Source organism: Trachinotus anak, unplaced genomic scaffold (assembly GCF_046630095.1).
Source record: "Trachinotus anak isolate AG129_WGS33_773 ecotype Australia unplaced genomic scaffold, CSIRO_AGI_Tana_v1 ptg000024l, whole genome shotgun sequence".
Taxonomy (NCBI): Eukaryota; Metazoa; Chordata; class Actinopteri; order Carangiformes; family Carangidae; genus Trachinotus; species Trachinotus anak.
Genome location: NW_027273875.1, coordinates 7,194,931 through 7,414,092, shown reverse-complemented (window position 1 = coordinate 7,414,092; position 219,162 = coordinate 7,194,931). Strand labels below are relative to the sequence as shown.

The 219,162-nt window shown below is 40.4% G+C and overlaps 8 protein-coding genes and 2 long non-coding RNA genes across 34 annotated transcripts; 5 read left to right on the top strand and 5 right to left on the bottom strand.

Annotated features, from left to right (window-relative positions):
* The first annotated feature begins 3,129 nt into the window (after positions 1-3,129).
* LOC139607686 (histone acetyltransferase KAT5) lies at positions 3,130-12,810 on the top strand. Of its 2 annotated transcripts, XM_071460786.1 has the most exons (16): positions 3,130-3,221; positions 3,304-3,370; positions 4,364-4,432; positions 4,566-4,702; positions 5,455-5,523; positions 5,609-5,791; positions 6,360-6,530; positions 6,622-6,696; positions 8,290-8,352; positions 8,660-8,908; positions 9,002-9,091; positions 9,184-9,324; positions 9,432-9,525; positions 9,635-9,794; positions 9,908-9,989; positions 10,993-12,810. In XM_071460786.1, exons 1-16 carry the CDS (start codon positions 3,192-3,194, stop codon positions 11,125-11,127), a joined length of 1,815 nt encoding a protein of 604 aa, XP_071316887.1. In that variant the 5' UTR covers positions 3,130-3,191; the 3' UTR covers positions 11,128-12,810. The 2 variants fall into 2 exon arrangements, with proteins under 2 accessions (XP_071316887.1, XP_071316888.1); XM_071460787.1 differs by lacking the exon at positions 5,609-5,791.
* A 2,317-nt stretch (positions 12,811-15,127) lies between these two features.
* On the top strand, positions 15,128-49,095 carry sipa1 (signal-induced proliferation-associated 1). Of its 10 annotated transcripts, XM_071460626.1 has the most exons (17): positions 27,784-27,956; positions 28,490-28,990; positions 31,562-33,191; positions 33,712-33,836; positions 33,932-34,120; positions 35,219-35,393; positions 35,742-35,845; positions 36,911-37,068; positions 37,507-38,113; positions 38,199-38,473; positions 39,257-39,649; positions 40,590-40,716; positions 40,823-40,955; positions 42,094-42,261; positions 43,074-43,146; positions 44,461-44,539; positions 45,987-49,095. In XM_071460626.1, the coding sequence occupies exons 3-17, from the start codon at positions 32,087-32,089 to the stop codon at positions 46,128-46,130; spliced, it is 3,855 nt and encodes a 1,284-aa protein (XP_071316727.1). In that variant the 5' UTR covers positions 27,784-27,956; positions 28,490-28,990; positions 31,562-32,086; the 3' UTR covers positions 46,131-49,095. The 10 variants fall into 10 exon arrangements, with proteins under 10 accessions (XP_071316728.1, XP_071316729.1, XP_071316724.1 ...); XM_071460627.1 differs by lacking the exons at positions 27,784-27,956; positions 28,490-28,990 and adding an exon at positions 15,128-15,283; XM_071460628.1 differs by lacking the exons at positions 27,784-27,956; positions 28,490-28,990 and adding an exon at positions 16,014-16,308 and having other exon boundaries at positions 42,163-42,261.
* A 6,132-nt stretch (positions 49,096-55,227) lies between these two features.
* On the top strand, positions 55,228-78,141 carry LOC139607754 (sodium/potassium/calcium exchanger 3-like). Its single transcript, XM_071460916.1, has 17 exons — positions 55,228-55,934; positions 62,347-62,457; positions 69,308-69,384; positions 69,541-69,615; positions 69,747-69,831; positions 70,157-70,260; positions 70,345-70,419; positions 70,505-70,530; positions 72,602-72,655; positions 72,781-72,923; positions 73,068-73,234; positions 73,316-73,553; positions 73,800-73,966; positions 74,234-74,348; positions 74,479-74,591; positions 74,761-74,826; positions 75,987-78,141. The coding sequence occupies exons 1-17, from the start codon at positions 55,832-55,834 to the stop codon at positions 76,095-76,097; spliced, it is 1,830 nt and encodes a 609-aa protein (XP_071317017.1). The 5' UTR covers positions 55,228-55,831; the 3' UTR covers positions 76,098-78,141.
* A 2,185-nt stretch (positions 78,142-80,326) lies between these two features.
* Positions 80,327-92,794, bottom strand: dpf2 (double PHD fingers 2). 5 transcript variants are annotated; one of them, XM_071460917.1, is made up of 12 exons: positions 91,924-92,794; positions 89,555-89,715; positions 89,017-89,124; positions 88,550-88,728; positions 88,359-88,451; positions 86,875-86,953; positions 86,313-86,354; positions 84,242-84,379; positions 83,967-84,098; positions 83,738-83,850; positions 83,546-83,627; positions 80,327-82,758 (listed from the first exon to the last, which is right to left on the bottom strand). In XM_071460917.1, exons 1-12 carry the CDS (start codon positions 91,953-91,955, stop codon positions 82,676-82,678), a joined length of 1,242 nt encoding a protein of 413 aa, XP_071317018.1. In that variant the 5' UTR covers positions 91,956-92,794; the 3' UTR covers positions 80,327-82,675. The 5 variants fall into 5 exon arrangements, with proteins under 5 accessions (XP_071317018.1, XP_071317019.1, XP_071317022.1 ...); XM_071460918.1 differs by lacking the exon at positions 91,924-92,794 and adding an exon at positions 91,736-91,917; XM_071460921.1 differs by lacking the exon at positions 91,924-92,794 and adding an exon at positions 91,746-91,917.
* Positions 92,795-96,929: 4,135 nt separating this feature from the next.
* sptbn2 (spectrin, beta, non-erythrocytic 2) lies at positions 96,930-148,400 on the bottom strand. Of its 7 annotated transcripts, none has more exons than XM_071460909.1 (40): positions 147,826-148,400; positions 134,287-134,474; positions 116,524-116,675; positions 116,081-116,254; positions 115,599-115,690; positions 115,368-115,448; positions 114,124-114,239; positions 113,662-113,774; positions 113,312-113,499; positions 113,074-113,191; positions 112,635-112,793; positions 112,236-112,538; positions 110,087-110,240; positions 109,589-109,983; positions 109,195-109,458; positions 108,905-109,116; positions 108,461-108,598; positions 108,124-108,343; positions 107,422-107,958; positions 106,449-106,651; positions 106,253-106,343; positions 105,893-106,039; positions 105,376-105,639; positions 104,836-105,060; positions 104,654-104,743; positions 104,159-104,437; positions 103,938-104,068; positions 103,623-103,827; positions 103,141-103,515; positions 102,802-103,046; positions 102,573-102,711; positions 102,363-102,447; positions 101,528-101,724; positions 101,230-101,357; positions 101,065-101,140; positions 100,003-100,080; positions 98,657-98,835; positions 98,280-98,453; positions 98,063-98,105; positions 96,930-97,953 (listed from the first exon to the last, which is right to left on the bottom strand). In XM_071460909.1, the coding sequence occupies exons 2-40, from the start codon at positions 134,441-134,443 to the stop codon at positions 97,741-97,743; spliced, it is 7,140 nt and encodes a 2,379-aa protein (XP_071317010.1). In that variant the 5' UTR covers positions 134,444-134,474; positions 147,826-148,400; the 3' UTR covers positions 96,930-97,740. The 7 variants fall into 7 exon arrangements, with proteins under 7 accessions (XP_071317010.1, XP_071317012.1, XP_071317011.1 ...); XM_071460911.1 differs by having other exon boundaries at positions 100,003-100,077; XM_071460910.1 differs by having other exon boundaries at positions 134,287-134,453.
* Positions 148,401-148,474: 74 nt separating this feature from the next.
* Positions 148,475-155,955, top strand: LOC139607756 (uncharacterized). Of its 2 annotated transcripts, none has more exons than XR_011684883.1 (3): positions 148,475-150,270; positions 150,929-151,042; positions 154,508-155,955. It is a non-coding gene; the product is annotated as an uncharacterized lncRNA (long non-coding RNA). The 2 variants fall into 2 exon arrangements; XR_011684884.1 differs by lacking the exon at positions 154,508-155,955 and adding an exon at positions 153,394-153,572.
* Positions 155,956-156,291: 336 nt separating this feature from the next.
* Positions 156,292-160,468, bottom strand: LOC139607698 (uncharacterized). Its single transcript, XM_071460814.1, has 3 exons — positions 158,851-160,468; positions 157,217-158,211; positions 156,292-156,982 (listed from the first exon to the last, which is right to left on the bottom strand). The coding sequence occupies exons 1-2, from the start codon at positions 158,857-158,859 to the stop codon at positions 157,606-157,608; spliced, it is 615 nt and encodes a 204-aa protein (XP_071316915.1). The 5' UTR covers positions 158,860-160,468; the 3' UTR covers positions 156,292-156,982; positions 157,217-157,605.
* A 1,018-nt stretch (positions 160,469-161,486) lies between these two features.
* On the bottom strand, positions 161,487-195,150 carry ltbp3 (latent transforming growth factor beta binding protein 3). 4 transcript variants are annotated; one of them, XM_071460811.1, is made up of 29 exons: positions 194,417-195,150; positions 179,443-179,721; positions 179,174-179,337; positions 178,966-179,071; positions 176,842-176,928; positions 176,529-176,645; positions 176,220-176,375; positions 175,964-176,071; positions 175,825-175,838; positions 175,673-175,739; positions 175,322-175,399; positions 174,337-174,462; positions 172,893-173,024; positions 172,675-172,803; positions 172,376-172,495; positions 171,702-171,824; positions 171,404-171,526; positions 171,074-171,193; positions 170,477-170,605; positions 170,049-170,219; positions 169,677-169,757; positions 169,351-169,479; positions 169,055-169,192; positions 168,826-168,966; positions 165,321-165,449; positions 163,340-163,501; positions 163,150-163,239; positions 162,889-163,017; positions 161,487-162,723 (listed from the first exon to the last, which is right to left on the bottom strand). In XM_071460811.1, the coding sequence occupies exons 1-29, from the start codon at positions 194,652-194,654 to the stop codon at positions 162,572-162,574; spliced, it is 3,738 nt and encodes a 1,245-aa protein (XP_071316912.1). In that variant the 5' UTR covers positions 194,655-195,150; the 3' UTR covers positions 161,487-162,571. The 4 variants fall into 4 exon arrangements, with proteins under 4 accessions (XP_071316912.1, XP_071316911.1, XP_071316913.1 ...); XM_071460810.1 differs by having other exon boundaries at positions 174,337-174,465; positions 194,417-195,149; XM_071460812.1 differs by lacking the exon at positions 165,321-165,449 and having other exon boundaries at positions 174,337-174,465.
* Positions 195,151-200,180: 5,030 nt separating this feature from the next.
* Positions 200,181-204,663, bottom strand: LOC139607847 (uncharacterized). The gene is made up of 2 exons (XM_071461106.1): positions 203,524-204,663; positions 200,181-203,317 (listed from the first exon to the last, which is right to left on the bottom strand). The coding sequence occupies exons 1-2, from the start codon at positions 204,239-204,241 to the stop codon at positions 202,350-202,352; spliced, it is 1,686 nt and encodes a 561-aa protein (XP_071317207.1). The 5' UTR covers positions 204,242-204,663; the 3' UTR covers positions 200,181-202,349.
* Positions 204,664-208,601: 3,938 nt separating this feature from the next.
* Positions 208,602-211,411, top strand: LOC139607985 (uncharacterized). Its single transcript, XR_011684929.1, has 2 exons — positions 208,602-208,724; positions 209,507-211,411. It is a non-coding gene; the product is annotated as an uncharacterized lncRNA (long non-coding RNA).
* The last annotated feature ends 7,751 nt before the right edge of the window (positions 211,412-219,162 follow it).

Genomic DNA, 219,162 nt, shown 5'->3' with positions numbered 1-219,162 from the left:
CATGTAAAATTTTTAAATGACCACTTTTCATCCACTCTTCATGTGAATGTTTCAAGACATGCTTGTTTTAGCTTCAGGCATTTCAGCAGAGGCTGGCTTGGCTGTTTCATGTATTAATATGAAAACACCTCTTTATTGGACATCATATGTCAAATGTTAAGCAGGAAAATATATTCTTTTAAAAATGGACAGGTGGATGTAAATATTATAAAGGACCAGGAAAAACCAGACAGTGATTTAACTTCTTCCCCATATCTACATAGGGCTCAGGTCAGGAAACTGGATTTCACACTTGACTCATGAATTACTTTCATAGTAGTGGGTGAGAAAAAGTAAAAATAAATGAGGGTGTAGCAAGAGCAGGAGTAGAGGAAATCATTGGGGGGTAAATGAAAACATCAAATAAATATTAAATGATTATGTATTTACTCACTGAACTTCCAGCACTTTTCATGGTTGTCATTCAGACTCAGATCCCATGTTGTCTTACTACTGTCTTAATCTCCATTTAGAGACATGCAGGAGACACAGTCTGTACAACGTCTGTTTTTTTCCCTTGAGGCTAGATTAGTTTGTAGACAATAGGGACCCCTGCTGGCAGGAAATTTATACCATTGTTCCTTGAAAGAATTCGGGGCTACTTCATATCTGTATTTTATGTGTTTGCGTCTCATGCAGTCTTGTGTGTGGACATGACAGAGCTGGAGCCTTTGAATCCATCTGTTTAAAACACACCATACTGAATGACTGAGTGACTAATGTGATTAGTTGAGTTACAGTGTGTCACAGTGGAAGTAAATAGTAGTTATCTGGAGTAGGTTTTTTAAATGTGTGCACCCACTGTTCATGGATACTGCACAGCCATCAAATGGGCTTTAATCAGTGAAACCCTGATAACGCTTTGCCTCCACACGCTGACGCAGATCGATGCACTCACTGGCCCATCAGGTGTTAATAGCCAATACAGGTGCTGCACAACTACCACTTGGCTCACCTTAAATTCAGCAAACTGAGAACAAGTGGGCAGTTAGTAGAGTGCGTGCATTTACAGGTTGATGCATTTACTCATAATAGTGGAGCTTCAAGTGCTCTGCAATCTAATGTGCCTCACTAGTGGATAAAAGCCAGAGGCTGCTATCGTCTAAAACACATAAACTTGTCAGTCAGATAAAGGTGGTAGAGATCATGTACTATTCTGAGACAAACAGTACTCCCAATATATATAAATGACGAAGTAAATAAACCACCACACTTTCAGATTATACAATATGACAATACAGCTTTCTGTTGTCACACATGCAGCTGATGTTGCAGTGCTCCTGATTTTCTCTAAGCTCCTCCAGGGGACCACAACCAACCTGTATGCACACCTAAAGAGCAGGACAATCAGTGAGTTAGCTTTCAGGTTGAGAGAGGAGACTGTTAGATTCCCAACCCACCTATACATCAGGTCTAAGAGGAGCGCTGTTACCACTGGCATGCACAAAGTCCAAGCTCTCATGGCAAGCCACATTTATTATCACAACAAATCAAATGTCAAAAATCTCTCAAAGGGGGAGAGTATGTCTCATAGAAAGCAGCTACAAATGTTGACAGCTCTGTTCTTGCACCGACTCTGCAACCACCTAAAAACTTTTGGTCCTTGATGGGGACGAGGTTTGTACATTTGGAGTAATTGTCAACATGGCACCTAAGTGAAGGGGTCTAGTTTCTTCCCTTAGTCTCACCAGCAAGACCACAAGGAGCTGACCCAGATGTGAAAGAGCCAGTTCTTCTGGTTGCCTGATCAGTGTTGTCATTTCTCTGGATTACGGTCGTCATCTTTCGCAACCTCTTTCCGTCTTTTCACCTCCCAGCACCAAAGTAAAAAAATTTGTCATTCTCTGCCCCTGAGCGAGTGACTAAAGAATGGGACAGGACACAGATTTCACCAGTGATGTCATTACAAACAGCCCAGCAGGAAGATGTAAGAGCCATGAAGCTGCTGCATATCTAATCCTGCGTAGCAGTCAGTGGCAATGGAGGGTGATGTTGGTCACTGAAAGTCTTGGCATGGAGATGTGTCTCAAAGGTGAATTCAGTAAACATCCTCAGCTGAGCCAGCTGGCAGCTAGCTGGTTGGGCATTGATTGTCTCATCAGAGTTCACCAGCAGCAAAGCCCAACAGCCAACAGAGCACATACAAGACTCATCTTGAAAAACCATCTGTTTTGAGTAAAAGATAAATATTCAAAATCTGATGACGATGGATGAGATACTTGTAAACTTAAAGATGTCAGTGTATGAATTGCATTCAATTTTCCAAATGCAAAATAATGTCTTCTGTATTACACCACTGTAACAAATCGGTTTTGCCAGCAGTGTGGTTACAGCTGTCAGTTTCCACTTGCCAAGTTGGACAATTAGAAATTGAAATTGCTATCACTAAACTGCAATTAAAGATCATTTCTGTAGGATTTACTAAATTAAAAAATAAGACTTTTAAGACCACATAATGTAATTTAATACTTGTTTCACAGTCATACTGATCAGTAATTATACTCACCAAGAACATGATTTTGAAAATATTTTCATGAAATTGTTGCTTTCACTTCCCAACAATAGTTGGGAAGTGAAAGCAGTTATATATTATATAATAATATAACTGAAAATTTATTTGATTGATGATGAATTAATCACTTAAAAATAACAAATTTACCTGAGAGCCGCATGTGAAATTTACATAAGGTCAGAGGTGTGGATGGATAATACTTCCAGCCACTTTCTGCTAAAATCACTTACAAAAAACTTTTTAGTAATGTTACTGTCAATTACAGCCTAGAAAAAAAATAGTGAATGCATTTCTGAATAATAAAAATACCTTCTTAGTGTTTTGTTAGTGTTTTGAACTTTGCAATACCTTAAGTTATCCATACAGTGAACCCGCTGGATCATGGACTGATTAAAAAATAAGACATGTTCGTCAAAGTTCCTATAACTAATAACTGAACTAAAAACTAAATATCTAACTGAAAATAAAAGTTCAGATTATTCGGATACTGGAGCTGTTTCACTCCTAGTCTTTTCCGGGTTGGTTTTTCCGATTTCCGCTCATCAACAGTGGCTCTCGGAGTTCATCTTGGTCTTTATTTCATCTTTGACGTGGACCGGCATTTTCCCACAACACCCTGCTGCTGCCGCTGCTCTCACAGATGACGAAAATGGCGGACAACGCGTCGTCGGTAGGTTTTTCGAATGATGCTATTTAATTTTACAGACATTGACCCGTTTCAGTGCAGAATTTAACGTATTGTTTTTCGACAGGTCGAAATTGTTGAGGGCTGTCGCCTCCCGGTTCTTCGTAAAAACCAAGAACACGAAGACGAATGGCGTAAGTATTGTCCGGTTGTTTTTCCAGTGCTAAGCTAATGCTAGGTGGCGAGCCTCAGCTGTTGTGAACGGCCTCTGGTTAAAGCACCGTAAACACAACACTCACAGAGGACCCATGCAGCTGTACAGCGTGAATTACTTTAATTTAAAAAGCTTACTAAAATAACGGTACATCCAATAAAAAATGACAAGTCAACTCTTGGGAACGTTTTTTTAATAAAAAAGCATTTTATTGGGAAAGATGACACGAAATACATCTGACCCCAGGCTGTTGTTTACGAACCTGAATCAGATGTTCAGGTTAAATAGCTGTCTGTCTTAAAGCAGGCTGGCTCACTTATTAGTGTCAGGTTCAGGACCCTGCTTGTTTTGACACAACGAGAAAAGTAAGAGCCACGATAATACCAATACATCTCAGTGACACTCAGCTTAATGTTGTTGTTGTTGTTAAGCTTTACAAAGCTTATTATGACATGTCAACATATATGCACATATTCTGACATTTTAGCTTCACATCCAAGTGGATTTTGCGCAGTCGTTCCAAAACCGTTTTTAAACCTTAAAATTAAAGCAATAAATAAGTCCTCACCCTTTTTCAGAGGTTTTATCTGTCAATATGGGTAATGAGAAAAGAGGTGTGCTCCTCTTAGAGTTTATTTGTTTAATCAGTATGAGAGGTCTGAGGAAGTACAACTGTCCACTTTTGCACAATATGAAAACTAAAGACAACAGAAAAATGAACATATTTTGTGTAGCAATGCAGATACATGTTAGTTTTAATTTTTTCTGATGTTTTTTAAATCATCTCATGATGCCTCTGAATTATCTTAATTCTGCTACTAATGCTTCAAATAATTGTTTATTCCATAAAATATCAGGAGATGGTGAAACATTTTTGCAATTGATTGAAGTTTTGAACCCACAATGTCTGTTGTAATTTGTTAAACATGGTGGTAAATCTATAATGTTAATGATCTCTCTGCTTTTCCTTTAGCACTGGCTGAAATTCTGAGTGTCAAAGAAGTCTCTGCGAGAAAGCTCTACTATGTTCACTACATCGACTGTGAGTATTTGTGTCCCTTCTTGGTTTTTGTTGACATTTTAACTGTTATAGTCACTTTGTAGCCTGAATTATGTTACACAGAAACATCACAGTAAATGTGTTCATGTTTGTGTAAAACTGCTTGTGTTAAAAGTCAACAAGCGTCTGGATGAGTGGGTCACATCGGACAGGCTGGACTTGAAAAAGCTTCAGTTCCCTAAGAAAGAAGCTAAAACTCCGACCAAGAATGGTCTTCCAGGCTCTCGTCCCAGTTCTCCAGAGAGAGAAGTGGTAAGCATACGTGTGTGTATATGTGTGTGTGTGTATATATATATATATATATATATATACACACACATATATATATATATATATATATAACGTCACCAAATGTTTATGTCTGACCTTCAAACATTACATCAGCACAGTCAGGTTTGGCAGCATCACTTTACCATCATTAAATCACATGTTTATACAATATCAGCCAACATGTTAAATCCCAGATTCTTTGGCAGCTAAGCTTCAAGATGACTGAGATTAGTCTTGTTTCACCTTAGCTAGCCAGTCTCAATTACTGTGTTATGAATCTTGCTAAGTGGATATAATACCCTCTATGGTTTGTTTAGTTTGTTTAAAAAGCAGAGACACTCAGCATAACTACAACATATCAGAAACAATTTACATGGTCGCTAGCCTTATGGGTACATGATATATGTCCAGTGCTTTTACCCAGCCTCAACACTTAAGGATAATTTTAGAATAAATGTTTAAGGAGTGGCTGCTACAGGGAACTCTCATTTTTAAGAAACAATGATATCCTCAGTTTTGATTCTTAATTTTTTTGCAGTCGTACTTCATCAAATCTGATTAATTCAAATGACTCCCACGGAAACTGTTTATTTTAATGATATGTTAATTATAATTGAAGGCACTAGTTAGTTGTGTGTACACTGAATACTATTTGGTTATACAGTATTATAATCCAAGGGTTAACATGAATGTGAGTTAACCCCCTTCCTTCTCTTCCTTTCTGTTCAATTCAGAGGAAGAGTCTAGATCTCAACCTACAATCTGCCACAGCTCCCTCCAGAGGCAAAACCCTCCCCACACCGGTACAACTTGAATTTAACCATTCCAGAAATTACATGAGACCTTGTTTAAACCTGGTGTTAACATGCGTCTTGTATGATCATACAGCTGTCGGGCCATGCTGAACTGCATGGAAATCCAGATATAAACAACCATGTCACAATAAAGGAAGACGATGATCCAGTCGTGCAGATCAAATCTGGAAGTGATTTAACAAACAGTGTATCCAAATGTTTGTCAGGTGTACGTACTGGACTTGTCAAGCCACATTTCAGCATCAAATCTTTGAAGGTAGCTGGCATGTTTTTTCTGTGTTGTAATCTCTTGTGTAGTAGTGCTGAAGATTGATTATTTTATGAATCTTAATTATCTGCAGACATGAAATGAAATGAAATGTACAACAATCACTCACACTGAAGCAGCCAATGTATTAAATGGCACATTAGAAAAAAAGGTGATGCGTGCCAGTTGGTAATTTAGGAGGGGGGAAAAACTTGTTGATTACTTACTTTTGAAGAGAGATTTTTGTTGCAATGCAAACCAGTGCAGTTGTAGCTGATCTGTGTCCATTGCATCTTAATACCAGGTTTAAATGGGGTATAATTTACATTGGACTACTTTAACCTGGCTATATCAGTGAACAAACTGCAGGTAATATTAAGATGGCACTCCTCTATAAACTAAGCCTCGGGCACCCAGCTTTTAATCATTAAATTGGTTAGATTTTAAAAATTTACCACACGCCTCTGGTCTGGCAGGAATCAAAAAATATTATTTGGAAACAAAAATTCTGATTCAGTAAAGTGTTTGGTCTGTTTGTGTTTAAAGCAGAATGTCTAACATTGTTTGTCTGCTGCAGAAAAGGAAAGTAGAACCCGTCCCCTTGGCGACTCAGGTATCCCCGGCCACCCCCGTGCCCTCCCTGCCAAGTTCAGCTGAAGCCTCTCAGGCATCTGTTTTTCCTGCTGTGAGGGAGACCAACACCTTTAAGTCCCGCGAAGACCATGACCAGCTCTCCTCACTCACAACGGTAAAGAACATCCTCTTGGATTCTTAAATGTTTGAGCTGAAATCTTTTATCATTGCCTGATGATTAATTTGTCATTTCTGTGTAACGATAGAACGGCACTGCCCGACGGCTCATCCCCTCTCAGCCCGGGAGGAAGAGGAAAGCTAATTGTGGTGGAACTGACGAGGTATGTAACTCCAATATATTTCTTCTTTACACTCAGGTTATTATTTTCTCATTTCAGATATCAGAGTCTCCTCATCATTTTGGTTGTGTAGATACATGATTTTATCCTTTTTAATTTTGAGCTGTGCCAACTACATACATTATACACAACTTCACCTCTGGACACATGCTCCAATACAGCAGCCGACAAAGTTCAAAGTAAAAGTAAAATTCTGTACCTTGGTCAAATAACATTACTGTATCCTCATTATATGTTCAAATATTAAAAACCAAAATTATAACACATACTGCCGTAGAATTAGCTTCTCTTGCAAAAGCATGTTTCTAAAAACAAATTAAATTTTTTTATAAAAGTGAGAAAAGTGAAAATTGTTTCTCATCCATTAATTACTCTTTTCTCTATTAACAGTGTTTCCTCCATTTAATTTTTCATCTTTCTCTTTTCTATATAGCCATCCTTAGAAACCACAAGCATAAATCTATGTTGACAGAAACATTTGCCAGTTGATAATTAATAAATTAATTTGTGTAATTTATTGAACATTTTTTGCAGGTTATGTTTGTCATGGGATTTAAAGCAGGACATTACACATCACAACAACCATTTGTTTGGTTAAGCATTTCTGAGCCTAAAATTTAGTTTATTAGGACCTTGCTTTAGGTTTAATGTTGTTTGGTTATTGAATCACACATTTCAGACATAACAGAAAGTAATGGGGACCAATACATTTCATATATGTTTACTTTTCAACATCCACTCTTTGGTTATTTTCTTTCTTCTATTGTCTCGTGTGTTGAATTTTCATGTAAGGTTTGGTTGATTTTTATTTTTTATTGGCCTTTTGTTTTGCCACATGTTCACATTCAGTGCTGTGACCAAATTAATTGTTGCAACAGTGAGGAGTGTGTATTTATATTTTTATATTAGTCATTAACAAGTGAATTGTACCAGGAAAAACAACTCCAAATTCATGTAATTATATGATTATTCTACATTTTTTATTTGTATTTCAAAATGATTATGATCTTTTGACAAAATTATCTTAAGTGTATGTGCTTTGTTTTTGAGAGGTTGGTGGCGTAACCCAGCAGAAGTGTTGATTATAACTTGGCTCATTTTTATAACATACACATAACAAGGCAGTTACACACAGAAAAAAGATTTGATGTTCAAACCTAGCAGGTCAGAGTTTGTATTTACTCTGTCAAGCTACTCGCACATTAGCAGCTCAGCTGTTGTATTGAATTAGTCAGTTGCTGCAGCTGACCTACGTTCTCACATCGTCTCTGATGACAGTGGCCAGTGGGTTTGTCATGTAAAACAAAGTGGTCTGTCAAACCTACGTGAAATAATTGATCTAATGTTTGCATTTGCTCATTTCCTGACTGTTCACTCATTTTATGACATTTCTATCACTTCCAGTATTGCTGGTTGAGTACTGATGAACCAACCTGAGAATGTACTAAAACTACAAATGTTACACTGAAGTGCTTTCAGTCTACCCCCTTAACCAAACTGTTCAGTGTAAATAAGGTCATTTTATTCCCCTAATTAGTTTCCAAAAGCCCGTGTTTTTGTGTCTTTTTCTGCTAGATGATAAAGGTTTTGCAGTATAACAACCCTCAAAGTGCCAGTGTCTTTCTACCACCACCAGAGGTCTGTTTTATTTCCTATTATTGCCCACTGATTGTGTGTTGCTGTCCAAATTCAGCTGTGCCTTAATGGGTCCAATAAAACTGAGGTGTTGATTACCTCAGACCCAAGTTTAGACCTTTTGGTTACATGTTTAACTCTGATTATGCAAGTTACTTACTTAAATCTAAATGTGAAAAAATGCATAAAATGAATTACATATGCTCCGTTTGATCAAGCAGTTTTTTGTTTTAACACAATTTTCCACAATTAAAAGATAACTGTAGCAGGAGCGTCTAATGTGTCTAATGTCCACATTTTTTATTGCCAGGATTCTCAGGACAGTTCGGATGGCATCCCATCTGCTCCCCGTATGACGGGCAGTTTGGTGTCCGACCGCAGCCACGATGACATCGTCACCCGGATGAAAAACATAGAGTGTATAGAGCTAGGACGTCACAGACTGAAGCCCTGGTACTTCTCACCATACCCACAGGAGCTCACCACATTGCCCATCCTCTACCTCTGTGAATTCTGCCTCAAGTACCTCAAAAGCCTCAAGTGTCTCCAGAGGCATTTGGTAAGAATCCTCAGTATGTCATCTGCCTGAGCTCTTGATCTCTGGCTGCTTAGGTTGTTCTCATCCTCTTGTGTCTATCATCATCTTTGACAGACGAAATGTAATCTGAGACATCCTCCAGGCAACGAGATCTACCGCAAAGGCACCATCTCATTCTTTGAGATTGACGGCAGGAAAAACAAAGTTAGTGATATTTTTCTCTCTCCTCAACGTTTTTACAACATTTACTGTTTTCATTTTGTTTTTGATTGATATGTCTTTTATATTTTTTCCAGACTTATTCCCAGAACCTATGTTTACTTGCTAAGTGTTTCCTGGATCACAAAACCTTGTACTATGACACGGACCCTTTCCTCTTCTATGTAATGACGGAGTATGACTCCAAAGGCTTCCACATTGTGGGCTACTTCTCTAAGGTACACACATTATGTAAAGAATATTGAACTGCTGGTACAGTTACTCATTACAGCTCTATCTAATCAGGGGTTCCTACAACTAAACTTAGTTTTTTTTCTATGTGCAGGAAAAAGAGTCAACTGAAGACTATAACGTTGCCTGCATCCTGACTTTGCCTCCCTACCAGCGGAGAGGCTATGGCAAACTGCTCATTGAGTTCAGTAAGTGTGGCATCAAAAACATGTTCAGTAAATATTAGTATATTTTTAATTTTGTTTTGACATTTCTGTGTTTACCACACCTGTGCTAATTATCTGCTCATTTTATCAGGTTACGAGCTGTCGAAGGTCGAAGGGAAGACAGGAACTCCTGAGAAGCCGCTCTCTGACCTTGGTCTTTTGTCCTATCGCTCCTACTGGTCCCAGACCATCTTGGAAATTCTCATGGACCTCAAACCAGACAATGGAGAAAGGCCACAGATAACAATCAAGTATGTGGCTGTCAACATTTTATCTCAACCTTTAATCAACCCTCAACAATTATCTCAAGAACTGAAATTTAATCAGTCCTTCTCTCCTCGTTTTACTTTTTTTGTATCCTCAGTGAAATCAGTGAGATCACAAGTGTAAAGAAAGAAGATGTAATTTCAACGCTTCAGTACCTCAACCTAATCAACTATTACAAGGTGAGAAACAAATTCTGTGTGTAAACTGACTCATGACCAGTCCTCCTAATCTGATCCGATCTAAAGTGCCTTCCAAGTAACTTAAGTGAAAATAAAAAAGCACAGAAGTTGGTAACTGGGGTCCAGAAAATGTGATTCACAAATTCTGAACCTTTAGTTGACCTTTAGAGGGGTCAAAGTGTGTGTTTGAATAAATGACCGCATTCATTTACAAGACCTGCATGGATGATAAAGTGTTGAAATCTTACAATGTATTATGCAGTGTTTTTTTCCAATATATTTATTGAACAACCAGGAATGACATGCACGCAATACAAAAACATTGATCATGCTGATAAGACATATGTTACTTACAGACCTACAGTTGTAACGGTACAACCCAACCCAGAAATACTGATTGTGATGATTTGCAGTTAAAAAGGTCTTAAAAAAACAACTACATACATCCTATCTTCAAAAAAAACTCAACTACAATTAGACCTGAAGTCTTTTCATCACTCCCTGTGAGTTTATTCAAGAATAATTATATGTAATCTCCAATATATTATGATTATCTTGGTTTCACCAAGCCCATTTTCTGGATTCTCACTGTAAAACAGCACTGGAAGCCAAAGATGTGATGCAAAAAAATTGTGTTTAAATCAAAGGCCCTGGAGATTCGTTCTAAGTAACGTAATTAAAGCCATTAATTAAAGCCATCTACTTGTGATCGGATCATCTAAGACATGTTAAAGCCAAGTGTGAACAGGACCTTAGATTTGAAAATGTTTTTAAACTTCTGATTGTGAGGAAAATGGTTTCAAAAATATTTCTGTCAAATTAAAGTGAAGAGAGTTACAATACCCAGTTTGGAGAATTCAACTGATTTGGTTGATGATAGTGTGATCATGGATAAAATGTTATTTTAAAAGAACTGCCATCACTGATTGAATAAGCTACACTTACTCTAAAATGGTATGCAGTAGAGAGTGTGAAATGACTCTGTCTTGTCTTTTGAATCTAGGGTCAGTACATCCTGACTCTTTCAGAGGACATTGTGGACGGCCATGAAAGAGCAATGCAGAAGAGACACTTGCGCATAGATCCTAAATGCCTTCACTTCACACCCAAAGACTGGAGCAAGAGGGGCAAGTGGTAGAGTCCTGGCCTGGTTCACAGAATACCCTCCTCTACGGCCAGATAACACACTTGAAGCAAGCGGTGGATTAGATAAAGGTTTTTGTCAAACTGTCTCATCAAGACCCTCGAAAAACCTTTTCGAAGCAAGACCCAAACAAGGAACATGAACTGTCACTTGAGAGGCGTGAGCTTTTACTGTGAATATTCATGATATATTGTGAATATTAAAAAAAAAAAAAAAAACACTCAAACTTGGGGACAAAAGACGGTGACACCACAATAAAAAAACTTTCAGTAATGAACGCACCTCCAACTGTATAAAAGATGAGGTTTATGACCAAAACGTTTTGTTCAAAGTTGGATATGGTGTCTGTTTAATAGTGTAATTAAAGCCTGAAATGGCAAATGTACAGACAACCTAATGAGATGGTGTTTTTTTATAGATAAAAAATAAACCACACAGGACATTTCTTTTCCTTAAATTCAACAAGGAAAGTTTTACTTTTCTGCTTTGGCCATCACAAACATAACTGTGTGTTTTTTGTCTACATTCTTTGTATCTGCCACAAAATGTTGTCATCAGAATTATTTATGTATCCCAGAAAGGGTTTTTGTAAACATAGTCCAGCAGAATTGTTTGTGTGACTTTATCTAGAAAAATCACTTTAGTTTTTCATACAACTTATATTTAAAAAACTTAGGTTGATGTAAAATGTGCTGGATTTGTAGCACCCTTGAGACAATAAGAGAGTTAATCTCTGAGCAACACTCCAAACTGAAGTCATCACTTTTTGCTTTATAAAGTGATTTTTTTTTTTAGTGTAAACAGGGAGATATACAAGGAATCAAAATTAAGTTCTGTTCTGGGGGTTAGTTACTTGTCCGTTCAAATTCTCACCTCAACATACAGATAGTCATTTTCTGTTTGTGATTTTCCTAGAGTGCCTGAATTTTAATGTCTCTCAACTAAGGAGAGAACAGAAATGTGCAAGTTCTCCCCGACTATAAGGCTTCAGGTTATTTTTAATGTCAACCAGAAATCAAATATGACTCACTTATTTAAAGTGTATATATATTTAAATAAACACTCAGAACTATTTCCAGATAAATATATGCAGACAAAAAAAAATAGACATCAAGTCCCACAGTTGTAATGTTGCTTAAAGAACCAGCGTGGTCAGTTTGTTTTTTTTGTGTCACCTTTTACAATAGTAGCGCTGCTTCTCATTTCTGTATATTTTAAATAGTTTGAAGTATTTGTGATCATTCAGGTGAATATTTCTTCCTTTGTATCAGATAATACTCTGTCACGATCATCTGTGTACAATTTGCAATGAGACAAATCAATTCTCCAAGTTAAACACGATCCCTGTAACTACATACTGAACCTGATTGTAAAAAAAAAAAAAAACAGAAGACAGAAGCCATGTTGAACTGTTAGAGGAATGTAAATTTTATGTACAGTTGTCTTTCTTTTTTACTTAATGTAAACTAACAGGCCACACAATATTACAGGAAAAGACCATAAGGGTGATATCTTACTTTCAGTTTGTGTTTTTATGTTTACATGTCAAAGGATGTTGAATTTAGCTTGTTGACATTGTTTAGTATATCTTGATGTAAAACACAGTTGAGAGTATGATTTGAACATTTGATATGAAAGCTTGTTGAGTTGATTAAAAAACATCTTAAAGCCCTAAAAGTGTCTAATGTGTGGCTCTAATGTGTTAGAGATACAGAGATGCATGTATAACAAAACTTGAAACTGTAAAACTGGAAAATTCATAATCTGGAAAATGTGACATGGAGTCATCAAACTCAAATTCAGCTTTTGCAGTTTATATCAAAAATAAATAAATGTATGTCGAAATAAAATCACTGCATTACACATTACAACATTAAGTGTGGCCGGTCATAAATACTGTAGTTTGTACAGAGTTTGTCCACCAGGGGGCAGCATCACACACTTCCTCTCCTGTGTGTCACGTCGCATTGACAAAGTTCAAACCTCAGGCTGGAGTCACACATGAGGGATGTTTGTTAAAAGTAAAATGTAATAATGCGACCTGCCCATTGTGACACCATAACAGGACTGAGAAAACCCGAACAACGAATAGACACGTACACTGGATCAAATGTGTAAACCCAGGCAACAAGATGAAATACCTGAGAATATGATCCCAGGCTGAGGAGGGGGCCTGGAGGTTGAACCCTGCTGTGGATTCACACCTTTACCAGCTGGACGGGGCGAGGCAGGCGAGGAGCTGGCTGTCTGCAGTGGCCTGCATCGCCCTCACGTTGTATAAAACTTTTATCAGCATCATGTCTGGAGGAGAGGCGCAGTCTGTTTTCTTTTATTTAGTTTCCATTTGAATCCACGCGTCTCCTCAGCACGCAAGGTAATCATTTGCTTAAAATGAACCCGCGGCGCTCAGGCCTCACGCTGTTTAATTTCTGCGCCTCAGGATTGAATCGTCAGCCTCTCTGTCCCGATCTTGTAGCACTGCAGCTCTGGTGGAGCCTCTCCCAAAATCACATCACACCCATTTTCTCTCTGCACCTGGCAGAGCCACACCAGCCCCCATGAGGACAGAGAGGAATTTCACACTAATCTAATATCCTCGCCACATTACTCATTGAGCCAGTCTTCCTGACTTCTAGTACATTTCCTCATCCTGATTCCTGACTGGTGGCAGATCTGCACCTCTGAGATACAGGGGCTTTATATTTTGGCTTCAAGTGTTTTTGCTCTGATGAAAAAAAAAAACAAAAAAAAAAACAGTTAGTGGATGAATTGATGAGTCAATCAACAGAAAAGTAGTCAGCAGTTTAAAAAATGTATTAGATATTTGAGTCACTTTTCAAGTAAACATTATTGTTCTCTGGTTTCAACTTCTTGACGAGCCAGTTCACTGCTTCTCTTTCTCTTATGTGTTATACTGAATATCATTTTGGTTTGGACAGTTTGACTGTGTCTCAGTGGGTCCTATGAAACGGTTTTATAGACAAAACAGTTAATCAGTTAATCAAGAAGACAATCAACGGATTCATTGGCAATGAAAATAAATGTTCCAGCCTTAATGTGCATTGTTGCTGGGTTGTAGCCACTGCAGTGATTATTGGCCCGGAGTGCTAAAAACAATCCATTAACAGCTATTACTGAGGTGGGAAAAATATGATGGTGCAAATCATTCATGGAAACGAAGGAGTGATGATTCAGAGGCATTCTAGCTTTCTGGTTGTTTATCAGGCTTGAGTTTTAAGACTAATTGTTGGCCTTCGCTGAGCTGAGGTTTGATGAGAGTTCATTTTCTGACATTGTTTTAATGAGCCAGCATGTGTCCCATGATTCATAATATGTTATAAGTGGACATTTTAGAAAGTCACTGTTTCTCTGCAGAGCTGAAAGCATTACAAGAGTCTTAGTGGAACATTTCCACATGGTGTCACTGTAGCACTGATTGTTGTGGGGCTTTTTCTTTTCCAAAATGACCTCTGGTGTGATTTATAGGTGATTTGTGATGGTCTGAGTTTTCCAAACTGTTGGTCATACACAATTACATATATATATATATATATATATATATATATATGTAATTGTGTAGTCTTAAAATTTTGAGAAGTAATATTTGCATTTGATTTTGATTATTTAGTTCTCCAGACTCCATGTATATATATACATATATATCATATATATTTCACTTGGTCTGAATATTTGAGATTTCTAATTCACCTGTCTGTGAGATAATGAATAGTTAGACATTTGTATTGGCTTCTTTCACTTTAACTCTCAGATTAAAATGAGGCTGAACACCGGACGAAGCAGCAAACTCCAAAAACACCTCCTGCTCACCGATCAACGCTCTGAGGTTTGCTTGTTTTGAAGAAAACTGCTCAGCTACTATCAACTGGTGCCTCTGTTTTTATTTTTCTTATCTCTTCAAGACACACATCACCAGCAACGCAGGCTTCTCCTCCTCCTCCCCACCCCCAACCCCAGACCAGAGCCGCTGACCTGGTAACGCACACAGCCATATGGTACGGCCAGGACGAGACTCCATCCAGTAATTAGGGGGATGGTGCCGGACACTTGGCTGTGCTGCAGTGGAGGTTAAGCAGCATTATTCATCTTCTCCTCTCCTGAGCATCATTATACGGTTTATCCGAACTCACAGGTACGTGTTTTTAAAGACGGTGCAGTGGCTGATGGGGAAGGAAAAGGCGAGCTATGTTGTGATCCTCCTGCGCTCTCATTGTTCCTAAGCAGGTCGATTGTTTGTTATGGTCTCGACCCACACTGACTACGTTTGGGGAGTACACAGAGGTCTCTACAAATAAACAGACTGTCACACACAAACACACATACACAGACATTTTCACCTTTGCCCCTGAGCCTGCTCTCCAGCCTTTATCTCTCTTGTGCAGAAACATCAGTTTTGGCTCAGAAGACTGAGACTTTAAATGAATGTGTTTGATATTACAAGTGCCTCTTTCCATGAATATATTAATCTAGCAAAGAGATTAGTTTGAATATAAGATTGAGAAATTGATACAACATTGCATCAGCATGTATTCTGTCACATCTCTGGTTGTGCACATTATGGTTTTATATGAGGATCTTGAGCATTCAGTGAATTTTTATATTCATGCTTTTTGCCAGTGAAGCATGTTGAATTACAGTTTAAGACACAGAGAGCTTGGCCACTGCTGTCCGTCGCTGCCTCAATCTCTCTCTGACAAGGAGCTGAGGAGGGGGGAGGAGAGAGAGGCCGGGTAAAGCTGTGTGTGTGTGTGTGTGTGAGAGAGAGAGAGAGCGAGAGAGAGAGACAGAGAGAGAGAGAGAGAGGGAGGAGGAGAAAGAGGGGGTTGGCTTTAGTGTGATGTGAATGGAATAGAACCAGCGCGAGAGGGAGAAAGAGGGAGGAGGACAGCACAAATCAACCTGCCTCTTGACTTTAACAACAGAATAGAGGAGCCGGTAGACACAGAGATCGGGAAGTGTGTGTGTGTTGTGCTGTTTCATTTTATTTTTGGAGAGAGGAAGAGAACAGCAGTCAGGAGGAACTGAAGGAGGAGGAGAAAGAGCCTCACCGTGGAGATAGATAGCAGAAAAATGCTGTCATGGGGAGAGAAGGGGAGGGAGTCGGCAGAGAGGAACAGGATGAAACAAGGCAGGGTCGAGCAGAGCTGAAATGTGGAGGTAAGCCTTTTCTTTCTGCACTGAGATTATGGAGAAATTCACATTCCAGTCTCCCCGTGTCCTCTTTCTGGTGATAATGAATTCAGATGGATGGATCTGCACACCGTGTATGCCACATACCTCTGTACAGGCATGCATATGCTCACACAATCCAAGAGAGAGACAATGTATGAAAGCGATGGAGGATGTGAAATAATGGCTTGGCATTATCATATCATCATCCAGCCTGCCCTCCCTCTGCCTCTCTGCCCATTGTGTTGTTGTCAGCTCTTAAAAAATGCATTTTCCTCAGTCGGCTCGGGTGCCCTGTACATAGCATTTACACGCGACATTGTAGGTTTGGATCCAGCTCGCAACCTTTGTCGCATTCCACCCCCCCACCCCCCCACCCCACCCCCTCTCCGCCCCCCAGCCCCCCCACCAACACCTCCCCTCCTCATCTCCCGACACTCACCCCCCACACACACACACACACACACACACCATCATCTTTCCTGTCTCCCTCCATTGTGCACTCTCCAACCAGGCAGGATTGTCTTAAAAACAGTGTTATGACATTGTGAAGGAGCCTCTGACAAACCTTGCTGAAACCTTGCTGTAGAGAGCTTGTGGCTGCAGGACTCAAGAGATGAGGGCAAGGTGGAGGGAGAAGGGGAGGGGAGGGGAGGGGAGGGATGGATGGATGGAGGGACTCTGAGAGAATGAAAGAGAGACAGAGGGAAAGGAGATGCAGGAACAAAAAGAGGAGCAGGATTTATTCTGGATACACATTTTCAAAGACTAAAAAAGCCATTAGTAAGGGGGTGTGCAGGGGATTTGCGTGGGTAAAGAGGATTGTGAAACCACTGCATGTGATGTGCACAGACAATGATGGAATGGAGAGCCACAACCGGAATTGGGGTGTTGTTTTCAAGGTGGCAAAGAAAATGAGGGATGCGGGAGTCAGGCCCCCTCCCCTCCTCACCTTCCTCACCCTCCTCACCCTCCTCACCACCCCACTGCACTCTCTAATTTGGGATGGGGCTGTGTGTTTACGAGACGTTTGGGTTTCAGGGGCTGGATAAGGCTGCTGAAGGGAAAAGAAAGGCAGGGATGGAGAGCTGTAGGGGGGGTGGGGGGTGGGGGCAGTCGGAGAGGGGAGAGAGAGACAAGCAGCAGCAGCTTACATAAGCCTGTGCACTCAAAGGACGGGCCATTTAATTTACATTGAGCCGCATGTTTCCTCATTCAATGTGGTGCTCACTGTGGTTGACATGAGCGTTTTGAATGATAAAATGCAGTTTGACTTGACATGATGGAGGATGTGTGATAACTGAATGTGACTCGATGGCATTGTGTTTGTGTGTTTGTGTTCCTGGTGAGGCCGGCAGCAGGGTGCGATGTTTTTCATCAGGGTCAACTTTGAATGTAGGGGTGTTGTTAGGTGTTTGTGTGTCTGAAAATCCACCATGTTTTACTTGACCCACAGTTAAGTATGTACAGTATGTCTGCATGAAGTGCACCGACATCACGGTGCTGACAGCATGGGGCCTTCTCCTCCTCAACTCAGCTGCTGTCGACTTTTGTTCTGCTGCCATCCACTGTCTTAAAGGTAAAAGGTAAAATTCCCAGTCATGTTTAAGCACCACAGCATCTGCAGTTCCTAAATTCAGAGTGCATGTGTGTTATTGGAGCAGGTGCACAGAACCATTATTTAAATCAAAAGCCTACTAATAACAGAATAGCTAAAGCCTCTGTGAAGCATCAGGGTGTGTAATTTTCTCTACTATCAACTTGAAAAAAACTGAAAAAAAGTCTTCATTGATTCATAATTCTCTCCTGAAAACATGTTTTCTAAGTCAAACTGATTTAAATTCAATCTATTGGTAAAGTAGTTAAGCAATTAGTGCCAGCTGGTTTTCATTATTTTCTGTAATTGAATCACCTCCAACAGTTACATGTATGACAATTACATGTCCGCTTGCTATTGCTGAGGAGTTTCAGCTCTTTTTGTGAGGAGAGATTAGAGATGTTTGGATTAGGGCTGCAGCTAACAGTTATTTTTGTTTTTTGTTGATCTGTTGGTTCTTTTCTCAATCAATCAATAGTTTGTCTTATAGAATGTTGGAAAATAGTGAGAAACTATAATTTTCGCAGAGCACAAATTGACATATTCACAATCCCTTGTTTGGTCCAAGCAGCAGGCTGAAACCCTTTTTTGCTTGATAAATTACTTAAAAGATTAATCAATATCAAAATTGATTAATTGACCAGCTTTTTTCAGTTTCAGGTCTAGTTTGGATACTGTGGCTTCCAGGATATGACCGCATTTTGGGGTCTGATCTGACGCTTGACGTTGAGTCCTCCTGGAGTTTCTGTATGAATGTACTGGGACTCAGTCTGTCGCTCTTCAGTCCAGCAGCAGTCGAACTGGAGGTGACACAGTTATTTGACACATTTTACATGTGAAACTCTGAACAAATCCAGAGTTCTTTGTTGTCCAAGGTCATAGATGCTCCATGAGCAAAAAATAGCATATATGAATAAGGATTATGTCTTTTTTTAGCACAATAATTTACAACCTCTGGGTGTCTTTTCCTAAGAGAGGTTTCCTCTGTGGAGCTCGTACTAATCCAGGTTGAGTAGGAGGGAAGCAGAGTCAGGGGACTCTTGAATCGATCGTCCTACTTTTATTTCCTGCACCAAACGGGAGCCAAGAGAGCTCGACTGTATACATGTCATGTTGTGGATTCAGAAGCAGTTCACAGTCCTCACTGTCCAACAGAGAGATAGAGCCATTAAAATGATTCTGAATATTCCCTCAGTCACTCTTCATGTCAACAGTAACCTGACGTCAGGAACCATCATCATCTTTGTGAAACCAAATCATAAAAAGAGTCGTAGAAAAACAGCTATGTTATCATTGTTTGCCTTTTGTAAATGCAGGTGCAGAAGTGAGTAACCATTGTGTGCTTTACACTGAATAACGATGATGACACTTTGTTAGCAGCATCACACAGCTGCGCAGTACGACTGAGTCACTGTCAGGGCCAGTGGATCCAGGCTAATGTCGACTGAAGCTGTTTGTCTGCAGGATTTAAACTTTAGCTCACGCAGTCCGTCCTGTTTCTGTACAGAAAGATACTCTGACTCCTAAAATTACTCCCCTCCCACAGAGCATCAGCTACAGCGAATAGCTGACAACAGTCAACAATCAGCAGTTTTTGTCTGACATTAAGAGGAAAATGCGGACTGCAAAGGTGTCACTTCTGAAGGTGTGTTTGGTTTGCACTGCGCCATACAAGAGGGTCCTTGTGTGTGCGCCTGAACAGGAAGTCCAAAATCTAGCATGAATATGAGCAAAGTGACTTAGCTTTTTTTTTCACTCAGTCGTGCAGCTTTAGATGAACATGTTGCAAAGTTACCAGGCAGATTTTGTTCTGCTCTGAGTCAGCATCATATCGTTCCTCTCATTTGGAGCCATTTTGCATGGCTACACCCCAGGAGGACTCCTGTAAGGGCTCAGCGAGGAAGGCAGTTGGACAGGCTGAGCCTTGCCCTCATGGATGGCAGGATGCCGGCAGAGTAAGCCACTGGGTGGATCCTCTTAGCTCTTGCTTGGTTGTCACCTGGCCTCTGTTGGCCAGTGGTCTAAATGAAAGAGCAGGCCTCATTGCTTTTGTCCAAGGCTGTTACCCTTTTGTAACTGTGCAGTGGCGGTTTGCAGTATTTAGAAGGACTAGAAAATTTCAGAGGATGACTCAGTCAGAATATCCAACAGTATGATTGTACAACTGAGAGAAATTAGTTTGACAAATATTCAGTGAGGTTTTTATCATTTGGGGAGTAAATTCTCACGAGCTACAGAGCTGCTATTGTCTCTCTGAAATGAACCATTGAAAGCTTTAACACCCACTGTCTGCGCAACACTGGTTTGTTAGATTTCCAAAATCACACATGGGAATAACAATCATTAATATCCCTTTGAAACCCCTCACAAAATCCATCAGCTGTTCAAGTGTGAGTTCAAGGATGAACAAAGAAACAGGTGCTTCAAGTATAAAGAACATAATCATTGTGGACGAATTGTGTTTTAGACCCGTTTAAATAAATGATGTTGTAATAGTTTTGATAATCCTTGTACCCTCCAGAGGAAGAGAGGAATTGAGCCAGGCATATCTAACAACAAAGCTCTGATGTAATAGTCCTAAAATATGTGGAAGCTGCTGTCTTCATGAGACATATTTATGTAAGCACCTGCTGTGAATACTTATGTTTCTTTCTGTTATATTTAGACAGCCCACATAAATAAAAACCCTTCAACTTATTCCATCTTAACATGTTTTAAAATGCCTCCTTTCAGGAAAAAAATATTGAAGCTCACTGTCCTTAATCACAACATCCCTCTCAGTTATGTCATACATACATTAAACCATTAAGCGGTGCAGTGGCTCTTTATCATTGTTCTCGTTGCTATTACAGGAGAAGTGCACTCAGTTGTATGTAGAGCCACTGAAAGCAGACCAGGGCCAGCCATTCATGCTCGCACCACGTCACTTCATCGCCATACTTAGTAGATAGAGATCAAAAAGGCAGAAAACATCCCGCGCTGAGAGGAGTGTAAAAATACCCTCATGAAGGATATTCTATTCTCAGGCAAGTGCATCGAACATTAGAGATTATCAAGGTTTTTTTTTTCCCCCACCTGAAGGGCCTCTTTGTTCTGACACAACTATAGGGAGGAAGTTGCAACCTCAACTGTTTCATTTTCATATAAAAGACGCGACTAATAAAGAAGTGAGAGGAGAGAGCAGATACCTTTCAGTGCTGCATTGTCTGTCTACTCTTACAGGCCTTCTGCACACAGGAAACTGACTCAGAGACGTGACCTTAGTGGCATAGAGGGGAAGGGAGCTGTGGGTGTCTCACATTTGCTTTGAAATTAAGTTCTGCCACACTTTCCCTTATTCTTGGTAATTTTTATTAATGTGACACAAATATGTGCCTTGCAGTCAGAGCAGTTATGTGTCAATTTTATACCTTAGTGCAAAAAATAATAATAAAACATTTGCAGCAGAAATAATAATGGTGGCTCCAGGCAAACACTGATAAACTTTCAAATTGAGCAGGTTCTGTCTGTAATAGCTCAATGAATCATTTCATGTAAACCATTAGAGCGCACAAGTAATTCATAGGATACATAGCAGTCTCAGGGTGACACACTGTGTAAAACCACAGACACAGACAGAACCTGTCCTTTCTTGCGACCATAACCTGTGCACATAGCATCACAGAAAAGCCAGTAAATCAGCATGAGCTGCTCCTTTTTATGTAGGTCGGAAGGTGCAGATTCGCTGGTGTACAGGCTGTAAGCAGCAGCAAGGGCTCGCCTGCAATGTGCAGGTGTTTTTTGTAACTAGCTACAAGGTGAAGGTGCAGAGAGGTAACAGTTGCAGTGGATCCAGCACCACACTACTGGTGCCCACCTCTTACCCACCCTTTTTTATACTTGATTGCAAGAGTGCTTAATGTAGTTTTACACTTGCTTAGCATTCATTCAATATTAGTTAGTAGAAGAAAAAAAAATGAAAGGGCAGAGGAAAAGGGGGAAGAAATACAATTCAAGAAGTAACTGTGTGTAATTTCCTCTCCAACTTGTGGGCCATGATTTCTGTGTCAAAGGTGTGTGGACTAGCAGAAAAGCAGACAGGATTGTTGATCATTGACTTTACCGATGCCTGTGCTGTGAGAGTCAACAAGAGACAGTAGTCTATTTCTCCCAATAATGATAGCAATTTGTGTCCATTGAGATTATATTGGACATAGACTGAACTAGTGTAGCTTGTAAGTTTGATGGCAATCATTTAGAGGAGGCCTTTCCCCGCTGCTGTACCCTCAAGTCATAAGCAGCACTTATTGAGAGTAACTGAAGACAGCTTTTGGAGATTTGTTCCCATAAACAAAGATTTTCAGCTGAGAGATGGGAATGAGTTTGGGCACAGTTGGATCCGCAGCCATTTCGTGGGCACGCGGCTGTATTTCAGTGGACAATAGAGACAGTGAGAAAGCGGAGGAGGTCAGCGTCTCTTCCTCTGAAAGTAGAAAAGGTAGGGTAACAGTTCAGAGTGCTATTAAAGCAATACTGGACAATCTCTTTTCCTCTGCCTCAGAGCTGCTTACACAGATGACAGAGGGGCAACAGTGAACCGTTGAGCTCAACATAATAGATACAGTCATGACGCTGAGGGTCAGTTCCTTTCCCCGTCACACACGCCCACACATGCACACACACACACACACACACACAGCAGTCGCAGAGGGACAGCTGCTCTTCCTGTCGCTGTGTGGACAGTGTGCCACATCTTTAAGGCTTGGACACTGTTTCATAGAGTCAGCAAAGGCACACAAAGACACACATGCACTTAAACCACGTCTCATGTTTAGGCCTTAAAACTCTCTGCCTGGGCCTCTGTCACAGACACACACATTGCCGGCCACAAGGTGTATTTTTTTTAGAATCACAGGAAGTGGCAGTGCTCCGCCAGCACACAGTGTTGATGTCATGGCAAATAACATCAAACAATAGTGTGAGTTAGGTACTTTCTTTCTTTTACTTTGACAGAACAGCACGTAGGTTATGTTACAAACAATAGGGCCTGAAACTGTATTTTAGAGTGCATCGCTTTTACGTTGCACTATTTATTGGAAGAGGAAGTTGGGTTTTAATATGGACAATACTATAGAAGGAGCTTTTCTGAGCATACTTCCTCTTTGCAATTATTGAAATGGGAGGTTCTCTGATAATGCATCTGCTGTGAGTAAATATAATACAAAACAATGTCTACATGCACAGATTTTTGAAACAATCAGATTCACTGCTCCGACTCCCAGTGACAGTGTCTGACTCTTCTACACTTGTGCAGCTTGTTTTCTTAGTGAAAACTAATTTCCTCACAAAAGAAGCCAAAAAAAGAACTGAAAGTAGACCAGACGCCACTGAAAGCACGCGTTGGATGACGTCAAACATGTTGGCTTACTGTAAGGCGTGAGCCATACATGCACAAAGAAATCAGACACAGACTTACATATGAATCATAACTAATCAGCTCCGGTTTGTGTGTGTCTGGGTGCATCCCTGATGGTTCAAGAGTGGACAACCAACCAATGAATAATTAACATCTTGGTAACCCTCGCCCCCTTTTGCCCAGCCTCATTAATAATGTATTAGGCAGAAGACTTATTTTCAATTTTTGAAGGACACATTTAGAGGAGGGCAGTTCTCCTTGAAATTGAAGTTATTCGATTGTGTGGAGATGATGCTTTATCCAACTGTAGAGCCCAGGGGGAGGTTTGACCATAACAAGAGTGCCATACAGCAGAGCTGATCCAGACAAAGACAGCATTTTACTGACCCTTTTTTGCTGATTGGTCCTTTTGCAGGAAAAGGCACTCAACATTTCCACTAGTTGAAATATTTTCCAGACTTTCTCCAGACTTTTTGGAGCTAATCGTGCCCCTTTCTTTTTAAATAGGATAAGGCATTTTTTTTCACATAGCTCAAACAACATGTTTGGAGGGGAGAACCCATTGTCACTGTGTCCTTAAAAGATCTGGTTAGCATCAGTATGCTGTAACATAACTGACAATAGAAAACTAAAAGAGGACAGGTGTAGCAATTGCTTTCCATTTTCTGTGTTGCAATGCTTCAGTCGTATGCGAAGAAAATAAGAGCCAACAATTTCTTTAAATGTAGCTGCTGTTCTGTTATCTGTCAGCATCACCTTGAAGTGCTGTGAAGACATTATTAGAGCAAGAACTCAAAAAGCAACAGTCAAAGTCTCTCCACTAGTGATGATACATGCATAATATATAAGGCAAAAAAATGTGTGGAGAATTGCACAGCAGGGAAATGAATGATTATCAATGACAGGTTCAAACTGTGGGTTACTGTTACACTTACTAGCAAGAGTGCCAGTCTGTGTTGCTGCAAAATGTTGCTCACATTAATAACAGATTTTTTTTTTTTTTGAGAGTCTTCAAAAATCTGCTCTTTTTTCCTGCCACCTTTTGAGCACCATTGAGCCCCATGTGCCAGGGATGCTGGCTTATATGTCTGTGGGGACCAATAGCTCAGACTGACGTTTGCAAACTGTTTGAATGAAAAAGGGAGATAAGACACTTTTTTTTTTTTAAAAAAGAAAGTGCTGCAGTACCATCTACTTAGCAGCCTCTGGACTTGGCCCAGTTCACTGTCCGCAGTGTGGTGAAGGGGAGGGGGTGTGTTGTATGGTGGGGAAGATTGAGAATGCCTAAAGCAAGTGTTGGGCAGTAGAATTAACTCGTTCTGAGTCTCATACAGTCACATTAATACGTATTTACTCTCTTAAAAGCATTGCAAGCAGCTCAGGTCAGAGTCACATACTCAGTAGCAAAGCAGGGATGCAACCTGATCTCAGATGTAACAGGGTTGCGAGGGATCAATAATGAGAGTGAGACTGAGTCTGGCTTTAAATTTCCCAAAATCAATCACTATTAGGGAGTTGATTTAGACCCTGTGGTTAAGAAATCGGCAAGTTGGCTTTTAACTATAAGGATAGACAGTGACGCTCGAGCAGCTGACCTAGACACTGTGAAGCTGGACGTTTAAAAGGCTTTCTAAGGAGCTGCCTGAAATATTCACTGAGGTGCAATAACATGCATGTTGTCAACAACAATCTGCTGCTTTGAAAGACCGCTTGCATAATATGTGGAGGCATGCAGTGTATTTCACAACTTTAGTCTACATTTTTGACAGCGAGACAACAAGGACAACATTATGTTGAAAATCTAAAGAGTTGCTGCAGCTTGATGTGAGTGATGTGATTGAGTTGATAAGGCTGCAGTAAGAGCACAACTTTTGTCACGGATCACATCTAATTGCTGCTTAGCTGTTAAGCCGATTTCCACAGCTTCACCTGAAGGGAAAACAGATCAAATCTCAATCGTCAGCCTACAGTCTGTCCTCTACCGTTAAATACTTCAAACGACTGCAGCATCAGGGTTCACTATGAGCATGTGAGCTGAGTTTAGTTATTTGCTGGCAGACAGCAAATAACTGCTCATTCATGCTGCAGTCCGTCTGCCATAGGTGTGGAAGTGTTGAGTAGAAACGATGACGACACCCATCCTCTCAGGGTTCAAAAGTCAGTCATCTCTTCCTGTTTCACAGGACGCAGACTTGCATGAGTGGGTGCAAAATAAATCAAGCGGCCATGACTTCCCCAAAACGGTGCATGTTTAATACAACTCTGCTCTGACCTCAGTTTGTGTCCTGACATTGTACACCAGAGGCCCCTTAACCTTCTTCTGGGCCTAATGTGGAAGTGGACCTCATTTACTGTCGTCAGTTAAACCAAACATGTACCCTGTGCAGTCATAGCCCTTCAAAGTGAATCTGGTGCGAAAGAACAAAGGAATACTGTCCAGTAGACAGAGAGATCTAATCCTTAAAAGCAGATCAGATTATGCTGCTCCACAGTGTCATTTCACATTTCCTTTTCTGCTCCAAGGGTTTCACGTAGATCTTTAACTTTTGGTGATGTGACAGCATCAAGAACCCAACACTGTCATTACATCTGATGTACACAGGAGCTCAGCACACAAACAAATAGATTTTTCAGCACTAAAATAAAGACTATGTGAGCTCATTATTGTCTACTGGCTGCGTTTTAAGCTCTGAGATGCAGGATTAAACACTGCTGTCTACATGCATTATTGAGTTTCTCTGGTGTGCAGACTGGCTCTGGTGCGGTCTGCAGAGGACAGCAGCCTCCCAGTGGATTCTCCAAATCTTAAAAAAAAAAAATCCTGGAGAGCATCAGCTGCATGTCTTTGTCATCTCTTCTGGACTGTTCCTGTGGCAGAAGAGAGGAACAAAGGAACTTTTATTCAGTTTATTATTTTTGGTTGGTTGAATACATAAATAGCACCAATATGATCAATATGCGGAAAAAAAAATCATAAAGCGGTTATTTTGGCAGAGTTTGTGATTGCAATATAAGTCACAATTTAAGATGAAATGGTAATTTTTGCATTTTATTGTCACTGAAAAAAAAAAGATGAATGATGATGATGTGATTTTTATTGTTGTTCCCTTACATCTGGAGAATATGATTTAAAGGCCAGGGTGTCTCTGTAACACCATAATACTTGATTTATGGTATGTTGTGACACATTTTACTTTGTTAAAGAAATTGCAGCTCCAGGAATTCGGATTTTGTACTTGGCCATATTACAATTTCAATAATATTTTGATTAAGCCCTGCTGCACAGAAAAGACAAACTATTGAGCAGTTTTTATGAAATAGTGTGACCATATAAATACATGTCAGAGTTATGATCCATAATTGAATTTATGTTGTTGATCGATTTCAGTCAGTGCGTATGAAGGGCAGGACAATGACCAAATAATTTTTCTGTAGATTGAGACACAGATGACATGTGGAAATATCAGTTAAGTGTACATATAACATGTACCAGACAACACAGATCATGGAGATATGAGTTACGCCAAAAAGTCAGTAAACTCTCCTTAAAGCCATTTAATATAAAGTGTTGAAGTTGTTCCTGCTAACCCGCTCAGTGAAGGGCCAAGTTTCTGTTGATGTGATGGTAGATTTGTGGCTTAGAGAGCGTCAGGGGTCACGTATGGTTTCCATCATCTCACGCACTGACCGACTATCCAACTGTAACTGTGTTTGCTCCCTTATATGAGAGAAAGGATAGTTGATGGGTGCCGCTATTTTAAATTAGCTTGAAACTATTTCAGTCGCAGTGATCTCTGCATGGAGAGTGACCAACTGTCTTATGTTTTAGCTTTATGTACTTATTATGTTAGAAAGTGATGAAACTGCATCACAGTGTGTCAGTAACAACTCGGTGTTGATCTGCTTCAGTCTGAGGCTTCATGTTTAGCACATGATCATTCTAGTTCAGCCATGACACCCAGATTGAAACTGTTCTGGAAACAGTTTTTAAACCAGTGAGGTGCAGCGTCATCAGACAAAAGGCCGTGCATGTTTGCAATCAGAGCGCAATCAGCTATATTGAAAGCTTTTGAAAAAAGCACTCTCTGTTGCTGTTTATTGTCTCCAGTCGTCATGATATCCTAAGTTCTGTTTTATTGCCACTCAGTCAGTCCTGCTGTTGCAGAATGATCCATTTATGAGCATATTAGGGTTTGGTTTAAGCCAGATTGATCTAAGATTGCACGATTGCTCAGATAGAAATATCCTGGGAAACATTAAGCTGGTTATCAATAATTGATGTGTTTTCTTTCTAGGAAAGTATTATTTGGACCAAGACATGGTTGTTTAAATAGTAAGGCCTCACTGGTTCTGTGTTGGAAGGATGTACAGTGCAATGACATTTATTTCATAATTTACTGAAATTACAAACAATGGTCACAGATAAATTCAGCAGAAACTCGAGGGGGCAGGGACAAAACACTTCAGTTCCTCTTCACTTGTGTGTCTTTGTAAGGTGTATCAGACACTTCTCTATAGCAGTAACACAGAGAGGACAGTCGCTATTCAAAGAGAGGTCACTGTTGAAGGAGTTGGAAATATGTATTTCAAACACTAGTCTGGACCTAGTGAAGATCTAATTGAATTTGTCACACATCAGACATGGTAAGAGAATGACTTGTCTTGCTTTTTAAAACATTTGGCTCCTTCCCATGAATGAAACTATTTCAGATACTACGATTTTCTGTTCCTGCCCTTGATTCTGATTCAAAGGGAATGTGTTTATTACCCTCACACAGTGGTAAACACAGATGAAAAATAACTTCATAACATAGAAGCTCAAACACCAGACAGATTATGAAGATATGATTTACATCTTCAAATGGCTTGGTGATCCAAGTTCTGTGCTGTTCCTCTTGAAATCTGGTTCAAATTCAGTCCTGACTAATTAAGAACCTAAAAAACTGAGAATATTAAGTCCTCAGATTTCTTTGGGTAACAGTAGTGTAGTGTAATAGGAGCCTATTTGATCAGATGCTGGTAATGAGGAGGTAATTAGTAACTAAAAGATTCTTTTGCGTGTCGCAAACACAAGGTTTGGAGTTGGTCTGATAACATCACTGGTATCAAACAAGTCAAAGTGTCATGTTTACATGTGTTAGCTCGACCCAACACAACTGTATTTTCCCTCTGTACAGATGACTTTACCTTCACCACCTCCATCCTGCGGCCACTAGACCCATTTAGGTCTATGCACACAACAGCCACACGATATGTGCATCAGGTCTTCAGGAGCCAGGATATGAATGGTCTTAAAATGATTCAGTCAACCATCAGCATCCTGTGTTTTTAAAGCAAGCACCTAAATCGTGACAGGATCATTTCTCCGCCATGTTTGTCCTCGTTGCCTTGTTGGAGTGAACCATGTGACCAAGCTCACTGTCACAGATGTCATCAGTCACAGGCTCATCTGACAAAAATGAAGGCATTTCACCCTCTGAGTAGAGCGAACAGGGTTATTATAAAACACTGGTGGAGTGGATACCACATCGAGAGAGGGTGGCACCAGACTGGTTACTATGGAAACAAGGACTGATTCATGGGCTGGGGTCTGAAGAAGCTCGGGAATATGTGATTTGTACAAAGGTAGTGAGTGATTAGTGTCCATGCTCAGCCCTGGCCGTGCTGGCGGAGAGCAGGTGTGTTTCTAGCCGACCCTGGAAGTTCAGTTTGTTGTTGGAACAACATGAAAGCAATCTGTGATTTTTGGGGAAGAAAAAGACCCTGCTGCCAATAATCTAAACTCCCACTTTGAGACAGCAGAGAAAATTGATTTCTCACACTTTTTCGAGTCATTGTGAAAAATGCAGATGATGTTGCAGCTAATGACTGTAGATAGCCGAAGACAAACATCCACTGTGCCCTCATGGGTGATGATGTTTGAGGGTTCCCAGGAAGAAACATGAGCAGGGTTTTAATGTCAGCAGCCCTGGCACCATATAGACGGTGCATAGAGGCTGCTCTGTGTGAACCAGCGCTTGTGTGTGAGATGGGAAACCATACATGGCTAGAAATGTCTTGAACTCTCCACTTCTGCATTTTATAGCGCAACCTTCCACGTATTGTTCAGTCACATATGACCACAGCTGTGTATGAGCTTTGACACATTCTGCACATGTGTAAAGAAAAGAACAATTTCATGAACATGTAAAAATGTGATCAAATTTGACATTTTCTGATAGCTGGGTAGGTTTGCACTGAGGCAATGTGGACTCGTGGCCCTACAGACAGATTTTGAATGTTTCTTTTAATGCAATGTTTTTCCTCAAATGTTGTATATTTCAAGCTGTCCTGGAGGAATTGTGAGCTCAGGGAGTGTCTGTGTCAGCTTGTTTCAGTGTACCACACGAGCAGAGCACCCACCAACTAAAATCTGCATTACTGTTGATCTAAATAGTTGAAATTGCAACACAATTGTCTGAAATGACTATGCTGGCTGTTAGGAGGGAAATTATCTCAGGATAAGACTATCTATTGAGACTTTGGAATATTAATATGAATACTTTAATATATTCATAGTTGTCACACAGTCCAGGCAGTTGTTATATTAGAAAACAACTGAACAGGCAGGGTGTCCAGTCTATAATGTATAGTCTGTATTTAACAAAAGCCTTCATACATTTTTTAGTGCTTCAAAACAAAACCTTGGTGGCTGTTGTTCTCTACATTGTGCACAGCATCACTGTTATTGGCTGTAATAAGAAAACAGACACAGAAGACAGTGCTGAAGGTGATCAAATGCTGCATCAAACAATCTAAAACAATAGCATGTTACAAAGCCCAATGCAAGCCTTTTTTCTCTTCTTGAAGAGCAGATATTATCCACTTCTGTAATAACAAAAACCTTTGAGAGAAACTAAGAAGCTAAATCTGCAGTCAGTGTGGCTTCCTGGTAACAGAGCACACCTCGAAGTCTCAACAAATGTCTCCTAGATGATATAAGTGCATGTTTACACCTCGACACACATTAGCATATCTTGACACACCTGATAACCTCTTTTTGTTCATATCTTCCGTATTTAGTTTGCAGCTTTTTTAAGGCTTTTCACTGAAAGATTGAAAACATCTGCAGATGTATTCTCTGTGATGAAACAGAGTGAGCGTAAGCAAGGAAGGAAAACAAAGATTTCGGGTTACTTCCTCACTTTTCTCTATAGCATTTGTATGTTTGTGTGTGTGTGTGTGTGTGTGTGTGTGTATGTGTGTATGTGTGTGTGTGTGAGTGTGTGTGTGTGTGTGTGTGTGTGCGCGCAAGCTGGCTAGCTTTTCTGGTAGCAGCTCTGCACCACTGCACCTGCTCTTTAGGCTGCGAGCACGAGAGAGGAGATGCATGTGAAAAAGCTAGACAGGAAGAAGTCTCATACCTCACAAAAGCTCACAAAAGGTTTCAACTTGAGTTGATTGACGTCAGTTTGGTCAAAGACAGGGCATCAGAGACAAATGTTGACACAGAGTGGCTGATCTGTAGCTGAAAAAAAATCAACTTCGCTGGTAAGTTACAATCAAAACTTAAAATGATGAGTCGTATTGGGGTTTTAAAAAAAAAAGGGAAGCACGCATCTTCATACTTTTAACGCAAAGCTTTTGCCTTTAATTTACTCTTAACCACTTCAGTGACTGAGTGAAAATAAGAAGGTCTTAACTGCTGCCTCAGAACACTATGTTGACAGTTAACAATGTTTCTGTTGTTATTATTTGCATATTCGTTTAAACACTGGTACAGGAGTAAACAAAACTGTGTCTGTTTGTGTGTGAACGTTACATGTGAGGGTGAGAGACAGTTTACACTTATTTCTCTCGTATGTTGGCACACTGTCAATAAGCCAGGAAGGCCCCCTCCCCTGTGTTAATACTGTCTATTGTGAGCATGTGCGGGGTGGATGTGGCGAGCATTAAGCCTGCTATGGAGCTATTTAGGGAAACTTTGGAACGGAAAGTGTGTAAAGGAAAGAATAATAATGAAAGAAAACAGAGGTACAAGGCATTACTCAACAATAAAACACACGTCGGACCTGCTTGGAGCTTTACTGTTGGAGCTCAATACTTGCTTATCAAAGCCATTCTTCTCCACAAAGTGTTTTTTGTGTACGCACTGACAGGCTGCTATGGGTTGAATATAAATCTGTCGATTAAGACAATAGCAGTGTGAGTGAGTGATGAGAAAGACGTTGCAAAAGACTTTTTTTTTTTCTCTTTCTTTTTCTATAAAGGTGGCCAGTGGACGAAGCTGCAGCCACTGAAGAGTGCAGACGGATGGGTGCCATGTTAGACGGGCTGACACAGACAGAACCTCTTCTACACAGAGGACAGAGAGTCGGGCTCCAGTGATGATCCCTACATCCTCACTCCACAGGAAGGAGCATCCCGCAACTGGAATACCACCAAAACACACATCTGCACACCCGGACAGACCCCTGCGACGACAAACAGCTGAATATATCCCTCAGTCTTTTTCATTTACACTCAAGAACTCGCTGCATTGTGAATACAAAGTGTGGCACCTCAGAGAAGCATCTATGATAGCTGAAGGGTTGAGAAAGTTCAGCCATCTTAAGTGGTGTGAATGAAGTCTGTATTTGTTGCTTTCACTCAGAGGGGTTTTCATCTTCGTGCACAGCACTCCCGTTTCACACCAGCACCATAGAGACCAGGAGAGAAATTTAACTGGGAGAGCAGAACGCTCTGGACCAGAGTGGAGAAAAGATTGTGGGACTGGAGCTGGTTTCTCAGGCACCATGCAGTCAGATGATCTCTTCATCCGCAAGTTTCGCCGTCAGAATGTGCGGCCACCTATTGCCACCGTCAACTTTGACCCGAAACGAGAAGCAGGAGTAGTGGAGTGGCCGCCCAGAAGGGACGGTGACGGAGCTGATGGCGACAGCCTCACTCCGAGCCGCGTGGGGCTGAGGTCTGTGGGCCGGGGCCACATCATGCAGAGAAGTAACAGCGATGTAACCTTAGGAGACTTAGACTCCTCTGGGAAGGCAGGGGGGAAAGCAGCTCGTGCGGTTGGTGAGAAGGTGGGTGTGGGGTCTCAGGGCGACTCAGGTGTGCTGCTACACAGGGAGTATGGCAGCCTGTCCTCATTGGAGAGACAGACTCAAGCCCAGGAGCCAAGCACAGATGACCAGGGGCCCCTGAGTCCAAATGCCCTCCGCTTCAAAGACCCTTTCCTGCTTTTAGGACTGCAGGGCAACCCTCCAGAGCCTGATGGATTCTTTCGGGGTCTGTCTGTTTCCACAGGGGACTCCCCAAAACCTGCCAAGCCGCCGAAGCCTGAAGGCCTAAGTAAGAAAACCAAACCTGGGCCCCCTCAGATCCCTCAACCAGGTCCATATGACAACATTGGGGGCGGAGCCTGGGTGAGGAACTTTGCCCACTACGATGTTCAGAGCATCCTGTTTGACCTCACCGAGGCAGCCACCAACAGAGACAGCATTGGGCGGAAAAAGAATATCACCTCAGGGGCTTCAGCCGCCTCCCAGCTGCGGCCCCTTTCCCAGGTCACCCCCTCCTCACCTGCACAGGGCGGGGGCAGCAACGGGGGCAACGCAGAAGACCCTGAGCAGTCGCTGCTGGACGAGGGGGATGGCAATGATAATGAGCTCCTGCTCAGCTGCCCTCACTTCCGCAACGAGACGGGGGGAGAAGAGCAGGTGGGTCTGGGTCGATCCCAGGGCCGACGGGGACTCTGGTCGAGCCTGCGAACCCCCAACGATGCAGTGTCAGTCCTGGAGGAGCCCAGAGAGAGTCACATCCAACAGCAGGGCAAAAGCAACTACTTTATAGAGCATGCAGATCTGGGAGCCCATTACTATCGCAAATATTTCTACATGAAAGGTACGTGTGGTGCAAGTCAATTTGAATTTTTACTGATTATGTTCATTCCAGTTAATAGAGAGAATAATATCACAGGGATAAAATCAATTTCTGTTCAGCTTAATAAAAAGTGGAAGTGCACTGTGGTGCTATTCAATCATAGACAAACAATCACTTTGCAAGTCTTTATCAACATTTCTCCGATTTCTCATCTAAACATTTAGAGACTGTGCAAGAATTACTAGGGGGGAGAGGGAGGATAGGGAGGGCAGTCTTCCAGCCTGGATTTATATTTCGTTTCAGCTTTTCCTTGTCAAAAGCAGCAGCTTGTTTTGGTAAAAATATTAATAACTCTTGCTTTGCTTTTTAAAATGAAATATAAGATTCATCTCACCTCCCCAGCCTGATCAATTCCAGACAGTCCCTGATCAGCATCATCTTATTTTAACCCCAACCCCACTGCCAGTGTTTTTTAACCTGGTGCAGCACTTCCATTATTGCTCTTCACAGTTGTACGTATGTAATTGTACTTTCATCACAGAACACCAGAATTTCTTCGGCATGGACGATCGCCTCGGCCCAGTGGCCATCAGTTTCCGTCGAGAGGAGAAAGAAGGATCCAGTGGAGCTCAGTACAATTACAGAATCATCTTTCGCACCACAGAGGTAAAGTGGCACTTTTCTCTCCTCAAACTCTCCTCAGGTTCAGTGTGTGCAAAATTGATTTGACTGGACGTGCTGAATGTAAACCCTCTCCTCAGATGAAGACTCTGCGAGGTTCCATCTTGGAGGAGTCGGTGCCCTCTGCTGCTCGTCACACGACCCCCAGGGGCTTGTCTCCCAAGAGGCTGCTGGAGTTCATCATGCCTGAGCTGAACCTGCACTGCCTTCGCTTGGCCTCAAACTCCCCCAAGGTCCGGGACACCCTGCTCAAGCTGGACGAACAGGGGGTGAGTAAGGATACATCTGCTCACACTGAAGACTGCTGCATGTGTCAGAAACCTTTTCACAACATCGGACTGTGTCAAATAGCATCAGAAATCTTTTTTTTTTTTTTTTTAATGTCACATCCATAGAGTCTCAACATGTTGAACTGTACAGTCTATTAAAATGTCTGACACTGCTGTCCACAGTGATCGATCACGTGTGTTTCCGTGGGAAGGTGCTACTATGCTGCCTGTTCACTCACCTTATTGGACGGCAGCTAATTATTTTGACTGATGTTACTTTTTGACATCAAATAGGTTTTGCGCTATAAAAAAGTAGATGCAATAAGCTGCGGCTTCAGCCTATACCTTTTGGTCTGGTGGAAATCTCAACCTATGCTGCATTGCTTTGTAGAGTTCTACTGATGTGTTATTTACAGACCGAAATGTTCAATTTCCGTTATTTTCATATGATAATGATTAGTCTGTCAGTTTTCAAAAAGTAATTATAAATGTTCAACATAATGACAATTGTTTGTCACACATTCTCGGAGCAAACACAAAGTGTTGTCCTCAGGTTGCTGGTTTTGTCAGACAAACACTTAGAAAGAGCAAAAAACAGAGACTAAACTAACAAAATGAAGAAAAGCAAGCAAATCATCAAGTGTGAGAAACTGATACAACAGATTTTCTCAGAACTGTTGATTATCGTTTACACCCTGTCACAGGAATAGAAACTTTATTTTTATGATTATGCTGTAAAAAACTCACTCTGAAACTCACCCACGACAGACAGCCTCTAGCTCCATCTTTGAGGGTAACTAGGTCAGAAAAGCAATCAACAACTTTGAAAAAATAACCTGTCTCATCACCCTGAACTCTGATGTAAAAGCTGAAGGGCCTTGATAGGGACAGTAATGTATGCTGTGGGGGTGTGAACATTTTACAACCTAAATGTGCTTTCTGAGCTGTAAAGTAAGATGTCAAATGAGGAGGGTCTTCCATTATATGAAAGGTCTTGGTGGTTTGAATGAAAGGATTGTGAAAGTGGTATAAATGTGCACATATGACAGTGTGGTGAAGACTATTCTGAATTCTTTTCTCCTCTGACTTCTTGAATAGCTGAATTTCCAGCGAAAGGTCGGGGTGATGTACTGTCGGGCCGGGCAGAGCTCAGAGGAAGATATGTACAACAACGAGAGCTCTGGGCCAGCGTTTGAAGAGTTCCTGGATCTGCTCGGGGAGCGGGTGCGGCTGAAGGGCTGGGAGAAATACCGAGCTCAGCTGGACAACAAGAGTGAGCTGAAAACATGCACCACACCCCAATCTATTGGCTGCATCTCACCTTGTCGCAGGACCATTATCTGAAGGGCATCAGTGTGCCACTGAAAGCCCAAGATAACTCCTATCTAGCCACATGTAATCTGAGTAATGCCTGCAAATAAGCATAGTCACTGCCGATTATCTCTGAGCTGTTTTCCCTTCAATGAGCAGCAGAGAACAGCAAATGGGACAGATTTCACCCTGACTGTGACAGTTTGAGTTTTCTTTCAGAGACGTTGACTGATTTTGCCAAATCTCTTCCTGTCTGTCTGTGTGTTTGTGTGTGTGTGTGTGTGTTTCTGTGTGTCTTGTGCTTGTGCAGCGGACTCAACTGGGACACATTCCCTCTACACGCGTTACCAGGACTACGAGATTATGTTTCATGTGTCCACCATGCTGCCCTACACAGCCAACAACACACAACAGGTAAAATGAACCCTGACAAAACAAAGATGTGACACATCATTTCCTTTTCCTGCCCTTTGTGTTTCTCCAGAGCCACGCTCGTGTCTTGGATGTGAGTTTTTCTCAGATGTTTCACCTCTGTTCTTTAAAATTGCATCAGTGTCAGTACAGCCTTCATTACCCATCTCTGTTCAAACTGCCATGCTTTCGGAAATGCTTCAGAAAGAGCCTCTGTGTTCTGCAACAAGCATGACATAAAAATCCTGCCCCCCAGTGTTCACTCCCACCTTCCTGTTCAGCTGACTGTCACTTCTTTATGTGCAGTCTGTGGTTTAAGCCTGTTTGCTGTCATTTACAAAGAAACTGGACATGGCATACTGATATAGATTAAGGGCTTAAATAAAATAAAACACGGTAGTGACAAAGCTCTGATGTCCCTCTTTAACCCAGCAGCTCGATGGTGGCTGCAGTTTTAGTTGAAATGATATTTGTTTAGTCAGTTTTTACATCTCGATTAAATTCCATTGATTTTGAAAGAAGTAGCTTTTTTCAAGTCATAAAAACTTTCCAAATGTATAATTAATCTTTTATTTTAATTAACAGCTTTGATTTTTATCACATTGTTCATTTGGATCTCCATTAGGCGTTGCCTTGGCAACAACTACTTCCCTGGGGTCTATATGAAAAGAAAATACATATAATCAACAAATGTTTACACTTACACTACATACTTATAGTAAATAATGTAGTCACATCGCCGTTACATCCAACAATAACATGGCATCAAAACCAGACATATACAAAACATTAAAATAGAACAATTTAAATGGGTTGATTAGTAAAATAGAAATTATCTCAAGCCATTTGAACATGCAAGAAATTTGTGCTTAGTGTTTTTGCAGGCCTGTCTTCAACGCTAATCTGTTCAGCTGTTTGTTAAAACCTTTTTGTTGTTGATTCTTGAGATATAAAGAAAGGCAAACTGATAAGGCTCCTTCTCCTCTTAGTTTTATGTTACTATGGCTCTGGCCTGCTTCTCTAATAAAATTCTGTGTGTGTGTGTGTGTGTGTGTTTTGTCTCATCAGTTGCTGAGGAAGCGACACATCGGAAACGACATCGTGACGATCGTTTTCCAGGAGCCAGGCGCACAGCCCTTCACTCCAAAGTCCATCCGCTCCCATTTCCAGCACGTCTTCATCATCGTTCAGGTTCACGAGCCCTGCACTGACAACACCTATTACAGGTATGAGTCGATCCTCTCTGAGGAAAATGCCATCATTGATACAGGCATTTCGTTTTTTTATTGATCCCGTTCTTTTGCAGGCTGAAATCTGATGAGATAATTAGTTCATGTCAAGTCTTTGTGCCTTTGTACAAAGTGGTGAACCAGTTACGAAAAGATCTGACCTTTAAGGAAAAACACAAAAATAGTTCACAGAATATTTTAATCACCATATCATTCATGATATGCATTTAAATTCATGTAAACAGGTTCATTACTATGTACAATGTTAAAAGTGTCATCTTACGTTATAGTAGTGTTGGAGCAAAAACAAAGCTGTTCACCACTGCAGCAGATTCAGTGTAAATGTTTGTGATTCCGGAGAGTACTTCAGAACAGATAGATCCACTGTACCCTCGCTCTTACTCTATCGTTCCTCTTTCTGTCTCTCCTTCTCAGGGTGGCTGTGACACGCTCTAAAGACATGCCATTATTTGGCCCGTTGTTCCCTAAGGGCGCCCGATTCCCTCGCACACCTGCCTTCAGAGACTTCCTCCTGGCGAAGGCAGTGAACGCTGAAAATGCTGCAGAGAAGTCAGAGAAGTTCCGCTCCATGGCCACTCGCACACGGCAGGAATACCTGAAAGACCTGGCTGAAAACTATGTGACCACAACACCCATCGACTCCTCCACCAAGTTCCCCCTGCTCTCTCTGGGAGGCAAGCGCAAAGACAAGCTGAAGGGCACCAAAGGTGCTGAGTTGCACAGTGCCGGGGCGCTGGTCTGGGCCGTGATGGTCTACAGCAGAGTTGAAGGGGAGGCAGGAGAGCACAATCTCCCCTGTCTCCTCGGGGTGTCAGCCGAGTCGGTGGTGCTCATTGAGAGGTGCACACGCAGGGTGGTGTTTAACTGCTCCTGCCGAGATGTCATCGGCTGGAAAGCAGTGATAGAGACTAAGGATGGGGGGCCTTACTTGGATATCTTCTATGAGCGTGGGGAGTCAGTGTCTATCAGTGTGATGGAGAGCCAGGCGGAGGATATACGAGAGGTGGTGCAGAGGCTAGAGGTGGGTGATGGTGGCCTGATTGGAAATTTTGCATTGAGTAGTCTATGTCTTTCTAAATCATTCATCCTTTTCTGCACATCTGCAGCTGGTTACGCGGGGTTGTGAGGCGCTGGAGGTCACGCCCCTGCGTGATGGAGTGGGCCAGCCCGGGTTCCTGATGAACGAGGAGGGGTTCGTGACGGAGCTGCAGCGGTTCTGCTATGCTGAGAGCGGAGGCCTGCAGCTGTGGGCTCGTGTGGTGCGGCTGTGCGGACACTCGCTGGTTCACCTGAGCCCTGAGGAGAGGACCAGACTGCTGCGCACTGCGCACAAGATCCACATCACTGTCATCCCACCGGACGAGAACGGCAAGCCTCGCAGGTGGGTGAGGCTGCAGAGAGGAGGAGAGGGGGCAGGGAGAGCGAGAACACTAACGAGGGCACGTTTGGGTCAACAGACACAGGGTGAGACTAGAGAAGGGGCTCATGGGTATAAAGCGAACTGCAGAAAGTGAAGAGTAGCCCCAGTGAGAGAGGTTGACAGCTGATAAGGAGGAGGGGGTTAGTGGGACAAGTCAGTTCAGAAAAACAAGAGAGGTGCCGCTCTGGGGTCACGGCTCATTCTGCTGTTGATGGCGGCCTGCAGTCACTGTGTCACATCAGCTGGATAACAACCAATCAATCCCTCTAATGGTGTTTAATCACTCTGGCACAGGCTGTCCCACTGTTACTAGAACGTTTTCCTTTCAGCTGACACACACACACACACACAGTCAGATTGTTCAACAAAATAAAAACAACATTAAACTGGGCACCTCTGCAGCGCTAAGTTAAATGAAGTAACTTTTCAGAGCTGGCAGCAGAAGCATCCTCAGAGAACCCCTCCCCCCAGTTTATTTATATTTCACTCCTGAAATGCTTGTTCTATGACAACAAAGCACAAATTGTCACAAAGATGTCATAATTCATGATAAGCAGTGGAGGCTCTGTGATTTCAAAGGAATATAATAGACGCTCAGACAAATATAGCCTTTTTTTCCATTTCATCTTTGTTTTTGGCTTCTAGATTAATTAATGACTCAACAGTGAGATGAGAAGCTGGATGGAAAAGAGAGGCGTGATGGTTTTGTTCTTACTGAGTATGTTGTTGTTCTGTGTTCTGCAGAAGTTTCTCTGAGCTGTACCAGAAAGCCATCAAGGACGCAGAGTGTAAGCCTGGAGAAGATCAGTCAGGAGAGGCCTGGGTGCTGGACGAGAGGGAAGAAGAGGAGGAGGATGAGGAGGAGGCGAAGGAGGATGAGCTGAAGGCGGGTGGGGTCAGTGAAGCGGACATAATAGAGGTTCAGGTGGAGGCCGAAGAGGGCGAGGAGCAGTCGTGTGATAGAGGGCAAAGTGAGAGGAGTCAGGACTCGCTCCTCACGACGCCCAGCCTACCTTTGTTACGGGCCACTTCTCTGCAGGACCAACCAGCCAATCAGAGCCCAGAGGGCAGCGCCTCGCAGCTCACACGCAGCTACTCTTTGGAGAGACAGCCGTCCTACAGGGATACGTGTGACGGGTGAGTGTTAACTAAAGCTAACACGGCTGTTCATGTCAGCTGTCATTACCTCATGTGAGTGTTACAGAGAAAAAAGACTCTTTCGTGTTATTAAAAAAACAGGAAATGCTGCTTTGCCTGATGCAATAATCAATCTAGATTCATCTGCGGTTGGGTCGACCATCAGCTCATCCAACATGGCTGAAAGTATCCTCAAACTAAAGCTGACGCATCACAATTAAAACTCAGAGTCAGTGCATCACTTTTTCAGCAAAGGCCATTCACAAAGAAAGGACACCAACCACTGTGTCATTCTCCTACTAGACTGTGTTAACGCTGAGTATTTGAATTATGTTTCACATGTTAAACCCACTTTGATGTAAGTGCAGATGTTCTTTTTTCATCTTAAGTGCTTTTTCATGAAGTTCAAATTATTATTAGAGTAAATGACAACAAGAAAACAAATTTTTTCCCTTTCATTTCCATAATGTCTACACTGTGCAGATCATAGTGTAATATTCCCTCATCTTTAAGTATCAAGGCCCTTTCCCTGACAGTAATGGGAAGGTTTGCTAAGTATTAAAAAACCCGTGTGTAAAAGCAGCAGGACATGTATGTTGACACTGAGCATAAAGGAAATATTCATGGGGATAATATTAAACTCCACCAAAATGAATTTCAAAGCTTTTTATTCACGCAAAGCAGAGCTGAATCATTGGACTGAACTGCATCACATATGATGTTTCTGAGATAATTTTGTGAGTGCAGGATAGCAAACGTCAATCAAGGCAAACTCTAAGCCGCCCCAGAGATTACTTGTCTAAGTGCTCCAGTTTCTGTTTTGACCTCTGGACTGGATAAAAAAAAAAATGTCACGAAGCATCAACAGCAGATCTGCTTTGTGTTTTTTTTCCCCACCGACACCACCACACCTCCATCCTCCTCCCTGCCTGGCGGACAGGCACATGTACGACAACGTGGCGCTGAAGGTGGAGCACCACATCTATGAAAACGTCGGGGAGCTAAGAGACGCCACACCTGATCTGATCCTGGCTGTCAAACCCAAGGTTCCCCTGGAGGACGAACAGGTGACAGACTGAGACGAAAGGACATCTGATCGGTTTCAACCCAACGCTCCATCCCCTGTCTGACAGTGTCGTTTCCCCTTTATCTCTATCTTTATCTTGTCTTCAGTTCATGGGGGCTGAGTTTGGCGATGACAAAGCCTCAGCGAGTGACTCCTCTCTCTCATCTTCCCGGTTGTCATGTGTAGACCGAGCTGAGAGAAATTCACGAGCCCTAAGTCTTCATAACTCCATCACCAAGAGTAAGTACTCGCCTATACCTGTGGATTTTCAAATTAAACTTCAAATACACACTGTCAGTAACAACACGTTTATTCTTGAACAAAACGAACATAACAGCAAGAAAAATAAAAACATAAATGTGTGACAATGAATTAGGAGGCCAAAAGAGCACAGAGATATTGTGATGAGATGTTTTTATATTATGACTGATCATGGACACAAGGCTCCTTTCTCAGACACAACTGCTCGAATGATGCCAAAATGGAACAATTACACATGTTTGCAGATCATCTCTGCCTGACTTGAGCCTCAAATTCCTTTTTTCCGGATTTTTTCTGCCTTAAACCCCTCTCTTCATTATCCTCCCTCTGCTTCCCACTGCATCCCCTTTGTCCCTCCTCTTTCATCCACGCTGCCCCCTATTCCGCTAATCTAATATCACCCCTGCTCTGCTGCCACCCCCTGCCAGGGCTGGGATAAAAGGGGGACAGATGGGTAGTGGGAGGGGTGGAGTTTTAGGCAGCCCCAAATCAAGGAACCCCTCTTACACCATCTGCTCTGCCTCCGCTGAGACTATGAGACTCATCATTTAACCGCCATAAGAGCACACTGGCTCATCCTCTCATCAGATTCTTCTGATTTTTGTGGGGGCAGACTCTGCAGCCTCTAATTGTTTTTGCATTACGTTCTTTCACAGGAAGTCTGCGGGTCATTTCAAAGCATCACAACTGTTTAAACTAGTAAAACTAGTAGTTACTCTAGTTATTACTAGAGTAATAAAATTCAAAAGATCTTAAAAAGTAACAATTGTACCATCTTGAATGTCATTCTTTTAATATTTATTAAATTTGCATCCTATAATTTACTAAAACCTGATGATATTAAGCTCATTTTCTTGCACTGTGACTTTCACCTCCTTTGTGTTTTGGTTATATGCTGCCATAAATTCAATCTTATAAAGTCAGAAAACTAGTTCCAGTGAAACCTGCAGGCGTCCCACATACATCAAAACATTTCCTTCTTGTTGCTGTGTACTCTGCCCTTGAATCTGACCAGCATTAACACAGCAGCATCCCCCAGTGGTGGCTCTCTGTTACTGATGAACCGATGGTGAATCTGGATTCTTATAGTGACCACATTCTCACTGTTCTGCTGCAGTCCACTCATCTGCTACACTGAGGTGTGTCTCCAATGGCAGCCTGATAAATGTTGGCACCTCTCTCTCAGTTCTGTCAGAGACAACAGACTCTACTGAGGAGGAGTGGCAGTCCATCGCCGACCTGGCCACAGCCTGCCGCAGCATCCTGGAGGCTTTGTCAAGGGAAGGTGAGGAACTATTGACACGTGCAGACCTCACTTCTTGTCTATATAGATGTAAAAAAAAAAATAATGCAAGCTATTCTAGTGGTCAGCACAATCTCAAACACCAAGAGAAACCTGGATTTGATTTGACAGCTACAGCCTTCTCCCTGTGTTTATCTCACCCTGAGTCGTGCATCACAATCTAAAGACTCTCATAAGACTCTAAATTTCTCACAGGTATAAAAGAAGTGGTAATGTAATTAATTGTATGTTCACTATATGAACAAAAGTCCTGGGCATCTAGAGTAATAATTGAGACAGTAGTGTGCTTCCAGCTTTGTGGCAACACTTTGGCAAAGGCTCTTATCTGACTCCACGTGAAAATGCCCCACTGCACAAAGTGAAACAGTTTTCTGTAAAAAATAAATATATTAATTAAAATAAAATTTGAATAAATAAATAAATAAATAAAAAGGAAAATGTTTTTCCCAGTTAAGTGTGAAAAAACTTGAGTGGCAAGTACAGAGCCTTGACCTCCACTCCATCCAACACCTTTGGGATGAATTGGACGGACGACTGCGAGCCAGGCCTTATCACCCAACAGCAGCGTTTGACCTCACTAAAGCTCTTGTGGCTGCAGCCTGGCTCTAAAATCATGTGCAAAGTGCTCCCTGAAGACGGCAGTATATTGGTTTTGGAGTGAGATGTTTATCAATCACATTAGGGATCTGCACTCAATATGAAGAAAGTTGTTTAAAAGACCCCACGTTCTAAACTGAGAGAGAGAGCGCTGCTGTTGTAAACTGCAGTAATGTCCATACTGTTCCTTATCACAGACCGCAAAGCTGGAGACCCCTCGCAAGCAGGAGCTGACCAGACCGATGGCAAGCTGAAAGACTCAAAGGAGAGGTGGGTTGCTATACAGCACACACAGGGTGAAACAGACAGTTCAATACCTCTATAGTTAGTCACTTGGTTTTTCTTCGTCTGCATCACTGCGCACATCCCTTTTCCATCTTGATAAGACCTCTGCTCCTTTATTCTTTCTCGATTGTTTAGACTTTATCGGCTACATCCCGCTGTTTGAGTCAATGCTATGGCCTCTCTCCCCCAAAAAAAGAGAGCCGCCGTGCTGACTCAGTGATGCACTCACACACATGCAGACGCAGATGCACACTGTCATCTTTCTGCATAATTCCCACCATAATCCAGTTTATTCTTCTTTCATACTTGTCCCAGCCTCTTGGTTATCCTCTTTTCCTCTTTCATGCTGTGTCTGAGCAGATGAAGTCCACAGATCTGTTTGCCAAAAGCAAAACAGAAAACAAGTCAATAAAAACTAAGCAAACACCAATGTAGAGTTTCTCCTCAGTCCAAGGCTTTAGTGTTTAGAGGCACAGTTTATGTCCACCCACATACTGTAGATGTCAGGTTGGATGACTATGTCGCCATTTAATTTTGCTCCAGTTAGCATGTAGATGTCTCATCACCTCTTTTCAGCATCTGAACTTGTAAATTGCAATAATTATCACAACTTTTGTTCAAAATTATAAACAAAAGTCCCTTTTTTCTTTTTTTTCAGTTCGTACCAGCTGAATAGAATAGAGCAATGCAGATTACATTTGGTGACTGCAGTAAAAATCAAACTGCCAACCCCTTTCAAAAGTATTCTGTCCTCAGATATAGCGAGCTCTCACTGTTAAGCACATAATTTGCACAAATGTGCCTCACACCAAACAGAAAGATGAAATATACGTCATTCTTTTCACCTCACCGGGAGAGTGCTCGAGCTTTGCTCTATAGGGCGTAGTCATTATGTATAACTGCAGTCAGACGAGATGCATCGTGGGATGACTGTATTCACTCAGAATAGGTCTGCTCGTCAGCCACAGCAATTACTGTAAATTGATCTCTGAGTATTACAGGTTTTATTAAGACAGCGGGGACGACGGCCTGAGCTCTGAGGCTGCCAGAGTGACGGACGGCTCAACGGCCGATCAGGCAAATTAAAAAGTTCCCTCTGTATTATTCACTTTTTTTGAACAAAAGAAATACAAGAAAATCTTTGAATAAAATGCAGAAGATAGCAATTATTTTCTAGTTTGGTTGTTTGAAAACAAAACCATTTTGACACTTTGTTTTCCATATATATATTTTCCAGTTACAGTCCTTAAAATGTGGTAATTGCTTTTGACGAAGTGTCACTGCTTCTCTTTGTTGCAGTGACTCTCCAGGCCACCTAGAGGAGAAGGTATCGCAGCTGGAGGCCATGCTGAAGAAGCTGCAGGATGACCTGCAAAAGGTGCTTTGACTTTCATGAATGTGTTTTTCTCTAATAACGTTTTCAGTAAGCTGCACAGGAAAGTCAGCAGGTAGGAAAAAGTATTTCAATTGATCAGTTTCTGAGAAGATTAGTTTTTTCTGATGCAGCCTCTTGTGAACTTGTACAAATCCTCTCATCCATGCACCCGTTGGAAGTCACAGCTGACTCACTGTAGCGATGCATCCAAAAACACTCAAAAGACATTTATGTGTTTAAATTTTGTTTTTACAGTAACATTTTAAAGCTTTTTGGAATATATCCATATCATACTTTACAAAAACATTTACAACCTCTTCAATGCTGTTGTCAACATGTTCTTATTCTTCTGCACTACTCTGTGTTATGTTGATTTTTCATGTAGATGTGAAAGGTTAACTTTCTCAGCACAAAGTCCACTTGTGTTTCCAAAGCTTTCAGCCACATCTCATGGCCTTCCTCAGCGGATGGATTGGCTCGACTACAGTCAACTGGACCTTGTGTTGAGAAGTTTTTTGTCAAAACTGTTTGTGTCTCTGTATGTACAAAGCATGATATTCTTCTCAAGCACATGGAAATCTTTCTATTTTTAAGCCCTTGATTAGGACTGAAACTATAGTTGTTATTATTATATGTAATTATGTGTAATTATTATTATTATTATATTTATTATTATATGTAATATATTTAATTATTTTCTTTATCAACTCATCTAATGTATATTTGTCTAATCAGTCAATCATTAAGTCCATGAACGAATGTCAAGAACAATGACAAAAAACATTTGGTGCTGATACAATTAGCTGATTAGCTCAGCAACAGAAAATGAATCAACAACAATTTTGATAATCGATCATTTGATTATTTTCCATCTTCAATGTGAGGATTTGCTGCTTTTCTCTGTTTTATATGAGTGTAACTGTTGTTTAGACAAAACAAAACATCTGAAGCATCACCTTCGACTCTTGGAAATTGTGATTGTGCTTTCCCACTACCTCTGCCTTTTTATTTATGGAACAGTTATGTGAAAAATAATGGTCACGGTCAAATCAAATAATTGTTAGTTGCAGCCCTACAACCATTGTAAGTGATCAGCTGACCAGCAGCCCTCATTTTAATAAATGATATAAACAGTGAAAAGTCAGCAAATGTTTGGTGTTTTTACCTGACAGATGACTAAAACAAAACAAAGCAAAACAAAAAGCAGTTCTGTCAAACAAATGATCAGTTCAGCGACTAGTTGTTTCTGTACTGTTTTGTGAGTTTATTCTTCCTCACTGCAGTGTGATGTGCTTCTCTACACTGTTTGTGCTGTTTTATTTCAAGCTCTGTGTTTATGTGTGCCCACTAGTTTCCTTAACGCCACCGCTGTACCTGTCGCTCCCCTCCCGTTCCTGCCACAGCGATCTGAGCGACGGCTTTTGTTTTGTTGTGTGCCGATGTCTTTCAGGAGAAAGAGGACAAGGCGGTGCTGCAGGCCGAGGTGCAGAGCCTCAGGCAGAACAATCAGCGGCTGCAGGAGGAGTCGCAGAGCACAGTGGCCCGCCTCATCAAAGTCACCGAGCTGCTGTGCAACGTCAACAAGCCCTGTTAGCTTCACCACTGCATGCACAAACACACAAATCAGCGGAAAGATGCAAATCGTGCAATGTCCTTGTACGCTCAGTACACTTATTTTGTTCATACTTATTTGCAAAAGCAGCAAACACACACACCTATCCTCTTCAAACTGTGTATTACCACAGTGTCTGTCCTCAATCCTGGACCTGCCTGTTGGTGAGGGAGTATGCAAATCGACTCATACAAAAGACAAAAAAATGACATTTTCAAATCCCATGACCATCATAGACTGACCAATGTGCAGCTCTCCAGACTGCTGTGTTGGTTTGCTCTGCTGGAGTGCTTCTCTTAGTGTGTGTATGACACAGTATGTGCGTGGATGTGTGCCACATGTGTGTGTGTGTGTGTGTGTGTGTGTGTGTGTGTCTGTGCGTGTGTGTGTGCATCTCTTACTGTACCTTGCTTCAAATACTTGACAAGCTGGGCTGAATAGCACTTGCATAAAAAGTGGCAATTAAGACTGAGAGACACTGTATAGCATGTTTGGTGGTGTCTTATCTGAAATGACCAAAAGTGTATATATATATCACCAATAATGTATGTGAACAGTAGTATTGCTATCCTCTCTGCCAGATGTGTAGTTGCAATGTCTGAGTGTGGTTCTGCCTGGCGCTGCTAGTGTGGAAGGCCTTGAAATAAAACACAACAAGAAAAAAAAAAGGGAACATGACAATGACAAGCCTATAGGCAGCCTTCTACTTCAAAAGATGTAATGATGCTAACTGACTGGCCTTAGAGCAAGGTCTGTTACGTAAGGACATCATTCTCTGCCCTCTTCACTTCTCAGTAGTACTGTATTTAAGAAATCCTGGAGTTTTTAAGGAGAGACAATTAAAAAAAAAAAAAAAAAAAAAGCTTAAATGAAAGGGATGTTAACTGGAAAAGTCAAAAACAATGAACTGAGCATGCTTGTTCCTTCTGAAAGGGTGTATGAAAACAGTATTAGAGGAATACTAAAAAGGGTTATACCTCTCCTGAAGACACAGACGGTGGCAGGAACGAACTGCTTCAGATTCCTTCCATGATTGCCTGTAGCTGTTTTCTTCTAACCTCACTATTGTAGCAGCCATACTGTAGAAGATCTCCTGCTGGCCTGAACCACAAAATGCCAAAAGGTGGCTTTTCTTTCAGCTCGCAAAATAGCTTTACATGTCTGGATAAAACACCTTGAACTAATAGTGAATTACAGAATATTGTATTTAAATATGTTTTGTGTTTGGCGGATGTCTACAGTGACTATTTTGGGTAATTGTTTAGTATGGCTTATGAGTGGTAGCGGTAAGGACAATAGGTGAAATCTTACCATCCCACCCTGATGTGTGTTTGTGTGTGTTTCTGTGTTGTTCTTGCACTTTTTTTTTTTTTTTTTTTTTTAAATCAGCACTGGACAGGGCACAAACTGTACTTTATTTAGTCTGCCCAGGTTATGTCTCGCTCAACGTAAGAAGGTGGATAAGATCTCATCCCCCTGACACCACCTTACCTCACCTTTTTGTGTGTCCACTGCTGACGGCGCCGTTAACAAACGTGTGTTCAGAGGAGTTGGACTGCTTCTCCTCAGTGCCAACGAAAAGCCCAGGCAGCTCTCCTGACTCCCACCGCAATCAAAGAGAACTGACTCAACCACAAACTAAACTCCAACTACAAACTCTGAACTCCGACAAAAAGGATGCCAAACTTTCGCCAGTCACTCAGACTCTCTTGTTTCTTGTATAAAACTTCCTCTTGTAATTTTATTTTAGAGTCACTGTGAATACCTGGTACCAGCATATTAAGATACAGTATATACAGATTAAATTATGAATCTAAACTTTATCAGTATGTGAAGATACTGTATGTAAAGCTGAACTGTTCCATGTTACTTAGTGCATTGGGTTGTGTATGCCCTCCTTTTGCAGGACGATTATGCAGACAAGTGTTAATCGTGGCCATGCAGGCTCCTGTTTCATCTCCTGTACACGCTGAAGCCTCATGACTGAACAGGGAGACGTTGGTGTGAGAAGACCTGTTTTACTGTGTCTTGTATAGTTATTTAGATTGTAGGAGGTTGGTCAAGCATGAGAATGTGCCAAGCAACTTCCAAGCTCCCCTCTGTATGTGTGTATGTATAAAAATGTAACTTATTAATCATGCAAATGTGGATTTTCTTGTAGCTGTTTAAACTGGAGGGAAGTCGTGAGGAGAAAATGTGAAATAGGTCAGAACGGAAGGTGGGCTTGGTTATGAATTCTAGTTTCTTTTGTAGAAAACCAACAACCATGATATGACGTGACAAAATACTATCTGCAACTCTTGCTTAATGTGACTATGGTTCTTATTGTCATTCTAATATTGAGCTATTTCAGCTATAGCTCTTACATATTTAATAAGGTCTTAAAACACCATTAGGTACGCCTTAATGAGTAAAACTCTTCTACCAGAACGGATGATCAAAACTGGTCATACTGATGTTATGTGAAGGCTTATCTCTCTGACTCTGTGCCTACCTGAAAATGTAATGTATGTGAACCCAGCTTAGTGATCTCCTTTCTTTGTCTTTGGTTGCACTTACTGAGGTTTTTAGTGGCAGAGGAAGGATTTTCTAAGAGATCGTCGCAACATCAGGTTCTTTGCAAGAAAAATTCATTTGGTGACACATGACCCAAAAAATGGATGATAATAATAATGATGATGATGATGATGCTAATAATGTGTGTTGTTGATCTGAAGCATCAGTGAAGGTTTACAGCTCTGTGAGTACCACCAATTGTTAAAAGAGCAGAAAAATATATCGTTTTTAAAAATGAATTAAAAGGAAAAAGGTGCTTAAAATGACTATTGATGCATTGGAATCAAGAAGTTTAAATTGAGGTGAATGTGTTGATTGGCGTATGCCTCCCCATAAGGGAGGATTATTTTGGTATTTAAATGTTTAAAATAAACTGTCTTAGAAAACCCAACAGAGTATCTGAGAAGCTGAATGTGGCTGAATGACCTAAAAAGGACAAAAGAAAAAACAAAAGAAAAAAAAAAAGAAAAAGAAATCAGCAATAATTTGGGCGTCACATACTAGATCTACTTGGCCTAATCTGGAAATGCAACAATCTAAGTATGTGCTCCCAAGTTCATGTTTTGTCAACACAGAGACAAATATCCCAAAGGCAGATAATGTGGTTTGGATATGATGGAATGATTCTGGGGGTGTTTGTCTTTTTTTTTAGTTTGTAGAAAATAAAAAAACTCAAAAAGGAAAAATATGGAATCAGTAAGATCTCTGTTCAAAAGACTGAAGTGTTTTACGTGGTTGAATTGGTGTTTGGAGGAAAAACAACTCCAGGAACTTCCAGGCCTCTTGACTTGTAGTAAAACTGACTTGAGTAGAGCAGAGACACTAAACAACACCACATTTTTCTCTTATCAGTTTCTCACTCTACATTTGCGTGAATGAAATCATGAGATGGAAATTTATGAAGGAATCATAGGACTATTCAGCCAATATGAGTGGTAGTGCAGATCTAGAGATGAATACAGAGAGTAAGAGCTTCGCTGGAAGAGCTGGATGGATTTGTTGAAGAGCAGAGCTTGTGAAGATCTGAAGTCCTGGACTGAACTCTGATGAACATGGGAGGTGGAGGTAAAACAGAAATGACGCAGTAGCTTAAAGCAGCCCAGGAAGAAGCATGTTTTAAAATGATTGATAGTGTCAGAGGAAGGTCATAGCCAAATCTGATTTGCTAAAAATAGTAGAACATAAAAGTCAGTTTATGAAATGGGATGAAAGTGAAAGAAATATGTATGAAGATAAACTCAGTCACAGTGTCTGTGGAAACCAGCTGAGGCTTCTTTTTTAATTGAACCAGCAAAAGTCAAAATAAAAGTATTATACCCATCTGTATGTGCAAACACAACAATAAAGGGAAAAGATTTGGCTTTAATTAATTGTTCAGAATTCAGCTTTCAACCCTTTAATTTAGGAGTAATTTCACTGTCATCAAGGCTGAGCTGATAAAATATATGCATGAATATATGTATATATATAAATAATGTATTAACTCTGAGAGGGTTTAGGAACAGATAGTTTAACTTCCTGTTGGTCCCTTAGATCAGCTGAGCAAGCAAAGTGTGGTGACCGGCTCTGTCCCTGTCCCCCCAAAACACCACCACACTGATATTAGTTGTTCAACTGTTTGTTGACATCCTGCAGGGAACTGGAAAATGCTGACAGAGTAAAATAAAGAACCTCTTCCGTTAAATCTGGTTCATGTTTTGAGTTTAATCTGGTTCATGTTTTTGAAATTATTAGATCATAATCACATAAATCATTGTGGCTATTATGCTTTCTTACGCTGTAAACCGCACTGTAACTTTCAACTCTTCAAAGAAAACACAAGATGCACCGAGACAAACAAACAACTAATTCTAAAATTAGCACCAAACATTAAATATAACTGAGGCATATGAGAATGTCACTGTATTTGGTCATAAACCACAGAACTTGAAATTTTGACATGATGAAAAGCTCAATGAAAAGTCATATTAATTAATCCTGAGGAGAAATGAATGTGTACCATATGTTATTGCAATCCATCTGTCTGAGTCATCTCACACAAAACCACAAATGTGAACCTCATGGTGGCGCCAGAGGAAAAGTCAGGGGATCATTGAAGTGACTGGACTCATCTTCTGGGAACCAAGAATGTCTCCCCGGCATGTCATGGTAATCCATCCAATAGTTGTTGAGATATTTCAGTCAAGACCAGAGTGATGGGCCAACTGACCAACCAACACCACAGGAGAAGTTAGCATAACTAAAACACAGTCGTTCGATCTTTATTATCAACTTTGTTTAAATTTACAGCAAATCCGCTCCCCAACTCCCAAAATGCTTGGATGTCAACGCAATCATGTCAACATCTTCAGTAAGCTGCAACATCTTTGTCTAAAACTCGGTGTCAACATATAAAAATAAAAGCAGCCTGTAGTCACATAAACACATGTAGAGATTCAGAGTGAGATAATACAGTTTGAAAAAAGCTTGAAATCCTGATTGGATGCACATTCCCGTCTTCCTGGATTGATACAGCATGAGGTAACACAAATACACTTTCCAAAGCTTGTTCCCTGAGCATAATACAGCACGACAACATCAGACAAACATTTCCCAGGACTCTGTCCTCTGGAAGGCTTTCCTAAACATCAGCCGCAGAGAAACGCTTTATCTTCCCTGCTCTGACACCAGGAGGAGAACTGATGACAACAATGCGCCGGCCTATGTCTTTATTTGGGGTTGGAGCCCAGGACAGAGTCTTCACAAGGGGCTATGTGTCACACACAGCTCAAGGGCTTAGCGCCAGTTTGACTCATCCGTGTTCTGTAAATACAGAGGCCATGTGCTGGTGTGTGTGTGTGTGTGTGTGTGTGTGTGTGTGTGTGTTTAGACTCCTGGTTCACATGGTTGTATATAGTATTTTAAATGGCCACTGTTGCCTCATACACAACGTGTAGATGAGGCCTAACGTGAGTCCATTTGCTACATCACTGATGTATTTCTGTCATAAAGAAGCCTAATTATAAGTTAGACCTCAGAGGTTTGATCAGTGTCACACATCTACAGATACAAACAACAGATAAATATTTTACTCGAGAGGTTCTCTGTTGTTTAGAAATACACCCAGGAGTTTATTTTATCTTGCATAACATGGAGTTAAATTGAGGATTTCCTTTTTGGGGAAATACTAAAAGTTTAGTTTCAATGCATTTTGAACAAAACAGTGCTAACATAACTTTTAGCAAACAATTAAAACAAATCTCAAAAACCTGAACAATTTAAAAGACAAGACCTCTTCGGGCTCTGCATTGTATTGTTGTTCTGCTCCAATGTAACAAATTAATACATGTTTAAGAGGTTTTGTAGAGCATTCTGTTAATAAGTGATGCACCTCATATAATGAGCCACAACAGTTGATCATATACTAATCAGAGTCCTGGCATCATGTCATAAACTCTGGAGTTAAATATTAAAGAATGAAAAACATCAGGCCACTTCGGGCTCACTGATGTTGTATGAGGCTGGTTTCAGTTTTTTAAATCAGATTTTACTGAAGTTAAAACAGGTGTTTTTTAAGGTCTTAATTTTGAATGGAAGACATTAACCAGACTACTCCAACTGTACCGTACCTGCACTTTTACGCTAAAGGGTTTGTGTACTTTTGTTCTTTCTGGGAAACTGGCAGGGTGGATTATTAGCAGACAGCTCTACACCACTGTTTCTTAATCTTCACCCTGTTTCTGGAAGGTCTCCATGTGACAAGTAGTCTTTGTTTCCCCAAACAGACGCCAGGGCAGGCCATCGTTTTTAGTATTTTTATTTTGTATCAATTCAAGACTTGGAATGAGGAAATAAGACAGAAAAAGGAACAATACAAAGAGAAAGCACCTGTAGAGTACGACTGACACAACATATACATTTTAATATATTTTCATTTTTTCTCTATGGCTCTCATTTTCCTCAATACAAGAGTGAATCCAAAGTTCTGTATGTCAGCGATTTAAGGTTTTGCAATGGAAACAAGCCATCTCACCCTACTGTTCACTTGTTTGTTTTAATAATAATAACACTCCATGTTAAGTATGTGATCAAGATGGACATTTCACAGGAGAAGGGAAGCTTCAAAACCCCGTCCTGCTGGGTGCAGGACACAAGAACAGCAACACATGCAGCAGAATGCAGCTTAATGCAGTAAATAGCATCTATAAAGCCCACAGAGTAAACTTTATGAAAAACCAGATTTTCTTAGATTTTAATCAAGAATCTCAACAGAAACAAACATTATGTGTAGGTGAATAAACAATGTCACTGAGTGTAGCAGATGATGGCATCATTCTGTACTATATTATTTGTTTGGCCACCTTATATCGCAGCCCTGTACAGAGTGTCTGAAGCAGTTGTAACACTACGTGATATGGAAACTGTAGTAAATCAGACTGTTAAGACCTTATAGTGAGGACAGCTGAGAGATCGTAGGGGTCTCCCTCCCCAGGACGTCTAGGAAGAGTGTTTACAAAAGGCCTCCAACATCAAAAAGGACTATTTATATGCCTCTGACTGACTCTCTGACTCCCTGCTGTCTTGTTGGATATACCATAGTCAACAAACACCAGAATGCACATAAGTGATTGTCAGACTGTTAATCAACTTACACCCACCCAGCGCTCAGCACACATCTTAGTTAACATTATTCACCTTGCATCATCTTCTATTATAGCTTTGTACATATGCAGATATGTGTATTTGAACAAACTCAGACATTTATTGCAATCACATTTTCATGGACCTTTATACACTTTCTTTGTTTAAGATTTTTATTTTCATGCTTTTATTTTATGTTTAATGTTTTTATACCCTGCTTCCAAAGAAACTTCATTTTCATTTCAACTGTATTTTTCATAATGAATAAAAATGACTAGATGAACTTTAGCTTTGACTTTCAACTATTAATAGGTGTTTTAAGTCATAATAATTTTTCATTATTGCACCTTAAAGGTACCCTGTGGAGTTTTGACCATTCATAGCGTCATGGACAGGTCCAACATGCAACAGGTCCTGTAGGTGGTTTGTCCCCACCCCTTGTTATAATCTATTATAGCGCCCTTTCAGTGGCAGGTGAAATCGACCTTTATTATCATAGCTATAATAATAAATACATGATTAAGCTTATGGAATAGTTTAGCTTAGTTTAGTTCAGGCACAAAAGGGAAAATCATGGTTTGGGTTAGAATAATTTCTTCATTAAGGTTAGAGGACATTCGTAGATATGGTTACAATAATGAGCTGCTTGTACAGATGACCTATGGACTCATCTTTTAGAGGAGGTCGGTGTCATTTATAAACATGAGCATGCAGCCTACACAACATACATGCTAGTCTGCTGATCAACAATTGGTAGCAGTGCACAGAGAAAGCATAGTAATTTCACCTTCAAAGGCAGCGAAGAAGAAAACAGCTAGCAAGTAAACATGGACGCAAACAATGCAGGATTTAAAATTTGAAAATAAAATCTTACTTTACAATTGTTTAAACCAGAAGGAAAAGCACCCAACATTTTTTTTTTTGTTTTTGTTTAATGTTTTTATTGAAAAATATGGCACATTGGGAAAAGACATTTCAGTACAACGAGAACCACAGTTAAGAGGAAAGAGCTTTTGCGGATTTCCAATGGAGAAGATGTCGTCTTGCCAATAAGGAAGTGAAAGCAATACTATCTATTGCTTGGAGTTGTATTTATTGTAAAACTCTGGACACCCAAATATGGCGATATGACAAGAGACATTTACAGTCATCTGAAGTATTTTTGAGATAGTATCAAAGTACTTCTGCCAAAAGAAAAATACCAATGGACAAGAAAAGAACATATGGGTTCAGGTTGCAGGAAGAGGCATGACATTTGTGCACCCAACAATTTTTTAGGCCCTAAGGATACACACAGTATATTTTGGCAAGTAACTTTTGTTTGTACAGGGCACATTTTAAGAGGATTCTTGGTTCTGGAGGAGCTTTGTAAAATCTGAAAAAAAAAATAATCCTGATGATGTCATGGTGATATCATCTGGGTTATCTCACTTTGGTCTTGGACAAGTCTGCGACGCACACTCGGGGTGTGCAGTTTGAAAGATATGGTCATTAAACAGACATCAGTGGTCTAAAAGACCAGGGTGACTGTGGAGCTGGAGGCAGAGTGGGCCATCCACTAATCACAGGGGTGGCACACTGACTGTCAGCAGTGAACACAGCAGCTGTGTTTTGGGCCGTTCTGTATCTCCACGCACAACTGATCACTCACAGGTGTACTGTGCAGGTAAATCATTCTCTTGCAACTTGCACTCAAACTGTGCGCGCGTCCTATTCTCTTTAGGATTATCATATGGAATAATGTAAAGCATTTAACGGCGCCTTCTCTTAGCTCCTGCACTGCCTGCTCTCCATCTTCCCCAGCCCCCCCTCATGCTTAATTAACCACTTCAGGTGTGCTCAGCCAATCAAGAGCTCATCAGGTGGGGGCAGAGTGGAGACAGATGGAGAACTTGATGCAGTGTTGGGCTACAAGGTAATGCTTTTAATGTGTCCACCCCCTGTCCTGTGTGTTTTAGTGGTTGGAAGTGAATACACTGTTGGCAGATCAGCAGGGACACACACACACACACACACACACACTTCTGTTGTATTTCCTCAGTTGTGCTGAGTTTGTCGCCGCCTGGTGGCCGCACAGAGGAAGCCACAGAGAGAGAGAGAGAGAGAGAGAGGGCGCTCAGAGCTCGGAGCATGTCGCCTCCTGTTGCTGCACCTCACTGTGGGATCTGCCGTCGACCTTTCAGCCTGTACACATGAACGCAGAAAGCTCTTTTTACGCGTTTACTCGCTATGTGCGACCCGGAGGCTCGGCGGAGTGAAGCAGCACGGCGTCTGCTCTGAGTCTGGAGGGGAAAACCAGGCTCGTCTCTGCGGGGATTTTTTTTAAAATTTTTTTTTTTTTTTTTTTTTTGACACAACTTGGCAGAGAAGTCGCTCGCTGCTGTTGCTTCCACCGGAGGAGGTTTGCTCGGAGCTGTTTGCAGGGAAAGTGTGAAACAAGTGTCAGAGAGAGAGAGAGAGAGAGAGAGCAACAGATGTTTCTTCGTGGATATGCGGCCGGCTGAGGAATGAGAGCAGCGGCGAGGCACCGGCGGCCCTTCCAGCGGTTCTGCTGCTGTGGAGTCGGGCTGGTCGCCGTCATTTGGCTCACACAGGTTATCCAGGCACCAGGTGAGACCTTTATACAGATTTACAGCCTGCGAGCCTGCACAATAACTAGAATCCTGCGGACACTGTTGTATTCACAGGAAAGTAAATATTATATCAAAATAAAGTAAAATAAAATAAATTCGTCCACAGCATGATACATGTTCGTATATGCGCGATATTACTCACTGTTTGGTTTTACATGAAGAATGAGAAGTGCAGCCACTACGAGCCCATATGTTAGGCTGATTCTAATAACTAATATTTAACCCCCTATATAAAGATCATATCATAGACGATAGATCATAGATAATTAACTGATATCTGTATCACTTTATGGTGAAAAGAAAGAGAAACCATATAAAAAGCCAATCAACCAATCATTAAGGTTGGAAACTGTAAAAAAAAAAAAAAAAAAAGGATATATATATATATCTATATATATATATCTATATATATATATATAGATATATATATAATCCATGTATTCAGAGCACAACATAGTGCTTTGTGTCATTTGGAGCAAAGCTCAATATGCTTCCTCTCTTATCCATGGATCACAGTCTTCTTATTTTTACATTTAGATATGAATATATATGCAGTGTCTGGTACAGGCAGTGTCCAAAGTCCCCATCAAAATGTTTTCATGGAATTAGAATACAGATTATTATAATATTTAATTGAGATAAGATTAAAAGAGAATTAAGCAGGTTTAAGGTGCCATTCTCCAGCAATGTGTCATTTTTAGAGCAAAGCTTTGTCTTCAAAGTGACAAACCCAGCTGCAGACACCTGAAGCACTGCTTTAAATATTCAAATCTTAGCTCATTATTTTCTAACATGATTGCTAACCATCTCCCAGCGTCTGTCCCTCTAGCCATGATTTTTTCTCTGTTCACACTGCAGGAATGTGAGTTTTCAGATTACATAAAACATACACAAATTGTGGCTTGTATAAATCCTATCATTGGGGATAAATTCAGTTGTAGGTTATTGCAGATCCAGCAGCCATTTATTAATCCCAGAAGAAAAACTGTAAATGACTGGGCATGTTAAAGATTCATTTTTGTGGACTTGCTTGCGTCATCCCTAAATAAACAGGCCTTTTAATTTCTGCCTTGTCCCTTGTTGTCACTGTAGTTGCAAAAGTGTTTTTCATTCGGCTAAATACATTGTTATTAAACATAGACAAATAATAGATAAATGGATATTATTTATCTGGAATTCTTTACAGTAACTGGCATTTTATTCAGTTCATAACACAATATAACACAATTTCATACATCAAACACATGTGACTGACATAATCCTGATTTCCTGATTTCCCTATGGTCTGATTCCTCTTCCATCCCCACGGTAAGATAAAGCTGACAAGTGAGAACAACACATCTATAAAATGACATGTAGTGTAGTTGATGTCACATAAATCATTACAGTTCATGTGCACATAAACCCACCTCTCCCTCACTACCTGTCCTCCTTAAAGTCATCAACCTGTGTAACATTTTGCACCAGTCCCGGTCACATCAGTATTTGTTAGTGGCCAGAAGGAGGTTATTTTCCTCTGGTTGCAGACACATGAGCAAATATGAGTGAAGTCTGAGTTTGATACTTTAGTGTCTTGTCTAGCAACAGTGCGCCTAAAGGCATCAAACCCCCCCATCCCGTCCTCCCCCTTAGGCTCATTATCCTCTCATCACCTTTGCTGATATGGTCACACACACTCATCAGCCGCTTCAGCACCAACGCTTCGTTCTGTAATCCTGTGTGTGTTATAAACATATGAATGAGTGAACTTTTTATTCCATCAAGAGTGTTTGATTTACGGTAAGGTTTCATCCGGGTATTTCATGCTGTCCTTTGTTGAAGAGTGTCCTGGTGAATGAGCCGTGTCATTAATATTTATACTTCACCTTTAAATTATGAGTGTGGCATCAACCAGAAGAGGTTTTTTGAACCGAGACCAAGGCCGCTCAACTTAAACCACATAAAAGCACAAGGCAAAGCATGTAGTCTGCTGTTTGTAATGGCGACAGGCAGGTTACACTCACAATACTTGGAAAATATGACACATAGTGTAGCATCCTGAATACCACTGCTTGTATGACCATTTATGGATGTGCGGAGCCAACACTTAGTGTCAATAGCAGTCTGATTATGCCAAAACAAAAACAGCACTAGATTGGATTTTGGAAAAATAAGTTACAATCCAAAACAAACTTTTTACAAGTGTATTTTAACATCACAAACTTGACCAAAAAAAAAAAAAATTTGCAGAAGCGCCACACAAAGAGACATCACGAAGCTCTATAAGCAACAATAGCCAAAAAGAAAACAATTGCTAGAGCAACAAACATTGCTGAAAGCAGTGAATAACTCCTACAGACTACAGCAAAGCAGATAACAAAGAAACCTGTTGAATTGTTTGTGCTGGTGCGCCAATGTTTTATTTAAAAAAATATATATATAAAAGCAGGGGGGCTGGGTTGGATCTCCAAGATGGCCGCCCCTCATTCCCAAAAGCGAGTGATTTCTTTCAAAACATTCACAAGTCACAGCAGCAGTGAGTCTAACAGCTGACACAAAAAGATCCTGTGTGGTCCCCTGGCATGACAGTGTGATTGGCTTTTTAGGAGTAGTGGATGTTATAATATGGAATAGAGTGATATATTCTTTGGCTGGTTGGAAACAAGCCGTAAACATACACTGACATGTTATTATCCTAGGTTGATATACTGAATGTGTTAGCCATTAATTACTTACTCACACATCCAGCAGACACAAAGCAACATTAGCATTGTTTGGAGGCGTGTTAGTGTCCACCCAATGAATGTTAGTTGATTATTCACTTCACTTTTAGCTGTGTTTGGTCTCCACGAACCTCTGAGGGAAAATCATGGTTCTTCAGCTGCTAAATGTCCTGCTATGTTAGCTTGCTGGTTGCTAACTTTGTCAGTCCCCTGTTTGGTGCCGCAAAGGTGGTGTGGGCTACAGTGGGTTTGTCAGGTCTCGCTATAAAGAGCTGCCTACTACACCAGGAAGAGAGGTTGTTGAGAGCCGTGACAGTCAGTCATAACAGTAAAGTTTCGTGCTGGAAACAAACAACAAAAAACAAGCCTTAACACGCTAACATGCTCCGTAGAGCTGAGGGGAACTGAAGAGTCGCTGATAATTCTCTCACTAGCAGCAGCCGTTTTCACAAACATTAAGTCATGTGGTATATTGTTAAAATAAAAAAAGGTTGTAGCTGCTTTTAAGTCACTATTTACAGAATACCTCCAGTGGAGATCCACCCAGGGAGTTGAATGGGCTGAAAGAACACATATTAGGTCGCAGCAGTTCGATTAATTCTTCTGCAAACAAAAAGTCATGCCATCTGTATAGTTGGAAAAATATCGTAATCATGTGAAAATTTTATACATTGAGGCATTAGAGAAGAAAAAATGTGCTGGATCCATGACATACATTAAATGATGTGGTATCATTTCTGGTTTGAGAAAATAAAAACTTGAAACAAGTCATAGTAGCCATTCCCAAAAAGGGAAATTGTTGCAGTTAAATTGAGCTTTTGTTTTTTAGTTTGTATTTTTTAAATTTTTTTTATTGTGAACCTGGTGTTGTCAATGCTCAGATATTGATGCAACTGTGCTTTAGATCCCATTTAAGGTTAAATCAAATGTTCAACAGGTCTCTGTTTACTGCAACATGACACTCAGTAAATGTTCAGTCTGAATGTCAGTGGAGATCTGGAGGATTACACTGTTATCTACATGAAACTGGAGGTCAGAGTGTTGGACTGAAAGACAGATATAATTTTTTATGAAGTAATGTCTTTAGACTCAGGTTTCAGATGCAACCACACTCGCCTGCATTGCCACTATTGAGGATTTCACAGTCAGAGACATTTACTACCACAGACTGCAGTCTTGCTCTGTGGAGGCCGTGAACCTGTTTGTGCTAAGGACTGAGGAAGCCGGTCTGTCCAGTCAATGTGTGATTGATGGTATCAAATGTCTTGTTTCTGCTAAAGAAGGAGGCAATAGCGGATGACATTGGACTTTTGTGTTTCAAATAATGATTTTGTCTTTCAGGCTTTTAAAAGGCTATTCAATGATTTGCAGCCGTTACATCATTCAGTTCATGTCAGCATGTGTTGCAAAAAGATGAATCAGTGTGATTTGACTTCTTTGCTGCCTTAAGAATAAGAAAATAAAAATCACAAATAAATGTCACAACATGAATATTTGAGAGGCTGTGACACAGAGCTTCAACTCAGAGGTTCCCAATAGTCTGTATGTGTAGAGAGATGAATTATGATTTAGGTTATTTACACTTAACATGGTGGTATTTACACTTAGCTTTCTAAATTCAACCAGTGTGTTTATGTTGAGGAATGTGGCAGCAGGATTAAGATTGAAGACTGATTCCTCTGTAACCTCTTTACCTTATACTTACATTTCAAGCCCTCAGCAGACAGTCTTACCCAGAGGAACAGTCACTCTCAAGTTATCTTAAACATCCTGGATCACCAAAATTATAAGGAAGGTCAAAGCTCAGGGTCAGAGTGAAGACAGTGTTGCTACATGCATTGAAAGTGTGAGGTTGTGTTCTTTATGTCCACTTTATCTTATTATAACTTTAGATGTGTTATGTTGTAATGTTATAATAAAAAGATTGAGTAAAAGGCTATCTGATATATGTATATGTATATGTATATATATATATAGGTTGTCCCATGCTAAGTTGATCACACATCAAAATGTTTGATCGGTGTGGCTTTTCCTGTGGGAAATCCTGTTTAGCCTTAGCATCACCAGAACCCTCATATGTACAGAGACATTTAAAGGCCTGGAGAGGAATCAGACAGTACAACTTTTATATTTTGTGTTTTTTGTAATTTTGTCTATGAATTGTCAGAAAGTAGTGAGAAATGCCCAAGTTCCAATATAATGCCTTTTAATGCTTTTGTCTAGTAGACAGGTGAAAACCCAAAGCTTATCAATTTGCAATGAAATAAAATCTTCATATCTGAGACGATGGAACCAGAGAAATTCTGCCAAATGTACAATGTGAATAATCGGTTGTTAAAGCTGTTGAATATTAATATTCTGTCAGCTGTGAAGTTGTCAATATTCAGTGTTGTCTTGCATGTGTTGTTTGTGCTCCATACCACAATAAGAGTTTCTAAATTTTGGAAAGAAATAGAATAATCCTCACACATTTTATTTCTGCTTTTTCTAATGAGATGAGATTGGTTTAGGTGTTGGAAGTTACAAGTGTGAAAATGGTGCAGAGCCATCTGTGGCAGAAACCCATTTGAATTTCATACGAGTTGAGCTCCTCTTGATGCCTCAACATGAAAGCCTTCACGTTTCCTCTCAGCCACGACCGCTGCCCTCCTGAAATAGGCTCATTGAGCTGTACAGTACAAAGGGACTCTACAGCGCCTGGCAATCATGAAATGCATCAGACACAGACACTGAGCCGCTTCATAAATAAAAGGACAGTGTGTAGTGTAGAGTGTAATAATTGTCTCACCGTCTTCTCGGCCCTTGGAGGAAAGATCTTTGTGGGTGGCAGTGGAGTATATCTGTATTTTTTTTTTTTTTTTCCGTTGGAGAGATGATGAGACAGATCTATCTGTGGGGAGTTCCTCGGCTTTCGCCCTAGTAAAGCCATAAAAACTGAAACCCACACAGAGATTAGCTATTGAGGAATGAAATACACACCATAAAGAGTTTAGTGCTGATGGCTCAGGTTAGCTGACAGCAGCAGGGAGTGAATTACTGAACATGCTCTTATCTCCCAGAGCCAGAAACATGAACCTATACAGTCTGTTGAGTCCTCACTTGATTCAAGAACAACTGTAGAGACAATAACTAGAAGGGGGGAAAAATACATTCAAAACTCAAACTAATAAAATAAGAAATATCATTGTAGATTAGTCAGAGGCTCTTTGAAAAAACTGTTAGTTACCGTCAACAGAAAATTAATTGACAACAATTGTGATGAACCTTTAGTTGTTTAAAGTCATTTATTAAACAAAAATGGAAAAAGAAATTATGGTTTTACTTTGGCACACCGGAAGATTCTCTGTGTCTTTCTGTGTTTTGTCCACTTAAACTGAACATCTTTGGGTTTCACTTTGTTGTTCAGCAAAACAAACAAGTTGTAGACGTCACCTTGGGTCTAGGGAATTGTGATGGGCATTGCTTCATATCACATTTTACTAAAGCTGAAACTAGTGATTATTTACCTTACTGGCTGCATCATTTTCAGTCTAATTTCATATAAGACAAGAAAATTCGGAAATACTCATAATAGAATATGATTATATTTATTTAATACCTTCTGTAGCTGGAGTGTGTGAGGTCTTTTTCCTAAGTGTATCAGGCTGGTTTTGCACTAAAATTGACTCTGGTGTTGTTTTATAACAGAGCCGGAGTCTTCTGGGTTTCGGTCAGGCGTGAGCGACGGGACACTGCGATGGACTCGCAGACTGTTGCAGGAGAAGTCAGACAACCAGAGCCTGGATCAGCCGCGAGCAGGTGAGTCACTGTGTTTTAAACTGGATAGATGCCGTCCGCTCCGTTCCTCCAGGACAGACCAGCAAACTCCCCCGGACTGTCTGCAGCACCTCCTTATCATATCTAATGATATAATATCTTCTATAAACATGTATGTGATATTACATCACGGTGCTGATAATGTATGGTGATATTTTACATTTGCTCAAAACTGATAAAACTGAGACAAGCAGATAGGAATGTCTGGTGTTTATTTATTTTTCTATTTATCCAGTAAATTAAATACACGATGGTAGGATTTATTGCAGGGCTGTTGTCTTTTAAACTGATTGTTTATTGTCGTATTGCACATGGTATGATATTTGGGATTACACACCCAGCAAGACTTGCATGGTGTACATCGTATTTTTCTACGAGGAAGGTGGAGTGTACCAGAGTTTCTTGCCTCTCCCCTGCAGGTGAACTGAAAGGTCACGCGGAGTAAGCTTTGTGTTAGCTGACAGGAGTGTGCAGTCAATGTCGAGCTGGTGCACCGAAGTGCTCAGGAAGACAGACGGAGCAACAAAAGAGGAGGCTGCCACAGTGAAAGTCAGATTAGATTTTTCTCCGGTAGTCTGTTTTTTTGTTTTTTTTTAGCAGACACCAAGTTACTTCCCTTTGTCTCCCGAGTCCGGTTGCACTGGGAATAGTTTGGACAAATTCAAACTGCTCTTTGTCAAATTATTTCTGAGACATGCAGCCAATCGACAGCCATAATCAGAGCCGTGTTTCTCTGGTTCCCAGGCTGATTAGCTGGCTGGCTGACATGAGCTGCAGTCATCACAGCTGACAGTTTTATTATTAAAAATTCAGATCAGAGAGGAACTGTGAGGCGAGAATAGAACAGAGTAGATAAAATAACACAGCTGCACAAAGAAAAACCTTTTGCCTCACTGACAATATACAATTCTGTATCTTCAGATCATTTGCATTTACCTCACAGCTGTGCTGATATTATGCTGTCAGTCACAATGTTGTATTGTATGTAAACTGCAGGGTTATTGTTGGAGCCTGAGCGCAAAATTTCTCATAGAAATTGACACAATTCAAGTTATGCTAATTATATACTGTGCAAATAACCTGGTACCTCAGGTGTAATCTGCCAGTCCTCCAAAAATACACACACACACACACACACACACACACATATACACACTGAACAATCTTGAGCTCTTTGAAAATAGATTTGAGTGAAAGACACTTGCCTTACATCTTCAGTGCACAAGGATGTGCACATGTGGCAGTAAAATATGTGGTGTAGCTCATTGTGAAGTCTTGGAGACTTCCCATCACTTTTATCTTATTAATCACAGCAGTTGGGAAAGATCATCATGTGAGCGCATCCTAATTTATTCACAGAATGTACAGCCGACACGAGCACAGCATGGCTATTCTTAATCATGTAAGGAAGGTTTGATTTATAGTGATTTAATAAATACTGTCTCAAGACATTAGTTTATTTTAGAGGTACGAGTTTGACTTGTGCAGTTTTCCACTGTATGACCATAGATGTCAGTTTTAATGTTTGTTTTATCACCAAACCTCAGACTCTCAGCCATTTTAAGCTTAAACCATTTTAGCTTTTCATCATCTTATCCGGAAACGTAATTCCACAGCTCAGTGACATTAACAATAATTTATTGGTTATATTTTTGGAGAGTTTATATTTGAGAGGTGCATGAACATGGAGTCATCAGGGACAATCGATCTGACACTTGCAGTAAATTCACACAACACAGGCACCTCACTGTCCCGCTGGCTGTCACACATCTTCATCTGTGATATTACACCAGAGGTTTTTGGTTTTTTTTTCTTCACTACACTTGAGAGAGAAAATAATGAGACTCGGTGTATGTCTCCACCAGTGCTCCATTTGCTCTGTACAGCCATTTGTGTTTTGCTACCTGATAACATACTTAACCTTTATTGAGCTCCTGGTTGCAAACAGATCTCCCTCATTATCTCTCACACAAGCGCACTGCAGCTAGATACTTCATTGTACTTCATTGTCTCTAGTGGGAGACAAGCAGGCGAACAAGAAGCTGGACAGGTAGTATAAGACACAGCAGTGAGCACGGCTCCAGGCCCAGGTTGCCGCCCTCCTCCTCAGCAGGCCGTCTGACAGTGATTGCATAATCAGTGGTGTGATTAAAAAACCTGCCCTGGACCTTGGGGGATATTATCTTGGGGATTGCACAGTAATGTCCAGCCCCAGGCTCTCTTTCTCTCTTTTCATCCCTCCACTGCTTTACAAGATGGAGACGGTTTGATCCGCCTTCGGCTGACAAGCCTCGGAGACTGTTGTTGCTAGGCAACTGAATGCTAAATTTTGAAACCCAGACAATTCTGTCTTTCAACCATTAAAAGTGCAAAGCAAAGAACTAAAAATAGACGGTGAGGAGATGAAGGAGGGGTAAATGAATCCAAATAATGTAAATGAGGTAAATGGCTCGTACTGTGTGTGTCGCTGAGGCTTGTTATGTTGTTTATTTTGGCAAGCAACAGTCAGCTGAGAATAGTATTTTTCCACTGCCATGTTTTCAGGGTTTTTTTTGGGAAAGCATTGAGAAAGAGAATCTGGCGGATAATCTAACACAAATTGTCTTCAAATGGTCTTGGACTTTTATCAGGACAGCCAGATTATGGATGCCACACAAAGCAAACACCAGTTAATAGTTAATGTGGCCATTATTTGTAGCTATGTGGAGTTGTGGAAAATTTGAAGCAGATACGGTTGGATCTTGCACTATCCCCTTCACTTTCTGCCCACACCAAAGACGTCAACATTTAAGGAATAACAGGCAGAGGTTAAAGCTGAATGTGAGCGTTATAATAAAGTCCTCTTAAAAGTTGTGTTTGTCATTTAAAAGATGTTCTGCTGTTTCCTCTGAAGAGTATGATCAGGCAGAGCTACGCCGCTGCAGTATTTCTTTTTGCTCATGTCTGTCACAACAGTGTAACATTATGTATGGTGTTTTTTTATTGACGGGTAAGGTAGTGTGTGTGCCGGTGTGTGTGTGTGTGTGTGTGTGTGTGTGTGTGTGTGTGTGTATATGTGTGTGTGTAAGGTGGTTTGAAGCTCTGCTGTCGTTTCATCAGCGTCGTATTCAAACTGCCTCAAAGGAAAGCAAATCAAAGAACAAATGCATAATTGAATTTACATTACACACCTGGATGAAATATTTATTTTTTGATTCCTCATGAAAAATGCAGCAGTGTCACATAGGTCTGTGTGTGTGTGTGTGTACGTGTGTGTACATCAACACTAGTTTGGTTGGTGCATGATACGACTTTACTCCGTGTGCCAGTCAATACCATAGCTTGACTCCAGGACCCCTGCTGACCTTCAGATCAATATATTATTCTGTACCGCCCACTCCCTGTCATTCAGTTAGTTAGTGGAGATTTCACTTCTAATGTCTTCTGAAGAATCGGTTTGGCATTGACCTTGTATTTGAAGAGCTAATCTGCGTTCAAAAAAAAAAAAATTTAAAGGTTAAGTCATTTAAGACAAAAATTGTAGTCTGCTATTGTTATGTAATTAAAATTAGAGCACAAATAACTGGCTGATGCTTTGCTGAGGTTTAATAAATAGACAACAGTGTCGTCTAATGGCAATAAATGTTGTAGTGGAGTCGACTAAAAGATAATAAAGTTTTATAGAGCGGACACGCAGTGTGTTAAAGCCAAAAGCAGATGCATTAAAACAAATGTACGCTTTGCTTCATGACAAACAGTGTCTCGTTTTAACACTATGAGATCATTCATAAAATTCTTGTTCATGTTGTTATAATTTATATGTTTCTTATTCATTCATCTCTTTCTGATAAAGTTCATAAAAAGCGAGTAAACAACTAATGATTGTTTCTTTGCAGTCATCTTAAATCTACCATATATACACCATAGTTAACAGTTAGATAACAAACAAAGGCAGAATAAAGTTTTAGATCAAAATATAATGACTAGTGAAATCATGACAAAAGAGAAAGAGAATGAAAAACAAACGAATAACTATTCCTCACTCAGCTTGACCTAAGGCCCAGACTGTTAGATTATGTTTCATTCATCTTTCTTCCTCACTAAGGATTTAAAGTAAATATCTTGGGTGATTTCAGTTTAATACTTTGGATTGTGACAGTTCATTCGTCACACAAAAACAAATTCTGAAAAAAATGTCCCAAAAAACTTTATTTCACAAAGAGTTGTTTGGTTATTCTTCAGTGTAGCCTGTGGGGAGGTCTTCCCCAGTCAGCATCACATGCACTTATTACCGACACAGTTTGTTACACGTTGCCTCACAGCAGACGGGATGGAAATATTGCAGACAGTTTGAAGAAACCATCACACAACCTCTGTATCTTGGGAAACTTAGTGATGTGTTTTTAGATGGAAGAAGATAAACTTATCTAAACAGAATTACTGATGGGCTAGAAGCTGCTCACGTTAAAGTAACAGTTTAGGATCTTCTTTGAGTCGTTTAATACTCTAACCCTTTTGTCAGTGAATGATAACATAGCTCAGTGATTCAGTCAGTTCATTAAAGCTTCACATTTGCCCTCTGTCTGCCTCCTCCTGCACAGGAAGTGATGTCCAGAAGCCACAGCAGCTATACATGTGTGAGAAGGTTGAGGAAATATATGCAGCTGTTTTTCGGTCGAGGATTATCTCTTTAGGAGTTCTTCAGCTTGTGTAGAAATGAAACAAAGATATGTGAACTGCTGTGACGGACGGAACTAGATCAGAGGTGATTGAGTTGTGGGAGCAGTTTGTGATTCTGGGCAATGAAAAGACACCAGGCGCAGAGAGAAGCGATGTTAGAGGTCTGAGTGCATGAGTGAATTGTATTGTCAGAGCTGTAAGCGTACGTCAACATTGTACATCAACCTCTGATTACAAAACACTGATTTTATCGATGGCACATCTGGCTTAAATCCCTGATTTGGGAAGTTGCAGATGTTCGATCATCTTGAATGCCGGTGTTTCTGTTTGCGGTCTTGTGTTGTGAAACCACAGCGTAAGAGTCTTGGCAGAGCACATTCCTGTCCAACAGCCTTCAGTAAACCAGCACACTGTTTCTGTCCCCGTGTATCTCTGTGCCGTTCTCCCCCCTCCCTCACTCTCTCAGACCTCTCCTGAGGGTTTGTGAGGAAAAATAAATATTTTTAGATATTACGGTCCAGAGCTGCTGTCACTTCTCTTTTTTTTCATTTTTCATAAACCTCTAACCATGGGAAACACATATCCACCTCCCCCCTCTCTCACTGTTCACGCAATCGCCTTGCCTTTGGCTTCCTACTGCCACCCATCAGAAAAAAAAAAAAAAAAAGCTGCCCCTGGGGAGAGGGTCACCATAGCAACTGCCTTCACCAGAGCAACTCTTCAAAGCGTCCATCTGAGCTGCATGTTGCAGCCCCGCGTCTCTACCTACAGCATAACCTGGGAGTTTTTCTGTTTGGGGCAGAAAGGAGACTGGAAGTCCTCCAGGACGCCGGGAGCAGAGACGAAGGTGAAAGAAATAAAGCCACACAGAGAGCACAGATGTCCAACAGCTGATCAGCTTGACAGGCCGCTTCAGAAGACGCATCTAGTGCAGCTTCACATTCAGCCTCTGTTTCGTGCGATAAGATGACAGAAAGTTTACATGCTAAGCCTGGATGATTTAGTGGACGAGCCCTGCCCTGCAGTAACAGCTGGCACACAGAGAAAACAGGCTTTTTCCTCAGTCGTCTAAGAGAGCAGACAACAGAGGCAAAGCCCCCCGCCACCCTACCAACTCTAGGCCCTGAAAATGATGCACAAGAGGCATATTATGGCACAACAAGCCTGCAAGCAGACAGGCAGCGCTGCACTCTGGCACTCACACAAAGTGTAAACATTAGTGCACAAACATTTACATTTTCTAACTGAACATGACCAAATTGCTGTCCCCTCCCCAGGACCATATGGTCCCCTGCTCTCATTCTCTGACACTGCAGTGTCAAAGATCACATCTCATATCCCCCATCACAAGGGACCCAATCTTAATCCATGCGGTCGGCTGTTCAGTTTCCATGCAGCCGCACTGCAGCGCGCATTGTGACGGCTGCACCGTGCTTATTGTGCGCTTGTCGACCCACTGTTGTCTCACACAGAACAAGAGCTATAAATAGCTCTATGCTCCCCCATAGTTTAAATTCATCCTGCTCAGCTCAGAGTTGTGAATTGGAGCTGTAGCACACACTCGAGGCTCTCTCTTTGGTAACGCCAAGGGAACACAGGGACACTAAGCCGTCATTAACAGTTCTTTCACACTCGAGGAAGGACAGGAAGCAGCTGCTACTTTCACTTCCTGTCTCACTGTTGAGTGCAAGGCAAACACTGTGTCTAGAAGATGTTGTTGTGGGTTGTGGTACATCTGCTAGAAAATGTATATATTTGTTCATTCTAACATGACTGTAATGAAAGGTTGTATATTGTAAATGAAACTTTACATCAGAAATCAGAAGCGTCTTATATTACATTTCATCTGGTAAGAAAAAAAATGTCACAAGCAAGAGGGCAATAAGTAAACTGTGTAATCTGTGCCCTAAATTTAAGTGAATGAAATGAACAAACGAGACTTTGGAAGTTACATCACTGTGTTACAGATCATTTGGACCACTTGGATCAGTCTACATTTGTTTTTGCACAATTTTTCAGTTCACGTCCAATAACATTCAGATTGTGTTTTTTTAATTTTGGTCCCCTGCTTCCAGAATCAATCTTTTTTATATTAGAAAAAAAGAAATGTAAAGGATTAACCCAGAGAATGCAATGACTGTTTTAGTTATCGCCATTTCTGACCCCCCCACAGCCATCCATGAGTTTCCAGAGGACATCTTTACCAAGGAGCAGAGGAAGAAGGGGGCTGTGTTTCTGCATGCACTCTGCGTGAGTATTTCACACAATAACACCTGATATTTCTTGACTTTATTTACGTCCTCGACTCATCACGCCAAGATCTGACATCATATATTACAAAGTAAGCCCTACATAAAAGGCAGGATGTGTATGTGTCCCTCCGCTCTCTTATCTGTGCTCGTACAGGCCATCTACATGTTCTACGCTCTGGCCATCGTCTGTGATGACTACTTTGTACCTTCCCTGGAGAAAATATCTGAGGTGAGGAAAAACAACCTGCCTTCAGATATACTTTTCTTAAATTAACAGACCATTGTTAAATTAGTCTTATTTTCTTATTTTGGTATGCTCTGGTTTCTTTTTTTTTTTTGTTTGTTTTTTAAATCTTGCAGAACCTGCAGCTCAGTGAAGATGTGGCCGGGGCGACATTTATGGCTGCAGGAAGCTCTGCTCCCGAGCTTTTCACCTCTCTTATTGGTTAGTAGCCCGGCCAGTCTGGACAGAATAACTGTCTTGAGGGAGCCTGTCAAAATTTATTCATAAAATTTTTGAAGTGTAAATGCTGGAGTTTCCAGTTCTCCTCCCAGTCTCTGCAGTGCCAAAATTATCCAGGAGATGTCAGCACTGTCTAATTTAAATTAACTCCTACAACCACAACTATACTCATGATATAAATCAGACCGATCAGAACATTATCAGCATGAATAATTGATCTCACTATTCTCAGGCCTTGATTTAAAGTAATCTGCCTCTCCATTTCAGACATGTCAATAAATGTTGTTTGATTGTCACCCACCCTCAGGTGTTTTCATCACTAAAGGAGACGTTGGAGTCGGCACGATCGTGGGCTCTGCTGTCTTCAACATCCTGGTTATCATCGGCCTGAGTGGGATCTTTGCAGGCCAGGTATAAAAAAAAAAAAATCTACAAACAGCTTAAATGTAGTTCTTACTGAGAATGAAAACTAATATTTTGAACTTTTCTCTCCAGACTGTGCATTTGACATGGTGGTCTCTTTTTAGAGATTCCTCCTACTACATCCTCTCTGTACTAACTCTCATCATGGTGAGATGTGCTTTTCACCAAAATAATCCATCAGTGTTAATCTTCCATATTGTGCCCTAAAGAATCTGTTTTGTTCTCTCTCTAGGTTATCTACGATGCCACAGTTGTCTGGTGAGTCCATATACCTTCAATTATGTCCATACTCTTTAGCTACACAAATGTTGTAGGAATTGTTTGATTCTCTGTGCGGGACAATGTTTTACACTGTTTTCACAGATACTAACTGTATAAATCTGATTGGATTTATCCTTGAGGCTGACTTTGTTTGAAAGCTCTTCAAACTTACTACCAGCAATTTGATTAAATAAGGAGTTCACAGTAATAATGATCACAGCTGATGGAAAAGGAGCTGACATCCCTGTTAACATTACATCATTGGCACTGATGAGAATCCTCCAAAAGTCACAGAAATTAATTTCAAGGCTCATTTACAACAGCAAGCCCACAATAATATCATTCCATTAAAAATGTATTGAAGATATACAACACTCTTAATAACGCTACATCACAGTCAGCGCTCATCTTGTGATCACATTTCCACAGAGGCTGTTTGTCCTCACTCGACAGATCTGCAAATTCATCTCCTTCTTCTCACACTCTGATTGGTGTCACAACCTCTGCCTCAAATGACTGTTATTACAATCATGAAGATGAGCGTGTCAGCAGGTTCAACAGTCAGTGATTGTGGAGCATGTTACATTGATTTGGTTCCTGATTTATACTCAGCCACGGCTCATTTCAGAGTCGGCAGAGGTGACAAGGAACACACATCTATTTAAAATTTACTTTAAAAGGACCTTTCATTTGTATAATCTCTGTGGAGGAGGTGTGTGTCATCAGCAGCGGCCACTTCACACACAATGGGTGATTTTGGAGCTCATCTGTGAGATTAAATAGTTGATTTCTTTTATGTAGCTTTTCTTTCTCAATAGGCTCAATTGGTGCTTAGCTGCTAAGCTGCTGAATGTTTACGATTCTGTCGACTTGAGGCCTGTGGCTTTAAAAAAAAAAAAAAGGTTCCCTTGTTGTATGTGTCAGTGGTTTTAATGAAAGAGATTTAATCATGGACTTAATGTCAGCTGGAGCAGTGCATTCATCTGTGATATATGGAGGACTGTTAATGAATCGCAGTGTCCTGAGCCAAAGCTGTCCTGCTGTATTTCACCTCACCACTGTTCCTCTGAATGCACTTTGGCAGATTTGTGTTTTAGCTGACTTTGCCAAATCACTGCATGCTCAGAATATCTGAGATATGAGTCTGCACGTGTGCAGCAGTGGTCATCCAGTGTCTGACCAGGCTTAGTGGAGCAGCTGTTCGCACGAGTTCACTATGAGTGTGTGTTGGGGAAGCAGGGGTTGGGGTTTTCAGGAGTACACAGTTATTATGCTTATTCACCAGATCTGTTATCTGTCCCACTGCCCTTAGTGCTGCATTTGTGTTTCATGATGAAGATAGTGATAGTGATAAATATGACTAAATCTCCTAAAGGCAAATCTTAAATTGGGACTCCATCTTAAAGTCTCTGAAAACGGTCAGATCTCCTTTTCATTTAATGTTCATGAATAAATGCACTAAAACGTATCTGCTTCATCAGGACTGTGTGGGTCAAATTTGATTCACTGCACAAACTCTCAGCAAACAACCACACAATTGTCTTCACATTTTGATTGACATTTTTGCCAAACTGTGAATGTTGCATGGAAATGCATAATGTTTTTCCATCTGAGCCGTAATGACTTCAAACCAGTAAGAAAAGCAAGGATAAAAACACAAAAACAGAAATCTCCCGTGTGAAATAACCAAGCTGCTCTTATTTTATATGTATATGTACTGTAATCTTGAGATTGAACTTTTTTTTCCAACTTTCAAAAGTCTTGTTTAATAGAATTAAGGAGATGCTGTGTGAATTTTAACTATTAAGTAATGTATCTGTTTCTTAAATAAGAAATGTTACAATTCAGATCAAAGGTATTTAAAATGAATTATATTATCAGTCATTATCCACACATTTATATTGATGTAAGACATTACACACACCACTGGCATTACAGTAGGAGTAAAGCAAGACTCAAGGTTTACTGTCTATATTATCTTGGAGGTTCACTTACTCTGCAAACATAAACTGTGTAACTGTGTTGAATGTCAGACTAGACTTACACAAATCTCCTGCTTGCTGTGCAGGTGGGAGTCCTTGCTCCTCATGACCATGTATGGAATCTACATTATAATCATGAAGTAAGTTTACCAAGAGACGAAACGTCCTCATCTGTCATAAATCCTCCACAAACGTCATTCTGACTCAGACACACTCTGTTTGTTGTATCTACGGATGTAAACAAACGGTGTCTGTTTGGCCTCAGGTTCAACTCCCAGATTCTGACGTTTGTGATGCGTCAGATGAGAAGCGTGAGGCCATGCTGCGTCGGATCAGAGGATCACAGAGAGGACAAGATGGGAGAGGATGCCTCCGCTTGCAACACCTCCATGGTGCTGCTCAACAAAGGTCAGAAGACGTTACGAGTCCAGCTGACCAACATGTCTGTGGGGTCTTTGTCTTTGCTGCCAATCATTGGTTACAAGGATCTCAGCCAGGGTGATAAATGTTAATGGAGTGCTGTTTGTTTTGCGTTGACCACCTCTTTCACAGGCCAAGCCCACGGTCAGGAGCCTCCTCCTGTCATCATGGTGGATGAGCTCCTCATCCTCAACCCCCACAAACTGTCCTTCTCTGAGGCCGGCCTGCGCATCATGATCACCCCCCACTTCTCCCCCCGCACCAGACTCACCATGGCGGGACGCATGCTCATCAGTGAGGTGTGTGACGCAAATATCCCAGATTATATCACAATCCTCCCTGGAGCTCTCCAGCAAAACCTTCCTGCTGTCCTCTCACAGAGACAGAGGCTGATCCGGACGTCGAAGAACCAGCGGGACGGTGAGGCAGGTCCCGGGTCAAGAGGCGGGTCAACCAGCAACAGCCTGAAGAGGACGGGCTCCTGCAGTCTGGAGAATGGAGGAGGGAGACCCGGGATAGGAGACGCAGAGTTAGGAGACAAGCCAGGGGTCGAGGTGTGCCAGCCAGAGGAGGAAGAAGACGATGAAGATGGGATTTTCAGTCCTGTGCGCATACCAGGTGAGGAGGGTCCAGCACCAGTTGTTAGCAGCCACAGGTGAAAATAAAATGAAACCTGCAATGGTGTGTTTCTATGGATGGACTGTTATTGGTTTCAATCAAAAAAATCTGACAACTGATTTTAACAATCATGTCACTTCCAAGCAGCTGAGATATTTTGATGTCGTTCCTCTGCTGACAGTTCACTTGATTGATTGATTGATTGATTACCTGATCCTGATGGGCCTGACCTCCTGCTCTTCACAGGTGGCTGCTGCGCGCGGGTAAAGTGGGTGATCACGTGGCCTCTGGGCCTCCTGCTCTACTGCACTGTGCCTAACTGTATTCTGCCACGCTGGCAGCGCTGGTTCATGGTCACCTTTGTGGCTTCCACCCTGTGGATCGCCGTCTTCTCCTACCTCATGGTGTGGATGGTAAGGAGACAGGACCTGTGCCTTGCTGACAGATAATGAACTCTTACACTGAATCAATAAAAAAAACCTAAAAAAAAGAAACGATGACAAACAGATCACAGGTGCTTGAGGTGGCTGCTGTTGCGACAATACAGAGTGATTACATTGTAGACGATGAATTGTGAAAATGTTAGGATACTGCTGTATTTACCGTACAGTACAAACAACATAACATCAACTCTTCATAACTGAATACTTGACCCTGGTGTGTCCTAATGTTTCTATCAGGTCACAATTATCAGCTTCACACTAGACATCCCAGACTACATCATGGGAATAACTTTCCTGGCAGCAGGGACCAGCGTACCAGACTGCATGGCAAGTCTGATTGTAGCACGACAAGGTAAAAAAAAAAAAAAGGTTTACAACTCTAAATTCTAACTTTCCCAGCTCCAAATCTTTTTGCTTTTCCTCTTTGTGGTGCAAGTGCTTCAATTCAGCATTTTTCTATCACATTTCCTGTCTCTTTTCAGGCATGGGGGACATGGCTGTGTCCAACTCCATAGGCAGCAATATCTTTGACATCCTGCTGGGTTTGGGTTTCCCCTGGGCTTTACGTACCCTTGTGGTGGAGCACGGATCATCAGTACGCACACACACACACTTTATCTCCCTACAAGAGGAATAATTTCTTTCTTCTATCTTTCCTGGGTTACTGATGTCTACATGTGTGTGAGAGCTATCAAAGCAGAGGTTTTGGGTCCTCATGTCAGTGAGATGTCATAACATTGTGACACGTACTGTTTTTCTCACAGGTCTCCATAAATAATAAGGGACTGGTGTATTCTGTCATCCTGCTGCTGGCATCTGTGTTTCTGACAGTGAGTGAACACAACATACCAAACATCGCACACATGTTGTCATGTCTGCCTGGGTTTGATTTTAGATAAAGGTATTATTGATCGTTTTTATCGTCAAGTGTCCTCTCACTTAATTGTATCATTCAAATCTGCAAATGTGTCCCATGGTCATCATGTCATGAGAGGGACAGAACATGTTTGATGAAATAACTGAACATTAAGATGTAGAGTTACCCTGCATATTTCCCAACTCACTAGTTGAGTGTGAAAAGAAAGAAGCAGAAGCTGTTTCTAAAATGTTTTGTCTTGTATTTCAGACCTTAATGGCATTAAAATATTATATGCATGTTATCAGAAGTCTTATATTTTCAGGGTTGCAGGATTATTTGTACTAGATGTTAGAGCTTGACAGATACATTGACAGAGCTGATAATATCAGCAAATTTTAGCTGATTGCCGAAATATTGGTGTAAGCAAATATGTTGGCAGATGCAAAACTGCAGAACATTGACGTGTGAGGTACTGTCCAAACAGTTTGTCTACCAGAGAGCTCAAACAAGTTTCTGTTTCGGCTCTCAAGTATTATCTTGGTTACAATTATTTATTAATCAAATTTAAAGCTAAATTAATTAACATTATTATATTAACAATGTATTAAATGACCTGACTTTGCAGTTCCCCTTAGCCTTACAGCGTTTCAGCGTCCTTCTGTTGAGTAATATAGTGGCCCACAGTTCCTGTCAACCTCGTTTGTGGTCGCAGCAGGTGGTTGTTTTTCAGCTAAAAAACTCCCACTGTACTTTCAGCAGCAAACAGGAGACTGATGAAGTCAGCAAGTTTTATGTGTTAGTGTGCAACTTTGCATGTTGATGTTGTATTTACATCTTTCTTGCACTGCCCCCGTGTGGCCAAAAAATAAATTAATACAAGTTTAAGGCTTGTTACAATTATAAAAAAAAAACAAAAACAAAATACAGTCAGTTCTTAGATTTATTTAACCCTCAAATATCAATATTAGCCTCAACAATTCAGTATTGGTCTGGAATTAATACATGTCCTCTCTCCAAAACAGAATTAGTGATATAACAATAACCTGCACAGTAGGATTTATGAGGGCTAAAATCTGGTAAGTTAAAAAAAAAAAAAAAAAAAATCTTTCCTTCCCTTCTCCCTGTTTGCAGGTGATGAGTGTTCATCTGAACCACTGGAAGCTGGATCGCCGGCTGGGTCTTGGTCTGATGTTTCTTTATGCCATCTTCCTGCTCTGCTCCATCCTCTTTGGGCAGATGTGAGGCCTTAAGGTCAAAGGTCAAACCCTGTCAGACAACATGCTCAGTCCTGAGAGGACATTTCTACCACGTCTCCTTTCATGAAGCCAAAAAAAAAAAAAAAAAAAGAGTGACAGCGTTGTTGTGTTCCTCGTGAGAGTTTCTGTGCACCTCTATAGGATTCGCTAGGATGATACTGTACACATGCAACCACACTAATTCACAGTCTTTTATCAATAGCACAGTTGTTTTTTCCTCCTTTTCGTACAGTGCAGTGTTTGAAAGCTGTCAGTCTTTTATGTATCAAATATGGGTGACTTACCAAAAAAAATTGAATGACATGGCAGATGGAAGCAGCAGGATTGTTGGACCCTTAGTCACAAGGTGAAACAGGAAAACAAATTGTTCTGGTCCCCATTAGCTGGGTTGTTGCAATGTTGTGGCTGAGCAGCAACTCACTGATATTTGGATGATAATTATATAACTGAGCTAAAATCTCAGTTTCCATCCCGTAACAACATTATATTTTTTTATGCCTGTTTGTAAATTTGAATATACAAACATTTTGAGGGAGGTTGCCTCGTGCTAAAAATCAGCCAAATTAGCTTACCAGCTAACAAGCTAACATGCTACAAACTGCTTCTGCTTGGTAATTACTTTTTGAATAAATTATGTGTTTTCACTATTTCACTAGAGCAATAAGACGTAACACGCATACACCCTTTTATGCGTTGGCAAGGATCATGCACACAACATTAATTGTTAACACAGTGAGCATAAATGAAAAGGTCTTAATGACACAAAGGTCTGGTTCTGTCAGAGACTGTTGCTTCATGCTCACTGCAGCTCATTACATTTGAGTCTGCTCTTCAGTTTCTTTATGAATATTCTTAATGTTTGTGTTGTGAACACTGCTGCAGCTTTATTAACAACACACCAAACAAAAATCATTTTTAATAGAGAGTAAGTTTTTTGGCCTGCGTCTCCTCTGCTGCCAACCGACATATCGTCTCCTCAGGATTTTAGAGACTAATCAAACAGTCTGAGGTGGATTTGCAGAGGCAGCAGATGGCTGCAGTTATGATTTACTGCAGGTGAAATGAGGCATTAAAGTGAGGCTACCCATTAAAAACCCTACTAGGCTACAGTACAGAACAGATTTTCAGGGACCAGGATGTGACAAGAGGCTGAAATTCATATGTGGCTGTAGTGAGAATGGATGTTCTTCATGTTATTTTGAAGAAGTGGTACTAAAACCTGCCATGTCATGCATCAGATTAACCGAATTGTCTGCTGGCCTTAGGTTTGAATACCCTTGTATGTTTTGAATGTACACCCTAGCTGACTTTATCATTAGTGTGGAAATATTTACATGCATTCAAATGTAGCAGGTGGCACTGAATTACAGCAAAGAGCCTCTCAACAAACAGTGAGGTCCTGATTAGTCCTGCAGTAAAGGACACTGTGTATGTGTCAGAAGACTTTTAGAGTAGAACCATTGATATGAAAATGCACATTATTGTGACAATATTTTGACGATTTTGCCTCACTACTTATAAGCAAGTATTGGTACAGCTTAATGTACGTAAGAAGATTAACCTAGTGTTACAGTATTTTTAGAGGTCTTATTACTATGAAATCTAATATATAATGTACTTCTATGAGTGTCACAAACTTTGACTTTGAGTGCAGGTTAGTTGTAATACTTCACGTTTAGGTACGACAATCGATGTTTGTATTGTTTCTTGTACATTTTATGAGATTAGTTCACTTTGGTGGAACATTTTTACAACTAGCACAAGCTTGGATCAGGACAGATGCAGAACAATATGCACTCGCACATACAGCACATATACTGTGTGTATGTGTGTGTGTGCACATCATATACACCAGCTGCTCTTCTGTCCTGTAGGAAAGCACAATAATCTGGATTCATTCCCATAATACAATGATTTTTAGTTTTTTAGGGATGACATACTGTCAGTTTTTTTTACCAGTGAATTCAAGATGTTCCACTAAAGTGAAGAGGGCGTTTTTTTTTTTTTTTTTTTTTTTTTGGGGGGGGGGGGGGGGGGTTTTTTTTTTTTTTTAAATGGCTGTATAATTATTATCATTGTCTTCTTGACAATACTTTTTACTGTTTGTAAATGTTAAATAATTTACATAGTTTTACAATAATGAATGTCTGACAGAGACTAGTTTTGTGGTGTTTTTGATATTTAAAAAAAAGAAAAAGAAATAATGTAAGCCTACTTGTGAATTATAACAGAATGAATGCATATTTTGTCGTTTTGTTTAGTGGAATATGAAGGCTGTAATGTCAGACTAGCACTCTAATGAATTCAGTTGTAGTTGTCTTTTCATCTTTGAATCTTGAAGATTTAGTTGTATTTCAGTATTGATTCATTGACACTCAACCTTATTTCATGCAAGGGAACATGCAGAAAATGAGACTCCTGTTTACAGGTCGAAAAAAACAATGGTTTTCAAAATGTTTTAATGAATGGCTTGGATATTCAAATAAGTTAGTTTAAAAGCAGTTAAATTATTTTTTCTTGTTTCAATAGTTGAAATGAGTTTTTACTTCAAACTGACAGTTTATTGAAACCATTCGCCCAGTTTAACTGGAGAACCACTTTGGATTTGGATTAGAGTAAGTATTCATCCCTTTTCCTACTAAATTGTCTCACAAACTTTAACTGCTTCATCTATTATTTATACTTTGTTTAAAAGTGTAGTTTAAACACACTTCATCTCATCAGCTCAAATATTATGCCAAGAGTTTAGAAACCATTTCCCATCAATGCATCTTTAGGGTGACAGACAACTTTTAAAATGTCAGGGCAAAGAAGAAAATGTGATAATTATCCTGTAAATTCCTGTCGGAAGCTTTACTTTTCTATAAGTGCCGTCATGGTTTGAGGCATAGTTTGTAGGTAGGCTTTAGTGTGACACTCACCGTTAACAGAAAACTCTAATTCAATGTTGAAACAGTAAGTCAATGAATTGTTTAGTTGTGCAACAGGAATTTGATAGCTATTCTGATAGTAAGTTATTTGTTTGGGTCATTTATCAAGCAAAAATTCCAAACATTCACTAGTCAAAGAATCTGGTGCTTTTTCCTCTTTGAGACTGTGATGCTAGGTAAACAAAACAGCTGCTACGTCAGGCACTGGGCAAAGTGGGAAACTGAGATGGGGTTTTCTGCAATTTATGGACTAAAAGATTAATTAATTGCAAATATAATTACAGATTAAAAGATTAAATGAAAATAATTGCTGGTTTCCTACTTTTGTCATAGTTTTTTTTTTGGGTTTTTTTTGTTTTTTTCATCACCCAAAACAGAAACTGTCTTTTTATGTCCTCACTCTTTCCATCTTTTTTTTTTGCAATTTACACCGTTTTTTTCACTCAGCTGTTGGAAGTCTCTGCTGTAAGATCTTGTATTCAAATCTAGTAATAATTTCAATACACTAGTCATTGCTACAGAAAGACACAACAGCTCAAAACCAAACAGATGAACTCCTGTACAGAGGATGTTGTGTTTATTCTGCTGTGTGTTGGAGGTAGAAAATATTTTAGAATAAAACTTTATTGCTTTAGAGGTCATATTGGATCATAGAAGACTGTTGTATCTTGAGTGCAATAAAAAAATGTGCAATAACAAATAATTTATTTCTCCTGTTATTTTATGTAGGTAGCAGTGATAGTGAATGGATGGAGGTGGAGCTGCAGGAATTCAGTGCAGCTGAATGATTAGAGGACATTTAGTCCTTGACTGCCATCTAATGGAGTAAGACAGAAAAAACTCTTGATTGCTTTGTCCTACCCTGCCTTTCCTGCAGCACATCATACAGTGTAAAACCATAACATTTGTAGCCTGGTCAGTTCACAAATGTTACTCCTGGGATTTCATCATAACGCTTTTTTTCCAGGATACAGATAACTTATTTGTTAAAGTTAAAAAAGTTGAGTTGAATTGGTTGAGCATTTGGCTTTTTATAAGAATGAAAGAGCAAAACTGCAGGTGAATTCAAGATTTCTGCTCTCAAGAACTACACTGTTAAACTACAGCAATTATGCCACTGGTTCAGTTAGTTCAGACATTACACATTAAGTCACCAATAAGAACGGTGTCCTCTCAGTGTGCTATTAAAATTAGATTATTAGATTAATTAATTAACTCTTAAGAGTTCATTTCTCCAATGTTATTGTCCAATCTTCATTAAAGAAAAAAAGAAACAAATATCTTCTGCAAATTATAGTGCTTAGTATTTTATTTTCCTGAAGACAAATTTCTTACAATAAAACATTCCATCACAATCCAAATGAAAGTCCATCCTAAGAGAATTCACCTACCGTGTAAACCTATGATCATGGGTTAAACATTTTTGTTTTGAACAGTTCTCTTCCAAAGCTAGAAACTAGAAAACCATAATATGGTATTAAAAATAATTATATATAATTAAAATATGACGAAAGGTTAACTTCCTTCTTGTTTACGACTTTCCAATAAATGCAGCCTAGAAGTTGGATATTTGGTCCATCGTTACTTAACCAGTGTTTGAGATGCAGCTCCAGAATTTGCCTCTTAATCACACCCTTTCCTGTTTCGAGGTTTGGAAGAGAGCGGCTCAGGTTGATCACAGGATTAACTAGAAAGCAACTTCCACTTAAGTCCCAAAATGTCCCACACAGGTACGCAAACATCGATGAATACAAAAACAACCAGCAAAATATTCTAGTAGCCACTGTCTCTATATAACAATAAGTGATGAGAAAATAAACCCAAGTTATACTCGTGTAATGCTTTAGTAATTGTTAGTTGGCTATTGAAACGACATGATAGCATGGTTAATTTATATTACACCACTTCCCAACACCTTTGCTGACCTAACGCTGAGACAACTACATAGCATATGAGAGTGCAGACATTTACTGAGCATGCACTTGTTTAGCTGTAGAATATGCAGTTATTGAAGCAGACACTGCACCTGTCATTACTATTTATCCCTCTGCCTTTGTCCCATCTATCTACAGCACGTTTCAAACCTTTAAATACTGTTTCTGTTTGAGGTAAAGTAACTGCTTTAGCAGTTCAGCCAGACTTTTTCTTTTAGCCTTGCCACAGAAGGAAACCATTGCATAAGAAAACTATGAAAGCAGTGACAAAAACAGCCGTCTCTCAATAGGACTATACATATACACATTTTTCTACAATATGGAGCCATCCATAATTGCTGCCACAGTCGACCATCTGTAATAGCATTTTCTGAGAAATTAAATTTACAGTCTCGCACATTATCTGCCGACAGAACCTGAACAGCCTCTGCTATAAGTCCCTGTCATTCCAGCATCCTGCAGGAGCTCTTATATTGCTTTTACATTGTCAGCAAGTGACCATCTGCAAGGTCGCATAGTCCTCCATTACATTATAATAATCTAGTGGTGTCACAACATCAACAGATATTGGATATTGCATGATCAGCAAACTGCTAGAACACAGCAGTGAAGGCTTTTATCCCTATACCTGGCTGATAATGCAAGTAGATTTCATTTTTGATTCGTCTGGAATCATCATCATAACATTATCACATCTGTCTAAAGAGGGCCAGTCGTGCAGATCGAGTTTTTCAGTCAAGTATTAGCATCAAGTCTGCTTTGTCTCTCTGCAGTCATCAGGACCAGAGTTTTGTCAAAAAGTCCCCAAAGCCTGAATGAAACGTGCACGTCAGTATGTCCTTGTGCATCCTCTTGAGCTCTGTGCAGCTCGAGGAGCCACCAGCACACAAGAGTCAACAACCAGACTCAAGTCTAACCTGCCATCCCTGAAGTCCTTCAGGCTTTGGAGACACTCTGACATGCATGTCAGGGTTTCTAATCATAGTTCCTGCTTCTGTGTGTGTTGGTGTTTGGCCAGTGGCAGTGGATGAGATGGAAATTTGTTTACAGTCTCAGCAGATCCGTTTGACTCTATCAAGTTAACCCCCACATATCAGCAGTGCCATAAAAGAACATGGTTGTGGATTTTTTCCATAAAGATGAGATGGGCACTAATAAAAAGACCATTACATGACCATTCTTCTTCCAATTTGTACATACTTAACACTATTATATACCATAGAAATATATAAATACTATAAAATGTCTTTTTTCACGATAAGCAAGCATTGGCATGCTACTTGATTCCAACAAGCTCTATTTCTGCTCGTTATAAAATCAGTACACTGCAGGATAGAGACAAGGGTTTAGCAACTTTGTGTAGGTCTATGTGTAAAAAGGCTGAACAGGAAGTCATAATTTGGCTATTTATGCAGTGTATGTTGTTGAAATTCAGTACTGCTCAAAATGGCTATGTGGCAAACAGGTGAAAATAAAAATCTATGGGTCAGAATCTGAGCTTGGAACTGTGTAACAGTCATATCTGAAGCTAACTGAGGCCAGTCTGGTAAGATATACTTCCCTTTTCACAATTCATCGTCCGTTCTGAACACACTCCCACTTAGGTCAGCTCGTCAGGGGCGTTTATTATCTGTCTCGTAGGGTAAACCATACTGCTGTGGGACGGTTGAGTGCTGAGTGTGTGCAGGCAGGAGCGGCCATCACGATGGCGGGGCGTTCTGGTTCTGGTATATGGATGCCTTGTCTTTCAACAAGTCCAGACATAGATGACAGCTCCAGCTCCCTGAGTACCAAAACATCAGAAAGGAACCATTAGTGTCAGAGATGTTTGAAGCTGTTGTTAACATTGACTTTGGCTAAACTTTATCCTGTATCTCCAAGAGCCTAAAGTAGGCGAGGCAGTCCACCGACTGATTTATGGATGAAAGCCATCCTGACAGGACAGCTCAATATCGAACCTTAATACTTTTTTGGAGCTGAATGAAAGTCGTCTGTAGCAGTCACTGCCAAACAGCTGTCGAATAGCAAAGTTGGCTTCAAATCAGTTTCATAATCTTGTTTATTTTTTCATTGATCAAATAGTACCTGATATAAATAAACAATCTCCCACTTTTAGAGGATATTATTTTAAAGCTCTTGAGCACCTGCTTGTGTTTAGAAAAGATTTGACATTTGAGAAGATGGTACCAAACCCTTCCAACAAGAAGCTAATACATTTTCAGGAGCTACTAAGGATGTTGAATCAGTCAGCGTTGATACCTTCAGTGCAAAAACAAGCAACACAAGCAGACAAATTTCAGTGTTGTCTGACTCGAGGCTTTCAGGTTCTGTTAAATGTTGTACAAGCTTGGCTTACTGGGGTCAAGATTACAAATCTTCTTTTTCCTTTACTCAGCTTTGACAAGACAAAAATATGTGGGATATTTTTGGCACTTGCACAGTGCTAGCTCTACATCGCTGTCAGTACTCCACAGTACACTTCACTCAGTTTTGACTTTAGTTTTAACCCTTCACCTGAGATCAAGCACATGCCTTCATTATTTTCTACTAAGCCGAACACTGTTTCTTACCCTCTGGAGGTTCAGACATGGGTGGGTTGAGACAGTACATGTGATAGCCTCTATCACAGTCGTCACAGAACAGAAGCTGATCCTGGAAGAAATGAGACAACAAAAAACACTTCAGCCCTCTGCCCAAACGACCGTAGACCTTGAACTTAACTCGGTGGTTAGCACATAACATGTGAATATGGGAAAACTCACATCATTCTCTGACGTGCCGCACATGTTGCAGCACTTGCACTCTATGCACTGCCAGCGGTACGTCTTCACAGCGGCCATCATCACAGGAGTGAACTGCAGGCAAGATGGGTGGCCTGCAGCCAAAACAGTTTTATCACTTTATTAATTCCACTCTTACATCTGCATAAATAAACTGTTTTCCCTTTTCCTTTGGCTACTCTACTTCAGCATCCATATATCGACATCATACCTGAGCGTCCACAGTCGGAGCAGGACACCAGCTCCTCTGACTGACCGGTCTTGTGATTGGTTTTGGAGTCTCCGAGGCAGAAATCACAGTAATTATTAGGCAACGCGAGACCATCTGGGCCTTTCTTGGGAGCTGAGAAGCAGGATGAAAACACCCAGAAAGCATCAGCGCAGTTACTCGAAAGTCAAACAAGGCAACAGACATGAGTGTCCAGGAGTGACCCCAGAAACTTAAAACTGGAATCCCTGTATCAACCTCGAGTCCTTGTCACTTACTTTTAGGCTCCTCAGGCAGCGGCAAGGCAGGCTCATTGATCTCCATCTCTTCCTTCTCCTCACCCTCCTCCTCTGCCAGGTGGGAGTGGGCATAGTGGTAGCTCAGGCCTGGACGGTTCTTGTAGCGCTTTCCACAGACTGCCACCAACACCAGAAACACAACATGTATGAAAACAACGAAAGCATGAGTAACGGCCATGTTATACAAGTCAGTGGTGAGAGGAGGGTGACTAATGGGAAAGCATGACTAGTTCTTTATGGTGCTAATACGGCATTTTTCACTTCTGACCAAAATACACGGTTAGTGCTGCTGAAAGTAACAAACGCTTGCTATGATTATATCTTTTCTATCACCCAGCTCGTTGAGTCTTTTATGGTGACACAGGGACTTAAGAGTTTTGCTGTAATAACCAAAGCCCTATAGTTTCCTACTTAAAACATAGCTTTATATACTGTACATGAGCAGGGTCTATTCAAACGTTTAACTCCTGTAGTTACATTATAATAATCAGTAAGTAATGAGTCAGTATTTTTTGGTGGCAGCAGCAGCAGTTACCAAGATGTCCTTAAATCTAAAAATATATCTACACAGACTCTGAAGACCCTACACACAAACAAAACTTTGATCTGTGCACCATCTGTTCTATTCTTTGATGTGGTGAAATGAAGACGTGTGAAACACAGAGGAAGTTGCTTAAGCCCAAAATGTTCTTGTGGTCTCCCGCTTTTTGTTTAATACTGAGCTCAGTATGACATGATATGTTGGCATAAACTGAAATCAGAGGTGAAGATGAACAGGTTTGGGAATATGAAGGACATGCTCTGTTTTGAGACATGCGTCATCACATCCTCTGTGGTAGCCATGTATTTAAGCAGAGCAAGATAACATCTTAGCCGCTCATGCCGCCACACATACTGCAGTTAGGAAATGAGACACTGAGTAACTGCAGATGTGTTCAATTTAAGACAAGTTGCTGACACGCAGCACCTCGCCACTGTTTGACTAACCGAAGACTAAGAAATGTACGTGTTTCATCTCACGTAATTTCATTCATCTCTCTAAAAATTATATACACAATTATATATATTATATATACAACCTCTCTAGATTAACACCAATGAGTTTAACAATAGCTCCTTACTGCTGTGAATATTAAGGTTTTTTGATATATCTGAATTTATATTCATCAACCAGAGGGGTGAGAGAAGCCAGTGGAATTGTATAAGTAGGATTTACTGACTTTAGGAGGACAAAGATGCCACTGTGTGCAGCCGTTGTCACAGGGGGTGTGTGAGGTTTGTCATAAGATAACATCCAAAGACAAAGTACTTCTTCTTTCACTTCCAGAAATTCTCTCATTTTCATTTCCTCAAAGGCTAGTGTCATATTTCTTCCAACTGTCATCTATAGGAGTGATTACTCTATTGCATTGTTTTCTCCAGAGCATCTTGGCAAAGTTGTACAAGACACAGCTGATCACATGCTGCATGATTGTGTACGGTGGCAGAGAGATGTGAAAAATACTCCCCAAAAGGCAAAACACACATCGAACTGACTCAAAACCAAACTCAGAGGCAGCAGTTCACTCGAAAACATGAAACATGGAATGAGACTTTACAGGGTGCCGAGATGGTGAAAAGGAAAAAAAAAACTGTAATGCAGTCAAATTGCACACATTAAGTAGCGAGACAAAAGACAAAGCACAGAGAGAAAAAAAAAGTAGCAGGATCCAGCTTCTAGTTTATCTAAATCTGTATTACGTTAGGGGCCAGATTGGGGGGAAAAAATTACTTTCATGGGCCACAGCTCATCTTTTGTCGGCTGCGATGGCTCATATTTTCTGCTGATTACAGACAACAGTTTAATTAGGGTGTATAATAACACGGCCTTGACCTTTTTTTCCAAATCTAGTTAATTACATTTTAAGTAAATGGTGTAGAACAAAACATTTACCCTATGAACTGAACTACACAAACAGCAAATCTACTTGATAACAGACAGAAAATAAAAACAGGCACTGAAGACAAAAGACAAGGCAGACTGGAGTAAAAAGGAATGAGAGAAATATACCTCTTTCAGAAGGTTTTGAAATATGCTTTTGTTTGATAGTGTCTGAAAGAGAGAAGAGAAGGAGAAGAGACAGCACAGACAGAGACTCAGAGAAATAGGCTCATAGACTGACAGAGGATCAGCCAGTCAGTGCTGCCCTACTGAGAGCTACAGCTGAAAGTGAAAATGCTTCACAAAAGAGGAAAAAACACATCAAGCAGTACAGATACGCAGTTTGACAAAACCAAAGAAGTGGAAGGAACCCCCACCCCCATGGAAAAATTTGAAATGCAAGTATAAGAAATGGTTGATATCATAATGACAAAGAAAAAAAAAAGATAGTGCTAAGCCTGGACTAGCGTTTTCGACAATCAAATACAGGCAGTCTAAAGAAAGAGCAGAAAGATGGAGCAGAGAGAACATTACGAGAAAGGGGAGAGGATGTAAAGGAAGATGATAAAGAATGAGGACTGGGGCAAAGTCTCGCTGGATTAGATTATAAACATTACAGCTATTAGTATCTGCAGTGACCCTCTACTCCGACCTGAGTTCACATGCTCTGTTCTCCCTCATCAGGACTCACTGTCACAGGCGTACGGCTTGTCTCTGTCCTCCAGTGCTGCTGTATCCAGCTTCTTCCTGCCACTGCCCACTCCTCGACCCTGAGGACAGAGATACTATTAAAGTCAACAGTAGAGGTGGATTTAGAAAAAAAAAGAAAAAACACCAACGATTTTTCATTGAACGATTCAATATCAATTCTTAAAATCCCAAGATCAAGCTTTGCATTTGTGCTTTTCCCCAGTAAACATGGACACCTGCTGTCAGTGTTACATTTATGTTGAAATTACTTGTTGAAAGTGGTTCAGTTAACACTGCATGATATGTAAAATGGAAATGCAATGGAAATTGAGTTATTACAATCTGCACAAAAAGGTTGTTTAAGTTAAAAGGTAATGTGGATGATAGCTGCTGTATGAGGTGTCTTCAGTCGTGACAGTCTAGTAAAGGGAATAACAAACAGTATGTGGAACCGTTTACAGGTGGTTAGTTGATTCCATCTTTGAGAAGGACAGACTGAAAAAAAGACTTCCGTGCATAGCTGAATGGGATAGCATTTATTCTTTTAAAATATATATCTACAATGAAGATAAACATCCTTGAAAAAATGTTTTGCACATGCAGGCCAACAAAAACACAGTTATGTTTTAGGCATGTTGCATTTACCAAGGAAAATAAATCTAATAATAAACACTTATTAGCAGTACATTTGTTTGCAATTTAGCCTATAATGTGCATTTTACACAAATCTGAGAAAAGCTTTATGCAACATTGTTTTTTTACCTACTGTAAATGAATCGGGCTGGACTTTGTGAACTGAAATTAAATTGGGAGATCAAGGCCAATATCCAGGCCTAGTCAACAGAGGGGCCCTGTTCAGACCTGGTATTAACACGCGTCCTCAGTGATCAATCACAAGTGGTCAGCTCCAAGTACGTCTGTTCACATCTGGCATTAAAATGCATCTCTACATGTGTCTCAAGTGACCACTTGTGATCGGTTCTCACTTCCCTGCTTCATATGCAAATAAACAGGTATATGGACTTGTTTTTAGCTAATCCGACGGACCAGGTCCATTGTCAATGTGCTTCTATGTGTGTGTGTGAGTGAGAGAGAGCGGTTCGAGGGGGTTGAGTAAATAAATGCTGTGCGCACAGTTCTAAAGTGAAATAAGGGTTTATCCATTAGAAATAGTAAAATATTTTCGGTTCATTATGAAAATGTGACGGGACTCATAAGACTGTGGCAGAGGACGTCAGTAGAGTAGGCGGTCTTTCAATGTGGCCAGGACGCATTTGCGTTCACACTCCTAAAAGAATGTGGCCACATGTGGCCCAGACCACCTCTGAATATGGTCTGAGTGATCAGATTCGGTGTGGTCACACCTGTACTTAGTCCACTAGTGATCAGATCACTCAGGACGGATGTTAATCCAGGTCTGAACAGGGCCACAGAGTCAGGATGGACTTAAGAGGAGGTGTATTTATGTCTGAGGCAGTTATTTACCTTCCCTTTCCCTTTGCCTCTTCTTTTAGGTGTGTCTTCCTCATAGTCTTCGTCATCTAAGTCGTCTAGGAAGTCATCTGGCTCAAGGATTCTCTATGTTGAGGCAATGAGAAAATAGGGCAAATAATTATAAAGTAAAATAATTTTCTTGAATCCAAACATATCTCATTCCTTATGCTGAAAGCAAGAACCTTTCGAATCCGAGTCGCAGGGTTCAGGCCTCCAGTGTAGTCACTCAGGTTTGAATCTTCTTCAGACCCTCTGAGCTCCGTGGTCGTCCGTTTGTCCAAAGAATCTCCCTTCAGCAGGGCCTCCAGGCTGCTGCCATCTGACGACAACAGAGCATCCTTCTTCACTCCTAAATCTAGCTCTATGGATAAAACACAAAGATGCAAGCACAAAAAAACAAACATATATTAATATACTTTGATGCAAGCACATGTAGTGCTGCTGCTTATAAGATTGACTCTTAAAGTCACATTCAAATATGAAACCATCCCATAAAACATACATCGTATACTTTTTCATTTCAGCAGCGGGAAACCCGGCAGTTTTTCTTAACTTTCTCGAAAACATAGCCGTTAATAGCTTTTTTTCTTAAAGGTTGACATGGTAAAATGTAGACTGAGCTGAGCTGAGCTTAATGCTGTCGTCGTACCTGACTTGACAGGAGGGAAGATAAGCCGGGGGTCCTCTGGAGGATGAGACCGCCGTTTCTTCCTCCACCTCCTAGACGGGTAGGTGTAGAGCTGCCCTGGAGCCATGCCTGAGGGACGTTAAAACAGATCCATCTACATAACACTGAATATTTAAACACAGAACCCGTCAGCTTTTTTACAAACTTACAGAAAAAAAAACCCATTTGTTTTTCACTTTTCTTAAAATGGTATTTGCCTTCTAAGTCTTATTAGGGGGCGCAGCTGATTGCAAACTTGATTAGATTATGATTACCAGCAGTTTGGTTTGTTGCATTTTTTTAAGCATGAATGTTACGTGTGTATAATAAAAGATGACTTTTTTGCCCAAAAGGTTTGCTCTACACACAATTGCTATATTGAGGCTACATTTTTTTATACAACTTCCTCTACATCATTTCACTCTTGCCCATTCGTCCAACTCTAACAACTCTGGACTAATAATGATCTCATGTAGACTTTATGTTCAGGCCATTCCAGTAAACCCGTTTTCTGTCTCACCTGGTCCCCTGTGTCTCTTTTCCATCCAAATGTAGCAGTTGCTCTGAGCTACACCGGTCTGAGAGTCGAGGAACGGCATTCGGACACTCCTCTCAGCACAGAGCCTCGCATTGTAGTTGTGACATTGCTCCATGGCATCTCTGTAGTACTGCTCTCCCAGCCTGACAGAACAAAACCACAGTCAGATGCTGGTTATAACGGTCATGATGGTTAAAACACAAAAATCAGCAGGTGTGGCTTTATCAAAAGCAGTGCAGTCCTACTTTGGATTTCTGAACCTCTCTGTTAAGTTTTTTTGTCCGTCTGTGTTGTGCTGCCACCTTAGAAACCGCTCACTCACTGAAATTGCCTCTGTACTTCAGAACTAAATCATTTGTCAGCAGGTGCTCTTTGTTGGTACATCAACAGCAAAAAGCTTGGTAGTCAGCACAGCACGGTGTGTTCTGTGTTTCCATCATAAATATACTTTGCTCTTTGCTTGTTCCCTCTCAGGACAGCTAAAGGCTGCATTGCTCCCAAGTGCCACTAGTAGGATCATGACAAATAGACCTTACAGCTTCCTCAAATCTGTCTCGCTTGTCATCCAACGGCTGCGACTATTGAGGCTGTCAGGGTGCCCTGAAGCAAGGCACTTTAATGTGCACTTTAATGTGCACTTTAGTTGCAGTGAAGCAGATGAACCTTAGTGAGAGAAAAGTGGGTTTACTACAGGGCATTCAAAAGATATTCAGACACCTTCATTTTTTTCACATTTTATTAAGTTGCAGCCTTAAGCTTTTCCCCTCATCAATCTACATGCAATGTCCCATAATCACAAAGCGAAAACAGAATTTTAGAAGTACTGGGAGTTTCTCCCATCTCGACATAGGATGCCCGGGGCCCGATTGCTCAGTTTGACCAGGCTAAACGTCTTACATATAAGTATTATGGAGGCCTCTGTGCTGTTGGGAACCTTCAGTGTTGCAGAATATCTTTTTGTAGCCTTCATCACATCTGTGCCTCCACGCAATCCTGTCTCTGAGCTCTGCTGACAGCTGGCGTTCGCTCTGATACGCACTGTCAGCTGTGAGACCTTGTATAGACAGGTGTGTGCCTTTCCAGATCATGTCCAGACAACTGAACTGACCGCAGGTGGACTCCAACCGAGGTATACAAACACCTCAACGACGATCAAGAGAAATGGGAGCCACCTGAGCTGAAATTTCAAGTGTCATAGCAAAGGGTCTGAATACTTATGTCATCGTGATATTTCAGTTTTTCCCTTTTTAATAAATTCACCAAAAATCTAAAAATTCTGTTTTCACTTAGACGTTACGGTACTGAGTGCAGAGACTGGTGAGGGAAAAATTATTTTTTAAATATTTTAGCCTAAAACCACAACATAAAAATGTGAAAAAACTGAAGGGGTCTGAACACTTTCTGAATACACTGTATGTAGTTGTACTTTGATGACCAATCTAATTATTAATGTGTTGTAAAGATCATTTAGTTTAAAGTTGTAAATCTGTCTGTGTTGCCCATCTGCTATCTGGCCAAGAGTAAACCAGAAAGGGGAAGATATTTTCGTGGAAAAACATCTATCATAACTTTCTTTCTTTCAACGCCATGAATACTACTTTCTACATTATTTTTCAGTATTGTTTTCCAGTGGACAGCATTTAACAATGAGTTAAGGACTCAGTGTAGAAGTTGACAAAGTAAGTTGGACAGACACTCAGGTATCTAGTTGTCAGGTAAGTCTCATGTTACCGTGGTTACTGAGGACTTTGGCTGTTGCCAGAAAGAAGGTCCAACACCGAGACAACGGAAATAGAAACACGTTCTGGTACAGGGTCACGGAAAACTTTAAACTTTACATTTCCCGAAGAAATTTCCTGAGAGATGAAGGCAGTGGCGTTGAAGGCCGGCTTTCATTCATTCTGGACTAGTTGGCCAGTCGGCTCAGCCTGCGCTAACAACGTTGGCCACAACTACTCTCTTTAGCTTGTTAGCCAGCGGGCCACCTAGCTGCTGTACCTACTTCACCGACGCTAGCACCGCGGGCAAATAAGAGCTTAAAAAGGCAAAACAGGTGAACACAGCGTCTCTCTGAAGATATTTACGATCAAACCGAGGCTTGTTCTGTCGCTCAGACTTGTTAGTCCTGTTTCAGAAACGTCAACTGCGTATCTGCTAACTTACACTCGCATACCAGGATGTGAGCAGCCACGACGGTTCCGACAGCTTTGGCTAACCCCACGAAGTCAGTGGAAACGTCGCTAAGCTAGCTAGAGACACGGTCGGCGGCAGGATGAGACGGACATTACGATGTGACCGCCGTGTGAGTCAACTATCCCGGTGTGAGGTGTGAAGAAAAGTCCAACACTTACAGTTTGACAACATTCTCAACAACAGCTGCCATCTTGCTTTATTACACGGGGTGAGTGGCCACGGTTAACGTGTGCCCTCTGTGAGGACTTGTAGGCAGATAGAGCCGGGACGTGATGCCTAGCGCCCCCTACTGGCGGACATGTGGGATACATTATCCTACATAACATTAATATTATCCTCATATCATTTATATATATACCAAATTAGTTCAACGAGAGAAAGGCAGGTATCTTCACTTATGCTGCCTGATTGAATTTCTTCTAAACTGCGCTTCTCTTAAGCTAGTTGCAGCTGTTAGGACAGGATATTGACTTTTTTTGTTGTAAATATTTTAGTAGGAAGTGCACCGATAGCATAAAAAGCGTAAATAATGAAATGAACTAGTACCATTTCTGCAGAAATTGCGGTGGGATTGCTGCCTCATGCATAAACTGAAGCCAGACTGTAAACAGTCCGGGCCCTAACTTGAATAAAATAAAATAAAATATACAATATGACAATAAACATTTCCTGTCCAGCAAAATCAGTTTATGCTGGTGAACAGGACAGGCAGGTCAATCAAACAATCCATCAGTGATCTCTGTATTCCTTCACTTTTACCAAATTACAACCAGTGCAGGGTGAGGCTACACTGACAGGTTTTCTGTTCATTGCTAGATATTCATCTTTGTTGTTCTCATGTAAGCCAGCAAATCCATTCGTTAACATGGTTCATTTAAAAAGGTTTCATTGTGAATGTAATCGTAAACATTTGCTTTTACAGGTTTTATTTGTTGACTGAGTACCGTGAAGGAGATGTTCTTTCAGTGCCTCTATGCCACTTTTTCAATATATACAGATCATTTTATCTTCCTGGGCCAGTATTTGCTGAGGCACCATACTCATCCTCTCCTACATTTCAGTACAGAGATTATAACCAGTGTTTCTTTAAACAAGTCTCACTGAAGGCTGGCTCTGCTCGTCAGATGATGGTATTCTTCCCAGCATCCACTGATGCACCATAAACCTGTTGTATGTTAGCCATCACTCAGTCATCCTTGACCTCATTTGCTGCAGTTGCGTTACTTATTGACAGCGCTGCAGCAGCTATCTTTCCCACATCCTCTACACTCAAACTTTTATTTTTTAAATCTACAGACCCATTCTGATCTCATCTTGCTGGCATTTAAAAAAATCTTTTATGAACCAATGATTGTCTTGCAACAACAGATGTACTGATGGCTGACAAAGTAAAGGAAAAATGGACATTAAGTGTTTTATTGAGGTCTCAAGACACCACCAGCCACCAGAACAGCTTCAGTGTTTTTTGGCATACATTCTCCATGTCTCAGGGTATCTACTGGAGAAATGAAAAATAGTTTTTCCAAAACATAAATCCTCATTTGCTGTTTTGATGAAAGATGTTTAAATTGTGTGTGTGTGTGTGTGTGTGTGTGGTTGGAGGTGGGGAGATGGGGAGGTGGGGGGTTGCTGCAGCTTTTTGCAGAGCTAGATTGTATTTTGCTTGCATTTTTTAGGGGAACTCCACTGCTTTCAGTTTAGTCATGATAGAGAGTACTCAGCCTGTGAGAATAGTTACACAAAGCTTTGCAATGAGTTTTTACAAAGTATAAAAGAAATATTTTTCAAGAAATTATTATGGTCTCAAGGCTTAAAATCTTTAACAGAAAGCCTGTACAACAAACTGGATGTGGGGTCTGAAAGAAGGCGCCATTTAGGAGGCAAGAGTGTAATGAAAGCTGCTTTTGAGTTGCATTATGGAAAATGTGGGATCCAACATTTTTGGATATTGACTCACGCTAAGATCTGTACCCCTTTAACCAGTCAGAATCAGTATGACATGCCACCCCAAAAACCATAGCGCTTTTTTCCTAAAAATGTTTGTGATAACTATACTTTACCCCATTTATAGTTGTGGTATATTGAGATATACAAGTAGGCAGTTTGAGCCATGGATGAAAATTCGGCATTTTACAGGTTTGCCAACAAACCATCATTCAAATATCAAATGTGTTCTCTCTCCAGCGCCTAACAGAATAAAGCAGTGAAGCAGTGGCTAACCTTTTTTTGACATAAAACACCAACATCATGTTTTTGATTAAACCATGTTTTATTATTCCTAATATTAGATGTAGATACACAAGTCAACAAACATTATTTTCAATTTGTAATGAAAATGCTCCACAGCACACTGACATCGTGTGGAAGGGTCTGGTATTACAGACACGTACCTGAAAATGGACAGCAGTTATAATTTTTGCAATAAGTTGCATTAGTAACAGTAGTAGTAATAGTAACAACAGTAGCAATAATGATAATAATAGCAATTAATAATAGTAGTGGTATTAACAACTCTGAATTACAGAGGGAGGAACAGACATTCGTCAAAAGTAATGAGAAATGAAGGTAGTCGGACAGGCTTATCAAATGCTGCAAGACAGACCACTGGATGAAAAAATACAAGCTCCCACTAGACAGCAAATATCCTGCCTTCTTCTAAAAAAGGAAGCTCAAATTGTCACCAGTCTGTTTTCACTCATATCTAATACTCAACAAGTAAAGGTTGTATTTTTTCTTCATTAAGTACTCCATTGTTACAAGCACTCTCATAACCAAAAACTCATCTCTTTGACATCAATAATACATACTTTCCAAATTCTGGTCAAAGCTCACCAGTAGCACAATGTTATTTTAAAAGGATGCTGTATGCAACATCAAATCACAGCCAGCTGAGGACATTTCCACAAGACTGGATTGCCAGGGTCATTCTGCATTTAATATACAGTACGATATTAATGTGTGAGTGTGGAGAGAGAGCTTGTGTACAGTATGTCAAGTATGAGAAATATTTTTGCTTCACATGACCAATTTGGCCAAACTAATTTGAATCATCACACATTCAAATGAGCTGATAAGAAAATACACTGTGTGACCTTTAACCTTGCACTCCCTAACATCAACTGGATGCTGTGCCTGATGTCCAGAGCAGAGAAAAGGTAGCAATAGTCACTAAAACAGCTCATCCACTGGGGAAGAATGACGCCTCCATTCGAAATTGTGCACAATGTACGCTAAATGCGTTGGCTCACTTATGTATGCAATGACCTTATTAACCTGGTTAGCCTTTAGTTTAAGGCTACTTAAACTAGACTGAAACTAGGAGCTCTGTCACATACTTGGGATACTAAGTCCCACGGACAGAGACAAGGCAAGTTTGATAAAGTCTGGACTGGGTGCTGTATACTAAGCCCAGTTCAATAGTCTCAAAGTGGATCTTCAGATAGTCCTCTCCTGTGATTTGGAGGGTATCTGATTTGAGCTATGGTTTCACATTCATTTGAGACTGGAAAATATAGCCAACCTGTTTAAACTGCAAGCAAATGCAAGTTTACTTCCAGCTGTTTGTTTTATCACAGCAGTTTGGTGTGACATTCCTATGAACTAATCAGCCCTCCAAGGCATGGTACACACATTCGGGCAAGTACCACCTGTAAAGTGTTACTTTCAAGATGTAATAAATTACAAATAATTGATTACCTGCAATCCTTAAAACCTCTTGAATTCAGATTTCTTGTCCAGTAACTTCCTGTTGCATTTTGGCAGTTACAAAAGGCAAATCAACACTTGGATTTAAGTGATTGACTATAAAAACAGTTACCTACCAATCCAATAGTCTCAAGATATTTATATAAAATTGCGCTACTGTCTACAGTGTCACAATATACTGTAAATGCCTTTTTCCTTTCAAACATGTACAATATTTGAGGAAACTAATAAACACTTATCTTTTTTTAACATTAACTACACTGGATTGCCATTATTTTGTTTTAGATTATTGTGGATGCCAATTGCATACAACTAGTTGCGTTCAAACCCTGAATATGAGGTGATCTTATGTTTTCAGAGCACATCAACACAGAAGAGAACAGATGCTTAGACACATACAAGTATAAACCTACATGAAGTCATGCCACATATGCAAGAGCGCAAAGCTCGTCTAAGAGAGAATTTAGGACTTTTCCCGCTCTGCCAACACTAGTGAGCAGAGCTTTCCATTGTTTCTGTCATATTGTACCTGCATATATAATCCACTGACATACATTAGATCATTGCCGCAGGGAACATTTTTAACATTCTTTTCCTTGTACTTAGAAAGCTTCCTTTAAGACTGTTTGAATGGCAGGTGGCTTTGTAAAAAGGGTTCAGTGTATCTGTAGTAGGTTCAAGTAAGGCTCAGTATACCTCTCTCTGTCAGGTAGCGCATAAAGCGCATTATTCACTGCCTCTCCAATCTCACTTCCACACCCCTCACTTCATCTGTCATGAGACCTGTCAGCTGTCCATCTGTCCTGCTAACGTGTGCTTCAGCTTATCTACAAACTGCCCCATACCTTCACATCAGTAAATGGAGAGAGAACGGAAATAGTTATTAGACAGAAACAAATAATAAAACTGTCTTGAGGAACTTCATTGATAAAGTCATCTTACATATAATAAAAACCAAAAGCAAAGAAAAGCTAATTTTATGAAATCATTTCAGTAAGATTATTTTGAGTTTGTGTCTGTTTTTTGTCTGCGTACCGAAAAGCAGCATCCATCTGGCCACGTTTGATTTGGAATAACATAGACGTGCAAAATCCACAGCACCACAATTCACACACACGCACACACACACACACACGCACTAGAAAACTAATCTCTGCTTTGTACAGAAAAAAAGAAAGTTGAAAATCAAGCAGAAAAGATCACTCAAAAGAAATAAATCAAATACAGGCAAAATTAGAGATAAAATAAAAAATAAAACCACCAATCAAATATATATATCTATATATATCTATATATATAGATATATATATCTATATATATATATCTCCCTATATATATATCTATATATATATATAGATATATATATATATATCTATATATATATATATATAGATATATATAGATATATATATATAAATTATTTTCCCAATGAAACTTGTGATCATTTTCTGCACACTGCTAAAATTGAAAGAGCTTTATTTTTTCCCAAAACATCTCATTAACTGTCATTCCTAAAAATAAAATTAAAAAAAAAAAAAAAAAAAAAAAACATACAAGGGCAAGCCCAACATTCTCCACTAGTTTAACCAAATTTATTTCTCTCCACAACATGAATCAAGATTATCTACTGTCAAATAAATTTTCTCAAACCAGCAATAGCAAAAGATAAATAATAATAATAATAACAGCAATAATATTGGTCAGGTTAATAACATCAATACCCAGAACAGAAAAAGAGACGGATTTGATCCTGAAAGCAGGGGGAAAAAAACCAGAGTGCACCACAGTGGAAAGCCACCATCCAGTGTTTTATTAGTGACACAGCATCAAAACGGCTCTGCTAGTCAAGACTCACTGAAGAGAAAATATTCAGGCTGAAGAGCCGATTTGGGGGATTTTCATAGCTAAACTGGGCCTGGATCCCTGCTAATGACAACCACACCTGTTACTGACTCAGGCTAATACGCTCTGCTGGTTGGCTGAAACCACGTTTTGATGAGGGCTTTCATTGATGGATGCAGCTAAATGTGAAGTATGGATTGGCCGAACGAAAAATTAAATGACAGATAAAACTGCTGAGGGAGAGAATCCGAGAGAAAGAAAAGAAACAAAGTTCTCTGTATGCCACATACAGTAGCTGTCGACGAATTCCTTGGGGCCTGCACTGAGAGCAGTGTGTTTGTGTGACCTGTTTGTACTTTCCTTTCTGCCTGCTTCACTTTGTTGAAATTTGACAAAAATTGTTTCCATCTATGATTTTCCAAGTGTTTCTATTTCTTCTTGCCAAAGAAGCTGAACCTCTTCTCGCGATCCTTCTCTTTCCCCTCTTTGTTGCGCATGGTAACACCTCCAGCATCACCTGAACTGGGGGAGATGGGAGGCATCGTCATAGCACGGCTGAGGGCCCGTGGACCTCCAGGCGAGTCTCCTGCTGCTGCTGGAATGGAGCCAAGGATGGACCGGATCCAGGAGCTCATTTCCGCCTTTAGACAGACAAAAAAGGGTATTATACTTGAGGCAGAATCATAGCACACAAATAAGATTTTGCATTTGTTTTAATAATTCATTTTAGTATTCATCTATACATCTCACCTCATCCTTGGCTTGGAACAGGTACTCTTTTCCATCCCCTAGCCTGCAGACACAGAGGAAGAGGTGAACTATTAGTCAGAGATAAGCTATAAAATCTAGCCTCACTATTTCACCATTTTCTTCATATTTCATCATGGACTCTCATTTTATTCATTAAATCTGAGAGTGTGACAACCATACTGTATCAGGAATTTTTAGTTGCCACCTTTCTCCTCACCTGAGCTTGAATACATGTTTCCTCTTCTTATAGTCGTGGGCTACCTCACACACAGCCTCTCCGAGGCTTATGGGTACCTCTCCATGGTATGGAATGCCATTGCTTGCGCTCTTTCCATCTTTATAGAAACCAAGACTTCCTTTTCTTAGGACACAGTACACGTTCTGCCAGGACCTATGGGAGCAAAGAAATGGTATTAGGACCAGCACGTGTTGCACATAAAAACAGAAAGTACATATATTTTATGATATCTTTATTTTCATATCTTCTATTGTGACTAATTCCCCAGAAATCTAAATCTCTTTTCAGTCTTCAGTGTCTAGGCTTCAGGGTCTGTTATGGTGCACTTTATTGACTCCCCTCATAACAACACTCACCTGCTAGCTGCCTTTTTGCTGTGGGACTCCATCTCCTGTTTTCGACAGAGCATCCCCTCCATGGTTTCTGGCTCGGACTCTGCTCCACCCCGGCTCGGTAACGTGGCAGACGGCTCAAGGCGAGAAGATGCCAGCCCACTGTCCCTACCTGGACCGTTCACCGACTCAGACTCGGAGCCCTGTGGTTCAAATCAGACATGAACGGTAGTAAGGAGATAGAAAAAGCACATGGATGGAAGCAGTGGGCAGCAAAGCAGCCATTCACAGCCATACATGAAGAGCCATGATGACGTTTGCTTTGACGACACTGTATGATTACCTGAGGTAACAGCATAGCATGGGTTTAGAGGGTTCACATAAGTACAATCGTAGTACACTGATATTTAACAGGACAATTACAGCTGCTCATATGAATGACACATACAGTTAAAACAATGTACATCTAGGAACCACACATGCCACACTGAACACAGAAACTTAAAATGTCTGCCTGTTAAAAAAATAATCAAAATGTACCAAAAGATAACTGATTTATTTGGGACAAAGGATACTGGAAGATACTAATTTGCAATATAAATATTATTAAAAATAATTTTTGCCTTTTCAGTCAGTCCTCAGATATATTACTCTTACTGAGTAACTGTAAATGAATAGATGATAACTCTACATTGTAACACAAACACAAATAAAAAACATAAATGAACATGTACTCAATTACAGTTTCACTCTATAAAGCCCTAAATCCTCCAAATCTCTTGGATGAAGTATTCTGACTTTTGTTTACCATATGAATCTTAAATATAAAATCCACAGATAATGGGTTGCAAAGTACCTTACTGTAACAATAGCAGAAAGCATTGTCAGCTAAGGACATGTATGTGTTTGTCTTTTTTTTTCCCTCAATAAACCCTTTCTACAAACAGCCGTTAATTGACTCCATCAAATTACTTTCACACTCAACACGACAGGTGTACAAATATAGGGAAAGACTAAAACAAGCTACATATAAATTAGCTTTGAACAAATATCACCACATTTACAGTTCTGGGCTTCACAATTACAGTCACTCCTGTCCTGGTCAATATGAGCACATATACAAGTGCAGACTGCATATTAGATCCATGAAGACAATGTGTTCATGAATCGGCATCATGCCTTTAAACAGCAATGGGGCTCATTAATGAAACTGCATATTGCATGAATAAATAAAGCAATGGATTGCATCTGTGACAGAGAACAATGGCTTCCTGATAGAAGAAAAGAGGCACTGCAGTTGACCAGGAGCTGAGCGGAGGCTGTGAAGGGGGCGAGGAAAGCTACAAAGCTGACCATGGCTTGGTACTCACACGCTCCGGTTGCTTTGGCTTAGACACACGTTTAGGCTCTGATTTCTTTCCCACTGACAACGATAGCGATAATGACTGCTGGTAAAAACGTAATAAGAAATTGTTAAGAAGTCTTTGTCTGGGGCAGAAACTTGAAAGTTAGTATGTGGCTTGCACCTCTAGAACTTGAGTGTAATTCGTACAGAAATGACTCTCTTTCTTTGACCCGAATCTTCTCTGTAGTATTAGCAGCAGACCTAAACACAGGTTTACGACAGCACTTTCCACAAGCAGCCATTGCAGACTGCCATCCCTTCCTCTGTGACACCAAGTGCTTCTTTTCATCTGCCAGTGAGGAGCTTCACTAGGATCGTGTATGTCCCAAACCCCACCCCATCAGGTACCATGTGTAATTTAATCATGGTCCCTGAGGTGACCTCTGGGAGGCACTTATTCTTTTCAGAAAAAGTGCTTCTTTTATGTGCCATTAACTATAACTAGGCAAAACTTTGCTGCTCATCTCTAATATAAAATGTTACTGATAGATATTGTTGATTAGAAAAGTTAAATTTCACACAAAATATTTCCTTCAACTCGATAATAGCAATCAATTTCATTATATGACATTACATGCACTGACACAACGCTGTTGATTGGACTTGAACAGACAGAGACACGGACAGACACTTACATACAGTTATATAATGTTTTATATGTAAGACTTATTTTAAAACCCAAAGCAAACTTGAGGTTTATTTTCATGAAATTCATGGTTTGCTACAAACTGTTTCCATGTTTTGATAGTTCGTCAGGAATATAACATTGATTACGTCTCACAGCAACAACAATGCCAATTACCAATATTTATTTTTTTCTGACTATTAATCTTTTACACAGATTCAGTGAAAGAGTTTCATTAAATAGGAGATGAGGCAAGGCAACATGGAAAAGACAGGACTACAGGACATTACACGCTAGACTACATTAGAAACCTGGTTTAAAAAAAAAACAAACAAACAAAAAAAAAAAACACAACAGAGCAGAAAAACTGTAACAGCCAAAGCATTTGGAGATATGTCTCACCTGAGATGTGTCATTATCACTGTGTACTCCATTCACTGACACCGATTGATTGAGTGTGGTCTGGTCCAGACTGGTTCTGTGTTTGAAAGGGAGGGAAAGCATGTTAACATATAAAAAATACACACCAACACCTTTCTGCTCTACCATAACTCCGCCTTGGTTTACCTGGCTGCAGAATCATGTACTTGACTTTCTGTCTCAGATTGTGCCACTTCTTCAGCGGGGGGTGGTGTAGGGGGTCGCCGTGCCCTCTCCTCTTCCTCTCGCCTCCTCTGGATCTCCTGCTCCTCAAGCTGAAAAACAGTGATTCAGTACTGCTATCTAAATGGGTCTCCTTGCCTGCATCATAGATGAGTGATGGACATTATGTACATCATTTATCTACCAAGCCATGAAAAACAACCCGAACCATGCTAAAATACAGGTAAAATTTGGATGTTATTGAATATATCGCTGTACTTACTGTAGTGAGTTTCTCCAGAAGGACAAAGCGCTCTTCCCAGGCTGAAGCAAGTTTCTCAAAGGCCTCATGGCGCTTAATTAGGCTCTCTACTTCATCCACATTTGAGCCCAGCTCTGCTGCTCGCACCAGAGGTTCTTGCCCTACCAACCAAGACTCTGCCACATAGGCATCACGTCCAAACTGCAACACCTCCAGCACTGAGATGCAGAAAGATCAGAAGAAAGAGGAGAACAAAAACTTTAAGACAGTGAACAAATAATGAGATATAAAGAAATACAGTATAATCAGCATCAGAAAATGTTAGTACTGTGGCAGTTGTACAGTAACTCATATACTTAGGGCCCTTTAACACCAACAACAGCTCTATAACAAAAAACACAGGCCTAACTGATTTCAGTAAAACCACTGCTTTGGTGCAGTGAAGGTTTCCCAAGCAAAGCGCATCACAAAATTAAAAACATGTAGGCCTACCAAAAAATGACTCCTGGCTCTACTTTTGCTATTGTGTAATCAATACCAATCGAATATGTGTAAGCACACATGCCTTGTAGAATACATGTACTGTATACCTTGTAGCATTGCGCTAGTGTTGACTGAGGAAGAAGTTATGGCTGCCATGAAAACAGTTGTACTGTACAATCCTATCTCCAGGGAGTACAAAATGCTGTGTGGCGTCTTTGTGTCTAACAGGCTGTTGAACTGGATGTATCTGTTTATATTTTATCTGCTATCTCTACCCTGTAGCAACATGCCCACACCAATGGATTCCTTGCATTTTTCATCATGGCACTATTAGATTGAATAGGCACACTCTAAACAGGTTAAACATGCATACCAATTTGTAAGTGATCCATCTTGTCTTGCCACTTTTTGTTGATCTTGTCTCTCTTTTCCTGGAGTTGAGCCAGTTTCTCCCGAATCTGTGAATCAAAGGAGATTCAGGAACAAGAGGACATTAAGTAATAACCCATGGTCATAATCTTTGTTATTTACTAAAAAACATTAACTGTTAAGATAACAGCAATTTTGACCCATTTCATAATACCTCATCAGCTGCATAGTGATTGTTGTTGATGAGAGTATTTCCCATCTCATTACAAGCAGTAAAGCTGTCTGCCCTGGTCTCAATCTCTGACTTGATGTCCTGATGATTGGCGATGACCAGCCCTGCAGAAGATACATCCCTGGGGCAACAGAAAGGAAAGAGAGGTGAAATTTAAAAAGACACGTAACACTAATTATAACAACATTCATAAGCATAATGTGGCACTCACCTGGGACTGTCATGTGCATCAATCTGCAGGTTGACACCGTCCATCCAGAGCATGAGGTCTCGCACCATGTTGAAGAAGCGGAACTTCTCCACAGTGTCCAGCAAGAGAAGCCTGCGAGCCTGACCAGCCTCGAGCAGGCCCTCCCAGGCTGAAGTCACAGCATGTTCACTTCTGTGAATGTCATCAGCTTTCTCTCCAGCGTAAGCCTTCTGCAGCCGTGCTGCATCATCTTGCACCTGGTTCACCTAGGAGGTCAAGGAGGAAGAATTGACATTCAGTATTCTACTCACATGACTCCTGGAATCACACATGTGATTTCTTTATCAACAGATAGCTGACCTGTCCACTGAGGGCCTGGATGTCATGCTCAAAGGTGTTGTGCTGTCTGTGTAGATGTTGGACAGTGTTCAGATCACGGCCCAGGTCAGAGGGCAGCGCCTCCCTCTTTTCCTTAACACGTCCAAGCACCTCCATGGCATCCTGATGGAAGCGGTGCAACTCATAGGAAGCTGCCAACATTTGTGTGCGTGTGTCAATAAGCTCCAGGAGATCTGCCCAGGCCTCATTTAATCCATCCTTCCACTCAGCCACACTAGCGTTCTCAGGATGACCCGACTCAATCAGGTCATCTGCCAAGCCATTTACACCATCTACGCGCTCTTGGCCGATGGTGCTAGTGTCACGAGCAAACTCCCGGAACTTATCCCTCAGCATCTGTAGACAGAAAAATCAGGGCAAACGTGAGCAACATAATTAATTCAGCTAAATTTCTCTAAGCTTCAATGTCTCCAAAGCATATGACAGAGGAAAAAAACACTCACGGTGACATGTTCGTAGTCCTGTCCTAGTTCATGGGAGCCAGCAACCACCTCCCTCTCAGCAATCCACTGTTCTAGGTCATCCACCTCCCGCTTCAGCTGGGTCAGCCGTAGTCTCTCCTGAAGCCGCCCACGACGCTCCTCAGCTAGGTCTTTCAAGCCTGCATACAGCTTGTCCACTTGGGCTTGCCGTAAGGTGATTCTCTCGCTGTTAAATGAAAAATGAACGAAGGACAGATCAGTGGTTGTAGATGTACAACTTTGTTCATAAAAGGGCATATGTCAAAGTTGAGACTTCAACATTCAGATCTACTGCACCTCTCTGGGTGTTCACTGGTGACCATGAGGCGGCTGCTGTTGGCTAGCTGGTGAATGGTTTGGGCATAGTCTTCAAGAGCCTGTTCCAGGATCTGGTGCTTTTTGACCATCACTAGTGCGCTTTGTTCATCCTGGGAGACAAACAGGAAATTATCAAACTTCTTAAAGATACATGATTGTGAAACAGCTGCAATTCTATGTCTTATTTTGTCTCAATTTACCTTGGCTTTTTCTTCTGACATCATATGCAGCTCTTGTTCACCCATCCAGGCCTCTGCCTCTGCTGCATCAGCATAGAACTGCTGGGCGCGATTGGCCTCTATTAGACGGTCATGACGTTTGTCTGTCTCGGCAATCAGCTGGTCCCAAAGGCCCCTCAGCTCAACAAGACGTTCCTGTAGGACAGACTGTCTCTCGCCATCTACCTGGCTCTGAGTCTTTCCTCGTCTGTGGATGTCATCGATGCGAGGCTGGTGGCCCTGGATCTCCTTCTGCAATGTCTGATTCAGAAGCAGAGAAGTTGTTCACTTTGACTGTTGAGTTGGCAATTGCTTCCCCTCACATTTGTCTTGGGTGAATACACAGTTTTAAGACGTCTAATAATGAAATGACAATTATTGAAAAGTCACCTTTATCTTCCTTTAAATTACCCAGCATTTACAACATTTTAAAGAACTTACTAGTGGTAATCATTTTGCCATTTGTTGTCACTTTACCTGGTTCTTTTTGATTAGAAGCTGAACGGTAGGCAGGTCTTTTCCATGGTCTGTGGAGGTTGCTAGGGGCATCCTCTCTTTTACCCATAGCTGACAGAAAAACAATGAATAGAACATAAGCGTCAGGCAAAACATATAGATCTATATCTAATTTAAGCAGTCAGGCAGGTAATCCAACTCACAATTTCATCTTCCAGATCTCTGTTGAACTGATGTGCTTCTTTGGAGGCAAGTAGTTGCTGTCGCCTCAGTTTAAGAGGCTCCTGAAGGTTTTCAAAGTTGTCAGTGACCCGCCTTTGCTGACCATCTACTTCAGCTAGTCCAGCATCCTCCTGGGACAGGGCTAGAGCCTGAGACTGCAAAGACTGCACCTCCTTCTCTCGGACATCCATCTGGTGCTCCAGCATCTATACAGGGAGAGCACAAAGATGTAAGACAAGATGATATGGCATTTGGCAGTCTCCACTAAACAGATTTGGCCACTTCCACCACATGCAATTATAGTAATAGCACACACACACACACACACACACACACACACATATATAAAAGAACAGATTAAATTCTTTAATTACTTGAAACTGAGTCTCTCTTTTTGACATATGATGTTTTGTATCAATGAGAACTAATTATGTCATTTGATATTAAAGCTCTATAACACAACAGTATTTCTTGACAGCAAAGATGACATAGATGTGCTTTGCTTGCACAGTGTAGTCTACCTGGTGCTTCTTGAGCAAGATGTTGACACTGGTCAAATCTTTGCCATAGTCGTCACTATGCAGTTGACTCTCAATGTTTTTCAGCCAGACATCTAGGGCAGAGCAGCTCTGTGTAAAGAGTTCTGCCCTGTTGGCATCAAACAAACACTGGGCCTTGGTGCGGGTGGTGCCCTCCAGCTCCTCCCACTGACGCTGTAGGTCCTCCAGGGTCTGCTGAACAACAGGTTTCAGCTCAGGCTTCTCTGCCACCAGCGCCTGACCCTCCTGTTAGAGGGAGGAAACAAGGACAAGTTTTCATTGACATTAATCTAGCCGTTTTGGCAACACCAAGTCAGGCAGTATGTCCCTAATGTATACAAAAAAATACATAAAAACAAACTGATTAGCCTCTTTGATCGGTTTACCCATGAACCAGTCAATTAATTATTACAATTACATAACAATCCACCACCTGTCAGAACAACTGTCCACATACCACACATACATAACTAATCCTAAAATTATCCTTTTCCCATACCTTGTCAATTTTGTCTAGCCAGTCTTTGTTAGAGGTCAGCTCTGCCGTGAAGGCCTGGTGCTTCTGCCACTTGCTGTGAAGATTTCTGGCCTCATCATAAGACATGTCCTGTGCCGTCAGCATCTTCTCATTGATCCACAATGTCAGCTATAGTAAAGAGGATAGCATTACACAATAACCATCATTAATATTATTATACAGATATACAAGTGATAAACACAAGTTCTATGGCTTTTTTTTCTTCTGATTAAAGAATGTCTAATCACAATACTAGCTAGCTTTGACATATTTAAACTTTATGCACCTTTATTTATTTATTCATGTTGCTATTATTTCATTTCATTTTAAAATAGTTTTTACCTCCTGCCCATCTTGGAGGAAGTGCTGTAGTTCACGGTTGTCCTTAAGCTTTGTCAGCAATTCATTTGCAGCCTTCTTATTCTTAAAATGCCTGGAGAAAATTAAGGAGAGCTAAATGAGCAACTCTTCAAACATCTAATCAAAAAGGAAAACTTATATTATTGGAATTTTTTTCCATCTTGTACATTGCTCTAACCTTTCCTGGATGGAATCAACTTTTTCCTGTATCTTGTCAGAGTTTGCATTAGAATCATTAATGAGGCGTCGTCCGGCCTCCACCACACCGGTAATCTTCTCCTCACTGGCCTCTGTGGTGGTAAGGAAATCCTCATGCTTCTTAATGGCCTCCTCTGCTCCCTGAAGACTGGTGGGCATCTCTGTGTGGGACAGCACGTACTCCTATACAAAGAGGAAAGGAATGCTGAAATTGTTTTTAATAATTCTTGGATTCAATTATCTAATTACATTTAATATCAGTTCCTCTTAATTAGATTTTGTTGTAAGTAGAATTCTGTTAGTTCTAAACTAATTTTTATTAAATGAAAATAAGCCTAGTATAGTGGTCTTCACCATACAGATCTAGGCCTTGGGCCCACTTACAGTGCACCTCACTCCTGTTCTCCCAGTTGCTCTGATTTAATAGCTAGGTGTGTGAGTACACTTAACTAGACACCAATGTAAACAAACCACAAAACCAGCACAACCATAATAAAAACCTATATAGGGGTAAACATGTTTCTAATTACCAGAACAACATGTTTGTGCCGCATTAAACCACTGTGGGAGCAGAATGATTAATTCAGCAAAGCTAAATTTAAGCTTGAAAATTTAATTTTTTATTTTCACTATTTGAAATTATTGTTCTGTGATGATTATGCTGTGCAATCAAGCATATTTTAGTCATGTAAAGAACAATGGGAGAGAGGGCAAGAGGGCAGACAGTCTGGTAAAAAATTTGAATTAGATTTACATTTCTATCTCACACAGTTACTTTAACCCACGCTTTAACCCAGCTGTTATCAATTTGAAGTACACAGGTACAAACTCTTATTAGGCTGTTTGGCTATAGACTGAACCAATAAGGCTGTACATTGATGCATGTTTTTTTGTTTCATTGAAGCCACAGCTCACTGGCACAGGTTTCAATTCCACAGTGATTTTTTTCTAACCTGGCTGTTCAGGAATGCTTCTGCCTGCTTTGCATCTCTCAAGAAAGTCTGGAAGTCAAAGGCTTGAGCCAAAAGACTGTGGCGGTTCTCCCACATGCGATGCAACTCATGCCAGCCGGTATCCAGTGCTTGGAGCCTCTGGGCCAGGAACATGTGCTGAGCATCTGTCTGACCTTGGGTCACCTCCTCACCGACTGCCCGCATCTTCTCATAGTCCTCCTTATAGTTATCCACCTCATTCTTGATACTCTCATGCTGGGCTAGCAAACTCTCAGCCTCAGGTAGAGAAGTGGGAATGTCCTCTGAGGCCACAGCTGTCTGAGTACGGGACAACCAGGACTGGAAGTCATCCAGATCCCTAAGGAAGCCCTGCAGCTTGCTGGCTTCACCCAATGACTCCTCGCGTCGCTTCATGGTGGCGTTCAACTCTTCCCACACGTCTTGAATCTCTGCCAGACGTCCTTGTATCTCTCCTGCCTGATCTGGATGTTCCTTAGCCAGCTTTTCTGCCTCATTTCTCAGGTCATCCAGTTTCCCCTGAAGAGACATGAAAAATGGTTTAAATGCAGAAACGATGAAAAGATTCCTCAGCATGAAACCCAAAAAGTTCCTAAAATTAATGTGCCTTATTAATTGCATTATTTATTGTATTTTCTGTTCCCAGCCCTTACACATAAGTCACTGCATGTAACCTCTCCATACCTGAATGGCCTCAAGGTCCCTCTCCATGCCAGTAAGTTTGCGTTGCAGTGCCATCACTCCAGCCAGGTCGTTGCCCAGGCCCTGAGTAGATTCAATCACCTTGGTCTTTTCCTTCATCCAAGTTTGGATCTCATTACACTCCAGGTGGTAGTTCTGGATGTTAAGGGCCGACTCTAGGGCTTGTTTCTTTTGACCAGCCAATTGTTCAAACTCTGTCCATCTAGGAACCATAAAAATGCAATATTCAGGTTACACATTAATCACAGCGCTCATTGAATACAAATATATTTCCTTGCAAAATAGTGGGTTTTACTTGGCCTTATATGTTAGCTCTGACCTGTTGTTCAGTTGGTCTCGTGTCTGGTGGATTTGGTCTTTACTACAGTTGTCAGAGCTCAGCAACTGCTCTGCCACCTGGTTCACATCAGCGACACGAGTGCCTAGGTTGTTCATCTCAGGTTCAAGAGTCTCAAATCTGCAGTCATAAAGTAAAGAAACAGCATCAATTCACTCATTCTAAAAAGAAAATGGTCATTTAGACAAGTTTTTTCTGCAGATACTAAAACTACTTGTGAGAGAAATCAGTGACATTTTGTATACTTTAAGGAAAAGATTAGAGCTGCAAAATTATGTACAGATGGTTGACTCTTAATTATTACTTTACATATGTAAATCTCAGCTTCAGTGTTTCCAACTTGAATATTTTGAGGGATGCAATTGAGTCATCACCATGTTTCTTCCAATCAAATCTATATTTACATTCTTCTCCTTCCAGACTGACCTCTGCTGCACCACCTCTAAGTCCTCCAGTTTGGTAGGGATCTCCATCCCATGTAACCACTGCTCCTTTTCCTCCACCCAGAGCTGGCAGGCACCAGCTTCACTGAACATGCGGTAGAGGGCCAGGGCACCTTCCAAAGCCTGCCGCCGAGCGGCTGACAGAGACTCCAGTTCTTCATAGCGCTGTTCAATAGCAGGTAGGCGGCCATCCACCTACAGTAAGCAGTAAACCATAATTCAGTACTCTAAATGGAACACCATTATTGAGGAAGTATGAAAAAGCACACATACCTGAGGGTGTTGTATATAGGCCTGGGGCAGTGCTTGGTCCTGCTCATGCAGGGAGTCGATGAGGGGACGGTGGCTCTGGATCTCCTCCTCTATCTCCCTCTGCTTGCGAGCGAGTGTTTGGGTGGAGAACTCATCGTGGCCCACCTCCTGACTTGACACCTGTCTGAGTGTCTCCATGATCCAGGCTTCCATGTCATTGGCATCTGTCTGGAACTGGTGCAAGGCCACAGCTTCCTTAAGACTCTGCTCTCTCAGTTTAGTTGTCTGGGGAACAGGGAGAAGAAGAAATTCACAGAAACAGAAATGTATAACAGAAGAAAATATATTTGGAGAAAATAGCTTTATACTGTGAGTAACAGTCTAACAAATACAAAGAGTCTTGATCACCACCCACCTCCTCCAGATGTGTCCATTGTGCACGGATGTCTTGAATCCTTTCTGTGACCTCTGCGGCTCCAAAGTGTCCCTCCTTAACCAAAGCTTCCCCAGCAGCAATGCTGTTACTCAGGGGGCCATAGCGGGCTGCCATCTCATCCCTGAAAGCCTCATGTTTACTAAGCAGGTGAAGAGCAGAAGTGAGGTCACGTCCACAGTCTCCACTAGCCAGGATCTGCTCCTGTTCTCTGATCCAGGCTGCCTCCTCTCCAAGATCCCACAGGAACTGCCACAGACGGCGAGAATCCTCCAGGCTCTCTCTGCGTTTCCCAGCAAGCTGACCAAGCTCTTCATAGGCTTGACCCAGCAGATCAACCTTCTCACTAACTAGTCCTGGCTCACATGGTTTGTAGGCTGGCAATCATAAAAGGCAGGAATAAATGGTGCTTAGAAATATACCAGACTAAAGCTGCATGGTCGGTACAGAGACTAAGTAAAAGCATGTTTGAAAACTCACCCTGTTCATAGGAAGTGAAACGCTTTGCAGCTCCCTGCACTCCCTTGATCCTCTCTGCCTGAGCTGAAATGTCAGCCTCTACCAGAGTGTGTTTCTGAAGTAGGTCTAGCACATCATGCAGATGTTTGCCACTGTCCTGAGACTGCAGACGGCCCTGAAACAGACAGAGGAAACAGTCCAGTAGAATTAGATTTTAGAAGTTGGTTATTTCATCTTTAAAAAAAGTATTCCAAACTATGTTTGCAACAGCACCTGCAAGGTAGGAAACTAAAATGAGTATTGTGTCCACCAACAGAATGTGTCAAGGGTGGGCAAAGGGTGGACCAAAAACCAATAATGGCTGACAACAGAATTTCAACAAGCTTCAGACCATTAACCTCAGCAAAAGAGGAGCCAGAACCACACAAAAATGACAGCGGAGAAAATTTCTCTAATCTAAGCTATTAGTGTAGGTCATTTGATGACAATAGGACATTGTGTTAAAAAAATTTAAAAAACTGTATACAAGCATTCTAATTATATGGTAATGGTTGACTGAATCAATGAGACATTAGCAGAGTGATTCCAGCTACCACTGAAAAAAACAAAAAAAAAGATGAATGTTGTTATCAACTCCAACGCAGACAAACAAGTGCAGACATACACTGTATATTTCCACCCCAACTGTGTGCAGCTACATTAACCACATGCTTATACACTTTCTCATTCGAGAAATATAAAGAAAACCTCAAATGCTGATTTTGGAACAGGTCAAAGCTCAAAAGAAGTAAATAGTGCTATATTTATTTAAAGCAGGTGGGTGGCTTATGAGGCCAAGCCCTTAGTAATGATATTTGATCTGCAGCAGTGGAGAGAGGTATACATGCTACTATTTAAACAGATAAAAGATATTCATGAGTTTAGAACAATTCATGATTGACACCACAATTAAAGTCAAAGTTGAATATTTAGGACATCTATACTGTGCATTTACTAGCACAACATAACAGCAATTTAAAGCTATAACTACCAAGACTGGTAACCTCTATTAGATGTCTAGCATTATCATCTCTAGGAGTTAACATGTGCACCATGTAAATTAAGTACACTGAATGATACTATAGACTGTTTAATCACATGGTAGGTTACTTTTATGACAGGCAAAAGCCAAAGGCAATGGTATTTGGCAATACCAGCATTTTGAGACAGGCAGAATCAAAGTGAATTCCACTTAAGGAGAAATACTACTAATACTACATACTCTTCAGCCAACCTCGGGAAAGCCAGCAATGACAGGCTTTCAAAAACATAGCCTTCAGGAAGAGCCCAGCCCCACCCACCCCCATCACCCTGTGTGACTCCCCCGTGGCTACCGTGGAGCATTTTCGCTTCTTGGGAACCACCATCACACAGGATCTCAAATGGGAGCTAAACATCAGCTCCCTCATCAAAAAAGCTCAGCAGAGGATGTATTTCCTGAGGCAATTGAAGAAGTTCAACCTGCCAAGGACTATGATGGTGAACTTCTACACCTCCATCATTGAGTCCATCCTCACCTCCTCCATCACCATCTGGTACGCTGCTGCCACGGAGAGGGACAATAACAGACTGCAGCGTATCATCCACTCTGCTGAGAAGGTGATTGGCTGCAATCTTCCGTCCCTCCAGGACCTGTACGCCTCAAGGACTCTGAGGCGTGCAGGGAAGATTGTAGCTGACTCCTCCCACCCTGGACACAAACTCTTTGAGACACTCCCCTCTGGCAGGAGGCTGCGGTCCTTCAGGACCAAAACCTCTCGCCACAAAAATAGCTTCTTCCCATCTGCTATTAGCCTCATCAACAAGGCTAGAGAGCCCCACTGTTGCTGATCAATTGCACCAATCACCAGAAAAAATTCCTTGTATGTGAAAACATACTTGGCAATAAAACTGATTCTGATTCTGATTCTGATTCTTTCCTGAAGTTAGGCATACAAAAAGCTAATTACTGCTGTTGTGAACAAATGTCAACAACAACCAACTTAATTGAATGGATTGGAAATTCCTTTTGGTTAATTTAAAAACAAAGCCAAGGAATGAAAGTGGTAGTACTCACAAGTTAAAACAATTGTGAGTACTGTTAAAATAGTATAGCATAGAGAAGTATAGACTTTGTTCAGTAGGCCTTTACCTTCATGTCTGCCATCCAGTCCATAATGTAACGCATTTCCTGAAACAGTCTCTGTAGGTCACGATGGGCATTGAGCCGCTCCCTGCGTGCAACCAGGAGCTCTTTCAGGTATTCCCAGAGTCGAAGCACATTGTCCCTTCGTGCAAGTATACGTCGTACATCATGGTATCCCTCTGCTTCCAGCTCTTTGGCAACAGCTTCCACAGCAGCCACACGCTCCCAGTACGCCCCAATGTCTGTCTCAATTGCCTCATGTTTACGGGTGGCAGCTTCCACTGCTCCCAAGTCAGTTCCAAAGTTGTCCTAATAACAGAGTAGATTCAGCATATCAGTAAAAAAAATGCACCAGTAGCAACACATTCATCTGTTTTTGAATAAATCAGATTTCCACCCATCTACCTGAGACACAAGCCTCTGGTTCTCACTCAGCCATGTCTCCCGCATAGCAGCTTTACGGTCAAAACGAGCAGCGAGCATCTCCAGCTTCTCCTGGCGAATTAACTCGTTTCTCAGTGCCAGCTCACGTTCATGCTCTGCTTTTTCCAGTCGCTCCCATGCCTGTCACAACAATGAAAACACAACAGGAAGCTAGTAACATCTAGCAACTATGACACCAACACTGCAAACATGATGCCAATGTTGTGAAACCATAATGACTTAAATAGTCATAGATAACACTCCTGTGGGCTAAGAAAACCCTAAAGTGAGCATGAACTAGTTCCCCAAATTCACGTAACAAGCTGCTCATATAATATATTGACATATGGTATGACATCACATTATGAAACCTTTCTAGATGGAACGCTGTAATTCTAGCTCTTTCTAGTGCAACCCATACCTTATTGATGTCAGAGATGAGTTTGCCCTCTCTTGGCATGTAGACTTTCTGGTTGTTTGCTCGCATCTTACTCTGGATAGTAAAGAGGAGAACCTCCAAGTTTCCTTTCTCTGTAAATCTGTCAACACAGACATCACCTCTGTTTAACATACTCTACAGCTTCACATTTTGGATCCTAATGGTTAACAAGCATTTGGTTATTCACTGGGTTACATAAACCTATCTGTCTGTCACTCACTTGGGAGGTTTCTCCACAGTCCGGTAGGAGTTGAAAGCCTGGAGCTGGTTCTGCACAGCACTCAGTGAGTTAGCTAGCTGCCTATCATTGAGTGTCACTATGGTCTGCTCAATCCACTGCAGCAGCTCTGAGGCCAGAGTCTCATACTTCTCTATCAGCTGGTCAGCCTCAATAGCATAGTCCAACACCTGCAACAAGTAGAGGTCTGTCAGTCAAGGCAAATGGGCAGCAAACACTTTTCTCACACACAAATATATAGACACACAAATACACACACACAAATACACACACAAATACACACACACACACACACACACACACACACACACACACACACACACACACCTAACCTTGCCAATTCTTTTGCCCTCCACTGCCAGGGCTTTCATCTTGGAGAAATAATGGTAGTAGGTCGCGACATAGGTAATGATGGACTTTTCATCAGGCTGATCAACATTCACATCTGAAAAAGAGAGAGTATGGTCCATCTGCACCTTGACTCTTCTACCTTTATTTAATCTACTGATTATAGACTTTAGCATGCACAAACAACACAGTGAAGTTTGAATCTCAAAATAGCCTGAATGAGGAGTTGAATAGTTGCCTAACTGTTACCATCTTTTGACATGGTTTTTGTGATGTCAGAGTAGTTGACGTGATGTACTGATGTCTAAGCTATAATTAATTCCAGTAATCCTCCATAGTCCAACACCTTTCAGTCTGTTTTGGGCATCAGCTTAGTGCCGTAGTGGACAACGTCAGGCCATCAGTGAGACTTACAGGAGCATTTTATGGAGGTTTTACACACTCACCTTCTGGGTCCAGCAGCTTGGTAAGCCCCAGTTCCTTCTCAGCCACATTGAAAGCATTCTGGAGATTGTAGTGAGCATTGGACCTCTTTAGGTTGTCAAACTCAATCAGGTCAGGTCTGCAGAGGCCGGCGGAACAATTATGATTTAAGTACATATTGGAGAGGAGAGCAGGGTGAAAACAAACAGTAATATAATTCATACAGCATCATCATTTTGTAGTAGGATTTAGGTAAAATCGTCTGCATGCTAAACAGGTTTATCATTTGAGGATTAGTCAAGCAATTAGGCAATTATTGCCTATTCTTGGCTAAACCTATGTTTTCATTTAGAGCTTACTATGGTATAAAACTGACATAAAACTGGTCTGGAAGGCCCATGTATATGTCACTAAAATTTGAATAACCAAGAAGCATGAATTGGCATACCCAGAGGAGGGCAAACATGGGTATTTTCTCTTTGAGATTCAGTGACCATGCCCAGAGTTTTTAACTGTACAAAGGCCATGCAACCTTTATTCCAAAGCATGTTGTTTATTCATGAAACTTAAGAAATGACATTCTATAGTAGGGGGAAAAAACTCTTTGCATATTGTAATTGCCTGCTGTGGTGTACCTTCTGTAGTTTGAATAGGGGACTGACCATGTCGATGGCAGTGTCATGGTTTACATGAATATCTCATGGTTCAGTAACTTCTGAGAAAGCAGTATTAGCATTAATGTATCAAGTATAACCTTAGGCATTCACTGTAATGAACAATGCTCTCTGTTCTATTTGACCCAGGAATTTAGGGTACTTTTGGTCTCAGTTCACAGATTAATTTTAACACAAGCTATTCACGGCACTATTACCAGCAGGGTGTGCAAGTGAGTTACCAAGCATGGAAAATAAGTGGGTTATTATTTCTGTGATCTAGGTCATCTTAGTCCCTATTTTATTTTCATCCTTTTAGCCATACTGCAGAATGTTTGAAGGATGGGAGGAGTAGGAGGAGACCTAAATAGAAATGGGGATAAAAAACACCCCAGAAAAGTGTGATGGTACTGTGACAGGTGCTTTTCATAAGGTAAGGAAAGACAAAAAAGGAGATGAAAAATCTGGATGCTCTTTGCAGGATTAAATCCTCACTTTGAAAATGAAGCCCTGTTAAAATTATTTTAAATCAAAGTACATGTCTAAAAGGGGGCAGCTTCATTCTACATTACAATGTAGAAAGTAACAATCAAGTACAAGTAGAAGTCAGTGACCTGTGTTTGTGCACAATGGCATTGAACGCCAGTCCATCTCGCCAGCTGGTAGTGAAGTTGTGAATGTTGACATTGGGGTATCTGCAGAGGTCAGATCAGAAGTCATTAATCATTAACTCAACACAGCAAATTCATCAGTGACCCCTTCAGTAAAACCGTACATTTTACTTTAACATATTGACAGTATTCATCCTCTGTGGTTAAGCCCTTTCTCTGTCTTCCCTTTCTTACCCAGCAGTTTTCATTTGGCACCAAAGCAGCAGGGCATCTTTAGCAGATTTCTTCTCCTTGTTATCTTCTGTCTCCACACTGATGTCCTGGATCTGTCAGCAGAGCATTTATTCAGTTAAGACTGTGACACTAAGAGACATTATTTTACAAAATTCCTATATGATTAGACTTCTCAATATTATCAATATATGCTCCCATCTGTATCTGTATATTATACTAAATTTAAGAAATGGCTGAAACAATTTTCAAGTAATGATAGCAAGTTCATGACTAGAATAACAATATGAAGTATTGCCTTGTAAACACATCTCAGCCACATTAACCTCTATTACCATTTTTGTGAGTTTGCCTGAGGCTGGACTAGGCTACATGCAGAGGCCTGATGTCCCACAGCCAAACTCCCTTTTTGAAAGAAGTTAAGAAATGTAGCAACTGGTGAGAGGGCAATAAGCAGAGCTTCATACAACTTTTGTCTATGTTACCTGGAAGCGCAGGATGATAGTCCAGATGAGACCCAAGGTGAGACGGTGATTCCCATCCACAATGTCATGTGAGCCCATGTTTTCTAGATGGACTTTCTGCTCCTTGAGAAACTGCAGGGCTTTATCAACATTCTCCAGGCAGTGGATACGCATACGGCCCTTAGTGGGCTTTGGCTGTGGAGAAAGAAGACAAACAGAAAAGAGGACATAGGTTGACGTTGCTGTACACAGTGATCACAACATGCATGCAGAGGAAAGGGAACAGGAATTTAAAAAAAGAGAAAAACAAGTCAAAGCAGGAGGAAAAGTAAATCACACCAAGAGAAAGCAGAAATAAAGTGCATGATTGCTCCTTCTTCCTGACTTGTGTAGCAGGGTGAGGGCCATGCGGGGGCCTGGGTCAGGTTTGGGGCAGAGAAGGGTGGTTTCTGTGTGATACTGACCAGCTGTTCTCCTGAGAGCACTTCCAGAAGGCGGATTAGCATTCGGCCATCTCGCAGGTCAGTGTACAAGTCACCAATGCGACAGGTCACTCGGCCTAAGTGAGAGTTCACCCATTTGGTAAAGGTCTTCTTCTGTACTGCTTCACGCTCATCTGTACAGGGAAAAAAAGGAAGAAGTGTTAAAGTTACATTGCACCACAATCACAACTGACTCTACTGACTGAGATGCCACTGGCCTCAATGTCATTCCCATCACGTAAATAAACTTACAGGGAATTACTTTTGCTCTAAACACCAGTGTAGTCTACAACTTTGATCAGATCTGAGCACAGACAACTAACAGTAAATCATAAGGACTTAAGCCCTTGTCCTGAGCAGTTAATAAGCTGCGCCATTAAGTCTCCGAGATCACTGTATTGACAGCTTAGTGAGAGGTTTTTCACTCTTTACACCACAGTTTACTGATGACTCTGCTCATGTGTGCATTGGTAATTACTCTGATGTGCGTGTAGAAGAGAAAAATGACTTTTCAAAATTGCTCAGAAAGGTAATGACATTTAGTAAGCATTTTTGTTGTTACTTTATTCGAGCAGGGCTAAAAAAAGAATCACAATAAATTAAGCTGTAACAGCAGCTCAGACATATGGACCAGGGGAGTAAGAAGCTAATCCTGCTCCGCCACCTAACAAGGTGACCTCATTTCTAGGACACAAGGTCTCCCTGCCTTTTGAAAACACTTTTCTAGCATTGTACTTTATGCACTGCACTTAACATAAGCCCACACATAACAACCCTGAAGCAAATAGAAAATAGATCCGAGGAGCAGCTCTGTGCTAATGAGTTGAACAAAACAAAGCCTACTTACTGCAGCATGAAATGAAATATAATGGTGGTGAGGATAAATGGATCTTTTACAATAACACATCTTTAACAATAAAAATGGTAAAGCCTTCATATTTTGATATTAAACAGTAAACAAATGAAACCATAATTAGCAACAAAGCTATATTTAAAAAAAAAGGGTTCATCACGCATTTTTCTCTGTAATACAATCATCTTTGATGATGACTGATACCCTGCACAATGGTGCAATACACCGCACCTTCTTTCCACAAAGCATTTCAAACAGACTGGTGCAACAACATGAACCACAAAACAAAATCTAAGCTTTAGATGATGCATCAAAACCAAACCAAACATAGAAATGAAATTAATTTGCCAGAAAGTGGCCTTGAGGGGTTAGGCAGTCCATCAAGATGGACAAGATTATCTCATTTAATTACTAAAAACTTTCCTGTGTCACACTTGCTCCTTCACCCCATTCAGTTCAACCAAATATTTATTTATTACCGTTATTACTTTATTATACAACTAAGTTGTTGCTACAGCAGCCTACCAACAAGTATTTAAATATTGCCAAAGGTCTTGTTTTAACTGAAATAAAAGCTGAAGGAACATGGTTTGTGTAAGAATGTAAGAAGAATGTATATGAATAACTTCCCACTGCAACACTATTCAAAGCTGAAACTTCCAACCAAAAGGCAAGGCCCAAATATCTAGACAGTTCATGTAACAGTGGGGGACTGAAGGTAAGCTAGTTGCTTATTGTCATTTTAAAAGAGATCACTGAGATTAAATCACAAGGTCAGAACACTAATGGCAATAGATTGCGGAAATAGAATATAATCAAGATGCTGAGCTATTACTGTTTTTAGTAGTCCTTGATCAATACATGAATACTAAGCCATTCCAAAAAACAGGGAGCAATGTGAGGTGAGCAATGTGAGGTTACAAAACACAGCATGTTGTAGAATCAACCATTCCATCTACTGTCAGCTAAAAAAAGAACAGATTGTGAAATTACACACAAGCCTTCTAGGGTGGAGTAATACAACAGGACATAACGCTTGATCTGTTGCAAGCTGAAGGTGTTTCCTCCTCCTCTATACTCTACTGGAGAGGTCCTCTTTTGAAATAATACATATAGTACCAATAACCTACAAGCAATCAGCTACTAATTTGCTAAAACAAAAGAGAAACTGTCACAGATAATGTTTGAAACATGATTAAAATACTCAATCTCCCAAAACTCTGTTTTTTACCTCACTGTAATTCAGGTATAAAAGATATCTTAGATTTTTTTTTACCTCTAGTGGACCTGTGCAGTGATATTTTAACAAGCAGGTTTCCATGTAATTTGTTATATTATTTACTGTTTGTTTCACCAACATGTTCATTAGATAGTGTAATACAAATTTCTACCCACTGCAGAAGGTTGCATCTGTCTCATGTTTTCCCTGTTGAGACTAACATTTCACAGTGTTCTTTGTGTCCAACTCGCAGCCTTGAAATGAAAATCTCAGGGTCTGTCACACCATCAAAAAACCATCACTAAGAAGTGTTTGTTGTAAACCTTTGCTTAAAATAAAATGCCAGTGCGCTACAGATCACCCTTCCTTCCTTCAGTTGCTTTTCTCAGTCTGCGCGACCAACAATTAAATAAGTGATAGCAATATATATATTCCATCATCTAGGGTGAAGTTGTTTGGCTGTCCATGCTCTGCATTAGGGCTGAGTACAGCAGAACGACTCCTGGAATGCATGGTATTGTTTTCACTAGACTAGTAAGTCACATGTAAAATACCCAAGACAGCCTTTCTAGTGGAAAACAGCAGCTAGTTAAAGTCAACATTTTTTTTTTTCATGATGGTTGTATCTCACACAAGACTGCAGAAGAAGTATGAAGTTTGTGTTCAGTGTGTGCAAATATCATTTATTGATTATGTCTCACCCTTTCCTACCTCTCTCTTTACCTGTTTGAGGGCTTACTGTAGTAACAACTGACACATGCATTATAGACAGAGTTCAACAACAGATCAAACACACAACACAATGATATGTACATGTTGGTAGCACACATACACATGAATTGACATATTTTAAGCAAAAAGGCCCCAACAATATGCTGTCTTGTGTATTCAAATCTCCAGCTTCAGTATAGAATGTAATACTTAAAAACAAAAAATATGTGGCTGCACAAACGTATGTTAATTCAAAGCAGGTGACAGGGCTATAGTCATGTGGAGTACAGTATAGAAGCCTACATTCCTCCTGAAGCTTGGTCATGTTGTGACAGCACCCAGCACTGAGGAGGAGGCAGTGGGGCAGTGGGCAGAGATCCTAAAGAAGATATGCTGCTACCCTATTGGCGTTCCCCTCCTAATAACAAGGCTACCGAACAAGAACACAAGACAGACAAACACAGACATCAATCTCTTACGTGTTTGCTCATTACAGCATGCAAACACAAACTTGTCATCAGTTGTCGCTACGGTAGATAAGGGCAAAACTTGCGCAACTGTTTCCTCTAACAATCTGGCATTTGTGGATTGTATTGTTAGTGCAGGGGAGGATCAAATATGTCAACTGTAATGTTAACACATCCACATCTAAAAGGTTTATTGTTTCTTACTAACCCGTAAAAATGCTCATCATCCACAACAGAAAGCTGTATTATTTTTAACAGAGTAACCTGATGGCTGTAAGGTGAGAAAAGAAACAATACAAGTACTATGTCTCCTCTATACTGACAGATGTCTCAATTCAACATAGCTATAAAATTACCCATTATGGAACAAGAGAGAAGAGTGGGAAACACAGTATGAGCTTCAGAAAGCAAGCCTAGTAATTATTAGTTAGTCTTATTAAATTTGGATAATTTTACAAATTTTATCTTGTCTAAAATTTTCTACACTTGAAGAATGCACAATTTAAAAAAAAAATGTTTTCCCACACTAGAAATGCATATTGCCACAGCCAGTGTCTGCAAGTTGTGATAAAACTGCCATACATGCCTGTAAACCAACATAGAGTTGATATTGGCTGCTCTGAACATTCTATGAATCCAAGAAAGTATACTTTATTACCAACATAAATTCAATCATCAAATATTTTTTCTACAATTCAAATATATACAAAATATGCTATTAAACTGGACGGTTCTACCAAATGACTTTATTGTACATGCATTAAAAGCTTTCTGGGACTTGAACTAAGTGTATTCTTATCCGAGTTTCACAGAGATGAACATTCAAAACTTTAAAACTCCCCTGTCCATTCTGGACCTCTACCTGTTCTTCTTGAGACACTTTGCGTGTAAGCTAGAAAAACAAGTGATTACAATTTTCTGTGCCATCTTTTCCTGCATTGTTTACTAATTGTGGATCAGAACTAGTGGTTAGATGCATCATTTAATGTTTCAAAAGCATATTTGGGCATGTCAAGTCACTTTGAACATGTTTGTCTCTGGTAGTAAGCTTTAAGTATATGTCAGAGCACAAAGTAGAGTGTGGCCTGGTCTTGCCAGTGCCCTCTCCACTGTTGAAGGTACTGAGGTTGAGCTCACTTCTGATTTTGTATTTTACCTCCAAACAAACTCAGGCACTGCTGATAATGGTGATTACCTCCAGGTAATCTGAGCAAATATGCCGCCAGACTTAATCCTGTCTCTGTGGCACATAGTGACTAGGATCATGTTTGATGATACCACAGAGACAGATACAACACCAACAATGAATCTCACACGTCTGTGAAGAAAAACAACACCACATCTACAGTATGCATCGGAACAGCACATGTGCAGTTTAAGACAAAGATTAAGTCAGTATTAGCTGTACCACTGTACTGAGGTCATGGTTTAACATTGTTTAGTAGGTAATTTATTGTTATTTATGTGTGCGATAATATTTAAAAGTATTAAACTGATCAGAGGAATTTATGATTTCCCATTTTTCATGTCCCAGTTTAAAATGTACTGTTTTATTAAGATCAAGTTGAGTTGTTGCATTGTGGTTCAATATATTCATGAGTGAACAGACATCACTGATGCTGGCTATGGGTTTTTGTTGTTTTGATCTGCTTATTGTGGTTATTTCATGTATTGTCTGTAAAATGTCCTGCCTCAAAAGAGATACTCTGATCTCACAAATGGCAAATAAAGAAATACAAAAAAAATACAAGTTTGAATTAATTGATAGATCCACAAAATTGATGTATGTTGTTTTGGTGGGTACATATATAAAATCTGCAAACACCCTACACTGAAAAAAAAACCATTATGATAATGCAGCTGTTTCACATTTTTAAAGAGAAAAGCACCATGCAGGCTTTATTACATGTCAGACAGTGTACAGTGTATTTGAGGCAGAATCTAGTTTGAGTGGAAAGTGTTCTGCTGGCTCACTGTGATTGATGAGGTTAAGACAAGGCAATGTCCTTCAGCCAGCAAGACGCCAACCTGTATTCCTCATGACTTCTTTTTCTCCTAGGTGCCAGCATACATAGCATATGATCATTGATGATTGATAGCTTTTTTTGGAGGGGGGTATTGATATTGATGACCAATGTTCTTCTAAGCCTCACCAGCACTGTTGTACTACACAAATATACAGAATGTTCAAAATATCTGACACTGCCAGAAGTTGTATGAAAGCAAGGAATAAACACAGAGCCATTTAATCGATTAATCAGCTCTCTAGAACTCCACAGATTATTGATCATCACTAATTGAAGATTTTGTCAACGATGTTCAGTATTTGTAGTGCTAGAATTCTACTGAAGGCTCATTGGCCTGTACATTTAAGCTCACCTCACTGACAATAATATTGGTGTGCGTTGTTGTATACACAACAGACATTGGCCTGGTACAAGATGTCACCACTGCTGCTTACCCACACTGACCCTGCTCTGCCACTGATGAAACTGTCTGTTTGTCCATCACAGAGACTAAGATAAGCATGAGTGGGGGGAGAATCACAGACAGACAGACATAGACTTTCTTCTGATTCTTCTTATTGAGGGCCAGTTTGCTACGTTGCTCACTGTCTTCTCAATGGATCCTGCTTCCCTCTGCTGTGTTGCATGACAATGCACTTTGGGCCCCCAGTAGCCTCACTTCAGCACAGAGGACAAGGTGCGATTCCATCCATAAAGAGCCTACCATGGTAAGCACGTCACACAGTGGAAAGAAATGAATACTGCACATTTAGCCTACTTTTCATTTTCCTGACCATTTACTGTCCAAAACACTGGACTATTGTGATTTTTCGTTTACTCCCAAATATGCACAAGCTTTCAGAACAGATATATAAAAAGCCAAGAGCAGTAGGTCTGGCTTCAACACAGGTTGTTATTCATTAAGTGCTGCTAACAATTTCATCTTGTGTCACGTACTGCCCAGGTCATATCTTTGTCCCTAGCCATTACTGGTTCCCTTTCTAGCTAGGCTGAAATGTCCTTGACTCCATATACGTTTGATATTCTGTCCCTCAACCACCCTGAGCTTGTGTAATGAATGCCTCTGGTCAGCCCGTCCTCAGAAAGAATGACTAAACTACTTCCATCAATCTGTCTGCTTTAATCTGCTTTAATGACCTTGTCTTGGACATTAACACACAGACAAGATTATGGTATTGTGCCAAAGTGCACAGAGAAAGGCACTAAGCAGGGGGAATCTGACTTTTTTCAAGTAAGTTTAAAATTAGCTTTGAACTACAGCTTGCAGAAAACAAATTAAGCATGAGTCAAGTGAGTGTGTGAGTGTGTGTGTGTGTGTGTATGAAGCAAGTGAACAGAAAACCTCATTGTGAGAGATGTTTATACATTATGTATGTATGCATTTCTCTATGGACAGAGAAAACGTGTATTAATTGTAATGCTACAATCAGACAGTATATTGTCTCATAGTTAGCATGAATTCTTCCAACTCTGTAAATAAAACTAAAAAACTAAGGCTTAAGAATCAATTTCAAACACAGGCTTCCAACTATTTTTCTGTGTGAAATTACAGAGTAGACCCTAAGTGCTCATTAAAGGAACACCTTTACATTTTGAATACAATATGGAGAAAGAAAAAAAACAGCAGCTTGTAAGCTTTGTGGTTCATGGTTACCATTTTTATTGACACCAGTGAGTGGTTTGAGCTGAGAGTCAACTGTGACAGCAGAGTGTGAAACTTAATGGATGCCGTGAGCAATGCAAACAATGAGGGCAAACTGTTTTAGAGTAGTTGTAGGAGGAGCTGGTATTTGTAAATAATGTTTCAGCAACAGGGGGAAAAGCTACTTTTGATGAGTTCTAGAGAACAAGGAATGGCTTGACTCCAAATCTTTTCAGCTCCTGTATCTGTAACTGCCAAGACCTGACCTGAGTCGCATATCAAGACTTTTCTTTTGAGGGTTAGAGGGACATCTACACTGTCAATTAAGATGCACAACAGAACTAAAGGGCAAAAACAGTTTTTCAAATTCAGATATATTTTTATGTTTATATTTGGGTATTAGTTTTAAATCAAATAACTACTACATTTTTAAGGACAACTTTTGCAAACTGTATTAGTAAGTCCACAACAGGCACAAGCTACAGGATGTTGAACTGTAAGTACCTGCCATTGTTTGACCAAATTGAGTGCAAATAACATTTCACTAATTAATTTAAAATGTATCCTAAGTATTACCCATTGATGTTATATATCAATATAGCTTTAGTAGTCCTCACTGTACATCAAACAAATTATTTATGACATTCAAATCAAACTGAACAAGTAATGTGTGTGCAAAACAAAGTGAGCAAAATGGCACATACAGATGCACATGCATTGACAGTTCTCTCCCTATAAAAGCGGAACTGCCCCTCCTTTGCTTATAACTTTGAAAGCAAGGCTGTGGTAAAACCGCTGCCTTGCCACATGTAGTGTGAGTTATTTTTACACTTTTAACAGTTTGAGGTCACAAGTATAGAAACATGATGGGTTTTGCCTAACTCTCACAGGTTTGTTCTTACAATGACAAAAACTGACAGGATGACAGGGATAAAGACCTTTCTTACAGTACTGTCATCTCTCCCTTTCTGAAGTTAGTGAAGGCACTGATCACTGATCATTACCAAGAGGTCATGCCACTATGTGTCGTCTGTGGCTGCAGCAGATAATAGTGAAGATAGGGGAGGAGAGGACTGGCCAAGGCCAATCCCAAAGAAAGAGACAGAAACAGGCACCTCTCAGCCATAACATCTGGACACAAGAAGGGTGTGAAATGTCAACAGGATAATAATTGTCCTAAAGCCTCCAAGACTGCACTTTCTTGTTGCCTTTCCAAGTAGGAAACCGTCAATATTAGCCAAACTGTACAAACAAAAAGGCATTTTGTATGTGTGTTTGTGTGCGTGTGTGTGTGTACATATGGTGAACTCTCACCAAAGTAATGTGACTCTTACTGAGTTACAGCTGGAGGCCATTAGAGTCAGAGCTTTTACTAAGAGTGTTAGAAATATTAAGTTACAATATTCAATTCATAGTGTGCCCCTCGACTTGTAACTTGACACACGTGATATTGATCTATTCCAATATCAATTCAAATCATTAAATAGAGGTTAAAAACAAAATGCTTCTGATCAAGATAGTTAGGCACTGAGAGATATAAAAACTAGCCATGGCCACTTCTTTGTTTAACCGAACATTCCAAAAAGTTTGCACTTAATTCCTGGGGATAAAAAAATGTTATAGTAGATTGGTAGTACTCACTAAGCTCTACAGTGTGAAAGTCACTTTTTTTCTCTTTGTAACTGGTTTTCAAAGTCGTTGAAGGCCAAAAAAAACCAAACAAACTGCTAGCTGTGTCAGAGTATATTTGAGCCATACTGCTAAAGCCTGATGCGTGACAGTCCAAACTAAAGTCCACAGCAGTTGCCTCAGCAGGTCCAGGTAGCTAGGACAGTGACTCTTTGAACAATGACCCTGTAATCTCACTTTACTCTGCTGTTTATCTATGAACTGGGACATCAAACCAAAGTTGCAATTCATTTATCTTTGCACCATGATCAATAACTGGAAGTACAAGGCAATATGAACTTGACACATTGCATTTCTCTATTGCGTATTACATATTACATGCAAGAAACACAATTAGATTGCATAATATAATTTACATAGTATGATTTGGACTGCAAAAAATGCTAGGGTTTGAAAAAAGCTGTATATTCTCTCGACTGGTTGTGAATGATTTTATTGGTTTATGAATAGTGTTGGGTTGGGCCAATTAAAAAAAAAAAAAAAAAAAAAAGTCTACAAAACAGCAACTCTCCCTCTGTCTGTCAAATAACACTGTTACATAGCAGAAAGATTTTTTTTTTTTTCTCACTTCAATCTAACTATGTGGCCTAGTGTTTCATTAATCCTGTCTCCTTCCAGAGTTATTTAGTTACTCAGTTTATTCTTTACTGGTTAGATATCATTTACCAGTGAGTCAGTTAATGCTACATGTGTTCAGTGCCATAGTACAAGACAGGTGTAGGGCTTGAAAATCTTCACCAATTTCATACATAAAAAAAAAAAAAAAATTCATATATTTCGCCACAAGGTGTCTTTGTTAAGATGTTAAAATGTTCACATAGAAATTTAACATGTTGTATAGATGAAGTTATATTTTTGTCCAAAATGACAAGTTGAGAACCACTGATCTTGCATAAATTGCATGTAAGGTGACAAATATACTAAATGAATGGCCGCCTCCTAGTTGGACATGCCCAAAAAACCTCCTCCTCTTAATCAGACATCCAAACCACCTCAACTGGCTTCTTTTGCCATGTAGGAACAGCAGCTGTACTCCGAGCTCCCTCTGGATGTCCAAGCTCCCCACCGTATGTCTAAGGCTGAGTCAAGACACCCTACCGAGGAAAGTCATTTCAGCCACTTGCATTTGCGATCTCATTTTTTCGGTCACTAAGCACGAAGGTTGGAACAAAGACCCACTGGTAATTCGCCTCAATTTGCCACAGCTCCCTCTTCACTACAACGGTCCGGTACAACAGCCACACTACTGCTCACGCCGCACCATCTGCCTGTAAATCTCAAGCTCCATTGTACCCAACTACTCTTGACTGGATGGCTTATGGCAACGGCCCCGGTTCCCCATACTCCTGCAACACCTCCCACAAGGCCCCCCAGGAGACATAGTCCTAAGCCTTCTCCATGTTTTCAAAACATATGTAGACTGGATGCTAAACGTCCATAACACCCATAGTAACCCCACGATGCTCCTCTTGAATCTAAGGTTTCAGTCATAGCCTCCATTCCAGCACCCAGGAATAAACTTTTCTGGGATCTGAGCCACGCTGCCTCCTCTCCACCATGAAGAAAACTATTTTGTGAATGGTTCCATTTGTGTGAAGTGGTAGTATAATGACACCAAAATATGTATATGCTCATCTTCTATTCATCATCCCAGCAGTCTTCATGATTTAACACAGGGAGGGAGGGAATGACATAAAGACTAAGCCTCAAGGGTAGTCAAACTGGAAATACAAGTGGGTGTTGCCAAAATGTGTTTGTGCGCCTGAGTATGTGCAAGTGTGAGTATATTTACAGCAAACTTCATTCAGAGAATATCCATACACAGAGATGACCAGCAAAGAACATGTAATCATATAAACATATATAACGCCCCTCTCTAAATATATTAAAAGACAGCTCCTGAACTAACTTCATTTCACAATATTCTTGTTGTAGGGAAGTGTGAATAAATCTTGTCAGCAAAAATTTGGTGACTTGACCCCCAAATTACACAGTGAGTTTAAGGTTTCTTGCCTGACAAGTATGTACCCGTAGCTTCTTTGTGGATGACTTTTCACGGTTCACTCTGACAATGTTGTAAATCTTGTACAACAAAAGATACTATCCTTTCTGTGGGTTTCTTACAGCACTCATCCTCCAGTCAAGAGGATGAGTGCTGTCAGTGGGGAGGTGTAGACATTTTTTTTTTTTTTTAATTCAGACATCACTTCACAGACCTATACTGTGCATACATATCCTTTCTGGACAACAGACTTTTCCTCAGTGGCAATGAAGATATTGCTTAATATGACAGATGAAATATTGTTGGTACACTTCAAGAATGTCAAACATGCAGAGAGAGCAGACTTGGCCCTTAAGTAAAGTCAAAGATAACTCTCCATTCCAGACAGCAACCAGGGAGGGACCGGAAGCTAGCAAAACAGAGTGATCTTCATGCACACCACTGACTGACATGCCAGTTTCGTTGCACGTACAAACTCTGCTACTGCAGATACTTTACCTCGTGGCCTGTGACTAAGGCGTCAAAGCTCAAGGAAACAGTCCACATGATAATACAAGAATTCTTACAAAGTTCACATGGTAATCAAAGGAAAACCTTCAGCCAGTAAAAATGTACAGCAGAGGATTTTTTTTTCCTTCTTTTCAATTTTAATTGAATTTGTTTGCCCTTCTTACTTCTATTCATTACAAGCAAAGTTAAGAAACTAACAGGGTTTTGGGAGATACAGGAATCCTGAAAATAAATCACCTTAGTTATAGCAGTTTAGCATCTATTTAAGATTTAGTGGGGTTGTTGTATCATCAATGTTGTATCATGTACATGTCAACATTTAAGTTACCACATTATTTCCTAAGTTCTATGCCACAACCAATGGCCTCTGTGATTTCTGTGTGCAAGACCTCACGGACCTCATAGGCTTTGGCCAGAGACAGAGCCATGCATTGTAATAAGATAAGAAAGGACAGGTGGCCCAGTGATCAGGTGCCAGAGCGCCTGCCTGCTTTAGAGCTGAGCTGAAGTCTACTGTGTGTCTACTACAGCTCTCCCCGATTAACTCCACATTAAAATCTGAAATATTACCAAATTGATGGAGGAGCCTTTTCAACCTCTAACTACTAATACCAGAAAATTGCTGAGCTATTTGGGGATTCATTCAGAATGCAAAGCACCGGCTATAGGACTACCACAAAAGCACAAGCCAACACATCAAATTCTATTTAATATCTCCTGTTTCAACAAACAACAGGATGTGTGTTAAAGGGTAACACCTAACAGTCTGATCGATGACATAACATTAACAATTGTTTCAATAGGCTAAACATCAAAGGATTTGAGACTCTAACCTGTGATGTCAATGGATAACTGTATATTCAAGTACATTGGCTTAGCTAACCTAAACAAAAAAACTGGATAAACATCCAAATTCACAAATGGACTGAAACTAAGTCAGTATGAATCTTACCTTGCAGCTGTTTAAACCGTCCTTCCAGGATGTTAGAGTATTGCACCTGATTAACAAATGCTGCTGGGGACAAGCAGGGCTCTCTGTCCCTGTGGTCCAACTCCATGGCTTTTTTTCTGGATCTCTCTCCTAAATATTCCTCTCAGATACCGTATTTATGGGAGTTCTTGTGCATAGCACAACAGAGTCAGCCTTTCCCACTAAAAAGAATCGAATCCTTTAGAGGGTTTTGTATATCCAAAATGCCTTGGTTTATCCTTCTCTTTCAGATTCCCTCAGTGCTGTGCCTCAGTAAGGCAAAACACAAGCTTGAAAATGTTGCCGCCTGTTCTTCTCTTCATCTACTGTATGTCACACCTTGTCCAATGAAAACACAGCAGTGAGTGCAAGGGGGGAGGATTTTTTCAAAGAATAATTTCAAACAAAACCGAAGAACAAAATGTTCTCTTGTTTTACCTCCTCCTGAGAAGAATTTCCCCACACTTGTGGCCTCTGAGCAGAATAAAATCTTTGGTTGCAATCCCTCGTGGTTCTAGCAAAGGAACACTGGCTATTCCTTCCCTTCTAGCTCTGAACTTCATTTGCTGGAGCAGAGCACGGCAGAGCAGGCTAACCGGCTGCGGTCGGATAGCTGTGTAAACAAAGCCTGCTGTGCTGTCTGAAAATTGTGTCATTTGCATAAGGTGTGTTTGAGGGAGGAGCACAAAGGAAGAACATGGTGGAAAGATGAGAGGAGGGAGGAGGTGTAGAGGTGGACTAAACCATTAGAGTTCTTTACACAGTGTAGCTTGAGGCGGATTATTTAACTCCACCTTAATTCCAGGGAGCACCGGGGTGTGGCTTGCCAAGAAGGTACATCACGAAAGTCCCCATCAGATTGTGTCGCCTTATCCTTTTGTCTCACTGTGTGGTTTCTTTTATTTCCATCACTCTCCAAGACATCATTTGATCTCCACTCTTCTGTTAAGGGAGGGGTGCCTTATGATAAGATGTTGAGACAGGAAGGAAGTAGTTGAGAAAGTCTCAGCAACACAAAAAGCTCTTTCCTGCCTCAACAAGATTCGAAAGTGTGAACATGTGTGTCTGTTTGCCAGGCAGATGGTTAGGCAGGGGTGGGGGTGGAAATGAGTCATTACCTGCCTAAAACAAGTATAGAACTATACTTTATTAACATATTTTACACCTTACTAGATTAGGGAAAAATATTTAAATGATGTCTGGAATCCATTGTTGAGGAAACAATGTTTCTTTTTAAATGTTTAAGATGGTTGATCTTTTCACTGTCAAATTAAGTGATTGTTTGCAAACACTGGAGGAAAGTGGACCTATAGTTTAAGTTAGCCTGGGATTTCAAAGTTGCAAAATAAAAATCTTCCTCCATCACTGAACAAAGGAACATCATATCTTAGCAACAGTAGCAAAAGTAAGTTTATGTGCACTGACTGGCTGCACTCTATAATGTAACAATATTAAAGCAGTATTTACTTAAATCTGAATACATTTTGAAAGGTCAGCAACTCATTGAATGGAAGGGTTTTTGTTTTTTTTGCAACTGCTGATTAACACCCTAAAAATGCAACAGTAAGGCAATGTTATAGATGTACTAACTGCCTGTGTGTGCAAAAATTATACTGACTGACAAGACTGTAAAAGCAATGAGGACTAAGGTCACAACCTTTCTTACAAGCGGATGGTGTTTTGGTCTGGTCAGGGAGCAGTGGTATAAAGATCTGGTTGTGTTTTTGATCTGTGCTTGTCCTGATGAGCTGGGAGCATCTGGATGGGTCTCATTAGTGGACCAAATGCCCCGGGTGTTCTGTGACTAGTGTTTATGGAGGGGGACTGCACTAATGAGAGCCAAAGAGAACACACTTCCTTCTGAGGAACAGAGGCTATGCTATGGTCACATGCAGTGAGAGATGAGGAGCAGAGAACAGGTAAACCACAGTAATGGCCATTTAAGATCCCACTGGGCAAACATTGCATTCCTAATTAAAAAGAGGCAGATGTGATGGTTGGTTTGTGTGCCTGGCATATGCATCTTAACATTTTACGTTAAGGCAGTTTCCTCCCCATAAAACCAATCAGTCATTTAGATATATTATTAAAAAAACATCCTGGGAAGAATCAACAGTCATTTAGTGAATCTTGTGGAATATGAAAACAAACTGTGAGAAAGTCTGCCAAAGTGGGATGTGGGAGAAACTCTTGCATTTAGCAAACTGGAAGTAATGATAATTTATGACAGTCTGGTGTGGTGAATGGAACCAGACGAGAAAGAGGAAAGATAAGAGCTGCTGGGGGAGTAAGCACTGCCAGAGGGAGAATGGCATGATCTACTGCTGAGCATGTAAATTTTATCCATCCTAGAGTGCAACCCCTTCTCAGGACCCGAGGGAGGTTGGAGGGCTGGACCACACTCCAAATGCAAGCTTTAAATATCTGAGGGGAATTCCCCTGTAGCAAATAGGGTTGATTTCGCATAAGAGTCCCAAAATCACTCAAGTGTTAATATCACTATCTCCAAATTTGGGCCAAATGTGAGAGAATTAATTGATATTATATTCTATTATTCTTGCTTCTGTGTCAGTTCTTAGGTCATTATGTATACATCAAAAAAGCATGATCTGTGTATATTAATGGGTGGTTTCCTGGTTTAACTGATTTGTCCTATATATGACAATCATATGGATATACTGTGAAGAATAACTGTGTTAATAAAAGGCATATACTTGCTTTAAAAGTGCAAACGCTTTTCTCTGTCCTACTGTGGAAACTTATTTAAAGTATATACATGTAACTGTTTGAGTGTGATGCAAGGCATTTCTTGAGCAAATTTACATAGCTTGCTTTGCTACCTACACAGTATAGGAGAGAAGATAAGTGGTTATTTATGCAAATGACAACAATCTTAACACAGGGGACACTCTCTGTTGTGAAACTAGTGGCAGCCACTGCTGTCACACCAGTAGTAAAACTGCAAGAGTGTAAAAGGTGTGAACCAGGAAATGAGGCAATCATATTTCAGGGACAAAAGCCAGTCTGAGCGAGCGACAGAGCATGAGAGAGAAGTGTAAGAAAGCAGCAGCTTACAGAATGCAGAAGGTCTTGACATTTGGGGAGTTTAAAAGCTGGGCCTAGGGGGAAATAGCTGCTACAGCATGTCAAAGAATGTGCACATCAAGCCTACACTTGTCAAACGGAGACGGTATCACAGGTATTTACATGGGAGGGCATGCGCGCACACACACACACTCTCTAATCATACACATAGTATTACTGCCCTCTGTTGCTTTTCTTGATTATATGAAAGGAGGATTTATGCTATCTTTAAATTCATGACAGTGCATATACAACCATTATACTGGAAACATCCAAAGTGTGCTGGAGAAAATGCGACAGGCTGTATTTGTAAGTGAAATTAGGTTTATCTCTCAGACATACTTTGACTACAGCCATGCTCAAAGATTATCAGACCATCTGCTTTTCACTGTGTGTGTGTGTGTGTGTGTGTGTGTGTGTGTGTATATATATATATATATGTGTGTGTGTGTTTCTGTGCCTGTCTGCCTGTTGCTCCCCTCTGCTGGGTTCTCCATGATACTGCAACTTGTTTTGTCTATTAACATTAGAGGTTTTATCTGTAGAATATGTAACTAGGATGGTAAAGGGTAGCTTAATAAACACAAATGCACGCACGCACGCATGCACGCACACTTGAGAGAATATAACACTCTTAACATCTGAGTATTGCCACAATGATGGAGGATTTTCAGCACACCTAGCCCTAAACTCTAGTCTCACCACCTCATTCCATCACTGCTTATTGCTCTTTGGTGAATTGACTATACAGCTCCCTGGCTTTGTCCTCCTTTTGAAAGTATTTCTGTCTTGCCCTACAAAGAGAGAATTGTGCCTTTTGGGACAGAAAAGAATTAAGTTTGTTCCTCAGTCTACAGAGCCTAATTAAATTTGTGCAGATTACAGTTAGTCTGTGATTTTGTCTCTAAATGCTTGTGTCATAAATGTTTATAATTAATATATCAGCCTAAATATAAGACATTTTTTTCTCTGATGATTATATTTTTATAAAAAAAGGGGTGTGTCTACATTTAAGGACTAGACAGTTCACAAGCACATGTGTTCTCTTTGAGTGGTGTGAATACCATCTATTCTGTCCATCTATTCTACATATGAGCATGTTGTTTTATTAGTGTTACATTATACACTGTTTAACTTTTATGCAGATGGACTGCTCACTTTATATCTGTCCATCTATGAGTGCCTGCTAGTTATTCAGCTGTAAGAATGTGCGCTTTTCTTGCCACAGAGGACAGCTGCTGCTGATTATTTAAATACAGAAATGGACCAAGCAGAGTAAGAATAACACCTTGTCTATACAGAAGGCAATTCAGCTGCTTTTTTTTAGCAGTCTGCACATGTTGACAAACAGATTTGCTGCAATTTTAATCAATCCAGCTTTCTACACAGGGCAGGCTTGTGTTTGTCTAGTGTTATAAGCCTAAAAATGCAACAGTAAACGCAGCATAAAGTGTATTCTTATACTTCAAGTCTATTTTCCTTTCTTTACATGCATAACTACAATCACTGTGCATTGGGCTCTGAATGGATCCAAACCACAGGTGTATTACAACTCAATACTGTACCTGAACTCCAGAGCACCAGAGGTGCTGCTGTTCCTCTGCTAACATGCTGCTCATGCTATGCCATCTGTGTAGACACAATGTAAGCTTCCAAGAAATGTGCTGTCAAAGACCACCATGTCTTCCGAAAAAGGGTTTTTCATTGACATGGTAAACATTGTACTGATTACCTTTTAAAGTTCTGATTAATCTGACCTCATCTTGTTTATGTTTCAGCAGTTTTAACTTCCCCTGTACAGCATTACAGTTAACACTGTTCAACACATTTTTTTCAAAAGGTTTTTTAATCCATATGTTCTAACGGTAATGTTAATTTAATTCCTGAATTTTTCTTTAAGTTTCTTTCTTCTTGTATTATATCAGCAGGATTTAATGGACCCAACAGTGCAATTTTCCCATCAATTATAGCTAATGATAAAAGCCAAGATTCTTTTGATCCTGCCATTTTGCACTTTTCACTGTGACTGAGACACATAGCATTATATCTATTAACAAAACTGTAAAGTAACGTCAATATTTATTTTTTTTGGTTAAATTAATTATTTAATGCAGATAGATTTAGATAATAATATTTTTGGAATCAGTTTGACTTGTGTGGTCACAAAGAGGCTCTTAATCAGTGGTTTATCCAACACACTAGTATTGAACATAACGGGACTTAAGTCTTGAAAAGCTGCAATATTAGAAACAAGTTTAAGACAACCCAATCCAACACAACACTACTAACTCCTGCCTCAAAAATGGCCATAGAGCTGAATCAACACTTCTCTAGTACATTTTTATCCAAAACTAAATCCTATAATATTAACAAAGGCATTTTTGGGTTTTGTATTGGATTGTACAGGTATACCTAATATACCAGTAACTCAGTGTGTTTGGTATTGTACTATAAACTGGTGAGGCAAAACCCAAATCTCTACAGTTTTAAATAATACACTTTTGTAAAGATCATATTTGTCAATCATCATCTCACATTTGTAGTAGATTGATTCCATGTAAGCATGCTTACCTGCGAGAGCCTTGATACGTGAGCGTTCAAAGAGGCGTGCTGAACTGTTCTCATTATCCCAGTCAGTCTCTGCTGCCAGATCCCAGCGGTTGTTGATGTCATTATACTGCTGCTGGATCTCCAAACTGTCAAAGTCCGTTGGTGAGATGGTGCTCATGGTTTCTAGGCTGGAGGAAAACACATTCAACCTACAATTCAGACATAGGCACAAAAAAACATCTAGAGTCAGTGAAAACAGAGAGGGGAGAGGATATTGCATAATACCAGAAATTTCACAAGACTGACCCTTGAAATATTTGCAAGCAAATGTTTGGAAGATTTCAGGTTAGAAACTGAGCATCTATTTCTACTGAATTCGGGGCAAGAGGATGCACTGTAACATACACTCTCTGTAACACATGCTCTCCACACAGCCTCTAAACTGCACTCTTCTTTTATGTTCTCAAATGACAGTCATATGCAAATAGCAGCTTACACAGTACAACTGCTAGACTGTGTAATGAGATAAAAAATAAAAAAAACTTTGAGATAAGTTATGCAACTGTCATGAAGTCGTTAAATTAGCCAACCAGTAATTTAACATAACTGCTCCTGTAAGCCAGGGCAACTCCAATAATCTCATTTTAGTGTCAATGGCAGAAACAACCTCTATATACACTGATTAGATCTTGGCTTGCACGTGTGTAAAGCCTAGAAAGGTACACCTAGCGTGCAACCACGGCGCACATACAGCAGTGTATAGACAAGCACACACACACAACCGCCCACTGCATTAGGCCTGGGAATCATGTGCCTGAATATCCATATACATTTTATAAATAATTACGGATGCCAGTTGATGCTTTCGAAAGATATTTCCATGACACAAAGTTATTCATAATGTTAATATGATAACTTAACAGGAAGAGAGATTAATTGGTAATTTCACTTAGCTTTAACAGTCTATTACGTTTGGAAATGTCAATCTGTGAAGATATAGTTGCTACTTTTAGTCTGCCCTCAAAACATTGCCACGCTTGTGGCATGCATGTGCTGGCTGAATGTATGATACATACTAATTGATGGGGACCTGCTCATCAAAATATTGCTCTACATCCTTACTTGTGTATGTGTGTGACAATTATTCAAATGAATTTGGTACAAATTCTTGAATTACTACACAAGAAATATTGTACACTCATGCCAAAATTGGCTGTTAGAGGCAGACACAGACTGCTATCCCATATCTCATATATATCCCATTTTATTATTATATCAAAAACATCATATAACCATATCATATTCATTTCTTCAAGGAAAACATTATCTGAGAATGATGCATTAAAAGAGAGTGATGGCATTTCTATTGACTATATGGCAAGGTGTCTTCAACAATGGCGGACCATGGAGACAACACTGGGAGTTAGCAGCAGTGGAAGTTAGCAGCGGTGCTGTATGGTTGTGTTGTTTTTCTATCAGAGGATATTAACACTATGTTTTACAAAATTTGAGCTCCTCATAATCCAACAAATAAATAGATTAATTGCATTAAATAGCTACAGATATCAAAAGAGACTGAAGCTGAATGTTGTTTCAACAAAAGAACTAGTGTTTTGGCAAAAAAGCGATTGAAATCACTTAGGAAATGTTAGCAGGCATATTTTATTTTAACCTTTCTATAGAATAAATAAATAGACTAAATTAGAGATTGTGTAACACAAATACAACATATGACAACAACAATTTTGTATCATGTAAAATAATATTTGATCATGGCGAAACAGCAATGTAATATACAAAAAAAAAACATCATTGTGAGTGCTAAACGGTAATTGATGAAAAAATGTGTGTAAATTAAGACTTTGGCTGTTTACAGGCCTGTGTAGTACATGACTGATTCCACAATATGTAGAATATAATGGTTCTTACTTATTTAATCTTTATTTTACCAGACCCAGACTTTTTTTTTTTTTTTTTTTAACATTAACTTCGGGAATCTATCGTATCTATCTGCATACCTCCATACTCACACTTGCTAATTTGAGTGCATAAGTGTGATCACATTAAAGTACGGTAACATGCAGTGCACTATAAACACCCACTCAAAATATTGAGTGTAAAAGAATGGCCACTTCTCACTCTCAACGGTCACCATCTTGGCTACATAACAGAAGGGAAGAGACAACCAACATATTCTCAAAATTGTGAAAATGGCAGTAGGCAAAGGAATACACATTGTCAGCGCTGATGGCAGCTTAACTGCCATGTTGCATGACACAGGAGGCACACACAAGTAAAACATTCAATTTAAGTCAAGTAAGCAAAGCAGCCAGCAGACAGGCAACAGTCATGGTCACATGCTGCAATCGTCATTTCGGTTGAGTGCACAACTACAGGGTTTGATTTGAGACAACACTACCCTGTAGTGTAACCCCCCAAGTTCCTACAGACAAATGGATGTTAACTCAAAGCTGACAGCAGCAGTGAAGACAGTCTTATATTTTTACATACATTCAGATAAAAATATAGTAAGTCTGAACAGATTTGCTAAATATCACTTCGAACATGTTCTATCAGTGATAGTGTTTCATTTTTAAAGATAAGACTATATTGTTTTAAAAAAAAAAATGTCTGACATGAAGTGCACATAACCAGATAAATCCTGTCCGTAGTGTTATGCACAGACACCCAATGGGGGATCTGCATTAAGATAACCCCCCAACCCCCTTCCAGAGAGACCCATTAACTAACAGGGGCCATTTGTTTAAGAGTACTGAACAGATTAATAGATGAGGTCGAGTAGTCCGTTTGCTAATACCTGTTAGTTTATCTTTTGTTGTGTCTAGTAGCTGTGACTGTTTTATACAGAGGTGGTGGATGAAAGAGAGGATGGTAGTAAGATAATGGTAGGGTGTTAGGGGAGCTTTTTTCTAAGCTAAGCATGACTAAGGACCATGAACTCTTACCATTGCTTCAAGGTTCAATTAATTCATTTAATGCATGGAAACTCCAGTGCCCACATCTTGACTATACAGTATAAACGCTATCCTTACTGGCATGATGTGTTTAGTTTACTCTATGTTAGATTGCAGGGAGAATCCAGGGAAAGTAGGCCAGCTAAGCAGTACACTGCACTTTAATGAAGCTGTGTATTCATTTTCTGTTCATTTTTTATTTTTTTCCGGATGTGTGATTAAAAAACAATGTCAACAGCTGATGACAAAGATTGATCTTGTTGTGCATAAAGCTGTCTGTAATTTATAAGGTAGGACCATTTCTTAATGCAAAGTCAAAACATCCTCTGAATCAAAACAGGAAAATTAATAGCAGACAGCTGCCAGAACCAATAATAGTACAGCCAGGTTGGATCATTAAGTGCACAAAAAAAAATACACATAATAAACAGGCAATAGCACCATTGACCAGAGTGTCAAAGAGGGTGAATAAAGTAGTGCAGATTTGAAAAGCCTAACTTCAATATAAAATGTTCTAATCAGAAATCCCAGGCATCATTTAACAGCACTGTGTAGCTATTCTGTCTTAAAATTGCAAGTAGAGATAGTTCACTCACAGTAATTATCTGCAGCTGTGTAGCATGGGGGTGACTTAATGTGTAACTCAGCCACACTATTACAGTAGGCTTTATTGTGTTGTTTATCTAGTGTATTTTGTACAAAAATAAAAAATAAAAAAAACTATTTAAGATTACTTTGTAGTAATCTTGTATTTTTTGGAGAAATAAGAGTAGATACCAGCATGGACCCAGGCAGAAAATGGGGGGATAAGATGTATGAAAGGTCCATAGTCACAATCGAACAAGTAGTGCTGCTGTGACATGACATGCAATTTAGATCCATTAGGCTACCAGGACACATTGTGCTTTTCAGTATGATTTTCATCAATAAAAGAGACTGAGATTTTGTTGAAGCCATGCATATCTAATTCTGCTATGCAGTACAACAGCTACTTGAACATGAATACGCTATATTAAGAATAGTCTTTTAACATAAAAATAAATGTATTTATCTATTTTACATCTACAGACTCTGGCATCAGATTTTCCAAATATCATTTATGACTTTAGTAATTAATCAACAGACTGTGGCATTGTCCATCATCCCAATCCTAAAGTACAGCTTACTTTTGTTGAGCCAAGTTAAACAAGTCACACACATTCCAGCTATAAAAAAAATTAAAAAGCCTGGTAAATCCTATTAGTGGCAGATTAAGAGGTGGCTGGCAATAGAAACTAAATGCAGGGATTAAAGAAGAAGGCAGAACAACGCCTCCACACTGGCCCCCGACCTGTCACCTCACTACTCACTGGCACCCCAGGACTTAGCTAGTGCTTTGAACCTACTGTGTGTAGGCAGTCAGTATGCTTATTCTTGAGTCCCTCGTTTCTGGGTTGGATATTCTCTAAAAAAACAATAATTACAGTCCACAAACATCAATTTTGACAACTCGCATTATTTTCAGTCCATGCCTTCATCAGCATCACCAGGTCAAATTATGGCGCAAATCAACAGATAAAAATAAATAAATAAAAATCACAGACAGGCCTATACAATGCAACTGATTGTAGTATATTGCATCTGACAATGAGCTAAGCAGTAAGATTTCTACACAACTTAACATAACTGTCACAGCATGGAAGCAACAGCTACAAACAGGACACACTAACCAGGACAGGCCTGGCAGCAATGAAGCCCATGACAATCTATCTCTGTGAGTGAACAAGGGCGGGGTCTGGATGGGGGGCTGGACCAGTGAGGTCACAAGAGTCTGGCAGTGGCAAATGGAGGGCAATCCTCCTCTTGTTGTGGATAGGAAGAGGCTTTGCTCAGGGTCTGCGCTAATCGCTCCTCAATGGATCAGACAAACAATCCCCTGACCTACTATGATACAACCTACTGTACTCATCCTCCCACACACAACAGTGTGGCACCACACCACACATGAAAGCCAAGCTGACCTATTACACCCCGCCTCCTCCACCACCAGTGCCACCACCACCAACACCACCACCAACCCACACATATACACACAGTGCTTCCAAAAGCCACACATACAAATCCACCCACTCAGGATGTAAGCATATAGTCTGTTAGCATTCAGCACACAAAATGGGTTGGCTAAACAACTGCAATCATCAACTGCCTCCCCATGGTCCAGAAAGAAACCAAAACTGAGACAGATAGAACCCAAAACTTTTATTTTGCTCTGCAAAGCTAATGGACATGAAGGAGCCTTTTCAGTGTTTTTTTTACAAACAAAAACCTTCTTGAGACATCAGATGTTAGCCCCAAAGCTACTGCAATTCAACTTCCAACAGTACTAATCATATCAGAAAAAAGAAACAGACAGGCAGTTGGGCAGACAGATGTGACACAAAAAGGGGGCATAGAAGAGGTTCTATGAAAGAAAATCCCCTCAAGACCTAATCCACAAATACATAACAAAGGATACACATTAATGTAATGAAAGATTTAGAATCTGCCACATATCGTCAATATTACTCTCTGAAGAATTTCTATTGCAGTCAAAACAAACAAAACAAAATAATGCAAAAGAAATAATTGCTGCTCTTACAATTAGCCTATCATCAATAACTGGGAAATACTGCAGTGCTGCGTGAACACTGTCAACACAGATTCAATGATAGCATGTCTTCAATATTGTTAAAAAAAATATCCTCAAGCTGGATGACAAGGCATGACCTAAATGGGACTAACCTTTTCAAATATGACAGCATTATGCTTTCTTTACACTTCAAATAGGGATCATAGAATATAGTGAATAATGCTCCTGAAAAAGGGAAGAGTGAAAGTAGGACACTGAGGAATGCCTGAAGGCTAAAGCCCAGCTTCTGACCTGGCAGACACACATCAGGCTATCCCTCTCAGTAGAGTGACACCAGCTAAGAAAGCAGGGCAGCGCCAGCAGCATGACAGGCAGAGCCATCACCTCTTTCTGTCTCACTCTCCATCACCCTCCTCCCCTCGCAGAGCTGTTTCTCTTCGCCCAGCTGGTCTGGATGTCAATGCACCCGTTAATCAGGGAAAGAGGAAAAAAGAAGAAAAAGAGCCCACAATCAGTCGCCTGCAGGGAATCAGGCCTGTGCACATTAGCCAGCCACACAGCAACCATGCACCAGGGGAATAGTGCACACACACACACACACACACACACAACCACTCCCTGTAATGCCAAACAAAGGAACTATAAGCCTTGCTATACGACTCTAACCTAGAGCCATGTGATGATTTGAAATACACATTTATTAAGTTCTAAATATTTTACTGCAAATGTAACATTACAAATGTAAAGAAGCCAAATTGTTGGCATAAACAAATTTTGATGAGTTCAAGCTCAAGGTAGCACCTGTGTTGCCCCAAATCAGCCTGCCTATGATACTCAGATGAGCCTGGAGGGTGGGATGGCAGATCCCAAAATGCAGCACACAAAGCCTACCCTGCCAAACTGGCTCCATACAATGGAGGAGTCAGCAGAGAGTTGAGGCCAGCCGTTCGAGCCTTTCCTGTTTGCAGAGATGAGGCAGCCAGCACCACATAAGATCAGAGGCCCCTCCACAGGCTGCTGATCCTGGCTTGAATGCCCTGCTGAATAGGACAGCAGAGGTCCTTTGTTGACCTGTAGCATCACATTCATCAAAAACTCAAGTGGCTAGCATTGCCCTCCACACATAGACATGTTACTTTGGTTTAAGGCACCAACTCTGACTGAAGCACAATGGTACAAAAAGAATATTTTATTTAAAAAAATAAATGACTTTGTGTTTTTATTTTTTAGATTACTGTTTTTTCTACTTTTGATCAAATAACTGATTTCAAGTAAGCATAAGTTAATATAAATGCATTATGCCATTCTGTTAATATGAAGTACACCAAATTCAGTTGTCAATAAATCATATTCATACTTAGATTACTTATAGATTAATAGAATACAATACTTGTGGCAAAATAACTCTTTATGAAGTGAGTACCATGAATCTAAAAAAATCATTCATTTCCATATAATCTTGAACAATTTATTCAAAACCCATTACCATCTACAACTTTCACATCAGTCTAGATGACAAAAGAAGAATTTCATGTTACATCGTACTGAGCTGCTGCTATTTTCTTAAGATACAACTGCCCAATGAAGAAGCATCTGGTTTGTAAACAATGTCAACATCATAGGTTAGTGGGTGACATGAGATGTACCTGCATACAATAGCATGAGCAAACAGTAAGTGGGAGGATAATAAGTTTCAAAGTCTGAACTTTCAAATACTTTTTTTGAATAATAATCCATAATAATCGAATTGACACGAATAACATGCATCTCATAAATCTAAAAGAGATGTCACATTGCTTTACAGTGGCGCTGAGATTATACACCTGATATATCTTCATTACCTTCTTCCCACTGTGGCGATACGGGCCCATCCAAAGCATTAGCCTATTTATAATAGGACTACTGTTATTGCTTTTAGATTTAGCACTGCCACAGCATGGCCAAAGCGAGGTGAAAGTAATAGTGATTACTGCCCCTGTCCTGCTTCTGCTGCTGAATGAGTCCTGAGCTTAGTCTGTGCTTTGAAGTACATTTGGCTGGAAGTCAGAGTAGCAGCATCAATCTCTGGTGCTGCCAGAAATCCAAATTAAAAGCATCAGTGAATGAAATATTCATGCAAATCAGGCTAATCCACCATGGAATGGTTCTTGCCATTTAAAACAAACAAGACCAAGTGCAGGCATAAGCACTGTCAGCATGCCTATAGGTGTGCTCCTGTCTGTGTTACAGTATGTGCAGTAATTGTGATACGTGATGCTACAATATTCATACCAGATACATATACTCACTGAAGAAAAAAAAAAACTATTGGGTTTAAAGTCTCAATGCTTGGTACATTATTAATACTGTTTATTTGGAAGGAAACTGTCTATAATAACTAACTTCACTACATGTACAATCTAAAATACCTCTCACCAAAAAAACATCTAGTATAGACATAAATATGGACATATAAACTACAGTAAAAGCCCAGCAAAATCCCTACATTTACAGCATTTATGTACATGCATGGAAGAGGTTTCGACAGTTAACAGTAGAATAAAGAGAAAATACCGCGATGGAGAAGACAGCATGTATTATAAGGTCTGATGCCACATTCAAATTACCATCTTAATATTAGAGGTGGTGTAAAACAGCTGCTGCTTAAAGCAGTAATGACTAATGACATGTGAGCCTTCATTGAGCAAATTGCAACCTTTGGTAAAAACATGTCCACTTCTGTCAGAAGGCTTGCAGCACAGGACAAGTAAGTGTGGTTTCCAACCTTAATTCATGGTCTGTAATCTGAAATTACAGAGTAAACCCCCAAAATTCTTAGGGTGACAAACTGAACTCAAACAATGAATGCTATTTATTGTGTTCAGAGGCAGTAAATTGCAAGCAGTACTTAAATAGTTACATACTGCCCTGATCAACAAATGTTAAAAATGATCAGAGATGTTGGCTTGGCAATGCTCTGACTTAAATTGGCAGTGAGATATTGTGTTTTCAGACTGCTGAGGGGTGTACAATATTTTGTGACTGTGAGGCATAGTGCAACAATTTCTGCCTCTGCATGAAAACTCTGCCCCCGCAAGAGACACTGAATGTAAAATGACCTTCCAATGACCCAATCTTTAGAAAAAAAAGGGTGTATTTATAAATTAAGGGCATACTGTAAATGTAACTTTAATAGTACATGAGGTGCTGAAAATAGAAAAATTGACAAAATTCTGAAAAACCAGGCATGCGTCCAGCTTCTGCCTGCTGTCACGTGTGCCCCTGTATTGCACTTATTCTTTCTCCCTCTCATCGTCTGTGACATCTGAAATAAAGTATATAAGCACACTGCCTTCTCCCTAAACCATTTAGCATCTAGCTATATTTGTGATTCCAACTTTGATTTTACACATTGCACTACCGCTATTTTAGAGTCACTCTCTGGAAGTTTTGAAGCCTACAAGCATGAGCAACAAGGCTCTTGATTCACAGTTCTTGGGTCAGACTCATAGCAGACATGGCTAGTATTTCCAATATTCCCAAAGGAACATTTGCAAATTCAATCTATGAACGCAGAATATTAGCATCAAATTAACAGCAAAATGAATACAAATCATTCTGGTCATATAGAACCAGAGGAATGCAATTTGAGATTAGCGCAGGTACATGCTACAAGGGGTTAGGAAAATGATTATCATTAAAAGCTAGCCACAAGTGATAAGAAGCCCATGGTATTGACAGAAAACTACATTTTCTCTGGAATGGAAAAGCTATTTAAGCAATTAAAATACCTTTTCATTGACTTTACTAGTTGGCTACTGTTTAATTATAGATGCAAGATGATTTACTATTGTCACAGTCCTCCTAAAAAACTAAATGCATAATTCATGCAGATGTTATAAGTTGTTCAGAACAGTTCTTCAGTTAATGTGGCTTCAGTTGGTTTTAAGACAAAATAAATCTTATTTTTCACAAAATAAATCACATTTTTATTGAGATCATTTTGATGCATTACATACTGCATTACCTAGTTTTGAAGATACTATAATATTCATGCTGATGACCTACTTATGGTCATACCTAAATTATGAAAATAAAGTTGGTATGTTACAGTAAGTGAAATGCTCCAATGTATCTGAAGAAAGTCAACTTGTCAAAAATATTTCAGAACCCACATGGGTTGTAGGATTTTTTGGTCACCTACAAGATCTTAAACCAAATAGTTAATATTGCAAAAAAAGAAAAAAGGAAAATGACCACTTTTACATTTTACTCTATGCATTTTATTTTTCCAAAGCTTCAGGTCCATTTTCTGTCAAACAACTAAAGTTCTCGCACAGTCCAAAGGATAGATAAGTGCTAAATGCCTCTTAAATTGTTTATTTCATGGCAGCAGATTAAGACAGAAACATTCTGACCTCAAGTCAACATCAGTGTTACTTTCTGGCCATCACAACACAGGGCTCACTGCTTTCAGGGCCTTTTACATATGACATAGCCACATGTGAAAGACTGGATAAATAAAGGCTGAAAAAAATCCCATACTAAACTCTACACTGGACTTTGAGATGTTGCACTACACAGACCTAAAACATGAAATGTTAAATGAAGACCTGCACATCAGAAAGCAACACTAGTTACACAAGTTGTACACTGGGTTAGTGATATGGTTCACTGCAGCACAATGAATGTGTGAATAGCAGGAACTGAAAAAAGCTTGTTTGAGAGGGATTTTGAAAATCAGCACTATGGGGGGCCCACATTCACAGTGCCATTCCATTGTTGAATGGTGTTCATCTAGACAGCCATCCAGCCGGCTAACAGCCATTTCTCTTCTATCATCACAATCCATCTGTCTCTCCATCAAAAAAGCTCTACTGTTATTTCAACCTGTGGGTATGAACACAATAACAAAGCATAATCAGACTAAGATTTTTTGAGGCAATAATTATTAACAAACGAGATTGTTCAAGAATATATGGAAATGAATGAATTTTTTTAATTCATGGTACTCACTTCATAAAGAGTTATTTTGCCACAAGTATTGTATTCTATTAACAAACTATATACAGCCTTTCTTTGTAATTTCCACAATTAGTCATATCACAGCGGGCCTCTGCAGCTACATTTCAGCCACAGCTCCAAAGGGATATTGTTAATTATTAAATATACTGCATGTGGCCTGCTTCAACCCTGACCTAATGCTGCCTGCAGACAATGCTCCATGAGCATCATTTCAACAAGGTGAACAGTAAGAGAAAGTCATCATGTCGCCCTCTAGTGGTATCATTAAAAACTTAGTAAAATGAAGCGTGACCTCTCCCTGGGGGGATTGTGTAAATTTAACTTCAACTCACAGTAAATGTGACATGCACTTTGGGCAGGTGATTCTGAAAGGTGATAATAACAATGACAATATTTTGGATATATTTAGATATGTATGATATAGTCTCTAAGAAAAAACTGTAACAATGTGGATATGATGACCAAGAGGTTAGAGACTTTCATTTTTTCTTTTTTTTTTTTTACTCAAGCTTGTCTATTTTAATGGAAATTATGTCAATGTTCACCTTTACACACCTTAACACCAAAAAAAGAAAACATTTGAGCCAAAGAACACCACAAAATAGCTAAATTAAAGACAATGTTGTTTCATATCACAATGTTGATACTGTTTCCATATATCTCCATATCTCCCTGTTTCCTTCAGACTGTAACATAGTTTTTAACTGCAAGTATGATTACCAAAACATGAAATTTGCAGCTTATTTACTTCATGGTGCCATACTGGCTTTCTGTGCAAAGTTGTGTTTCAAAGATAGTGGTAAAGTAGTAAAGTTAAACTTTTTATCGGATGCAGAGGTGGTGAAAGAATAGAATTTAAAAAAATATTCTTCATGAGATATCCATCTTTACTTGGTCGCAACGAAGGTTCCTAGAAGGAGATCTTAAAGTTGTTTAACTCCTTTTCCATAGAATCAGGACTATGTTTGGTTGCTCCATTGTTAAATTAAGATGTCAAGTCAGTCCCTGTAGAGTGTACATAAAGTTGGATTAGGGACAGTGGAACAGGAAGCAGCAAAGACCAAATATCATTTGTGAACCTTCTACAAGAGGCTGTGAAATGTTAAAAAGGGAGCGGTAACCAAATGAACAGTTCACTTCTGGGCAGATATTCCTTTGTCCATTAGTGCTAGCACTAGGCAAAATAATCAATTGCTAAGGATTATCCAATGCAATGTTAGGCCTGCCCCTATCATGGTGACAGACAGGCTGAGTCCTTACTAAGTAAGATAACAATGAAATAAATGAAAGAGACATTAAGTAAACCCTGGGTCAGAAATAAAAGGAATCCAAGATGGAAATCGTTAACAGGAGTCATTAAGATCGTATTGAAACTAGTAAAGGAAAGCCATTAACATAGACATGAAACAACTATAAACTAATTGCTAAAATAATTAAGTAATGTACTTTATTGCTTCTTTGGTTGTCTACTTAAGTTGTATTAAGAAATGTGTCTAGACTAAGTGATATAAATTTTGTTTTCAAGATAAACCAGTGTCCTGGTCAAAAAGCAGTAGGGGGAAAAGGACAAAGCATTTGAAATGTAACCCCTGGCTTTCGATCCCATTCTGTAGATGACTGCCATTTATTGCATTCAGCTTGCAATCAATGTGTTAATCAGTCACTGAATATAAAGTGAGCAGATGTGCTTTATTAAGAGCCACTGATAAAGGGTAGCATGAACATTCTCTAATGGAAAGGCCATAGGTTTGCTTCCACAAAACAGCCATAGCTCTTACCAAAGACCCACTATAAACTGTTCTGGCCCAGAACAGCATTTTGTAATCTCTGTAAAAAAAAAAAAAAAAAAAAAAAAAAAAAAATTTAAAAAAAGTTAATCAAACCTTTGTATTTAGCCAACATTATCCCCCTCTTAACTGTACAGTTTTGTCATACAACATCTCATCCTTTTAGCTCTCTTTCTCTAATTTCTGCTTAATGATCATAGAAAAATAATAATCCATCAATACATACCTGCATCTCAAATAACCACTACTTGGTGCTGCCACCTCTTTGCTACACAAAAATCTAAAATTTCAAACAGCTCCTCGAGAATGATGATTAAAAAGTTAATTTCATTATTATGTATGTGTTTTTTTAAAACAATTTTTCATTGGGCTGATGTATCTGGGACATCAGACATGGTTCTACACGTGGTAGCCACCAAATGTCAGCTCTCAATATCTCGATATTTAGAGGTATTGTCTTAAAAATGCTTGATGGACATGTAACACACTCACACTTTTCAAAACAACTTGTTCATTGGCCTTTGTTTTCAAATATATTTCGTTAGTAAGCCCTCATTTTAACATACTTTAACCTGATGCATCCCTGCTATGACTCACAGTCTAGGCCAGGCACGCAGTATAAATCTCAGTCCTATCATAACATAACCACACAGCTCACAATGTCGAGAGCAAAAACTGCAGCTTTACAAGATGTCAGCACTGTTCCACCTCTTGGTATGTTACAAATAATAACCAGGCTAGCAAACAGGCAACAAGACTTTGTTAGGTTTAATAGCAGATGCTGAATCAAAGATCCACAGGCTAGTCGTCCAGAGCACGCAGATAAAATGTGTCTGCGTTTGACATCGATTCAAACAAAGGCAAGAAGGGACAGACATATAGAGAGATGGTCCCCAATAACTAACGTACGGCTTTGCCGTCAGATACACCTCTCAACTGGGCAGCTAACATAGCAGAAATGCATATGGTTTTATTTTAACCAGCATCTCTTTCAGAGTTTCAAAAAAAAGGCATGGGCTGCGATACAATAAGGTTATCTGTGGGCTTGGAAAGCTATAGCAGTGGCAAGCTAGCAGTAGTCACCTGAATATCACAGACTCCCCCTCCTTTTCATTAGCTTTGTTATTAGGGGGTACCCTACTGGTGGAGGAGGATAAAAAGATAAGAAAAAAAAAATCAAGCTTACCCCTTATTTTGTCTTCTGGTGAAACGGCTGCTGATGATATTTCTACCGCGTCACTATATGTGATATTTCAGCAGACATGAAAAATATCTTCCCTTGCTACCAACGGGTGCGACTAAGCTAATTCGAATTTTAACGGTTAAAAATCCCAGGTGACACTGATAACGTCTTTCCGTTAAATCCGCATCCTCGAAAAAGATCTCTCCTTCCGCGCTGCTGCTGCCGCTGCTGCCGGTGCAGCGTGTTACGAAACCAAACCAGGCTTTTTTCTTTTTTTCTTTTTCTTTTTTTTTTAATCTAGCTTTCACACAAAACGGTCAGCGGGGAATGGGGAAAAAAAAAAATAGGCGATGAGAGGAGCTCGTAATGAGGAGGCAGGTATGAGACGGATATCCGCAGCAGCAGCAGCTTCTTCTTCTTCTTCTTCTTCTTCTTCTTCTTCTTCTCCCCTCGGCCGAGCATCCGAAGGGCCGTCCGTACCTCACTCACTCCCGCTGCCTGTATTCCCGGTCGACAGGGAGAAGAAAGAAAAAAGTGGACGCGGTGATGGTGGTGGTGGTAGTTAGGGGTGTGTGTGTGTGAGGGGGTGGTGGTGAGGGGTGGGTGGGTGTGTGTGGGTGGGTGGGTGCTAACCCTTCACGGTCACATGGGAAACACCGTGCACATTTTTCAGTATTCTCAACAATAACTGCACAGAGGGAGGAAGATGCTCCGGCTCTGTATCTGATGCTGTCCTTGGTGCTATAACCAAAAGCCTCTAGATACCAGGCGTTTTTGTATTTCACAAAGAGCTTTGTAAAAATGATTCGTGTCCTTGCAATCGGGCAATGAAAATCATGAGGACATTCTACAAATGTCAGCATAAATCAACACTATGATGTATATTGAATACATCACCTTCATTAGGCATGGGGAATTTAAACATCTCACTGATCCTCAAAGCTTCAAATTCTCCAGCCATCTCCTTTGTGACTGGTGAGGACTAACAAAAAGGGAATCGATATAGAATTCATGAACAAGTCTTCATAGTTTATACATTCATACATACTATATATCCTACCATATCCACACACCATACTATAGGATTACAGTATGGTATTTGAACATCTCACCCATGTCATCACTTGTAATTGGGTAAAAATGTATTTTTTGAAAAGAAAGGAAAAAAAAAAACAACATAAAAACCGCAATCTTGATTTCTTATTTTCAGGATTTGCTCCATTTGTTTTAGCATTTTATCTCTGAGGAGCTGTTCTTGCACTAAATTATTCCTGAGACACCATGCAGCACCTGGTTGGTGTGTGACATCAGGCAAGTCATCAAGATCTGGGTTATTCATAGAGTCTGGAAGATCCTCGTGCAAGAGAGCCCCAAGACCTGTTTCCCCCCTGTGTTTTTCTCCTTTGCACAGTATGCTATTGTAATATGAACAGTGACTTCATGGTCATTGCAGCTGAGTTATAAAAGATCCAGACTCCAGAGAGGGACAGTGGCCTGTGGACAGACATTAGTGATGGCACCCAAACCCGGACACATAAGTTATTTTTGTGTCTCTATGTTCTCTGTACTGCACTGCACTGTAAACCCCAATTTATCTGTGATATCAAAATTTAGTCTACACATATGTCCAGGACTGTTAAAATGACGTAGAACCTATAGAAATATGTATCCCCTGTGAACTTGACATAATTGTTTTATTTAAGTCAGCATTTTTTTAAATTTTTGAGTTAATTTTACTTAAATTTACAGTCAAAATAGCCTATGGAGGCAATTAACGGCACACACATTATGTACAGCTTACTATTAGGGACAGTAAGCAGCGACAGTTGAGGGACGCTACAGCATGACGTGTATGACGTAGATTCTATCTCAACACTTCCTACCATCGCAGCCAAAGTGTCTACAACAGCAAATAGTCAAAATTTGTTGTTCTTGTAACTTCAGCATCACACACATTGCAGAAATGTTTACGTGCAGATTTCGGCTCTGTATTTGTACACAGCTGTTGACAAAAGCACTTCTTTCAGTATCTTTGTGTAACCTCTCCACTAATAACATTTGTTCGGAGATTTTACTCAGTCTCTCTCCCCTTTTTTTTATCACACACATACACACACAATTTATTTTACAAACATTTATATTGTTTGTGAACATCACTTTACAAGTTCAACATTATTTTGACCCCAATTTGACCTGGAATAAGTCTGGGACTTCCCCCGGCAGCTAGCTTGCAACTCGGAGCAAGGCTGAGGTGAAGACCTACCTTTCAGGATGATGAGACTGGATTCATAAGGCTGTATGAAACCGAAGCTGCTGCAACAAAGTGAAACCGTGGAGACTCAGAAACGTACGCAAGGAGAATTAAAGACAATGCATAAAAACAGAAAGAACACCAAAAATACTGAAGAGAAAATGGTGGCAACTCTTTACACTCAGAGAAGCAACATAGTAAGTTGACTGTAAACCACTGTTTTGGTAAAAGAGTTTCCATATCTGTTCAAGATGTGCGGTACGATGGCTCACTCATGGTATGGATGTTGACAGAGGATCCGTGTCAAGCAAATGTGGAAGAATCATTTCATACCTCATGTCCCATGAGAAGAGGAGCAAAGTAGGGGGCATCCTAGCAGGCATGGAAATCGCCAAAGCAAAGCATCTAGATGCTGATCTTCCCAGGTGTCTTGTGCTACTTTTGAACCATTTCATTGACGACCAGGGGAAGATGTTCCTGGCGATTAATAAAATGTGTCTGCCATCTGAAGTTGATCAACTTCCAAGCACACCATGCGTCCTTGTGTTCACTGATTGCATCATTGACCATGTGACCTCTAGTAAAAACAAATTAATAACTGAACAAACAATCTGCATCAAATATTTTGGTATTTCATAAGTTCCACACTATTAAGTACAATTTTGAAAAATGGAAAATAAATCTATAATAAAACCTGGATATGAATGTTGTAAAGATATGGGTTTTTTCTTGTTATTGTAAACCAAATAATGACAACATATTTTTTTTTACAGTAGTTCCTCATTGTGGTTTACAACAGTCATGATGTTGGACTGATCTTTTAACTTTAGATGTGACATTTTACTCTGTTGACAGCCAGACACTTCATGATTCCAGTGGATCAGACCATCTTGAATGGCAGTGTTCCCAATTTGCAATGCCCATACTACTGCCTCAACTTCACTTACCCAACAGAGTTGGGAGCAACCGGTAAGACTCATAGCTTTCATGTTACTGTACTAAACTGAAATTCTTGTGTGTAAGCTGTTTCCAGTAAATCTTTGAGTAGTTTGATTAAGCCGAATGATGAAAAATAAACATAATAATAATAATAATAATAATAAACCCAACATAAAAATGGAACATTCAGCAAGTTTTCAAGTGGCAATTTTATGTCATGTAGCCTCACATAGCATCCCTGTTCTTATGACAGAGTGACATGCTCAAAAAATGAATTATTTTGCTTAAAAAAGCTTTTTTGAACTGACATAAACTTCAGACAAGGGTCATATGATTCAGTTATTTTGTGTCTGGTGTACTCAGAACTTTCACGTTTCTGTGCTGTTACAAAGTGAACTTTGTGTGCAAAGCATTCCCAATAAACGTTTAAGTTGAGTGAGTGAATTGGGATTTACAGTGTGTGTCTGCCTCTCTATAGGGTGTGTACCTGTGTCTATGGGTGTAGCTGAACTAACGCGGACGGTAGTGGTGGAGGCTTTATGAGATGATGGTTCTCTTCAGGAGGGCTGAGCAGTTTGGAAAATAGCATGCTACTCATTATGGGCAGTTAGTGGTGAAAAAGCTCTGCTGTGTTGTTAGTGTGGTTCCAGTGTTTTGCATTTATGCTGTGAATGTATTATTGTAGTTGAAGCTTTCCAAGTGGGCAGTCTCCATTCATATGCAGCCATTGATTGGTTGCGATTGATTTACAGTGTCGACATATTACAGCAAATTTGTCACTGCTCAAAAACTTGTATTGCACTGATCACCTGACTCAACAGACTTATGGCAGTGGGGTTGATGAGTATTTGAGGCTCCACTGCTTTAAAGAGAGGGCTTGTGCCTACAAGTTAACACTGTCAGCCAGAGCTATGGAAAAAGTGGGTATTGTAATTGTGTAGGTCATTAAAATTGCCTGGCGTACTTACACTCCAAAGGAAGAAATGGCAAAGCGTATATCTTAAGGGAAATGAGCTGGTAGTTGTAGGACATACAATTATTGAATGTTGGTCAGTCAGCATTTGGACAAAAACACTGTTTTTGGTCTGGATTAAAATAGTTATTTTTAGGATTTGGAACATGTTGAAGTTAGCATGGGGGGATTTTAAGCCGTATCAGCCAGATTTAGGGCAGAAAACTTATTGTCTAACCTTGATAACATAAAACATAAACAGAATTTAAAAGATGTTATGTCTCTGGCTGCCAATGTGTTTTATACATTTTTTTTAAAGACATTTTATACAAAATATAAATGCTCTTATGATGTTGCAAATAATGTTTGATAACAGTGTTAGAGAAATGGGCTTTGTGAAGTCACGTCTATATCACTACCACTACTGAGGTGCTATCAAGCAAAGCCCTTAATCCCCAACTGCTCCAGCGATGCTGCTTCGAGGCCAGAAAATCAGTGTGCGGTTGTAGTAGATCTCCCCTGGGTGCAAATGTTTGTAACTGTGAAAGTCTGACCTGAAAAGATGCTAACTGATCAAATAAAGATTAAATTATATTTTACAAAATTTACATAATATTAAATTCCGTTTTTGGATTTCATTTTACATTCCATTGTTGATTTGTTTTATACTGTTAAACAGCTACTTGTTTTGTAATGCAATACAATGCAGTTAGAGTATGTAAGAAGACTTTCTCGTGCAGTACCTGCTGTGAGTTGGTAAGAACATTAATTTAAAATAATTTAGTTGACATCCTCTGAGGCCTGATTATACACAAAAGAAAACGTTATTACTGTTATTGTCACAAGATCCATATAAACAAAAAATACATTGCATGGACTTATGTGGCCTGTTGCACCCTCTCCTTTTTGAAATTGGAAAAACTCAAGTTCAAGTGGATTTACATCTTATTTCCAGTAAGGTAAAGTCTAAAACACGCCAGGTTCTCTGTCCAGATACTCGACAGTAATGTTAAAGGCTAAAAGAAAGCTCCAGGGCTTCATAAATCACTCATCTGGGCTATATGCATGTGTGTCACCACTGATAGCACACACACACTCAACCTGTTTACGCCCCCGGCCCCAGTCCCCACCCCTGCTCACAGGCCCACACCCCAGCAGAGAGCTCATCCTCAATCCGCTATGACAAAGGGAAAGAGCTGAGCGCAGGATATAAGGCTGCCACTGGCTGCCAGAGTGTGTCCAGCACAGTGCTTTCTGCAGATTGCAGCAGTTTGAGCTAAACCCCCCTCTGTCTGCTCACTATAGACAGGACCTGGTTAGGGTGGGGTCATCATTGGTGTGTGCAGTGACCAGGGTGGAGTTGGGGGGGAGGTTGTGTTGGTGTGACTGTACAGCTTCACGGACATGATCTCTTTTCTTTTTTTCCCAGGATAATGTGTATGTGCGACTGATATTCCCAACCTTAAAGCTGAATCATATGACTCCAACTCCTGGTAATGAAAGGGGTCTCTGTGCTGCCCTTTAATAAGGTGTCTGAGGGTGGGACATACACAAGCTGAAGGAGGCACAATGAGGGTCTACTCCAGATAATAGGTATCTGCAGTCTGGAACAGCTCAGTAAACACATATCCTGGTGCTGTTATGTACAGCATTATGGAGGTTTTGCTACTGAATAAAGATCATTTTCAATAAACCAAAAATAAAGTTTAAGGTAAATGTTCATTGGAAGAAGTTATTATTATTATATTGTTATTATTGGACATTCATGAGCTAATTAAAATCACTGGGTAGTTTAGTCAAGATTTCAACCCTGTTTCAAGGAGCATAATTCATCCCTATAAGGCTGCCCTGCTAGATTTGTTTTCTTATAAGCAACATCTCTGACACACTATTAACAATTCTTCCAAATTTGGCAAGACATGAAATCTTTCTTTGCTAATGTAGATAAGATTCACTTTCATTTGTCTCAAAGAAAAGCCACAGTTCAAACTGTCTGTGACAGCTTATCTATTGAAAATCTTAACATGATATATTTATGTGTAGAAGTTAGCAAGAGAGAGAGAGTTCATGTTTTACCGGTTCTCACTGCCTTTTGGTTCAACATTGGCTTATGTAGAAAACCATAATAGTAAATAAATTTCACATCCGCCACTCTGTATCCAGGAATCTACAAGATACAGTGTGAAAAGGTGTCCCAAGGGCGTCAAAAAACACAGAGAGAAGGAGAGGAGCTTTTGAAGGCAGAAAGTTACAATAAAACATTATCATTATCTTGCTATGTTACGTACTGTTCATTACCCAGTTTCCAAAGCCAGCTGAAGCTGTGCTTGACCAACAAAGAAGAAAGTTTCAGAGCTACAGTCTACAGACACCAGTACCCAGTGGGTTATACTCCGGTCAATGCGACCTACTAATAGATATTTATATCCACCCACCACTTTTTGAGTCATCTCCCTAGGACAACTATGCTATTTCTGTTGTGGTTCTTGCACATCCTCTATCTCTCCCATCCCTCTTCTTATCTCTCGCTCTCCCTAAACTAGTTGCTGGAGGTCACCCTGCTGTTCCAGTTTAAAATTATATAATAATTCGACAGAATGAAACCAGGACAGCGAGGAGCTGTGGTGCCACTATGGTGCAACGTGACTCACTGAGCTCACAGGATGAGGAAACATCTATAGATCTGGGCAAAACATTTCCTCAGAGGCAGACAGACAACTTTGTGAGTTATGACACCCATTTGTTGGAGTGTAAATCAGCAGAAGAGCTTTTTCACATGGAGTTAACATTTATAAATCACTGTAGTTTCATTCATTGTTGATTGAGACTACTTCCAAGTGTAAAATTATTAGTATTTGGGAATGGTTAACAATCCAAAACAGGCCTGACCTACACCATCTCCAGTACACAACACAAGGGAGTGGAAGACAGTGATGCACGTCATTTGCACCTCTCATTAAATTAAGGCTGCTGTGGTTTTTCGTGTTGTTGTTGTTGCTGATTTCCAAATTTGCAATACAGTTCAATCTTGTTAAACTACAGACAGTACAGCATAGTGTAGTGATGCTTAATGACTTAATGAGAACGGCATATATAATATACTATATTGTGTTTACTATGATCATATAGATATGTGTGTATATGTCTGGAAATAATTAAACAGACATGTATGAAAGTTATATATATACAATTTATTTTTGTTAGTTTTACAAAAAATGGACTGCAGCAGTGTACAGTAAACATGTAAAAGCAGATAAAACTTTGTTCTTCATTTATGAATAAAACATTTTTGTTATCACATACTATACCAGAAATATCAGTCTTTCCATGTTGCTGCCAGAGATGACTACATCACAGTGTAGACATGGTGACAGGGAAGACCCATTTGGATGAATGGAAAACATATTCAGTACTTTACATGTGTGCCAGCAGCCCCCTCCAGTGGAAGATCCTGAGGATTATTTTTGTCCTCTTTTTCAAAAATGTTAAATTCTTCTTTTGATGTGCAAAAACAAATGTGAATGTTAGAAGGAATAAATAAAAAAGATACTACTGATTTGGTTGGATGTTTGATTTGTCAGAAACTTGTTTCAAGTTTGAGTCATGAAAAGCAAGTTAAATCATAAACAGGTGGACAAATTGTGTGACAGGTAACAGCTAGTATTGTGTAGAAGACAATAGAATAGGAAGCAGCAGGTTTGTGTATCTTTGATAAATGGTCTATCATCACATCTCTAATGCCTCCATATGAACAGATTTGCTGCAAGGAATCTGCAACTTCCTCATTAGTCAAGCTTTAATGGGCTGCAAAAACAGGCAAATTAAAACTGTCATGATTTGCTATTTTATTAATGATTCATATACACTGACATCTAAGTGGAAAGACTTAGTGTGACTATTCTCATTTATGTATCCTCAGCTCTAAGTGAAACTTAAGTTACATATTTTCCCCTAATTTGTTCAATTTAAATCTTCTATTGAATTAAATTCATTTCCCACTTCATTACATACGGCCCACCGGATTATTATCATGACAGTGAGCTGTTGAAAGCTCAGATATACTACATTTTCTTTGATGATTTACAGTCATGTTCAATTTGTCATCAGGAGGGCAGTGTCAAGTCTGAGCTCTCATGAGCTTAACTGTCTAAGTCTTTTTTGCAATGTTGTTCACAGTTAATTTCAAACCGTGCAGGAGCAGAGCTGGCATAGAGGACAACTGTGACTTCACTCTGTATATAAAAACTGCAGTGAGTGGTTCATTCGTGATATTGATAGTAATCATAGAGAAATCCATGACCCACCTGAGACACAATAAAGGTAATAACTGTCATATAATCTGAAAAGTTGAAACAATACTGAGTAAGGACTGACACTGTTACACATGGAGTTTCCCAAATGATTTTGAAAGGGTCTCTTTTCAATTTAATTCATATTTATTTGTACAGCACCAAATCATCATATACGTTATCTTAAGGCACTTTACAGGGTAAGGTCGAGACCTTTCTGTATCATAGAGAGAAACCAACAGTTCCCACAAAGAGCAGCACTTGGCGACAGCGGGGAGGAAAAACTCCCGTTTAACATGAAGGAACCTCCGACAGGACCGGGCTCAGAGTGGGTTTAAGAGGAGAAAGAGGGGGTGGGGGGAGGAGAAAGAGAGAGAGAAATAGAGGGGGGGAGTGAGGGAGAGAGGGAGGGAGAGAGAGAGAGAGAGAGAGAGAGAGAGAAGGGGGGGTGGAAGGAGGGAGGGGAATTGGGGGGTGGGAGGTGGAAGAGAGAGGGGGGGTGAGAGAGAGAGAGAGAGAGGGAGAGACCAGTGCATCATGGGAATTCCCCAGCAGTCCAGGTCTACAGCAGCTACAGCTTCACCAGCTAGGTGACCGTCAGACTGAAAGCTTCTCTGGATAAGAGCATCTTCTCTGCAGCTCTGATTCTTTGTTAGTTTGCTGCTGCTGCTGAGGCCAGGGAGGAGTCAGGGAGGGTGATGGTGGCTGATGAGGCTGGACCAGTTCAACCTGAAGAGAAAGGACAATAAGATTAGAAGACGTGTCACCAGCAACAGTGAAAACACAAAAAGTTCAAATGTAACTTTCACTGATTCTGAGATAAATAATCTGGGGTTTCTCTGCTTTTTCAACAGTATTATAATCTTATCTAAGAATACAATATCTAGAGAGCCATTAAGATGACACTGCACACAAAATAATGAAACATAGTGGAGTTAGCACCATGATGCCTCGCCAAGTTACCCTTGTTCATCTGTAGCTGTCCATCATCTCTGTTTCCATCCTTGGTGAATCTTGTTTCTCATCCTGGGGCTGATTCTCATGTCTGCTGTCATTCCTGGTCTCCTCTGGGGTTTTTTAATCACGTGTGGTCTTGGAGTCTCCCAAAGACAACCTTGGATGCAGCTGTCCTTCATCTTGTTTCTCATGCTGGGGTGGTGTCTCATCTCATTTGTCATTTTTGGGATCCTCAAAGTTTTTTTCTTTGTGCGTGTGTGTGTGTGTGTGTGTGCATATCTGTGTGTTTTATAATATTGACCCACAAACAGTCCTGAGTGACATAAAATTAATAAAATTAGTAAAAGATGGCACATCACATCACATCACGTCACTAAACGCCCCATGATGTTAAGTTAATTTTTAACGGGGCGCTTTGCTGGGGGGTGACCCTCCGGCTGTTCAGCAGCTCTCTTGCATCCTCTGCTGCCACGTTGCTTGTTTCTCTCTCTGAGAATGGCTCGCAGGTTCTTCACCCACTTCTCTTCGGGGCCCTTTGAGACCAGTCGGGAACTGGTGTTTGCCTGAAATCTTGAAGGGCGGCTCGTTGTGGAAGGCCTCTCAGGTGTCTGTGTTGTCACAGGGGAACTTGCTGTCTTCAGTCTTCTTAAGATGATCTTGTTCTCATCATCATGCAACACACAAGTCCAGCGTACCTTTTCTGGCACTGGAGGGGGGTGACTTGGGGGAGAGCTTGGGGAGCACCTAGGAGGGCTAGGGGGGCTAGAAGGACCAGGAGACTTAGGAGGGCTAGGAGACTTAGGGGTGCTACAGGATGAACTGGAGGATGAAGCTGAGGAAGGGCTGGGGGAGGAGCAACCCAGGTCCCCACACCCAGGGGGGGACCTGGGTGTGGATCCTGGCAAAGAGCTGCTGGAGACGATTGGCACCCCCCGAAGTATCAGCCTAGGCATGTCAGGCTGGTTGACGTCGGGCACGAGGACAGTACTCCAGGTGTAAAACTGGAGCGGAAACAAAGTCAACCATTAAACCTCAGCTGCTTGTCTCATGAACATCAGCTGCTCCACAATCATGACTTTCTGGAAAACATACTTTATAAATAACATAATACTTTACAAGAGTGACAAGTTTACATTCATATTACATATTAATGCACAAATCATTCCCAACATCAGTATGTTCTTGCTGTGTTTTGAGAATAAAGTGAGAACATTTGGTTTAATATATTTATCTGTAAAATGTGTTTGTATTTATTTAAACTAATGTACATGTTTATGAGGAAGAAAGAAAACAACAGCAACTCATAGCAAGTCATAAATATCTCGAGATCTCCTAAAAATTAAAAACCATTGTACCATGACCTCAAACCTGAAAAGAGTTTTAAGCTTATTTTTGTGATATGTTGTTACTATTTACTCATAAATTAAATGGCTCTTGCTCAAACCTGGTGTAAACTATGCACAGTTATTAGGAATATTTAAGTTTTGTCAAACGCTTGTAAGTTTCATTTAACCAAACAAACTTAATGCAATAAGATGCTTAATATTAATATTAATATTATTAATATTAATTAATATTCCGAGCGTCTCAAAGGTAAAATACACTGAAAAACAACGTGGATTTAAACCAAGACATCTCACCTCTGCCATGCTGGAACAGGTTTAGTCCACTTCAGCTGAAGGTCAGGAAGAAAACAGTGGTCGGTGGAGATCGTCTCCTCCGAGTTATCTTCGAGTGAAAACGTTTCTTGTGTTTTTTTGCCGAATCTGGATTCGTTCGAATGTTCGATTGATGAAGATCGAAGACTAAAGGTTCTGATCATGTCGTCACAAACCTTCATACAATAAATAATATAAGACTCATTTAGACCAACCAGCCTTTAATAAACAGGCTTGTTGGCAGAAAACACCGTTTCAGAAAACATTAAATAATATTTAGTCAAATTAAAAAAAAAAAACAAACAAAAACAAAACAAAAAAACAAAACAAAACACAATCAGTCCACAAATGAAAGTCAACACTGTGTATTTTCCACTGAGAACAGGTGGGATCAGGTTTAATTTGAGGTATGGTGATGCCAAGAAAGCAACAATACATTTTACAGAGAATCAGACAGTTCTGTACTGAACTTCAACACATGTATTTCATACCAACAAGGAGAGATACAATGTTACAATGTTAAAACACAAGTGAGTAAAGGAGTCACATCATCTCATGATCTATGATTAAAATTAATAACTTATATTGCTAAAAAAGAAAGAGTGATTTGTTTTACTGGGGGATGTCACAGATGCACAGTTTACAGTTGTATAGTTCATTTCACACTTTAGTGTTCTATATAATTTATTGTTAAAGAGATTTCAGTCTTCGTGAAATTAGAGAGATTTTTTGAGTCTGGATGCAGGGGTCAACCACCACAAATCCTTTCTCTACTTGTGGGTAACACAGTAACCTGGGTGACGTGATGTTTTGTATATGCTCTATGTTATAAACTTTGCTCATATGTGTCACCATGTGAACACTCACCTAGCCCCTCCAGAGTGTTCAAGGATGAACTGGATGACGTGGGCCTTATCATGCTCCTCTAACACAGACAGGACTAGATATTTAGGCCCAGCTGTCTTCACTGGCATTAACATCACCATCTTAATGAACAGCACCACATCATGGCGGTCACTCCGCTTCACTAATCAAAGTCTGCTCTACTCAAACCAAACCAAACCTGTTTTTTTCCCTTTTTCCTGCTTGTGTTTACTGGCTCACTTGTAGGAGCTGCAGTAACAAAAAGAGGCCACAAGATGATGCTGTTCTTCAGGTAGGTCGTGTCATCTGTGGGCCTCGTCTTACACTCTTTCACATGCACTACTCAATGAGCATTTTGCTAGTTTAACAACCGCCAGAGGTATTGCTTTTATTGTGTAACTGTTGTCCTTGTCTGGTAAAGAAAATATGACTGATTTCTTTATGAAAAAATCCACCCTTCACTTCTCCACACAACTCTGTGCAGTTAGACTACACTGAGATCAGGATGTTAACTGTTCCCTACACTTTCCCCTCAAATTCCTCTGTCAATGACAGTGAACTCGTACTGGAGCAGCAAGCAGAGGAACAAATGCACAATAATAAAAGAACCATCAGTCTACATAGAAAGTAAGAAAACATGTTGAACTACAGCTTCTTCATTGCTTTTTTTGTGTAGTTCCTCAGTTACTGACTTTCATACCATCAGTTACTGCTGTTATTCATTTAGCGTTTTGAGTCCTTTTTCCATCTATTATCAATAGATGTGACATTTGACATATTTCACTTTTTTGCATGTTTGCTGACCTGCTGCAATGACTAAAAACTCACTTACAATTCAAATGGAAGTTCACCAATTAAACACCGTCCATATTATTTATCTGTCTTATTAGGACATTACAGATCCATAAAGTGTTAGTTGTGGCCTGATTTTCTGGCAAAGAAAAGTAAATTAGAGAGAACAAAATGTAGCAGTGAAGAGACAAAAGTGTGTCAAATTCTGAATATCATAGAAAGAAAAGGATAATTGATATGTGGATATTTCTAGTTTACTAATATGGAGACAAGGGACAATAAAGAAAACATCTCTCTGGGGTAACTGAATGATAATTCATGGTATTCTGTCCCTATGGTATCTACAGCATATTAGCGTACCCTGTTGGGTCTCTTCGTCTGTCATCAGTACAACAAAAAATCTCCAGGAAATAAGAATTTGCAGCAGTGAAAAAGCAGCAAATTTCCTTCCATTTTAGCATTTAAAACATTTCTGTTCATGGTGAGATCTCAATCCTAAAATCAAAATAATATCTTTCTTTATGCTGCAAAATCACTCATTGAAAATACCCATGCAGTGCTATAGGATGTATGCAAAGTAGCAAAAGAACTCTCACATTCAAAAATACAAATGTCCTTTTCAAACAGCAGCTAACAACCAAAATTGGACAAATAACACTTGAATGTTGCAGATTTGTCCACTGAAGTAGCAAGCAGAAGAGTAAAGAAGTAAAGCTGATGCAAGATCTGTGGAAACCTACTAAATGCTGCATTTATTTGCTTTTTTATGCTTGAAAGGCACCACTGAGTCATCCAGAGTGCCGTGTGCAATGTTTCTTAACCTGACTGTATGAGAGGTCCTCATACAGTGGTTTCAGAAAATATTCAGACCCCTTCACTTTTTCCACACTTCAATGTTTTGAAGTTTAACATGGATAAACTCAATAAGCCATACTGACAAAGTGGAAACGTGTTTTGAAAAATCAAGTTTCGTATTGGTAATTTATTACGAATCAAAAACTGACATCTCTTATTTACAACAGTATCCAGACCCTAAACTCACCATTGTGAAGAAGCCCCTTTGACTGAATACTCTCTGAAGCCACTGTATGTGTGAACAAAAACATGATGCTCCAAAACACAAGAAAATCAAATACATGACTGGTTGACATCATCTTTTTTTTTTTTTTTTTTTATTAAATTCTTCTCATCTGAACAGCGTCTTTGGTTTTCTAAATACTTTGTTGCAGCAATTATGACAATAGATGTCAAACTTTCTTTTTTTCTGGAATAAGCAAATATTCCCACTATTATTGCTAAGTGCATGACCTTTTTTCTAGCTTAAAGTCCACTTAGGTGCACATGTCAAATTATACAAAAACCTCAGGTTTCTCATATCAACAACAACATCGACAAATAAACAGGGGTAGGACGGGGAGCATTCTTACAGAAACTGTTCATCCACTGGACAAACTGTACAATAACACAAAATCAACAGTGTGTGGTTAGAAAATACAACTCAGAGGACATCAATTTAGAATTAAACATTAAAGAATATGGACTTGTGGGAATGTAATGGGGAATACCATAATATTTAAAAGTTCTTGTGGCACTCCTACAGTATACAAATAATAAATGGGCTGAAGTAGACAAGGAGAAAACCAAATGAAACATATTTCATTATAAAACAAGAGGTGGCTTGAGATCAGAGATTCAAAGTAAGTGTTGAAATGCAACAGGGAGATCAAAATCACAAAAATGCACAATTCAATCTTAACAAAAAACAGTTTAACAAACAATAATTACAAAAATGTTTAACAAACAAACATATTCCTTGTCTGTATTGATTATTTCTTTAAATGTGAAATGGGGGTGAGAGAGGAGTTGACAATGATATCATAAGAGCCATTCCTATGATTTGGCTCCAGATGAGAGCGTGTTTTTAGGTTCACTGCCTACACACAGTCCCATGTTTGTCCTGTGAGACGGACATGCATGTACAGCATGTGTGGGGCATTTGTGTGTGTTGCATACTTTAGTCAGGGATAAACAGAGCGACACACAGAGGTTACCGAGTTCTGCGACGGATGCATATGTTTGGCCTGCGTGTGGCCACAAAGCCGTGTTTGCAGAAGCACTTGTACGAGCCGGCGGTGTTAACACAGCGAGCGTTCTTGCATGGACTGACCCGAGCTCCGGGTTCTGCACACTCATCAATGTCTGGAAAAAAAAAAAAATCACAAGCACTCTTCAATGGCTGTAAAAAAGGAAATTAACCATTGCTCAATACACAGACTTATCAGTCTGTGCATGTAGCACTACTGGCTCCTGTATATTGCTTTATATATGATAAACGATAAATAAGTAAAACTGGCAAATACAAACCTATACAGCGGGTGCGGGAGTGGTCCAGCCTAAAGCCTGTGTTACATTCACACATGGTGCCTAAGTAGGAGCGGACACAGCGGCCGTTTGCACAGCTACATTCATCTGAATCCTCCTCTGAGCTGTCACCTGTGGTGGACAAACAGGCAGAGGAAAAGAAAAAATGTTGGATGCTAAGAAATAAGTAAATAAGTTTCAGTTGGGAGCAAATGTCTGACATATGACTGTATAATAACAACAACAAATGCTGCATGGTTCTACCTGGGTTGTAGTTGGCAAAAGCAGCCAGGAAATCCTGCTCCCCATCAGACTCAGTCTCCAGATGCATCTCACACAGACGACTGAACATCTCTGAACACAAAGAATAAACATGTTTGCAGTTCGAGAGAAAAGTAAACTAGTGGTCAGCAGTCACAGTTGAGAGGGCCAGTCGGGACTCCAGTTTGCTCACCTGAGTTTCTGGGTGGACAGGTGTTACACTCGGGCCCCCAGCCACGGCCATAGTGACAGCAGCACTCTGAGTAGGTCACCACAATGCCGTTTCTCGGCTCGCTGCAGATCAAGCCTTCATCAACTTGAAGGAAACACACGTCCTTGTGGGCTGCAGTGCGATCTGGTTAAAAACGGAGGATAAAAAACAGACATAAAGTGTAAACTGTAGTTAAAGGTAAAATATAAGTTTAGACACTATCAGATTGACATTAGGTTCTTTCATTTGCATATAGTACAGCAAACCACATTCAGACAGTCCTGATTAATATCATGCTTCCAAAGTAAAAGAGTGTTATGCAAACCAGTGGAGAAAATCCACACACAGTTTTTACACTGCATATACACTTCATTTCAGGTGTATACAGCATGTGAAACTGGAATTTCTGATATTTGTAATAATAAAACCTTAAAACATATTATGTATTTGGCTTGGAAGGAAATCGTGCTTCATGCTGTCTGTGAAACTATGGATGTTGGGCACGTGTTAAAATATCTCAATAGCTGTTACATGTAGAGGTTATGAAAACCACTTGAATATTCTTCAGTGAAATCACCAGTAATCACATAAACTGTACCCATACATTTATTCTCTGTGTATGCTTGCTGGGGGTAACAGAGGTCAGGAGCCTATCACAGTATCCAGGAGCCAAAGAGCAGAAATAATACGGTACCTGTATAGCTTACAGTAGCGATACATTATATTCCCTCTGTAAGTAATAGATACAGAAAAAGAACTAATAATATGGAGATCTAGTCATGGCATATGGAAGCCAATGTGCTTTAAAATATTCATTTATTACAACCATTAGAATCTATAGACAAACGATCAACTTGCCAAACTCCTATAAAAACAATGTGATATATACAAATGAAAACCAGTTTTACAATGCTGTCATTTAAGTCATGTCATATCCATAAGATTTCATTGTATAGTAAATGTATGTAGAGTATGTGTATGTATTCATATGTGCAGTGTATGTAGCAACCTGATAAGAATTATCAGAACTGACAGGTTGATCATCTGAAATCCCTGTAGCCTTCCTGTTTCCAGTGACTCATGAATTGCTGTAAGATGATGATGAGATGAGATGTAAATGTGGATGTAGCTATAGATAGATTTCTGCAGAGCTACTATGGGCAGAATTATCAAAAGTCTGTTTTCCCGTTACCACTCTTTCATGCACTGTGCTGACTAGTAAAGCATGGCTGCAGTTTGCAGTGCTGTTGACATAAAAGTGGATCCATGTGTTGCAGTCACAATGAAGATGTACAGCTCAGCTGGTCGTAAGCTTCCTTATTTTCTACAATTGTGAAAATCAAGTATAATAGTGTTTAATGTCATTTTTTGTCTGCTGGTTACAATGTATGATGAGATCAACAGTCCTGCAGTGTTAATTACAGACATTGAACCAGACATATACAAGGCATTACTCTGTGAAAATGGCAGTCAGCTGGCAGTGAAAACATTAAAGTACTGAGAGTCATATCTTACATGAAAAATTATCACTAGTGAGTTCAGGCCCTTCTCTACTAAATGAGCTGTTCTCAAATGGTGACTGCCTTTTCTCTACTAGAACAAATCAATTTTATATTCTATATAACATAAGCAAAAGATAAACAAATAGTTTCTGAAAAAACAAAACATGCAGAAAAAATGCTAAAAGAATTCACTTTTTCTCTTAACTCTTCTCTGAACATACTCTGATATTGTTTATGTGTGTATTTTATAATAACTACAAAGTGGTATCTCTCCATGAATGGGAAACTGTCTCTATAAAGTGGGTAAGAGGGGAAATGGTAGAACACAAAGCCAGTACAGGCCAGATGGGACACAAACTGGGAGGAATTACAAAAGAGCAACATGAGTGGCAGATGTGGAGGTAAGCCAGAACTCATTTTGACTGGTCAGGCTCAGGTGAGCTGACGCTGATTTTACCCACCGTCATAGACGCACTGTTTCAGCGCTGCACTGAAGGTGAGGGGAGGGTCGCAAAAACAGTGAAAGGAGCCGGGCGTGTTCTCACACCTCCCATTCTTACAGTACGAGGGGTCCTGGCACTCATTCACATCTGCAAAGGGCACCACAGACACTGGTTACAGTATGAACATCTGCTTGGGGCCAGCTCTTATTGACAGGTGGTGGACACAGTAACAAAAGTGTTTGTGCAAATTAATTCATGTTCAATACAATAGTCCTGAAATAAATACTGCTTTTGTGAAGTTCAGCTTTAGCTGGGACTGTATCACAGGTGTTGAATAAACTCTGTGGTAACTGTTGAGGTTGTATCCTGTCGTGTTTTTGCTCTACACTGTATTATATTCTCATGAATCAGCCTTAAAAAGTAGCAGATAGTTGAATAAACACCATTCTGACACAATCTCAAAAAAACCTGAAACTTTTAAACTTCAGATGCAGCATTTATTGCATTGATATTGTATTGGCTTGGATAATAATGTACAGTAGTTACTGTTATTGTGTCCATCACCTTTATATCCCATTTGCTTTCTGTTTAGGCTTCTACCATTATGTTGCATGCAACTCATTTCCTAAAACTAATGAGAAACTCAACTTTTGTCATGCATCGTACTGCAGCTGGTCTCTAGTTAACATGCAACCACACTGCGTTACATGCAAAAAGGCTGCAGGGGAAAAACAGGAAGCTTGGTTGCAGCAACACAATCTTTATCTGTCAAGATGTTTGCAGGCAGTTTGCAGAGAAAATGAATGATAATGCCATGTCGGCTGCTGTGGGCTGTGACATAAAACAGCTGGTGGATTCGTGGATAAGGATTATATCTTTGTGGGGGAGTGAAATTCAATAGACTGATAGGGGACCTTGGCTCAGGTTTGCTGTTATAGGTTTCTGCTATAGGTTTCTGCTCTTCACTTCATAGCCTCACTAAAAACAGTCTGTTAGGAATGTGTGTACAATGATCTTACTTATAGTAGGTATTTAGCAGCCATGTTCATAATCAAGATCTACTGGTTTTCCAACTCTTCTGTATGTCAAACTGTTCCAACCCAGTCAGAGGCCTAGGCCAGTACAGGACACAGCTGTATTCACATTCATTCAGTCCCTCAAGCTTGTAATCCAGTCATCACCAAACCCTTTCTCTAACAGGTCAAAGCATGTACCAAAGTAAGCTGGTTCTAGGATAATCAGTGTCCAACCATCCTTCAATTTTCTTGTCATTTATCCATGTTGTAGTTGCTGTGGTAACAGGCATCCATACTTCCTATTCTGAAGAACCAAGGAATTATCCCAAACTAACAGATCAGATTAGAGATGTTGTCTGACAGCTTTTCCCCATCTTCATCTCTTCCTCTTCAGATTTCCAAGTGCTCAGACCACTTTAAGCGGCTCCTGTCAGCTCTGGAGAAATCCCATTTTGCCTGCTTGTATCCAAACATGAGTCACTATACAAACTCATATAAAAAGATTCAAAGTCAAAATTCACGAACTCTTGGCATTTTACTTCTGTCTTACACATCTCAGCAAGCTTCAGTATCTAAATTATTACAGCCAATAGCTGTGTCCCAATTCAGGGGCTGCATACTTTGCCAAGGTTAAACTGAAATAAGATGGTCTGGTCTATGGAGGATTTCTTATTCATGCTCGGTCACTGTTTGCTTTGTGGAGTTTGCAATATACTCTTGGATTCATTGGGATTCATCAGTGGTCCACAATGAATCTTGGGACAGGTTGGGCTGCAAAGGATCCACCTGATGGATCCTTCATTGCCTGGGAAACGAAGGATGCATTTCTTGGCCTCATTGAAGGAGCCATACGAAATGGGACAGCCTTTTTGTGCCGCTGTGACACAATCAACCTTCAAATGCAGCTTTCGAGTTATGCACTGTCACGTTGTCTCTTTTGTGGGACAGAACCACAGTCTTAACATTGAGGTACTCATCTTTATCACAACTGTTTCAAGCACTGCTGCAAACTACTTTAGTAAACATTGGAGGTCAGGGACAATAAGGACAAAATCATCTCTGCTCAGCTGTGTCCATAACTATGACAAACAAAAGAGCTGACAAAGACACACTTGTTGAAGAACAACTTGAAGAGGGAACAAAGGGAACAAAAGTGTACCACACAGCACTTCAAACAAAATAGTTCTGGTAACACAGTCATAGCATTGCCACCTGAAAGTCATTCTTCATAGCCATTCTATTGTTGCAGCCTTGCTTTCTTTAATCAGGGAGCAATTTAGGTGCATGTCCCTAACATCTGGCCATGACGAGGAAAATGTCCATTCCAAGTTTAACACAGTTTCCTCTCCACCCTGACTCAATGACTGGGCCAACCATGTCTGTCTGGTATCTGATACAGCTCAGCATGACCAGCTGACAGTCCAGTTCTCTTTTCATCCTCACAACCAGAACACCGGCTCCAGTTTTTATGAAGCAACAACAACAATAACCACTCCTTTGTTCCAACATGGCATTTGGCCAACAACACCTCACCACATGGATTCAGAGGGCTACACCATTCCTCTGTACCACACCTGTCAAGGTATCATCCATCATCCACCAGGAGGAACCCAGCTGTGCTGCAGGCATATCCATGTTCTTTCCCTGTACAGTCCCTGAGGGGAGAGACCAACCCTAACAAGAAGTTTAGCTACAGAACTAGAGCCAGTGCTTTGTGTGGAAGTTACATCTAGTTACACTCAGCTTCACGTACCACTGAGGTGCCTGAAGCTTTAGAAATCACTGCCACAAAACCCTTTACACAGTATGTAATTTAGAACAAAGTAACCGTTCTCAATCAACTGTGGGTGTAAATATAGATTTCTCCTAGACAGTTAAGTAATTTTTTCAACTGCTCACAACTAATGCACCAGCAATCCAGGCAGCAATGATAGTAAATTTCAATTATTATTTATATTAGCTAATAGAATATGTAGGCCGTAATAAATCCTCAGCTACTCAGTGTGAGGGTATAAATAGGATATTTTAACATCACTATTTCATCCTATACATTTACTAAAGCTAAAATAAAGATGAGGACTGGACTGCATAAACAAGCAAGATATCACAAATGTTTATTTGTCCATTCACTATCTGTAACTTAAATTCATGTTCTCAACTGGTACCTTAGCGCAGAAATGTATTTATTGATTTATTTATTTACTCTGACTTTGTGCAGCTCAGGATGACCATAATACTTCCTGCAACATTATCATCCAGCATCACTGTTTGTAGAAATATATGAGATATGGTTGTTCCTCTGTATTGTACCCCCTTAACAATGTCAATTATGGACTGATATAACAAGATCACAAAGACCCTCTTCAGCCACTTAAAATGTAGAAAATGACTCAAAGGTTAGTAGATTCCTGAGCCTTCGTTGGCAAGTGCACACAGCTAACACTATGATTTATTTGTCGTGCTTGTTGTTCGTCGTAAGCCTCCCACTGCAGAGGGGCTGCACTCACCAGCCTGTTCCTCAGGAGTCACACAACTGTTACGGTCAGTGGCCAGGGTCCAGGGCGGAGAGCAGAGGCAGTAATATGACCCTGGAGTGTCCACACAATGCCCATTCTTACAGTTGGCTGGGTCCTCACACTCATTCACATCTGTGCAAGAGAAAGGTCAAGGTCAGTGTTCAGGAGAATTCCTCAAGTACCAAAATGCGTAAATGGGAGAAGATACTAGTTTACTCACCTGCTACTGTCGCCATCACACACTTCTTCTTGTTGGAGTCTGGAGTCCAGGGCCGCTTACAGTTACAGTAGAAGGACCCTTCAGTGTTGATGCACTGACCATTAGTACACAGAGACTCGTCGTGGCATTCGTTCACATCTGGGGAAGACCATGCAACCATAAAGAGAAACATGAATTTGTTATCAAGCATTTAAAAAATGATCTGCCTTAAAATGCAAACAAAAAACTTTTATGGCATTTTTCGGGAGAAAAAAACCTTTGAAGTGTCATTCTATGGCGTGTATCGAATCATTTACCAATGCACTCGAGAAGGTTGCTGTCGTAGTAGAATCCCCGTTGGCAGTAGCACTCGTAGCCTGGCAGCGTGTTCTCACAGCGACCCTTCTTGCAGATTTCATCAGCAAACAAAGAACACTCATCGATATCTGCAGAAGAGGAGGGAATAATCTGTTCTCAGTAACAGACTAACAGCTGATGAGGCCATAGGGGGTTAATTCAAGTGTTACTGTGATCATTTTAATGTTATCACAGAATGGACATTTGGGTGCAAATACAGGAATATTTTAGCACTGTGTAGCCCTGGTGTGTGTTAATATGGTGACCCAAGTAACATAATACGTACCATGGAAGGCAGGCAGGCTGTACTGGAGTCCTTCTTCATAGTAGAGACCTTGCCCATTTGGACACAGGAAGTGGAACTCAGCTGGGTAAAGAAGGACGAGTTTAATAAACGGTAAATAAAATATAGATACAGTATATGACTACAATAATGTTGGGTGACAAATGCATGTAGTTAGCATTGATGAACCCAACATAAATTACATTCCCTATAATGGTGTCAGCACAAATGTTCGCAGTCTTACAATGAGAAACAATCATTCCAGCCATTCAACACAACATATTCAAAACACTGAGCTTCAGGGCCATCAGTAAACTACTCTATGACTTGAACGTGAATTTACTTGCATGTGTGCATACTACAATGTACATGTACCTGATTGGGAGACAGGACAGGGATAGATCTCACAGTGGTCTCCCCATCCCACGCCAATGGAGCAGCAGCACTCCTGCTTGGTGACATTGGTGGCCAGGACGCTGTCGCAGAACACAGTGTCGTCGAGGTTCAGGTAGCACTCCTTCTTCTCATCTGTCAGCACTCGAACTGCTGCAGGAGCAAACGTGGTGAATGTAAGGGGGGCAGAGGATTTGATGTATAAATCAAATGACTGGATGTTAAATGGGTTCACCAAAGTGGCCTTTCTTTTGATTTACTGCTTTCAAATTTGGGATTGGTTCATACAGAACAGCAGGATCTTTTAGGCCTTCAGATTTGGTTTGGGTTTGAACTGAAATGTTGTGGGTTTGGGACAGGCAGCGATCAAATGTTCTAGAGTAAGCAAAGGGGAATCAGAGCAGTCTTACCCTCACAGCTGTGTTTGTCCTCTGAGAGGACATAACCGTGATTGCAGGCACACACATATGAGCCGGGTCTGTTCTCACAAGAGCCGTAGGGCTGGCAGAGACTTCTGTCTGCAGCACATTCATCAATGTCTGAAAGGGAAATCACACAGGATTTGGTTCAATCCAAACACCATCTGAGTTGCAGACAAATAGATTTTGTTATTTTTTTTAACAACTTGAATTTTTTTCTGAGTAAAGTAAAAAAAAAGCCCATGTAGTGTCCATCGCAGTGTACACTCCTTTTGACTTAAAATCCCACAATGCAATTACTCATCTGGTGAGAGGTGTCTAGATGACACCCGTCAGTAATGAGTATTTACCCTGACTTCATTCAATTTATTGCTGAACTTTGTAAACTTTGTAAAGAGTCTTGACCAGTAACATCTCTCAAAAGAGATAAGAGATGTAAGGTAAATATGTTGACATCTTAAAGCTGAGGATAAAAAATAAAGACACTGTAAATAAAACAAACATATCTGTTACTAGTTACTGGCTAAATGCCACACTGTGCCCTGTTTTCTGATCATGGTCTGACCTTAAATATTGGAAGAGACTGACCTTGGCATCTCCTGCCTCCAACCAGTGTGTAGCCTTTCTGGCACTCACAGTGGTATGAGCCCATACTGTTGATACAGTGGCCCCTCTGACAGTTTGATGGCCTCTCACACTCGTTGATATCTGAAGGGAAGGGAATAAAACACAATGTAGGAATGTGATGCATGTGATGAGTAGTCTTGGAATTTAAAAAAAAAAAAAAGAACTAATGAACAAAACAAAACTGAATGAAGTTAGACTTTGTTTTGACACACCGATTAGTTATCAAGTGACAATAATAGGCAATAATAAGGTGCTAAATAATTGCATATTGGTTTGTTGAATAATTCATGCCTTCACAGTGGCTGCCTTCCTGTGTGCGCTGGTATCCCGGGTAGCACTGACACTGGAAGGAGCCTTCTGTGTTGATGCAGAGGCCATTAGCACACAGCCTGACATCCTCACACTCATCAATGTCTGTTTGGGAGAAAGAAAAAATAAAACAACCTGTGTGAATCTGTAAAACACCACTTCTTTAGCGACTAAGGATTCATTACATATTCAGCACCAAACGGCCATCAAATCACTCAACTGCATTATAAGCAGCTTAGTCCACATACTGTCATGTAAACGTTAGTTAAGCATTACTTACCACTGCACCCTTTGCTGTCTGCAGATGGAAGGAAGCCTTCGTTGCAGAGGCAGCGGTAAGTACCAGGGAGGTTCTCACAGCGCCCGTTAGGACAGATGCCCGGCTTCTGACACTCATTAATGTCTGGTGAAACATGAGGGACGGATCAATCAATTGCTATTATCATTATTATTATCATTAGCATTAGCATTAGCATTATACAGAACAGATTCACAATACTGAAATTATTAAATAATTTCCATAATACTTTCCATGGGTTGGCTGACACTGATACTAATATCTTTACATCATTATCGTACAACTACGTTATGTCTCTAACATGTATTATGCAATATTTATTTTGATGTAACATTTAAACAAGTTAGCTCAAGCTGATTGTCCTGATGCAAAACCATATTTTTAAGACATTACGCCCAGTGCTGATAAAATGACTGAATTATCACAAACTATACTAATGAGCCTATTTTCCATTTTGGGCCTGTGCTGCTGAGTGGCTATGGAGGAGTCACTGCTCACTGTGATTGATGTCCATTTTTCACAGTTCTGAATTTATTGCACATGAACAGCAAGATAACTCCAGTGGGAGTGATATAACTGTAAACTCCCTTTACTGAAGGTGGGAATACTTTACTGGTAATAATTTGGTAATGACCCACTGGCAGTGTTGCACTCACCATAGCAGGTGCCAGCTCGGGCCTCGTGACCAGGCAAGCAAGGAACACACTCATAGGAGCCTGGTGTGTTCTCACACTGCTCATTGGGGCAGGTGTCAGGACTCAAACACTCGTTTATGTCTGGAACGAAGGAGAATAAATTTTACATACCTGTGTTCGGATCGCCACAAGTATTCACGCACACACATGCAAAGCACAGACACAAGCATATTATAGTGTCACACACATAATAAGTGTTTTGTAAGTGGAAAACCTGGGCAGTAATAACCATAAAGTCATAATAACCAGCGTCTGTGTACCTTCACAGGCTGGATGACGGTGTGACTTGCTCCTAAACCCGCTGTGACATTCACATTTATAGGAACCGGGAAGGTTCACACACTGGCCTCCGATACCACAGATGTCTTGCTTAGAGCATTCATTCACATCTGCAAAACAGTAAGAATAATGTCAATGCAGGAGCTGAAAACTTAAAGAAAAAAACATTTCAGCAAGGAATTCACTCAACCTAACTTACCTACGCACTTAAGTCTCCCATGCTGCACCATGTGTTTATAGCCCTGACGACAGTGGCATTTGTAGCTTCCTTCTACATTGATGCAAAGGCCTCTGCCGTGGCCACATGGCTCTGACTCACATTCATTATCATCTGGACAGCAGGAGGGAAGAGAAAGGTACAATAAGTACACATGATGGAACCAGTGTTGAACATTACACACAGACAACAGAGGGTCACAGAGCTCAGAGGACACAGAGCTCTGATTCCAGGAAGCGTTTTTCATCACTTAACATCATTCCTTTAGCGACAGTCACAACCTCTTACTTACAACCCGATCCCTTCACATACACCTTCACCTCGACAGAAGTATAAAAGCATAATTAATGAAAACTATATTTTTGGCTCAGTATTGTGGGGATTTTTAGAGACATTAATTTTAACCTATCAAATTAAAGTCAGTGCAGTGAAGTTCACAGCTTTAGCACAAATGTATTTTATGCCTTCTTTTAATAAACCCATCAATTAAACATGTCTTGAATGTGCAAATCTTAAAATCAAAATCAAATTCTTTTTAAATGAACTTCAGAAAGGGGTACTCCAGCTATTTAGTATTGTATAAAACTGAGGGACTTAAAAGAGATAAATTAAGACATGAGATCCTTTGGATCCTACATTTCCCATGATGCAACTTGATAGCATATTCCATTAGACCTTCCCTGAGTGAATCTTTCAAACTCCAAGCTCTCAGTTAGCATTGCAGGCTTTCTGTTACAAACTTTTAACCTTTGACAAACTCCCTTCAGAGTCAGACTCCACATTATACAGCTGTTTTGGCAGGCTGAGTAACACTCCTCATGACGAGCAGACTGACCTCCACGTGTAAAATCCTTTATTAAAGCTAGATGGTAGTACAGTTGAATAGGAGACACTTGATTTAGAAAGCTTAAAAAGCTTTAATATCACATAATCACTTTAAATTGTAATTATTATAAATTACACATTTATAGTGCGAACCAATAAAAGCTGTAATTATCTTTCTAGTTACAATTTCACATGTGAATTGGCCTAAACAGTCACAACACAAACATGACACAGACGAGGTTGAGGTTAGATAAAAACCAGAAACAGCTCAGAACTTGATGAAAAATCTTTTCATTCATCATTCTTGTCATTGATCTATCTTTGATTCAGGAAACAAACTACACAGAGAGTGATTAGATCCAGAGATAATAATTTAAAAGGTGATCAATTTTAAGCTACATAATTGGTCATCTATCTATGAGAGGGAAGAGTTTGCGTGAAATAAACATAAAAAACACAACAGTTTCCTGGAATCAGAGTGATTTGTGTTTGGTGGAGGACACGCATGCATAAGAAACTTCATGAGAAATTTCTTGTGAGTATCCATCACCGTCCCATCCCTGCTCCTCCTCTAACCACCGTCTCTACCATCGTCTCTTACCCTCACAGATGTTCCTCTGCGGGTTCAGATGGTAGCCAGGGTGACAGTGACAGATGTGGCCGTTCAGGCTGTTCTCACACTCTCCATGACCACAAATGTTCCTGCTTAGCCTACATTCATCTGTCTCTGCTTCAAGGAGGGAACACAGAGTGGACCAGCATCATATATATACATGCATATATATAGATACATAGATGTATATGTGTATTTCTATTATCATATAATATATATAAAGGTGATAATATCCATGCTATACCTAAGTTCCTCTATCTTTGGCCATGTTCACACTATTCAAGTTTTTAAACTACCTCTGACATTTTCACATGAAAGCCAATGACAGGTGTGAATCAGACATACAGAGAGGCTGTATTGGCTTTCTTCAGGAGTACTTTCTAATAATCATAAATGCACACACATGACAGGTGTTACTGACCAGAATCAGCCTGAGAAAGCTGTAGAAGAAAAAAAAAAAAAAAGCAGCAATGCTTTCCATTGCTCCTATTGACAGACTGGTTTGTGATTATGGTCAGTGCTTCTTACTGAAAGTTTTTTTTTCTTTTTACATGGAAATCACATAACCTACTTTTAAATGCCAGCGCATAATGTAGTTATGGCAGCACTTGAACACTGTGACCATGGCTTTAAGACTGGTTCATGCTTCATGGTTGAATGCACACGACATCCAAAGTTTCCAAAAGCATCAGATAACTATTTAAGAAGAATGTGTCTGAGGAGATTTTCATTTTCATTTCCATTATTATTTCCAGAAACATGGATTGTCTCAGTGTAAAATAACTTACGTGCATAAATTAAGTCTATTACATGGAGAAAGTCAACATGTCATTCTTGAGAGATGGACTCAAAGCTCACCACAACATCTTCTCTTACTGAGGAATGTGGAGAGCTGGAATTTCCAGTTTTGAGGCACATGAAGCATGAACCAGAATAGGTGTTTGAGTCATACTGAGGTTTGCAGGGAACTCACGGAAGACTTTTGTCTGTGTTTCGAAGGGGTCATTTTCTGGGGGCATTCGGATGATTGTCGGAGGGGTGGGTTTAGCAACTGTGGATCCAACAGAAGACAGATGAAGTGTACCGACTTCAGGAGGAAATATGACATGTTGAACTAGTCCTGGTATTTTTCTTGTCACCACACATGGGGAACTTTTCTCTAAACTTGTCTATCAATCATGTTGCAACCCCCCCCCCCCCCAACTCTGACAGCTGAAGTACATTAGGCACCAGTAGCAAACAAATCTTCACTTGCGTTTCAACATGTTCTATCACTGGAGTTGCGGAGCATACATCTGACTGGTTATATTGGAGGCGTGTTTACCAGGCACACGAGGACTGCTGGTGCTGGTGGGAGCCTGCACAGGGGTCGTCGTCTCTGGTGGCCTCTCCTGATTGAAAGTTAATCGGATCTTACAACAACTAAAATTAACCAGGTATTTTATCATTGCATTGAAAACAGGAGTAAGGTCTTACCGGCCGCTTGGGCTCTGAAAGGAAAAGAGATGGAGGGGTATTACAGGTGTGAATTCACATGAGCTGCACAAAGGACTGGCAAGCAGAAAAATGTTTGATGCCTTGGAGAAATCTTGAGTTTCAACAGTTTTTGACTCACCCTCCTTGTCAGTCTTGCGGGGGAAGATGATGGGAGGGAAGGCCACGGTCTCTCTAATATTCTGGAGAAAGTAGCCTTTCCCAGCAGGGCAGATCTTACTGAAGGCCACTGAACACCGCATGGAGAAAGGAGGATTTTAAAGTTACTTTATATCACCTTGTTAAAATACATACAGAAGTGCAACATTTCAGTTATTGAAAATCCTTGGGGCATTTTTTCAGCCTGTAACTGCTCATCTCAGTCTCTGTCCACTCACCTGTGCCCACCTGAGGACATCTTTCACAGTTACGGCCCCAGGCTTTGCCCACCGTGCAGCAGCACATCTCCTGGGTGAGGTGGGTCGGCAGTGCGTGCTCGCAGCCCCTGGCCTCGGACGCTATCAGGAAGCACTGAGCCTGCTCAGCTGGAGACTCTGACAGAGGAGACAAAAGGGTTTCATCTGGGAATGATCTAACTGGACGGAACAGATGGGAATCCCATTTTCAAACAAACATTTAATGTCACTCAAGTGAAAGTTCTGTGAAAAGAAGGGAGGAGAGAAAAGCCAGAAAGAGCTGTTATTCACCAACGCATCGATTCCTGTCCAGCACCAGACCGGCCTTGCAAGAACATTTGAAGCTGCCCAGTGTGTTCAGACAGTCTCCGTTCTGACAGACGCCCTGCATGGAGCACTCGTTGATATCTTCAAGGTCGGGAGGTGGGGTGTAAAAATGAAAAGGTTATTTTGATATACTGTCAAGGATGATATCTATTCAGAAAGCAAGTGCTTTATTACATAATTAAGTACATAAACACTGATGGAGGATAGAAATGACCCCCCAGACTGAGCTTCTAGCTCTGATTTGTTCTTGTTAAAAGCTACATTCTGCCTGTGTTACCTTGACAGTGAGTGCTGTTGAATCTTTTATAGCCTTGTGGACAGGTAGAGCCGTAGTCTTCCACAATTGTCTGTTTGACTGATGCATCTGAGGGAAGAGACGACATGGTAAAGCACAGAGGGAACTGTATGACAAAAGCATGAGAGAAATCCTGTTTATGGAGCAAGAGGAGCTGCAGATGGATGATACAAACCAAAATTAAAGTGTAAAACCCCTTCCCGAAAATCTACATGTAGTAGACAATAGAGTTTCAGCCCCTGCAAGCAGTTAGTCTGTATAGAGTGAAGAATGATCATATAAACTTTACAGGATCTTTAGCTAGTATATTTAAATATCCACAGGATCTGTTCCTGACTCCACTGCTTATTCTTTGGAAAACTACTTCCAGGGCTTTTCACGAGTACCACCAAGTCTGACACCAGGAGTGTTTTCAAGGAAAGAGTGTGAACATTTATGCAATTCCCCATTTATAAGAGTCATTCATTTGAGACTAAAGACACACAACAAACACAGATACCTTGGAAAAAGATCAGTGAGACAAAAGGTGACCAGGAGGAGGCTATGATGGCAGGTTTGTCTCCCTGCCTTTGATAAACAAATTTTTTTTTTAAAAGCCTGTACGGGGCTGAAAAAACACAATGCTGTAAAACTACTTAAAACAGACAAATGCTTCTAAAACTGACAAAACCACACTGTATGATGTAAATGTGTCAAACAATTTCTTTTACATGTATATTATTATTTTTAGTCTAAAAACAACACACTCAGCTTTATTACATACTGTCACATCAGAGGCAGTACCATATGTTTGGCAGTGATGTTACAGTGTGGGAGCGATTGTTGCTACTGTAGCCAATTCTGACAAGCAAAGGTTTGACATTTTAAGAAATACAGTACGTTTATTTGCTCGCTGCTGGAGTTAGATGACAAGATTTATACCCCTGTGTGTTCACTGTAAATCTACAGCCAGCTGGAGGTTAGCTTAGCCTAGCATTAAAAACTGGAAACCAGAGAAAGTTCACCTACCACCCCCCTAAAGCTCACTAATTTACACGTTATAGCTTGTTTGCTGAGTCAACTCTCCACCGGAAAGCAAATAAGCGCATTTCCCAAAATGTCAAACCTTTAACACTTCACCTTTTCTACCGACAGTTTTTCTTTTTTTATGAGGCTTTTGATGAAGAGTAGCCTGTCACAGAATAAATTGAAAAAGTCTTTCATGAGGTTTTAACTCATAACAATGCATTTTCCTCCCCCCTAAAGGAGCCTTGAACATCTAACATAGAAGAATGTCCAATTTTCCATGAGGGAGTACAAACATGTATGGCAGTTTTATTAGAGAGCTGTGGGAAGACTGCACTCACACAAACATTTAGAAAGTGCAGTGAAAAAAGGGGGCAAGTGCACAGCTTATTTTTTTGCCATTTTCATTAAAAAAAGAGGAGCTTATAAATGGATATGAATGTCACAAAAACAGGCAGCCCTCTGGGCAGGAAGCCAGTTATCTAAAGACTAACCAGACGTACGGTATTAGGTTTTTTGTCAAAGGCTGCATTGTCTGAGTCAGAACTGAGAGGCGGAATAATAGCAGAGTGGAAAAACGTGAGTAGCCAACATTTTCTTGAAATTCAATCTTCAGCAATGTGATGACAGTCCTGCACTGGGCAGGTCCATAGGAACATGCTTAAGTAGAGGGTTATTTTCCACATTCTCTTTTTCTGTCTCACTGTCTGTGTGTAATTCCCGTAATTTCTTCAGTTTTTTTCCTTCCCAACGTTTGACACACTCCCTACCCCACCTTACTGCTCACTTTCATGTGCACATTCAAACACATTTTTATAGAGGTATGAAGTGATTGTTTTAATCTAGGGGCATAATTTTACAAGGTGGAAGGTATTAATTGCTGGGAATGCTTGACATGTTTGGCTCAATAAACAATAATTTGTTTCTGGGAACACATAAGATGTAGATTGGATAAAAATCAAAGGGTTACTGCAAGAAAACAATTTGTTGCACTTTCACATCTGAAACACTTGATACAAGTGAGATCTGCAGAGCTGCTTGAAAATGAAGTAAAACGTACATTTGAAGCAGTGGAGATTTTTGAAGTACACAGTAACTCACTTGGTAGTTTGGGGCACTGATAACACTTGTTTTGCCCCCATGAATTCCCCACACTGCCGCAGCAATCCTCCTGATTGGTGAGAACAGGAAGTGGGGTGCTGTTGCACTAAAGCAAGATGAGAAAAGAAGTTAACAGCCAAAAAAAAAAAAAAAAAGACAAAAGGTTTCAGGTTCAATGTTCACCACTGCAGCATGTGACTAAACTCACGGCTTGTTTGGGTGTGGTCTCCTGGAAGCAGCGCCCCTTTGGTTTGTGTCTTGAGGGGATCAGGCGCGGCCCTGTCTTGTGAGGAGGCTTGACATCTGATTGGTCAAGAGGCTGAATGACTACAGAGGTGTCTGGCGTGTGGTGAACACGCACATTAAACTGCACTGGAATTGAGAAAAGGTAGAAATCAGAAGGACGAAATGGATCACAAAAGACTTTTCACCATCACTATAAACCAGGCGAGAGAAGCTGAAACAAAGGTTCGGTACCTTCAGATGAGTGGTGCCCTGCTTGTGACAAAGGCAGGGTGAAAACTGAGTGTGTCTGCGTCAACTGGGTTCGCCCTATGCCTGACTGCTCCACTAGTTTCTGGCCGTCTGGCTTCAGAGATACGGGGTAGACAGGCTGCTTGTTGCCTCGCGCTGCCTGAGCTTGCTGTGTCTGCTGGAGTGGAAACTGGCAGAGCCGACCAGTGAAGCCAGGCGGGCAGAGGCAGTGCTTCCTCGAGCTGCATACTCCTCCATTCATACACGTCAGGGGACACACAACTGCAGAGAGAGAGAGACAGGAAGAGAGTTGTCACACAGAGACAGACAGAGACTCCCACAGGTCAACAGTTCACAGCTATGAATTACATCAGATGAGAGGAAAAACTTAAACATGAGCAACACAATAACATAATGACAGAGTGAAATAGCTGATTTAGGATCAGTTTACTTCAGAGACAGACTGAGGTTTATATGATCACGTGAACAGCCTGATGATTTAGTTCTATATGACACAAATATGGCAGACAGACACAAAAGCTTGTGGTATGAGCAGGGCCACGTAAAATATTCACTGTGAACTGTACCAGTGTAAAAGTCACACCAGCTTGACGGACTAACAGGTCCCTGCAGCCAGTCGGCAGCAGAGTCTGAGCAGGAGAGCAGGTAACGTCACTGATCTGTTTAACAGCTCCATTCTTACATATGGGAAAGATGTTAAAATCCATGGGAAAGCTGCTGGCTGGAGAGACGCTCATGGTATATACAGTATTCAGTCCAGTTTTATTGGGTCTCCCATTGTGTTTATTTTAAGTCCAGTTGGTTTTGAAATTCCCACAATAGAACAATCAGAGGAAAGAGACAGAGAGAGCAGAAGAAAACCACAAGTAAGTGATGAATCAAAGGAGAGATCTCAGAGAAAACTCAAACCAGTTCAATGGCTTTATTGTCATTGCACAGCAGTGCAATGAAATTGTGAGTTCCCCGTGGTTGGTAACACATACGAACAACAAATCCACAGAGAGAGTAACGCCGCTGTGTCTAAGCGTGCCACCATCTTGCCTCTAGAAAGCAAAGCACTCAATGTGAAATGACATTAACCAAACAGTACAACAGCAGAGCTAATGAAGACAACAGCCAATGAAGTGACAGTGCAATAGCCGGCCAATATCCCAAAGGTATATTCTAAACCTTTCTCATTTAGAAACTTAAAAATTTAAACTCCTGAAAAGGCTGTAATCCTAAATTACATTACATACATCTTAAAACAAACAAACATACAAGTACTTAAGAACAAATTGAACTTTATTTAATCTAAATCTTAAAATAAAACAGAGTCAGTATGTGGGAAAATTAATCTGAGAAATTAATCTGGAACTTTTTCTGGGGTCTGAGTAGCTGCCATCTCTAAAATTAATATTAATCAATTAGCTAAGCTAACCATGTGCCGGCCTGATATTCAACAGACAGGTAAGAAGATGGTATGGTAGTACTGCTGATGTGGTATCTTCACCTGTTGTGCTCTGGGAAACAATCACGGGCATTTTTCTGTATTAACTTGTAGGCGATCCTCCTCCTCCTTCGTGCCCTTACCTTGCTAAACATGAGGTGTTACAGTTTTCCTTTACATCCATCATCTCTCCTACATCAACTCTGCATTATCACATTGTATTAAAATCCGCCAAAGTAACATGTATCATAAAAACACAATCGGTTGGTTTCTACGCACTGAATTACCACTTCTGCTTCTGTCGTTACGCTACAAATACAACTAGAACTGCAAACAGAGGTTAGTTTAGGAGACAAACCCAAGCTCACCATTTTTTTTTCCCCTTCTGGTAAATTTGGCATTTTTCACCAGAATACACCACAAACCGCCCTGGCCAGTAAACACAAGCACACTGTGCAGTTTACTATCACGATTGATGATGACTATTAGTATTAAGGTTACTCTTTGTTGCCATGTGGAACTGCCAAAACTATGACGCTGACCATTTTAGATCCATTGAGAACTTTCAGACGCACAAACCCATCTCAACAGTAAAATACAGGCTGGAGGTTGGATATAGAAAATATCCAAAGACAATATCCAGAGGAGAGGAGAAGAGAGGAGAGGAAAGGAGAGGAGAGCAGAGCAGAGGAGAGGAGAGGAGAGGAGAGGAGGCCTCTTTCTGCTGCTGAGCCAAGTGTACACACATGGAAGTAATTAGGTGCGGACTGCCAGGGAGTCTGGGCCGCGGCGTAATTAGGAGACTAGATCACTTTAAACACAGCGGGGACATCCTCACATAGTGAAAGTCAGGCAGAAAAATTAAAGGACTTCAATAAAACAGCCAACTAGTGGGGTACAAAACGTTTAAACCTGAAGCATGATGGATACTTAAGAAGCTGTCGTCCACTACCAACCACCGCGTGACTGTGGTCTTCAACGACTACAACTGGGCGCAGGCGGCAACGAGCACAATCAGGCCGGAAGGCTCAGGAAACAGTATGCGAGCCGCACAGACTGCAGACGGACTACTCAACTTTGTTCGACTTTCTCTGACATAAGAGAGTTTCCATGGTTCAGATTTCGTCTCAGTACTGGATTTAGAATGAGAGGAAAACTGGGAAAGATGCGGGGGCTGAAGATTGGGACTGCAGACGCAAGAAAGACAGGAAAAGAACCTCTTTCCAAATGTGATTACACAATCTAAACCCACAGAGGCTGGAAAGACGATGTAGAGAAAGTCTGGGCTGAGGCCTCGTCTGGCTGGGAAGGTGTCTGAATGAGCGCGGGTGCTCTGACGTAGCACGGTCAGGGTCAGGTCTACAGTAATGAAACCCATGAACACAAAGGAAGAGGGAGAAATCATATTACACGTTTTGGGTTATATTTCTTGGGTGGGGACAGGGGTGGGGGTGGTGTGAAAATGAAACCTTTTGATGTTAGAAAAAGCCCAGTGTGATACCATACAACACAGTGCAAAGTCCAACACACAGCTGCAACTGTCAGCACACCTTTCTCTACAGTCTTTACAGTCATTCAAAGAACTTCCAAGAAGATGTTTGAGCACAGTTTGTACAGGTGTTGTCTTGACTGAAATTATGTCAATTTTACACTAATTATTTGTCCAGAAAGGAGTGATCACTACTAAATGCATTGCTACTCTACAGATTCAAAGGTTGGAGACAAGAGGAGAGGAGTCTCTCTAGTCCCCACATTTAAAAAGTATATCTCCCCTGGAGTGCACTGATTTTAATGGCAGGTAACATGAGGTCACGAGGGCACTAAAAACAATCTGAGGAGTCTTGTATTTAATGTGGACCATATAGCACCACATACAGTGTGATTACAGAAGTGCTTTAGAGATGACTGATTATGTGATATTAAGACAGACAAATATATATATATATATATATATATATATATATATATATATATATATTATAATGATTAAAATGTGATAAAAATACCAATAAAATAGATTTTAAAAAATGAAAAACATCAGAGCACAGAACAAATCTGTATCTTAATGAGGTCAGTGTTTGCAGCCCTGTACTGTGCTGCTTACTGGTGCATGCAGTGTTTGTGACATTCAGTTTGGTGCCTAATCATCTCACATGCTGGCTCATGGCTGGTGACTGGTGACTTTTACAGTGACTCAGTTTTATCCTTTTTGTGTGTCAGAAAAAAAGAAAAGTATGCAGTCTTGATATGGAGGGTAGCTCAGTTTGGGGTGAATTTTATGTTGGAAAGATGTTTGTGTTGTGATTTTGTTGGTATGTCGAACATGTTTTTGGCATCAGAAGCGCTTACAGTCAAATGTTGGGGAACACGCCTCTGAATGTCCGTTACATGTCAAGCCTTTTGTTTTTTTCGTAACATTATTTATAAAGCCTCTAATTTCATTAGAAACAAAGAATCATATTATCAAATGTTGAATGTCCAGCTGTACGCGTGTAAAAAACAACAGCAGGAGAAACTGTAGACTTCCATTATTAATAGGATGTTTTGAAGTATATTTATTATGGAAACAAATCATATTTTTGTAGATGGTGTAATTCCTCTCATCCACTGTCCACATTCTTTTATTATTTTTGTAATTATATTCTTCTCTAAATGTTACTTGTTTCCATATGCATTTTAATTTAAAACACACTGAGTTTACTTATAATGAAAAATGTTACAATAGCATATTTTAATAACAACACATTTCATTTATATAGGGCTTTTCAAGATACTGAGAAACACTTTCCACAGGAAGTTAAATAAAATATCGTAGGTAACTAAAATCACACTTTGCTTTGATATGCTTGCTCAGCATACTTCCAAACTGCACACAGAGCTATTAGAAGAATCCATTAGTCTGTGTAGCTAGGTGGAAAATTAGTACAATTTCCCCAACCTAATGGTCCCTTTTAAAAAACGCATTTTACCTGCAGGAAGTTAAACTCATCCTTATACAGGGAAGGTTTCGCCCCGGCTCCGCACAGCATGAAACTGAAGCTCTGAGCAACAGGCGGTGTTACTGCACTTCATCCCTGATTACTGGATTCTGTTTAAATTAGCGATCTCATTTCTGTTTGTCTTCGGAGCTCCAGGAGGGCTGAATAATTTGCATGCTGTAAAAACATACAATGTCTCCTCTCCTTCATTTATGCTCAAGCCACCCTGGCAATGCACGGGCTAATGCATTCTGCAGATCTTGTATTTGAACGGGTGTGTGTGTCTGTGTGTGTGAGAGTTATTAACTGTACTGTCTCCTGGAGAGCCGCTGTGGTTAGGCGACTGCACCACATTACATACTGAAAAGAGCACAAAGCTTTACAGTTGAGATCATAACGAGGATTTTACTTTCCAGTGGACTCTCCCTTTAAATCATCACCTCAGAGTTCATTAGCAGAATTTATGATCTGAAATCGCTCATTGACTCTCAGTAAGCACAGAGGCAGCCAGCTCTCTGTTTTGTACCACACCTTTGCCTTTATGGATCTAACACATTCCTGAGTGTAGAGGTGGTGTGTTATTAAAAATCAAATGCACTTCAGAGTTATTTGGAGGTCTGAATGAATGTGAGGCATGAACAGGGCAGGCTGGCTGAATGGTGGGGGCTGGGACTTGAGCATGTGAAGCAGTTTCAGTATCATGAACCTCATTTTCAACATAGCCCTGTCAAAGAAAATGGAGAAGGTTAAGAAGTATTCAGGATCCCTATATTCAGGATTCCTCATCTCTCATCTGTGGCGTTAAGTAGTGATTGAATCACTTTATAACAATTTGAATGAAGACAAACTGTGTTGCCATTAAATATATAGCCATATTTTTCCCATATATGGCTTCAGTTAAGCTAAGAAAACATTCAAAGTTGACTTTATCCTTTGCTGTCATGCCTTTGAAACCTAATTTAATATTGAAAGTCAGCTTGCAGGTACGTTCCAAGACAGTCTGGAGGCATATAATTTTCCCATGCGGTGCTCACTCCAACTAGAAGAGTGAAGTGAACTGACTAAAGACGCAGAAAGAAAAGGGAAGAAAGTCTTTGTCTTCAAGCTCTTCTCGTCAGAGTGCTTCAAGTGACATATGAGTGAGAGCTCCTTCTTCATCATGTCACGATTCACCCAAAGAGAAAGACAGATCTCTTCACAGCATGAGATGGTGGAGGGAAGGGATCATATATCTAGGAAAGTGAGGGAATAAAGTGGAAAGAGAGGAGAGATGTAAAATCCAGAGAATAGAAAGTGTGACGTTTCAGTGGGTTTGCTGTGATTCCCAGACACTTTTTTTTCCTCTCAGGAAAAACATACTGCACATTCCCCAACTGCTAAATAAGCACACCTACTGTAACTAACAGGACATACTGAAAAAAGACACCATGTTTCATATTTTTAGTAAATTATAGGTAATAACTGACAGCGGGAAAATTACACTGGTCTGTCCTTGTTTTTTGCAAGCTGAACAGAAAAATGTCTTTGCACAGGCATGTATGAAGAAAGAAAGAAAGAAAGAAAGAAAGAAAGAAAGAAAGAAAGAAAGAAAGAAAAAAGAAAGACAGAAAGAAAGAAGAAAGAAGAAAGAAAGAAAGAAAGAAAGAAAGAACAAGAAAGAACAAGAAAGAACAAGAAAGAAAGAAAGAAAGAATGGTTGAGAAAGAAAGAAAGAAAGAAAGAAAGAAAGAAAGAAAGAAAGAAAGAAAGAAGGAAAGAAAGAAAGAAAGAAAGAAAGAAAGTGTTGCCCTCTGAGTGGCCTGTGACCACCCACCCACTCACTCCTGTCTGTCTGGAGATGACGCATCGTCAGCCCCCTCCCTCCATGGCGTCCTTTCAGCCGCAGCCGCACCCTCCCAGCACAAAAACAACAAATTACAGCCCCACAAGCCGCAGTTGAAAAGCTCCTCAGCTCACTGAACCCAAAGCTACTGCAGACATCATCTCCCACCATACAGACGACACAATGGCCCGATCTGTCCTGCTCTTTTAACACACTCATGCTCTGGCAATTTCCCCAGACTGCAATATTCAGACACCGAAATCCGTGGTGATGCTTATTGAGTCACTTTCGCTATGATTCAGTCCCAGTCTGACCCGACCCACTCAGAGATATAAAAAATGGATGCCGTAACACTTTTTGGTCAACATGCGATCATTTCCACGCTTGTTTTCTTGCATTGTGATACCACCACGAGTCGTACTTCCACTAGTCGAGTTTTCCCGTTGTTATACTGTAACTGTGATACATGGTGCAGAGTCAGATTATTACTAAACTCTACTCTATATCTCAGTGGAGGAAATGATCACTAATGACAGTAGGTTAAACTTAGAACCAAACATATTTTGGAACAAAACTTCCAAACATTTTTACTCAAACACTCTCTTCTCGCTTGCAATACTGGTTCTGTCTGCTCATAATCATCTCCATCAGATCACAGATCCTCTGTCACCACGAGGGCAACCAGTGGACAATCAAGAAAGTCACTGCACGTTGATTACTGAGTTTAGCCACTTGTTGATTTCTGTCCTTGTTTTTTGTCCTATTTTGGACACGTAACATAAACTCAACTTTTCTGAGCTTGTTTGCTTGATTTAGATCCTTATGGTGTTACATGAAGGGGGACATGAGAGGATCAACCATACGGTCATTGGCCAAGCTGGGAAACCAAAACAATGAGCTAAAAACAGCATAGTGGGTGGTGGAGTCGGGTGTTCATTCTCAGTGGGTCCGGCACTATGAGTGACCCTTTCACATCACACAGTCATTTGAGTAAATGTTATTGCAAAAGTTTCATTTATTCTAGGTTTAGAAAGTATTTCCAGGAGTATTTTCCTTATATAATCTTTTACTACTATCAAATACCATCTTTCATGACCCCGGAGAACCATGACTAAACAACACTGGGCCCCATAAACTGTAAACACATGCCACTAGAGCCACTGTTTAAAAAGAAAATAGGGGAATGGCTATCATTGTATGACGTGCTTCACTTTACCATCAGATCCAAACCAGGAAACCACGTCCCCAAATAAGCCTACCATCAACTGGCACTGTGAGACCACATACCACACGAAGTGAAAAAGAGCGACGTACGAAATGGGTCAGACTCCTGCAGCTGAGCCAGACGTTGGGAGTAAATGACATAATCACTGCCTTTTGAAAACACAAACCTGCACAAGCATTCCTCCTCCCCCTGCAGAACTCAGTGCTCCGTTAACCCCCCGAAACTGAGCGGCCTCGGCCTCAGCTATCCAAACAATAGTGCCGTCCTTCGTCCACTGTCACCAAAGGCATTCATTACCTCTCGCAGTCAGCCTAAGACAACAGTTTGTTAACCTTACAGAAACTGGACGATGACGAGGAGCAGACTCCTCCAGAGAGACTGGAGCACCCTTTGTCAGGCAGATCAGGACGGATCATAGTAAGAAGGTTTGCAATTATCCAAATCTGAATCAAACGCTGCCTGGCACAATGTGATTTTTACATGTCATGGAAATATGCGGTGTGGTTTCAATAGTTCTTGGGTGGGCACATATCCAATGTTACCCTGTCACACCCCTCTGGCAGAGATGTTTGTGGAAGGAGAGCCAGAGAGTCAGACAGGATCTTGGCGTAGATGTGAATGATGTCATATAATGACTGTCTAAAAGCCTCGGCTATAGGAACTGGAGAGCAGGCAGGTAGAGGAGTGCTGACAGTGCTCTGCTGAGATTATGTCAGATACCTGCCCTGCAGGATACTCAGCACTCAGCACTGGAGAGCGTAGCAGGTAATGTCTGCAGGCTGCACACTCTCAGGCCACGGCGGCAGGCAGCGCTGGCAGAGGCTGTGTTATTCTGTTTACCCTGGCTAATCACTACAGCTACAGGGTCCTGCATGGTGTGGGTGCAGTCCCTAGCGCTCGCATTCCTCTGAGCAGCTTTAAATAACTGCTCCGTTTCTCCCCCCTCGCTAAGCAAATGGGAGGAGAGCGTTAAAGATGGCAAAGAAGGCTGTTTGTTTGAGCTGGATTCAGTACACTACTCTTGAGCACCAAACACATTTAGGTACACACACACATGCAAATATACACACTGTTCCCTTGTGATGTTCAAAAAAAAAAAAGAAAAAGAAAAAACACCTCTAATTGCTGCTTTGTTTTCCAAACTTAATTTACTGTGACAATTTTTGCAGCCTGCACAGCCAAATTGGCTTTCTTTCACAGAAAGTAATGACACGGAGGAGTCTGATTTGGTGGGAAACTCCTGGTGAGATCATGTGGATTATTGCTCTGAATCTGTGTTGTGGTGCAAGCTTGACAAATGTAAATACAGAAATAAATCACTGTGGCTTTAAACCTTTTAACAACCACCCTATTTTGGGATTGGCTGCCCTATATTAAAACAAATGAACAGTTTTAAACCCTAGTGATTAATTTGGAAAGAAAGTTTTCATATCTTTGACACCGTGTTGGACTGACTGCTGTGAAGGTATAGTAGGGAGACACTGTGGTGTATTTTGACCCAGCTGTTAATTGCACCTGGTTTATTTTCACGACTGGCTGCTCTTTTTTAATGTCTAATTATTAATTATTAATACATACATATTTAATTCTTAGGAAATTTCCTTTCAGTCTGCGAACGTTCTGTCTACCAACAGTGTCCCACTTGCAAAACAGCGGTAAAAGGTTAATGAAAATGGCAGACCCCAAATAACCCCATGTATTATTTCCCCATCATGCATAAATAGACAGGGAGAGGTGACAGAATGCGCATCCAAAAATATAAAAACACATCCTTGACAGGGAGTTAAAGATCAACCTACAAACACAGAAGATGCTCGTTTCACCGAAGGTAAGCAGCTTTCACGACAAATAAGCTCTACATAAATGTGAACAAGCCTCCTCAAGCATGTGTGTTTGTGTTTGAGAGGGTGTGAGCACAGGAGCTGTGCCCGACTTTGCCTCTGAGCTTGGTCCAACCTGTGGCAAAAATCCGGAGTGCTGCAGGTTTATGGTTGGCCGTGTTAGACCGCCTTCTCCAAAGCTTGGCACGGGAGAAAGAAGAGTGTGTGGGTAAGAGCAGAGGGCTTTGAAAGGTAAAATAAACTCATCTCCTAAACAGAGAGAAAGCAGAACCAGCTCCATCTACTGTATTTGACTGACTTGTCTTCATTTTCAGGCTCCCATGGACCTCTGACCCGTGCCAGGGCAAAACCAAAACAAACCACAGGGCTACTACTGTCACTTTACTCTAAATACAGAACCACATGGGAAATCCTGAAATAGCCATATCCACTTTTCATGATGCCCATTTTAGGTGAGACAAGCCCAGACTGAGATATGATGAGACCACTTCCGTGTGCTTTATGTTATTCCAGAAAAAGACGAGAATCTAGAGCAGCCGGGGCGTCTGGAGCCCTGTTAAAGATGAGATGCTGTGAAGTTGCAGAGGACAGATAAGGCTCATTGGACTATCTGGGAGCCAAGCAGCTGCTGTCAGTAAGGCTGATAGATGGGATGCCTCAGTGCTAGCAACAGCAAGGAAAAATTAGACTTGTGTTAAATCTAATTGGAAAAAACATAATAACTGATGTATGTACACAGACGCTATTTTTAACCACTTTATTTTGAAAGAATATCTCTGAAGACTACTAAAAATATAACTCTTCCTTTAACAAGTGGACAAAGTGTGAGAAAGCTGCACACACACACACACACACACACACACACACACACACCCACACACAAAAAAACAGTCTCCAAGGATTGAAAAGGCATCTCAATTTATGGCCAGCTTTCAAGTGCTGAAGAGTAAAAAAAAAAAAAAAAAAATGAGTTGGCTCTTGGATATATTGTCAGCAAAACGCTTGGAGATAATTACAAATCAGTCTTCATCTGTAAACAGATTCAGGTTCAAGAGGACATGCAATCGGAGCAACATGCAAACGTTCATTCAAGATTTTTACAATTTTGCAATTTACAAATTCCAACGATTACTACATGCAACCCCTCTTCCTCCTTTATCTCTCCCAAAGCTTTCTCAATACTCTGCTACAGAGTAAATTCAGCTGTAATAAACAGAGCAAGATGCACTTGTTGTTTTATTCCTGACAAAACGATAATGTCAACGATGTCTCTGCCTCCAACCCTGCAGAGCCTGATGGTGTCTTACACAGGTATAATGTAGAATACAAGAAAAAAGCATATCAGGCTGCAAAGCTGTTCTGTTTTTGAACACAGTATGAATGTATTAATGACGTGGATACCCAGTAAACGTGGCAATATCTGGCACATTTTACTCTAATTGCAGTGGAGCTTGTGTTATGCAGATGTAAATATGTCAAGTAAGTGTTCAGCTGTTAATGATAAAGTGTCTTGATCTGATAAGTATGTGGTATATGAATTGTAGTGTATGCCAGAGCTCAGAGAACATGTGTAAAATAATGATTACACAGATAGCCTGCCGTGATGTATTGTGTACACTGTACATTATGTAGACCAGTTCTGAGTCTACCTGCTACTTACTTAACCATAACAGATATTCTGTAATCATTGACTGTCTGTCTGACAATCAGTGCAGAGCTCCAGCTCAGTAGAAGCTCCCTCAAATAGGGTATAAAGTACAAAGCTGTCTGTCATCCAGGTGATTTGTCGTCATGCACAGCAGACTGAGAGGATCCGCTCAGCTCAACATCTGGGTGGTCGTCTGTCTGTCTGTCTGTCTCAGGGTGGGACAGCATAATCACACACTGCCCACATCAAACAGGTCATACCTTGACAATTATGATTGATGTTTAGGAATAAGCCTTTTTTTTTAAATAAGGAAGCTTAAGCCGGTACGCAAACAGATCTACTAACAATTGGAAGCAATTAACAGAGCAGATGTCTAAAGTTTTAATCAACATGTTTATATCAAGTATGAATCATCCATATATGTAATGTGAAAGGTGTTGCTCAAAGTGAGGTGCATGGAGTGTTTTAATGTCTTTGAGCTGATTGTTTGGGTTTTTCAGCTTACAAAATGCACTGTTCTGGCTCGCTCTCACCACTTCCAGGCTGCTATTTTCAGCAGAAAAAGCCTCTTGATGATGAAATCCATGTCTGTACCAAATCATGGCAATCCCTGCGATAATTGTTGAGATATTTCAGTTTGGACCAAAGTCAAAGACCATGCTTCTCACATGGCTAAAACTGTCAAGCATTTGCTGGTACCACCTATTAAATCTGGCTTTTCTCTGCTTTGTGTTTTAGACAGCTGGTCAGAAAATCAAACAATGTCAAAACAACTCCTTGGAAGCACAAACCTCTGATAACGCTGACATGTTCTCCAGTTTGTTTTCCAGCTGTTTAACCCTGGGATAACAGTCATTTCACTGAATCTTTAATCATGCAGGAATTCCCTTGGGATTTGAAAATATATGTTTTCTGAGTATGTCAGTGGCGCAGACGCATACTAGGTAACTGCATTGTCCCTAGTTTGAGTTTGTCTCTCCCATGTTTTCAGTCACTTGATCACGTCAACCTGCCCACTGAAGGTAAAAACACATTTTCAAAAACTTTCTCTCTCTCTCACTTTCAAAGTTATGGCCATTAAAATGATCTGCTGGCAGAAATCCCAGATCCACATCACCACTAAAACCTAAAAAGACTGTTTCTTGGTCTGTCTACCAAACACCAGACAAATTCAGGCAATTACTTTACTGACTGTAAGAATCCTTGTGCATATTGAGACGTGCAAAGTGAAAGTTATTTCTGCACTTCCACACACTGACATGAGCTGCATTTCTTTTGAACAAAGGTTCGGGTTTGGTCAGGTTTGTTCAGCCTGGCTGTGCTGACGTCACAGCTGCTCAAATATGGAAAAGTCTTCATATTGTTGCTGCTATAGCCATGGCCGTTTTAACACAGGGGAGAGAAATTTCCACTTGTCCACACCACATTCCAGCCCTGACACTGAACATCACACATCCCCTCTCCAAGCTGAAGTCAAACCCACTATTCCCTGCTGCTGCAAAAACTCACACAACATAGCGAGGATCTGTTTTTGGATACTCTGACTGTGAAGCCCAGGAGACAGGTGACTGTAGAACTGTTTCTCTAGCCCGACCAAACATGAACCACCATGAGGTATTCCTGGAATTTAAAATGTCTTTCTTGAATTATTTGCTGCAGAACGCAGAAGCCCAAAATGTGACGCAGCACGAGGAAACTGGAGGAGAAGAGGGAGGCCTGGCGTCCAGACCAACCCTCTGACGCTACGTGATGTCGAGGAGGAAGAGTACTGTCATGGCACCTCGAGTGTGATTCAGTTGACCTCGATCAAATCCAGCCTGCTTCCTTCCACATGGGCATACCAAAGAAAACAGCTGGACAGGCTACATCTGTATAACCACCTACAACTCCTCTGTACTGTGCGATAACTGTAAAAAGCACCACAGCCATGCAGCATAGAGTCAATAACTTGCATATGATTTATTCCAACTGACTTCTTTGTTGGTTTTTTTAAAGCCACAGATAAATATCAGGCACTGCTCAAGAGCATTTTTCATTTAAGTTTTACTGTATCTATGCTGCTCCTATAAATCCAGACATAAAAACATGTGTGTTATTATACGGCCCGGGGGGAAGTGGGGGGGGGGGGGGGGGACAAAATCACAATTAACAATGAAGTGGAACAAAGCCGAATTCGAAAGATTTGAAAGATATACGTTTTGAGGTTCAGTTCTGTTGAATGTGCTCTATTTCTTAGCACAGAAGAGAATGGAAAATGCTTCTGGCACCAATGAGATGTCCACAGAAATATGAAGCTATTGCATCATATACTGCTGCCTCTGAAGTGCTGTTATCATCTATAATTTATTATTTTAGGACCACTGCTGCTTAATGTATCAGTTTCATTAAGATAATGGAGTTTATATCAACCTTCGCTGAGATATTCTGGCGAAACAGAGACAAGCAAAGTGCCTAATAATGACCATCTGTTGATACGAAGACGGAAATGACCCTATGACCGTCATTTATGGCACAGCACCAATGTCCACTGCAGAGACGTCGTCAGTGGGAAGCTGAAGCTCCTTTATTAGTCTTTAACCTCAGACAGATGAAAATCTCATGTCTTGCTGAGTATCTTACTCTCTACACTGAGCGGGGTAGGAGGAAAGCTGACCAGAGAGAGTCAGCCCTGGGCCAGAGACTGACGTAGACTCCGAGGCTCCATGTCTCACCACAGCTGATCTGATACTGCACAGAGCGGCTCCACTCATGCCAACCAGACGCTGGAGTTGAGGGCGAAAAAGTGTAGATCTAAAGAGTACGTTTATATGCTATGTAATGAGCCATGCCTCGCTAATTAAAGTGTAATATGGGAACATTTTCCAGCAGTGCAGTGGAGGGTAAACCCACTTTACCTCATTTTAACCACCTATTTATTTGCTAAGCAGGGTTTATACCCACTTGACATAAACCTTAATGCCATGAATTCATGATGGATATGAGTTGCTGGTATTACACTGGTGTATGGAGGATGGGACTTTTTAAGGCGATAAAGGCATTAATGAACGAGCTATACTTGATATTTGTTTATATTGGTCATTGTTTGGCTTGTGATAGACCCTTACTGGTTATATTTTTGACAGTTTAAACAAAGCTGGAACAGCTACGAAGGACAATCACTCATGTACTGTACTGTAGTTGTGTGATACAGTATTCGTACTCGTCTTGATAATGTCCATTTTGAGAGATGTTTTACTTTACTCCACCACACTAGAGGTAAAATTTGTAATCAGGTAACTACTGCCTAACTCATCTAACAGCTGCAGTGACTTTGCAGGTAAAGGTTTTACATAACATATGGTAGGAGTGTGAAATATGTTGCATTGTTATAGATTTAAGTACCTTCGAGCTTCAAATGAACCCCTGAAAGGCACTAAAAGGAATCAATGTATTAGTTAGTTGTTTTATTTTTCCTTAAGTAAGAATGTGTGTAGGGTTTTTACTCGCAAACGAGCAAACAGCCACTCGTACTTTGTTTATCTTAATACTTTTCTCACTAGTGTCTCCTCATAACATTATGATGAGGTGAGTCACATGTCATTCAGTCCCACTCTCACCGTTTTGAGGAGTTAAACAGGGATCATTCGAAATTTCATTGTCTGAATTAACATTTCAAAGCAGTTATTCTCCCAGAACAAAGCCTGAACCAGCACAGTGTGATAAACAGATCCACAGCGATAGTAAGTTGTTGTTGGATTTTCTGATGATCTTGATATGGAACCTTTTTTTTTTTTTTTTTTTTTTTTTTTTTCATACCATGTGATATTTACAGATAGCCAAACTCCACAAAAAGTCCATTTATGAGCAACCAAACAGGCCTCTCTCCACCTCTGCAGGGGGCTCTATATAGAGGAGAAAAAAAAACCACTATAAATCCCGAGGTCAGGGCAGAGCTGTTGGTTAATCGCAGCGGCCTGGTTATATCCCCTCATAAATAAACAGCATTGTTCCTGCAGCCTCGCACCGTCACTCACCGACCCTGAAGCCCTGTCCGATCAGCGTGTCGGCCGCCTGCCCGTTCTCCGCGATCAGCGTGGTGTTGTTGCCCTGCTCGCAGGTATCCTGACACTGTCCCTTCAGGCAGATCCGCTTGCAGATGAGGGGAGCGATGACCACCTTGAAGCGCTCCCGTGTGGAGGAGCGCTCCGTGCACCACACCAGCCTGTGGACGCTCAGCCAGATGACGAGCAGATGGGTGATCAGAGAGGGCATCCTGGCATCCTTCACTGCCCTCCACAGAGACCCGGGGACATCAAATCACCAGCTGAGGGGTTCAGCTCCAGCTCCAACGCGCCTGCTTTGTTAACCGAGGCAGATATTTCGGTCTCATACGGTGGAAAAAAAATTTTAAAAAAAATAAAAAAAATAAAAGCGCGTCCTCTCTCCTGTTTTTTTCTCCTTGAGGAAAACTAAAAAGAAAATAAATAAAAATCACTTCCCTCTCGTACCCAAGTGATCCGTCTGTAAAAGCGACGCGTTTGGCATCTTTGGAAGTTTCTCGTTTCCCTCTTTTTCTGTTGTTTCCAAAGTTGCCTCCGCTTTTGTGGCTCTTCCTTCTTCTCGCCAGTTGCTCTGGAGAGTTGGAGAGAGTGCGTATGTGGGTTTGGGAGAGAAAGAAGGGAGGAGAGGGAGGAGAGGAGAAGGGGTGAGCCAACCCTCTCTGGAGAAACCTGGCGACAGGCCAGCCAGGCGGTGCAGGAGCAAAGCTGAGAGTGGTTTCCTTGTTGGTTACTTCTCCTAACACCCCCCCCCCCGCCCCCCGCCCCCAACTCCTCATCTCCCCTGCTGCCCCCGCACAGACCCCTCTCTGCAAATCATAGCTGCACAGCTGTGTGAGTCACTCGGGAAAAAAAAAATTATATGTTGATATACACCTTTGTGTTTGATGAGAGTTTAGGAAGTGTGAAAACACACTGTAAGAACATGTGACTGAGCTTTGGATGCTGATCAATCAACAGCCCTCTTAATCAATGACTGTCCCTGAGGTCACTGTGACCTGCACCAGCCTGTTGTACATTTGGGTCACCAGGGTCAGGCTGAGGTCAGGTCAGAAGTTACTCAGGTTATATGAATGCAGCTAATTAGACAATAAGTTTTTGTCTTATAAGCTATTCACAAAGGTAAAATAAATCTGTTTGGATGTGAACACTAGTGTGACATTGGTGCAACAGCTTCACATGATGTGTGATCGGATTATTATGGTCTGTGAACAGAGTCATGTTCACACATCAGATATCAGTTTATCTCCAACGTACACCATGACAACCCGCAAAAATGATTTATGTGGCTATTTTCAACATTTCTCAGTGATCAAAGACGTTCTCGCCTTATTTGTCTCAAATGGTGTATTTCAGAAAGGGTCGCAATACCACAATGGAAAAACATCTTCATTCAATTTTCTTCCAAATAAACATTTTAAGAAGTTAAACCCACAAACAAACTAAAGGCAAAAGCATCAATTCTGAAAAATGATCCTCATCTCAGTGCGAATAAAGCTTAAGAAACACTGTATTGCCGTAAGTGATGTTACACTGTTGGCTGGTTTAAACTCCAGCTGTGCATCATGTGTGATTTGCATGTAAACCTTTATTTCGCAGGGTCGTCAGCAACTGTAATTGCTTATGTACAGCCTGCAGTTGTGCTTTTTCCAACAACTATGGCAAATTAAAGTTTTTTATTTTTGCAATCGTGCATGTGACCAAATAATATCAAAGTCTGCTTCTGTCCACCCTGAATGAAACAGGGTGCAGCTTAGCTCGTCTAGAGAGCAGAGGCCCTCGACAGCAAAACCTCATTTCATTCCTGTCATACACTGAGCTGTGTCCCTTAATCCTGGGAAAAGTGAATGTGCTCATAAAAACGCTAAGTTGCCATCGCTGTGGACCTCGTGAGGCAGCCAGTGTTTGGGGTCACATGGGCAAAGGGGTGAAAGTGAGAAAGAGACAAAGAGAGTTGAGTCACTTCCTCTCCAAAACGTGAGAGTGTTTACTTTCAGTCGCTGAGGAAATGACTGCATGGGCTTACAGAGAGTTCACAGGCCGCTCTCAGATTTCTCTCTGCCTCTGCTACTTGCCATCAGTGCATCAGCGGCTGCCAAGACACACACACACACACACAATGCAAACACATCACACATCACTCACAAACCATCCCTGAGTATTACAAAATAGTGACTTTCCTTCTAAACACTGAAACCTTAGCATTACTCACTGCTCAAGACAATAATGACAAACAGAAATATACAACCCTTTTACACAAGCTAGAGATAAAAACAACTGTTAACTGAGACAAGGAACTCAGTCTCTCTGACACTGAGAATTTTTACTAAAGTAAAGGCATCAGTACCACAATGTAAAAACTCTGGCAACAAAAATTTGACTTGATTAAAAGTGATATTTTGTATCTGTAAGCGATCGTCATTGCCACTAGATGTCGCAATAGACCACCAGCATCTCGGACCAAAACAAATGCTTATCCCGCTTCCATGTTGCCGCCACACCCCTGCATTCATGATCCCAGTCAGCAAAGTGTTGTGAAGCTGAGTTAAAGAGGCCACTAAACATTTAACAAGAAGCACAACAGAATAAAGTCACCCTGTGTGCTCAAGAGTCAACAAAAAACAATCTAACCACCACCATTAGTCCACGCTAGCACTGCCGTGATATGCTGAATGGCAAAGCTGACAGTTAGCCAGCTGGCTATGGCGACATTTGCCGAACAAATTCATAATGTGGGTAATAATAAACAGTTAGGCCTACTGTAGCCAGTCACTAATGAAAAGACACATGGATCATCATGTTGCCATGAAGTTGCCTACATGTTGAAGAGGAGAAAAGCCTGTTGAAAAGCCTCCATGGAGGTAAAGCCAGACCAGTACTGGCTACATGGTCAGACAGGGAGAGAAACTCAGCCTTTCTGTTTGTCTGCCGGGACCAGTCCACTATTGGAGCCGGCAAAGACAGTGAGAGAGCCGGTAAAAAACTTTAGTGGTGTTTGAAGGGTCGTCCATCCGACCGGATTTGAGCAGCTTGTCTCCATGGTCAGTCCACCTGTGCGCCGGTGTTATCTCTTTCTTTGTTGGAGGTCTGTTTAGTAGGTTTCACCTGAACCTGCTTACAGCACTGTGCATGTTGCTAGTGCTCCTGTGTGTTTATAAAGGGGGAAACCAACAGTTTAACAGGAGGGACTCACATGCACGAACATGCATGCGCCGCCAACAAAACAAAAAATAACTCAGATTACAACACAATCAGAGTTGGTGTGACTTCGTTCCCTGCTTATTCCTCTATAGCCTCACATAGAAAATAGTTGTTTACTGCCATATTGTTTAAAATCTCATTTACAGAACTCTTAAAGTGTCAAAAGTAAAAATAAAATAAAAGTAATCTCAATGCAGCAAAGTTGCCCCTGATGTTATAGCCAGCTACAATATAAAACAACAACACACAATATGTGGTATCGACCTGTATTTTAAAATCTTAATTTTAAAAGTAACTACTAAATGTAAGTGTAAAATAAATGCAATGCAGTTACAAGTACAATATTTCCCTCTCCAATTTAGTAAAGTAGAAATATCAGGTACCTCAGAATTAAACTCAGGTAAAGTACCTGAGTAAATGTAGCCTACTGGGTTGCTTTCTGTTACTGTTTCTTTAAAGATGAAATGTCATTTGTACTGTACTAAAACAGATTTATAGTTAATTGAGCAACATGTCAATAAGTCTGTGTATAAAAAAAACACAAGTTACAGCAATTTAGAAGTTTTAGAGTCAGAACAGGTGGACAATTATTTGAGTCTTGTGGCTTTCGTTTTTTATTGGCTGTGATGAATGAACACTTTTAAAAAAAAATTAAAAGTCCATGTGATAACTTTTGTGACACTTAGGGTAAAAATCATCTGTACCTCGTTTTAGTGAAGATTAGACAAAGTTTGCCTGAGGAGTAGGGAAAAAAACACTATTACATAAAATCCAATATGGCAGAAATTCACTTCATGGGGTGCATTTATCTTTTCTTGATTCAATGTTACCTTGCTTTTGAAAAATCGGAGCATATGGTTCAAAAGTTGTATGCATGAGTGCACCTCTGGCTTTGACCTGTTTGTGGCGCTGGAGTGCTTAAGGCACAGGCATGAAACTTGATGAACAGCGTCACAGGAGTGTCCCCAGTCAGTGTGCCAAATGTAGACACTTTTTGCTGTACGGTTCTAGAGGCTGCCTGGGTTCTTTTAATAGAAGAAGAAGTTGAAAGACGATAAAGCAATCATAAAATCATAAAATATAGTTCCACTGCCATGTTAATATAGTAGTTATGCTGCATATTGTTTGTTCTATTTTATTAGTTGGTAATAAATACTCCCACAAAAATATACTACTACAGAAGTATCTGGTCTCTGATCGTTCCCAGTGGGTCACAACATTAATCTGAGGGGTTATCATGAGATGATCCATAAATCAATGAAGAAGAATACATTTTCTGCTCTATTATATTATGTATGTTTTTGGATATGTCTCTTTTCTTTCTTTGTCTTCAGCCTTCTAAAAATGATTAAAATCAAACAGTTTGAGAAGATTAAATTTAGAAATATGTATAAATACATAACCTTTGAATTGGGGCATGAGTTGACTTTCTATAGTTTTAAAAGGACAGAACGAAATAGAATTAATAATTTATTGGCATACTGTGTACAATATAATGATATGACTTAACAGATTTCATTTAAGACTTTTTTCATTGAGGATAGCATAAACAATGGCCTAAAGAAAATTTCAGTATAGACCACTCTATATTAATTAAGGCAACATAAACATAACTGTAACTTTTTGAGGTCTGTATTTGCACATACCTTTAACAGTATTTCATGTTAAGCCGCTGTGGGACAGACTAGGATGATCTAATGAAATGGACCCATTACTTCCCCCTTTAGAGTTGGTGCAGTGACGGGATGCTTCATTGAATCACGAGCATTTAGTACACTTTGCTCGTGAACCAACACATATCACAGAGCTATGAAAGCACCTTGATTTGAACCTTGATGAGTCTGACGGATCTTAGAAGGATATAATGCGGAGGTCATTTATTCTGTGCTGTGTTAAACATCGACTGACCTTCAACGCTATGGAGGAATTTGAAAATGAAGGTAAATCCTTCAAGATCCTGTATGAAAGTTTGCAATATATGGCCCTTTTGGAATTTGAGAGAAAATTAGACAATGACACAAAAGTGAAGTTACAAAAGTAACCTGTTAAACTTCTGTAATCACACTAAAGACCGCCTCAAATAGCAGTTTGTGTGTATGAACACAGCTATCATTACTCAGCACTGAGAGAAGAGTAAGGTGTTATTTGGTGACTGTCTTTGGGCGTGTCTGCAGCATCTACACAGTCTGTTTGGCAACTTATCAGATGGTGTGGAAACTTTCCCCCAGGGTTGTGTTTTCAATGTGGTTTTCCTGCCCTGATACAATGAAATGTATTGACTGAAAATGAGGTAATAATGCTGGGATAAAGAGCTGGGCTGATATTAAATTAGGATCTTAGGGCAAGTTGCGACACTGACAGATTTTTTTACTCTAGTTTTACTTTAAGTTTATGTTAAGTAAATAATCATTCGTATCATCATTCATAATCATCAGTAATAATCATGTGGGTGTTTTTGGCTAAAAGCATATAAACTCATTTCAAAGAAACCTCTCCATAATGTCATATGTTGAATAAACAGCCACAGAGAGAAAAGACGTACAAACAAGGCCCTTTAATATGGTAACATTTACAGTAGGTAACAGGATGAATGTGATGTGAGGGCATAAATTTTGAACACTGAAGCATAAAAAAGTATTCATTTCACATTTAACACTGACCTGTTAAGGAAGAATGCCATTTCAGTTTAAACCTACATGCAAAGGCCCCCCTGTATGTAACAGAAAAAACAATAAATATGATTATCTGGGGTAAAGACTACCTTGGCAAATTGTATTCTGGGTATACAGAGACATATATTTAACATTTTGAGTGCCTTGTAAAATGACTTACACTTGTAAATGTACATAGAGATCATTATAGTAGTATACAGGGCAAGTGACACCAGAGACCTACAGTATAGCTCAAACGGCTGAGAAGAATAATGCTCTGCTGTTAGACCTGATGCATCAGTTGGGTCATATCAGAGCATCAGGAAGAACATCAGGAAGAAATGTCATAAGATTTTATATATTTACATCGTATGTTAGCATATTGATGGTTACAAAGCACGTTACGTTCAAAAAGAAAAAATGTTATTGTTGCACATTAACTTTTCCACAAATGTTAACCCTTATTAAACCGGATAAAATGGCTAAAACTACATTCTTATTTACAGAAACGCCCAGAAGGCATCGTTACAAGCGGAAGAACAAATATGCACATGCAAGCACCAAAGTCTGTCCGCGAGTAACTGCTAGTAACTGGCTGGTAAGAATAATACAAGTCCAGAAAAGGAAAGGCTTTCTAGACATAGAGTAGCAGCTTGAATGAAAAAAAAACAAAACAAAAAACAAAAAAACAAAAATAGGAATAGGAATGCAGAGATATGGTCCATAAGATAACTGGACAAGAGAAACAGTAACACAGTGTTTAAGCAGTTTTTCAGGATGCATGCTGATGTCCTCTCTCTCTTCAAATAACCCTGTGTTATGGTGCAATAATAAAATGCTCATACTGACATCTTCAAACTTAAGATATGTTTGACACAGATAATTTCAGCTTGACAAAACATTGTGATTGTGTAACTGATGAGGGCTCTGCAGGGAGAAAAGAAGAGATAAGACAGAGCAGAGCGCGGCTAAAGAGGAAGAATAAAACTGGTTCATGCCTCATCAAGCTACACACTCATGACAGTATAAATGCAGTCAAAGTCTAACCGGCTAAGTCAAAAAGGAATTATATTTTTTGTTATTGAAAACAATGGTGACATCTCTAGAATTACAATAATATTCACATATGTGCTTTGGTCTTACATAAGCATTGGGTCCTTAAAATGTGACTGCGTCCACCTACAGTCGGTCACAATCATTGGGAGAAACGATATAATCTTAATTATCAGCCAAAGACATGAATTTACTAAAAAAGGAGGATAAGTACTGAGGTAGAGCTGGGAGACATATCAATATAATGTCCATATCATAATAGGATCCTGTTATGTTTTAATTTCAGTATTATTTTTTGACAATCTACTTTGCCGTTCCAGGCGAGTGACATGGAAATGCCCACACAATGGTGTTGGTCAGCTTCTGTTGTATTTTCTGTGTAAAAGCACCAATAGTATTGATCCAACATGAACATTTAATCAAGATCAAAGAATTGAACCATAATAAAGTGATATTTGGTTTAGTCAAAAATGTCCAGGTACACAATGCACATGATTTTGACCTACACATGAAGCATGAACCAGCACTATGCATCTATTTCTGCTTACTGTATATGAGCAGCTCAGTGTCGCCAAAAGCTTTTAGAAACTTGTGAATCCTGACGAATATCAAGGTGGGAAAAATCTTAAACAGCAGCAGCAACAGCAGTGGTTCAGGTGATGGCTGAGTGAGTGTTCAAGGCACTTATATTTTCAAAGCGGGGAAACAGATCTTGCCCACTTCTGCCATCAATTTCCCAAATTATTGCTGGGAAGTTGGCAAACCAGCGACTCCCTGTGCCAAGAACTCTCTACACTACTGCTGCTGCTTGATGGATGTCTGGAAAAAAAATACTTACTACTGACATGAAAATATGAAAATGTCAGACACAGAAAAAACTCAAAGGCTAGGGTTATATGTAGCCCAATTCTTCGCTCCTTATCCATCATGTTACACTACAGAAACACCTTACTCCATGTTTTATGGTATTATTACCAACCAACTGTTACTCCTTTACTCATCCCCTACACACAGTCCACAACTGAGCTGTCGTCTTCCTCTGCTCCCCACTCCCCAAACCTCATCTGAGGGGATGGAGCTGCTGGATGAAGGTTGTTTATGTCATCCATGGCATCTGGGTCTGTGTCATCACTGGCACCTATTCCCATGTGACCGCCTTCCTCCCGGTGCGTGCGGATGTGTTTCCGCAGAGCTGCAGGCTCCTTGAAGCTGCGGTTGCAGAATGGGCAGCAGCACGGTCTCTCTCCGGTGTGGATGAGCTGGTGGTGTTTGAGGTGCTGCAGGCGGCTCAGGCGCTTCCCACAGATGGCACACACGTAGGGTTTCTCTCCAGTGTGTGTGCGCCTGTGTTTGCGCAAACCGTCCAAGTGGCGGAAACAGTTTCCACACTCAGAGCAAGAGTATGGTTTCTCACCTGTGTGTATGCGCAGGTGGGTTTTAAGAGCTCCGGACTCGCGGAAGCGACGACCACAGACTCCACACGGGTAGGGCTTCTCACCTGTGTGGATGCGGATGTGCTTCTTCAGGCTGGAGATCAAGCGGAAGGTCTTTCCACACTCCAGGCAGTGGTGAGGCCGATCTCCAGAGGGCTCCCCTACTGTGTCAGGGGCTGAAGGTCCTGCCGAATCCTCTGCTCTGCCTGGTGAAACACTGTCTCCTCTCCCAGTTGCAGAAGTCCGAGCCAATGTTTTCTGTCCATCAAGTCCGCCCTGCTGCAAGGCACCGCTGCATTCTCGCACAGGCCTTTGATGACGCAGGGGGTGAGTAAAGGAACGCTGAGAACCTCCCTCCCCAACTTGAACATAACCGAGGTCACCCACGTTGTGGGACGATCGTTCCCCTTCACCGACTCTACTGTCATTACGCAGCCCAGACTCCTTCCTGCTAGGCTGGCCAGAGACTGTAGCTGGTCCCTGCTCCTCTTTAATCTCAAACCTGGCTGCTCCATCTGGTCCCTGAGACTGCCTCTCATCTAAAGACAAATCAAAATCATGCAGATGTGGTTAACTAAGAAGCATTACTACGCTAAAACACAGGTATGGATCCATGTATCAATGTACAATAAATTATTGATTAATTTGTTTCCACAACTCACAAAGTTTTTTTTTTTTTGTTTTTTTTTTGCAAAGGAAACCAACCATATATAGAAAAACACAACAGCACACATTGTGTATTTACCTGGTCTGCTAGAATCAGAGCACATATGAGATGTGTTTGATGCAAAGGAATCCAGAGCGTGGTTAGTCACAGAGCCATCTGGTTGGATTGAAAGCTGGCACATTTTGTAGTCATCTCTTGGCTCAAACCCATGAAGTGATTCATCCACAGATCCACCGAGACCCAAGTCCACACCAGCTCCATTCACATTTCGGGGGTTCTGGTGGTCCCGATCCAAGCCTGGAGTGAGTGAAGCCATGGAAGACAGTGACGGGGCGAAAACTGACTGACTAATTGTCTGCGGGCCGGAATATGAGATCTGAAGCTGATCTATGAGCTTCTGAGCACTGCACAGGCACTCCTGTAAAGTCTTCAACTCCCTCTCCGACACTTCAAGCCGCACTTTGAGTCTTTCATTCTCCTGCTCCTTGTGTAGCAGCTCTTGTTGAGTCTCATTGAGCACAAGTACCACTTCGCCCAGGAGAGTGTCCACTGCAGCGGACATGGCAGTTTGAATGGTCGGGGCCAGACGCGACTTCAGCGACGTTACAGTCATGTTGCCCTGCGAAGCTCCGTATGCAGTCTTGTCTGCTTTCCGGTCATAACAGGACTCTGCCCCGGTCCTGTCGGTGATGTTGATTATACTCTGTTTACGATTCCCACTGTGGACCGAGCTGCTGCCGCTATTTGACGGAGATGAATCCATGCTACCAGCATAGCCTGTCCTCCTAGAAGTCATGGTGTTAATGTAGTTAGCAGACGTTTACAGGCTATGCTAACGTTGAGTGAGCCACTAACTACGGCCCAGATTTCTAAAGACCTGGGCTATTTACGTGTGTTGTTGTCTGTGTCGCTGGTTAGTGTCACCAGTTACATCTGCCTCATTGACAGTTTGACTGGCGTCGCTGACAAAAACACAGTGGTGAACTCCTCGCTGGGCCTGGCTCCGCTCGCTAACATTAGCCTGTTAGCTTCAAAACTATCAACACCGGTCGGTCAAAAGACGCGGTCTTGCAAACACTACGGTTCTGCAGCAGAGGTTTGCTGGTGGTCATTAACTGTGTCACTCAAGTCCGTACATTAATGTTCAAAGACTGTGATACCACGGCCCTCAGTGGCGACTCACCCATTTCTGGCTACCGTCTGCAGGACTGTACTGTACTACACAGAGGCCTGTCGCACTGAAATGACGTAGGCAGTGGTGATTATTGTGTTGAGTGTGCCCTGGGTATGGACTCGAAGGGAGTTCAATCTCTTCTGCAGAGCATTTCAAGAAGGTTGGCACTGTACCCCAAGCCTCTGCAGTGGATTCTGGGGGAAGTGAAGTCTTTTCTGTCTCTGTCCCTTAACCTAAACCTAAACTTTCATGTGTCCTACTCCCAAATCTTGAATTGAATTCTTTCCCTGTTTCTTTAATTAAATTACCATCTACATGCCAAGCCATTTTTGATTCGATTCGGTCTTGTATGTTAAAACCTCTTTTTGTATTGATCCAATGAATATCTAATATCAAATAAAAATGTGATAAAATATAATTTCTTAACACCACATTCACACAAGCTTTTCTCCTTCCCATTTAAAACGATCAGTTCTGATACTGAAATTCAGCCTCATCGTTTGTGTATGCAAATGTTCAACATATTGTTAACACATTTTTTTTCCTCCAACAGGCACAAGTTGGTAAAATGGACAAATTCCTTTTCATTAATTGTATTTATTCTCCTCATAGTCAGTCCGATCAGTTCTTATCAACATACCAGGAAGGAGGGCAAATGATATCTAGATTTAGAGCCACTAAACTTCAAGTAACCCCTCAGGATGAGAAATGAATAACTGTCCCTGTTTTTCCTTTTTAAGATTACGGTTAAGCCATTATGGTGGACAAGTGGTCTATAATTGGACAATAAAAACAGTAATGAATGAAATATTTTTTTTTTTTACAAATGAATGAATGAAACCAAAAACATAGACCAAATTATTTGATATTACAATAAAGATATGGACTTAATAATGATTATTGGGATAATAATAATACTTAAAAAAAAAAGAATACTTCACCAAAAAAATTGGTCAAATTACACTGTTGCCCTCCAGTGCCCAATCCTGTTTTGTACCCTTTGATGATTTAATTTCTCTTTTTGTGGGCCTGTTTTGCAGTGCATCGGCTTTTTTTTTTTTTTGCACGTCTGATACAGAAGTAGTGACCTTTAGTGACCTTTTGAGCTCTCCTGGTAGTTACTTGTAGTTATTTCCTTTTATTCAAGCCTGACAACAAGTCTGACTAATTTATTTATTACAGAGCGAGGAGTTGAGTCCATGTACAAGTGTAATATTGAGTGTCAGCCTGCAAGTCAACGGCCGGGGTGAAATGAGCTTGAGCCTTTGCGGTTGTGCAGCAGCCATTTGAGGAGAAAGGCTTAAGTTTGCCTTTTTCCAATTAAAATCCCACGCCTCATGTTCAAAATCTAACGTAGTCACAGGTCGTCGACCTCTCGGTGGAGTTTAGCATAAAGTCTGAAACTGATGGAGGACACAACAGTTGACTCCACACTGACAGTCTGCAGGGGGCTGCCCTGTGAGAGCAGGGTGATGTGGAGCAGACCGACTGTATCATGAACTTCCTGATGCTTCGCAGATGACCCGGTCAAAGCAGTGCAATCCATCATGGACACTAATGAATATCACCCACACCCAGCTACATAACTGATAAGTCACAGCCTGGATTTTTGCTTATCACGCCCATAGCCGTGTGTTTTTTGTCTAGTGTTGCCTCTAATTATGTTGTCGGCTCTAGGAGGCACTGTAGCCTGCTTTAATAATGAATGATACTGAGGTCAGGTGATAAGCCCTACATCAGGCCTAATCATTTCCCGTTGGAATAGCTCCTCATAAACATCAAAATAACGAGCACTTATTACATTTAAATTAATGGTTTTCTTTTATTACGTTATTACTGGTTGTTTCAGAAAGATGAGGTGAAACTATCCCCTGAATAGACTAGACCTACTGCCTACTATGTGTACATATTACATTAGATTACATTGTCATTTATAAAAACGTGTGTTGCAGTGCCTCATTCCTGTATTTGTTTAATAGTAAGAGGACAGGATGTTTTACAGATGAAATAAAGTTTAAAAAATGGACTAAATAAAGAAAAACTTGGCTTGTCAATGCTGTTTTATGGATCCCCTTTGTCTCATTCAGGGGTCACTGGGCCCAAGGCTGACAGCTCAAGTAAACCTTGTTTTCTTATTGGCAGTGGAAAAATCACAGCTAATGATTTACTTGAGATAATTGGTGAAAATAAATAAATATAGGTAGAATTATTCAGCCAGTAACCAGTAAGAAGTTGCCATGCTTTTCTGCATATATTGTGTGCAAACAACACTCAAACTTTCTATTTATTTCGCAGATTCTGGTCCTGCAATAACAGAACCTTGTAGTATTCAGTTGGGCTGCTTCCATTTCATTCACATAAATAATTTATTCCTTATGTTGTTGTTTTTGATGAGGAAAACAGACTCATCCCAACAAGCCGCAGTGGTGGGGGAAAAAGTGACGTGGCCCATGGCAAAGAGGGGGAGTGCATTACAGGCTTATGTAACTGGCCATTTAACAGTTACCATCTGCTTGAATATGTGTCATTTCTAGTGAAATATTTCCTACTCAGTGACTTAATCTCTGTTTTTTGGTGGCCCATATTGTTTGCCACATCATCTTTCTTCCTGTTAATGTGTTTGTGTCTCATTTTGTTGGAAACACTTAATTGTGGATATAACCTAGTCAGGTTGCTGCTGACCCACTCTGCCAGAGGTTTAGAGATACTTTTTTCCATAAACACAAATTACTCTGAAATAAGGCAAAAATTGATACGTGTTTTTCAGTATTAGTTTCGGCTATTATACATTAACACAACCCATATTACACAACATATAAATATGGCCTTACCTACACACATAGATGCAAATATATGCATCTCGTTCACACTTACACACCCACACTCCTTCCTGTATGTAATTAGACCCAAAACATATTCACCCACCCGCAGATAGAAGGAAGAAAGGCAGACAAAAAGGGAGAAACAACTAATAAATATATAATATTGATAAAAGAATTCAAACAAATTAAGAAAGATAGAAGATAGAAACAAATTCTATCTTGGGGAAAAATTAGATAATGAAGATGTCATATAGGAACTATATATGTGAATATGAAAGCAGGAATATAAAACAGCTTTCATTGAGCTGTTGTTGCTCAGTCAGAGATAACTGAGATAACATCAAAGGTTTTGTGAATTTCTGTGCCACAGGACAATGTGAGCTAATTTTGGTCACTTTTCTGCAGATCTAAGCTCAAAAGCAGAGTAGATATGCACCTGTACAACTGGATTTAAAGCCACAAAGTTGCTTTTGTTACATAAACAAAACATCTTGTACAGTTCCTCTCTTCCCCAGACACTGGAGTGCTGTTTGGAGTAATTGTAATGTGGGTGGTGTCTGAAATTCATCACCACCACTTGTTATTTTGTCTGTTTTTTTCTAAGAAAACTGAAAACTTCATTTCAGTTTTAGGAGCTTGACGATATCATACATCTCAAATCATTCCCAGGACAAGTTCAGTCAGGTTGATTTCTGGTCTTTTATGGAGCAGCTGCACAACAGCTTCGGTCCTTTTAGTTTTGCTTCAGTATTTCGAGTTAAGTCATAAATGTTATTTCGGTGAGAGGTTGGCGGCTAAGAGGATGGGATGGGCTGTCTGTAGTTGCAAACATATGTCAGGAATGGAATTTACACTGAATCAAAGCCCTGACACAGAGATTTCCCCGTCTTATTCAATCCCCGTCACCCATAAAAGGAAAAAACTACTCATTACAACCGAGACATGCTCTGAAAAATCTACCCATCATGAAGAAATGCATCAAGGGTTAATTTCACCAAAAATTAGACAGCAATGATGTAAGTATTAGTTACCACTAATAGCTTGCACACTCACTCAGTTACTCACGGTACTGTTAAGCAAGGAGGGGGGTGGAGCTGGTGCGAAATGGCCTGGAATAAGGGAGAGGGGGGATTGTGGGAGGGCAGAAAGAAGGAGGTGATTGTTGGGGAGAGGGAAAACATATAAAGGGGGAGAGAGCAAGAGAGGGAGCAAGTGGAAGAAAGACGAGGTGAAAGGAGATCCCTCATATTTTGATAAAGATTACAAACCTTTGGAAGCAACAGGTAAGTTCACATCTTTTACTCCTCTAACACTTTTTCACTCTTTACACAAGTAAACAGAGTTAATCTGTGGCAAAAGAGACAGAGCACGAAGTACATTAGTATTCAGTGGGGGCTCCTGCTCTGTTTTTCATGCAGTCAAGCACAGACTTACATTAGGGATTTTTTTTGAATGGACTTCATTGTTATCTGTCTATGCTTGTTCAGCACAGAGCATATTTGAGGTATGTTTGTGTGAATTCTTGTGGAACCCGCACATGTAGCTTTCCTGTAACTCTATCCAGCTGACAGGGCTGCACTCTGTTTTGGGTGTGTAGGCATTTGGACCTGTTGTGCAATACCGCCTGGAATGCTGAATTAGAGTGAAATACTTCCAAATCTTAACAAATGAGGATTATTACTTGCAGCTCTGCAAACAAGACTATAAATTGCTGACAAACATGTCAGACAATAATATATTTCAACTTATTAGGTGTCCACATTTCTTAAAATTAGCTTGCTCAAGAGCAAAACTATGTCCTCTAGTTTTAATAAAACAATTTATGCCTGAGAGTTAGGGAGGTTTTTTCTTTTCCAACTGAAACCTGGCTCACATTTAAGCCAAATGTTTCATTCAACAGCCTGCTCCTCTGCAGTCATATAAGCTTTAAAAGACACAGCATCAGGGAACAAATAACTGTCTGAATGCACACATTCTGTAGCTGGAAACCCAAGGGGATACTTGTCATTCCTTGGCAAAAAACAGATTTCCCAACATACTGAATTTTACTTTCCATGATCTCCAGATAGCACGATGGCTGCCAGCAGGGCCCTTCCTTTTCCCCTGGTGATCGCCTGCCTGCTTTTCATCAGAGGTTACTCTCCCCTGCCTACGACATCAGGAGTGACAAGGATGAATCCCATGAGACCTCTGAGCCCAAGTGGGTCTTCAACCAAAGACCTTATGCTTTCCACAGAAGATTATGATGAACCTGAAGACGCAGTCACTCCTGTTTCAACCATTAGAGTGCCTCAACATGGAGGGATTCCTCAACGATGCAACTATGATGCCTGTCGAGAGGGTCAAGTCTCTTGTATGGTGCTAGCAACCTCCACCGGCTGCTTGTGTCCAGGATCCACTTTATATAATGTGGCTCCAGAGGCTCCCAGATTGAAATCAGTGTCGTGGAACGGGTCTCAGGTTGTAATTCAGTGGTGTGCACCCAATTCATATGTCACATCTTATCTTGTGACAGTAGGGGAGCAAAAGTGGCAGTTTGGGAAGGCCCAAAGGAGCAGTGCAGTGGGTGACATAGACGACATAACAGAGGTTTGTGTGGCTGCAGTGAACGACAGCGGCACCAGCAGTGGGTCATGTATGATGTATCACCCCAGAGACACCAGTCTGCCTCTGAAAGCAGGACTCATCGGGGGAGCTCTGGGTTTCCTGTTGCTCCTCTTGTTGGCTGTCTTGCTCTGGAGGCACCAGAGGCAAAGGAAACGGGAGGCCAGCATCTCTATGCATGACACAGCAGGGGCACAGTGAACAGAAAACAGAGCAGGACTGGACACTCAGTGAGATAAGACTTTGTCCCAAGGGACAGCATTATTACACTTAATTAACTTTGACTCCATTTTAACGTCTGTGCTCTTGTCCGCACAAAGAGGCTTTCTTACAGCACAGGAATCATCTTGCAGAAATATATCTGGCTGGTTATGTTCACTCCTACAAATAGAATCTATTTTGATACCCCCTTGGTGGTGATTTAAAGACCCGCCGCAGAAAAATATTGCATTCATCAGCTATGTTTTCTGCAAAGTATACCCATGAGACAAATGATAAGAATGTAACCGGACAGTTAATGTGAATTTGGTAATTTTTTTGCATTTCAAAAAGTTTTTTGGACAGCTGTGAAATATCAGGTAGCACGTCGCCCCTGCTTGCAACTGCTCTCCTGTGTATCTCAGAACGTCAGCTTTTCATGAGCTGAGAAAACCGTCTTCTTTTCATCTTTGTGTCAGTTCATTCTCCCAGTGAGTTTTTACACAGATTTTTCTCCCTCATAGAATAGGTTTTCTTTGAACAGATGACTGAAATGAACTAATCAAAATCAGACATGCTCCACTGATACAAATCAAACACAATTTGTAAAGCGCTAATACTTTTAAATGTTTCTTTAGTATAAAGTACGATGACAATAACAGGAGATGAATACTGGAGACAACAGCTGATGGGTACAATATGTGACACGCTACTATTTGTGGTCATGTTAGAATAATTTAATTAGGTTTAGGTAGCAGTTGTTGACACATTGAAACATACTGTATATAGAAATATACAGTAAAAAAATCTCTATATATATATATATGTCTTGTGGTGGTATATAGTTCCTTTGAAACTCTCTGTGAGAGTTCCTCATGTTATGTATTTAATGAAAGAGTGACTGTGGTTTTAAGGAGTGAAAGAGAACAATGTACTGTATTATGTATTGTATTTATGACCATCATTTGGTTTGTTGCCTTTGACCTTGTACATGTTACATGATTGTTACATGATTGTACATGATTCTTTGACAAGTTTCCTTAAACTGAAGTTTGGAGAAACAAACTGAAGTCTGAAGTTGGCTGTTCAAACTGGAGCTACTGTACATGTTTGTTAAAAGGTCTGACTGTTGAACTCCAGTAAAAACATTGCCTTAGTTGCTGCTGCACCCCTGTGTAGTCATTTTACAGTGTTTTGGATGGGTGTGTTTTTCCATCTGTCTTACTGTCAGAATTTGTCTCAGCGTTCTGGATGAGCACAAGAGTTTAGCACTGTTTTTCCAGCTGTCACACAATAGACTTTCAGAGGATATGTATTTCATGAGGCTTGTGTCATTCGAGCTGAGACTTCCCGTCACCCAGCATTTTCTTTTCTTTTTTTTTTTGCCATGATGAGAGAGAAAAGAAAGTCCAATATTTAAATCCTCCCAATTTATCTCATGTTCAAGCCTCCATCTGCATGTCTTGAAGCCATGTTATAATTCGTTTTTGCTCTGGTTGCTGCCATGGAGTTGTTCCATTGCTTCTGGCATCTTTCTTATTCCAACTGCACAACTGACACCACACAGAGCTGTATGGAAGTCATCTAACATCTGTAATTTGGAGACACAACAGATTGTTCATTTCTGCCACCGAAATGGCCTGAAGATGTTGCTTTCATGACACACGCTCAGCCTGAGTGCAGCCGCTCTCAAACTGGGAGGGAAATCTTTACAAGAATGAGCTACCATGAGAAGAAATGCAAAAACATGGGTCTGCAGTATCGTGTGGCGACAGGAGCCTGTTTTAAACAGACCAAGATGTAATGTTACCCACTTAAAGGAAATGCAGAATAGTTTTAATTAAAACCACAAACAGTGACAGAGCAGAGGTATTCTGGTGATGACAGCAGAACAGAACAACATGTACTTGTAAAAAGAAAAATACATAAATCTCATTTCAGAATTGATGTGGTTTGCCTTTTCTCAATAAAGCAGTTTATAGAAACGTACAACTTAATGTTCTTGAATGTAGCCTAAGTGAAGAAATTTAAATTATGACACAAGGATAAAAAGTTCTCAATGCATGACTGGTATCCAGTCATACAGCAAAAATTATGGAGTCGGGTGAACTTAGTCCTCTAAGCGTTTTGATCATAAGAATGTGCTGCTAAGAAATATGTGACATCAAGCTAAAACAGAAAAATACATGACTGTACAGGACCTTGGTTATTTTCTCTTTAAGAGATCCTCATAGTCTGCCAGTATGGAAGCAAAAAAACAAAACAAAAAACGGTGGTAATGATTTTAATTTTAAGAGTAACTGAATACCTAACTAAAAAAATCAAACTACTACTGAATAATATCATTATATATAATATATAATTACATATTTCTGAATTTCTGTTTGAACTCTCCTCTGAAATTTCAAGAATTGATTTCTTTCTATGTCAAAAACTTGCTTTTATTTGTTGGCTTCACAAATTCAGATGACAATTGAATATTTTATTTTTGATATCAAGTATTAAGAGTGACTAAATTAGGCATTCAGTTGTTTATAAGTGTCAGATTCTTCCAGCCCTTCTTTATAATCATACACTGATGATGTTTTTCTTCTTGATAAGAGTCCCATATAATCCCATATAAAATCCCATATATAATTTAAACTAATATCAAATGAGCATATGGGAATGACAGGATTCACAGACTAGCATGATTTGCTAATCATTTGCTGATGCAGATTTTTGTTGAAATATTTTGCACTTCTAATGAACTCTCCTGAGTTTTGCAGTGGAAAAATTCCACATTTTTGCAAAGATAGACAGCACACCTCCCCGGCAGGCAGGGAGCCTCTCCAAACAGCTTTTGACTTTAGTAGGAATTAAGTGAAAGAATCATCTGGAAAAAAGCACAGATATGTGAGGTACAGAGAGTGCGTAGGAGAAATTTACCATTAATTCTTCCTCTCTGGTGAAGTGTTTGGCACATTTGATATCTTAAGACAAAGCAGATAACAGTGTTGACTAATCTCATATGAAGTTGGTAATGGTCACTTTTTTTGCAACTGCGGGCAAATTTTACAACAAGGTCAGCCACGAGGATGTGGACACTTCTCTTTTGAGACAAGTCATGTTGAATCACTGCTATCTCATTCATTGATCCAGTGATTCATGTTACTTCTCTGGAAGACACTTTACCTGTGCAACAGTAAATTGGCTTAAAATGTTACTGTTCCTGTGTGACTAACAATGACAAATCAGTGTTTGTGCAGTTTATAAATGGATGCTTGACATGTTTACATTTGTACTGATGAAGTTTAGGATTCTACCCACAGGTGTTGCATTATGTTATGCGGTTGATGATGATTAAACAGACAGAGTTGGAAGAACTGACTCACCTTATTTGCTCTACTATGTATGAAAATGTCACGTAGGCCCTCAAGCAGACATGACATTTTATAGAGATATGAAGTAATTCGAGACTTTTATCAGTTCCTTTTTAGCATAAAAGCCTTTTTTTTTTTTTTACAACAGAGACAACGGTACTTTATTGAAGCAGATATCCATGAATTGAAGAGTTATATACCCTGTATTAAAAAAAAAGTACTTTTTACAGGTCTCTTTAAAAAAGTCACTTTATTGGATTTGCTGGCCACATTCAATCTTGAGAGAAGAGGCCTGGATCTGCTAAAGGGCAGAAAACAATGTTAATACAACAGGAACATAATCACAATAACAATTGTGTCTACAAAGCTGGATCATATTAGGCTCAGAGGCAATTAGACTCCTTTGCTGGCTGGCAAACAGCACTTTGAAATGTGAGGTTTCAAAGCAACATGAGACAAAACAGATCTTCAAAGGGGCTAAGTCACCCACTCTCTAACACTGCAGGTGCACCAGTCAGTACTGCAAAAGTAGAGGTGTGAGAAGTATTGAGATACTTTATTTACAGCTGCTGTGTCTATTTGTAATGAAAGCTGTTGTACATACTGACAAACCCAATTGTCACCTGACTCTGCAGTTTCCGTCAGCTCTGTGGAGCATTTTAGCATCTTTCAGCTCATTGTTTTGGCTTTCACACCGTCATCGTCACTGTTATGCAGTTTTCCAGTTTTACCTTTACGAAAAACCACAGTTCACTGGTACTCTAATCACTGAACATGGATTTTAGTAAAGGTAACAGTAGTACAGTGTATAACTATTAAAAAAAAACATTTTTAGATAATTAGTGAATAAACTAATACAAAAAACATTCTCTGTTTAAGACTTATAAAAATATAACATGCTAGAAAAGAAGTCAAGGAAATGAAAATATATGCAAATATTGTCTGTAAGATGTGCTTAAAGCGCTATAAATAAAGTTACTCATTATGCAAAGTAGCCCCTGCCCTTATACAGCATTTATTGTATGTTATTACTGATGCAGTAACATGTAGGCAGCATTTTAATGTTGTAGTTGGTTGATATGGAGGTAATCATAACTATTTTAGAATAATAAAAACAATAATCATAATAACCATGGCAAAATACAATTAACACAAAAACTGAAATGGCAAAGACAAAGAGCTGTTCAAGTCGAAACCAACCTTTATACAGCATAAATTAGGTTTGACGTATGACATTACTTTAAATAAGGTGTGAATATGTCATGTCTAAATAAACACAGCCTCCTTTTACTGAGTGTATTTTCAGCAGCAGCTTGTAGCTGAGGCTTTAAGAGGCTTTACTGCAATGAAAATAATTGTAGGTTGTAATATTATGTTCATCTCATAACATTATACTTGTACCTATTCAAAACCGTCATTCATTTTCAGGCAATTAATTATTAATGAAAAATTAATTTGCATTTGGCACTAGGAAAATAAATGTTGGTTTTTTTTTTTATCATTAGTATTCCACCAGCAGGGGCACTAATGGCTGCTTTCTCGGCCCACTGGGGTCAGCTTTTACAGGGCATAAAATGTTCAAAGTAGGTCAGGCATCCATCAGTGCCCATTATTGGAACTAAACCATCCTCTACACCCGGCCAAGTAATCTGAACACATTCTGCTTTAATTCACATGTAGAAAGGTTTCCTTTTCTTTAGTCCTCTAAGCTTTTTGTCAACAGCACAACGAACTAAAGAGAACGGCAAATGAGAAGGTGCCAATCAAAGAAGTAAATACAAAATGAGCTAGATGTCATTCAGCATTAAAAACAGCTTTTTGCTGGGACTCTGAACTATGTTGTGGCCTTCATCAGAGGAAACTGTGGGTGGTAGAAACTGATCCCCCCCCCCCCCCCCCCCCCCCCACCACCACCACCACCACCACCACCACCACCAACCCCCACCAACCCCCGACCCCCCACAGGCATCTAATCCTGTTTACTCCTGTTATGTCTTAGGCTGTGTCTTTCTTGGCTCAAACCACAACCCTGAAAATAAAAAGATTAACTCCTGTCTCTGAGTGTAACTCCGATGTTACTGGAAGGATGATCAGGGTTTACATTAATGCAGCAGGGTGAATGTTAGATTACATTTCCTCTTTTGGCATCATCGCTGATGAAAAAACAAGAGTTTCATCATCCAGGCATCTCTCAAAACGTACTCAGTGTGAGTCAGAGCTAGTGTTATTTGTTTTCATCGGGACCACTAGAGGTCATTATTGCAAAGAGCACTGGTGAAATCAAAGCCACCGCTGGCATGCACTCACCGATAATGTTGAGGAGATGGAAATTAGTTGCTCCAATAGGGATGAAAATGAGTTTGCAGAAGTGATCAGCTCAGACACAGTTCTACTTCACAGCGGAGAGGAAGAGTTTGTGTTTGAAGAGGCTGTTAAATGTTTGCTTCCTGTCACTGCTTCTTTTTCCCCAAAAATTTCATTCGCTGCGACAGGCAGGTCAGCACTCTCCTCTCAACTCCCCAGGATAGCTCAGCAAGAGCATTTCATACGGGAGAGGAGGAGAAATTCCTTTTTTCCCCCCATTTCCTTGTATGAAGAGCTAGGGTAACCATGGCAACCTGGCTTCATACAGGACACAGCTAAGGAGGTTGAAACTGAGCTCAGCTTTGAAAGGAGAGTTATCAGTCACTTTGACATCAGCACTGTAATATCAACATGCACCGGCACCTCCTCAGTGTCCGGTGGATGGACCTGGAGACATAAAACACTCATAGTCGAGGTGTTTGCAGATGCCCCAAGTTTTCAAAAACCAGTGCCAGTTATACAGATTATAATTCATCATCTTTCAGTCCACCCCAATGATAAAATTAATTTAGTTAATGTAATAAACAGAAAAAGGAAAACCTAGAAATCAAAGGAGAATATGATTTCTCAGTTTCTATATGTTGTTATATGTTTTATGTGTCAATTTGCAATAGAGAGACATGACTAGTATTCTTTGTGGAATAACAAAAAAATTGTTGACATATTTAAGATCCCTGTGATTTGGAGGCTCACAATGAATAAGAAAATGATAAAAATGTTGTAAAAAAACATGAAAAATTTTGTAAGACAAATAAATAGAAAAAACAAACCTGCAAATAAAAAAGCAGTGTTTGAATTGCAGATGTAATTAAAGGGCTCAACATGAGGGTGAATTCATCATTCGGATGCAGAATATTATGGCCATAACCATGTGATTTGCAGCCTTTATATTTAAGGAAATGTCCTGTAATTTCATCATAATTCTTCATAATTTGTTTATATCTTAGGTTGGACCTTTCAAATCTGATGTGTTTTAACATTAGACTAAATATATCTATATATCTATATCTTATGTAAATTACTGCAACAATCCAATCTCATTTACCATTTTTTTCCCTTGAGTTTTATTTTTGTACATAATGTCATTTTGTCAAACTGGCTGGCTGCATATGACAGAAAAATGTTTACACTTTTTAAAAATTGGCACGTATTAGCTTTATATGGTTTGCCGTCACTGAGTTTGTAAAAGGCCTCAGCTCCAGCTCAGGTGCTGTCTGCTGAATCTTTAAGAGCAGAGGAAACCTGGGGGGGACATTCAGCTGGAGCTGGAGCTGTATTTAACCATGTGAGGTTAAGTAGTTTTTCCCAGAGCAGCTGCACTGTTCCAGTTCCCTGCTCTTCTCAGCTGATCCGGAGGAAGTGGCTCTTCATTCGCTTTCTAAAATAAAATGTTGCTTGTTGTTGCCTCAAAGGAGAATCTCACACTTTACAGCTGACAGTGTGCAAACTGCATAGCTCTGCCCGTGCACCCCCAATTTATATTCTTCGCCAGCGTTTTCCTTTTCATTGTCAAGGGGGCACTGGAGCATATCCCAGAATGCATTGGGTTGAAGGTAGGGAGACACCCTGGACAGGCTGTCAGTCTGTCCTCAAGTCTCCACTCCCGGAAATGTGCATGAAAAACTGGAAGTGAAAAGTCCAAAAAACTGAACACCAGTCCCTCTTCATCAACATCACTACAACAAAGGGACAACTTTTAAATACAAGATGCAGAGATGTAGATAGGTGGACATTAATTCATGTAAAAACTGTGAGCTTTCCATCCGATAAAGTGTTGGGAGCTTTAATCCAGTACAACATAGGGGGGAGGGGACACGTGCAGTTCACACATAGTATATCTTTAGATGAGATACTGAGGCATAAACTCAAATCTAGGACTAACACATGGCCAGATGTTGAACAAAACAAATCCAAAATGAACCCCTCCCACCTCTGCTATTATAAAAAAAAAAAAAAAAACCCCAAAAAAACCCACACACTACAGCTGGGGCAGGAACAAGCACTGGAACAAGAGATGAATTAGGGACAGATAATTCAGGACACAGTCACGAGGGATAGAGAGCTCGAGAGGAGAGCAAGGACTTGACCTTTTCTGAATATTCATGACGGGGAGAGAAGAGAGATGTAAACTTAATCTGAGAGCTAAAACCTTTGTGGAGTCTAATAATGCAAAGCATTTTGTGATAGCAAAAATAAATATATCTTGCAGGAGTAATATCAGGATTTCTTGGCTGTCTGCCATTTAGAGGGATCAATAGCCATTAACACCATCATCTATGCAGTCAGAGGACAGCAGGGATCTGTGGCTCTGCAGAGTATTTCATCATGACGAGAGGCGAATTGGAGCTTTAGTTACAGTAAGAGCATCCCTCTCCCCGCTGCTGAGAGCAATGCTTTCTGACTGACAATGTCATCAGTGCACTGTGTATGTAAACAGATCCAGCAGCCTGGAGAATCTAGGTCATTTTCTGGCTGAGATGAGATGAGAGAGGAGGAGCTGTCTGGAGACACACCGAGCCACAAATGTGTGCCGTGTTCTTGTGTCAAGAGTCAGGCTGTAATCCACATGCACCTCTTTTATCTGCTTCATGAATCAAGTGAACATGCCTCTAGTGGTGATGAAATCCGCTGAGAAACACAGGTAGTGAAGCAGAGGGTAGGGGGAGGGGGAGGGGGAGTGGTGAACGCTTGTAATTTCTTGCTCCAGTTCTCTTTGCTTTAGCACTGAGGACACATTGTTCATTAAAAACCCAAGCCTTCAGTCTTCAGCATACACAAAGCTCTGTATCATGTAATATTGACTCTGGCTTGCATAAATACTAGGAAGCAATGCGACCATGTGGCAGGAATTACACACTGGATCTGGAACATCATGTGCTGCAACGCTACAGAGATTGTGGATATGCTGAGGGTGAATTTTTTAATGTCATTTCAAATCTGTCCGTAAAGTGCACCACACCCTCCAAAAAGATTTCTCTTTAAGGCCATTAAAGTGTCAGTGCATCTAACTCTCAAATCCATTTAAAAATCAATTAATGCTTTAAAATATGTCTGAGAACAGCAGAGTGCTTTTGTAAAACTGCACTCTATCTGGTTTGACTGCTGGAACAATTAGAGGACTGGGCAACAGATAAAATCCCCCAACACCGTATGAATAATTTTATGTTGTGATATGGATATGTAATGAGATATA

Bases quoted from the DNA above. Each gene is read 5' to 3' on its own strand.
- LOC139607686 (XM_071460786.1), top strand. From the start codon at position 3,192: ATGACGAAAATGGCGGACAACGCGTCGTCG. The intron at 6,697-8,289 runs GTATGTAACTCC...TTTTTCTGCTAG, and splicing joins ATTGTGGTGGAACTGACGAG to ATGATAAAGGTTTTGCAGTA. The intron at 9,325-9,431 runs GTACACACATTA...TTCTATGTGCAG, and splicing joins TTGTGGGCTACTTCTCTAAG to GAAAAAGAGTCAACTGAAGA.
- sipa1 (XM_071460627.1), top strand. From the start codon at position 32,087: ATGCAGTCAGATGATCTCTTCATCCGCAAGTTTCGCCGTCAGAATGTG. The intron at 37,069-37,506 runs GTATGAGTCGAT...TCTCCTTCTCAG, and splicing joins ACTGACAACACCTATTACAG to GGTGGCTGTGACACGCTCTA. The intron at 40,717-40,822 runs GTGACAGACTGA...TCTTGTCTTCAG, and splicing joins TTCCCCTGGAGGACGAACAG to TTCATGGGGGCTGAGTTTGG.
- LOC139607754 (XM_071460916.1), top strand. From the start codon at position 55,832: ATGAGAGCAGCGGCGAGGCACCGGCGGCCCTTCCAGCGGTTCTGCTGC. The intron at 55,935-62,346 runs GTGAGACCTTTA...GTTTTATAACAG, and splicing joins ACAGGTTATCCAGGCACCAG to AGCCGGAGTCTTCTGGGTTT. The intron at 62,458-69,307 runs GTGAGTCACTGT...ACCCCCCCACAG, and splicing joins CCTGGATCAGCCGCGAGCAG to CCATCCATGAGTTTCCAGAG.
- dpf2 (XM_071460917.1), bottom strand. From the start codon at position 91,955: ATGGCAGCTGTTGTTGAGAATGTTGTCAAACT. The intron at 84,380-86,312 runs GTATATTTCTCT...TGTTGGTGGCAG, and splicing joins TTCAAAACCTTCTGAAAGAG to TCTGTGGAAAGCGCTACAAG. The intron at 82,759-83,545 runs GTAAGAAACAGT...TTTGGTACTCAG, and splicing joins CATGTCTGAACCTCCAGAGG to GGAGCTGGAGCTGTCATCTA.
- sptbn2 (XM_071460909.1), bottom strand. From the start codon at position 134,443: ATGAGCACCATCTCACCAACGGACTTTGACAGTTTGGAGATCCAGCAG. The intron at 116,676-134,286 runs GTAAGCATGCTT...TTCCCTGTACAG, and splicing joins ACGTATCAAGGCTCTCGCAG to ATGAGCGTGAAGCAGTACAG. The intron at 101,725-102,362 runs GTATGCATGTTT...TCTGCATCTCAG, and splicing joins GATGGATCACTTACAAATTG to TGCTGGAGGTGTTGCAGTTT.
- ltbp3 (XM_071460810.1), bottom strand. From the start codon at position 194,654: ATGCCCTCTCTGATCACCCATCTGCTCGTCATCTGGCTGAGCGTCCAC. The intron at 179,722-194,416 runs GTGAGTGACGGT...CTCTCTCTGCAG, and splicing joins CGGACAGGGCTTCAGGGTCG to TTGTGTGTCCCCTGACGTGT. The intron at 171,527-171,701 runs GTAAGTAATGCT...TCTCCCAAACAG, and splicing joins AGACAGCAAAGGGTGCAGTG to ACATTGATGAGTGTGAGGAT.
- LOC139607847 (XM_071461106.1), bottom strand. From the start codon at position 204,241: ATGACTTCTAGGAGGACAGGCTATGCTGGTAGCATGGATTCATCTCCG. The intron at 203,318-203,523 runs GTAAATACACAA...ATTTGTCTTTAG, and splicing joins CTCTGATTCTAGCAGACCAG to ATGAGAGGCAGTCTCAGGGA.